General features: G+C 39.0%; 2 protein-coding genes and 2 pseudogenes across 12 annotated transcripts; 2 read left to right on the top strand and 2 right to left on the bottom strand.

Annotated features, from left to right (window-relative positions):
- Nucleotides 1-16861: 16861 nt before the first annotated feature.
- TCAIM (T cell activation inhibitor, mitochondrial) lies at nt 16862-115732 on the bottom strand. Of its 6 annotated transcripts, none has more exons than XM_078432537.2 (12): nt 115390-115731; nt 103305-103430; nt 90362-90437; nt 84535-84670; nt 76369-76522; nt 70438-70690; nt 54100-54222; nt 50703-50800; nt 50332-50423; nt 46879-47111; nt 46166-46297; nt 40615-42387 (listed from the first exon to the last, which is right to left on the bottom strand). In XM_078432537.2, the coding sequence occupies exons 3-12, from the start codon at nt 90388-90390 to the stop codon at nt 42147-42149; spliced, it is 1491 nt and encodes a 496-aa protein (XP_078288663.1). In that variant the 5' UTR covers nt 90391-90437; nt 103305-103430; nt 115390-115731; the 3' UTR covers nt 40615-42146. The 6 variants fall into 6 exon arrangements, with proteins under 6 accessions (XP_060494036.1, XP_078288663.1, XP_078288664.1 ...); XM_078432538.2 differs by lacking the exon at nt 115390-115731 and adding an exon at nt 115094-115349; XM_060638053.3 differs by lacking the exons at nt 40615-42387; nt 103305-103430 and adding an exon at nt 16862-17931 and having other exon boundaries at nt 115390-115732.
- Nucleotides 37390-38291, top strand: LOC144612825 (uncharacterized; annotated as a pseudogene).
- A 3758-nt stretch (nt 115733-119490) lies between the features above and the next one.
- TOPAZ1 (testis and ovary specific TOPAZ 1) lies at nt 119491-219831 on the bottom strand. 6 transcript variants are annotated; one of them, XM_060638044.3, is made up of 21 exons: nt 219487-219831; nt 218856-218917; nt 216454-218531; nt 206209-206270; nt 205387-205514; nt 189900-189964; nt 185822-185958; nt 184348-184433; nt 183492-183617; nt 181908-181971; nt 171865-172016; nt 171565-171657; nt 170370-170485; nt 153389-153455; nt 152142-152316; nt 150715-150815; nt 148084-148249; nt 130614-130778; nt 128705-128908; nt 123353-123536; nt 119491-119734 (listed from the first exon to the last, which is right to left on the bottom strand). In XM_060638044.3, the coding sequence occupies exons 1-21, from the start codon at nt 219695-219697 to the stop codon at nt 119515-119517; spliced, it is 4662 nt and encodes a 1553-aa protein (XP_060494027.2). In that variant the 5' UTR covers nt 219698-219831; the 3' UTR covers nt 119491-119514. The 6 variants fall into 6 exon arrangements, with proteins under 6 accessions (XP_060494027.2, XP_060494030.2, XP_060494029.2 ...); XM_060638047.3 differs by having other exon boundaries at nt 216454-217973; XM_060638046.3 differs by having other exon boundaries at nt 219493-219831.
- Nucleotides 219832-231966: 12135 nt separating this feature from the next.
- On the top strand, nt 231967-232806 carry LOC132684123 (non-selective voltage-gated ion channel VDAC2 pseudogene; annotated as a pseudogene).
- Nucleotides 232807-246892: the final 14086 nt, after the last annotated feature.

The following is a 246892-nucleotide window of genomic DNA, read 5'->3' as shown; positions in this document are numbered from 1 at the left end:
TGCCACTGCTGGAGTGAAGGAGCATTGGAAACAGGAAACAGTGCCTACGTAGACATGAAAACCAGGAAAGGCTTCCCCTCTTCCTCCTTGTATTGTTAAGGTTCTCCAGAGGAACAGAACCAATATATGTGTGTATACATATAGAAATAGGTTTATTATATGGAATTGTCTCATGTGATTCCAGAGGCTGGCAAGTCAAAAGTCTGCAGGATTGGCCAGAAGACTAGAGACCCAGGAGTGCTAATTTTCCTGTTCCAGTTGAAGGCTGGCTATTGTAGAACTAGAAAGAGCCAGTGTTGTAGATGAAGTCCAAAGGCAGCCTCCCAGAGAATTCTTTCTTGTCCCCGGGAGGCTTTTTGTTCTATGCAGGCCTTCAACTGATTCATGATGAGGCCCACCCACATTATGGACAGTAATCTGCTTTACTCAAAGTCCATTAATTTAAGTGTTAATCTTATCCAACAGCACCCTCACAGGAACGCTCAGAATAATGTTTGTTCAAATTAGGCAACTTGTCACGTAGCCAAGTTTACCCACAAAATCAATCACAATACTTCCAACACTGCAGCTTTCCTTTTACATTCCTCAATGCTAGAGCCTAGCAGAGAAATAGCTGGCAAAATGGAGATGTGGATTAGAGTTCCCACCCCATCATCTCAAAGCATCTACAGAAGAGTGGGTTTTGAAGCAGAGACCAGTTAACTGGCACAGCTTTCCTAAATAATTTTATCTTAAAAATTCTTAGGATGTTGACTTAAAACTTTTGAGACCAAGAATATTATTTTTAAAAAAGTTTTATTTATTTTGAGAGAGCTAGAGTGTACAGGAGGGACAGGGAGAGAGGGAGAAAGAATCCCAAATAGGCTCCACAATGCAGGGCTCAACTCACGAACCTGGAGATCATGAGCTGAAAAAGAGATGCTTAACTGATGTGAGCCACCTAGGCGCCCTTCAAAATGGAGAACATATTTAAAGATATTTCTGCTTAAAAACATTTAATTTACAACAAAAATGAATACATTTAATAAGTTTAATAAATTTAACAGTAAATTTATGACTTTAACAAAACACAGACTCCTGATTTGCCTCCAATGGAGCAGTAACTTAGGTGATAACCCCCCAACAGAGCTTAGGGGAGAGCATATAGCAACTCCTATAGCCCTGAATTCTAAATTAATGAATCAATTAAGAAGACAAGGTTGCCTCCATTTATATCTCATAGTTGAGCCATCTGTCTTTGTTCCCCAACTGATCTGTAGCCACATTACTTCAAGCTTCTTGCTATGAAATCAATTTAAGCTGGGTAAGGCAAAGAGAGTGTATGCATCCTCTGATTAAGTCGTAGGATGTTTAAGTGTTTTCAACAGATGGTTGCTATTGGTGTGAACCCAAGAATTGGGTCAATATATTGGATACAGGTAGAGAAAATTGGCCTAACTATGGATGTTTTACCATTATGTCTTGGGGTTTTAATGAGAGCAGAAAGCAAGCTGTCCTTGGATACATCATTGAGGTTTACTTAAAATGGCCATGGCAGGTTCTCCCTTGGTGAGAAGTCTAAAGAGTCCATATGTACATAAACCAATACTAAATATTGAAGTCAGCAACCCAAAGGAAATGTACTTTTATATTCATAGAAACACTTCCATATACTAGTTATACACATATACTAGTTATACTAGTTCTATATTCATATATAAACAACAAAGTTTTGGGGGATATCCACAAATATTTCTTCCTTTTGATCTATTTATAATCAAAACAACTACTCTTTATACATATAGAGTTCTATCATCAGATCTTCAGCTGAGAAGCTCATTCTACCAAGGTGCATTCTAATGTGAACATAAGCAGAACTTTTATATGTTAAAAAAAAAAAAAGAAACAAGTAGCATTTGCACATAAGAAGGAAGTCTGGTTGGAGTCCTTGAGAGCAAGCATGGTGACTGCATTCTCATTGGAAGGAGTTATGTTAGGTAAGACTACTGTAATTCTAATTATATGAGGTGACTTGTAGAAGAATGTTCCCACTGATAAACCATGGTCATGGTCCTGGAGTAATCCAATGTCCAATAAGAATTGGTGTTTTCCTGTCCTCAGATGTTTCATTCACACATTGAATGTTTCATTCAACCCTAGAATGACTTTCCACCTGTAATCGGCCACATTAGTTGGAGCTGGTAATCTTTTAAAACTGAAATGGAAGAACAACCTATTAAAGTTTTACTTGATCTGAATATGTGGAAAATCTCCAGGTCTAGGGAATATAGGTCTGATATGAATCACCAAAACAGAGTTACAACTCATCACTCAAATCCCAGACTTCCGACATAGCAGATCTGATTACCCTAATATCATCAATATGTGGACCAGCATGGTGTCCTGTTGGTAGAAATGTGATCAAAGTAACTGTGAACTAGATTGTAACTAGGGTTGTAGGGTTGGTATAGCTCTGAGGTAGGATAGTGAAGGTATAGCCAGCTGAAAGCAAACAATTTTTGATGGTCTTTACTAACAGGCATAGAGAAAAAAAGCATTCACCAGATTAGATTAGTAGCTGCAAATCAGGTGCCAGATGTGTTGATTTGCTCAGTACCAAAACCACATGTGGAAACAACAGGTGCACTTGGAGTCACTACCTGATTAATTTATGATAATCCACTGTCATTCTACAACATCCATGGAGGCAGGCTGAATGGGGAGTTCATATCTTTGATGGTGGCACTTACCTTGTCAATTTCTCCAGGAGTGCAATATTGCTTTGGTCCACCATTTTCCTGGGTAGAGGCAGTTCTAGTGGCTTCCACTTGGCCTCTCCTATAAAGCCTTCACTCTATGGGTCAGGGAATCAGTGGGATTCTGCCAGCTGTTGAGTATGTATAGTCTAATTCTGTGTTCCAGACTGGGAAAATAATTGCAGGATGAATATAGGAGGCCTACGGTGGAGCTGAGCAAAAACTCCATCAATCACTGACCTCCAAATGCTCATACTCTGACCAGGGGACCACAGTGGCATTTTGAGTCTCCTGTAATTAGTGTCAGTTCAGAATCAGGCTTGGGCAATCCCAGAAAAGTCTATTTATATGCTCTTCCTGATGCAAAGTCACTCTGGTAAATGTCCTTGGGTGTCTTGGGAGAAGATGAGGAAGATTCAAAATATAAATTGTTCTGGAGCACCTGGGTGGCTCAGTCAGTTGAGCATCTGACTCTTGATTTCAGCTCAGGTCATGATCCCAGGGTCGTGGGACTGAGCCCCACATCAGGGAGCCTGCTTGGGATTCTCTCTCTCTCTCTCTCTCTCTCTCTCTCTCTTTCTTTGCCCCCCTCTCCTGCTCATGCTCTCTCTAGAAAAAAGTATATATATATACTTTATCAAGTTTATGCTAGCCCTATATATATATATATATATATATATATATATATATACCACTCTAAAAAATACACACACACACACACACACACACACACACACACACACACGTATATATAGGGCCCTGCTTCATAGGGGCCTACCTACCCTTTATTCAAGCAGGTCTGGGTCTGTGAACTAGCTTAAGTCTGGGAATTGAGTGATGAGTTGTAACTCTGTTTTGGTGACTCATGTCATACCTATATTCCCTAGATCTGGAGCTTTTCCACATACTCAGATCAAATAAAACTTTAATAGACTGTCCATCCATTTCACTTCTAGGGACACCAGGATCAATTAGCTAATATCAAAGAATTCTGTGGGTCAGGCTATTCAGATTACAACTTTGACTCCACTGTTTATTATAGTAACTACATCTACCTTATCGTTGCTGACTGTTACCACATGGTCTTTGCCTCTCCTCAGGATTCCATTATCCCCATTGCATTTAGGAATCCCAGTTTAATGGAAGTAGTTCCCACTGTTTGTAGATTCCCTTGGATTTTCTATGTAGATAATCTTATCAACTGTGACTAATGGCAGTTTTATTTCTTTCTTCCCAATCTTTGTACTTTTATTTTATTTTTTACACCTGTTAATTAACTGGTTAGTTTTACAATATTGAATCCTTATCTGATTCTTGCGTTAAAGGGGATTATTCTAAGTTTTCACAATTAAGTATGATATTTACTGTATGATTAACATACATTGGCTTAAGTAAGCTCTCCTATAGTTTTAGTTTGTCAGTGTTTTTAAAAATTGTGAATGAATGTTTTATTTTGTCACAGATTTATTTTGCTCTTGTTAAGATGTGGTGACTTAAATGGATTTTCTAATATTAAACCATTTGTGAATTCCAAAGATAAATCCAAAGATGTATTTTTTAAAACATGTATACATCGTTGGATTTGATTTGCTAATATTTATTTATAATTTTGCATCTATGTTAATGAATGAGATTGGCCTGTAATTTTCTATTTTCCTTATCCAAATTTGGTGTCAAGTTTATGCTAGCCCTATAATTGAAAATATCTCCTGTTTCCAACTCCCTGGAAGATTTTATATACAATTAGTGTGGCAGAGACCACTAGATGTCCCCAAAGAGAATGAAAAAACGATTTTCTGGCTTTCAAGGTCAGAGTTATGTAAATCGAATCAGAGTTAGGAATTGTGGTAGTCACGTGATTAATAACCTTACTAATTGTTTTATGCCTCATCTATCAGTTAATGAGTAATACATATTTTTTAAATATCTCAGTGTGATGGTAGGATTATCATCTTCTCCATGTAAGTAGATCTATCTTTGTTTTGTCATGTACATTCAAGACAACAGTAATAACAGAATACACCTTAAGGATTGTAAAACATTGCTGGAAAACTGAACCTTTTATCGTTGTGTGATGAGCCTCTATATCCCTGGTAATACTTTTTGCCTTAAAGCAGGCACAGTTGACAAACTATGGTCCATTGGCATGAGAAAAAGAGAGATAAAAAAATCCAGGAGTATGAGAGGAAAATCAGAGAACTAAGTGATGCACTAAAGAGAAATAATCTATGCATAATTAGTATTCCAGAAGAGGAAGAGAGAGAGAAAGGTGCTGAAGGTGTACTTGAAGAAATCATAGCTGAGAACGTCCCTGAGCTGGGGAAGGCAAAAGGCATTGAAATCCAAGAGGCACAGAGAACTCCCTTCAGACTTGAATTGATCTTCTGCACAACATATCATAGTGAAACTGGCAAAATCCAAGGATAAAGAGAAAATTTTGAAAGCAGCTAGGGATAAACACGCTCTAACATACAAAGGGAGACCGATAAGACTAGTGGCAGATCTATCTACTGAAACTTGGCAGGCCAGACGGAATGGCAGGAAATCTTCAATGTGATGAACAGAAAAAAATATGCAGCCAAGAATTCTTTATCCAGCAAGTCTGTCATTCAGAATAGAAGGAGAGATAGAGGCTTTCCCAAACAAACAAAAACTGAAGGAATTCACCACCACTAAACCATCCCTACAAGTGATTCTAAGGGGGATTCTGGGAGTGAAATGTTGCAAGGACAACAAAGTACCAGAGACATCACTATAAGCATAAAACCTACACACATCACAATGACTCTAAACCCATATCTTTCAATAATAACACTGAATGTAAATGGATTAAATGCTCCAACCAAAAGACATAGGGTATCAGAATGGATAAAAAAACAAGACCCATCTATTTGCTGTCTACAAGAGACCCATTTTAGACCTGAGGACACCTTCAGATTGAAAGTGAGGGGATGGAGAACTATTTATCATGCCACTGGAAGTCGAAAGAAAGCTGGAGTAGCCATACTTATATCAGACAAACTAGACTTTAAATTAAAGGCTGTAACAAGAGATGAAGAAGTGCATTATATAATAATTACAGGGTCTATCCATCAGGAAGAGCTAACAAATATAAATGTCTATGGGCTGAATATGGGAGTCCCCAAATATGAAAACAATTCATCACAAACATAAGCAACCTTATTGATAAGAATGTGGGAATTGCAGGGGACTTTAACACTACACTTACAGAAATGGACAGATCATCTAGACACAGGATCAATAAAGAAACAAGGGCCCTGAATGATACATTGGATCAGATGGACTTGACAGATATATTTAGAACTCTGCATCCCAAAGCAACAGAATATACTTTCTTCTCGAGTGCACATGGAACATTCTCCAAGATAGATCACATACTGGGTCACAAAACAGCCCTTCATAAGTATAAAAGAGTTGAGATCATACCATGCATACTTTCAGACCACAATGCTATGAAGCTTGAAGTCAACCACAGGAAAAAGTCTAGAAAACCTCCAAAAGCATGGAGGTTAAAGAACACCCTACTAAAGAATGAATGGGTCAACCAGACAATTAGAGAAGAAATTAAAAAATATATGGAAACTTGGGGTGCCTGGGTGGCGCAGTCGGTTGGGCGTCCAACTTCAGCCAGGTCACGATCTCGCGGTCCGTGAGTTCGAGCCCCGCGTCAGGCTCTGGGCTGATGGCTCAGAGCCTGGAGCCTGTTTCCGATTCTGTGTCTCCCTCTCTCTCTGCCCCTCCCCCGTTCATGCTCTGTCTCTCTCTGTCCCAAAAATAAATAAATGTTGAAAAAAAAAATTTTTCTTAAAAAAATATATGGAAACAAACGAAAATGAAAATACAACAATCCAGACGCTTTGGGATGCAGCGAAGGCAGTCGTGAGAGGAAAATACATTGCAATCCAGGCCTATCTCAAGAAACAAGAAAAATCCTAAATACAAAATCTAACAGCTCACCTAAAGGAAATAGAAGCAGAACAGCAAAGACACCCCAAACCCAGCAGCAGAAGAGAAATAATAAAGATCAGAGCAGAAATAAACAATATAGAATCTAAAAAAAAAAAACAAAAACAAACAAACCTGTAGAGCAGATCAATGAAACCAAGAGTTGGTTTTTTGAAAAAAAAAAAAAAAAAAAAAAAAAATTGATAAACCTCTGGCCAGGCTTCTCAAAAAGAAAAGGGAGATGACCCAAATAGATAAAATCATGAATGAAAATGGAATTATTACAACCAATCCCTCAGAGATACAAGCAATTATCAGGGAATACTATGAAAAATTATATGCCAACAAACTGGACAACCTGGAAGAAATGGACAAATCCCTAAGCACCCACACACTTCTAAAACTCAAACAGAAGAAATAGAAAACTTGAACAGACCCATAACCAGCAAAGAAATTGAATCAGTTATCAAAAATCTCCCCAACAAATAAGAGTCCAGGACCCAGATGGCATCCCAGGGGAATTCTACCAGACATTTAAAGCAGAGATAATACTTATCCTTCTCAAGCTGTTCCAAAAAATAGAAAGGGAAGGAAAACTTCCAGACTCATTCTATGAAGCCAGCATTACTTTGATTCATAAACCAGACAGAGACCCAGTAAAAAAAGAGAACTACAGGCCAATATCCCTGATGAATATGGATGCAAAAATTCTCAACAAGATACTAGCAAATCGAATTCAACAGCATATAAAAAGAATTATTCACCATGATCAAATGTGATTCTTTCCTGGGCTGCAGGGCTGGTTCAACATTCGCAAATCAATCAATGTGATGCATCACATTAATAAAAGAAAAGATAAGAACCATATGATCCTGTCAATCGAAAGATGAAGAAAAAGCATTTGACAAAATTCAGCTTCCTTTCTTAATAAAAACCCTCGAGAAAGTTGGGATAGAAGGAACATACTTAAACATCATAAAAGCCACTTATGAAAAGCCCACAACTAATATCATCCTTAATGGGGAAAAACTGAGAGCTTTCTCCCTGAGATCAGGAACACGACAGGGATGTCCACTCTCACCGCTGTTGTTTAACACAGTGTTGGAAGTGCTAGCATCAGCAATCAGACAACAAAAGGAAATCAAAGGCATCAAAATTGGTAAAGATGAAGTCAAGCTTTCACTTTTTGCAGATGACATGATACTCTACATGGAAAACCCGATAGACTCCACCAAAAGTCTGCTAGAACTGATACATGAATTCAGCAAAGTCGCAGGATACAAAATCAATGTACAGAAATCAGTTGCATTCTTATACACTAATGAAGCAACAGAAAGACAAATAAAGAAACTGATCCCATTCACAAGTGCACCAAGAATCATAAAATACCTACGAATAAACCTGACCAAAGATGTAAAAGATCTGTATGCTGAAAACTATAGAAAGCTTATGAAGGACATTGAAGAAGATACAATGAAATGGAAAAACATTCCATGCTCATGGATTGGAAGAATAAATATCGTTAAAATGTCAATACTACCCAAAGCAATCTACACATTCGATACAATCCCAATCAAAATTGCACCAGCATTCTTCTCGAAGCTAGAATAAGCAATCCTAAAATTTGTATGGAACCACAAAAGGCCCCAAATAGCCAAAGTAATATCAAAGAAGAAGACCAAAGCAGGAGGCATCACAATCCCAGACTTTAGCCTCTACTACAAAGCTGTAATCAGCAAGACAGCATGGTATTGGCTGACACATAGACCAATGGAATAAAATAGAGACTCCAGAATTGGACCCACAAAAGTATGGCCAACTAATCTTTGACAAAGCAGGGAAGACTATCCAATGGAAAAAAGACAGTCTCTTTAACAAATGGTGCTGGGAGAACTGGACAGCAACATGCAGAAGAATGAAACTAGACCACTTTCTTACACCATTCACCAAAAAATAAAAAAATAAAAATAAAAACCACCTCAAAATTGATGAAGGATCTGAAAATGAGACAGGAAACCATTAAAACCCTAGAGGAGAAGGCAGGAAAAATCCTCTCTGACCTGAGTCCCAGCAGTTTCCTACTTGACACATCTCCAAAGGCAAGGGAATTAAAAACAAAAATGAACTATTGGGACCTCATCAAGATAAAAAGCTTCTGCACTGCAAAGGAAACAATCAACAAAACTAAAAGGATACCGATGGAATGGGAAAAGATATTTGCAAATGACATATCAGACAAAAGGCTAGTATCCAAAATCTATAAGGAACTCACCAGACTCCACACCCGAAAAACAAATAATCCAGTGAAGAAATGGGCAGAAAACATGAATAGACACTTCTCTAAAGAAGACATCCAGACGGCCAACAAGCACATGAAAAGATGCTCAACATCGCTCCTCATCAGGGAAATACAAATCAAAACCACACTGAGATATCACCTCACGCGAATCAGAGTGGCTAAAATGAAGAAATCAAGAGACTATAGATGCTGGTGAGGATGTGGAGAAACGGGAACACTCTTACACTGTTGGTGGGAATGCAAACTGGTGCAGCTGATCTGGAAAACAGTGTGGAGGTTCCTCAAAAAATTAAAAATAGATCTACCCTATGACCCAGCAATAGCACTGCTAAGAATTTACCCAAGGGATACAGTAGTGCTGATGCATAAGGGCACTTGTACCCCAATGTTTATAGCAGCACTTTCAACAATAGTCAAATTATGGAAAGACCCTCTATGTCCATCCATTGAAGAATGGATAAAGAAGTTGTGGTTTATATATACAATGGAATACTAAGTGGCAATGAGAAAGAGTGAAATATGGCCTTTTATAGCAACGTAGACAGAACTGGAGAGTGTTATGCTAAGTGAAATAAGTCATACAGAGAAAGACAGATACCATATGTTTTCACTCTTATGTGGATCCTGAGAAACTTAACAGAAGACCATGGGTGGGGAGGGAAGGGGGAAAAAAAGAGAGGGAGGGAGGCAAACCATAAGAGACTCTTAAAAACTGAGAATAAACTGAGGGTTGCTGGGGGTGGGAGGGAGGGAAAGTTGGTGATGGGCAATGAGGAGGACACCTGTTGGGATGAGCACTGGGTGTTGTATGGAAACCAATTTGACAAAAAATTTCTTATTTATTTATTTTATTAAAAAAAATTTTTAATGTTTATTTTTGAGAGAGAGAGCATGCAAGTAGAGGAAGGGAGGAGAGAGAGGGAGACACAGAATGCAAAGCAGGCTCCAGTCTCTGAGCTGTCAGCCCAGAGCCCGATGAGGGGCTTGAACTCACGAACTGTGAGATCATGACCTGAGCTGAAGTTAGACGCTTAGCCGACTGGGCCACCCAGGTGCCCCAATAAATTTCATATTAAAAAAAAACCCAACTGGGGACCCTTTCCTACGAAGTCAGCCTTAAAAAAGGACTACATGTGTTGGAAAGTTGCTTAGATCATGATGGACTTCTATCTTACCATTTTTCATCATTGTCCTCTACTAACTACTTAAACTACAGAATTGGGAAATTTCACCTTGTAAAAATTTTCCAGTGTTTTCCATGGATTATAAATGGCAGGTTATTCATGGCCTTCTCAGCAAGGCAAGCCAAGGTACAGCATGGCCTTCTCAGCAAGGCAGGCCAAGGTGCATCTGGCCTTTATGGTGTGGCCTTCTCAGCAAGGAAAATTCAGTCCATATGCCAGCACCCATCGTAGTCTAGGAAGCAATGGGGAAGTGGTAGGGGGGAGGGCAGGGGGGAGGGCTGGCCTCCCTCCTACAGGGTCTTTAGGGCAGGTGGTGATCATAGCAATTTTGAGAGATGCTTCAGGTCCCTTTGACACCAGGAACCTCTGACATATCCTGTGTGTGGGATGCCACCTGGGAGTCAGGGGGAATTTTCTTGGTAATGGACCTTCTCTCTTCTTCAATTCCCAAGGACTCTCCTTTGGGATGCCTTTTAACCCACTGGAAACAACTCAGATTGCAAAATTTAAGAAATAACTGCTCTCCTAAAGCACTGCATGGCCTCAGTAGGATCTATCAGTTAGATCTCTCCTGCAAGAAACAGGGAGAATGTTAGAGATACCCTATGTCCAGGACTTTTTGTCTCTAAATCAGGACCTCAACCTAAAGGCCTCTTCCAGACTGTGTTTGCTCAAATGTGTTTGGCTAGTAAACTTCCTCCTGATATATTGGGTGATAATGGTCTAAATAAGTCTCCCTGAAATAAATCCAGGTTGCTGGAGGAAACACAGGCCATCTCTAATGAAGGGGATGCAGACTCTCTTGCACTGTTCCTCTTAGTAGACCCAGGTTACTCTAGCTATATGTGGGGGCTTCTCCCTCATTCATTTCCCAGGGTAATGTCTATAATTGTAACCAATGGTCTCTGGTAAGTCTATCTCAGGACAGGGACTTTAAGGAATATTCCCAAGCAGCTGCCAAAACCCTCTTTGTTTCAGAAAATTTCCCTGTCTTCTCTGGCCTGACATGGACTGCATGTTTCCACTTTGGTGGAAAAAACATGGTGTCTGCTCATCTGTCCAAGCTGACAAGGTTTAGAACCAGGAACCCTCTTTCTCTGCCTTCTGGCTGTGCTTTGCCTCTTTGGTCTTCCCCTGTTTCTGCACCACCTTGGGTGCAGCCTGTATCACTGGCTCTTATACCATCATCTTTGCCTCTGGCACCATTGGCTCCTCCTTCTATCTGCACTGTCAAGGATTAAAAGGCAAAACCCCCTTGGGCCACCCACTTCAGATTTCCCCACAAGTGTCCCAGGTAAGAATTGACAATGGGGAACAAATTCATTGACTTTTAAGTGGATGCAAGTGGAAAATATTCTGTGTTTAAGCTAATTTAAGTTTGTGGGTTTAATTAATATAGACATGCCTTTAGAGTTTTTAGCATTAAATATGAAACTTTTATACTATCTAGGTTTGCTAAAGGTCAAATAATCTCATATTATCTCTGCAATTTGTCAACAAAAAGATGACTTAAAATGATGGTTAATTCTGTCTCAAAGTTTTCATGGGTAATTGTTAAGATAGCTTTCATTCTTTGGTAATGAAACTTTAAATCTTTGCTTGCATGATAAATGGGATTGAATCCACTGGACATCTAGATCTTTTCCAAATAGAATGTAGTAGTGAAGAATTGAATTACTGAAAGTAGGTTTATGTCTTTTGGCTTCTTATTGAAGAGAAACTAAGGATATTTAAATCTGTTGGAAAACATGCTTTGTGCTTAAATGTGTCCATAAATTTGCCATCTAAAGAATTCTGGTGTGACAGACCACAATTGGTTACTACTTGGTTTTCACTGGAGACTAAGATTTCTAAGAGTTAAAAATTCTGCTAACTGTAATTAAGACTGATGGAGACTGTGATTAAGACTGCTGTCTAATAATAAGAGTTAAAAATTCTGCTAACTGTAATTAAGACTGATGGAGACTGTGATTAAGACTGCTGTCTAATAATAAGTCTTAAATTATATTTGGGTAAGTGCTATAACTATTCTAGAGATTATATGAAATTCCTGAAGCTTTAATATATATTGGTACAAGGCCATCACTTGGTATTCTGATTATTGAAGTGTTATATGTCACATAAATAACCGGATTTCTTGTCAGCTATACTCTCATCAGATCTTTATGTCCATTTTTTACTCTTTTTGTCATTTATAGTTTTTGAGACTCTTGTTAAAATATTTCCGGTTCTCTAATATGTGCTCTTCCAGATTAGGGAAATTTCTCTTAAGATATTTATGATTTACAGAAAGGTGATAGAATATTCCTCTGTGAACAAATTGAAGCATTTAACTTTCTCCTTGAACCCTCTGAAATTCAGAAAACTCTCATTGAGTATTCTTTTTTTTCATGGCAACTACAGATATTTGCATAAGTTCAATAAGCATCTGTTCTTGTAAGAGGACACCATTGGAAATACTGGTTATTTTACCAAGGCATCGACTGAAATGTCATATCTGAGAGACATACATAGACTCAAATGACTATACAACGTTAAGGAACTAAGGTTGACTTTATGAAGCATGAGCCATTAAAGCCCCTTGGAAATGTTGGCCTGATACCTTGCTTACAGAGTTCCCAGCAGCTTTACTAGGTGAGTAAAAATTGTCACTTCCTGGCAAGTGCCAAACCTCAGGATATTTTGGGGACCTTGAGAAGAGGAATTCACCCAAATCTACAGGTATTTCAGGCATGTGTGATGGCAAGTACTTGGCTTGGCTTCTGGCCTGGAGAGACTACTAAAAGTTCAATCTAGAGATTCCTTATGAAAAAGTCCCAGCAAAGCAAAAATTTTAAAGATCTATATGATCAATCACTATTCTTACTGAGCTTATGTAAATAATTAGGCCAAGTTTGTTAAAATTGGATTTGTTTTACAAATGACTTATTTTTGATTTGGCTATGGCTCTCCAAATTAAGGTTTCTAATATTCTTCCAAAAAGCCTTTTCTTACTTGTAGAGTTAACAATAGATGGAGACTATAATGCTCTGCTAAATTATTACATGAGACCAGGTTAATTCATAAATCTCTAAATGAATATGAGAAGGAAACCTGGTAAAAAGCAGACAAAAAGGGCCAGCCAAGATGTTCGAGGCTGGATACTCCCTTTTCATGCTTTTGGTTTCTGCAATCTTGCTTGCCTCTTGTATCAGCCAGCAGCCAGGAAACAAAAGCTTCACTGTACTAGTCCCACCCAGTCTGGAAGCACTTATGTATAAAAGACCAGTAAAACGCAAGCCGGATGCTCAGCTTTTGGAATAACTCAGCTGGGGGCGGCACTGGTGCGAAATAAAGTCTTTTCTGATTCCCCAAGTGCGTGTCCCTTCCTGGGCACTGAGTATTCCTGTAACAAATATGCAAACTGTATCCTCCCTAAATCTGATCTGACAGTTACTAGCAACCCCATGTAAACTCAGGAGACCAGGTTTATTTAAAGGTTTGGAAGTCTAATACAGTGGGGTATTTAACTGCAAAATGTCAGGGTCCCTACCGGGTCATATTATGTACTCCCATTGCAGTAAATTAGAAGGACATTCCTCATGGACTCATATATCAAGAATTAAACATTTCCTTCTTCCCAGGAATCTAGTATGCCCGATGACATGCCTTCTTATTCCTATGAACCTGTGGAACACCTCAAATTCCTCTTCCAATGACAATGAAGGACTTGAGGAAAATTTTGGTCAACTATCAAAGGTCTTTTATTCAGGCTTCTTTTTCTCATGATAATATTAAACTTATTTTGTTGTCTTTTCCAGTGTCTTTCTGCCTGCCCTTTCTTCACTGCCATAACTTGTAGCTGACAGATGATCCTTTCTACTCAAGAAGGTTCATATATGTTGGATTGACTGTTTCTGCCTTTGGTAACTCCTACATGTATATATACCCCAACTGACCAATGTTGACCCATAGGTAGGGACATCTCTATGCCCTTATTCAGCAGGAAGAGGTTACAGAAGGTAAGACCTTCCACTCTCAGCAACCTTAAAGATTTAAGGGTCAAAATTGTTCAGGGGTGAATGATGTGGGAAACAAAGGCAGAAGGAAATGGTAGATAAAATTAAATTTCCTTTTAACCTGCAGCCCATTGACAAATACTTGAGTCTGGCAGAGTATGACATTCCTCCAGGAACTCCCAACTGTCTTAATGTTAATGCTTTGCTAGAGAGAAAAACAACCTTGGCTTCACAATAAGCTAGGCCTCCAGGATCCTTCGAATCTTCGTTAGCATATTAAAATCTCATTGGAAACTTCCTCTTGCCTTACCTTCCTCAACTCCCAAGTATGTAATCAGCCACTCTTCACAACCCCAGGGCAGCTCTTTCTGCCCATGGATCCTGTCCCCATGCTTTAATAAAATCACATTTTTTGCACGAAAGATGTCTCAAGAATTCTTTCTTAGATGTTGGATCCAGACCCCCCTCACCACCACTCCATAACCTCATCAATTTCTACAACCTTATTGTGCTTTTGAGTTTTAATTTGTCCTGCTTTATAGATCTTCTTCTACTTTTGTTTTGGATTTATTGAAGCCTTTAAATTCATTTTTTTCTCTATACTATGGTAGAAGTTATATGCTATTTCTGTTATCTGAAAATATCATGCATTTTATACCATATTCATACTTACATTGTACCTCTATTCATATATGATATTGTTATTACTGCCTCAATTTTTTTGAAACACTGTCTCTGCTCACTTTCCATCTTTAATTTTTTTCTTTTTTGAAAAGAAATTATCCAATTAAAAACTGTAAATGAGCAACTATTACACAAAATTTTTATAGAGCAAAAATTATTAGATGCTAAGACAGAACTGCTTAAATCTCTCCTACTTCCTTTTTTCATTTAATATTGACAATATGTTATAGACTTCCTTCAAGGTCAGTATATATAGACACTTTCCATGTTATTGTCTGTTTTAATTTTGTTTGGTTTTTATCCCACAAACTACACATTTTTATTATTGTTTTATACACTGTTTACTACTGAGGTAGACATCTTTAAATATAATTAATTTCTGTCCATTTTTTAACCTTCTGTAAATGGAGTCAAAAAGTATTTTGTCTTGCATCTTTTGCTCAAAATTATGTTTGTCATTTTATGCATGTCACTACATGTCACTGTGCTTTAATTTGTTTTATGGTATTCTGCATAACACAACTGATATTCAGCCACCGGGCTCTTTCCAGTTTTTGTCCTAGCTCACTGGGAATATCTATGTCCAACACTATGAAATAACGTCAAATCATAACAGTTCTTCTTGTTAATGCTTGATTTTGCCAGATTTCTTCACATTTGCCAATATGATAGATTTGTTATAAAAAGCAGCACACTTAATCTCATCTTTACTCACAGCACCAATGTTATCTTCTGCAAAGGCTGCCTGCCTCTTCATAGCCACAGCTCAAAACTGTCTTGGTTGAGTGTACAGAGTGGTTATTTTTTTCAAACTTGCAAGGAACCAAATTATTCAACTGTCCATGTTATGGCAGGCCACAGTTGGAGTTACCTTCATTAATAATACAGGGTCCTTAACAACTCTTCTTGCATACTGGATAACTCCAGCCAGAGACCATCTTTCTTACAAGTCTTTGCTAAAAGCAGCTGGAAAAAAGCCAAGAAATCCACCATTCTGGATTCTTACCATTTTCCTAATGCCACCTCCAAACTGTGGTCAAACTGTGCTCTAACCCCCAAATTAAAGCAGACTGCAACCTGGCTGAACATTTTACTTGAAGCACCAGCTTCCCAGTCTGCCTAGCTAAAAGCCAGGGTTTCTATTATTAGGGAAAAGTGGAGAATGGACATTGATGTCTTTGTTATAGTTTCCTCTGGCATCATTTTTTCCCCCTGAATAATATGCTTTAGACCAGTGTTTCTCCTCAAGGGGACATTTCTCAATGTCTGGAGACAACCGGGAAGAGGGTGACATCTAGTGGATGGAGGGCAGGGTACTGCTAAGTATTCTACCATGCACAACACACTGCCCCCCCTCCCCTCACCCTCTACACCCCCAAGGAATCCTCTGGCCCAATATGTCAGGAGTGCTGAAGTTAAAAAACACCATTTGAGACATTTCTTTAGGTCTGATTGTGGTAATTCACCTTGAAAATCTTTATATTTCCCTAATTCTTGATTAGCTGAGCATACAAATCCCAGCTGGTGGCTGGTTTTTCCCCATATGTTAAAGATATTCCACTAAACTCCATCATTATTGATGGCATCAGTTATTTATTTTCTTTAGCCACTTTCAAGGTTATCTTTAGTGTTCCATGGTTTTGCTACTATGTAACTTATCTTGGGATTTAGTGGGGTCCCTGAGAATTTCTGTCTTTCATCAACTTGGAGGAAGTCTCAGCTTTCTATCTTTGATGTAGCCTCCCCACCTCTTCCTGTTCTGTTCTAGAGGTTTCTCTCTCTCTGCTCTGTATGTTGTCATTCAAATTTTCTTTCTCATCCTCTCTACTACTCAAGAAATATGGCACTTAGGTCTTGTTCAAATTTAGCCCTGCTTCCATCTGTGTCTGATTTTGTTTAATCTGTCCATTAACTTCTTACTTCTAATGATATATATATTTTTTTTCATTTTTAAAATTGAAAAAGCACATTAGCAAAAAGAATGAAACACTGGTATTGTTTTAAAATGAATTTATTTGTGTCTCATGTCCATAAAATACAACCAGACCAACACTGAACCATCCTACACACCTAGAAAACTGATTGGAAGATTAACATAACAATCTGCACAACCTGAACCACAGAATTCAGCAGGTACGCAGTGTGGAGAGCCGAACTTTGGGAGCAAGAAGTCCCAAAAGGTAGGGAACTGCTTTTGCGGGCAGAGGGAGGCCGGAGACTGGGGAGGAGGGGAGAATCACCCCTCCCCAAAAGCAGCTGGAGAGAAAGTGGAAAATTGGAAATAGCCACAGAGACGAAACTAAAAAGGGAGAAAGGAGAAAGGAGAGGGTTTGAATTCCATTAAGACTGTAAACAAGGGGAGCGCAAAGGCTGCAACTCCGCAGCTCGATACTTGGCGGTGCTTTGATGGGAAGGGCGAATCCCCAGGAACAGAGTGGGGTCCGGGAGGTTCTAGGGCCACAAGGGGGAAAGTGGTTCCACTGCTGGAAGGACATTTGGTAGAGACTGTTGAAGCCACCTGGTCCCAGCAGACCCCGGAAGGCGGCCATGTTAGCTGGTGCTGGGTCAAGGTTGTTAAGGGTGAAGCTGGTGCCAGATGTGGGTTGTGATTCTCCATAATCCCTGAGACACTGCTGCTACACTGTCTTGCAAACATCTGGGATGGGCTGGCACCTGGCTGCAGTCTCGGGGCATCGGCAACAACAGCGTCCAGGAGTTCCTGGGTGCAGCTGACATTCGGCCATTGCTCATTCAGCCATTCCTCAGTGAGACCCTCCCACAGAGGGGTGGAACGGGTCAAAGCCAAAGTACTTTGGAAGTAGGGGGCCGGGGAAAACAGACGCATCTGAGACAAAACTTGGGGGAGAGGTGCTGCCTGGGGCCTGGTCACGGAGAGTGAAGAAGCGGGAAGTGGATGAGAGCTGAAGACAGAGGACGGATGCGCAATTGCTGATCCAGGAGAACAGACTGGGGAGCTGGGTGGCGCCATTTTCATTGCTGCCACGCATGCGCATACGCACCTACGAGTCCCACAACAATCCATCCCAGTAGGCTAGCAGCGCCACCTAGTGAAGAGCAGAGCTGTTACCCAACTGGACCAACTTCACTCTTCAAGAACACAAGTCTCACCGCCGACTTAATTTATGGACGATAAAGAGCTAGATAGACTGACTTCTAGGGGAAAACGAAGCAATTTCAGTCCTACTTCAATCTGTTAGCAGATTCATCTATTCAATTTTCTTTCTTTTTTCTTTTTCCTTTTTCTCTTTTACAATTCTTTTCTTTTTCTTGTATATAGAAAGAGAAAACATTCATTTTTATTTTCAATTTTTATTAAAAATATCTTTCTTTAATTTTTATTACTGTACTTTTTACTTTTGCATAAATTTTTTCAAATTCTACTTTACTTCCATCATTTTATTTTAGCTTACTTCAGTGTACTCACCTTTTCAAATTCTCAATTTCCTTTTTTTCTTTCTTTTTCTTTTTTTCCTCTTTTTCATTTCTTTTCCTTTTCTTGAATACAGAAAGAGAAAAACTTTATTTTTACTTTCAATTTATATTAAAAATGTTTATTTAATTTTTATTACTATATTTTTTGTTGTTTGGTAAGTTTTTTCAAATTCTATTTTACTTCCATCATTTTATTTCAGTCTACTAGAGTGTATTCACGTTTCAAATTTTCAAATGATTTTTTTCTTTTCTTTTTTATCTCTTTTTCTCTTGTTCATTTCTTTCCTTTTTTCTTAAATACAGAAAATGAAAAAATTCATATTTATTTTTAATTTTTATTAAAAATATTTTTCTTTAATTTTTTCTACTACATTCTTTATTTTGTGTATATTTTTCAAATTCTATTTTACCCCCATCATCTCATTTTAGTCTACTTCAGTGTATTCATTTTTTCAAATTCTCAAACTATTTCTTCCCCCCATTTTTTTCTCTAATCTGTCAAACCACTTTCAACACCCAGACCAAAACACACCTAGGATCTAGCATCATCTACTAGATTTGTGTGTGTGTGTGTTTAATTTTTAACTCAATATTTTTTTAATTTTTTTAGTTCAATTTTTCTACCTCATTAATTCCTTTCTCCCTTCAAAATGACAAAACTAAGGAATTCACCCCAAAAGAAAGAGCATGAAGAAACGACAGCCAGGGATTTAACCAACACAGATACAAGCAAGATGTCTGAACCAGAATTTAGAATCACGATGATAAGAATACTAGCTGGAGTCGAAAATAGATTAGAATCCCTTTCTGCAGAGATAAAAGAAGTAAAAAATAGCCAGAATGAAATTAAAAATGCTATAACTGAGCTGCAATCACAGATGGATGCAGCGGTGGCAAGAATGGACAATGCAGAACAGAGAATCAGCAATATAGAGGACAAACTTATAGAGAATAACGAAGCAGAAAAAAAGGGGGAGACTAAGGCAAAGAGCACGATTTAAGAATTAGAGAAATCAGTGACTCATTAAAAAGGAACATCAGAATCACAGGGGTCCCAGAAGAGGAAGAGAGAGAAATAGGGGTAGAATAGTTATGTGAGCAAATCATAGTGGAAAACTTTCCTAACCTGGGGAAAGACATCAAAATCCAGGAAGCACAGAGGACCCCCACTAGATTCAACAAAAACCAACCATCAACAAGACATATCATAGTCAAATTCACAAAATACTCAGGCAAGGAGAGAATCATGAAAGCAACAAGGGAAAAAAAGTCCCTAACCTACAAGGGAAGACATATCAGGTTTGCAGCAGACCTATCCACAAAAACTTGGCAGGCCAGAAGGGAGTGGTGGGATATATTCAGTGTGCTGAATCAGAAAAATATGCAGCTAAGAATTCTTTATCCAGCAAGGCTGTCATTCAAAATAGAAGGAGAGATAAAAAGTTTCCCAAACAAAAATTAAAGGAGTCACAAACCACTATACCAGCCCTGCAAGAAATTTTAAGGGGTACTTTCTGAGGGAAGAAAAGATGAAAAAAAAAATGTAAATAAAAAATATACATGTATATATATACACATATATACATATATATGTATGTATATATGTATATATGTATGTATATACACATACACACATATACATATATACACACCTATATGTATATATGTGTGTATATATGTATACATATGTATGCACACATGTATGTATACATGTATGTATGTACACATGTATGTATACATATGTATATATGTACGCACATATACGTATATATACATATATATGTATATATGTAAATAAAATATATATATATGTAAATAAATACCAAAAGCACCAAAAGATTAGAAAGGACCAGAGAACAGCACCAGAAACTCCAACTCTATAAGACAAGCATCATAATGGCAATAAATTCATATCTTTCAGTACTCACTCTAAACGTTAATGGACTCAATGCTCCAATCAAAGACATAGGGTAACAGAATGGATAAGAAAACAAGATCCACCTATATGCTGTTTACAAGAGACCCACTTTAGACCTAAAGATTCTTCAGATTGAAAATAAGGGGATGGAGAACCATCTATCATGCTAATGGTCAACAAAAGAAAGCTGGAGTAGCCATACTTATATCAGACAATCTAGAGTTTAAAATAAATACTGTATCAAGGGATGCAGAAGGGCATTATATCATAATCAAGGGGTCTATAGACCAAGAAGACCTAACAATTGTAAACATTTATGTGCCAAATGTGGAAACACCCAAATATACAAATCAATTAATCACAAACATAAAGAAACTCATTGATAGTAATACCATAATAGTAGGAGACTTCAACACCACACTCACAGCAATGGACAGATCATTTAATCAAAAAATCAACAAGGAAGCAATGGCTTTGAATGACACACTGGACCAGATGGACTTAACAGATATATTCAGATCATTTCATCCTAAAGCACCAGAATATACATTCTTCTCAAGTGTACATGGAACGTTCTCAAGAATAGACCATATACTGGGACACAAATCAGCCCCAAGTAAGTATAAAAAGATCAAGATCATACCATGCATATTTTCAGACCACAACGCTATGAAACTTGAAATCAACTACAAGAAAAAATTTGGAAAGGTAACAAATACTTGGAGACTGAAGAACACCCTACTAAAGAATGAATGGGCTAACCAAGCAGTTAAAGAGGAAATTAAAAAGTATATGGAAGCCAATGAAAATGATAACAGCACAGCCCAAAACCTCTGGGATGCAGCAGAGGTGGTCATAAAAGGGAAATATATAGCATTCCAGGCCTTCCTAAAGAAGGAAGAAAGGTCTCAGATACACAACCTAACCTTATGCCTTAAGGGGCTGGAAAAAGAACAGCAAATAAAACCCAAAACCAGCGGAAGACAGGAAATAATAACGATTAGAGCAGAAATTAATGCTATTGAAACAACAACAACAACAAAAAAAAACAGTAGAACAGATCAATGAAACCAGAAGTTGGTTCTTTGAAAGAATTAACAAAATTGATAAGCCACTAGCCAGTTTGATCAAGAAGAAAGAGGAAAGAACCCAAATAAATAAAATCAAGAATGAAAGAGGAGAGATCACAACCAACACAACAGAAATAAAAACAATAATAAGAGAATATTATGAGCCATTATATGCCAATAAAATGGGCAATCTGGAAGAAATGGACAAATTCCTAGAAACATATACACTACCAAAACTGAAACAGGAAGAAATAGAAAATTTGAACAGACCTGTAACCAGTAAGGAAATTGAATTAGTAATCAAAAATCTGCCAAAAAAACAAGAGTCCAAGGCAAGATGGCTTTCCTGGGGAATTCTACCAAACATTTAAGGAAGAGTTAACACCTATTCTCTTGAAGGTTTTCCAAAAAATACAAATAGAAGGAAAACTTCCAAACTCTTTCTATGAAGCCAGCATTACCTTGATTCCAAAACCAGACAGAGACCCCACTAAAAAGGAGAATGATAGACCAATTTCCCTGATGAACATGGATGCAAAAACCCTCAACAAGATATTAGCCAACCGGATCCAACAATACATTAAAAAAAGTATTCACCACGACCAAGTGGGATTTATACCTGGGATGCAGGGCTGGTTCAATATCTGCAAAACAACGTGATTCATCACACCAATAAAAGAAAGGACAAGAACCATATGATCCTCTCAATAGATGCAGAGAAAGCATTTGACAAAATACAGCATTCTTTCTTTATAAAAACCCTCAAGAAAGTAGGGATAGAAGGATCATACCTCAAGATCATAAAAGCCATATATAAACGACCCAATGCTAATATCATCCTCAATGGGGAAAAACTGAGAGCTTTCCCCCTAAGATCAGGAACGAGACAGGTATGTCCACTCTCACCACTGTTATTCAACATAGTATTGGAAGTCTTAGCCTCTGCAATCAGACAACACAAAGAAATAAAAGGCATCCAAATCGGCCAGGAGGAGGTCAAACTTTCATTCTTCATAGACGACATGATACTCTATATGGAAAACCCAAAAGATGTCACCAAAAAACTGCTAGAACTGATTCATGAATTCAGCAAAGTCGCAGGATATAAAATCAACGCACAGAAATCGGTTGCATTCCTATACACCAACAATGAAGCAACAGAAAGAGAAATCAAGGAATTGGTCCCATTTACAATTGCACAAAAAAACATAAAATATCTAGGAATAAATCTAACCAAAGAGGTGAAAAATCTATACACTGAAAACTATAGAAACCTTATGAAAGAAACTGAAGAAGACACAAAAAATGGAAAAAGATTCCATGCTTCTGGATAGGAAGAACAAATATTGTTAAAATGTCGATACTACCCAAAGCAATCTACATATTCAATGCAATCCCTATCAAGGTAACACCAGCATTCTTCACAGAGCTAGAACAAATAATCCTAAAATTTGTATGGAACCAGAAAAGACCCCGAAGAGCCAAAGCAATATTGAAAAAGAAAACCAAAGCAGGAGGCATCACAATCCCGGACTTCAAGCTATACTACAAATCTGTAATCATCAAGACAGTATGGTAGTGGCACAAGAGCAGACATTCAGATCAATGGAACAGAATAGAGAACCAGGAAATGGACCCACAAATGTATGGCCAACTAATCTTTGACAAAGCAGGAAAGAATATCCAATGGAATAAAGACAGTCTCTTCAGCAAGTGGTGCTGGGAAAACTGGACAGCGACATGCAGAAGAATGAACCTGGACCACTTTCTTACACCATACACAAAAATAAACTCAAGACTCAATGTAAGACAGCAATCCATCAAAATCCTCGAGGAGAAAGCAGGCAAAAAACTCTTTGATCTTGGCCGCAGCAACTTCTTACTCAACACGTCTCTGGAGTCAAGGGAAACAAAAGCAAAAATGAACTACTGGGACCTCATCAAAATAAAAAGTTTCTGCACAGTGAAGGAAACAATCAACAAAACTAAAAGGCAACTGAAAGAATGGGAGAAGATATTTGCAAATGACATATCAGATAAAGGGTTAGTGTCCAAAATCTATACAGGACTTATCAAACTCAACACCCAAAAAACAAATAATCCAGTGAAGAAATGGGCAAAAGACATGAATAGACACTTCTCCAAAGAAGACACCCAAATGGCCAACTGATACATGAAAAAATGCTCAACATCACTCATCAGGGAAACATAAATCAAAACCACAATGAGATACCACCTTACACCTGTCAGAATGACTAACATTAACAATTCAGGCAACAACAGATGTTGGCAAGGATATGGAGAAAGAGGATCTCTTTTGCATTGTTGGTGGCAACGTAAGCTGGTGCAGCCACTCTGGAAAACAGTATGGAGGTTCCTCAAAAAACTAAAAATAGAACTACCTTATGACCCAGTAATTGCACTACTAGGCATTTATCCAAGGGATACAACTGTGCTGTTTCGAAGGGACACATGCACTCCCATGTTTATAGCCGCACTACCAACAATAGCCAAAGTATGGAAAGAGCCCAAATGTCCATCTATGGATGAATGAATAAAGAAGATGTGGTATATATATATACAATGGAGTATTACTCAGCAATCAAAAAGAATGAAATCTTGCCATTTGCAACTATGTGGATGGAACTGGAGGGTATTATGCTAAGTGAAATTAGTCAGTCAGAGAAAGACAAAAATCATATGACTTCACTCATATGAGGACTTTAAGAGACAAAACCGATGAACATAAGGGAAGGGAAACAAAAATAATATAAAAACAGGGAGGGGGACAAAACAGAAGAGACTCATAAATATTGAAAACAAACTGAGGGTTGCTGGAGGGGTTGTGGGAGGGGGGATGGGCTAAATGGGTAACGGGCACTAAGGAATCTACTCCTGAAATCATTGCAGTATATGCTAACTAATTTGGATGTAAATGTTAAAAAATAAAAAATAAAATTAAAACAAAAGAATTTATTTACAATAATTACACATACATATATGGAAAATAGTAAATATTCGAGAAAGACTTCAACATTAGATTCTGAGACATTTTAAAAGACACACCAGGTCATGATTTGAGTCAGACTGAAAGCCTCTGAGGACCCTGTGTAGGTCCTGTGAGTAATGCAAACAGCCTGGAAGACCATTTTCTGGAGGCTGAAGGATGTTACTTTTGTGGACAAATCATAAAAGTAGGAAAGCCCTTGTTCTAGGAGAGTGCCCTGGGGGGAGGGAAATGATGCCAGTGGCCAGCACAGTGGGGGAGCCTGAGAATGGAGAGAGCAGAATGCCTGGTTCTGCTAGTGAAGGAGGGCTCTTGATAGCAATGAGCACCTGCCCAGTGCCTGGTGGAGACCAACCAGGGCTTCTTAGGCTACTTTCTCTCAGGGAGGCAGCAGCAGGGGTCCCCAATGGACTCAGTGTCTGTGTAGGGACAAAAGGTGAGCCTCTGAGATAGGAAGGAGCCCCACATTCTCAGCCCACATCCAGATAGAGGGCTACATCTCATGCTCAGCAGAGAAGCAGGAGATGGTGTGGGAGGATTTATCTTCTATGTAAGGTAGGTAATTTGTGCAGTGACTTCATTTGCCCATATAAATGTAGGTAAAAGCTTATTCCTTGACCCCAACTGACTTATCATCTAAAGGAGAGGAGACAAAGGCTAGGTGAGTTCTCCATCAGTGGTCAATGGTGGGGAATTCTCTTCGCACACATTGGTTCCAAGAAACCCCATGGTCCATGAGCTTCAGTGAACTAGCCTATGCTCCATAGGGGTACAAGCTTTTCTCAGAGACTTTAAAAACTTTTCCAGGAATATGAGAGATCTCATAAGCTGCCCCAATTTAATTTTTAGGTTTGATTAGAACTTCAGTAAGAAACACACTGCATTTCTCCAAGTCATCCATTCTTGCTCTAAATAACCAACACGCATTTGCCAAGGGCCATTTCCTGTGAATTTATGGGTTCTATTTCTTTTATAAGGTATGAAGTGATGATCTTTTCCAGTGACATCTGACAGCCCTTATCTTCTAAGTCAAAATAGTTTTTGTGGTCTGAGCACTGTTTTGGAAATTGATGCTGGGTGGGGAATGTGGGTTAGCTGTGGGAAGTGTTTGGGTCCGTGACTGGAATGCTGTGACAGTTCTAAGGCCATGGTCAGTGGGTTTGGGAGAAGGATGGCTGCAAAGGGAAGCACAAAGAGGAGGAGTGGCAGAAGACCTGCAGTACTCTCTCAACTCCACAGCCCCCTCCTTTTATTCTCTGGCACCAGCACTTGGCCTTTATGACATCAAGGCTCCCAGCCAATCATAGAGAATCATAGAGCTTTGCTTTCACAATGGATTGTCCAAGGCGATTCATGAATGAAAGCACCTTTACTACCAGTATAAATACATACTTCTTTGCTTGTGCTAGTTAGCATGCTTGGGTGAGGGCAATTATTTTAGTCATATGAACTTTAATTTCTGGGCAATTAAATTAAATTTAATTTTTGTGAGTTCTATATTTTAAAGGTGAATTTGCTTCTATGATGTCATTTAAAAACATGATTAAAATAAGGTCAGATGTATCTAAGGGAATTGATATTATTTTAAGAATATGCTAAAAGTACTGAGAATTAGCCAAATAATTTGGTAACAAAGAGGAACCGCTAGTACTTTAAACATTAAAAAAATTCCACCAAACAACTATTAGAACTAATAAATGGGGGCGCCTGGGTGGCTCAGTCGGTTAAGCACCCTACTTCAGCCCAAGTCATGATCTCACAGTTTGTGAGTATGAGCCCCACGTCGGGGTCTGTGTTGACAGCTCAGAGCCTGAAGCCTGCTTCAGATTCTGTGTCTCCCTCTCTCTCTGCCTCTACCCCGCTCTCTCTCTTTCTCAAAAATAATTAAACATTAAAAAAATTTAAAAAAGAACTAATAAATGAATTCAGTAATGGTGCAGAATACAAAACTAATGTACAGAAATTATTGTGTTTCTATATGCTAAGAATGAAATAGCAGAAAGAGAAATTAAGAAAATGATGCCATTTACAATCACATCAAAAAGAATAAAATACCCAGGAATAAATTTAGCCAGGGAGATGAAAGACCTATACACGGAAAATGATGACATTGATGAAAGAAATTGAAAACAACACAAACAAATGGAAAGATATTGTTACCATGGATTGGAAGAATATTGTTAAAATGTTTATACCACCCAAGCAGATTTAATGATATTCCTATCAAAATACCAATAGTACTTTTCACAGAACTAGAACAAATAATCCTAAAATTTGTATGGAAACACAAAGGACCCCAAACATTAGCCAAAGTAATCTTGAGAAAGAACAAAACTGAAGGTATCATAATCCCAGATTTCAAGGTATACCACAAAGATATAGTGATCAAAACTGTATGGTACCACCATAAAACAAGACACATAGATCAATGGAGTAGAATATAAAGCCCAGAAATAAACCTACAATTATATGGTCAATTAATCTATGTCAAAGGAGGCAAGAATATTCAGTGGAGAAAAGACAGTCTCTTCAATAAGTGGTGTTTGGAAAACTGGACAGCTACATGTAAAAGAATGAAATTGGACCACTTTCTTACACTATAGACAAAAATAAACTGAAAATGGATCGAAGACCTGAATGTAAGATCTGAAACCATAAAACTTCTAAAAGAAAACATAGGCAGTAAATTTTTGGACATTGGCCTTAGCAACAGTTTTCTGGATATGTCTCCTTGGGGCAGGGAAACAAAAGTAAACAAACAAACAAAAACAAAAACAAACTATTGGACTATACCAAAATAAAAAGCTTTTGCACAACAAAGAAAGCCATCAACAAAATGAAAAGACAACCTATTGAATGGGAAAAGATATTTGTAAATGATATATCTGATAAGGGGTCAATATCCAACATATATAAAGAACTCATACAATTCAACACCAAAACAAAAAAACAAACAACCAAAAACAACTTGATTAAAAACTGGGCAGAGGACCTGAATGGTCAATAATATTGTAATAACGTTGTATGGTAACAGATGGTGACTACTTATCATAGTGAGTACTGAGTAATGTATAGAATTGTTGATTCACTATGTTGTATACCTGAAATTAAAGTAACATTGTCAACTTGTATGTCAATAAAGCAAACAAGAACCTTAGTCCTTTTACATGAGAGACTGTATTAGGGTTCTTCAGAGAAATAGAATCAATAGGATGTATATATAATACATGTGTTTATATCTATGAGAGTTATTATAAGGACTTGGCTTACATGGTTATGAAGGCTGAGAAATACAGTACTGGGAGGGCTGATGGTATAGCCGCCATCCAGGTCAGAGGCCAAAGGCAGGAGGAGACCAACGTCCCAGCTTGAGAACAATCAGGTAGAACTTTTATTCTATTCAGGCCTTCAACTGATTGGATGAAGCCCACCCACATTGGGGAGAGCAGTCTGCTTCACTCAGTCTAGGGATTCAAATGTTAATCTCATCCAGAAACACCTTCACAACGCATCCAGAAATAATATTTAGCTAAGTATCAGGGGCCTAGTCAAGTTGACACATTAGCCATCAGAGACCCAAGTGTTAATTTTACTCTTTTGGTACATTATTTATGTAACAAATTATAATAAAGGAGCAATCAACTTACTTTTATTTGTATGCATTTAAGTATACACAGATTTATAAATATATACACAGGTAATAAGTTAAAGTTTCTAACTATGGCTTAAAATATAATTAACTTAATTGTATATTAATGAAACATATATATATCATACTAAAATTATCAGTTGAATGAAATGTAACAACTATTTGAAATAATAGAATATCACATCTGTATACCTGTATCTTTCTGTTATGTATCCTGTGCAATTAACTACCAATTGTTAATTAGAGTAACCAATATTTTTTTTTTTTTTTTAATGAGAAATGTGGGGGGAAAAAAGAGAAACTTGGGGATGAAGAGTTAAAAATCACACAGCTATATATTTCTGAGTATTTATCTTACATTATTTTAAAATCAGAGAAGGTAGGGGCGCCTGGGTGTCTCAGTCGGTTAGGCATCCGACTTCGGCTCAGGTCATAATCTCGCGGTCCGTGAGTTTGAGTCCTGCGTCAGGCTCTGTGCTGACAGCTCAGAGCCTGGAGCCTGTTTCAGATTCTGTGCCTCCCTCTCTCTCTGACCCTCCCCCCCATTCATGCTGTCTCTCCCTGTCTCAAAAATAAATAAACGTTAAAAAAAATAAAAATAAATAAAAAAATAAAATCAGAGAAGGCAAAACCAAACATATATGCAAATATGCAAATAATCATGTTCAATAATCAATGTGTTTCTAAATCTTTTTTTCTTTTCAGAAAATGTATAGGTCTTAGGGAAGGAAAAAATAAGATAAAAACAGAGAGGGAGGCAAACCATAAGAAACTCTTAAATGCAGAGAACAAATTGAGGGTTGCTGAAGGTGGGGGTAAGTGGGGAGATGGGTTAAACGGGTGACGGGCTTTAAGAAGGGCACTTTTTGGGATGAGCACTGGGTGTCATATGTAAGAGATGAATCACTGGGTTCTACTCTTGAAGCCAAGACTACATTGTATGTTAACTAACTTGAATATATATATAAAAAAGAAAATATATAATTCTTTAAAGATTACTTATTAATTGATTTGCTTGAAGTTTTTAAAACTAGTTAAAAATGTGGAGATGACAATTTAACACATCAAAACTTTGTGAAATGTAGTATTGTAAGTAATTTATAAAATTGAGGCATTTAAAAAGACATTCATTGGGGCTCCTGGGTGGCTCGGTTGAATATCAGACTGTTGATTTCAGATCAGGTCATGATCGCAACGTTTTGTGGGATTGAGTCTTGCGTCAGGCTCTATGCTGACAGCCTGGAGCCAGCTTGGGATTTTCTCTCTCTCTGTCCCTCTCAAAATAAGTAAATTAATTTAAAATATTAAAAAAAAAAACATTCATGGAAGATTGAGGGAAGATGGCAGTGTAGGAGGACGCTGGGCTCACCGCATCCTGCTGATCACTTAGATTCCACCTATAACTGCCTAAATAACCCAGAAAACCACCAGAGGACTAGCAGAATGGACTCTCCGGAGCCAAGTGTAGACGAGAGGCCCACAGAAGAGGGTAGGAAGGCCAGAGAGGTGGTTGCACGCTACACGGACTGGTGGGAGGGAGCTGGGGGGGAGGGGTGGCCCGCCGGCCAAGCAGAGCCCCCGAGTCTGGCTTGCAAAAGCAGAGGGGCCAGACGGAGTGTGTTCCAACAGCAAGCGGGACTTGACATCTGGAAGGTTATAAGCTAACAGCTCTGCTTGGAGAGCAGGAGGGCTGGAGGACAAGGGAGGGAGAGTTGTTGAGCCCCTGATGACAGAACTCAGCTTGGCGGGGAACAAAGGCGCTCCCCAGTGCCATCTCCCTTGCCCATCCCCCAGCCAAAATCCCAAAGGGAACCGGTTCCTGCCAGGGAACTTGCTTGCACCGCACAAACATCCAACGCTGTGCTTCTGCAGATCCATCCCTCCAACGGGTCTGACTCCCGCCCGGTGCCACAGGGCCCCTCCCGACAGATCTCTGAAGGATAAGCGAGCTGAGCCTGCCCCTCCCACCCCTGTGCACCTTGCCGATCCGCCCCAGCTAATATGCCAGATCCCCAGCACCACAAGCCTGGCAATGTGCAAGTAGCCCAGACGGGCCACGCCACCCCACAGTGAATCCTGCCCCTAGGAGAGGGGAAGAGAAGGCACACACCAGTCTGACTGTGGCCCCAGCGGTGGGCTAGGGGCAGACATCAGGTCTGACTGCGGCCCCGCCCACCAACGCAAGTTATTCAAGACAGCACAGGGGAAGTGCCCCGCAGTCCCGCACCACTCCAGGGACTATCCAAAATGACCAAACAGAAGAATTCCCCTCAAAAGAATATCCAGGAAATAGCAACAGCTAATGAACTGATCAAAAAGGATTTAAACAATATAACAGAAAGTGAATTTAGAATAATAGTCATAAAATTAATCGCTGGGCTTGAAAACAGTATAGAGAACAGCAGAGAATCTATTGCTACAGAGATCAAGGGACTAAGGAACAGTCAGGAGGAGCTAAAAAATGCTATAAATGAGCTGCAAAATAAAATGGAAACAACCACGGCTCGGATTGAAGAGGCAGAGGAGAGAATAGGTGAACTAGAAGATAAAATTATGGAAAAAGAGGAAGCTAAGAAAAAGACAGATAAAAAAATCCAGGAGTATGAGGGGAAAATTAGAGAACTAAGTGATGCAGTAAAGAGAAATAATCTATGCATAATTGGTATTCCAGAGGAGGAAGAGAGAGGGAAAGGTGCTGAAGGTGTACTTGAAGAAATAATAGCTGAGAACCTCCCGGATCTGGGGAAGGAAAAAGGCATTGAAATCCAAGAGGCACAGAGAACTCCCTTCAGACGTAACTTGAATCGATCTTCTGCACGACATATCATAGTGAAACTGGCAAAATCCAAGGATAAAGAGAAAATTCTGAAAGCAGCTAGAGATAAACAGGCTCTAACTTATAAAGGGAGACCTATAAGACTCGTGACCGATCTCTCTACTGAAACTTGGCAGGCCAGGAAGGAATGGCAGGAAATCTTCAATGTGATGAACAGAAAAAAATATGCAGCAGAGAATCCTTTATCCAGCAAGTCTGTCATTCAGAATAGAAGGAGAGATAAAGGTCTTCCCAAACAAATAAAAACTGAAGGAATTCACCGCCACTAAACCAGCCCTACAAGAGATCCTAAGGGGGATCCTGTGAGACAAAGTACCAGAGACATCGCCACAAGCATGAAACCTACGGACATCACAATGACTCTAAACCCATATCTTTCTATAATAACACTGAACGTAAATGGACTAAATGCGCCAACCAAAAGACATAGGGTATCAGAATGGATAAAAAAACAAGACCCATCTATTTGCTGTCTACAAGAGACTCATTTTAGACCTGAGGACATCTTCAGATTGAAAGTGAGGGGATGGAGAACTATTTATCATGCCACTGGAAGTCAAAAGAAAGCTGGAGTAGCCATACTTATATCAGACAAACTAGACTTTAAATTAAAGGCTGTAACAAGAGATGAAGAAGGGAATTATATAATAATTACAGGGAATTAGGGAGAATTACAGGGAATCAGGAAGAGCTAACAATTATAAATGTCTATGCGCCGAATACGGGAGCCCCCAAATATATAAAACAATTACTCACAAACATAAGCAACCTTATTGATAAGAATGTGGTAATTGCAGGGGACTTTAACACTACACTTACAGAAATGGACAGATCATCTAGACACACGGTCAATAAAGAAAGAAGGGCCCTGAATGATACAGTGGATCAGATGGACTTGACATATATATTTAGAACTCTGCATCCCAAAGCAACAGAATATACTTTCTTCTCGAGTGCACATGGAACATTCTCCAAGATAGATCACATACTGGGTCACAAAACAGCCCTTCATAAGTATACGAGAATTGAAATCATACCATGCATACTTTCAGACCACAATGCTATGAAGCTAGAAATCAACCACAGGAAAAAGTCTGGAAAACCTCCAAAAGCATGGAGCTTAAAGAACACCCTACTAAAGAATGAGTGGGTCAACCAGGCAATTAGAGAAGAAATTTAAAAATATATGGAAACAAATGAAAATGAAAATACAACAATCCAGACGCTTTGGGATGCAGCGAAGGCAGTCCTGAGAGGAAAATACATTGCAATCCAGGCCTATCTCAAGAAACCAGAACAATCCCAAATACAAAATCTAACAGCACACCTAAAGGAAATAGAAGCAGAACAGCAAAGACAGCCTAAACCCAGCAGAAGAGAAATAATAAAGATTAGAGCAGAAATAAACAATATAGAATCTAAAAAAACTGTAGAGCAGATCAACGAAACCAAGAGTTGGTTTTTTGAAAAAATAAACAAAATTGATAAACCTCTAGCCAGGCTTCTCAAAAAGAAAAGGGAGATGACCCAAATAGATAAAATCATGAATGAAAATGGAATGATTACAACCAATCCCTCAGAGATACAAGCAATTTTCAGGGAATACTATGAAAAATTATATGCCAACAAACTGGACAACCTGGAAGAAATGGACAAATTCCTAAACACCCACACTCTTCCAAAACTCAATCAGGAAGAAATAGAAAGCTTGAACAGACCCATAACCAGCAAAGAAATTGAATCAGTCATCAAAAATCTCCCAACAAATAAGAGTCCAGGACCAGATGGCTTCCCAGGGGAGTTCTACCAGACGTTTAAAACAGAGATAATACCTATCCTTCTCAAGCTAATCCAAGAAATAGGGAAGGAAAACTTCCAGACTCATTCTATGAAGCCAGTATTACTTTGATTCCCAAACCAGACAGAGACCCAGTAAAAAAAGAGAACTACAGGTCAATATCCCTGATGAATATGGATGCAAAAATTCTCAATAAGATACTAGCAAATCGAATTCAACAGCATATAAAAAGAATGATTCACCATGATCAAGTGGGATTCATTCCTGGGCTGCAGGTCTGGTTCAACATTTGCAAATCAATCAATGTGATACATCACATTAGTAAAAGAAAAGAATCATATGATCCTGTCAATCGATGCAGAAAAGGCCTTTGACAAAATTCAGCACCGTTTCTTAATAAAAACCCTCGAGAAAGTTGGGATACAAGGAACATACTTAAAGATCATAAAAGCCATTTATGAAAAGCCCACACACAGCTAACATCATCCTCAATAGGGAAAAACAGAGCTTTTTCCCTGAGATCAGAAACACGACAGGGATGTCCACTCTCACCGCTGTTGTTTAACACAGTGTTGGAAGTGCTAGCATCAGCAATCAGACAACAAAAGGAAATCAAAGGCATCAAAATTGGCAAAGATGAAGTCAAGCTTTCACTTTTTGCAGATGACATGATACTCTACGTGGAAAACCCGATAGACTCCACCAAAAGTCTGCTAGAACTCATACATGAATTCAGCAAAGTCGCAGGATACAAAATCAATGTACAGAAATCAGTTGCATTCTTATACACTAATAATGAAGCAACAGAAAGACAAATAAAGAAACTGACCCCATTCACAAGTGCACCAAGAAGCATAAAATACCTAGGGATAAATCTAACCAAAGATGTAAAAGATCCGTATGCTGAAAACTATAGAAAGCTTATGAAGGAAACTGAAGAAGATATAAAGAAACAGGAAAACATTCCGTGCTCATGGATTGGAAGAATAAATATTGTCAAAATGTCAATACTACCCAAAGCTAATTACACATTCAATGCAATCCCAATCAAAATTGCACCAGCATTCTTCTTGAAGCTAGAACAAGCAATCCTAAAATTCATATGGAACCACAAAAGGCCCCGAATAGCCAAAGTAATTTTGAAGAAGAAGACCAAAGCAGGAGGCATCACAATCCCAGACTTTAGCCTCTACTACAAAGCTGTAATCACCAAAACAGCATGGTAATGTCACAAAAACAGACACATAGACCAATGGAATAGAATAGAAACCCCAGAACTAGACCCACAAACGTATGGCCAATTAATCTTTGACAAAGCAGGAAAGAACATCCAATGGAAAAAAGACAGTCTCTTTATAAATTTTTTTTATAACATTTATTTATTTTTGAGACAGAGAGAGACAGAGCATGAACGGGGGAGGGTCAGAGAGAGGGAGACACAGAATCTGAAACAGGCTCCAGGCTCTGAGCTGTCAGCACAGAGCCCGACGTGGGGCTCGAACTCACAGCCCTCACGGACCGCAAGATCATGACCTGAGCTGAAGTCGGCCGCTTAACCGACTGAGCCACCCAGGCGCCCCTAAAAAAGACAGTCTCTTTAACAAATGGTGTTGGGAGAACTGGACAGCAACATGCAGAAGGTTGAAACTAGACCACTTTCTCACACCATTCACAAAAAGAAACTCAAAATGGATAAAGGACCTGGATGTGAGACAGGAAACCATCAAAACCCTAGAGGAGAAAGCAGGAAAAGACCTCTCTGACCTCAGCCGTAGCAATCTCTTACTTGACACATCCCCAAAGGCAAGGGAATTAAAAGCAAAAATGAACTGTTGGGACTTCATGAAGATAAAAAGCTTCTGCACAGTAAAGGAAACAATCAACAAAACTAAAAGGCAACCAATGGAATGGGAAAAGATATTTGCAAATGACATATTGGACAAAGGGCTAGTATCCAAAATCTATAAAGAGCTCACCAAACTCCACACCCGAAAAACAAATAACCCAGTGAAGAAATGGGCAGAAAACATGAATAGACACTTCTCTAAAGAAGACATCCGGATGGCCAACAGGCACATGAAAAGATGCTCTACGTCATTCCTCATCAGGGAAATACAAATGAAAACTACACTCAGATATTACCTCATGCCAGTCAGAGTGGACAAAATGAACAAATCAGGAGACTATAGATGCTGGCGAGGATGTGGAGAGACAGGAACCCTCTTGCACTGTTGGTGGGAATGCAAATTGGTGCAGCCACTCTGGAAAACAGTGTGGAGGTTCCTCAAAAAATTAAAAATAGACCTACCCTATGACCCAGCAGTAGCAGCGCTAGGAATTTACCCAATGGATACAGAAGTACTGATGCATAGGGGCACTTGTACCCCAATGTTTATAGCAGCACTTTCAACAATAGCCAAATTATGGAAAGAGCCTAAATGTCCATCCACTGATGAATGGATAAAGAAATTGTGGTTTATATACACAATGGAGTACTACGTGGCAATGAGAAAGATTGAAATATGGCCCTTTGTAGCAACGTGGATGGAACTGGAGAGTGTGATGCTAAGTGAAATAAGTCATACAGAGAAAGACAGATACCATATGGTTTCACTCTTATGTGGATCCTGAGAAACTTAACAGAAACCCATGGGGGAGGGGAAGGGAAAAAAAAAGAAAAAAAAAAAAAAAGAGGTTAGAGTGGGAGAGAGAGAGCCAAAGAATAAGAGACTCTTAAAAACTGAGAACAAACTGAGGGTTGATGGGGGGTGGGAGGGAGGGGAGGCTGGGTGATAGGTATTGAGGAGGGCACTTTTGGGAGGAGCACTGGGTGTTGTATGGAAACCAATTTGACAATAAATTTCATATATTGAAAAAAAAACATTCATTATTTTTATTACTTTATTTGTTCAATACTTTATGCATATGATTTTTAAGCTTAAACTAGTTATGGAAATAATGGAAACATTTAACTCATAAAACCAATCTTGGAATTTTCTGAAGTTTGAATTGTGAGAAATGTAATATTGGTCTTAGATAAACCAAAATATTTTACTAGCTTTTTTTTTATGATGATAAATTAGTAAAGACTGAATCATACTGAAGTTTTTCTTTTATTTTGAAAATGATGCCTTTTGTCATTATCTTATAGGCAATTATAAAAGCTATTAGGTAAGTATACTTTAAAAAAAAACAGATTACTGGTTTATTATAAAAGGGTAGAACTCAGGAAGTGCCAGATGGAATAGAGGCGTGGGGCAGGGTGTGAAGAAAGGGTGCAACCCTTTCCAGGACCTTCAGGTATTCACCAACCCGAAGCTCCTAAATAAACTTTCTAAAGTCCATAAAAAGAAACATAGTTTAATAATGTTTCTTTTTCTTATGTAGACAATTTTGGCTTTATCTGAACTAAACATTCCTAAAGAATTTGTATAACAAATGAATGTGTTTTGGATGAATAAAGGAAATCTGTCATGTTTCCAAGAAAGGGGAGAAGGGAGGGGGAAGTGAGGTAGAAAACATAAGAAGGAACTGGTTTTAGACAACTAATCATTTTTCTCTGTAAGCAGAGGAGATAGCTGAGGCATGCACACACACCAAAGAGAGTGTTGTATATTAGATTTTGACATTGACATCACTTGGGTCCTTGATGGTTCTGTTGAGTCACAAGATTTTTAATAACAGCACTTATTAAATTTTTTTTAAACATTTATTTATTTTTGAGAGAGAGAGAGAGTGAGGTAGGGGCAGAGAGAATGGGAGAATCAGAAGCAGGCTGCAGGTTCTGAGCTGTCAGCACAGAGCCCGACACAGGGCTCCAGCTCAGGAACCACAAGATCATGATCTGAGCTGAAGTCAGCTGCTTAACCGACTGAGCCACTCAGGCACCCCAGCACCAGCACTGATTAATTCACAATGTATGGAAAGCAAGGAAGGATGCCTCCTGCATGAAACAATTTCATGAGACTTCTTTCTTTTTTTGGTATCTATCTCCCTAAAATATATAGCCAAACACTGACATTTATGCAATCAAGTGATTTACCAGTCAACATTAAAAACAAATTTTTTTTTTTAAGTTTAGTTATTTTGAGAGAGACTGTGAGCTTGAGCTGGGGAGGGGTAGAGAGACGGAGAGAGAACGAATCCCAAGCAGGCTCCACATTGTTAGCATGGATCCTGATGGAGGCTTGAACTCATGAACTGTGAGATCATGACCTGATCCAAAATCAAAAGTCATATGCTTAATCCTACTGAGCCACCCAGGCGTCCCTCAGCCATATGCTAACATATCTCAGCTAACGTATCTATGATTTCTGACTGTAAGCCTTTAACAGACTGGAGAAAAAGCACGGGACATGTCAATACCAGAAGCTAATCCTACAGGTGCTGATGAGGGAGAAAATTCTCATACCTTTTATTAGTTTTAGCTACAAAATATTTTAGGAAGGCAATTTTTGAGTTCAAATTGTGTTTAGAATCCTTCTTATACCAATTAAAGATTATTGGACAGTCAGAATTTTGTTTTCATTTTTTAGAGTAAGTCACCTCTCAAATGAATAGTTGTGTCCATACCAAAATTTCTCAAAAGAGGCCATTTTAATTCCAAATTATTTTTGATGAGATTGAGCCAGTTAGGGAGATATGCATTAGCATTCTAGTGAGAAAACATACAGAAAGCAGGTATCTGGTCTGGAAGAGGCAGAGTTTTAGACGGAGAAGATCCCAGAGAATTGGGGGTATGTCCATAGGTTGGTGCTCATGTACCTTTTCGGCCCTGAGTTTGTCAAAGGCCATGCATCACCAGTCACACTTTTCTGACTGCATGGAAGACAAAGCCCTCAGAGTACATTCTCAAGAGCTGCATGTCCTGGTGGGAACAGGGGAAACCTTGAGCCCAGGGATGCACACAGCAAGCATGTGCCTGTCAGCGATGGGCCTGTCAGCGTGGGCCTCCGGTAAGGCCTGTTCCTGGTCCCGGAAGGATTTCTGGAGCACCTGGGAAAGCATCTGTCTTCCTGACAGAATCCTGGCACTGGCTGTCTAGTCCTAGCCCAGGGGCTGATGGTTCCCTTTGACCCTGGCTGTGTAGAGACAGCCCTCTGTCCCCACTATGGCCAACTAAAGATGCATCTGTGTTGCCTCAATTTCCTCCTTTGTAGCTATGTCTAAGAGTCTGGACAGGGGAAGAAACCTCTAGATACGTTTTTCTGGGTAAACGAGATAACTGGAGAAATCACCTATCCCCCATGAAGACAGATGTACTTGAAGCTTCTCCAGCTTCTCTGGAGAACCCCCAAGATAGGCCCAGATCTCAGCATGGGAGCGTGCAGGGGCTCCTTCCAGTGACCAGGGTCTGTCCAGCACACCTGCACAGAAGGCTGTCCTTTCACCTCCTTCTAAGGCTTCGCTGAAAGACACTGGCTCAAGAAATTCCCTCCCATCTGCACCAACCTATGGCCTGGCTAAGGCTGGACCAAGGAGCACCCTCCCCTTCTCCCCACCCCCCACACCCAGCCAATCTCAGCAATTCCTGTCACCATCTCACCACCAGGAGGCGCTCCACCAACATGAGGCGCCCTTGGACCAGCAGCCTGCCCCCAGTGTCTTCCTTTCTTCCCAGCCCTTCTGTCCCCTGGGTCTTCACCTGCAAGCTGAAAAATGTCCTTAACTGGGAATAACCGATTTTCCTTTTGAACTTGAGAGCATTTGCACGGTCACACCTTCCTGAGCTGCCCATGGCCAGAGGGGCCTGTGACGTCTACACCTTCATGCTCCCCTCTGCCTCCCCTGCAAGCGCACAGGACTGTGGGCAGAGTTCTTAGAAGAACAAACCAAGTGCTTTCAAACCTCATTTCAATTTAACTTAGATTTTGACACATAGCATTTTCTAGACCTTCTTTTACCTCCCAAACCACCTTGGTATTTTGCTCCTAAGTTTTTTGGGTTCAAGAATTTGGTTCTGATGTTGGTGTCAGAGCAGTACTTTGGTTTCCAGCCAGAGTCAGAAGGATGCTTCTTTGGTGGAGATGGGAACAAGCTAGGATGAGTGTGACCCAAAGGCCCTGTGGTCCCTGGGCACAGCCCGGGGCCAGCTGGACTTGGGGATGGCCCTCAGGGCTGCCCTGGACCTTGAGCACAAAGGGGCCGGGCCCTGACGGGAGCTTCGAGGCAACCTGAGGCTGAGAGAGACTTTGGGCAGGGCGCCCCTTCCAGCTATGTGCCTTCCCTAGTGGACAGGCTCCCTGATGATGCTTTGGTGGGACAGTGGACAGCTCCTCGGCCCTCCGGGAACGGATGACCACTTTCCTACTGATCCGGTCATGCTGGAGTGGGAGGCAGAAGCAGGGGCTCGGAAACACTGTCTCAGCCTGAGGACTCCAGGAAACCCCAGTTCTCGGGCCTGTGGAGCAAAGGCCTGAGGTCCCGCCTGCCTTGATTCTGTGGCCAGTGTGTCCTGTGACCCAGTCAGAATCCTGCCTCCCGTGGCCTCAGGGCAATGTAGGGGTGAGCGAGCCTGTTCTGCACAACACGCCCGTAGCATGTCAGCCCTGCCGCCTGCTGGCCCGTCCGCACCACGGTGCCAGGCCTGACACACCTCGCCATCCAAGGTCTCTGTTTCTGTATCCCCCCTGCCCACCCGCTAGGGGCAGGACTGCTGCAAGGGCACATCTGATCCTGACTTGTGGATTGCCTATGTGCAGTGCTAGCTCAGCAGTGGGCCTACACACGGCCGGGGGTGCTTCTGCCCGCTCAGACCCCTCACAGCCCCTGGGACACCTGGGCTCTAACCCCACCTCTCTTGTCTGCCTCAGGCAGAAAGGCCTTGGGCAAGTCTCCAATTTTGGGTGTCAGTTTCCTCATATGCAACACTCATCAGCTTAGGGGGAAAAATTGCTAGAATGCTCCATAATAGGTACGTCCCCTGAGGGAAGGGTTTTGAGGGACCAGCAGCCTGAACTTGCAGGAAGCAGGGGAATGCAGGGAAGGAGAGGGTCCCGTGGCACTGACTCAGGTCTGATCTGTCTGGACACTGGCTGCCCCGCATCCTCCTCCTCCTCCTCGTCCTTAGGAGTGAGGGGAACCTAGGCTGGCGGCCAAGACCACCCAACGGAGGGCTCTGCATTCCTGGGGCAGACTCACTGAGGGCGGGAGAAACTTCAAGAACACAACCTGGTGTCTCCTCTTAGAGATGAGGAGACTGAGGCCAGATGAGGCCTTGCCCAGAGCCACTCTGTGCAGGGAGCCCCTGGGAGCCCTACAAAGGTGCCCTGGGGATTGTGTCAATAATTACAGAACAGGCACCTGTGGTGACCCTGCCAGGTCACAGGGCTCGTGGTTGGGATTGGTGCCCAGGTGGCACACGTAACAGGCAGTCTGGAAACAAGGAGGCACTTTGTGGGCAGCTAGCTGCCAGGCCTCACCCAGTGCATCGGTGGTTCCTGCACCCTGGGTCTGGGTGCCAGCCTCCCGGGAGCTTAGGCTCCCAGCTCTGGGGCCTGTGGCGGAAGGCTGCCAGGACCACAGCCCCCTGTAGAAGAGCCCAGAGCTGGAGCTACCACGCTCCACAGGACATGGTGTAACTGGCTCACTCTGGGGAAGCACAGACAGGTCCCTCCAGGGAAGTTGGGGTGGGGTGGTGATACTGGATTAGTATAGGGGAGGTAGGAACTCTAGGGTGCTGGGACAGTAGCCTGAGCTGGAGGGGTTCACTTCAGGGGCCTCTGCCTGGGATGTGCAGAGTCCTTGGAGGTTTCAAAGGTGAGCTGACTTCAGATGCAGCCCTGGTCCCTCTTACTTCACCGATCCATTTCTCAATGCCCACCACTCCCTCATGAGCTCAGGGGGGCTGCCTGGAGGTAGAGGTCTTTAAGAAATGAAGGAGGAAGTAGGGCTTGGGGAGATCTGTCCTGAAGACAGATGTGGCTTCTGATGTAAGCCAGGCCATCACTTTCTTGTAATTTCTTATTATGTTCTAGGAGTTGTGAAACTATTAATAACTGAATAAGGAAAACAATAATCTGATTAATGTATTATTTATTATATTATTGTTAACAATCAGTTCTGAGACAAAGTCCAATTCAAAACATATTACTGAGGATTCTATATTAGTTGATTTTAGAAATGGCATGATCCAAAGCTACTTTTCAATAAATTTTCTTACATAACCTTTAAGGAAGGAATTGTTCACCCCCATCATTTGGCTCTGGAAAATCCTTATAGGCAACATTTTTACATTAGAAAAACAAATTCAGTATACTTGTTACTGAAGGTTCACAGGGATGATATGCACAAACTATAAAAATTACACATCAGTATTTCTTTTGAACACACATTTGAATTTAAACAGTTTAAACAATCGGTGTTTTAGATGAATTTGAAACATACTTCAAGAATGGTTAACAGCTCCTTCCCTTTCTGATGCACTGTGAAAAAAACTCCCTTTCTTATTTCTTCAGCCAGCAGTAGGAGCCACAAAAATGGTGTCCCAAATTAGATTCACCTTATCCTCCTGAGAAACAAGCTGGAGAGGTTTTGGATCTGGCGAAATACATGATCCGAAGGGAAAGGACTGCGGACAGAGAAGCCCCGCGTCTCCAGAGTGGGCCCGCCATGGCCCTTAGGTCTGAGCCGTGCTGCGACCTCAGGGAGGCCACACAACCACGCACACGGGCGGCTCAGAGGGACTTCATGCCGGAGGCGAAACACTGGTAGGAGCAGGAAGCCCGGGGTTGAGGAGGTGACAAATCCTGGATGGCCTGAACCATTTTACACTTGATTCTACTCGCTGGAACTCTGTGGGACACCAGCAAGGGTTTTTCCAGATAGTTTGTCCATGAGAAACCAGAGTCCCCTCACTGATTCAAAGACATTCACTGTCTGTTGTGTCATGCTGCCAACAGTTGTGATAGATTAATGGGTAGGAAAACCCACGGGTTTAAACCCAAGTTTTCTGTCACTAAGATGTTTCTAACAAACTGGTATCAGACTGCTTATGTCCATGTCAATACCATACATACATCCAGTTGCTTTTTTTCCTTCTACTCTTTCTTTCAGGAAAAATTCGGTTATCTAATCTTTGCCGTCCGTCGGTCTTCTGTTTTGGACAGCAACTGTCCCGTGCTGGCTGCAAAAGACGCATTTGTATTGACCCATGAGATGTAACTACAAAGTTGCATGTTGAATGAGTTCCATCGCTCCGGAGCTACGCTGAATGAGACTTGATTACACTTACGCACGCTCACTCATATAAAAATATATATCCTCAACTTCGTAGAACCCCTCATTTATATACCGCAAAATATGTTCCTTGATGCTGACATCTTTTTACCCAATCTTGCCAATCAGCTAAGAAACGCCATAAGACTGGGAGATAAAACCTTTTAAAGCAAGTTTTGTAGCAGAAATTAATTTTTAAAAAAGGTCTACTTTTAGAGCAGCAGTTAGAAATTTTGTACTTGTAATATGTAAATAATACTGTTATATTAAATTGTGGATTTAAATAAGTTTAACGGTTTCTTGCCTCTTCAAAAAATAATACCGATTTCTGTGTTACTTAACGGCTTCTCCATCCTTCCAGTTCCAAGGAATACAAACGTCTCCATCTTGCATGACAGAATAAAAATGTGAAATGCAGAGATGCATCCCTCGTAGGTAAGGCAGCGACTGTTCTAGAAGTCTCTTACAACAATCCACCATTTGTATACTAGAAACGCTGGGCTCCTTATAAAACTTTCCCAGAGAAAATTTCTTCGTTGAAGCCTCTATCAGTTCATTTTCAATAACCTTTAACCTGTCATATTGAAAATAAACGTAATATTGCCACAAGCTATCACCAAATAAAATAACATAAAATGTAGATACAATTTTATATATTGGGGCTCTAACTTTCCACTCTCAACATTGAAAATGGGGTTGCCCGCAAGGGGCGAATTACATGCTCAGAACACATGCCAATCGTTGTCGTGCATGTATCTCTAAAAGTATTTGTTAAATCTTTTTTAGCAGCAATGGGTAAAAATAATTAATACATAGTTTAAAAAGTTCTAATCCTGCCTCACTGAGCAGCTGTTAGTGACCAAAGAAGGCAGAAAGCAGAGTGTAAAAGCCATAGTTTTAGGAACCACCTGCACTCTGACCCTTGGGCAGTAATGACTTCTGGAAATTCCCAAATACCCAAGCTGGCCCCCTGAGGAGGAAGGGCTCACTCCACTCCCTTCCCAACGCATCAGCTCCCTTTCTGCTCCCTCCCCTTCGCCTGCAAGCACCAATGCCTCTTCCATCAAGGGCTTGAGTAAAGGCCTGCAAAGTAGACAACTCCCGGCAGAACTTGGTGTCTTAAGTACATTATCCCACAGGTGGTCAATGTTTACGGATATGTTTTAATGTTTATTTACTTATTTGAGAGAGAGAGAGAGAGAGAGAGAGAGAGAGCATGAGTCAGGGAGGAGCAGAGAGAAAGGGAGATACAGAATCTGAAGCAGGCTCCAAGCTCCAAGCTGTCAGCACAGAACCCCATGCAGGGTTCAATCCCATGAACTGTGAGATCATGACCTGAGCCAAAGTCAGACACTTAACCGACTGAGCCACCCAGGCGCCCCAGTGAACATTCTTTTAAATGGTTGTTTCTTCTATATGTCAGTATCGAAATTATTTAAACTTTCTTCTATTATTGTACATTTCCATGGTTTCCAGTTTGTCTAAGTGACATTAAAATTTATAGTATGTGATATAGGGTAGGAGGAAACGTGAGTGAACTTCCACAGAAACACTGAGTGAGGACAGCCTGTCTGGGGACAGCTGGCTTACCGCTAGGCCCAGGTTACCCTGGGTTACGACCGCCCTATGTAAGAGCTGTGCACAGGTTATTCCCAGCCTCCAAACACAGCAGGGGTTCCACGGACAGTGCCTGCACTCCCCCTGGCAGCCAGGCGGTGCAGCCAGGCGGTGTTAAGAGGCAGTCTTGAGAAGGCCACGTGGAGTCTACTTGGGACCCAGATACAAGCCTATTAGCATAGTGGTTTTAAACCGTTGGCAGGCTCCTGCAGAGCTCTTCCGAGGTTCCCTGTGGGGACGGGGGCCCCTAGTTCCCTTCCTCTTCAGATAGAAAACCAGCGAGTTTTTACCTTTTTTATAATTTGAATTTCCGCTTGGAAATCCACTTTATAGAGATATGCAGCTAAAAGGTGAAAACCACGGTCTAGGAGCACACTTCATCTGAGGGAAGCCAGTAGTCTTAACCACCCCCTGGTGATTACAAGGAGGGCAACCTTGATAGGGTGGGGGAAAAGAGCAAAGGAGAAGAGAAGGCAGAGTGGAGGGGACCTCTGGGCCCAGAGTCAGAGGTCTGCAGAAGGATGAAAGCAATGATTAAGAGGGGAGGTATACTGGGACCAGCAACAAAGTGGTTTCCTCTCCACGGGTGGTGAAGCAGGGACGAAGGCTCCAGGGCCAGGGCCAGAGCAAGGCTCAGGCAACATGCAAGTTAATGGATTCAGTCCGTTATCTTCCCGAAGGTCTCCTGTGTGCCAGGCGCTGATGCTGGCACTGGAGGGAATAAGAGACAAGAGTCCCTGCCCTTGTGGTACTCACATTCTGTGTGGGTGGGCACAGGCACTGAATAAATAAGGAAAAGAGCTTGTCAGAGGCCGATGGTGGGGAGTTCGAGGGAGCAAGGCAGACCAGGGGATGTGGAGGGGGTGCTGCAGGGGAGGGGGCTGGTTCCGCTAACCGCCAGGGAAAACCTCACCCAGAAAGAAGGTAGATGCGAGCTGAGACCCAGAGGGAGGTGAAGGGCAAACCGGGAGGACACTGGGAAGAGGCGCTGCAGGCAAGGGCCAGCCGGCTGGGGCAAAGTGAGCGAGGGATGAGTGGAGGGGGTCCTGGCCTGCAGGCCACTGACGAGCCCCGACTGGGCTTCTCACAGAGTAACTCACTCTGGCTGCTCTGATGGTCACTGTATTGACCCGACTCACTGGTAGGATGGAACTTTCGAAAGCTAACCTATGTGAACTGCATTTCTTTTTACTTGACTTCCTCAAAACCTGGTAGCAATACACTGAACCTGTTAAGTGGCCGTTGAGAAAACAGAAGCAGCAGCAACAGTGCAGCCAACAAAACTGTCAGCCCTGACGATGACAGGCTGGCCAGGGCTGCTCCCGAGGGTTCAAGCTGACTCACAACTGAGAAAATCACATCACAAACACGGAGGCTGAGCACCCAGTCAGGAAGCAGGGTGTTTGTGCCAACGCAGCTGTCACCAACCCCACAGGCCAAACGAAGATGCAGCTCCTTCACTTAGGTTTTATGCACAAACGATCCCGTTATTTCTTGTCAAAGGGATGACTTCCGTGGCCCTCCTCCACTGCCACCCTCGATCTCTTCTGAATGAGCAACTGGTAGGGACGGAGGGGTGAGCAGGTGGCAGGACAGGAAAACCTGGAACCAATGCCCCAACGGTACACGGCTCAACGGTCACCTCTACCTTCCGGGTGCCAGTCTCCGTCCTCCTTGCTACCTCCCCGGACACGTGCAGCCGCCTTCTCTGGGCCTCCGTGGCCTTCGGGGAGCAGTAGCCTTGGTGCTTCTCACTCAGCCCCACCCTGGCCCAGCTACCCAGCGCTCGCACCTCCCACCAGAAACACATTCCAGGACGGCAGGGACCCGGCCTCCATCTTTCTATCAATGGCACCTTTCAGTCATGGCAAATGACAGCTGACTGACTGACTGACTGAATGAATGAATGAATGAATGACTTCTCAGTATCCAAACCTCCTTTGCCAACATCTTTAGAAAAACAACCCTCTTTTGAGTGTAATATCCTCCTTTCTTCATAGTAGAAACATTATTAAGCAGTATCCACTGGCCACAAAACAGGAAACTGTTGGCTAAGATTCCTTCAAAGATACAAACGACACAGATACAGGACTGCTTATGAACTGCAACAATTTTTTACTTGTAATCTCTTCTCCTTTACTTAAATTCAGACGAAGTTTGCTTTGCACCAGTAGGTCTCAAAGTTTTAAACAGAAAACATGCCTGTCATCTTTCTTTCTGATACTCTTATCTTCATTCTGCTCTTGAGTTGACTTTTTATATTAACAAGTCTTGCTCCTCAAATTGAGGCACATGGTGGTAATGTAATTTAGACTCTTATATCAGGAAACACCATATGCAATTCCTGGCAGAATAAGGTGGGGGATAAGTAAACATGGACTATGCACCAATGAATCGATTTTCTAAGTGTAATACAGTTTTTATGTCCCATATTTATGAATTCTGAATATTCAAATTTTTATTTATTTATTATTATTATTTTTTAATGTTTATGGTTGAATGAGAGAGAGCACGAGCAGGGAAGGGACAGAGAGAGAGAGAGAGAGAGAGAGAGAGAGAGGATCCAAAGCAGGCCCTGTGCTGACAACAGAGAACCCAACACAGGGCTCGAACTCACGGACTGTGAGATCATGACCTGAGTCAAAGTCGGACGCCTAACAACTGAGCCACCCAGGCGCCCCTGAATGTTTAATAGACTGACTGGTAGGAAGCGACAGAGGGTTCATAGCACTCACTCTTCTTTCCTCTTCATGTTGTCTCTTGCCTGTTGGGCTTTGGTTAGAATAAACCACTGGAGCTTTGTTGGATCACAGAGGCTTGGGATGTTAAAGTGCCCGAGTTCATGCAAGCTTGGAGCGTATCTGTCACTGTAATGAAATATACACAAAAGGAAAAGTCACTGATCTCTCATCCCCCACTCTGCCCCCAAAGAAAACATGTTATTAGTCTGATCAGTGATAAGGGAATTTTTCAAGAAAATCCATTTTAAAAGTATAGCAAAATTACATTTTAACTTTTGCTGTCCCCAAAGAGACACTTTCAGGATAACCGCATTCTTCCTCACTGTATGGCCACCCTCACCTGTAAATGGAGGCAGTAGCCCACTAGACGGTGAGGTGTGCTCTTAAACAGCAAGCACAGGCTGTGAAAACAATGTGTGTACAACAAACACGGGCTACTGATTCAAATTAGTCTAACGCTATAAAGTTTTCCACAGCATTGACTTTGCCTTGAAGTCGCAATGTATTTCAAAAATGTTCTAGAGATTCAACCCTTCAATCCTTTCATGTTGGCTTTTTTAATGTGTAGAGAGTGCTGCTAACAGGAGCGACATTCTTTTCTTTAGTTCCTAAGACTCACACAGTGAAACACAAAACAATTTAATCTGCCTACACACACAACACATCTAAGTGAAAGAATAAAAATAATTCTTATTTTAGATATTTACCTGTTAAGGATCATTTTTAAACCACGTAGACTTCGAGGGTGAAAGGGTATTCTATTTTTCAACAGCCGATTATAGAACACATCGAGAAGAGAGTAATACTCTTCAAGTGTCAATACTGGCTGCAACTCTTCGATATAAACCACTTGTATGCCACCTAGAAGGTAGCTTATTTGGTCTTCTAACAGCATCAGCCTCCTCCGAAGGTCAAAATAACTTGGCAATCTTTCAAAAAGCTACGGTATTTAAAAAAATGAAAGAAATACTCAGTTTAATAACATAAAACTAAGTAAACATAAAACATAAAACAATGTTAGGATTCCAATTAGTGGTATTGAGAAATTTTAACAAAATTGTTTTTCTAGAAGGAAAGCTCAAATAAGTACTATGACTTAATGTAGGGCTGGAAATACTAATATTCAAAACAACCCACTATAAATCTTAGGAATTTTTAGATAGGACTGAAGAGATTGCAGAAAAAAAGAAATACATTCCAAATAAAAATAAGTCCTAAGTACTAACATTTAAATAATCAGGTAAGTGGGGCACCCGGGTGGCTCAGTTGGTTAAGCGTCTGACTTTGACTCAGGTCATGATCTCGCGGCTCCAGACACGAGTTCGAGCCCCATGTCGAGCTCTGTGCTGACAGCTCAGAGCCTGGAGCCTGCTTTCCAATTCTCTCTCTCTCTCTCTCTCTCTCTCTCTCTCTGCCCCTCTCCCACTCGTGCTCTGTATGCCTCTCGCAAAAACAAACATTTAAAAAAAATTAAGAAAAAATCAGGTAAGAATCTCAAATTAGTTTAAAATGATTATATGGTCTAATAAAGAAGGGTCTGGGAAATAAAGTATACATGTAGTTCCCTCCAAGTATATTTCTTCAGAATTTACTTTTAATTCCAACAAAACTCAATTACATGCAATAAATATCACTGAGCACCTACCATGTACTTAAGCACTAAACTGTATACAGATTATAAAAGGCGGGCCCTGCTTTTCAGCTGGGGTGCAAGGAAACAAAACAAGAACCAGGATTCTTTGTACTAAGTGCCACGTAAACATGAGTGGACACAGGGGAGAGGTTCAAGCAAAGGTTTCTAAGGAAGTCTAATGTGACCAGTCTGAAAAGCTGAAGAGACAACCAGGATTTAGCAAGAGTTAGATACTTGTGGAAGTGTTTTGGGGGTAGAAAGAAGAACACGTGTAAAGACGGAAGCATGGCAAGGGGGAGTCTGGTGTGGCTGGAGTGTGGCACGCGTGTGGAAAGGAAAAGGCTGAAGACGCGGGCGCGGCTGGACTGGGGAAGGCCCTGGGATGCTGCACTGAGGACTCAGACTTGACGTAAAGAGCTGGGGATGTACAACTCGCAGAGGCGTCGAAAGGCATCAAAAACTCTGCGATGATAAAGCAATAGCGGTACACAAGTTATCTGTAACATATTTCTAACACTTTGTGAAAATAATTTCCCTACCCACTTTTCCCATTTTTTTCTCTTACTGCGTTATCCATGTATGAATGGTAGCTACCTTTAAAAAACTTTTTATTTTCACAGAACGTCTTTCATACAGTTTCCCCAACAGTAACATCTAACAAAACTACAGTATACTATCACAACTGAGAAACCGACATTGAAAACAATCCACTGACCTTCTTCAGACTTTATCAGTTTTACTTACACTCGGGTGTGGGTATGCGGGGCGGGGCGGTGTATGTGTGTATATGTAACTGTATCCCATGTGTAGACTGACGTGCCATGACCACAGTCAAGATACAGAACAGTTCCACTCTGTGGATCCTGCATGCCTGCCCATGCACTATCCACGGACCACGGCGGGGAGAGTCCCTCACTCTCCAACCCCTGGGAACCACTAACCTGTTCTTTCTACAATTTTATTTTAAGAACTTTATGTACATGGAATCACACAGTATGTAGTCTTTTGATACTGACTTTTTTCACTCAGCACAATGTCCTTTTGTGCCAATCCACCCAAGTTGTGGCTGGTATCAGTAGTTCATTCCCTCTTTTTGTTGGGTAACATTCTGTTGTACGCATGTGTCACAATTTAAACATTCACACGCTGAAGGACATTAGAGTTTTTCTAGTTGTTGGCTATTATGAACATTTATGTACAGGTTTTGTGGGAACATAATTTTTCAATTCTCTAGCACAAATGCCCAAGGGTGCAACTGCTGGGTCATATGGTCACACTTGTTTAGTTGTGTACCATCACACTCTTTTCCAGACTGCCTGTAGCGCTCTAGACCCCCACCAGTGACAAGTGCCAGAATTTGGTGGTGTCATTACTTTTCATCTTAGCCATTCAAAAAAAATTGCCATCTGTAGGTCACCTTCTGTGACAAACCTGTTCATGTCTTTTGTTTTTGTTTTTGGATTGTTTTGGGTTTTTTTTGACTGTTGAGTTTCAGAGTTCTTTATACATTAGGTATACAGACTTCGTCAGAGATGTGGTTTGCAAATATTTTCTACCAAATATTTGATTTGAATAGCCACTTCACAAAAGCAAGTACGTGGAGGGCAAATAAGCACATGAAAAGATGCTCAACATGATGGGTCATTAGGGAAACGCAAATGAAACTCACATGAGATAGAACCATACTCGTGGTAGAACGGCTAAAACTAAAGACAACCATTGCAAATTTTAGCAGTTTCTTAAAAGGTAAAATGCCCTAACATGTGATCCAACTATTCATGGACAAATGTTCCTAGCAGCTTTATTTCCAACAGCCCAAACTAACACAGCCCAATGTCCATCAGTAGGTAAATGGATAAACAGACTGGGGTAGATTTAGATGATCAGATACTAACTACATGGCAATAAAAAGGAATAAATTCTTGATACCTGCAACAGCATGGATGAATCTGAAAAAAATTATGTTGACTGAAAGAAAACAGAACCCGCCCCCCCCCCCCCCCCGCCAAAAAAGAGAAGTATATACTTTGTGATTCCACTTATAGAAAACTCTAGTGATATAAACTGATCTACAGTGACAGCATGCCAGAGGTTGTTTGTGGAGAGGGTGGTGGGATGGAGGAGAGGGCTTACAAGTGGACACGAGCACACTTTTGTGGGTGAAGGATACGTTCACTATCTTGTTGTGGTGATGGCTATTCATACAGGTGAAATCTCATCAGATTATATACCATCTGTGCAATTTATTGTATGTCAGTTGTAGCGCAGTAAATCTGTTAACACCAAAACAACAGAATGCAAGCCTTTTAGGCGGTGCCTCAGAAAGACTACAAAATTTCCAAGTAAAAACTGACTTAAAAATCAGGCCCCTAAGTATTTTAAGTACATGATAGTAAACACCTAATCTGAAAACAGCCGAAACTATGATTCAAGTTGTTTTTTAGTTCATTGACGTAACAACATAGTTTGAGACAAGCGTAGATCTATGACAAATCAGAGATTCTTTTGCTTTTAAACTCTTCCTTACTTTTGTCCAGTGATGATGGACATCCATTGTTCCTAGCATCACATGGCCCACTGCACTCATCCCGGAGCGGTCTGTAAATATTATTGTACATCCTGATGATAAAAACACAAACCCTTTGGTCACTGTCCAGAGATGCTTCATTCACCACTGTGCAAATAATTACTTAAACTTAGCATACAAATTCAGGATTAAATTAGGTAGAAGCTTAAAGGCTAATTTTATGTTGCTGTTTTATTCAAAGGAACACATTTAAAAATTCAGCTGTGATATGGTCACATCTGTAAGGATTTTTAACACTTAGTTTTCCTCCACAAGTTACAGATGTGTATAGCAGCGGTGTGATATTTGAAAAGAAAATGGAAATTGTTTACCTTTTGCATTTTTAAGTGTTTCCAAGTTCTGCTGTGCTAGGCGGCCTAAACTGTGAAGCTGGCTACAGCGATGGGCGATGCCCCAGCCCCTCTGCCACCTAGGACACCAGAGCACAAAGGCACGTTAGCAGCAGGCATCCCTGAGGGAAGAGCCGCGCATTCACCCCAGCTGCTTAATTCCTATGAAAGACAGAGAATTAATTCCTGCGAATGCTTTTTTCAAGTCGTCGTGTTTTCCAACTAGCTCATTATTTTATGAAACAACCAAATGGAAAATGAATGGTTGGCCAGAGGGTAAAAATATTACTATGTTCAGGTATCCAAAGATTTAAAACAAGCAAATACAGGGGCATCTGAGTGGCTCAGTTGGTTGAATGTCTGACTCTTGATTTTGGCTCAGGTCATAGTCCCAGGGTCATGGGATAGAGCTCCAAGTCTAGGTCTACACTGAGTGTGGAGCCTACTTAAGATTCTTTCTCTCTGCCCCTCCCCATTCACCCTCTCTCTCTCTTTAAATGAAATAAAACAAACAAACAAACAAACAAATAAAGCAAGCAAATACACTATGCTGTTTCTATTTTAAAATAAGGGAATGAGGGGCCCCTGGGTGGCTCAGTTGGTTAAGCATCGGACTTTTGATTTCAGCACAGGTCATGGGTCATTCTTACTCTCAAAATAAAGTTTAAAAAAAGAAAAAAAAAAAAAGAAAAAGAAGAGAATGAAATAGGAAACACTTAAAAAAAAAATCTTTTCCATCTCCACATCACTCAAAGATGATGATTTTGTTTTAGATTTAAGTTTTTTTTTTTTTTTAATTTATTTATTTGAGAGAGAGAGAGAGCAAGAGAGCAGATGGGAGAGGTGGAGAGACGGAATCCTAGGCAGGCTCCTTACAGTCAGTGCAGAGTGCAATGTGGGGCTCGAACTCATGCTCCATGATATCATGACCTAAGCCAAATTCAGACACTTAACTGGCTGAGCCACCTGGGGGCCTCTGGGTTTAAGTTCTAATTAGGAATTCCAGTTAGGTTTATCAGATTCTTTTTATCTTATTCTGGACTAAGTGATTTTTATGACATGTGATCTACTTATTTTATAAATGAACACTAAATCTTAGTGACAAGATGGAACCTGATGTTCACATGATGTTACAGAGGCACTGGTGTGCAAATGTAATATGTAAATATATTATTATTATATAATAATATATATTATATAGCACCGATCTTTAGCAGTGTCTGAACACCCACCCACCTGTGAATTCTAATTCCGTGGCTTACTAGCTCTGTGACCTTGAACAAGTTGCTTCTGTCCTTACTAAGGTTTCCTTTCCATACATGCAAAGTGGGATCACCTCCTCCAGCACAGCATAAATCATGGGGAGAATATATGTGAAGGAGTAAGACTCTCAAAACACGTGCTCAAACAACTTAGGTTCCTTCTTCACCCTATCACTGATTCTGATGAAAGTCATTTCTGTTAAGATTAAACCAATTTTCAAAAATTTTCCTTTAGCCCACAGTTGAAGAAGATGTCATTTCAAATAAAATTAACACTGTGATAGAGCTACTAAATACAGTTCCTATTAACAAAGGGTCTTTCACACAGGCTGAATAGTTAGAAACGTCATTGGTTGCAATGCCTCCATCTTTTGGAGGTTTGGGTAATTTTCTAATACTGGAAAGCCATCATGCCCATGGTCCTCAAATGTTTCGGTCTCAGAACGCTTTTGCACTCTGAAAAATGGAGAACCCCCAAGAGCTTTTGTTTATGTGGCTTATATTTATTGATATTTACCATGGTAAAAATCAAAGCTGAGAAATTTCTACACCATATTGTAACATAATGCTTGTTTCTTTTTATGTTTAAGAAATCCTTAAAAAAATCCTTTTATTTTCCTAATCCCAGTCTCTTTGATAGATCATTTAGAATTTGCACTAGAAAAAGTTACTTTTATGTACAGGAATTTATTTTACAAACTTTTAAAAGGGATCTTGTTATTCGGCTGGAGCTAGAAAAGTCCGTGCTACTAGATTGTGGAATTGGAAGAATGCCCTATAAACAAAGCAGGGCCTAAAAATATTGACCTGATGATCAAAGAGCAGCTATCAGCACAAAACCCAACACCCCACACACCCCAAGTCCACATGTTTTCCTTGAAATCTGAATTCTCTTATAAAACTATGATTTGAAAAAAACCCCAAAACCCACTATGATTTGAACATACAAGAACAGAACATACACGTCTTATCAATACCGGGCAGGCACAAAGAAAAGGTGCTATTATGGTACCCAAAGAATCATTTCAGTTCGAAAGAAGAAAAAGCATCCTGTTAATCAGGGTTGAAAACAACAAAGCAGGTTACAAGAAACAGTAATAGCAATGTCCAAGCGTCACACTGCACAAGTTTTTTTTTTTTTAATATGAAATTTATTGTCAAATTGGTTTCCACATGACACCCAGTGCTCATCCCAACAGGTGCCCTCCTCAATGCCCCTCACCCACCCTCCCCTCCCTCCCACCCCTCCATCAACCCTCAGTTTGTTCTCAGTTTTTAGGAGTCTCTTATGTTTCACAACAGTTTCTCAGAATTCTCCTAATGGGGAGTCCTCCCTGGTGGGGAGTCCACCAGGCCCTGCCCTTTCTCTTCCTTACCATTTTAACAGCTGTTAAATCTGTTTTTATAATAAACACCTACATGTATCTTTATGTACCTGCAATTTCCAGGTTAATGAAAGCTTCTTTAAAAAGTCATGTTGGGGCGCCTGGGTGGCTCAGTCAGTCAGACTCTTGATTTCAGTTCAGGTCACGATCTCACGATCGTGAGATTGAGCCGCACATTGGGCTCTGGGCTGGGCATGGAGTCTGCATAAGATTCTCTCTCTCTTTGTCTCTCTCGCTCTCCCTCGGCCCCTCCCTTGCTAGTGTGTGCTCTCTGTCTCAAAAAAATTATATATATATTAAAAAAGGTCATGTTATAAAACATGGAACCGAGAATACAACACCCATTTTCTCTCTCCCTTCATTTTAAACTTGGATACTGATCTCACATGATGGAGGAATAATTATTTTTTATATATTATGTGCATATGGAATAGATATTTTTCTTATAAACATTACTTTAAAAAATTAAACTGCTATGCTAAAAATGTCAGTATCTAAACTTTAGTTCAGTATCTAATGTCAGTATCTAAACTTTAGTTCACTGTTTTCAGCAAGAAATTGATCATTTTCTTACATAGATGAACATTTGACAATTTCTGAAAAAGATGACTGAAGATTATTTAGTAATCAGAATAATTAAATTCAAGATGCAAATATCTAACTGCTGGAAAGCTTGACCAATAGGTAGCACCTGCTTACTCCCATCTCCAAATTAGGCTCTGCCTTTGTTACCTGATGTCCGAGAGCTGCAGCTGATTAGACAGGTCATCTTTTAGACGATCTAGTTCTTTTCTAAGTGGCAAACTGTTCTTCAACTTTCTAACTGCACTTTTCCCATTGTTATCTAACCAGGATCTGGAAAGAAAAAACAGACATACACACTTTGTAATACTGACTATAATGCAAATATTTCTAGTACTAAAAGATATAAGCACTACCGTAAAGTAGCCCCAGTATTAACCTGAGTTTCCAACCAAGCCTTTACCAAATTATAAGCAAAACACCAGGTGGGGAAGAGTCGAGCACAGCCCACAGTAGCAGAGTGGACGGGGCATGTGGTAAGGTGGAAGCAAAGGAGGTGGCAGTGAGCCCCAGGGGAGTAAACAGACAGGTATTTTTGGAGACTCTGGGGTAAAAACAAAAACAAAAACTGGACTGGTAAGGTCTGGCCACTGCGGGCCTTGGATAGAGCTATGGGGGAGTAAACACTGAGAGCTCAGGGAATTAATGATGAAGATTAAACTAAGGAAGGAGCTGGAGTCTACACAGTTAGAACCCACAAAGTAATCTTTGCAAGTTCCTTCAGCCACGGGCATTGCCTTCTCAATGTCACCAGCACCATTAGCTGTGCCTTCTGAGTCTGACTCTTTCACCTTATTAGTTTGCCCATCTGCTCTGGTTAGAAGTGTAGCTCTGCCCTCTCACATGGACATGGCTGATGTGTGTGAGTGACGGGCTAGTGCAGCCTACTGAAAGGCGTAGCACATGTGACTGATTCTGAAGTATCCTGATGTTTGAAATCTTTATCCCATCTCTAGAAATCCAGCAACAGGTTTAGCATAATTAAAATTTAGTTTTTTTATATACAAAGGAAGTTATCAAAACTAGAGTAGGATTTAAGAGGTGCTGGCAGAAGAGACATTTTAAAAATGATCAAAGTTGATAATCTTGAAACCAATAAAATCTTCTGCATTTATCCAATGCCTGATACTGTGCTGTGCTGAGATATAAGGAAGATAAAGTCGCTGTGTAAAGGAAGACACACCTACTAAGGAATACAGAGATAAAAAATTAGGATAGATGAGCCTTTGCGAGAACAGAGGAAGAATGAATTCTGTCTGTAAGAGTCTGTGGAACAGGTGATATGTGACCTGGAACCTGAGAGACGTGTCAGATGTTTCCAGGCAGATTACTGTCGGGGGAAGGGCAAGCCAATCATGCTAGTGCGCTGGGAACCGTGAGGTGAATCAATGTGCCCAGATCATATAACGCCCCGAGGGAGGGAAGTATGAGATGAGACTAGGGAGGAAGGTGGGAGGACTTGCACATTGGGAGAAGGAATTGGGACTTTATCCTCTAAGTAAAGGTATTCAACTTTTAATTAATTTTTAATTCACTAACTCTGTATAGTAATTAATAACTCTTCCTACTCCCTTTTTAAGAATATTGGTAAAAATTTTGTCATCGGTGCATAATGGGATAAATAAGAAAATAAATAAAAATATCTTATTTCACCTATTATAAGCTATTGCATTACAAATTTTCAAGATTTTCCTCATTTATTAATGTTATTCAACTTATTTTAAATCATGTAAGAGAAAGCATGATTTGTTGACAAATGAATCATCAAAGAGCATGCCATATGTGGTTGGAGACAAAATGTCTTAAAATGTAGGCTCAAATATAATCTTATGACTATATGCTCATGACCTGACTTTTGGAATTCTTACATTTAGTGTATAAAAATCAGCTGGTCTAGTTTAACAGTTTTTGTGTTTTGTTTCTAAACACTGAGATAGAAATGAAGCTTCTAAACACAGTATTTACTACATACATGTAGATAAAGATACACGTTTCCTAGCCTCAGCCATGAGGGGTTTGGGAGCTACGGAGCACATTTATCCGCCCCAGACCTCAGATTCTAAAAACCATTCCTTACTAAAAAGAATGAGAGCTTCCTGGCAAAATGGCTGAATCAAACATTGGGGCATGGACAGTCCAGATGAGCCTGGAACGACTTAATGAATCAGAAAGCAAAACTTCCCAAGGAACGATAGGGACATAGGAGCCAGCTTGAAGGGATGATGAAATTAGAAAATTGTTATATGGATGCTATCATTTAATATGTGATTTAGGCAAGAATCATCCATGAAGACTAGGGCTAAGGGGTAAGAATGCGGTGAGTAAAAGGATATCTAAATAGCTGTATCTCTTCAAAAGCAACTAACCGAAAGGAAAACTTTACTATGGAAAAACAGAGGTAATCATCTTACTCATTTTTTTTTTTCTTTAGTGCACTGGTTGGACCCTCTAAGACATGTAAGTTATAAAGGGGGACAGTAGTCTTGTTGCTGGCCAGCTTGTTTCTCCTCTCATCTGCTTTCTATTTTTCAAAAATTCCCCCAAACATGCCTCTTACTGACATTCCTTTGCTTTCTCTCACCAACCTCCATGAACTTTCATAAATTCCTAAGGATCGGCAGGCTACCAAAGAGAAATGCTTCTCTGGATAATGCATGAGTTATTAAGGGGAATGACAGGATAAAATTGAATATGTAGGTTAGGGGGAATACAGAATCTAGGATGCAGGGAAGAGAAACCAACAGCACCAGATCCTTTAGGAAGTTACAATCTAGGAGAAAGTAGCAATGCAGATTTCCATTAAGTATTTTTGAATGATCTTTTTCTCCCCTAAGTAAGAACTATGAAAACAAACTGGAATAAGTCAAGAGCTACATTTACTTTAAAACTTGTCTGGACATACCCTCCCCCTAACTTCTGTCCTATGACTGGCCAGTGTACTTTTTCAGTATCTCTTTTTGAGAGATACAGTCTGTAGAATAATTTCTGTAAGTGTTTCATTTCCTCCATTACCTTATTACCTCATGAGGGAAAGATAAGTCATCCCTTACCTAATGTTGTTTTAAATTCAAACTTCAGATTTTCAATTTCATCTCAGGAGATCACTAGACAACCTACATTTTCACTATGCAAATTAAACCATAAGGCAAAGAGAAAAGTGTATTTTCTTGTCCGATATGGAGACACATGGTTATCCTGACTGTCCACGTTCTAGAACTAAGAGACAGAATTCTATGTTATTCTCTAGATGGATTTAAAAAGGACATTAAGGGGGCGCCTGGGTGGCGCAGTCGGTTAAGCGTCCGACTTCAGCCAGGTCACGATCTCGCGGTCCGTGAGTTCGAGCCCCGCGTCAGGCTCTGGGCTGATGGCTCGGAGCCTGGAGCCTGTTTCCGATTCTGTGTCTCCCTCTCTCTCTCTCTGCCCCCCCCCCCATTCATGCTCTGTCTCTCTCTCTGTCCCAAAAATAAATAAAAAACGTTGAAAAAAAAAATTAAAAAAAAAAAAAAAAAGGACATTAAGGGCACCTGGTGGTTCAGTCAGTTAAATATCCGAGTCTTAATTTAGGCTCAGTACATAATCTCGTGGTTTGGGAGTTCAAGCCCTGCCTGCTCCCCCGCTGATGGTGCAGCGCCCCACCTGGGATATTTCTCTCTCTCTCTCTTCCCCCTTCCCTCCCCCCCTTTATCTGCCCCTCCCCTGCTCATGAGCTCGCTCTCAAAATAAATAAAAAACATTTAAAAATTTTTAAAAAACCAAAAAGGACAATTAATGCCTGAATTTGCCATAAAAATAATTTAAATTCTTAATTTTACAATCATAGTCATTTGTAAAATTTGAACACTTGATTTTTAATGGGGAAAAGTCCATTCAAATTATTATTGAGATTAAAGAGCCATCTTATAGTTATTCTATAATAAAATACAGTTAAACCATACTTTAAATTTTTTTTAAACATTTATTTTTGAGAGAGAGAGAGAGAGTGTGTGTGGGGAGGGAGGGTGGGGGATGCACAGAGAGAGAGGGAGACACAGAATCCGAAGAAGGCTCCAGGCTCTGAGCTGTCAGCACACAATCCACGCGGGGTTGAACTCACAAACTGCCCACATCAGATGCTTAACTGAGTAAGCCACCCAGGTGCCCCTAAACCATACTTTTTTTTTTTTACTTGAAAAAACTTTTTTTAAATGTTTGTTTATTTTTGAGACAAAGAGCGTGAGCAGGGGAGCACAGAGAGAGAGGGAGACCCAGAATCTGAAACAGGCTCCAGGCTCTGAGTTGTCAGCACAGAGCCCGATGCCGGGTTCGAACCCACGAACTGTGAGATCATGACCTGAGCTGAAGTCGGAAACTTAACTGACTGAGCCACCCAGGCGCCCCCGCAAACCATACTTTTTAACCTTTACTAGTCAAGAACTTTAAGAAATGTTGAAATTTCTTATAAAAATTTATCAAAAATGAAATAATCCAAATAAATAGTATTCATGAATATGTTTTTTAAAAATAGTAATAGTTTTGTGTTTAAAACTTTATTGATGCACTAAAAACCATAAGATGCCTCGGAATACACCTAAGCAAAGAGGTGAAAGACCTATACTCAGAAAACTATAAAACACTGATGAAAGAAATTGAAGATGACAGAAAGAAATGGAAAAAAAAAACATTCCATGCTTATGGATTCAAAGAACAAATATTGTTTAAATTTTTTTAAATTTATTTTTGAGACAGAGAGAGACAGCGCAAGCGGGGGAGGGGCAGAGAGAGAGGGAGACACAAAATCTGAAACAGGCTCCAGGCTCTGAGCTGTCAGCACAGAGCCTGACGCAGGGCTCAAACTCACGGACTACGAGATCATGACCTGAGCCAAAGTCGGACGCTTAACCGACTGAGCCACCCAGGCGCCCTTTTTTTAAATTTTATTTTATTTTTTTTTGAAGAACAAATATTGTTAACATGTCTATATTACCCAAAGCAGTCTACACATTTAATACAATCCCTATCTAAATACCACCGGGCATTTTTCACAGAGCTAGAACAAACAATCCCAAAGTTTATATGGAATGATGAAAGACCCAAATAGCCAAAGCAATCTTGAAAAGGAAAAGCAACACTGGAAGCATCGCACTTTTGGACTTCGGGTTATATATGGAGCTGTAGTCATTGATACAATATGGTAGTGGCACAAAAACAGACACAAGATTGTTTGTTTGTGGGCTCTGGGCTGACAGCTAGGAGCCTGGAGCCTGCTTCAGGTTCTGTGTCTCCCTCTCCCTGCCCCACCCCCACTCACATGCACACTCTCTCAAAAATAAAAATTAAAAAAAAAAGAAGAAGAAGAAGACATAGTGTAGGAGCGCCTGGGTGGCTCGGTCGGTTAAGCATTGGACTGTTGATTTTGGCTCAGGTCATGATCTCACCGTCTGTGGGATCAAGCCCCATGTCTGGCTCTGTGCTGACAGTGCAGAGCCTGCTTGGGATCCTCTCTCTCTGCCCCTCCCCTGCTTGTGCTCTCTCTCTCTCTCAAAATAAATAAATAAACTTAAAAAAAAAGGAAGGCGTTGTGTACACACACACACACACACACACAATGGAATATTATTTAGCCATAAGAAAGAATGAAATCTTGCCATTTGCAATGATGTAGATGGAGGTAGAGAGTGTAATGCTAAGTGAAATAAGTCAGTCAGAGAAAGACAACTCACTCATATGTGGAATTTAAGAAACAAAATAAATGATCATAGGGGGGAAAAAGAGGAAAACCAAGAAACAGACTCTTCACTACACAGAACAAACTGATGGTTACCAGAGTGTTAAATAGGCGACAGGCATTAAGGAGGGCACTTGTCATGAGCACTGGGTGTTGCATGGAAGTACCGAATCGCTACCTTGTACACCTGAAACTACTATTACACTGTTAACTGGAATTTAAATTAAAAAATAAATAAAAATAAAAGTTTCACTGAAATGTAATACACACACCATGCCTGTCGTGTATATTCTCAGAGTTGTGCGATCACCAGTACAATCAATTTGGGGATACTTTCATCACCCTAGTAAGAAACACGTAGCAGGGCGCCTGGGTGGCTCGGTCGGTTAAGCATCCAACTCTTGATTTCAGCTCAGGTCATGATCCTACGGCTCCTGAATTCGAGCCCTGCATGGGGCTCTGTGCTGACAGTGCCGAGCTTACTTGGGAATCTCTCTCTCTCCCTCTCTCTCTGCTCTTCCCCTGCTCTAAATAAATAAATAAATAAACTCAAAATAGAAAAAGAAATCACGTACCTATTAACAGTTACTTCAATACTCACTTCCACCTCTAAGCAACCACTAATCTACTTCCTGTGTCACAGATTTGTCAATTCTATACGCTTCACATAGATGGAAGCATTCAATATGTGGTCCACTGTGACTGCTTCTTTCTCTTAGCGTAATGTTGTCAAAGTTCATCCATGCTGTAGCATGTATGAGTACTTCCTTTGTTTTTAGGGCCAAGTACTATTTTCACCGTATGAATATACTACATTTCACTTAACCATTCATCCATTGATGGACCTTTGGGTTATTTCCACTTTTTGGTGATTATGAATAATGCTGCTATGAACAGGTTTTTATGTAGACGTGCTTTTTTCTACATCCTTCCCAATACTTGCTATTTTCTTTTGATTATAACCATCCTAGGCTATGAAGTGTTATCTCATGGTAGTTAATTTACTTGTTAGACCTTGCCTTGGTTCCAAAAATGATTTTATTATACTTATAATAATAAATATGAAACATGTATTGTTATAAGATGCAGGGAAAGAGAAAAAATGCTGGTAATGAAATGAAGCCACAGGGAAGTGGTATATAAAAATGAATACAGGAATATCATGTACAGGGTCTAAAGTTAGACTGCAGACTGAAGACAACTGTTTTAGTTCTTAGGCTAATGATTCTTTTGAGATAAAAATATTTCCCTAACTCAAGAGAAGTTCAGTTTTTCGTGGATACAAGAGGACGAAAAGGACAGCCATGATCCAAATCGAGTAAAGTTAAAATGGCATAAATTTCAAACTCTTAGGCCTCAAACTACATGGAACTACATGACATTTACACCACAGCTTTTCAAACTTCTCTGATGGCAACGCACAGTAAGAAATTTTAAATGGTGACTCAGTATACACACATACGCATATACATACATGTTTACACAGAACTCAAACGAGTATTTTGAGAAACATTGAAATTTACTGAAAATATATATTTAAAAAAATGTTTAAAAGGAAGAACACAAAGCAACTTTGCTGGTCCCAAATCACTAAACTGTGTCATGACTTGTTATTTGAAAAACACTGACTTAGCCTGTAAACAAGGGGAAGAATAAATAAAGGCATGATAGGAGTTAAAATTTCCAAATGTTCTATAGAAATAATTCCAAAGTTATAGTTGTCCAAGGTGTCATTTCGTGGACAAAGATTGATTTACAACTTAGACACTGAAGGTGAAAAAAAAACTACTTGAGCAAAATTCGAATGGAGAAAACAGAAGTCTGACATTTATTGGTCTTCCAGTATCTGATAGAATAGCATTTCAATGATCCTTCTACACTTTATGTTTTCTCAATGGGAAAGATATTACATATGGGATTATTTTATGTTGTTTTCAAAGTTTATTTATTTTGAGAGAGAGGGAGAGAGAGAAAGAGAGAGGGACAGAGAGAGAGGGAGACAGTGAGAATCTCAAGCAGGTTCTGCACTGTCAGCATGCAGACTGATGCGGGGCTCGATCCCATGAACTGTGAGATTATTACTTTAGCTGAAATCAAGAATTGGACACTTAACCGACTGAGCCACCCAGGTGCCCTGGGATTATTTTGTTTAGACATAAATGGATCCTGTTGGCTCCTTCCAAATACAAATTATATAATTAAAATCCATTTTTGTTATAACAGTATTTGATAATCAGAGAATATATTCAAAATATGAACATACTAAAATCTACAACATGGAGTGGCATTTCCTAATCTTTTTGAGACTGGTAAATTCCTATTACAGTATATAATTAAAGAAAACTCCTGAGGTATTAAAAATTTAATTTTATCCTTTTTATATGGTTATACAGTAAAATGAGTTTGAAGTAAGCTAAAGCATAGTTGAGAAATTCAGAATTACACAGCATGTCCTAAAATGTGGATTGAAATACAGTTACCAGATGTAGTATTAAAACAGATTAAATGGAGCTTCTATGACCTGATAATTCTTCTATTTAAAAAGCAATCCCACCTGATTTATTTTCACAATTTCTGTGCTTTATTTCATAATAGTAGGAGACTACTTCAGCCTGCACTTCTCAACAAAAACAGAATTATTGAAAAAATTAAGTCTAAACTAAGTAACATTGCTGCTATATCTTCTGTTTTTAATATTATATCCTAAAATATTAGAAGTATCTTAATGTGCTTTCCAAAATGAATTTTGGTCAAGTGAATGTAATTTATCAATCAAGTGAAGAGTAGTTTGATGTCAATTTGATGCTCCTTCTGACTATATAATTCAGCATGTGCTCTGATTCTTCTTCTGCAACCTACATATATAAGATGAAATTAAACAATACAAGAATACAAACAAAAACTTAAACTGCAGCATGGCCAAAATGACCATGGTGGCCAATAAGTTTTGGTTGAGTTATAGGCACCCTAAATCTTACTTATCAAGTGGTGTCACACAATTCATGAGTTGAAAGCTTTAAAATGGTTCAACAATTTTGTAATTATTTTTAAAATAATTACTAACTTATTTTTTTTTTATTTTTCAATATATGAAGTTTATTGTCAAATTGGTTTCCATACAACACCCAGTGCTCATCCCAAAAGGTGCCCTCCTCAATACCCATCACCCACCCTCCCCTCCCTCCCACCCCCCATCAACCCTCAGTTTGTTCTCAGTTTTTAAGAGTCTCTTATGCTTTGGCTCTCTTCCACTCTAACCTCTTTTTTTTTTTCCTCTTCCCCTCCCCCATGGGTTTCTGTTAAGTTTCTCAGGATCCACATAAGAGTGAAACCATATGGTATCTGTCTTTCTCTGTATGGCTTATTTCACTTAGCATCACACTCTCCAGTTCCATCCACGTTGCTACAAAGGGCCATATTTCGTTCTTTCTCATTGCCACGTAGTACTCCATTGTGTATATAAACCACAATTTCTTTATCCATTCATCAGTTGATGGACATTTAGGCTGTTTCCATAATTTGGCTATTGTTGAGAGTGCTGCTATAAACATTGGGGTACAAGTGCCCCTATGCATCAGTACTCCTGTATCCCTTGGGTAAATTCCTAGCAGTGCTACTGCTGGGTCATAGGGTAGGTCTATTTTTAATTTTCTGAGGAACCTCCACACTGTTTTCCAGAGTGGCTGCACCAATTTGCATTCCCACCAACAGTGCAGGAGGGTTCCTGTTTCTCCACATCCTCTCCAGCATCTATAGTCTCCTGATTTGTTCATTTTGGCCACTCTGACTGGCGTGAGGTGATATCTGAGTGTGGTTTTGATTTGTATTTCCCTGATGAGGAGTGATGTTGAGCATCTTTTCATGTGCCTGTTGGCCATCCGGATGTCTTCTTTAGAGAAGTGTCTATTCATGTTTTCTGCCCATTTCTTCACTGTGTTATTTGTTTTTCAGGTGTGGAGTTTGGTGAGCTCTTTATAGATTTTGGATAGTAGCCCTTTGTCTGATATGTCATTTGCAAATATCTTTTCCCATTCCGTTGGTTGCCTTTTAGTTTTGTTGGTTGTTTCCTTTGCTGTGCAGAAGCTTTTTATCTTCATAAGGTCCCAGTAGTTCATTTTTGTTTTTAATTCCCTTGCCTTTGGGGATGTGTCGAGTAAGAAATTGCTACGACTGAGGTCAGAGAAGTCTTTTCCTGCTTTCTCCTCTAGGGTTTTGATGGTTTCCTGTCTCACATTCCTTTATCCATTTTGAGTTTATGTTTGTGAATGGTGTGAGAAAGTGGTCTAGTTTCAATCTTCTGCATGTGGCTGTCCACTTCTCCCAGCACCATTTGTTAAAGAGACTGTCTTTTTTCCATTGGATAGTCTTTCCTGCTTTGTCAAAGATTAGTTGGCCATACGTTTGTGGGTCTAGTTCTGGGGTTTCTATTCTATTCCATTGGTCTATGTGTCTGTTTTTGTGCCAATACCACGCTGTCTTGATGATTACAGCTTTGTAGTAGAGGCTAAAGTCTGGGATTGTGATGCCTCCTGCTTTGGTCTTCTTCAAAATTACTTTGGCTATTCGGGGCCTTTTGTGGTTCCATATGAATTTTAGGATTGCTTGTTGTAGTTTCGAGAAGAATGCTGGTGCAATTTTGATTGGGATTGCATTGAATGTGTAGATAGCTTTGGGTAGTATTGACATTTTGACAATATTTATTCTTCCAATCCATGAGCAGGGAATGTCTTTCCATTTCTTTATATCTTCTTCAGTTACCTTCATAAGCTTTCTATAGTTTTCAGCATACAGATCTTTTACGTCTTCGGTTAGATTTATTCCTAGGTATTTCATGCTTCTTGGTGCAATTGTGAATAGGATCAGTTTCTTTATTTGTCTTTCTGTTGCTTCATTATTAGTGTATAAGAATGCAACTGATTTCTGTACATTGATTTTGTATCCTGCAACTTTGCTGAATTCATGTATCAGTTCTAGCAGACTTTTGGTGGAGTCTATTGGGTTTTCCATGTAGAGTATCAAGTCATCTGCAAAAAGTGAAAGCTTGATTTCATCTTTGCCAATTGTGATGCCTTTGATTTCCTTTTGTTGTCTGATTGCTGATGCTAGCACTTCCAACACTGTGTTAAACAACAGTGGTGAGAGTGGACATCCTTGTCGTGTTCCTGATCTCAGGGAAAAAGCTCTCAGTTTTTCCCCATTGAGGATGATGTTAGCTGTGGGCTTTTCACAAATGGCTTTTATGATCTTTAAGTGTGTTCCTTCTATCCCGACTTTCTCAAGGGTTTTTATTAAGAAAGGGTGCTGAATTTTGTCAAAGGCCTTTTCTGCATTGATTGACAGGATCATATGGTTCTTATCTTTTCTTTTATTAATGTGATATATCACGTTGATTGATTTGCGAATGCTGAACCAGCCCTGCATCCCAGGAATGAATCCCACTTCATCATGGTGAATAATTCTTTTTATGTGCTGTTGAATTTGATTTGCTAGTATCTTATTGAGAATTTTTGCATCCATATTCATCAGGGATATTGGCCTGTAGTTCTCTTTTTTTACTGGGTCTCTGTCTGGTTTGGGAATCAAAGTAATACTGGCTTCATAGAATGAGTCTGGAAGTTTTTCTTCCCTTTCTATTTCTTGGAATAGCTTGAGAAGGATAGGTATTATCTCTGTTTTAAACGTCTGGTAGAACTCCCCTGGGAAGCCATCTGGTCCTGGACTCTTATTTTTTGGGAGACTTTTGATAACCAATTCAATTTCTTCGCTGGTTATGGGTCTGTTCAAGCTTTCTATTTCTTCCTGATTGAGTTTTGGAAGCACGTGGGTGTTTAGGAATTTGTCCATTTCTTCCAGGTTGTCCAGTTTGTTGGCATATAATTTTTCATAGTATTCCCTGATAATTGTTTGTATCTCTGAGGGATTGGTTGTAATAATTCCATTTTCATTCATGATTTTATCTATTTGGGTCATCTCCCTTTTCTTTTTGAGAAGCCTGGCTAGAGGTTTATCAATTTTGTTTATTTTTTCAAAAAACCAACTCTTGGATTCGTTGATCTGCTCTACAGTTTTTTTAGATTCTATATTGTTTATTTCTGCTCTAATCTTCATTATTTCTCTTCTGCTGCTGGGTTTAGGCTGCCTTTGCTGTTCTGCTTCTATTTCCTTTAGGTGTGCTGTTAGATTTTGTATTTGGGATTGTTCTGGTTTCTTGAGATAGGCCTGGATTGCAATGTATTTTCCTCTCAGGACTGCCTTCGCTGCATCCCAAAGCGTTTGGATTGTTGTATTTTCATTTTCGTTTGTTTCCATATATTTTTAAATTTCTTCTCTAATTGCCTGGTTGACCCACTCATTCTGTAGTAGGGTGTTCTTTAAGCTCCATGCTTTTGGAGGTTTTCCAGACTTTTTCCTGTGGTTGACTTCAAGCTTCATAGCATTGTGGTCTGAAAGTATGCATGGTATGATTTCAAATCTTGTATACTTACGAAGGGCTGTTTTGTGACCCAGTATGTGATCTATCTTGGAGAATGTTCCATGTGCACTCGAGAAGAAAGTATATTCTGTTGCTTTGGGATGCAGAGTTCTAAATATATATGTCAAGTCCATCTGATCCAATGTATCATTCAGGGCCCTTGTTTCTTTATTGACTGTGTTCTAGATGATCTGTCCATTTCTGTAAGTGGAGTGTTAATGTCCCCTGCAATTACCACATTCTTATCAATAAGGTTGCTTATGTTTATGAGTAATTGTTTTATATATTTGGGGGCTCCCGTATTCGGCGCATAGACATTTATAATTGTTAGCTCTTCCTGATGGATAGACCCTGTAATTATTATATAATGCGCTTCTTCATCTCTTGTTACAGCCTTTAATTTAAAGTCTAGTTTGTCTGATATAAGTATGGCTACTCCAGCTTTCTTTTGACTTCCAGTGGCATGATAAATAGTTCTCCATCCCCTCACTCTCAATCTGAAGGTGTCCTCAGGTCTAAAATGAGTCTCTTGTAGACAGCAAATAGATGGGTCTTGTTTTTTTATCCATTCTGATACCCTATGTCTTTTGGTTGGTGCATTTAGTCCATTTACGTTCAGTGTTATTATAGAAAGATATGGGTTTAGAGTCATTGTGATGTCCGTAGGTTTCATGCTTGTGGCGATGTCTCTGGTACTTTGTCTCACAGGATCCCCCTTAGGATCTCTTGTAGGGCTGGTTTAGTGGTGGTGAATTCCTTCAGTTTTTGTTTGTTTGGGAAGACCTTTATCTCTTCTTCTATTCTAAATGACAGACTTGCTGGATAAAGGATTCTCGGCTGCATATTTTTTCTGTTCATCACATGGAAGATCTCCTGCCATTCCTTTCTGGCCTGCCAAGTTTCAGTAGAGAGATCAGTCATGAGTCTTATAGGTCTCCCTTTATATGTTACAGCACGTTTATCTCTAGCTGCTTTCAGAATTTTCTCTTTGTCCTTGTATTTTGCCAGTTTGACTATGATATGTCGTGCAGAAGATCGATTCAAGTTACGTCTGAAGGGAGTTCTCTGTGCCTCTTGGATTTCAATGCCTTTTTCCTTCCCCAGATCCGGGAAGTTCTCAGCTATTATTTCTTCAAGTACACCTTCAGCACCTTTCCCTCTCTCTTCCTCCTCTGGAATACCAATTATGTGTATATTATTTCTCTTTAGTGCATCACTTAGTTCTCTAATTTTCCCCTCATACTCCTGGATCTTTTTATCTCTCTTTTTCTCAGCTTCTTCTTTTTCCATAATTTTATCTTCTATTTCACCTATTCTCTCCTCTGCCTCTTCAATCTGAGCCGTAGTTGTATCCATTTTATTTTGCAGTTCATTGACCGCATTTTTTAGCTCCTCCTGGCTGTTCCTTAGTCCCTTGATCTCTGTAGCAAGAGATTCCCTGCTGTCCTTTATACTGTTTTCAAGCCCAGCGATTAATTTTATGACTATTATTCTAAATTCACTTTCTGTTATATTGTTTAAATCATTTTTGATCAGTTCGTTAGCTGTTGTTATTTCCTGGACGTTTTTCTGATGGGAATTCTTCCGTTTCCTCATTTTGGATAGTCCCTGGAGTGGTGGGGGACTGTGGGGCACTTCCCCTGTGCTGTCTTGAATAATTTGCGTTGGTGGGCGGGGCCGCAGTCAGACCTGATGTCTGCCCCCAGCCCACCACTGGGGCCACAGTCAGACTGGTGTGTGCCTTCTCTTCCCCTCTCCTAGGGGAGGGATTCACTGTGGGGTGGCGTGGCCCGTCTGGGCTACTTGCACACTGCCAGGCTTGTGGTGCTGGGGATCTGGCATATTAGCTGGGGCGGATCGGCAAGGTGTACAGGAGCAGGAGGGACAGGCTCAGCTCGCTTACCCTTCGGAGACCCGCTTCTGGAGGGGCCCTGCGGCACCGGGCGGGAGTCAGACCCGCTGGAGGGATGGATCTGCAGAAGCACAGCGTTGGGTGTTTGTGCGGTGCAAGCAAGTTCCCTGGCAGGAACCGGTTCCCTTTGGGATTTTGGCTGGGGGATGGGCAAGGGAGATGGCGCTGGCAAGCACCTTTGTACCCCGCGAAGCTGAGCTCTGTCATCCGGGGCTCAACAACTCTCCCTCCCTTTGTCCTCCAGCCCTCCCGCTCTCCAAGCAGAGCTGTTAGCTTATAACCTTCCAGATGTCAAGTCCCGCTTGCTGTCGGAACACACTCCGTCCGGCACCTCCACTTTTGCAAGCCAGACTCGGGGGCTCTGCTTGGCCGGCGGGCCGCCCCTCCACCCCAGCTCCCTCCCGCCAGTCCGTGTAGCGCACAACCACCTCTCTTGCCTTCCTACCCTCTTCCGTGGGCCTCTTGTCTACACTTAGCTCCGGAGACTCCGTTCTCCTAGCCTTCTGGCGGTTTTCTGGGTTATTTAGGCAGGTGTAGGTGGAATCTAAGTGATCGGCAGGACGCGCGGTGAGTCCAGCGTCCTCCTCTGCTGCCATCTTCCCAGGATTCTCAATAATTACTAATTTAAAAACACTAATAATTGAAGCAAGAATTGATAGATAACGTTCTGGCTTTCATGAAAAAATCCCCTGGAATCCTTACTGGGAAAACTAACATAAAACAAACTGTTGAAGAAGCCCTCAGAGAATGCCTTCAAAGTGGGCAATTATCTGTGTTTGGGAGCAGGTCAAGACTGGTTTGAAGGGGCTCAAAGGGGCTTGAAGCGGCCCAAGGGCATAGCAACCCACTTGACTTCCAATGTAGCCTCTGCACGTAATTCACCTTCAATCATCTTTTATTTTTCTAAACTTTTTTTCTAAATTATCACTTTCTATCCTACCATGACTGCTCTTTGTTTTTCTTATCCCTACTTCTTCATGCTATCTTCATTACTGCTGGTCTATCATTAAATTATCATTCCCAGTGAGCCATAGCATAAGTGACTCTTAAAAACAGAACAAACTGAGGGTTGATGGGGGGTGGGAGGGAGGGGTGGGTGGGTGATGGTATTGAAGAGGGCATCTTTTGGGATGAGTACTGGGTGTTGTATGGAAACCAATTTGAGAATAAATTTCATATATTAAAAAAAAAGAAAAAATAAATTATCATTCCCAGAGCCACATTTTCCTCTTGGTTTTATTTACAAAGAAAATTTGAACAATTAAAATCCACATATTTAGGGAGGTGATTTACCTATTAGCTACACATATAGATAGAGACACACCTTCACCACAGACATGCCTTCAGGCAGACACTGGTCTCCCTTTCTGTACAAGACTCTGTTACTTTCTTGTCTCTTCATCTTTGTTTGGAATCTAACTAGATAATGGGAGCAGAGATTCCTGAGGTAGTACAGGTAATCTACAAAGCAAATGTTCTGCCAATGGAGGATTAAGGATTATCTACCATGCTGTAATAAGTGAGAATCCTCTGGTAAGCCATGGACTCTTTAAATACAACCACAGAACAGAATATGGCTGGTCTTTACAGAGTCCAAAAAGGACTTACTTAAAAAACATTAATGGTGACTTTACAATCAAGATAAATCATAGGGAAATATTTCATACATGGCTTCTATAACTAAAAATTATTCTTTCTCAATACATTCCAGATGATATATTTAAAAAAATTAGATATAAGTGACATATAACATTAGTTTTATGTATATAGCATAATGATTCGATATTAGTGTATATTACACTTACTAAAGTAAGTCTAGTTAACAGCTATCACCATATGTAGTTATCAACTGTTTTTCTTATGAACATCTACTCTCTCAGCAACTTTCAAATACATAATACAGTATTATTGACCACAGTACCCATGCTGTATGTTACATCACTAGGACTAGTTTATTTTATAGCTGAGAGTTTGTACTTTATAACCCCCTAGAGATGATATTTTCAAGCGCTGTCTCCATGCATTTTTATTATGTATGGACTGTTACACTAAAGAACATTACTCCTACACTAGCTGAAGAAACTGGAAATGCTTACCTGAAGAAGCCTCATATTTTTTATAGTCTTAGGTATATACATCCTTTTTCCATATACCAGGGGTAACTTGAAGAGTAGAATTTTTAACATTTAAAACAACTTCCTGCATTTGTTTGGCATCAAAAGACCACAAATTAAATACATTTGAAAATATTCTGGCCACTTTAAGAAACATGAACTATCTTTTTCATAATGGTCACTGGATTAACTATATTGATAGAATTATTTTTCCTGAAAAATTAGGCTTTAATTTTAAACATGAACTAGAAATAAGTTTAATTAAATAGGAACTTTTACATACGTGAGGGTTGTTTCCATTCTCGAGACTTGTTCAAGGTCTTCATGAGGGTCCTTGAATCCAGTAAAGTAGTAATAAGACTTGTCCCACTTGATGGGCCTGTCAGGCATCCTTTTAGCCTCTTTGAGAGGCTGGGAACACACATTAGTATTCAAGCTTTGGATATGTTCAACAGATAAACTGCAGGAGTTGAGAATATATAATACTGTGCTTAGCAGATCTCTGGTGTGCAAAGTAAATTTGACTGCTCGAAATCCTAGAGAATATAATTCCCCCAAACAATTAATACAGATGATTATTCATTTATTTAAATATAACTTTTCATGCAACATTAATAAAATCAAAAACTTTTAAAACATTTGATTACTGCTTAAAATCCATCCTATTGGCAAATCATCTGTAAATGGAAAACTATCTTCTCTAAAACTTTACCACAGTATCTTTACCTTCATGAATTCCTCTGTCAGTTTTTCTTTCTAGTCTGGCACTAGAGACCAAACCCATTCCAGCCCAAGGAGGGGATTCACAATATTTTCAATGCTGCCCATAAATACGGTCTCTACAGTCTAGAATGGAAAAGCTCTCCTACTAGCAAGTACCCATGAAAGATGGTTTCTAGCACTAAGACAAAGGAGGAGAGATGGGAGATGGGGAGGTTTTACTGTAACAGTGGTTCAGATGGGAGTGGCCTAGTCTCAGGGGTGACAGAAACCCGTCTCAAATTTTCTCTGTGATTACAGGAGACCATCTTCCTATTTGTCCACTCAGCTACCTAGTAACTCAATATTTTTGGCAGTGATGTAAAATTCCCTAACTGGTGAAAAGTTAATGCTTCACAATCTGATTTTGATTTTGGGTAGTCAGTGGGGTAAGGTCAGTAATCTAATGTGTTACATCCTCAATAGGAAATCCACTGTTTTTTCTTTTCTTCATTACTAGGGGTTAGGTATGGTTCCAGCTGAATTTATACAACTTCTCAACATCCTCACCAACTGTGTCACTATTATCTTTCTTCAACTGTGAAGAAATCCGGCTTAAGGAGGTTAGGAAAACAGAGCAAGGGCTTAAATCTGAGCTGACCCCAAGCCCAGTATTTTCTCCATTATACCACCCCAACACGGACTCTTTCTTCTTTTTTTTTTTTTTAAAAAAGTATTTTTAGTAGGTTTCGAAAATTATACAATTATTTTATAAGTACATCCTCACTATGAAATTGGAGATACATATAGTGAAAATAAAAGTCTGTTCACAGGTATACAGACTCACATCTTTACTGGACATAACCGTTACTAACAATTAGGAACCTATGCTTTTCGACCTGCACTGTCTAATATGGTAGCTACTAGCCCTCTAATGGCAGTTTAGAATTAAATTAATCAAAATTAAATAAAATTAAAATTCAGTTCCCAGTCACATTAACCCCATTTCAATAGTCACATGGGGCTAGTGCCTGCTATATTAGTGCGCATACAGAACACTGACATCATTACAGAAAGTTCTCTTGGACAGCACTGCTCTAGACCTTTTCTATGTGCTTATGCATGTATAATACATGTGATATATGCCCATGTTTGTTTACACACACCCCTACAGTTTGAATTGTTTCTTTTTAATGTAGAAATAGTAACATTCTAGGTATATTACTTTGAACTTGCTTTTATTACTTAACCAGTTGTCTGTATGTATAGATCAACTTATTCTTTTAGCAGCTATTTATACCAGTCCATATACTGAAGGCAGTGCAATTTTTATTCAACACTTCTGAAACTGATGGACACGAACATTTTTAATTGTTCACTTTTCATATAAGGCTGAAATGTGTTTTCCTATCTTGGCCACTGATGACAGACACCAGAGTTTAAATCATTATGAGAGATACACACACGCCTTGCCACACAGACTTAAGGAATCCAGAACATGCAAACTAAGAAGTTTTTTAGTTCAATCATTTGACGGTAAAGTGAGAAATACTGGCAGGAGAGTTGTTCCAGTTAGTGAAAGAAGAAAGCAAAGTCCAAATTCCTGCATTTGAGGTAAGGAAGAGCTCAGTCAAGGAACAAATCCCCAGAAGGGTTGTCAGGAATAAATCTCAGTTTCTATCTTATCGATTCTGTTAATTATTTATTCCAATGTAAGGGCTGCTATATAGTGAGGAATACCTCTACCAATGTGACTACAGAAGCTACACATTTTAATGGTTGCTTTGGCTATTTGTATATATTATTTCCTGGGGCGCCTGGGTGGCTCAGTCAGTTAAGCGTCGGACTTCAGCTCAGGTCATGATCTCACGGTTCGTGGGTTCAGGCCCCGCGCTGGGCTCTGTGCTGACAGCTCAGAGCCTGGAGCCTGCTTTGGATTCTGTATCTCCCTCTCTGCCCCTCTTCTGCTCACACTCTCTGTCTCTGTCTCCCTCTCTCTCTCACAAATAAACATAAAAAAAAAAATAGAGAGGTGCTTGGGTGGCTCAGTTGGTTAAGCATCTGACTTAGCTCAGGTCATGATCTTGTGGTCTGTGAGTTCAAGCTCTGCATCGGGCTCTGTGCTGACAGCTCAGAGCCTGGAGCCTTCTTCAGATTCTGTGTCTCCCTCTCTCTCTGCACTCCCCTGCTTGCACTCTGTCTGTCTCTCTCTCAAAAATAAACAAACATTTAAAAATTAAGAAAAAAAGTAGAGGATTTTTATTTCTACTCAGTCACCGCTGACTACAACTACTTGTTTTAGCATTTTTATAAAAGTTTATTTATTTATTTGGGGGGAGGGGAGAGAGAAGGGGGAGGGGAAAGAGTGAGAAAGAATCCTAAGCAGGATCAGTGCTGTCAGCACAGAGCCCAACACCAACGCAGGACTTGATCTCACCAACCTTGCGATCATGACCTGAGCCAAAATCTAGAGTTGGACACTTAACCAACTGAGTCACTCAGGCGCCCCCTACTTGTTTTAACATTAACTCACAGAAGGCTCCTGGTGACTCTTCCACTTGTTTTAATGGAGTATATTTCCTCACAGGCCACCAAAAAATGTACAGCTAAAGAAACGATTTAGGCCTTTCAGGACTGAAAATCAGTAGTAAACATTTTACCTTGTTACCATCTTAATTATCAGTGATCTTGATTTTACAATCAGATAAAAAGGTTAAAAACATAAAAATCTTTTAAATACTTGTCAGATTTCCAGACTCTGTCATAACGGCAGAGGCAAAAATGATTACTAACAAAATTTTTGAAGAGGAATAGATAATGTAAAATACAAATCACAACATTAGACTATGAATGAGGAGATGTTACGTCTAGTAACAGCTCTGTCCCTAATTTGCTGTGTGAAACTTTCTAAGTTTGAGTTTCCCTCTGTTTGCTCCTTCCCTAACAAATAAACCTGGTTCACTCCTTTTTTTTTTTTTTTTTTTTTTTAAATTTTATTTTTGAGAGAGAGAGAGAGAGAGAGAGAGAAAGAGACAGAGGGAGGGGCAGAGAGAGGGGGAGACATAGGATCCAAAGCAGGCTCCAGGCTCTGAGCTATCAGCACAGAGCCTGACGTGAGGCTCGAACTCACGAACCATGAGATCATGACCTGAGCCGAAGTTGGCACTCAACCAACTGAGCCACCCAGGCACCCTATAGACCTGGTTCATTCTTTAACTCCATGTGAGGTGAACATCCAAGACAAATCCAGTTAATGGCAGTAGTGAAAGTGGCAATGACTAGAAATGAGCCTGACTCTCCAAAACCCAGACAAATAAAAACTGAACGGTGATAATATTGTTTTAAAAACTGTAAAGGACTTAACCTACCTTTACAAATTCTATCTGTCAAGGAGAAATCATTAACTCTAAGTAGACAACTATGCATAAGTATGAGGTTTTTCAATTCCTAGCCTAATCTTGACTGTGTATCTATTTGAAGAGTATTTATGAATATTTGGTCTTATACTACTAAAGAATGTATCTCAGCTGCTTAAGAAGAGCACATTTATAATTACTTACAATTTCAAATAGAATTGTGTCATTTAGAGTGATAAACATAATTACTTGTTACGACTGCTATTATCATTAACAGCATTCTTCAGTAGGGCTGTGCTTTCACAACAGGACTCTGAGTTGACTTTTTGTCTCTGGATAATGAAGAATAGTGTCTTTCTTTAAATAAAACTCCCAAATCAGAGGTAGATGGAGAAACAGACAAGGAATTTCTGATTTCTGATCTCCCACATTCAAACATGAGAGGGTAAGAAAACAAAGAGAAGATACATGATCAAATGTTCATTCCTGGAGAGATTGGGTGGGAACTGTTTTTCAACATAAAGATCCTGCTTTAGCCCTTTTTAGCCCAAGCTCTCCTCACTCCATGCGAGCTCCTGAGAGCCTTATGAGCCCCGGGTATAAGGTAGGGTCTTCACTGAATGCTTCAGTACTTACACACAGTACTTCACCTCTTTCATTTTAATAATGAAGAACCAGAAATTAAGGTCACATAGCTAGTCACTGGCAGAGCAAGAAATAGACTCTAGGTCCCCAAAACGATCACATTTTGAGTTTTCTAATAGTTTGTTTCAAGAAAAAACATTATAGTGCATTTTCTAATTGTTTTGACCTTAACTCACAGAAAGCTCCTGGTAAACCTTTAAATTATTTTAAGGTTCACTCCAAAAATAAAGTTATTTCCTCAAGGATCACCAAAAGAGTATATATTTAGAGAAAATATAGACCCTTATTTGCCCTTAATTTTAAGTATTTCTGGATCTGGATTAAAGTAGTAACAAAGGATCAAAAAGAAGGCTGTATATTGGGGTGCCTGGGTGGCTCAGTTGGTTAAAGCAAATGACCTCTGCTCAGGTCATGATCTCATGGTTCGTGAGTTTGAGCCCCGCGTGAGGCTCTATGCTGACAGCTCAGAGCCTGGAGCCTGCTTCAGATTCTGTGTCTCCCTCTCTGCCCCTCGCCCACTCACACTCTGTCTCTCTCTGTCAAAAATAAATACTAAAAAAAATAATAATAATAATAAAAAGAAGACTGTATATTAAGACTGATTAAAAAGAGCCAAAAGGCACCTGCATGGCTTAGTCTGTCGATTTCAGCTCAGATCATGATCTCTTGGCTCTGAAGATTGAACCCTGTGTAAGGCTCTGTGGTGACGGTGTGAAGCTTGCTTGGATTCTCTCTCTCTCTCTCTCTCTTTCTGCCCCTCCCCATCTTGCTCTCTCTCTCTCTTTCAAAATAAATAAATACCACTTAAAAAAAATAAATAAAAGAGCCTAAAGCTGGAGTTGAAAGGTCTAAGTTCAAGACCCATATTCCATCTCCACAGTCCTGGCAAAATCCCCGCACGTTACCAATTTATTTGGGCAAACACTACCTACTTCAGAGTACTTTGAGGACAAAATAAGGGATTATAGGCTGTACTTTACAAAATGTAAATTGTTATAAACACGTTTAACACTTAACACAACACTGAAATAGGAAGTGGACAAATAGATTAAAAAACAATTTTAAAGGGGGCACCTGGCTCATGAGTATCTGACTTCGGCTCAGGTCATGATCTCATGGTTCAGGGGTTCAAGCTCCACACTGGGCTCTGTGCTGACAGCCTGGAGCCTGCTTGAGATTGTCTCCCTCTCTCTCTGTCCCTCCCCGACTTGTGTTCTCTCTCTCTCAAAAAAAATAAACATTAAAAAAAATGTTTTTAAAAAGTGGACAAATGGGAACATTTTAGTTTTACAGACAAAAAAGTTTAAACACAAAAAGTGGCTTGTTCAAACACAGGTAGCCAGAAATAGAATCTAATTCTAGGAAAACAATTAAATGATATTATTACTACTTTTTTTTTTTTTTTTTTTTTTAAGACCAAGTCTTCAATCCAAAGGTATTCTGGCAACAACACACTTAATGAACAGATTTATCACAGAGCTTATAAGGGAAACGCTAGAAATGAGAACACATACCGGATGTGCTAAAGGGTTCCTGGCCTTCAGAAGAATTCTGCTCTGTTTCTCTTACATAAAATGTAAGCTGAGTTGGTTTCAAAGACTTGGAGCCTGGTTTCTGGAGGTTTTCTAAGTAGACACTTAATCTCTTAAGAGAATTTTCATTGACTTCCTGGGGAAAAAAAACAGTAAGGGGCATTTACATGCAAAATAGAACAAGGAAACAATTATACCCTGACCTTTAAACACATTATTGAGGGTATTAAATAATTACTATCAGTGTTAAATAATTTAGTGTTAAAAATGTTGGGATTTCATAGCTCTCTGGTGAAGAATAAAACTGGACCCACGTCTTATAACATGTAACAGAATGAACTCCTTATGACTAAGATGTGAAAAAAAGTAACTGCCTAAGTAGTGGAAGAAAACATGGTTGAATTCCTTTATAACCTTGGTGTGGAAAAAGCCTAACTATGACTCAATCTCAAACTGATACAGGATTGATAAATCCAGTTACATAAAAAATTTAAAAACAAAAAAAATCACACAAAAAACCACACACACACACACACACACACACACACACACACAGCTGTTTACATACAGATAAGCTACTGAGAGAAAATATTTTCAAGTTATTTGTCTCTATAAATGGCTCTTAAAATGACCACCCAGAGGAGATTGGTTGAATTACAGTACATTCATTCAATGGAGTACTATACAACCAAAAAAGAAGGGAGAGAAAATGTGGTGTAGAAGTCTAGGAATTGACATGGAATTATTTCCAAGGTTTTAAGTGAAAAAAGTAACATCCTTTAGTGAAGGAACAGCTCTACAGAACGGCATAAATAGTAACCATGCTTCTTATCACTGTAGATTTCTTCTCAGACACATTGTGTGATCTGAAATTAGGAACACTTTATTTTTTTATTTTTATTTTTATTTTTTGAGAGAGAGACAGAGAGAGCTTGTGAGCAGGGGAGGGGCAGAGAGAGGGGAGGGGAGAAAGAATCCCAAGTAGGTTCCATGCTGTCAGCACAGAGCCCGATGGGGGGCTCAAACTCATGAATCGTGAGATCATGACCTGAGCTGAAATCAAGAGTCAGACACCTACCCGACTGAGTCACCCAGGCGCCCCTGTTTGTCTGTTTAATTTGATTATAATATGCTGTTCTTAGCTGTGATCCAGTGGGCTAAGGTACATTTCCTGCTAAGACTAAATCTTATTATGTTTTGCTACAAGTTTCTACTTTTGCCAGAAAGAAATAGGCAGAACAACCAAGAAAGAACCTAATAAAAATGGTTGCCTACAGGAAGTTCACAGGAATGGGGTAAAGGAAACAGGGACAGGAGTGAGACTTCTGAGTAAGCTTTGCATTTAGTTTTGATTTTTGAAACTTGGAAGTGCTTTGTGTATTTTACAATGGAGTTAAAATGAAGAAACAATAATAAAACAGCGATAACTGTGTTTCACTTTGAGACCCTGGCCTGATGCTGACTAGATGGCACTTTAAGTCTGCTTCCCTAGAAGAGGGATGGGGGTGTCCTGCACAAGTGAAGAGAAGACCAGACTGAACATGTGGTGCCAAGAAGGGTGAACTGCCTGCTCAGAGCTGGCCTCTTGGTGCCAGTTTTTGACATGTGAGGGAAGGGGACACACACAGCAGCAGAAACACTATGGCAGGGCATGGGGGACAGAGTGCTGGGAAGCAAGGTGGGGTGGCAGGCAGTCTCAAATGGCACAGTCTGGGAGAGCCTCATGAAAAGGAGATACTTAAACAAGAAAGGAAAGGACACACCACACCTATGTGACCAAGTCCCAGTAGAAACCCTGGACCCACGGCTTGGTACAGAGGAGGCATGCAAACACAGTGAGAGAGTAAATGGAAATACAGCTGACTCTTGAACAACACAGATTTGAACTGCACAGACTCACTTATCTGCAGACTCTTTTTGGATAAATACACAGTAAGTGCATTTTCTCTTCCTTATAATTTCCTTTTTAAATACATATTTTTGATAGAGGGCAGGAGCAGGGGAGGGACAGAGAGAAGGGGAGACAGAGGACCTGAAATGGCTCTGCACTCTCAGTGCAACTGACTGAACCACCCAGACACCCCTCTTCCTCATGATTTCTTAATAACATCATCTTTTCTTAGCTTATTTTAAGACTTTAGTATATATGACACATAACATGTAAAATATGTGTTGATTATTTATATTATTGGTAAGACATCTGGTCAACAGTAGGCTACTAGTAGTTAAATTTGGGGGAGTCAAATGTTATATACAGATTTTCAAATGTGCCATTTATGTGGCCATTCAGAGCACTAAAATGAGACCATCTTCAGAGGGGACAACCAAAATGAAAACCCCATAAGCCATGCCCCTGATGTGGAGACAATCACTGGTAATCTGAATGCATTGGGGACCTCTATCTATGAGGGCTCAGATAACCAATGTCTGGGGCTCTTCACGGTGACTCCCCTAAACCAACTGTCTATCAGAAACCCAGAGCCTCGGGTGACTCTAGATATAGAAGAAAAACTGGTTGATTTCCTTCTTAACACCAGAGCTACTTTTTCTGTCCTCCTTTCCACTCCAGGCCAACTATCCAAATGCAGCATGATGATTAGAGGCATCTCCGGAAAATGTCTAACTAAATTTTTCTCTCAGCCCCTGGGATGTATATGGGGAAACCTAATTTTTTCTCGTTCTTTCCTGATAATGCCAGAGAGCCTTACTCCCTTGCTAGAAAGGGACATTACAACTGAATTAGAGACTATGGTGCTACCAACTCCAGGGCAGATAAACAGTTATGTGAGTTTTTGGAGATTACTAGACATTGTAGGCTGTGCATATCAGGGTTCAGGAAAATAGTTTGCCTGCTATATCAATTATTAAAGGAGACTCAATCCCACCTACTCTCCAAAAAGATAAATAAATAAACAAACTGGGGTCTGACTCCTAGACACTGTTTCTAGCCCTTGGAATGGTTACAAACACAGCAGGGCAATTACTATTACCAAGCTCACAGAGCTAAACATCATTAAAACACAGCACCAGGCCTTTCTTGAGGGAGGGACAAACCTTATCAAATGGCCCAAAGGATGTTTACTAAAAAAAAATTTGTCAAGGACAGTTCTGCAAGTAGTGTCAGCCTGTGAAGTGTGTCTTAGAAACAATCCTTTCAACCACAAACTTGTTCGTTCAGGCAATCAAGGAACCGGAGGCTATCCAGGCAAGACTAACAATTAGGTTTCCCTCATATGCCAAGGTCAAAGGAATTCCAACACCTGTTGGTATGGATTGATACTTTCACTAACTGAATAAAGGCCTTCTCCTGCAACACAAAAAAGGCACAACAAGTAATAAAAGTTTTGCTTTATAAAATAATACCCAGGTTTGTTTTACCTAAAATTGTGCAAATTAATAATGGTAAATGGCTTCTTTGACTCTTTCTCTAATAGAACTCCTGGCTGTTAAAAAAGTTTTACACCTCAAAATAAAACAGGCTGTCTGCTTATACTCAGCAAAACTCTAAATAATACCTCACAAGCATTAGATGCTTTAAATTTTTTTAAATTAAATTAGGGCCAAACTCTTGGAAATAGAGCCACCACTGCTCTCCTGCTTCTCCATCACCTGGGTTATGAGAGACTCCCCAACATATATTGTTTACATAGTCAGGGTCTCTCCTAGACTGTTTCACATGTTTGGAAACTGTAGACATTACCTTAAGATGCCATCTTGTTGGTCAGTATAATCTTTACTTTGAGTTTTTCTCTTTGTGTCTGCTAATGTTTATGCCACCTCATGCCTGCCAGCCTTCCTGTAAAACCATACTGTGGGCCACTCGAACAATCCTTGAGTAGACTCTAACTGCTGTACCCCTACACCATCCCTTATCAGCTTGAAGAAACCAGAGCCGTCATCATCCCTGTTCCCTAATGGCAGTTAGGGGCCCTGTTCCAGGGGGAGGAATGAATAGGAAAAGAGATAACATGAGGCAGGGAGAGATAAGGGGCCTTCAGGGAGGCAGATTGCAGCTGCAGGTGGGAGGCTGAAGAAGCAGATGCGATTTTCCCCTTATAAAACGCTTTTTGGGTGCCCTCCGTCCATTATCAAGGGTACAAGGTGGGGAATGTAAATGAGACAGACAATCTAACCCTAAGATAACAGATGCGGGCCCTTGGTTCTACCCTAACCATCTTACACCACTGGGTCTGGGAGCGATTACCTGTGAGTCTGACCGCAGACGCTCACCCCTTTAAACCAGGAGATGCGATATGGATAAAGGAGTGAAATGTCCAACCCCTAACACCCCTCTGGAGGGGCCCCTTCACTGTCATTTTGTCCACCCCTACTGCAGTAAAGGTGGCCGAGGTAGGTCCCTGGATTCATCACAGCAGAGTGAAGCCCGCATCTTGAAGCTGGGAGTGCCTTCCTGATCCATCAACGCCTTGCAAGCTGACCATACGGAAGAAGCAATCTGCAACTCCAGAGGCTCTGGGAGACTGCAGCCCTGCCTCAGTCACTCTGGAAGCTGACTGATCTAGGCACGGCAGAAGCTTGAGGAATGGACGGTCTGGTGAAACAGAAGACTGTCCTTATTTTCCATGTTTCCTTACTGTGACGCACTGTCACGCCTTGTTTCTCACCGTTATTGTGATTGTTGCTCTATTCTTTGCCATAGGATTGGCCGAGGCTGACCCGGAAATGTGGCGAGAGGTTTCTACTAGCACTCACCTTCCTCTTGGAGATAGGATACTTCATTGGTACCAACATGGGGAAACAATGGCCATAAGAGACTAGAAAATTAGATTCGCACAAACCTTATAGTGAAACAAAATATCCCAGTCCTACTACCGGGGTCTGGCTCCTCAAAAGCTCAATTATTGGGAAAAAAAGTTTTGCTTGGTGGAAAAAAAGTTCATCATCGTCTCTGTTAAAAACTTAACATACCTAGGCCAAAGATTTTATAACCGAACTGCCCAGAAAATCCAATGGAGGGGGACCCCAGATCACCTTGAGCCAGATCCCCATTCCTTGTCTAACTTCTCTCATCTCTGAGAGGCCTGGGACAATGTCGATGCAGCCATCAAATGGCAGGCCCAGGTGGACCATACTAGATTATGTGGAAGGACAGCCTATATAGTACTTCCCTCAGTCTGGTCAGGGTCATATGTACTGAAAACTATTCATCCATCTTTCTTCCTGCTCTCACTTGCTAGAGGGAAACATTTGGGAGTCCAAGTGTATGGGGACAGGGAGACTCAAAGGAAGCAGTGTGCCTTACAAATTGGCAGTTAAAAAGATAATAAATGGCTTCCTGAGTGTATAATCCAAAATTATGGCCCTGCCACCTGGGCAGCAGATGGTCCCGGGGCTACCACACTCCCATTTACATGCTAAACCATATGATTAGAGTGCAAGCAGTTGTAGAAATTATAACCAATGAAACTGCCAGGGCTCTTAACTTACTAGCCAAGCAACAAACCAAATGGGCAATGTTATCTATCAAAATCGCTTGGACTTAAATTATCTGCTTGCTTCTGAGGGAGGAGTTTGTAAAAAGTTTAACTTAAGCAACTGCTGCCTACAGATAATGAGAAAAAGTCATAGAAGAGATCACAGAACAAATGAAAAGGACTGCTCATGTCCCCGACCAGGCCTGGAATGGTTAAAACCCCAGGGAATTATTTGGAGGATTTTCAACTGTCAGGGGATTCAAAACTCTCATAAAAATTATCCTCCTAATTCTGGGAGGGTACTTAATCCTACCTTCCTTAGCTCCCCAGTCTGCCTCCAGTCTCACTGAGGCCATGATTACAAAAAAAAAAAAAAAAAAAAAAAAAAAAGACAGCACTCATGTAATGGTGTTATAAAAATATAAACCTCTAAACCAAGATGATGCTCTTTGACCCAAAACAGAGGGGTCTGAGCATGAAAGGGGGGAATATGGTAGGGTCCCCTCCCTAAGGAAAGAAAAAAAACCCTCAAGGCAATCTGACTATATGCTTATGACAACATCCCTCAGGACCTTGTAACATGAGACCACTTAATCAGACTGCATGTTTGTGTGTTACCATATATGGGAGACAAAGAAGTAAAAAATACATTAAAAACTGTGCCATGTGGCACTGGGGCCTCAGTTCTTCTGGTAAGAACCCAACTAAGCAGTGCCCCAGGAATAAAGTTGCTTCCTGGAAGGCAAAGCCTGGTATCATGACTCTCTGTGCGAGAATCCTGCTACAGTGGAGGAAGGAAAACATTCACCTACTACTAGGCTTAATTTTTCCATACGTGCTGGTTTAAAAACTAGGTAATTAGCAACCCCGAGGTAATGGCTATTTTTCTGTTGATTCATTTTACCAATCACTTAGAAAGGATCTGAACTTGAGTAGCCAACATATGTATCAAATATCACAATCAGAATATTTTCCTAGAGCAAAGAAGCAAAATTAATTTTTTCCACAAGTAGAAAAAAATTATATAATAATGTTCTAAATTTTCAAGAGTTTTAAATTCCTTATCATGTTAAACCAGGTATTAACGTTAAGGAAGATAAACAGAACCAATGAAATAATTTCTATCTAATGTCAAACAATATTGACCCTCGCACTAAGTTTATTGTAAGTTCCTTTTCATCTCAGTTTGCATTCCTTCAACATACAATAACTGAGGCTGTAGGGAATTAATCAGTGGCATGCAACAGAAGGGAAAACCATTTAGGGGACTAAAAAACCTTCCTGTAACCATCCTTTTTTTACTTTACATTTTAGTTTTTATTAAAAAATTTTTTTCTTACATTTATTTGAGAGAGAGAGTGTGAGTAGGCAGAGGGGCAGAGGGAGAGAAAGAATCTTTAGCAGACTCCATGCTCAGCACAGAGCCCGATGCAGGGCTCCATCCCACGACCCTGGGATCATGACCTGAGCCAAAATCAAGAGCTGGATGCTCAACTGAGCCACCCAGGCGCCCCCCTTGTAAGCATCCTTAACAATAGGATGGACCATGGTCATAGAAGCCTGAAATTTTCTTTCTAACTCTCAATTTTACTCTGAAAACTGATCAGAAAACATGATTACTAATACTGTAAGGAGTTTCCATGATAGCTTTATAGACTTCATTAAAAATGACAGCTTTCATATAAAGGAAAAACTCAGTCTGTCTCCTGTGTGCCTCCTTTATTATTCACACAAAACACTTCACTTCTGATACTTCTGGTCACCAAATGGGTGGTTTTTCCCCACAATAAGCAATTCTCTGTGACATCAGCTGGGTGCCCTACAATTTAACTCAATTGTGACATTATTCACCCAGAGACAGCATCAGATCCCACAGGTTAAGGGCTCGGTCTCACAAGACTGTCCTCTCCCCCCACCCCATACGCGCGCGCACACACACACACACACACACACACACACACACACACACCAGATGCCAGGTGCACCTGTTATCACCTGTGCCTCTGACCAACCAGCTATTTGCAGCACCCCCTCCTTAGGTTCTATTAATTTGCTACAGAGGCTCACAGAACTCAGGGAAAAACTTACCTATGTTTACTGTATTAAAGAATGTAAAGGATGCAGATAAACAGCCAGATGAAGAGATACACAGGGAACTTGTGTCCCTGCAGAGTCGGGGAGCCCTACCCTCCAGTGTAGATGTGTTTACCCACCTGGAAGCTGTCTGAACCCCATACTACAGGAGTTTGATGGAGGCTTCCATACCAGGCATGATCAATTTTTAACTCAATTTCCAGCCCTTCTCTCTTCTCTGGAGGTTGAGGTTTGGAGCTGAAAATTCCAAGCTTCTAATCATGCCTTGGTCTTTCTGGCGACCAGCCCTCATCCAGGAGCCACCCAGGGTCACTTCATTAGAACAAAAGATGCTTCTGGTGCTGCTACCACTTAGGAATTTACAAGGGTTTTAGGAGCTTTGTGTCAGGAACTGGGGGCAGAGAGCAATATATGTATTTTCCATTTCCTCAGATTTCATAAAAAAACCATAGCTATATTTTCAATTTTCAGTATATATATTTCAAATTAATTCAAAACACTGACTTTATACCATGACAGAAAAATTCAAATTTATAAAACTCTGTATTATACTGTGTCAAAAAGAAATAAAATAAACTGAAATGTGAACTAAAGGTTAAATAAATAAATAAATGTTTACCCTCTCTCTGGGGTGTTGTCCAAAGAAATCTGGATGTACTGCAAAATAGAATGGCCTCAAGGCATTGACTGCTTCAGCTCCAGATAAAGCTCTTGAGGAGAGAAACCAGTGTGGAAATATCTTCTCCAGACATAACCTTTTAAAAAGATTCAGATTTATTATTTATCAAGGCACGGACACACACACACTCAGATCCTCAATGCATAAAGTGACAATAACATCAAAATTATTATGTATGGAAGATACCATAGAAACAAGACAGAAACCAAAACTGTGGTTTTCTGAAATATATAAAAGTTTTGACAAGCAAATGTCCACGTCTGAAATAAATAAGTTGCGGGGATGTGATGTACAGCATAGGCAATATAGTCAATAATATCATAATAACTTTGTATGGTGACAGATGGGTAACTATGCTTATCAGGGAGATCATTTAATAATGTATAAAAACATTGACTCATGATGTACACTTGAAACTAAGGATACTGTATGTCAATTATACTTAAAAAGAATTTAAAATTAAATTAAGAAATATATTAAAGTTTTAACAAGCAGCGAGTACCACGTGGCTTCTAAAAACAGTGATTTTAAATTCTTCTGGTGCAATATGAAAAAATAATATCAATTAATGATGAAATTTCCAAATTTCCCCTCAAAGCCTATTATGAAATACTAAATGGCATTACTACAGATGATGACAATTTTCTATAACATTTTTTTCTTCAGATAAAAAAAAAACTCAATATCCAATAATATAATCTTTTCTTTATAGTGAAAAATATTTTGAAAATTATAATGCTTAAAAAGAGATACAAGATGTCCCTTGGTTTACTTCCTCATTGCTAGCATGCTAAAATTATTTTAGTTGGATAACTTAACATTTTCATTCTTAGATTCTGGCATAACTCACCTAGGAGTGTTTTTTTAAAGTGTAGTTTTAAATCCAAATGAAAATATTTACAATTTTGGGGAAGCACTTCCACGACATCTATTTTTGAACGTTACAATTTTACCTTTTCCATTCCATAATGGTCTATAAAGAAGTCTAAATATTAGGCACATTTTTGTCTTAATACATTACCTCATAGATAATTGAGCATGAGTGTTGTCTCATACAGTATTGAATCTACAGAAAGGTTTTATATTTTTAAAATGAGAGACTATCGAATCATTTATGAGATTTTGTTAACAATCTGGAGACCACCAGCATATTTTCAGATTACCTTTGGTTTTGTTTTGGGGTTTTTTTGCATATATTTGACCCTTTTACAAAGTCAGTGTATGTAGGCTGTGTACAAAGGACGACAACAGGAGCCTGAACAATAAAGGAAACAGTAAACAGGTACCCGAGTCCTCAAAGTGAGGCAGCATAAGTAAAGATTGGTGATGGCTCCACTCAGTCCCCATTTGAGTTTCAGTTCTCATTTCTAAGTGTCTCACGGACACTTAGCTGTCCTGTCAGCCTGTCAAATTTTGTGTCTATAAAAAGGAATAGAGGTCACAGTCTTCCTTCTAATCTCTGCCTGGATACAGAACGCAAGGACGCAGTTCAATCCAGGATTATCTTCCTTATTTCTGTCCTTCGGGTACCACTGTTCTCAGAGTTGCCAAAGCACAAACCTGCAGAGGTACCACTGCCCAAAGCAGTTCACACCCCCACCCCATTTTGGGGTGCTCTGGAAGTGGGTTATTTCTTCTCACTTTACAGTGTCCCTGGAAACCGTTCCCTCTTTCCATTTTCTGTGCTCCCCATTTATCACCACAGGGTTGGACTGCATAGCCTCACCATCCGTCTACCCCCCAGTCTTATCCCTACCATATTACATACAGGTTAATTTCCCTGAAATTCCACTACCACTGTATTCCCTGCTAAAACACCTCTGCTGGTGTTTCAACTCCTGCTGAAAAAACTCCACTTCTTAGTCTGGTATTCAAGTCCTCTGTAATCATTTCCAATCTGTCTTTACAACATGACCTCCTACCACTTCTTTAGACACCTCAGGTCAACTCTCAGTGATCTCTCTCATTCTTCCCTTTCTTCTGCGTGGTTTCTAAGCCCTAAACACACTCCCTGTGCCTTAGTTCCATCTACCTAAACAGTACTCACTCACTAAACAATTATTGTGTAAGTGCTACGTGCCAGAAGGCAAGATGCCCGTTTCCCCCAGATACTTCCCTTTAGTATCCTCACTATAAACAGTCTTCCCTTCTTCTAATCTCTAAAAACAGAAACTGTGGACCCAGCATATTTAGAGCACCATACCATAATGTGTGAGAGATGTTTCCATTTGTCCTCTTCCTCCACCCACACCCATCCTCCTCAGGTATCATGCACCCTTGAAGGCTGTAAACATGGTTTACATGTGTACTTGCTGTTGTTGGGTTCGTTAGTTGGCATCTGCTGAGAAGCACTAGCCAAACACACTTGGATGTGTGAGAGAAGTGCTGGGAAAGGGAGAAGGTAGGGAGAACTTTCAAACCAGGAGTTAGGTCTGACACCTGTAGGAGAGAGGGGAGGCAGGACTGGGTAGGAAGTCTTGGGCTGCAGCACAGTTCCAAGAAGTGCTCAGGTAGGCCGGTGGAGTGTCCTTGGGCCAAAGATGCCCACTGGCAGAGTCCTGTGTCTTGCTGGAGTGAGCCTGACTTAGTATTCCTGCTTTGCTTGGTCACTGACAGCCAGGAAAGAGTGGCTTCGGGACCAATCCTTTGGTGGACCCGGAGAGGCCAGAGAGCTCAGTGGGTATCCTTTTTTTTTTTTTTTAAATTTTTTTTTTTTCAACGTTTATTTATTTCTGGGACAGAGAGAGACAGAGCATGAACGGGGGAGGGGCAGAGAGAGAGGGAGACACAGAATCGGAAACAGGCTCCAGGCTCTGAGCCATCAGCCCAGAGCCTGACGCGGGGCTCGAACTCACGGACCGCGAGATCGTGACCTGGCTGAAGTCGGACGCCCAACCCACTGCGCCACCCAGGCGCCCCGCTCAGTGGGTATCTTATAACCACCACAGCACAGGGTCTGGCACAAGTATTATTGTTTTTATTTTTTAAATTTTTTTAAAATGTTTGTTTATTTTTGAGAGAGAGAGAGACAGAGACAGAGAGTGTGAGCGGGGGAGGGGCAAAGAGAGAGGGAGACAATCTGAAGCAGGTTCCAGGCGCTGAGCTGTCAGAACAGAGCCCAGTGTGGGGCTCAAACTCATGAACCACGAGATCATAACCTGAGCCAAAGTCGGACACTTAGGTGCCCCAAGTATTATTTTTAATGTACATTAAATGAATATATAGTAGGTTTTTAATGAAAGGAAACAAAACAATCAAGGAAAGGTAAATGGAAAACAATATTATACTGCTTGAAATTGAGCAGATTCAGCACGTGAAAATCTGAAATTGCAAGATATTGAGGAAAAGATTAGATTTTGTAGGCCACGTGGCCTGTCTTACAACTATCTTACTTTGCTGCTATAGCAGGAAAGCAGCCACAACGAGCACGTAAGTGAGTGTGGCCGCGGTCAGACAGAACTTCACTCACATAAGTAGGCAGTGGGCCCGTCTGCCTCATGGACTATACTTTGCTGCCCTCTGCACTAGAGGAAGCATCCCAAGTACATTAAAACATACGTGCACAATTTCCTTCTAATGTTTGTGGAACAGACTATGCAAGAGAGAGATCTGTCAAATTATTTGCATTTTTCCAAAAAGGAAAGTTATCCTGCCTGTAAGAGCAAAGCTGCTTTGAGTGCAATGCAGAGCCATTAACAACCCGTCAGGGGATCAGGGCCTTTGCGAGGTAAGGAATGCCACCACTGGTATCTGCTTTGCATAGGATGCGATTTCTCATTAACGAAGAGTTTGCACTGCAGCTGCTCCAGGGCAGTGTTCCTCAGGATGCATCGCACCGTCAAAGCAACTCACTGGGCTACGAACCGGCATTGAAAAAGAGAGGGTGCACAACAGAAAATATCACTGGATACGTATTTTTTAATGTTTTGTTTTTGAGAGAGAGAGAGAGAGAGAGAGAGAGAGAGAGAGAGGTGTGACAAGCGTGAGAGGGGGAGGGGCAGAAAGGGAGGGAGACTGAATCCCAAGCAGGCTCCAGGCTCTGAGCTGTCAGCACAGAGACATCATACCCTGAACTGAAGTCGGAAGCGTAACCGACCGAGCCACCCAGACGCCCCAATATCACTGCATATTTTCTCAGGCTCAGTTGGTCAAGCCTCTGACGTCAACTCAGCTCCTGGTTTCAAGGTTCGCGGGTTGGAGCCCTGGGTCCGACTCTGTGCTTACAGTGTGGAGCGTGCTTGGGACTCTTTCTCTCCCCATCTCTTTCTCTGCCCCTCCCCAACTTGTGTGCGCGTGCATGCTCTCTCTAAATAAATAAATAAACTTAAAAAAAAAAAAAAAAGAAAATATCACTGGGTAACTATTGTTATGAAACTTGTATTTTAAGGATTATGATTAAAATACTGTTTTCCGAAGGCTGGAATAAAAACAAGCTGGAAAAGCGTGGCTCTGTTCTACAACCACTACTATTCACTGCCTGTCAAAGGCATGGAGTGAGGAGGCAACCATCACTGAAGGGAATGGTCCATGAGATGTTACAGAACTCATTCCTCCAGGCTCCCATGGTCTCTCCTGTATCAGAGCATGAAAACACAATACTTGAGCCTGGTTTTCTGTGGCATGAAGAATGTCTCCTCATCTGCAGAAGAACAGTTTTTCAGGGCACTGTATCCCAGTTACTTTGTTTCCCTGCCACTCCCCCTCCCCCTTATCTCTTCACAGTTGTGTCAGGAATTCTGTCAGAGAAAGTCTCCCTTTGTTTGAGAATCCTTGTTATTTACAACTTGGTGGAAAAAGTGTTTCCTCTAAACAACTTCCTTTTGACAGGAACTATTTACTTACACAGAATAGTTATTTAAAGGAACTAATTACTGCCAAGTATGTTTCAGAAACCTAAAACTTCACATATTTTTATGTAGCAGGTCAAATTGTCTTGTAGTTATATATTTTGAGCCAAATGAACAATATTTTCCCCTTTTTTTGACTTGGCTACCAAGAAGCCAGGACTGAATTTGATGTCTGAGTAATTGTTGACCAGTTCTGTTTTTTTTTTTTTTTTTTTTTTAATTCTTAATGTTTATTTATTTTTGAGAGAGATAGAGTGTGAGTGAGGAGGGGCAGAGAGAAAGGGAGACATAGAATCCGAAGCAGGCTCCAGGCTCTGAGCTGTCAGCACAGAGCCCGACGTGGGGCTCAATCTCACGAACCTCGAGATCATGACCTGAGCCAAAGTCAGATGCTTAATCAGTTCTGCTTTTTAATATGATTTTTTTTCTCTACAGGGCTTTTGATCTCTTTCAATTATACTATATTTGCCTATTATACAATGTCAATTAAATTCATATATTTGAACTCAAATCCTTTCTTGAAGTAGCATTTAGATTATATATCATTAGTAGCAAATGCAGTAATCAAATGATCTTACTATACAATTAAATACAATTTAAATGTAAAGTGGTTTTCCATATGACAGCATAGACTTGAGGGCAACATGACAAAAACTGTGCTAAGGACAATCTTTATCTTTTTTTCTCTTAAATTTTTCATACTGAACTATTCTGAAACATGGTATTTTTTTTCAGCTTCTGCCCTGAATGAACTCTTGGAGGGTCTGGATGTTCATATGAATTTTCTTTTTCTTTTTTTGTTCCTGCCCTCCATCATAATATAATTTTAGAATTTGAAAAATAAAAATAAATTAAAATTATCCAAATGCATAACAGATACCCCCACCCACACTATTTACAGATTGGACCACACAGCTTACCTTCTCACCGGTCTCAGGTGGCAAAACATTTCTGAATATATGTATATACATCAACTGCCAGCCATCCATTAATCACCTAAAAAGTTAAGCAGATACAAGTAATGAACAAATGGAATTTGAAATTAAAAATTACCATTTATATTAGCATCCCCCACTCCCAATATGAAATGCTTATCCATAAATCTAACAAAATATGTACAAGATCTATGAGTAAAACTGTGAAATTGATGATGAAATCAAAGAATTAAATAAATGGATATCCTATGTACATGAATAGGAAGACTCAATATTGTCAAGATATCACTACTTTCCAACTTGATCTATAGGACAATAGATTAAATCTATAGATTCAGTGCAATCCCAATCAAAACTCCAGTAAGTTATTTTATGGATATTGGAGGTTCTTCAAAAAGTTAAAAACAGAACTACCCCAGAACCCAGCAATCACACCATTAGATATTTACCAAAGGATACAAAAATACAGATTTGAAGGGGTACATGCATCCTGATGTTTATAGTAGCAATATCAACAATAGCCAAACTATGGAGAGAGTCCAAATGTCCATCAAGTGATGAGTGGATAAAAAAGATGTGGTACACACACACGTAGGAATATTACTCAGCCATCAGAAAGAATGCAACCATGTGGATGGAGCTGGAATGTATTATGCTAAGAGAAAGAAATCAGAGAGAAAAATACCATATGATTTCATCACTCATATGTGCAATTTAAGAAACAAAACAGACCAAGAAAAAAAAAAGAGAAACAAAATAGATAAACATATGGGATGGGGGAAGAAAAAGAGAGAGGGAAACAAACCACAAGAGACTCTTAATGATGGAGAACAAACTGAGGGTTGATGGAGGGAAGTGGGTAGGAGATAGGCTAGATGGATATTAAGGAGGGCACTTGTGATGAGCACTGGGTGTTGTATGCGGGTGATGAATCACTGAATTCTACTCCTGAAACCAATACTGCACTGTACGTTAACCAAAATTAAAAAAGAAAGAAAGAAAGAAAGAAACCAGCATACAGATGTCTAAAGAAGCTTTATTCATAATTGCCAAAACTGGGGAGCAACCGAGATGTTCTTCAGAAGGTGAATGGATAAACTGTGGTACATTCAGACAATGGAATATTATTCAGCACTAAAAAGAAAAAAAGCCATCAGGCCATGAAAAGATGTGGAAGAAGCTTCCAAAGCTATAGTAATTAAAACAGTATACTGACATAAAAATAGACATATAGATTGATGTGACAGAATAGAGAGTCTCAAAATAAGCCCATGCATATATGGTTAATTAATTTATGACAAAGGAGCCAAGACTATACCATGGGGAAAGGACATTCTCTTCAAGAAATGATGCTGGGAAAATTGGACAGACATATACAAAAGAATGAAATTGGACCCCTGTCTTATACCATACACAAAAATTAATTCAAAATGGATTAATGATTTGAACATAAGACCTAAAAGCATAAAACTCCTAGAAGAAAACAAAAGTGGCCAGCTCTTTGACAATGATATTTTTGAATATGACACCAAAAGCAAAAGCAACAAAAGCAAAAATAAACAAGACAATATCAAACTAAAAGGAAAGCATCAACAAAATGAAAAGGCAACCTCCTGAATGGGAGAAAATCATTGCAAAGCATAAATCTGATAAGGTACAATATCAAAATGTATAAAGAACTCAACTCAATAGCAAACAAACAATCTGATTTAAAAAACCTGGGGGCGCCTGGGTGGCTCAGCGGGTTAAGCGGCCAACTTCGGCTCGGGTCATGATCTCGCGGTCCGTGAGTTCGAGCCCCGCGTCGGGCTCTGTGCTGACAGCTCAGAGCCTGGAGCCTGTTTCAGATTCTGTGTCTCCCTCTCTCTGACCCTCCCCTGTTCATACTCTGTCTCTCCCTGTCTCAAAAATAAATAAAAACGTTTAAAAAAAATGATTAAAAAAATCTGAATAGACATTTTCTAAAGACATACTGATGGCCAACAGACATATGAAAAGATGCTCAACCTCACTGATTTCAGGGAAATGCAAATCAAAACCACAATCTGATATCACCTCATGCCTGTTAGAGTGGTTATTATAAAAAAGGCAAGAAATAACAAGGTTGGTGAGGACGTGAAGAAAAGAAAACCCCTGTACACAGTTGGTTGGAATGTAAATTGGTGTAATCCTATGGAAAATAATATGGAGTTTCCTCAAAAAATGAAAAATAGAATTACCATATGATCCAGTAATTACTTTACTGGTTATTCAAAGAAAACAAGAACACTAATTAAAAAAGATAAAAGCACCTCTATATTTGCTAAAGCATCATTTAGAGTAGCCAAGATATGGACACAATCCAAGTGTCCATTGGTTGAATGAATGGATAAAGACATTGTAGTACACACACACACACACACACACACACACACACACACACAGAGGAATATATTATTCAGCCATAAAAAAGAATGAAATGTTGCCATTTGCAACAACATGGATGGACTTCAGGGATCATATGCAAAGTGAAATAAGTCAGACAAAGAAAGACAAAAACTATATGACCTGTCTTATGTGTGGGATCTAAAAAAAATAAAAAGAAAAAACTCATCAAGCTCAGAGATACAGAGAACAGATCGGTGGCTGCAAAGGGTGGGGTGGGGGTGGAGGGAAGAAATGGATGAGCTGTCCTTTTTTTAGTTTACATAAATTCAATATAAAATTTTTAAAAGTTTAAAAAGGAAAAATAAATGAGCTATCAAACCATGAAAAGATGTGGAAGAAACTTGAAGTGACAGAAGCCAATCTACAAAGATTATGTACAGTGTGATTCCAACCATATGACATTCTGGAAAAGGCAACACTATGGAGACAGTAAAAAGTTCAGTGGTTGCCAGAGGTTGGAGGGAGAGAAGGATGAACAGGTGGAGCACAGAGGATTTTTAGGATAGTGAAACTACTCTCTGTACTACCATGGCAGACACACGTCATTATACTTTCGTCAAAACCCATGGAATGTACAACACCAAGAGTGAACCCTAATGTAAGCTGTGGATTTTGGGTGGTAATGATGTAGGTCACTGTAGGTTCAAACTGTAACAAACGCACCATGCAGGTGCGGAAGACTGTGTGTCAGGGACAGAAGGTATGTGGGAACTCTATATTTTGCTCAATTTTGCTGTGAACCTAAAACTGCTCTAAAAAATAGTGTACTTTTTTAAAAGGTAAGCAGATAAAAGGGGGAAGATTTTAATCACATGAACTTTTCCAACAATTTAGATTATAGGAAGATGTTCAACTATAGTATGATATGCATGTCAACTGACATAGTGATTTAAAAAAATCCTAAGAGGAAAAAAAATCGTATGAACAGTCCATTAATAAGTATTGAAATGCCCTATTCACCCAATAATCACCAAGTAAAACATTCCTTTTCTCCCTATTATCAAGCTCTTAGCTGTCTTACTCCCTATTATTCCACTCTTCCAGGCATCTGTTCAGCAGCATTATTCTCTCAAACAAACCATTACATGGCTAAAGTCCTATTCCATCAAATCTTGAGCATTAAGTATGTTTAAAAAATATTTTCATGATGTAGTTAATATACCTGAACCAAGGTAATGTAATGAAGCATATCTGCCATTAATAAAATGACAGAAATATGTATTTTAAAGACAAATCGAGAATTACCTTGAAAAATTTACGTATTCAAACAACAATTATTTGTTGTATACTTTACTTTCTGGTGTGGCAAAAGTCTCTGGAATGCAGAATTGTTAGACATATTCATTTCAATGTTTAAAAAGATGATTTTACTTAACCATCTACCTTTATATTTTGTTTGAGACAAATACACAGATACAGGAGATACTCCTACCATTTTGAAGATTTCTGAGATGAAATGGAGGAAAAAGAACCATTTGGACTATCTAAAAGTTCAGTGCAATCTGTGATGGACTGAATTCTCACAAAATTTTCTCAAGAAGTAACCAGAATAATCTAATCTTAGTTAAGAGGACACAGATAGAAGGCTCAAAGCTTGCAAAGACCAGAAGGATATACATATCCAATCTTTAACTGGCTACCTGTAGGTAGTAAGATATTAAGTGCTTTAATTTTATTTCCTGGTTTTCTTACAATGAACATGTGGCATACATTCTTAATTTTTTTTAATCAATGCTTTTAACATTCAAATTTAATGAAGAAAATGAGTATAGCAGGAAAGAGGGTTGTTCACTCAGTTTTTAAGACAGGACCCTAACCCTGGAATATCTGTCCAAAGACATTCCTGGACTGTAGTCCCAATTTAGCTCAACAAGAAACAGCTTACCACACTCACACATAATGAATTCATTTTTATATTATTATTTTTTTAAGTTTATTTATTTATTTTTTACTAATCTCTACACCCAATGTGAGGCTTGAACTTAAAACCGTGAGATCGAGAGTCACATGCTCTTCTGACTGAGCCAGCCAGGCGCTCATTTTTTATATTATTAAGAAAATTTATGCAATTTAATGGCAAAGATACTAATAAATGAGCTAAAACTGTGGGTAAGAAATGAGGAATAATACTTGAGAGGCATATGATCATCTAAGAATACAGATGGGAAACAGATGAAATACACAACCATGCTCTAACCAATATCCATTATTCAGCATAAAATGATCTAAAAGCACCCTTGAAAAGCCAGGATTACTAAACACCACAAAGCACCTCGGTCTACAACACAACAGTGCAACCTGTTTTGTCTTTTGCAGCAATATCTTAGAAGTTCATAAAATCAAAATGTCTACATCCAATGAATAATGTAGGTGATCCAGAGGACATGCTCTCCTACACATTTTCAAAAGCAAGACATTAAAACACAACACTGAAAAGAAACTGTTATGATAGCTGATTTGAAATAAATGTTTTGAATTTTGAAAGTTAAAGCACACCATAAAGATAATTTAAAAATCTGAAATGAATTTAGGAAAGACTAGCTGTTTCAAATTTGACTCAAAAAGTGTTTTAGAGGCAAATAGCCAAGTTACACTAAACACTTATGAATAAGATTTCCTAGGAAAAGTAGCTCATTTATCACAGAAAGCAGTTTTGTAACTTCAGAGTCAGCTTGGAATTGATCTCCAAAGAATCACCAACAGCAAAATTACAAAAAATACAGAATGTGACCTTAATGATTTTTATTTTTTTATTATGAAATTTATTGTCAAATTGGTTTCCATACAACATCCAGTGCTCATCCCAACAGATGCCCTCCTCAATACCCATCACGCACCCACCCCTCCTTCCCACCCCCCATAAACCCTGTTTGTTCTCAGTTTTTAGGAGTCTCTTATGTTTTGGCTCCCTCCCTCTCTAACCATTATTTTTTTTCTTCCCCTCCCCCACGGTCTTCTGTTAAGTTTCTCAGGATCCACATAGGAGTGAAAACATATGGAATCTGCTCTTCTCTGCATGATTTATTTCACTTAGCATCACACTCTCCAGTTCCATCCAGGTTGCTACAAAAGGCCATATTTCACTCTCATTGCCACGTAGTATTCCATTGTGTATATAAACCACAATTTCTTTATCCATTCGCCAGTTGATGGACATTTAGGCTCTTTCCATAATTTAGATATTGTTGAGAGTGCTGCTATAAACATTGAGGAACAAGTGCCCCTATGCATCAGCACTCCTGTGTCCCTTGGGTAAATTCCTAGCAGTGTTACTCCTGGGTCATAGGGTAGGTCTAGTTTTAATTTTTTGAGGAACCTCCACAATGTTTTCCAGAGTGGCTGCACTAGTTTGCATTCCCACCAACAGTGTAAGAGGGTTCCCGTTTCTCCACATCCTCTCCAGCATCTATAGTCTCCTGTTTTGTTCATTTTGGCCACTCTGACTGGAGTGAGGTGATATCTGAGTGTGGTTTTCATTTGTATTTCCCTGATGAAGAGCGACGTTGAGCATCTTTTCATGTGCCTGTTGGCCATCTGGATGTCTTCTTTAGAGAAGTGTCTACTCATGTTTTCTGCCCATTTCTTCACTGGGTTATTTGTTTTTTGGCTGTGGAGTTTGGTGAGCTCTTTATAGATTTTGGATAGTAGCCCTTTGTCTGATATGTCATTTGCAAATATCTTTTCCCATTCCGTTGGTTGCCTTTTAGTTTTGTTGGCTGTTTCCTTTGCTGTGCAGAAGCTTTTTTTTTTTTTTTTAATTTTTTTTAAATGTTTATTTATTTTTGAGATAGAGAGAGACAGAGCATGAACGGGGGAGGGTCAGAGAGAGAGGGAGACACAGAATCTGAAACAGGCTCCAGGCTCTGAGCTGTCAGCACAGAGCCCGACGCGGGGCTCGAACTCACGGACTGCAAGATCATGACCTGAGCCGAAGTTGGCTGCTTAACCGACTGAGCCACCCAGGCGCCCCTGTGCAGAAGCTTTTTATCTTCATGAGGTCCCAATAGTTCATTTTTGCTTTTAATTCACTTGCCTTTGGGGATGTGTCAAGTAAGAAATTGCCGCGGCTCAGGTCAGAGAGGTTTTTCCCTGCCTTCTCCTCTAGGGTTTTGATGATTTCCTGTCTTACATTCAGGTCCTTTATCCATTTTGAGTTTGTTTTTGTGAATGGTGTAAGAAAGTGGTCTAGTTTCATCCTTCTACATATTGCTGTCCAGTTCTCCCAGCACCATTTGTTAAAGAGACTGTCTTTTTTCCATTGGATAGTCTTCCCTGCTTTGTCAAAGATACTTTTGTGGGTCTAGTTCTGGGGTTTCTATTCTATTCCATTGGTCTATGTGTCTGTTTTTGTGCCAATACCATGCTGTCTTGATGATTACAGCTTTGTAGTAGAGGCTAAAGTCTGGGATTGTGATGGCTCTTGCTTTGCTCTTCTTCTTCGATATTACTTTGGTTATTCGGGGCCTTTTGTGGTTCCATATAAATTTTAGGATTGCTTGTTCTAGCTTCGAGAAGAATGCTGGTGCAATTTTGATTGGGATTGTATCGAATGTGTAGATTGCTTTGGGTAGTATTGACATTTTAACGATATTTATTCTTCCAATCCATGAGCATGGAATGTTTTTCCATTTCATTGTATCTTCTTCAATGTCCTTCATAAGCTTTCTATAGTTTTCAGCATACAGATCTTTTACATCTTTGGTCAGGTTTATTCGTAGGTATTTTATGATTCTTGGTGCACTTGTGAATGGGATCAGTTTCTTTGTCTTTCTGTTGCTTCATTATTAGTGTATAAGAATGCAACTGATTTCTGTACATTGATTTTGTATCCTGCGACTTTGCTGAATTCATGTATCAGTTCTAGCAGACTTTAGGTGGAGTCTATTGGGTTTTCCATGTAGAGTATCATGTCATCTGCAAAAAGTGAAAGCTTGACTTCATCTTTGCCAATTTTGATGCCTTTGATTTCCTTTTGTTGTCTGATTGCTGATGCTAGCACTTCCAACACTGTGTTAAACAACAGTGGTGAGAGTGGACATCCCTGTCGTGTTCCTGATCTCAGGGAGAAAGCTCTCAGTTTTTCCCCATTGAGGATATTAGCTGTGGGCTTTTCATAAATGGCTATTATGATGTTTAAGTATGTCCCTTCTATCCCAACTTTCTCGAGGGTTTTTATTAAGAAAGGAGGCTGAATTTTGTCAAATGCTTTTTCTGCATCTTTTGATTGACAGGATCATATGGTTCTTACCTTTTCTTAATGTGATACACCATATTGATTGATTTGCAAATATTGAACCAGCCCTGCAGCCCAGAAATGAATCCCACTTGATCATGGTGAATAATTCTTTTTATATGCTGTTGAACTTGATTTGCTAGTATCCTGTTGAGAATTTTTGCATCCATATTCATCAGGGATATTGGCCTGTAGTTCTCTTTTTTTTGCTGGGTCTCTGTCTGGTTTAGGAATCAAAGTAATGCTGGCTTCATAGAATGAGTCTGGAAGTTTTCCTTCCCTTTCTATTTTTTGGAACAGCTTGAGAAGGATAGGTATTATCTCTGCTTTAAACGTCTGGTAGAATTCCCCTGGGATGCCATCTGGGTCCTGGACTCTTATTTGTTGGGAGATTTTTGATAACTGATTCAATTTTTTTGCTGGTTATGGGTCTGTTCAAGTTTTCTATTTCTTCCCGTTTGAGTTTTGGAAGTGTGTGGGTGTTTAGGAATTTGTCCATTTCTTCCAGGTTGTCCAATTTGTTGGCATATAATTTTTCATAGTATTCCCTGATAATTGTTTGTATCTCTGAGGGATTGGTTGTAATAATTCCACTTTCATTCATGAATTTTTCTATTTGGGTCATCTCCCTTTTCTTTTTGAGAAGCCTGGCTAGAGGTTTATCAGTTTTGTTTATTTTTTCAAAAAACCAACTCTTGGTTTCATTGGTCTGCTCTACTGTTTTTTTAGATTCTATATTGTTTATTTCTGCTCTGATCTTTATTATTTCTCTTCTGCTGCTGGGTTTAGGGTGTCTTTGCTGTTCTGCTTCTATTTTCTTTAGGTGTGCTGTTAGATTTTGTATTTGGGATTTTTCTTGTTTCTTGAGATAGGCCTGGATTGCAATGTATTTTCCTCTCAGGAGTGCCTTCGCTGCATTTCCAAAGCGTCTGGATTGTTGTATTTTCATTTTCATTTGTTTCCATATATTTTTAATTTCTTCTCTACTTGTCTGGTTGACCCATTCATTCTTTAGTAAGGTGTTCTTTAAGCTCCATGCTTTTGGAGGTTTTCTAGACTTTTTCCTGTGGTTGACTTCAAGCTTCATAGCATTGTGGTCTGAAAGTATGCATGGTATGATCTCAACTCTTTTATATTTATGAAGGACTGTTTTGTGACCCAGTATGTGATCTATCTTGGAGAATGTTCCATGTGCATTCGAGAAGAAAGTATATTCTGTTGCTTTGGGATGCAGAGTTCTAAATATATCTGTCAAGTCCATCTGATCCAATGTATCATTCAGGGCCCTTGTTTCTTCATTGATCCTGTGTCTAGATGATCTATCCATTGTTGTAACTGGAGTATTAAAGTCCCCTGCAATTACCACATTCTTATCAATAAGGTTGCTTATGTTTGTGATTAATTGTTTCACATATTTGGGGGCTCCCATATTCAGCCCATAGACATTTATAATTGTTAGCTCTTCCTGATGGATAGACCCTGTAATTATTAAATAATTCCCTTCTTCATGTCTTGTCACAGCCTTTAATTTAAAGTCTAGTTTGTCTGACATAAGTATGGCTACTCCACCTTTCTTTTGACTTCCAGTAGCATGATAGATAGTTCTCCATCCCCTCACTTTCAATCTGAAGATGTCCTCAGGTCTAAAATGAGTCTCTTGTAGACAGCAAATAGATGGGTCTTGTTTTTTTGTGCATTCTGATACCCTATGTCATTTGGTTGGAGCATTTAGTCCATTTACATTCAGTGTTATTATTGAAAGATATGGGTTTAGAGTCATTGTGATGTCTGTAGGTTTCATGCTTGCAGTGATGTCTCTGGTACTTTGTCTCACAGGATCCCCCTTAGGATCTCTTGTAGGGCTGGTTTAGTGGTGATAAATTCCTTCAGTTTTTGTTTGTTTGGGAAGACCTTTAGCTCTTCTTCTATTCTAAATGACAGACTTGCTGGATAAAGGATTCTTGGCTGCATATTTTTTTCTGTTCATCACATTGAAGATTTCCTGCCATTCCTTTCTGGCCTGCCAAGTTTCAGTAGACAGATCCGTCACAAGTCTTATAGGTCTCCCTTTATATGTTAGAGCGTGTTTATCCCTAGCTGCTTTCAGAATTCTCTCTATCCTTATATTTTGCCAGTTTCACTGATATGTCGCGCAGAAGATCGATTCAAGGTATGTCTGAAGGGAGTTCTCTGTGCTTCTTGGATTTCAATGCCTTTTTCCTTTCCCAGTTCAGAGACGTTCTCAGCTATGATTTCTTCAAGTACACCTTCAGCACCTTTCCCTCTCTCTTCCTCCTCTGGAATCCCAATTATGTGTACATTATTTCTTTTAATTATGCCACTTAGTTCTCTAAGCCTCCCCTCATGCTCCTGGATTTTTTTTATCTTTTTCTCAGCTTCTTCTTTTTCCATAATTTTATCTTCTATTTCACCTATTCTCTCCTCTGCCTCTTCAATCCGAGCTGTGGTCGCCTCCATTTTATTTTGCACCTCATTTATAGCATTTTTTAGCTCCTCGTGACTGTTTCTTAGTCTCTTGATCTCTGTAGCAATAGATTCTCTACTGTCCTCTATACTTTTTTTCAAGCCCAGTGATTAATTTTATGACTATTACTCTAAATTCGTGTTCCACTATATTGCTTAAATAGTTTTTGATCAATTCGTTAGCTGTCGCTACTTCCTGGAGTTTCTTTTGAGGAGAGTTATTCCATTTCGTCATTTTGGGTATTCCCTGGGGTGGCTCCAAACTACAGGGCACTTCCCCTGTACTGTACTGTCCGGAGAAACTTGTGTTGGTGGGCGGGGCCACAGTGAGACCTGATGTCTGCCCCCAGCCTACCACTGGGGCCACAGGCAGACTGGTGTGTACCTTCTCTCTCCCAGGGGCAGGACTCACTGTGGAGTGGTGTGGCTCCTGTCTGGGCTGCTTGCACCCTGCCAGGCTTGTGGTGCTGCTTTGAAGGGATCTGGCCAAGGGCGTATTAGCCGGTGGATCCGCAAGGTGCACAGGGGCGGGAGGGGTAGGCTCAGCTCGCTTTGCCTTCAGTGGTCTGCTTCAGGAGGGGCCCTGCGGCACTGGGAAGGAGGCAGACCCGTCGGAGGGATGGATCCACAGAAGCACAGTGTTGGGTGTTTGTGCTGTGCAAGCAAGTTCCATGACGGGAACTGGTTCCCTTTGGGATTTTGGCTGGGGGATGGGCGAGGGAGATAGCGCTTCCCAGCACCTTTGTTCCCCGCCAAGCTGAGCTCTGTCCTCTGGGGCTCAACAACTCTCCCTCCCGCTCTCCGAGCAGAGCTGTTGACTTATAACATTCCAGATGTTAAGTCCCACTGGCTGTCAGAGCACACTCTGTCCGACCCCTCCACTTTTGCAAGCCAGACTCGGGGGCTCTGCATTGCCGGGCGGGCTGCTCCTCTGCTGCCCCGGCTCCCTCCCACCAGTCTGTGTAGCGCGCACCGCCTCTCTGCCTTTCCTACCCTCTTCCGTGGGCCTCTCGTCTAAGCTTGGCTCCGGAGAGTCTGTTCTGCTAGTCTTCTGGTGGTTAGCGGGGTAAATTAGGCAGATGTGGATGGAATCTAAGTGATCAGCAGGACCCGGTGAGCCCAGCATCCTCCTATGCCGCCATCTTCCTGTCTTCCCTTAATGATTTTCAAACATGGAACAAAAAGTATGTTATACAGAGAATTTTTTGTTTGTGCAGAGAATTTATGTTGCATGCTTTAGAAGCATTTCCATAAAAAAATAAGGCAAAAAAAAAGTTTCTGTACCTAAAGTACTGGTTTTCAGTTGTACAGAAAAATTATATATTCAATGTCCAGTCTGTAATCACACGGCAAATTTACTACTGAGCAATGACTAATAAAGGACATTAATACTTAGAAATGGGACAACGGATTCCCCCAAAGAAAATAAAATGTTCCTAAATACAAATCTGAACATCACATCATGGTTTCTAGATTTAGGGAGAACTTAAAAAAAAAAAGTGGGACTGTTACAGGTTAAAAGTTAGGTGCTTTCTGCCTGCTTTTTTGGTGAGTAGGCAATTTCCTTAAAAGGTGCACATGGCAGTAAAACGATTTCAAATCTAGGCCACCTAATAAGGTAGCCACCTAAAGCCACCTAAAGCCACCTTCCCCAAAGGCCTTAATGGTCTCACAGGTAGAATATTTTGTGGCAGGGAATGTAATAGACTCTGGTGTGTGTGTGTGTGTGTGTGTGTGTGTGTGTGTGTGTGTGAATGTGTGGCTCAGCCAGCCTTGCCGATTTCGAGTTAGTGGCTCCACGGACGGGCACCCTTAAGGTCCCCGAAAGTCTACGGAGTCTGAGTGGGCTCTCCTTGTCCTGTTGGGAGCATAAGGTCTAGGGCAGTATTGGATCCGATTCTGATAGCAAGTCACAAAGCTGAGTCCGCTCCAGCCAAACCTCACCTAAAGTTTCCCTCAGGAACATGACCAGAGGAGTATCTGATTAGTCCTCTCATCCGAGGAAATACTCTCCCTTTGTCTGCTTTTATGACACTGAACATGAGAAAGAAATTAATAATGGGATCAAAACAGAGTAAGCCTACGATTTTAGAGGTCATGCCCAAAAATTTTACAAAGGGATTTTTCAGGTGATTATGGGGTGAAAATGACACCTGGGAAGTTAAGGACCTTTTGGGAACTAGAATGACCTATATTCAATGTAGGATGGCCCCCAGAAGGGACATTAAATGCTCAAACAGTGCAGTGGGTTTGGCTAATAGTCACTGGGAACCCAGGCCACCCTGATCAATTTCCATACATCGACTCCTGGCTTGAAATTGCCCGAAACCCCCTACCTTGGGTGCGATTCATCCTTAGCAAGCAGAGCCAGGCAATGTTTTAGCCATTTTATCTGGACGCTCACCCAGGGAACCAAAGAAGCAACCCACCGCTCCTCTAATATTTAAAGGAGACGTGGAGAAAGATCTTGTCTTTCCACCTCCTTATGACTCGTCAAACTCCCTCCCCGATGCCCCTGAACTTTAAACCCCTCCCCCGTCTGTCTGTCTGTCCCATCTGCTGCTGTTGCCGCCGCCATTGTCACCACAGCCCATCTCCCTGCCCCTCTCAGACCTGGAGAACCTTCCCCCACAAAGGCCAGCAGCCAGACTGCACGCCAGACCCAGACCTAACGCTCTCCAAATGCCTGTAAGGGATATGAGAGAGCCTGAAAGACAGAATGAGGAGGGAACAGCCCAGCCCAGCCATTCCATGATGTATTACCAACCTTTCTCTATAACTGACCTCCTCATTTGGAAACACAACACTCCATTATACTCTGAAAAGCCACAAGCAATGGTCGACTTGATGGAGTCCCTCTTCCAGACCCACCGACCGAGTTGGGAAGACTGTCAACAGTTACTCCGTACTCTGTTTAATACAGAAGAAAAAAGAAGAATGAGAGAAACATGACAGTACCTAGAAGATCACACACCTCTGGGGATCAATGACCCTGCTGTCTGGGCTCAAGCTGCCATGCCTGAAGAACGCCCAACATGGGATTTCACCACAGAAGGACAAGCCCATATCCCACGATACCAGGAAGCCCTCCTTTGGGGAATTTGAGCTGGAGCCAAAAGGCCTATGAACATGACTAAAGTATCATCAGTCACGCAGCACCCTGGGGAGTCTCCCAGAGACTACTATGAAAGATTATGTGAAGCATACCATGTATACACCCTGTTTGACCCCGAGGCACCAGAAAGTCAACAAATGGTAAATACCTCTTTTGTGGCACAGACTGCCCAAGATATCAGAAGAAAACTCCAGAAGTTGGAGGGCTTTGCCGGAATGAATATCACTCAGCTGATAGAGGTCGCCAGTAAAGTTTTCATGAACAGAGAAGTCGCAGCTGAGAGAGAGAAGCGGAGAGAAGACTAAAAAAGAAAGCCACCCTTCTCGCAGCAGCACTAAAAGAAATGGACACTGCAAAGACAGGAAGACCCCAACCACCAAAAGGCGGGAAGCCCAGAGCACCCTCAGCAAAAGACCAATGTGCATACTGCAAAGAGAAGGGACACCAGAAGAACAAATGTCCGAATCGGAAGGGGCTCTCAAAACCCAGCCGATATCGGGAGGAACTCAAGGCGAGAACCTCACTGGTCTGGCCAGGGTAGAATCAGACTGAGGGGGACTGGGCTCTTTCTCTTGGCCCCCATGAGCCCACGGTCGGAATGAAGGTAGGAGGCCAAACAGTAACTTTCATGGTTGACACTGGGGCTGAATACTCCGTTGTTAATTCCCTGGTGGCGCCCTTAAGCCAAAAGACGGCAACCATACTTGGGGCTACTGGGACACGGGTGATGCAACAGCCCTTCTGTCAAGTTCGACAACGTGAACCTGGGGGTCACAAGGTGCGGCATGAGTTCCTCTACTTACCTGACTGCCCGATTCCTCTCCTGGGCCGAGATATGCTCTCCAAACTTGGGGCCCAGATAACTTTTGAACCCAATGGACACACTAGCCTCCAATTAAACCCAAGCAGGAAGAAACCCTGGTCTTGGCGATTACCCTGCCAAGGGAAGAAGAACGGAGACTATTCTGTGCACAGGCCCTACCCTGTAGCCCCTCAGAATTCAGGCTTACATTCCCCTCTGTATGGGCTAAAGATAACCCACCTGGACTAGCTTGCAGTCGGGGCCCCACCGTTGTTGACCTGATCCCTGGAGCCCAACCTCAGAGACAAAGGCAGTACTCTCTTCCACTCGAGGCTAGAATGGGTATACAAGAGCACCTGACCAAGCTCAGAGAAGCAGGTATTCTAATTGAGTGCCAATCGGCTTGGAATATCCCACTCTTGCCAGTCAAGAAGCCAGGAGGAGGATACTGACCAGTACAGGATTTGAGGTCCATTAACAAAGTGACTGTTTCCTTACACCCAGTGGTTCCGAACCCATATACTCTCCCCAGACTCATTCTGGGGTCAGCCAAATGGTTTACATGCCTCGACCTAAAGGATGCTTTCTTCTGCCTCCACCTGGCTCCTCAAAGTCAACCATTGTTTGCCGTTGAATGGACTGAGCCCGTTACAGGGTGCCAGATGCAGCTGACCTGGACACGACTTCCCCAAGGTTTCAAGAACTCACCTACTCTTTTTGGGGAAGAACTAGCTGCAGACCTCGCAGACTTTCTGAGGGAAACCACAGGGTGTGTCCTCCTCCAATACATAGGTGACCTCCTCCTTGCCAGCGACACCCAAGAAGACTGTATGAAAGGTACCAAGGCCCTCCTGCAGTTCCTGTCCTACTCGGGGTACCAGGCCTCTTGGGAAAAAGGCACAGGTTTGTCAGCAGCAGGTCTGATACTTAGGCTTCCTCCTCACAAAAGGAAAAAGAGAACTAGGACCGGGAAGGAAGAAAGTTATCACCACACTGCCACAGTCCCAAACAAAACGAGGTTTGCATGAATTTTTAGGGGCCACAGGGTTCTGTCGCATTTGGATTCCTGGATTCTCAGCCATAGTGAGGCCCCTCTATGACCTGATGGGAGGGCCAGACTGGGGGCCCCTCGCATGGACTGAGAAGGCAAGGGCTGCTTTCACAGAAATAAAGTGGCTCTGGGACGAGCCCCAGCCCTGGGTTTGCCTGACATAGAAAGACCCGTTAACCTCTTCGTACATGAAACGGACAAACAGCCCTTGGAGTGCTTACTCAGAGTATGGGGCCTTGGCAATGGCCAGTGGCCTACCTGTCAAAAAAACTTGATCCTGTGGCTGCAGGATGGCCACCGTGCCTCAGAGTGCTGGCAGCCACAGTCCTGCTCATCAAGGATGCAGACAAAGTCACGCTGGGACAAACGCTTAATGTTAAGGTCCCACACGCGGTCATGTCCCTCATGAGTACCCAAGGATATCGTCTCCTCTCCAATTCTCGGCTGACACAATACCAAGGCCTTCTCTACAAAAACCCAAGGGTCGCTCTTGAAGCAGTAAAAACACTAAACCTGGCCACCTTCCTTCCCATGGGGGAGGGAGAACCCGACCAAGACTGTTCCGAAGTAGTGAATGAAGTCTACGCCAACTGCCCGGACCTCCAAGACCAGGTTATATAATAAGCCCGGAGATCACCCTGTTCAGCGATGGGAGCAGCTATTTACAAGAGAGCAGCCGAAGAGCAGGATACGTAGTAACCACAACCACCGAAGTTCTGGAAGCCAAGGCCTTGCCGGAAGGATGGTCGGCACAATGGGCTGAACTGTACGCCTTAACCTGAGCCCTCATCCTTAGCAAAGGTAAATGAGTTAACATCTAAACTGATTCCCAGTATACCTTTGCTACTGTGCATGTACACAGGGCCATCTATAAAGAAAGAGGTCTCCTTACTGCTGCAGGGAAAACTATCAAAAACAAGGAAGAAATACTAAAGCTTCTTGAGACCGTATGGCTACCAGACAAGGTAGCTATCTTACACTGTAAGGGACATTAGAAAGGAGATGACCCTATAACTCAAGGAAATCGCCTGGCCGACAAAACAGCTGGAGCGGCTGCCTGTGGTGACCCAGGACAAGCTCCTATCTACACTATGACTCTTGCGCCCCACAGGGAAGCCTCCCTGCCCCTGTACACAAACAATGAAAGAAGTTGGGCCTCGACAGAAGGGGGCACACTAAGTGAAGAGGGTTGGTGGGTCATGCCAAATGGACACATCTTTGTCCTGTCATCTATGGGAAAACACCTAGTGAAGGAATATCACCAACTGATGCACTTAGGGAAAACTGCACTGGAGGCCCTCCTCAAAAAGAACTACTATATCAGCCAGGTGCCGGCATTATGCCGAGCTGTCAGTGAACAATGTGTAACATGTACCAAAACCATGCTTGGTCTGCCCCATGACCCCCGCCTGGCACGCAAATGATGGGAGCCGCCCCTTTTGAAGACTTAGAGGTGGACTTTACTGACATACAACCAAATAAAGGATTCAGGTACCTTCTTGTAATCATCTGCACATATTCGGGATGGGTCGAAGCATTCCCGACCAGAACGGAACGAAGTCGCAAGGTGGCCAAAGCTCTTCTATGGGAGATTGCACCTCGGTTTGATCTACCCTTAACCATACACAGTGATAATTGACCTGCATTTGTGGCAGACATTATACAAACCCTGACAAAGTCCCTCAACAGTACCTGGAAACTACACACTGCTTACCGACCCCAGAGCTCAGGGAAAAGTAGAGCAGATAAATCGCACCCTCAAGGAAACCCTGGCTAAGTTCCACCAAGAGACTAATCTCCCATGGCCAGATTTACTACCGCTGGCCCTCCTGCGTGCCCGATGCACACCTCGGGCACTAGGATTCTCCCCTTTCGAGTTATTATGTGGGCGACCCCCTCACATGTTTAGGAAAACTCCCAGGAGACCTACACCAGATTGGAGACAAGGGAATAAGAGAACAGCTCCAGACCTTGGGGGCAGTCCTAAACAAGTTACAGAGATATACCATAGAGAGGGCCTCAATTTCCTTAGGGACCCCCATTCACCCCTTTCAGCCAGGAGACTCTGTGTGGGTCAAAGATTGGAAGAGGGAACCTCTTAAACCACAGTGGACTGGGTCTCATACTGTTATTCTAACAACTCCTGCAGCCCTTCAAGTTTCAGGTGTCACCCCATGGGTCCATCACTCCAGAGTTAAGGCCAACTCAGAAGAACCCACAACCTGGCGAAGTGATCCAGATCCAGTCAACCCACTTAAACTGACCCTCAAAAGGGAAACTGCCCCTGAGACCTCCAGCCCTGCTCCAGCCACACCCCGGAAGCTGGCTGGCCTGCGCACGGCAGAAGCTTGAAGAATCAACGCACGAACCTAGCCCAGGGGTCTGGATGCAACTCTGCCAGCCCTTGCCCCTTATTGGTGTCATAGCCCTGATCTTACTTCTTACTGTTGGGCTGATAGAGACTGTACCAACAAGCTGGACACGGGACAAAAGATGCATGCTGGGTCTCACATACCTCCTCTGGATGGGAGGGCCATTAGGTATTGCCTGTATATTATGATAGCCTCTCTCACCCTCACAACTGCCGCTTACCCACTTTGCCTCTAGGATTGTTATATGACAATAAGGGGGTCAAGGGCATTCAGTGCCTTCACCTGCCTCCACAAGATTGCTACAAGGGAAAAACACCCACTCTCTGTCAGTCACCCGGTGCCCCAAGGACTAAGTATTGGACCGTAGAGATAACCCAAGATGTCAGGAACCCATGTCACAAGGGCCTCCAGAGAGGGAAGCCAGCTTGCTACACTTACCTTCCTCAATAGGGGAATCTCGGATGGGGGAGGGGTGCAAGACAGGACCCATCAAGAGGTTATAAAGGATACCCAGGATAGGGTAATCCAAGCCATAAAGGCGACCACTCCCCCGGCAGCCTACCAAGGTGCGAACCTTTCAGCCCTCAATCAGACGCTTACCATTTCCCTACTCCAGCGTCGGGCCAACACTACTCTACAAGTCCTCCACAAAATAGATAATCACCCCCAAACCTGCTGGATGTGCTTGCCCCTCAGCTGTAAGGCTTACTTAGCCACTCCTATCCCTTTGACCTGGGAAGCTCCTGAAAATCTCAAAACCAACACCTCTGTCTTAATTGGACCCCTGGTCACTGGGGTCCGTCTCACAAATGCCGACAATCTAATCTGTACAGTCCCTGAAGTTATGAACGGTACCTCCCTATGCGGAAGAAATATAACCTTAGAGAGGAATGCAACCCTGTGTTCAACCCCTGGGGTGTTCTATCTGTGTTCTAGTTCGGCCTACCGATGCTCAGAGGCCAAGTGGACTCAGATATGTTATTCCGTCTTCCTAACCCCAGAGATATCCATGTACACGGAAGATCAGCTCCTAACAGCCTTTAGCCCCAAGTCCCAGGCCAGACTGCAGTCTTGCTACCTGTTCTGATAGGAGCAGGAATTGCGACAGGAATAGGAACCAGAATAGGGGGCATAGGTTTATCTGTAGGACTCTACCATAGACCATCTCAAGAGCTAAATGAAGACGTGGAACAAACAGGTGGCAGATTCTCTGGTAACTTTACAAAGCCAAATAAACTCTCTGGCAGCAGTGACCCTCCAAAATAGGCAAGCCCTCAACCTCCTCACTTCAGAAAAAGGAGGGACTTGCATCTTTCTGAGGGAGGAATGTTGCTATTTCATAAACCAGTCAGGAATAGTTATAATTAAGGTTAAGGAACTCAAGGAAAGAATTTAACGTAGACAACAGGAAAAAATCAATGGAAAGGATGGGATCTCAGGGATTGGGCATCCTGGCTTCCTGCCCTGGCGGGGGCCCTCCTCTCCATAACTTGTATCCATTGGCCCCTGTATACTGAATGCCATGGTTTTATTGAAAACGCTGTTTGCTTGCCAAACTACTGCACACGTATCTTAGCCTTCCGAGAGTACCAACCTGTAAAACTGAAAGGTGATGCCTACTAAACATTTTTTTTTAAAAGGCATCAAAGGGGGGAATGTTGGAGAAGTGAATAAAGTACGCCAAAGATGGCAGACAGGGCTAAAACAGATTCTGGTCTCTAGCTTATAGACACCTCCTCCGGGTTCTTCCTTTGCTTGCTGCGCGCACAAAACCCCCACAGATATGGAAGCGGACAACTACAAATTAGCCTCCCCACTTGCGTTCGGCACTCAGGTCTTTGAAGAAACGGTCTCCTCTGAGCCTGCCGGTGTTAAATAAATCTCTGATCCACCAAGATCGCCGAGTGCCGCTTGGTTTTTCTGCCAGCGTTCCTGCCTGGTTCCGTAACACAAGAACTGTCTGTTCTGCTACAAAAAAAGTTTCTTTAATGTGAACTAGCTTATGTGCAATTGGTGAATAAGGGAAATATGTTACACCTTGTGAAGTTTTTTCCCAGCATGTAAGTGGTTTAGAGCAATCAGAGGTGGTCTTTCTACAATTACAGTGGCTTCAGCTGTATGTAAAGACCTTACAAAACCTGAAAATCCCCCAGGACTTCCTTCCTTTGATTTAAGCTTATGTTTAGTGGCTTCAAGCATCCCTGCGTTTTTCACTACATCAAGCAATCTGGAAAGCTGCTGGTGCAGATGAAAAAGGTGGAGACTTCCACACGTCTCATTTTGAGTGGTATATATTTTTTCTTCATAACACCTGTTATTTTAATGTATTATCCTACAGAATGTCAGGATTTCCAGGAATGTGTACATATCCTTACAGCAGAAACACCTGTATAATAGGCACTGTCACCCCAAACTGCCCTTTAATTTAAAATTTAAAAATTTTCATTAACTGAGAGAATACTTTAAGCTAACACTGTCTGCTAGACAGGAGTGGTTTAGTCAGAAACTTTACTGTAGAAATGTTAATTCCGTAAGTATTTTATTAAATGTTGTCTTTACTTTATCAAAAGGATTACATTTCCTTTTTTTTTTTTTTTTAATTTTTAATGTTTATTTTTGAGAGAGAGAGAGAGAGAGAGAGAGAGAGAGAGAGAGGGAGGAGGGGTACAGAGAGAGGGAGACACAGAATCTGAAGCAGGCTCCAGGCTCCGAGATGTCAGCACAGAGCCTGACGCGGGGCTTCAACCCATCAGCTATGAGATCATGACCGAGCTGAAGTCAGACACTTAACCGACTGAGCCACCCAGGTGCCCCAAAAGAATTACATTTCTAGTGCTAGCAATAAAGACTAACAAATTGAATACAAATGAAACAATAAATACAGGTATCATCATTTGTCCTTTATCTGGTGCTCCCTAAAGCTATCTTCACTGTGTATTTAAGAAAAAATGTTGACAGACACATATAAAATGCTGGAAATATTCATTACAGACTGTTTCTAAAAGGTGAAATGTAATCTAGAATATTACAATTATTTTTTAGTTCTCTGGATATGGAATCCCACATCAAACTTTTGTACATGTTTTAATGAGTGTGTTATGTATAAAAGTAGGGGCTACTTGTGTTAGGATTTTGTGAATCTTAAATAAAATACATAAAGGATTAGCAACATCTGACAAATAGAAACTTTATATGACATCTATTATTATTAGATAATTTGGGGCTCATAAAATTCTGCAGAATTCCTTTTTCCCCTCCTAAGGGCTTACATATAGATAGAACATGTAGTTAAATACAACATTTTATCCAAAAACAAATTTTGTGATTGGAAAATAAGGATAAGGATATGTGAAAGTCTTAAAAAATACAATACAAGGCTAGACACAAGTCAAAAATCACAAATGAATGATTTAAGTTTACAAACTATAGGGAAAAAATTGAATCTATCAGAACAAATAAATATGGCTATTTATTTTTGTTATTCAAAGACAAATAAAGTTAGCATTTGCTAAGTAATAAAAAAACAAGTTTTCACAGGAGTATTTCTCTTAAAAAAAAGAGAGAACTTAAGTGTGTATAATAAAATTATATTGTGCTGTGGGAACTGCCTTTTTAATGAATAAAGTGGTTTTCTCAACTGGGAGATGGAGGGACTTCTTTTCCTTTGGCCAAAAATCTTCCCCTGCCCCCATCAATGGTGGCCAACTCATATTTCTATAGGAAAATGCCTATATACATAAAATGTCCACTTAATTCCGATATACCCTCAACCTAATTATTACCCTAAAATGATTGTTTCCTATTTAAATCATTAGAAAAAATTAAAAATATGTGTTCTGGTTCTGTTGAACCAGACAGGACAGGAAATGCGTGGTTTCCCCTGGAAGTCCTAGGAGTGTTTTTAAGTGTTTCCATAAGCTCTGCTTGAAGAGTAGGCTGACAATTTGATCATGATGCGTGGGATCAGCAGTCAGCTCTGGAAGGGCAGGGATTAGAGAAGAGAAGAAAGGGGCGCCTGGGTGGCTCAGTCGGTTGAGCGGCCGACTTCGGCTCAGGTCATGATCTCGCAGTCCGTGAGTTCGACTCACGGACTCAGTTCGCAGCCCGTGTCGGGCTCTGGGCTGATGGCTCGGAGCCTGGAGCCTGCTTCCCATTCTGTGTCTCCCTCTCTCTCTCTCTGACCCTCCCCCGTTCATGCTCTGTCTCTCTCTGTCTCAAAAATAAATAAACGTTAAAAAAAAAATTAAGAGAAGAAAAAGAAACAGGAAACAACCTTTAGGGCAGTGGTTCTCAAAGCTGGAAGAACATCTTTGGGAATTTGTTATAAATGCAAATTATCAGGCCCCACCCTAGACCTGCAGAATCAAAAACTGGGCGGGGCCCAGCAGTCTGTTTTAACATGCCTTTAGGATTCTGATGTTTAGGGAACCCTAATGTCATCATTTTATAGGACCCAGGTGTCTGTCAGGAAACTTTTAAGCTTTAATTCATTAAAAAAACTTCTTTAACACAACCTTAGGGAAAAATCTCTAGATAGCTGTAGCGGAAAAGTCAAATAATTTTAAGTTTTGTTTTAACTAGTTGTTTTCTGTATGATTTACCCACTTCTTAAGAAGGAAAAAAAAAAACAGTTCTAACTGGAAATGATGAGGGAGCATAAGGCAGGCTGAGGGCAAAGTATAAGTGAGCATTACCACGCCCCACCCCCAGGTGGGATATGTGTGGCATTTCTCAGGCACTCCTGGCTGCCCAAGGACAGAAAACAAATGGTTAAATGATAGAGATTGCATTCATACAGGACGTGGGTCTCCCTCACTTAACAAATCTTAGTAAATTACCAGAAAAGGCAATCTTATCAATAGCCTAATCTCCAGAAACCTACAGACTGTTTCCTGGAGCCCCAACATCACCTTCCCTCCATAGTGATGGGGGGGAACAAAGGCAAGAAGGAAATGGCAGAAAAAAGTGAATTTCCTTATAACCTGCAGCCCACTTGACAAATATTTGAGGCTGGCAGAGTAAAACTTTTCTCCAGGAACTCCCCAGGGTCTTAATGTTAATGCTTTGCTGGAGGGAAAAACAACCTTAGCTGGACAAGACCTACATCTCCAGGATCCTGTGAGTCTTTAGCATATGAAAGTCTCCTTGGAAACTTGCCTCAGGACTTTACCCTCCCCAAGCCCGTAGTGTATAACCAGTCATTCTTCACCACCCCAACGCAGCTCGTTTTGCCCTGGGGTCCTGTCCCCGTGCTTTAATAAAATCACTTTTGCACCAAAGATGTCTTCAAGAATTCTTTCTTGTCCATCGGCTCTGCACCCCCACAAACCCCACCATCATCCTAAAACCTCATCAGAAACAAGGTTAAAACCCAGCCGGTTGGCAGGCATGGCTGCTTGTCTTTTCACGTGGCACAGATCTTAGATCAGTTCTCATCTCTGCAAGACCAAGAACCCAATTACATCACTTTAGTCAGAGATAAACAGGCCTAGGGAAAACAAAATCATAGGGGGCCTGATTTGATAACTGCAATGTCAACTTTTTAATTTACTACGAGAAATGTGATTGCTAACGACAAGAAGATTTAGATCTGTGGTTCTTAGGCCTTAGTTACCCAGAAAGTCAAATGATTTTTAGCAGATTGAAAATCTGCTTCAGAGTGGAGTTGGGTGCACTCATTTGCTAGTGATAAATAGTCTGAAAGCCTGGGACACCCAGGTCAACCGCAGGGTTTTGTCTCCAGATAAATTCTTCCGTTGCCTACTATTCTTCCATTTGGAAAAGGCCTCAGGCATGCTACAAAATAACTAATTTTTCAGACTTCAGAGGCACTCTGGGTCCCTAATTCACCTAATTCCTCAACAGGCATTTACCATGTTCTTATGTGCCAGGCTCTATGCAAAGTACTGGGAATAAAAAAACAAAACAAAAAACACATTAAGACAATCCACTTGTCCAAAATTTTAGCGTAGGAAAGAGGGAGAGAGTGGAAAAATAGACAAAGATAATTATAAAACAATATAGAAAATGAAATAATACAGCCGCGCACAGAGCATTATGGGACACTCTCTGGTACAATAGGTAGAATGGGAGAGGGGAGTTGGACGGTCTCTTCCAAGGAGATGGTGAACTCTGGACGGAGGTGGAAGATGAGGAAGGTCACAATTTATTTACAGTCCATCGAAAATGGCCTCTGTCATCCGTTTAATAGTGATGTTAGCTTTTATTTTGTAAAATGAAAACTTCTCTAACCTTAACCTAAACTCTGTGCGAACCGAGGCATTAAACCTATGCAGTTTCAGGTCAAATGTGGTAGGAAGAGATCATCGAAATTGGTGGAAGAGCCACATTATGGGTTGTTAAAAAAAAACAAAACAAAAAAACAACTATTCTGCTTACCTCTGATACAGAAACAGTAACAATGTTTGTTAAATAAAGGCCCTAAGATTGATTTTTGGCCATTTGGCATAATTTTTGTTTGCAAGTAACTTATTTTAACAAAGTTTAATATCCCCAGGCTTCTCTCATTTAAACTGTGACTTATCTTACTATTTTGCAAGGGTTTAAAAGCAATTTGCTCTGTCAAGGAGGAATAAAAGCAATTTTTCATTGCTTTTCAGTTGACTACTCAGGAAAGCGAAAAAGGTAAAGGAAAAGCAAAAGCAGCAAGTCCCATTAAATAAATTAATAAATTACAGCAAGAGCAAAGCATGTAGACTCTTTAGTTTCCAAGTCTCTGGCTATGAGGTTTGAATCACGACAGTTTCCTATAAGGTAAAGGGCTTCGGGGATATATTGCCGGAAGCAAACCTAAACCTTCTTTGGCTTCTCATTTCAAAACAAGTTAAGACAGGTGCGGTGCAGGTACCCCCGGGCCCTGGCAACGCCTCAGTTCAAAAGTTAGCGCGTCGACCTAAGGTGACTGTGCACGCTGCCCGCCCAGACGCCCGTTCTGAGCGCGCCCGTTCAGTGCCGAGCGGCCCGAAGGTACCACTTGGCGCACCTCCCCTCCTGCTCCTTACAGCTCGGCCCAGCGCCCAGCGCCAACGACTCCTCAGACCTGCTCCACCTACCGCCCGGTACCAGGGCGAAGGGCGGTCCCTCCCGCAGGGCGGCGCGGGGCGGGGGGCGCATGCGCAGCGGAGGGCCAGCCCTGGCAACGGGAGCGCGCCGCGGGGCCCGGCGCTCCCACCTCCACTCGCCCCACTGGGGGAGAGGCTGACAAATTCCTACCAGCGGTGCTCGCCAAGCCCCCGTCCCTGAGCTCGCAGCCGGGCGCGCACCCCTGCGCGCGTCGCTCCGGCGCCAGCCGCGACGGGTCGCTCGAGGCGAGTCCGGCGTCTGGCCGGCGCCCGAGCTCGCGCTCCCATTGGCCGACGCGTGCCCGGCCTTCCTTCCCTGAGCGCCTGCGCGCAGCCGGACGCAGGGGAAACCCCGAGCGGTCCCCAGCCCCGCGCTGGTAGCACTGCCCAGGTCACCGGCCTGGGGTCCCCGGACCTCTTGAGACCCTTGCCCCTCCGCCTTCTTACCGCCCGGCCGGGACGGAGCTCCGCCCTCCCCGGAAAGCACTGGGAGACGCGAATGAGCACTCCAAGACCTGATGGACTAGGCCGGAGGGAGTCAGAAAATGACCGGGTGGCAGGTGACGGGGCCTGACCGGAGCAGGGCAGGCTGGACGGGGAGCGGAGGGCGACCGAGCACGCGCTGGAACCCGGAGCGGGGACTGGCGGGCGGGGGGGGGGGGGGGGGGGTGGCGCGCATGCGCCGGGCCGCCCTCCGCCCTCCCGCCCCGCGTCCCCCACCGGGGCGGCCTGGGAGCGTGGGGGGCGGGGGGAGGCTGGCCCTGTGAAACGCGCTCGGCGCTTTCGGAGCTGATGCCTTAGGTCGGCTCTCAGTGGGGAGTACCAGGTTTTAAAGGTATTAACGTGTGCCCTTTGGCATTCCATATAGAAACATAGCTAATTTTTAAACATTTCTTTTCTCCAGCTTGCATTTTCTGACTTTGGTCCCTTCGATATCTGACCTGTTTCAAACTTGAAGCGCCCCCTTGCCCTCCCGTCACCGCCGCCTCTTTAAACTATTCATCTAGGATTTTAGCTTTATTTTGCTCTTTTGGCTTCGATTATTCCTAGAAACAGCAACAACTGAAATTAGGCAAATGCAACAAACGCTCTTTTCCCTTTCTTTGGCACTGTTGACAGAAGCAAAAAGGAGCTCCTCCATTTTTTCCAACCCTAGGACCGTAAGGGCTCTTGATTTGTCCTTAGAAAGGGCCTGGCCACTTGTAATCTATTCCGTTCAATCCCATTTTTTAAAAAATTCTTTTAAATGTTTTTTATTTGTTTTGGAGAGAGACAGAGCATTAATGGGGGAGGAGCAAAGAGAGAGGGAGGCCCAGAATCCGAAGCGGACTCCGGGCTCCGAGCTGTCAGCGCAGAGCCCAACAGGGGGCTCCAATCCACAAACCGTGAGTGAGATCATGACCTGAGCTGAAGTGGTTGCTTGACTGAGCCACCCAGGCGCCCCAATCCCATTTTTTCTTAAAAGCTTAATTTACAGGGTGCCTGCTTGGCTCAGTTAAGCCTCCCACTCTTGATTTTGGCTCAGGTCATGATCGGTGGTTTTCTGAGTTAAAGCCCCGAATCGGACTCTGTGCAGGCAGCCCAGAGCCTGCTTGGGATTCTCTCTCCCTCTCCCTCTGCCCTTTCCCCACTCACGCTGTCTCTGTCTCTCTCAAAATAAAAAAAACCATTTTTTTATTAAAATAAAAAATTTTTTAAAAGTTTAATTTATGCTCTTTGCCATTTTAATCCTTTCAAATGCATCCTAGCCACAAGCATCTAAACAGTGTTGCTCTTTGCATTTCAGTTTCCATTTATAGGAAGGACTAATTTATAAGCGGCCACTTAACATTCTCCACTTGTCCCCAAAGGCACCTTAAACTTAACGGTAGTAATCTCCAAACCTAATCTAGTTCCTAGGTGCCGCAATTAAGTAATGGTAGTTATAGTCACCTGGTTTTTTCATACTAGACAAGTGGGCATTTTTCTTGACATCTCCTGCCTCATTTCCACTACCCTGTTCATGATAGTGTTCATTTCATATCCTATCATATGGTAAAAGGTGATGTGAAATGTTGGGGTCCAGGAGCAAATGGTCAAGAAAGAACTGAGACATCTCCAGTGCAAAAAAGTGAGTGTATTGAAGCACAGGACCCTGGGCAGAAAGAGCTGCACTGCAGTTGTGAGGAATGGCTGATAATAGACTTTCAGGTTGGGAGGGGGTCAGGTATCGTGTAACTCTCTAAGGAATTTGGAAGCAGGTTTTCCAGCACCTTGAGAGGCAAGCTGTTGTTAGGAAAAGGTCATTTACAATGGTCTATAAAACCTTAGTCATGAGACCCTTCAGATGTGTACCAGTGGCCCTGTGCTTGGAGGATAATTGCTAACATGTATCTTGGGAGGTGGGGGTGGGGATGGGTAGAGAGTTTCCAAAGGGATTTTCCAAAGGATCTTTGATCTAAAGGGTCAGGTTACTGTCAAGCTAAGGTTGCCTTTAGCAAAGTATTAACACTGACACAGCTAAGATCCTTGAGGAAGGTTGCTGTCTTCCTCAAGTACTTGTCAATACGCTGTAAGTGATTAGGAAGTTTAATTTTTTCCCCCTTTGTTCTCCACATTAATAGGCATTTTGCTAAGTGCTAGGATTTAGCTTTTTTTAGTCTTGGGAGGGTGCACTTATTCCAGTGATGCTATTATCATATTTTGAGAACTTTAAGAAATACTTTCAGTTCTCCTAGTCACAGTTTATTATTCACCTTATTCAGACTTTTTCTCTAAATGATTTTAAATTATGGTTTAAAGTATCAAATCAAGGATTGAGAATGATCACCTTGGACAATGACTGTACTACAGATCTTGAGGAGGACTTCAGAAAAGGAGTTTTAACTTCGTAAGGTGGTTAGGAATAGTACTTGTTAGGGTATCTAGATTGTGGTATACTTGTTTAAAATACTATTTTCTTTAGCCATACCTAATGTAACAAATTACAGATTTTCAAAATACATGTAGTATTCTAAGATACAATAAAGGAAAGTTACTCAGAGGGTAATTTAAAAATTTTTGGTATAACTTAGAAGGTGCTCTGGAATTTTAGTGTTTGAATCATCTTTCAATAGTATTTATGATTCTAGATTACAGATGTAGAATAGGATTTAGAGACTGGACTGTGTATACATTATTTCATACCCAAAAGCTTTATCTTTAAACTCCAGTGACTTCCTCATGTACTTCCCCCTCTCATTAAATGCTGCACTATATTCAGTTTGTGATTTATCATTGTTTGGATTTCAGAATAAATAGGGATTTACTACATTTAGGTTTACCTAAGTTAAAGAGAAGTAAAGTAATTTGAAAAGTCATTTTTCTGTGTGGGTAAACCATCTGCATACTTCAAATTTTTTTGTTTTGCTGGAAGCCGAGCTATCCCAGCCTGAGTGGCAGGGCCCGGGCTGTGGACGGATTGGTGACTGCAAGGCACCCGCCGACAGGGAAGCTTCTTGTCCTCCCGCTTTTAGGTAATTTGGCCTTAAAACTACCTGGGGTATTGTCTGTTGGGGAATTGCCCTCGGCAGGCCCTCTGGGAAAAGAACCAGTAGGAAAGAAAATAAGGTTCCGCAAGAAATGTGCGGCCTTACGTTTAGCCCTTGCCATTCCCCATGGAGACTCCTCTACTTATAGGAAGGATAGCCTCGTACCTTTGCCAGCAAAGAGGGCCTGTATAGGAGAGACATGGATTTGAAAGCCCCACTCTGGCAACTAAGGAGTGTATCTATAGACACAGGTCACTCTAATCCCTAGGCCCACTTGGCGCCCAGGAGGCATTCCAGATGATGACTGAACCTAGTCGGTTAAAGTACAGAATGGTTCATTGGTTCCCAGGTGCACTGTCTCTCTGAGAATGTATAAGGCGTGGGTTTCTAAGGCCCTCTTGGCCCTCTTCCTGGCACCTCGGACCCAGGCGAACACTTTTGTTCTTCAAAACCACGAATGCTTCAGGGAAACAACTAACAGGTTGTGTCCCTCTAACTGTTCCACTTGAGGTGTTGAGAGATAAGTGACCTTTCATGAAAACCGCAAAGCAAATACTTTATAGGTTATAGATAAACGTAGATACATAATAAAAACAATGAAAGAAATTAATAAGCAAAGGGCAGGAGGGAACGTTATGAGAAAACAATCATGTTATTCCTTATTGGGTGATGATACATAGAAACATTTTCAAAATTAGGTAATGTTAGAAAAACATAGATGACGTATGCTACAAGGAAATCACTAGCATATATAATGCCACGTTTGGTACAATAAATTGGCCAGTTCAACACACCGCTGTTGTCTGTGTCCATTTTTATTTTAGTTTTAGTTTTTTATTTTCCAGTTTTTTATTTTAGTTTTATTTTCACCGACGCTGTTCTTCCTTCGGGAACCCCTGGTTGCTGGAGCTGGTCTCTGGCAGTGTTTGGAAACTATTAACTTACTATAAACCAATAAAGGGCAAAAGCTGAATATAGTGAAAATTGTCTTTACTTTTATTGCCTTTTATTTTCAACAATGATTACTTGAACTTAAAAAAAAAAAAAAAAAAGCCTTTATTAACTAATGGTTATTGAAAAGCCAAACTTTTCCAGCCCACTTCATATTCTCTTTCAACCATTTCAGGGCAGAACAATGTTCCAAACTATAAACCTGTTCCTTGTTAACATTGACGGTCATGTGCTTAATGAAGAGCTTTGGGTCCGATATACGAGCAGCCATAATTAGTCTTTCCACTGCAGCTTGATAATCATCCTTACTCCGAGATTTGTCTTCTTCACATCTACAAAGTGAACACTTCCCGAAGTCAGAAACTGTTAAAAAGGAGTTCTATTGTTTCTCCAAAAGACAGTACTTTGCCCTTCCTGGTACTAAGCTATAAGAATCTTTTTACTATTTTCTTCTAACAGTGCCTTTCAAACTTGTTTGAACATAACACACAGCAAGAAACACACTTTATATTGTGACCCGGTGTATACCCTCCACATCAAAATGGAAATAAGAGTTTCACAAAACAAGACTTACCCTTATGACAATGTACTCTATTTTCTACTCTCTTTTAGTTTTGTAATAACGTTGCAATCCCCTGAACTGATTTCACCAACCAAATAGGCTACAACCCACAGTTTGAAAAACACTAATCTAGAACACAGATAATAACCTCTTTGTATTTTGAAAATTGATAACTGCGTAACTATTTATTGTAATATGTACAAAAACATTGAGTTTAATCAAGTTTGGAGTTACTAATGGTCATATGTTTTACCTTGATATTAGCTATTTTTAGTTATAAGCATATACGTAATAGGTAGCTAACATTTGGAACTGTCGCTATGTACCTTTACTAAATTTCCAGTTATTTTATTTAGTCTTGATTTAAGATTCTTCACTAAGCGCTCAGACTTACTTTTCTAATAACTCTTTTACCAGTCTCCAACTTTCATAAAATTCATGCCTTATGGCTGTTTATCATAAGGGATAGGGAATGGGAAGTACATACATTTTTTAATGTTTACTTATTTTTGAGGGTGGGGAGAGCAGAGACAGAGGAAGTCACAGAATCCAAAGCAGGCTTTAGGCTCTGAGCTGTCAGCACAGAGCCCTATGCTGGGCTTGAACTCATGAACTGAGAGATCATGACCTGAGCTGAAGTCAGAAGCTTAAGCAACTGAACCACCCAAGCGTCCCTGGAGTGGGAAGTATTTAAAATAGAGATGTGGCTGTTACATTAGGCATCAGTTGTTCTTTATGTTCACTGTATCCTGCTCTTGGCACCTGTAGGACCCAACAGCAAGGTCCAAGAGTGAGCCTACCCACATCAATACCTTAGTATGGTACAGAGTGGTGGGAGTGAGGACTTCAACTTAGAACAGAAACTTGTCACAGAGAGGAAAGATTGGTCAGGCACCTTCTACTACATTCTGGCTTAGAAACTGGTGCCTGGGATCTGGCAGACCGGGCATATGCCAACTATGTGCAGTTTCTCAAAGTCTAAAGATGCATAGGTTCTCTCAGAGAGAGGTTAGTATAGCAAGGCAAGGCTCAGTATGATGATGACAATAAGAGAAAACAGTATTGGTTAGGACAAAATTAAAGATCTAGGCATGTCACTAATTTGCACTGAGGTCACAAATAGCAACCAAGTTCAACAATGAATAAAAAGGCTGCATATGTGTGGGGAGTCCTGAGAAAACCAAACCCTCATTAGGAAGATGGGGAGCCGAGATGCCTCATGCCACGTATAGTGCATAGTAGTAAACAAGGAGGCCCTCAGAAAAGACCTGTATCAATAAAGCTAATTTAGTGAGTTTTTAAAAAATTGTCGACCTAAAATAAATTATTTCATAATTCTCCTCCCTTTAAGTATGGGCTAGATTAAATGACTCGTTTATCACATATAGGATAAGGGTGCCTGCCTGGCTCAGTTGGGGTTGTGAGTTGAAGCCCCACACCGGGTGTAGCGATTATTTAAAAAATAAAACCTTAAACAAATGACTTGCTTATCACATATGGAACAAAGCAGAAATGACAGTGTGTAACTCTGGACACTAGGTTATCAGATGACAATTCTTCCTGGGTCCCTGAATTTCTGGAAGTTTTGAGGACAGAGACAGTAGCTACCTCTTGTTCTGAATTTCAAGGATGTTTATATAGTGAACAACCTTGAAAGACAAAGATAGGCCCTCCCTCTGGAGCAAACGATAGGTTTGCTTACAGCCTTACAAGACAGTGATGGTGTTTCCCTGCAGAGCAACAGGGCAGGCATGCTTATCATTTACAGTAAGAGACTTAGGTTCCCCAAAGTTCAAGATTCCTCTTCTGTAAGAGGCCCGGTACCTGTGCAGGTATCCACCAGGGCCCCTCTGTGGGACTTGGGAGCAAAACCAGAGACACAGATATGCATATAACCATACTGCTTGCTGTACATAAGTGATAACATCCTCTGTCTCCAGTGCAAGCAAGAGTCTTACGTCTTATGCTAGGATCCAGGACACTGTCAGCCTGCAATTAGGGTAAAATTCAGAGCCTTCCCAGTTCTTGACTGGGAAGCTCACGAAAGGCACTGTAGCTTCCTCCTTGTCTTTTTTTCTCTTGGATCACTCACTCAGAGTGTCATACAGACACTCAAGGAATGCATGGAAGGACCCATGCGGCAAGCAACTGAGGATTCCTGGCATCAGGCACGTGCGTGAGCCATCTAGGAAACAGATCCTCCAGTCCCAGTCAAGCCATCAGGTAGGTGACTTTACCTCCTGACCCACTACCTCAGAGACTCTGAACCATAACCATACTGCTAAGCTACTCCAAAATTCCTGACCCGCAAAAACTAACATAATGTTTGCTGTTTTAAGCCACTACATTTTGGGATAATTTATACACAGTGATAGATAGATAGATAGATAGATAGAATATCCAATCTGATGATGTGGTTTATGATACCATTAAACTGAAGCAAAATGCTTGTCAAGAAACCCTCAAAACAGGAGTTCCATGAGATCTTTATTAGTTTCCTGGATAGGCTAACAAGAAATTGGGAGTGGTGTAAGTCTAAATTTTGGGACTTTGAAAAAATTATTTAAAGAGATACCAGTCTGGTCCAACAGCTAGATTGTATGCATTAGTAACACTTTAAATGTAGACACTAGGCTGATGGCTTTATTTTCAACAGAATTCTTAAAAAACATTTTTTTTAATTTTATATTTGAGAGACAGAGAGAGAGAGAGACAGAGTGTGAGTTGGGGAGGGGCAGAGAGAGAGAGGGAGACACAGAATCTGAAGCAGACTTCAGGCTCCGAGCTGTCAGTGTAGAACCTGATGCAGGGCTCGAACTCACGGACTGTGAGATCATGACCTGAGCCAAAGTCGGATGCTTAACTGACTGAGCCACCCAAGCGCCCCTCAACAGAATTCTTGACTGAACCAAATTCTTGACTGAACCAAAAAACTATCACATATTTTCCTTTTAGACCTGGTTCTTAGATCTTCTGTGTTGACCAAAAAGGTAAATAACTTAGATACCTATCTCAAAACCATCAGTGCACAAGAAAGATACATACCTAAAGAAGGCCCATCTCTTTGAACAGCATCTTTGGAGTTGTTAACGTGTTTATTAAATGCTATCAGCTTGTTCGTTTTAAGTCTCAGGTCAAATCCTTTCTCAATTTAAATGTTACCAAAATTTGTAAATGCATACAAACACAAGTATATACATATATATGAATATGTATGTGTATATATACACACACACGTGTGTAGAAATGTGTTTGTGTATATATGAAAATATGCATAAAAATATATAAAATATGTATTACAAAATATAAAGTAGAGATAAACATTTACATCCTAGGGCAGGTGTAATGATCTGCTTTTAGCATGCAGTTAGAAGTTATATCAACCAACCTTTTCAAAACTATCTGCAGCATCTGTGTAGAAGTTCCAGGACTCTGAATACTACTAGCATTAGATACCAGGAAGATTTCAATAGCTAAAAGCATTTCAATCTCAGATAAATAAGAAGGAATCAGTAGAAGTTTTCGGTATAAATTTCCCTCCAATGGTGGATAGCAACCCAATGAAAGAGCACCTGGAAATCAAATAACAGATCAAACTTTATTAAACCCCAACAAGTGAAAAACTAGATTTCCAAAATATCCACAGGTGATAACTACTTACATCATAGAATGATTCTTCACATTAGTAGGTTTATTATACAAATTATATGGTGGTGAGCTTATCCTAATTCATGGGAAATTATTCTTTGTAAAATACTTTTGAAACATTAAGTATGAAGTAAAAATATATATTTAAAAAACTCTCCTAAAAATGACTTTTGAGCCTCATCATGGCAAGTGACCATTTATTTCAAGCCACAGTCAATCAATACAACATAATTTTAGAATAACTAAAAAACCAGAATAGCGACTTGGGTTTTATTTTAATGGGATCTGGTCTAATAGCAGCTACACAGATTTGTAATTATTGCCTATCTTGAATTATGAATCCAAAATGTAGAAAAAAAGGAAATTATAATTTGAAGATTTTGTCACATATATTATACTATTTTTTAGCACTTATTTATACTGCTGTTATAGTTTGTATAATAAACATTTACTGTTGTAACCACAAGAGACTCTTAACAATAAGAGAACAAACTGAGGGATAATGGAGGGAGGTGAGTGGGTGATGGGCATTAAGGAGAGCACTTGTTGGGATGAGCACTGGGTGTTGTATGTAAGTGACGAATCACTAAATTCTACTCCTGAAGCCAATACTGCATTGTATGTTAACTAAAATTTAAATTAAAATAAATAAATTAATAAAATAAAAATGGAAAAAACACATGTACTGTTCCTACTCTATGTCTGGCATTGAGCTAAGCACTATTTAGATATGAAAATAAAATACATATCTTAAAATATGTATCTTTCCTGTAGATGGTCAATGTGTTGTAGCTATACTCACCAAGTAATGTTCTAAAAATTTTACTTTTCAAGAAAAGAGATTTAACTTTTAAACTGTTTAGGTTTGTAACTGCTTATTACAAATGATCTATACGGAAAACCCCTGAAGTCTTGGGGTATCCAAACTGTATATAAACAATATTATACTGTCATATTTCACTGAAACCAATTTAAATCTGTATGTAAAATTTGTTTAAAATGTTGTGTTAAGATAAGTTTCTTTAGGGGCACCTGGGTGGCTCAGTTGATTAAGCGTCCAACTTTGGCTCAGGTCATGATCTCAAGGTTTGGGCTTTTGAGCCCGCACCAGGCTCTGTGCTGACAGCTCAGGGCCTGGATCCTGCTTCGGATTCTGGGTCTCCCTCTCTCTGTGCCCCTTCCCCAGTCACACTGGAGGTCTCGGTCTCTCTCTCTCTCTCTCTCTCTCACTCTCTCTCTGTCTCAAAAATGAGTAAATATTAAAAAAAAAAAAGTAAGTTTCTTCAAGAAATCTAATGTGGATGATGACTGCTAATCTTTGGGGGCCTACTATGTGCCAGGTACCTGTGTTAAACATAAACACATAAGTTTTCCCTCATTTTAACTGACAGTACTACCTTTGAAATCAGGTATACTGACTCCTACATTAGGTGAAGGGCTCTGGCAATCACCCCAGCCTCTGACTCCAGATCTCGGATTCCTAACTACTAGGTAGTTCCACTCCCTAGGTCGCTTGCAGGATTAACATACTATTGACTCATTAACTTTCTGACTATTGATAGGTATAATTTACATACATTCTTGTTTTACTTTGCTGACCGGAAGAGGAAAACAAAAAATAACAAACTGAGTAGAAATTTACCAACATTATTTTTCCTCTAAAAGCAAATATGAAAAGAAAAATATTCCTATTCAGTTTTAGGGGAGGGAAACATACTGGAAAGACACACTAACATCTCCCCTTCCTGACTTTTTGGCTGAGAGAAAATCAGTATTTTTAGGACTAGGGAGAACAAATCAGGAGCATCAGGAAGGCAACTTTACTGTCCCTGGACAGTTTCTTTATGATTAGTTCTAAAATAAAAGCAGAGCCAAGCCATTAAGAAAGTGAAAGACAACTGACAGACTGGAAAAAAAAATATATTTGAAATTCATGTATCTGACATGGGACTTGCATCCAGAGTGTGTGTGTGTGTGTGTTGTGTGTGTTGTGTGTGTATGTACATATATGTATATATATGTATATTATGTGCATGTATTCTTACAACTCAATAATAAAAAAAACAAAAAATGTGCAAAGAAAAAAATGGGTAAAGGATTTAACAGAAATTTATCCAGAGAAAATACACAAATGGCTAATAAGTACTTGAAAAAGTCACTAGGATCATGCAAACCAAAACCACAATGAGATACCACTTTATATCCACAGGAAGTCTAAAATAAAAAACACAGTGTAACAAGTGTTGGTGAGGATGTGAGGAAACTGGAAATCTCAAATTTGGGTAGTGGGTATATAAATACAAAATGATACTGCATCTTTGGAAAAGCAGATTTGGCAGTTTCCTAAAATGCTAAAAACAGATTTATATGAGCTAGCCACTTTGATCCCAAGAGAAATAAAAATATATGTCCACACAAAAACTTGTATGTGAATACAGCAGTGTTATTCATAATAACTAAAAACTAGAAACAACTCAAATGTCCATCAAAGGATGGATGGATAATCCCATACAATGGAATATTATTCAGCAATAAAAAGGAATGAAGTATTGATACACGCTATAACAGGATGAGCCTTGAAAATATTACACTAATTACACGAAGCTAGTCATAAAAAACTACATATTGAAGGATTTCATTTATGTGAAATGCCCCAAATATGCAAATCTACAGAAATAGAGTCAATTAGTTGTTGTCTGGTCAGCAGGAGGCATCCAGGGAATGCTAATGTGTTTCCTTTTTGGAGGTGCTGAAGATGTTCTAAAATTAGATTGTGGTGTTGGCTACACAATTCTGTGAATATAATAAACACTAATGCATTGCCTAAATGGCTGAAATTTATGGTATGTGAAATTATTTCAGTAAAGCTATAAAAAATATTTTTTAAAAAAGCAAAACAAAGGCATTGGCAGCACAGTCTTAACAAGTTCCTTGATGCAAAAGCCATCAGCCTAAAATCCAGTACGACTGGACCAATTATAATGCTTTTCTAGAGTGTGAACTATGTGTGAAGATAAACCTAGAGAGTTCCAATGATATCTGAAATATCAGCATTGTCAGGTAATAAGATGTTTTTGAAGACTGATTGGTGAGTATACATCACTCTTTTCGTTTTATAACTCAGGCACATTAAAAATACCAAAAATACTCTTAGCCCTATACCTAACCTGCATAAGTCCCAGTAGTTCACTGCATATGAAATTAGGCATAGATGTATTTAAATTATTATTATCATTTTTAATTTGAGACAGAGAGAGAGAGCATGAGTTGGGGAGACAGACACAGGGAGGGAGGGAGGGAGAGAGGGGGTAGGGAGGGAGGGAGGAGGGAGGGAAGGAGGGAGGGAGAGAGAGAGAGGGAGGGAGGGAGGGAGGGAGGGAGGGAGAGGGAGGGAGGGAGAGAGAGAGAGGGAGGGAGGGAGGGAGAGAGAGAGAGAGAGAATCCCAAGCAGGCTCCACACTCAGTGTGATTGCACGAACTATGAATACCTTAAGACCACTGTAAATGGGTGAACTGAATTTGAATTATATCTCAATAAAATTGTTAATAAAAATTTTAACAAATGATTAAGTTTAGCTGCTTTAAAACAGAATTTTATTTCCAACTAAGAAACAGAGATTCATAGAAATCTCATCTAACTGTTTCCAAGTTTATGTTTTGTTCCTATGGCAGAGAAACACCTTCTATGGCATGGTCCCCAAATCGCACAATTATTTTGAAAATAAATAACCCCACTGATACTAAAAACTAAAATAAAGAAGTTACAGCAAAAAGTAGTATATATATACTTTGTGTGTATGATTTCTAGTAATCTGCAGGGAAATAGTACAAGGAGTTGAAACATAAGTTGAAATGAGGTGTTTATGAATAAACAAATCTACGTTTCCTCTGAATTTCTGATCATTTTTAAAAATTGTTTTTAATTTTATTTATTTATTTTGAGAGGGGGGAGGCAGAGAGAGAGAGAGAGAGAGAGAGAGAGACAGAGAGAATCCCAAGCAGGCTCCATGCTGTCAGCACAGAGACCAATGGGGGGCTTGGTCCGTCAAAACGTAAGATCATGACCCAAGCTGAATCAAGAGTCAGGCGCTTAACTCACTGAGCCACCCAGGTGCCCCTAAAAAACTTCTGCTTTTTAAACTTTTAAAACTTCTTTTGATTGTAACCTACAATAAGAGGTACATTTTACATATTGACCTGGTACACATACATGGATATATGTAACTGAAATGAAAATTTTATCAAATAATACTTCATCTTACCACCTGTAATGTAAGCTAATGTTTTCTTTCCTATTTCATTGGGGAAAAGTTACCACCTGCTAAACGGCTGGTAGTGCGAAAAACACTCCCAAGTTCAGAGAGGTTTCTGGGCTGGCAGGGGTGGCTGGGATGTTTGGCACATCTGGCACAGTGGGGACATGTAGTAGGCACTCGAATGTTTGTTAGGTACGTGGCAGTGATAGAAACGTAAATTTGGGACAAACTAGTGCAGGAAGGCAGAAGTGTTTTCTGGGTCTCGACTCTACATGAAATTACTTCCAATGCAAATACCTATGAGGTGGCTGGGACTAGAGAAAGCATTAGTTTTCCAGGCTTATTGGCTAGAGAGAAACAACTGTAAATAGATTAATAAAGTTCTTTTACTAGGAACCACGTGAAAAACCTATGTGTCATGTTCATTGTAATGGCAGCCTCTGTACTTCTTATGTGGCCTGCTATCAAATATTCTAACTTATTAATTATAAAGATCAGGGATATAGCAGGGATGAATAAAATATATAAATATTCCTATTGTTTTACTCCTATATATTTATAAGCTATGTCAACTGGTTAAAATTCTTTCATTTATTTCCTTTGTGCACCCTCAAGTGGGCATACTAACGTGCAAAGAAATAAAGATATAGTAATTAGAAACAAGAAAGAACACGTTTCAAAAGAGAGAACAAATCTGTGTCCACCATTATCTTCGTGTATCAACTGCTCCTTTTACATATTTAAATGCCTAGTCATAGACATTATGCAAGGATTCTTGGTTAGAAAATCGAAGTCAAAACCAAATTTCAAATATAAATTTTTAAAATGCAACTTACTTTTGTAATGGGCTCTGGCTTTGAGCCATAAACAACTCCTTCCCAAAGAAGTAATTAATCTTCTAAGAAAGGAGAGCTCAATAGGGATGTTCTTTGAAATCATGAAGTCTGCCACGGAGGATGACATACCAAGACTGTTGCTTTCTATACAGGCATCTAGAAGTTTATTAAAAAGAAGGCTGTACTGTGAGACCTCCACAGTTTCTGGAAAACAAAAAGGATATAATGAAATCAATCTATCTTAGTCTCTCAATCTTCCCTCTCTCACTACTTTTCTTTTCCCTTTGCTCCTGTTGGGATTTTCCTACCCACTATGGGAGTCACAGTCGCTAAAATGCAATCACGTATTCTCTAAGAAACAAGCATTCAACAAAAGAAACCTCCTTCATCAACTTTGGAACAAAGAATAAGAAAGGAACCTTGTAACAATGTGGGTGAAACCAGAAGGTATTATGCTAAGTGAAGTAAGTCAGGCAGAGACAGATACCTGTTTTCACTCATATGTGGAATTTGAGACACTTAAGACCATGGGGGAACAGTAGAGAAAAAAAAAGTTACAAACAGAGAGGGAGGCAAACCGTGAGAGACTCTCAAATACAGAGAACAAACTGAGGGTGGATGGGGAGGTGGGGGCAGGGGACAATGGATGATGGGCACTGAGGAGGTAACTTGTTGGGATGAGCACTGGATGTCGTGTGTAAGTGATGAATCACGAGAATCCACTCCTGATGCCGAGAGCACACTGTATACATGTATGTTAGCGAAGCTGACAATAAATTATGCTTTAAAAAAAAAAAGGAAGCTTGACAACGATTGCAGAGGCTCCATTAACACCGCGGTCTGTGATTCCACCTGCGACTGCATCTGCTCTCCCAAATGAATGACTTGCACAGTTCTGTTTGCACTGTCTACAGTTCAGACCTCAGACTGAATCTCCCATGACTAAAAATAGACCACCGCCTCTAATATTCTCTCTCAAATTAAAAACAAATCCTTTATTAGGTATTTATCGTTCTTTCAATTCCTCACTTAGAAGAAAGTGAAGTCACCTTGGAGACTGTGAAATCTCTTATTCACTGTATTGTCAGTTCAATCTATGACCTAGATTTTGGTCTTTATCACTTCATCTGTAGCATCCTTTAGTGATCCAGGCCTGAGCAAGAAGTTAATCTCCTTACCTTTTAGTCTCTTCCTAAACATCTCCACCAATGGAACTTTCCTAGAACACGTACTCTGATAAAGCACTGTGGGAGGCCCTCAGGTTAACATTCTCTCGAAGTGGCAACTTGCCACTCTGAAACCATTACTCAGTTCATTTTGATCCAAAGCTTTTGCTCATGTTTCCCTTAACATGGACCCCCTCTGGTCTATATAAAACTTGAGTGTCAGGATTCGAGAACACTACCTACTATTGTCCACATTAATATTCCCTTTCTTTGAACTTGTCATTTCTTCCATTTATTTCATATTTTCCTATGTTCCAAGGTAATGGAAACTAAGCTCTGTATTTAATGTTAAGTAATAAAAGAAAAAGTATTCTTCATTATTCTAATGCAACGAATTCTTTTACGACACAAAACTTGCTGGGTCATTATTGTTTGCTGCTGACCTGACAGAGAGGGAAAGGGGACTGACGAAAACAGTTGAGGGAGGGAATGGCTGACAACCCAAAGGTAAGCACCCCTGCTTTTGAAAAACAAAAACAAAAACAAAAACAAAACAACAGAAAAAAAAAACAAAAAAGAGAAAGAAAAAAGAAAAACATTGAATTTGCAGAGAACACATTTAACAGAAAATAATTTCATTAAAAATATATGCTGGAATATAAAACTCAACCAAAACAGGTGGAGAATGGTTTCTTATTTAAACACCAGATGGACATTAGAATTGAGGCTTTTAAAAAACATACCTTGAGAATTTTGAAAACCTGGTAGATTTTGCAAAACTTCAAATGTCTGTCTATAAAGGCTCTTGGCTAAGATTTCATGTGCAATTGTACAGAGCAGATTATGTCGATTGAGTACATCCAGTCTATCACAAGGCCACAGTGGTGTATTGATGATCCATTCTGATTCTTCCAAAAAGAAAAAAGTACTAATACTTTATACTATGTAAATTACACTTAAGAGTATAATTACAACTAATGTTTTCAAATATGTTTTGTTAAGTATCAAAATTTAAGTATGTGTATTCAGAAAAGATAACAATAACTCAAATTTATTAGAAACAACTTGTATAGTAATGGTCACTATCCTAAGGGGATACAAACGAATGAGTACTTTGTTATACTTGTTTTTTAATTTTTCATTTTTCTAAGTGTACTAACTAGTTTTTAACCCTAAGGTTAATGTTTATTTTTACATGACAAAAATGTTTCTTTGGTAGTAAATTATTTGTTATAATGTAAAATATTTGTGTGGACAAGTTTAACAATTTTATAATAAAGAATACATAAATTAATTACTTTTTGGTATTTTGGGGAATAGCTTCCCCCCCCCCCAATTTCTTACATAAGTTTTATTACAAGATAGTTGATATGTGCACAATATATAATGTATGTAAGTTATAAAAGCAAAATAACAAACTTTTATGCACGCTTCACACAGCTTAAAAAAAAGAGAATATTACCTATAATGCTGAAGTTCCTTAATTTCTGCCTTGATATGCACATTGAGAAAAACAATAGGAGACTATAATACAGAACACTGAGATACTATAATATTAGAAATGTCAATATTTTATCATTTGCCTAATTCTCTCAATCATCGTACACCAGACACATAAACGAAACATTGTTATAACACTTAAATCATATTTCCCTGTTTTTTAACTGTACTAAGTATAGGAGTCACGTTTTCTTTTTCTTTGGGGGCCTTCCCAGCACAGTGAATACAAAAATTATTGAAGGGAGATTTGGTAATTCATGTACACAAATGCCAAAATAAAGGCTTAATTATCCAGTATAACTTTAAAACAGGAGCTAGTTTTTAAATTAGTAGAGCCCATCTGACAGACTGATTGACTGACTGAATTGCCTTATGCTATGTGTTAGGCAATGTTTTACAAATATTGGTGCTTTATGAATCTTAGCTCATTTAAACAGATATTTCCATTAATTTACTTCCAAATCTGCTTAAACTTTACTTTATAGAGAAATTTAAATGAACTTGTTATCTTTTGAAAGACTGCATAAATCATTAAGCATAATTCCCATTTTCCCCCATAATTCCCCAAAGTAAAACCGCTAAATCACCATTCCTTATAAACTGAATTTTATTTTTATCAAATAAGTTCAATTGTTTTTTGTTAATGATATACCTGGTAGATATGTCACACTTATAAAAAGTAGACCATGTGGACCTTTCTCACAACAATTGCACTGTTCTTTAGTACTCATTTTTTATTGTTAAGGTAGAATAATGGTCACAGTTTTTGAAAGAATAGATGGTATTTTAGGAGCTTCATTTTGAAATCTTACCAAACTATGTAGCTATGTTAAAAACTCTGAATAAGCTGGTCATTTTATGTACTAAAGTTAACTGAAACTGGTAATTGGGTAGTCATTTAGACTTTTAACTAATCCACCCCATTCACAAGTCTATCAGCATAAACACTTCCGAGAAATTTTGTAAGACCTCTTATGAGAATTAAATTTTCAAAAACAAAAACCAGTTTACTGGTGTACTTTAATACTAGTTTTATGGTGATAGAAGTCCTTATTGCATTAATCCTCATGTTTTTCACTCTTCGACAGTTGGGAATATTTTCCATTTGTCTAAAATGTCTGAGTCAAAATGCAAGCAAATTTTCTATAATAGCCATTCTTTATCCACTAACCTTCCAACATATGCATATTCAGTCATTTGACTCATGCAAGATTTTGAATACAAGGCACTGAGAATATAAAGACTATTAATATGAAGATGGTCTGCAGTGAATGAATTTCCAGGCTAGTCAGTGAGACTATCAAATAACTATCCTTGACTACCATAGTGAATGCTACATATACCATAAAGAATATCTAAAGATACCTTTCTCCTTTTAATATATACATTTAACGTAATCCCAATCAAATTTCCTTACAGAACTATATGAAAAACTCAATAACTGAAATTCATCTAAAAGAATAAGCACTTGAGAATGTGAACAATAGTTTGGAAAAGAGGAGTGAAAGTGGTGTTGCCTAAATAGATATTACAGATATTCTAAAGCTACATTAACTAAAAAGAGTTTGGTGCTACCATAGAAACAGATCCCTGGGAGAGAAGACAAGTATAGAAACACACCTAAGCAGATACAAGATTCTAATAAATGATAAAAGTGTCATTTTAAATAAGTGAGTAAAGGGTGAGTTGGGACATTTTGGGGAAATAAATACAATTTTGTTCCCATTTCATATCAAAATTTAAAACTAGTAATGAACGAAAAAATTTGAAGAACATGGGTAAATATATAATTTTGAGATAGCTAAGGAGTGCCTAAACCATGATACTAAACAAAAAGTCATGGGAATAAAAGGTATAGCAAAGGGAATATAGTCAACGGTATTGTAATAGTGTTGTATGGTGACAGATGTATAGCTGTGGTGAACATAAGCGTACTGTATAGAGATGTTGAGTCACTATGTCACTATGTCGTACACTTGAAACTAATGTAACATTGGTGTCAGGTATACTAAAAAAAAGAATATTAAAAAAATAAAAAGCTATACTAAAAAGAGAACACTAAAAAAATAAAAACAGTTTATGTTAGGTAGAAAAAATGTCAGGTGGACAACAGAAGAAAAACAAAAATGCAAAAAAAATCATAAAGTTAAAGGAAAATGAAAAGCTGAGAATAATATGTGCAAATATCCAACAGATGAAGGACTAATATCTTTAATATGTAAAACTATCATAATACAAAGGGACATAATTTACAGTATAATATTTTCTAAGTGTGATATATACATCATTGATGATAAGTACCTGAACTGATTTTTAGATCACATTATAATGTTAATAACCTATTTGATTGTGTACTATAAAAACTGTAAAAATAAAAGAGTGCATCAAGTACAAAAACCACATTAAACAGGCGATTTCAGAAATACTGTTCAGGATGAGGCCAAGCTGGTTGATTTACTTCTAAAATAATGTTTATTTAAAAAAATTATTTTTTAAAGTTTATTTACTTATTTCTGAGAGAGACAGAGAGAGAGAGTGAAGGAAGGGCAAAGAGAATGAATCCCAAGCAGGCTCTGCATGGTCAGCGCAAAGCCCGATGTGGGGCTGAAACTCACGAAGTGTGAGATCATGAGATCATGACCCAAGCTGAAACCAAGAGTTGGACGCTTAACCAACTGAGCCACCCAGGTGCCCCTAAAATAATGTTTATTTAAAAAATATAAACAATCACAGAGGTGCCTGTGTGGCTCAGTTGGTTAAGTGTCAGACTTAGGCTCAGGTCATGATCTTGCAGTCTGGAAGTTCGAGCTCCCTGTTGGACTCTGCACTGACAGCTCAGAGCCTGGAGCCTACTTGGCATTCTGTGTATCCCTTTCTCTCTTCCCCTCCCCTGCTTGCATTCTGTCTCTCTCTCTCTCTCTCTCTCTCTCAAAAATAAACATTATATATATATATATATACACACACACACACACACACACACACACACACACACAATCACTACAAAAAATTAAAACAGAGAAGTATAAAGAAGAAATTAACAAAAATTGAATATCCCATCACTGAAAATGACCAGTGTTCACACTTGGTGAAAATTACCTGGGAAAGAAGTGTTAATGACCTAAATAATGGCTATGCCTACATAAGTAGTTATAAGTGAAACTGCTGTATGAAAACAGAGATTAAACATGGCCTGGCCTAACATAACATTGTTCTGAACAGGGCTATCCACGGATTGAAAATAAAGATGATGCAGTTTTTAAACATTAACATTGTTTATATGCTTATATTAGTACTGCAGTGGCAGTCACTGGTCTAGGTGTTCAAGCTAACCTTTATGCTAAATTTCCTATATAAAAAAGGGTAACACTTTCCTAAATAAACAAAAACACACACACACATCTATGCTTTAAACAAGTCTAAGCTAAAACAATGTCGATGGACCTTGAGAGCATTAGGCGAAGTGAAGTAAGTGAAATACAGAAAGAGAAACACTGCATGATCTCACTGGTATGTGAAATCTTAGAATCATAGAAAAAGAGATTGGATTTGTGGTTACCAGAGGTGGGGGTGGGGGTGGGGGAAATGGATGAAGGTGGTCAAAAGGCACAAACTTCTAGTTGTAAGGAATACTGGAGATGTAATGTACAATAACACGGTGACTATAGTTAACATTGCTGTATGACATCCAGGAAAGTTGTTGAGAGTAGATCCTAAGAGTTCTCATCACAAGGGAAAAAATGTATTTTTCTTTTTTTTTTTCTATCTATAGGAGATGATGGATGTTAACTATATTTATTGTTTATTTGTTGTGAATCACAATTCACAACATATATGTCATTATGCTATACTCCTTAAACTTACACAGTGCTGTATGTCAATTATATCTCAATAAAACTAGAAAAAAAAATCTAAAACAAAAACCTCTCCAGCCATTTCCTCCCTAGGAAGGTACAAAGAGAGTTAAATGTAGAAAATCCATAAATAATACATAATAAAAATGGTAATGCTTGTGGCACTGGTTAACAAACTAGGGGAGTGACTTGAGGAAGTGTGGTTTAGGGATACAGGGGAGGTGTGAGAAATGCCCACACAAGAGAGCTATAGGGTAGTGGTCTTCAAAGTGAGGTCCCAGACTAGCATCATCATCAGTAACCTCTGAGAACTTATAAGAAATGCAAATTCCCAGGACCCATCCCAGATTTAATGAATCAGAAAATCTGGGAATGGACCAAGCAATCTGTGTTTTAACAATCTTTCAGGGTGTTCTGATGGCCAACTTTGAGAACTACTGTCTCAGATTTATAAAAACAAGATCAGAATCACCACTTTGCTCAGGTGGCTGACTAGGTCAGATCCAGGTCGTTTCTGTGGTTTGTGCTTCTTCCCCGGTTGCAATTTTACAAAGTCCATTTAAATGAAAGATTAGGGAAATAACAGTGGTATAAGGTTTTCATATATGGACTCTGCAATCAGACCTAGATTGGAATCACTGTGTGACCTTCTCTGTGCCTCAGTGCCTTCATCTTGGGATACCATCATCTACTTAATAGGGTTAGTGTTGATTAAATGAGATGACACAAGTAACACACTTAGCATAATGCTTGGTATATAGCAAATAATTACATTATTAAATCAATAATGAAGAGATATATTAAAATTTGAAAACAGACCAAGAGGGGCGCCTGGGTGGCTCAGTCAGTTAAACGTCTGACTTCGGCTCAGGTCATGATCTCGCAGTTTGTGAGTTCGAGCCCCGCATCGGGCTCTGTGCTGGAGCCTGGAGCCTGCTTCGGATTCTGTGTCTCCCTCTCTCTGACCCTCCCCCACTGTGCTCTGTCTCTCTCTATCAAAAAATAAATAAATGTAAAAAAAAAAAAATTAAAAAAAAAAAAGAAAACAGACCAAGAACATGAATAATCCACAAAAGAATAAGTAAAAATGGTAAAAAGGGGAAAGAGTTAAATTTTCTAATAAGCAATTAAATGCAAAGTAAAGCGGCAAATATCACTTTTTCTCTGTCAAACTAGCAAAGAGAAAAGAAAAATAGTATTCAAAAAATAGTATTGGTGAGGGTGTTTCATAACATGCATCTTCACATGCTGGTAAGACTAATTACTACAAACTTTCTAAAGGTGTAGGGTACTTTTATATTCCACTTGCAGAGATAAGACCTGGAATGGAATGTATTGAATGGCCAGATTAGGGATTGCATAGACTGGAATGTACCAGTCTGTCTGACAACTAAAAACCATAATATTCGGCACTAACTCTTGGACTGTTTATATGCACCTATGACCCCTAAAAGGACAATGTCTTTATAGAATAGATACCTATGTAATAGTTCTCTAGGATTTTCTTACAAAGGGAGGGTTTCTAATAAGCTCAAGATAACTTGATGCAAATCTGAATGGGAATAAGGGCAAATCTACCAACATTTACCAAAAAGCTTTAAACTGCCTTATCCTTTAACCCAGCAATTCTGTCAGAATTTATCCTAAGGATGTAAAATTAGCAGGAATGTTTAGCATGGATTATTATTTATGATGGACATCTGGAAACAAGCTAGATGAAGAAATGTGGGTCTATGGATATATTTATGTATCTACATTTATACACTTATATATATTTTTTCATAAGATGGAAAACTAAGCATCCCATTAAGTGACGTTATAGAAGAACATTCCTTTACACAGAAGATGTCCACAGAAAGCCTGTTCCCTAGGGGCACCTCGGTGGCTCAGTCGGTTAAGCGTCTGACTTCAGCTCAGGTCAGGATCTCGCGGTCCGTGAGTTCGAGCCCCACGTCGGGCTCTGTGCTGACAGCTCAGAACCTGGAGCCTGTTTGGGATTCTGTGTCTCCCTTTCTCTCTCTGACCCTCCCCCGTTCATGCTCTATCTCTCTCTGTCTCAAAAATAAATAAACGTTAAAAAAAATTAAAAGAAAATAAAAGACTGTTCCCTGAACAAAACAATGCAAGGTACAAAAGGAGTCTGTATAGTAACGTTAAAGTGGTTAACAGTCATTTCTGGGTGGACTGAATAAGGAATTTTTATCATCAGTTTTTCTTATCTACCTTTTCCTACTGGTTGCTAATGAACATGTGTTACTTATGTTGAGGCAATAAAATTTATTTTAAAGTTCAAAGGCAGCTTCTCAATAAATGGCATAACTTTTTACAAAATGCATATTCTAGGGAGTTAGGACACTTATTTTTCAGCCTCTAAGCCATGATTATAAATTATGGTTTAAAGGCTTTTTTTTTTTTTTACTCTGGTAAGGGGAGAAGGCAGGAATTTATTGTTCATTTGCCAAGATACAAGCTACTAGTGCTGAGAGTTTTAAATGTCAAACTGAAAAGCCAAAACAATAGATTTCTCATCATAAAGTCTGCCACTAACTAAAATGAGTAAAATATTCTGCATTTCTCCAACACAAGTAATGTATAACCCTTCTATAAAAAGTTTAGTAGGTAGTAAGTGCACAGGTTTTCAAAAGGAAAAAATATTGAGAAATAAGATGGCAGAGGAGCAGGGGGACCCTAAACTTCCCTTGTCCCTTGAACACAGCCAGATAAATATCCAATCATTCTGAGCACCCAAGAAATCGATCTGAGGACTGAGAGAGCAAAACTGCACAACTAGAGGGAGAAAATGGCCACAAAAGGCCACATCGTGGAAGATAGGAGCTACGGAGAGTTGATTTGGGAAAGAAAAGAACTGCAGGTGCTGTGAAGGGGAGGGAGTCCTGATGATGGAGAGATGAGAGAATATAAGAAAGAGAAAGAGGGGGCGGGGGCAGTGCGGAGCGACGAGCACATGCAGGGGACTGCACAAGCAAACTCTTTCTCCAAGACCACTGACTAGGAAAAGGAGAGCAGTGGAGCACAGTCTGAAGCTTTGAAGGTCTGCACCATGGTTGTGCCTTGTGGCCCCGGTGGGGAAAGACTATGAAGACCTGGGAGAGGCCAGCAAGATCTGAGGGTTCCCTGGGTCACATGGGAAGAAACAGTTCCCCTGCTAGGAGTACATTTGGGAGTGGCCGCACAGCCTCTGCGGGGACAAAACAACCGGCAGCACCAATGGGTTCCCTGTTCTCAAGCATAGGAACAAAGACACAAGCAGGGGAAGCAAATCTTGGTGCCAATTTTGTGCTGTGCTTTACAGAAACTCCAAGCTGCTGAGCTGTATTGTGACCATTTTTCTATAACAAACCAGCAAACGCAATAGTACAGTGAAAGCCTCCCCCAGACGGTCAGCACGGGTCCGAGCAGCTTGGATCTCTAAAATTTGGAATTTTGAAACTCACCTATGTGCCTGAGATAAAACATACGAATACAGTGTCACCTGGCAGGTAGACAGCTCAGACACTGGCAGGGTGAAGGCAGGAATCTGACAGAAGCTGGGGACACAAAAGGGGTGAATATCTGCTCTTCTGTGCCAGCTTCCTAAAGAGTGGTGGGTGTGAGCTTCCTGCTCTGGGGAAGGAGGAGAGAGCGGGGCTAAGCCATTACCCTCCCTCCCCCACACCGGCACTGATGTCCTTCAGTGAGCAAAACAGTGCCACCCAGTGTAGGCGAGAGCAGCTTACACCAAGGCTCTGCTGGGCACCTCCACTGGGGCAAGTCCACCTGAGAATCATCACTGCAGGCTCCACCATCATGGGACCAGCACAAACCCCTCTTATGCACTAAGTCTACTGATCATAGGGTGCTGCAAAGCTTCAGCTCTAGGGGAGATAGGATCCAGCTGCCTTTTTTTTTTTTTTTGATCTAGTTTCTTTTAATAAGCAGACCAAAATACACCTAGGATCTAGCTTCCTTCCTTTCTTTCTTTTTTTTGAACTTCTTCTTAATATAGCCATTACTCTCAGGAGCAGGAATACGACAAGCTTTCCTAACAATCTCTCTCTCTCTCACACACACACACACCCAGTGAGACTCAGGCAAAATGACAAGATGGATGAATTCACACCAAAAGAAAGAACAGGATGAAATCATGGCCAGGGATTTAATCAATACAAATATAAGTAAGATGTCCAAATCAGAATTTAAAATAATAATTATAAGGATACTAGCTGGGCTTGAGAAAAGCATAGAAAACACTAGAGAATCCCTTACTGCACAGATAAAATAACCTAAAAACTAGTCCAGTCAAAATAAAAAATATTATAACTAAGATGCAAAACCGACTGGGGGTACTGACAACAAGGAAGCAGAAGAACAAACGAGTGATACAGAAGATAAAATTACGGGAAATGCTGGAGCTGAAAAGAAGAAGGAAAGAAAGGTACCGGACCATGGATGTGGACTTAGGGAACTCAGTGACTCCTTAAAGCACAACAACATTCCTATCATAGGAGTCCCAGAAGAAAAAGAGAAAGAGAAAGGAGCAGAAAGTTTATATGAGCAAATTATAGCTGAAAACCTCCCTAATCTAAAGAAGAACACAGATCCAAATCCATTAGAACCACAGAGAATTCCCATTAAATTCAACAAAAGCCAGTCATCACCAAGACCTTTCATAGTCGAATTCACAAAATGCTCATATAAAGAAGGAATCCTGAAAGAAGCAAGGGTAAAAAAAAATCCTTAACCTGCAAAGCAAGACAGATCGGGTTGCAGCAGATCTGTCCACAGAAACTTGGCAGGCCAGAAGAGAATGGCACGATATACTCAATGTGCTAAATGGGAAAAGTATGCAGCCAAGAATACTTTATGCAGCAAGGCTGTCATGCAGAATACAGGAAAGACAGTTTCCCAAACAAAAACTAAAGGAGTTCATGACCACTAACCCAGCCCTGCAAGAAATATTAAAGGGGACTCTTTGAAGTGGGAAAAAAAGAGCAAAAGCATAAAGACTAGAAAGGAAGAGAGAACATCACCAGAAACACCAACTTTATAGATAACACAATGTCACCAAATTGACATCTATCAATAATAGCTCTAAATATAATGGACTAAAAGCTCAAATCAAAAGACACAGGGTATTAGAATGGGTAAACAAACAAGACCCATCTACGTGGTGCCTACAAGAGGATCGCTTTATTTTATTTCATTTTATTTTTTTTAAACTTCTTTTTTTGTTTGTTTATTCATTTTTGAGAGACAGAGCATGAGCAGGGGAGGGACAGAGAGAGAAGGAGACACAGAATCCAAAGCAGGCTCCAGGCTCTGAGCTGTCCGCACAGAGCCCAATGCGGGGCTTGAACTCACGAACCGAGAGATCATGACCTGAGCTGAAGTGGGATGCTCGACCTACTGAGCCACCCGGGTGCCCCTAAGAGGATCACTTTAGACCTAAAGACACCTACAGACTGAAAGTGAGAGGGTGGATAATGATTTATCATGCTAACAGATGCCAAAACAAAGCCAGAGTAGCCATACTTCTATCAGACAAACCAGATTTTAAACCAAAGACTGTAATGTGAGATGAAGAAGGGCATTATACCATAATTAAAGGACCTACCTATCAAGAAGATCTAACAATTGTAAACATTTGTGTACCCAAATATATAAATCAATTAATAACAAACATAAAGAAACTCAGTGATAATAATACAATAATAGTAAAGGACTTTAACATGCCACTTACAACAATGGATAGATCATCTAAGCAGATCAACAAAGAAACAATAGCCTTGAATGACACACTGGACCAGATAGACTTAACAGATATATTCAGAACTTTTCATCCTAAAGCTGGAGTATACACATTCTTCTCGAGTGACCATGGAACATTCTACAGATTAGATCACATACTGGGTCACAAATCAGCTCTCAACAAGTACAAAAAACTGAGATCATACCATGCATGTTTTCAGACCACAATGTTATGAAACCTGAAGTCAGCCATAAGAAAAAATTTGGAAAGACTGCAAATTATTGGAGACTAAAGTCCTACTAAAGGATAAATGGGATAACCAGGAAATTAAAGAAGAAATTTAAAAAAATACATGGAAGCAAATGAAAATGAAAACATGATAGTCCAAAACCTTTGGGATATGGCAAAGGGGGTCCTAAGAGGGAAGTAAACCGTAATACAGGCCTACCTCAAGAAGTAAGACATGCCTCAAATAAACAACTTAAAGTACACTTAAAGAGGGTAGAAAAGGAACAGCAAATAAAGCCTAAATCCAGCAGAATAAAGGAAGTAATAATGATTTGAGCAGAAATAAATAAAATAGAAACAAACAAAAAAACCCAGTAGAACAGATCAATGAAACTAAGAGCTGGTTCTCGGAAAGCATTAATAAAATTGATAAACCCCTAGCCAGACTTATCAAAAATAAAATAAATAAACAAAGTCACAAATGAAAGAGGAGCGATCACAACCAACATCACAGAAATATAAAATTATGAGAATATTACAAATTATATGCCAACAAACTGGTCAATGTGGAAGAAATGGTCAAATTCCTAGCAACATACAAACAACCAAAACTGAAACAGGAAGAAACAGAAAATCTGAACAAACCCAAACCAGCAAAGAAACGGAATCAGTAATCAAAAATCTCCCAACAAATAAAAGTCCTGCGCCAGATGGCTTCCCAGGGAAATTGTACCAGACATTTAAGAGTTAATACCTATTCTTCTCAAACTTCCAAAAAACAGAAATGAAAGGAAAACTTCCAAATTCACTCTATGAGGACAGCATCACCTTGAATCCAAAACCAGACAAAGACCCCACTATAAAGGAGACTTACAGGCCAATATCCCTGATGAACATGGATGCAAAAATTCTCAACAAGATACTAACAAATCAAATCCAACAATACACTAAAAGAATTATTTACCATAATTAAGTGGGACTTATTCCTGGGCTGCAGGGCTGGTTCAATATTTGCAAATCAATCAATGTGATACACCACAATAAAAGAAAAGAACCATATATCCTCTCAATAGATAAACAAAAAAAAGCATTTGACAAAACATAGCCTCCACTCTTGACAAAAATGCTCAACAAAGTAGGTATAGATGGAACATACCTCAACATCATAAAGGCCATATACAAAAGACCCCCAGCCAATATTATCCTCAGTGGAGAAAAACTGAGAGCTTTTCCTGTATAGCCAGGAAAACTCTCACCACTGTTACTTACCATAGTATTGGAAGTCTTAGCCTCACCAATCAGACAACAAAAAGAAATGAAAAGCATCCAAATCGGCAATGAAGAAGTCAAACCTTTGCTCTTTGCAGATGACATGATATTCTATATAGAAAACCTAAAAGACTTCACCAAAAAATTGCCAGAACTAATATATAAATTCAACAAAGTTGCAGGATATAAAATCAATGTTCAGAAATCCGTTGCCATTTCTACACACCAAAAGAAGCAGAAGAAAAATAAATCAAGGTATCAATCCCATTTAAAATTGCACCAAAAAACATAGATACCTTGGAATAAACCTAACAAAAGAGGTAAAAAATCAGTACTCTGAAAACTATAGAACACTCATGAAAGAAATTAAAGAGGGCACACCCCTATGTTTATAGCAGCACTACCAACAATAGCCAAAGTATGGAAAGAGCCCAAATGTCCATCGATAGATGAATGGATAAAGAAAATGTGGTATATATATACAATGGAGTATTACTCGGCAATCAAAAAGAATGAAATCTTGCCATTTGCAACTACGTGGATGGAACTGGAGGGTATTATGCTAAGTGCAATTAGTCAGTCAGAGAAAGACAAAAATCATATGACTTCACTCATATGAGGACTTTAAGAAACAAAACCGATGAACATAAGGGAAGGGAAACAAAAATAATACAAAAACATGGAGGGGGACAAAAGAAAAGAGACTCATAAATATGGAGAACAAACTGAGGGTTACTAGAGGGGTTGTGGGAGGGGGGATGGGCTAAATGGGTAAGGGGCATTAAGGAATCTACTGAAATCATTGCTTCACTATATACTAACTAATTTGGATGTAAATTTTAAAAAATAAAAAACCAAGGTTAAAAAATTAAAAAAAAAAGAAATTAAAGAGGACACAAAGAAATGGAAAAACATTCCATGCTTGTGGATTGAAAGAACAAACACTGTTATAATGTCGATACTACCCAAAGTTGTCTACACATTTAATGCAATCCCTATCAAAATACCACCAGCATTTTTCACAGAACTAGAGCAAACAACCCTAAAATTGGTATGGAACCACGAAAAACCTCCAATAGACAAAGCAATCCTGAAAAAGAAAGGGAGGGGCGCCTGGGTGGCTCAGTCAGGTTAAGCGCCCAACTTTGGCCCAGGTCATGCTCTCATGGTTCATGAGTTCAAGCCCTGTGTCGGGCTCTGTGCTGACAGCTCAGAGCCTGGAGCCTCCTTCAGATTCTGTGTCTCCCGTCTCTCTGCTCCTCCCCTGCTCATGCTCTGTCTCTCTCTCTCTCTCTCAAAAATAAATAAACATTAAAAAAAAAAAAAAAAAGAAAAAGGAAAGTGGGAGGCATCACAATTCTGGACTTCAAGCTGTATTACAAAGCTGCAGTTATCAATACGGTGTGGTACTGACACAAAAACAGATCAATGGAACAGAACAGAAAACCCAGAAGTAGACCCACAAGTATGTGGTCAACCAATCTTTGACAAAGCAGAAGAGTATATCCAATGGAAAAAAGACAATCTCCTCAGCAAATGGTACTGGGAAGACTGGACAGCAACATGCAGAAGAATGAAACTGGACTACTTTCTTACACCATACACAAAAAGAAATTCAAGATGGATGAAACACTTAAATGTGAGACAGGAAACCATCAAAATCCTAGAGAACACAGCGAGCAACCTCTCTGGCCTCAGTCATAGCAACTTCTTACTAGACATGTCTTCAGAGGCAAGGGAAACAAAAGCAAAAATGAACTATTCGGACCTCATCAAAATAAAAAACTTCTGCATAGCAAAGGAAAACAATCAACAAAACTAAAAGGCAACCTACAGAATGGGAGAAGATATTTGCAAATGACATGTCTGAGAAAGAGAATATCCAAAATCTATTAAGAACTTATCAAACTCAATACCCCCAAAATAAACATTCTAGTTAAGAAATGGGCAGGAGACATTTATAGACATTTTTCCAAAGAAGACATCCAAATAGCTAACAGACACATGAAAAAATGCTCAACATCACTCATCATCAGGGAAATACAAATCAAAACTACAGTGAGATACCACCTCACACCTATCAGAATGGCTAAAATTTACAACACAAGAGACAACACATGTTGGCACGGATGTCTAGAAAGGGAACCTTCTTGCACTGTTGGTGGAAATGCAAACTGGTGTAGCCACTCTGGAGAACTGTATGGAGATTCCTCAAAAATTTAAAAATAGAACTACCCTATGAACTAGCAATCCACTAGTAGGTATTTACCCAAAGGTTACAAAAATACAGATTCGAAGGGGTACATGCACACTGATGTTTATAGCAGCATTATCAACAATAGCCAAACTATGGAAAGAGCCCAAGTGTCTGTCCACTGATGAGCGGATAAAGATGTGGTATAGATATACAATGGAATATTATGCAACCATCACAAAGAATGACATCTTGCCATTTGCAATGATGTGGATGGAGGTAGAGTGTATTATGCTAAGCAAAATAAGTCAGAGAAAGACAAATACCTTATTATTTCACAGATAGGTATAATTTAGGAAGCAAAACAGATGAACATAGGGGAAGGGGGAAAAAGAGAGAGGGAAACAAACCATAAGAGACTTAAATTTTTTTTTAATGTTTATTTTTGAGAGAGAGAGGGAGAAAGAATGTGAGCAGGGGAAGGGGGTGGGACAGAGAATCTGAAGCATCCTCTGTGCTGACAGCAAAAGCAGGGCTGGAACCCATAAACCATGAGATCATGACCTGAGCCAAAGTCAAGACACTTAACCAACTAAGCCAGCCAGGCACCCCAAAGACTCTCAACAATAGAGGACAAACTGATGGTTGATGAAGGGAGGTGGATGGCTGATGGGCTAAATGGATGATGGGCATTAATAGGAGGGCACTTGTGATGAGCACTGGGTGGTATATGTAGGTGATGAATCACTAAATTCTACTCCTGAAACCAACATTACACTGTATGTTATCTAAATACTATTTCAATAAAAATTTGGAAAAAATAATTAAAAAAGAAAAACAAAAGGAAAAAATATAGAAAAAGCATATGGAAAAAGTTAATCTGCCTCTTATCCATGTCCTCCAAGCACTAAACTCTTCTTTCCAGAAGCAAACACCATTCTTTGTTTCTCGTGCATCCTTCTAAAAATATTTTAAGGATATAAAAGGAAATACGTCTGTGTCCATCTTATTTACATTACTGTGGACACTGTTCTGCACATTCCTTTTTTCATCTGGCAACAGATCCTGGAGAACATTCCAAATGAATATCTGTAGATCTGCTTTATTCTACTCCATCATATGGCTATCACACAGTTAATCAACTTGTACTCTCTTAATGAAACATTTAAGTTATGTGGAATCCTTTGTTAGCACTGTGATGGTTAAAAAAAAATATTCTAGGGGTTCCTGGGTAGCTTACTTGGTTGAACATTTGACTCTTGCCTTTAGCGTGGGTCATGATCCCAGGGTCATGGGATCGAGCCCCGAGTTGGGCTCCATGCTGAGCATGCAGCCTGCTTGAGATCCTCTCTGTCTCTGTGTCTCTCTCAGTCACTCTCTCCTTCGCCCCTCTCTCCCTGCTCGTGCACACTCTCTCAATCTATCTCTCTCTCGAAAAAAAAGATTGTAGACAACTTACAGTACATACTTGTGTTTGCAGGAGAAATTCCTAGAAATAGAGATGAAACATAAAAGAAAATATGCACTATTAGATTTTAACAGATTATTTTGCCAAAAAGCCCCTAAAGACAATGTATGTGAATGCCTGTTTCTCTATACTTTCACGAAAAGTATATCACTAAACTCTTACTTTGCTACTCTGACAGGTATTTTGTAATTTTAATGTATATTTTTATTATGAGTATTGCGCTCATGTATTACAAGTGAGATAGAGTCCTTTGTATTTCCTTTCTTGAGAAAGGCCTGTTTACTGCAGAATGCTTTTAACAACAAAATAATTCTGGGGAGAACTTAGTATACTTCTGTGGGTCTTTCTTTTGAAGAAGTAAATTTTTATTTATGAAAATGACTTTCAGTTGAAATTATCCCTGCAAAAGGAAATCCTGTGTTATAACTTACAGAATTTTTAAAGAGAACATTAAAATTGTAAAAATTTTAAATCTCCACAGTTCATTTCACACCCTTCACACAAACTCTCCTTCATGCTCTAGTTTGAGAAAGATTGGTTTTTCCAGAATTTTTAGGCTGAAATTTCCTATCATAAGGTGACTCACGCTCATTTTTATCAACCATTTTAACCTTTCCATTCTCACCACATCTCTCCTTTCCAACAAAGCTTGTGAGCTCTGGCTTACATCTTGCTAATTTCTACTTTTGTATTTTGGTTACCCTTCCCCACTTAGCAAACTTCACTGGCTATATTTGTCAAGTTGGAGAAAACCCTTTCCAACAAGCTTTTGATCCTAAAGTCCACTCAGAACCTCTGTATTCCATAAATCTCAGCCCTGAACAAATACAAGGCATTACATATATGTATGCAATTATTCCGCGTATATAATACATAAATTATATATTCATATGTATGTGCATGTATATGGGCTTGTGTGTTAGTGTAAAGATTATCTATTTGCTCTACCTGTGCATATATTCTATCTTCCCACCTAAACCCAGAGATTTTTAGTTTCTTTAACGTTTATTTATTTTTGAGAGAGAGAGAGTGAGCATGAGCGGGGAAGGGGCAGAGAGAGAGGGAGACACAGAATCCGAAGCAGGCTCCAGGCTCTGAGCTGTCAGTCAGCACAGATCCTGATGCAGGACTCGAACCCATGGACTGTGAGATCATGACCTGAGTTGTTCAGATGCTTAACTGACTGAACCATCCAGCTGCCCCATAAACCCAGAGATTCTTGAGGTTTCTTCACTGTTATCCCATTTTATCAAATGAAGTCTGCCTGATGGTTTAAGCAGCCAGAGGTACCATCATGTAGCATGTAGTGTTACTAGTGTGATCTCTAAGTTTTCATTTACCTCATAGCAAACCAATTGCTTTTCCTGGCTTAATTTCATTGTAATTTCTGCTAGATGGATTGACGTACTAGGGAAGTAACCTTGCTTGTCCTGTCTTGAAGTCATGTTTGCCTGTATGTACGAAGGTTAAGAGTTCATGCAGATTATCAATAGGGATTTACCTGCCCCAGTGGTAGCTGAAGCCTGGGCTCTGAAGCTGGACTGTCTGGGTTTGAATCCAGCCTCCACTTCTTACTTGTTGCATCATTTTGGGCAAGTGGCTTAATGTCTCCGACATTTTTTAACTAACAAAAAAAGGGGGTTACACTAATTCCAAACTTGTAGAGTTTCTATGAAAATTAACTGAGATAATTGATATAAAGCATTTATTAGTATGGTGCCTGGGCTGAAGTAAGAACTAGCTTTTCAACAAAGGGTCATATGATTTTTTCTTTAAAGTGAGGTTAACTTTCTCCTTCCATTTAACACATCAACCACCTTTCCTATGCACATGATCACTAGGGTTTATTAGGTCAAACTGCCATTCACAATTCAACATCAATTTAAGGTAATTACATAGACAAGAATTTGTAACAACAAATTATATTATGCTTACATATATCAGAACTTACCCCTCAATACCCAAATGGCACCATCTAGGCTTCCACTTTTTAGAAAAATTTCTGCTGCAATATTCACAATTTGACATCTTGGTGCTAACTTCTCAGGCCCTGTAAGTCCTTTTAAAGTTGTAAAATGTATTTTCAATTCATATAGTTTATCTAAGACCTTCCTTCCCTAGAGTAAAAGTAAAGAACACTCATTGAATATCATTCATATAGAGTATCACAGAGGTACAAAATGAGTAATTATATACAAACCAATTATCCAAAATTAATCATTCTTCTATACTGATGGTTTCAAACTGCTCTAAAATCCCTGTTTTCAGTCCCCTCCTGCTTAGCCACAAAGACAGACAGGGAAGGGGAGGAAGCAGGGCTTTGCCTCACTATTAATATTCACACTGCTGACTCCTTTTTTCAAGTGTTTTCATACTTGTGCTTCCCCTAAAGATTTCTTTTGGAAAAAGGAGTTCTTGCCCTAATGTGGAAAACTACTGATTACAAGTTTCTGCACTTCTTCTGTTGATCACCCTAAGAGTTAAGAGGGAGAGACAGTGAAAATCGAGATAATGTCTTATCAAATTTATAGGAAGAATGACAGTGAGGGAAAAAAAGAATAAAACTACTGACTGGAAACTGTCTTTTTTATTCAATAGACTATTCACATAGTCTACATAAAAGATTAGCTCTAGTGTGGACATCAGAAATGAGACATATATTATTATTTTATATCAAGAGTCAGCAAACTTTATTTCTATAGACAGCCAGACAGCAAATACTTAGGCTCTGCAGGTCACATTTAGTCAGTTGCACATTCTTTTTGGTTGTTGCTGTTTTTCTTTTCTAACTGTTTAAAAATGTAAAAAACACTCTTACCTCTTGAGATGTAAAAAAACAGGTGAGGGCCAGATCTGGCTTTTAGTTTATGGACCCTTGTTTTATATTATATTCTATACTACCTGAGTCAGATTCATATTGTGATGTCAAAGTATTTTTAAGTTGCCTATATAAATGAGTGCATTTTTAAAGGGAAATCTTTAACTTAATTTTAATAATTTTGTGTTCAAAAGGAATAGGTTTCCACTAAAAAAATTCATACTAAGTAAAATAAATAAAATATTTGTTTCAAACAAGACAGTGAAAATTTTAAATCAAAATTCAGGTACAAACTCACCAACCTCTTAAGAGATAGTATTAACCAAATAAAATTAAAATATACCCTAAAATTGTAGCAAAATCTATCTTTTTCAAAAAGATTTTATCATGTAGTCCTCAATTTCTCAAGCATTAAATATCTAACAAATTAATGCGAGGATGAACCTTAAACTAGATTGTGAGACCAGGGACAAGGTATATTCTGCCCATCCCAGTATGGGATCACATACTAATCACACATCAGTTGGTATGGGATCACACATCACAGTAGGTGCTAAACCTCATGAAGAGCTTGGAGACTGAAGACCTTATATATAAGGATTCTGTTGCTGTTTAAAAAAAATTTTTTTTTAATGTTTAGTTATCTTTGAGACAGAGACAGAGCATGAGCAGAGGAGGGTAGAAAGAGAGAGGGAGACACAGAATCTGAAGCAGGCTCCAGGCTCTGAGCTGTCAGCACAGAGGCCAACACGGGGCTCAAACTCATGAAATGTGAGATCATGACCTGAGCTGAAGTCAGACGCCCAACCGACTGAGCCACCCAGGTGCCCCTGTTGTTGTTGTTTTTCAAATAAAACAAATCCATGGGGGTGCCTGGGTGACTCAGTAGGTTAAGTGTCCATGTTGGCTCAGGTCATGATCTTGTGGTTCATGAGTTCGAGTCTCGCATCCGGGTCTGCGCTGACAGCTCGGTGCCTGAAGCCTACTTTGGATTCTGTGTCTCCCTCTCTCTCTGCCCCTCCTCCGCTCACGCCCTGTCTCTCTCTTTCAGAAATAGATAAGCATTAAAATTTTTAATATCCATGAATTTGTATATGTAGGAGTGACCCTGTGCTTAAATGTTATTGAACACATTCAATTATAACTTACTCAATTCACCTTCAATCATATGAAATATAAGAAGTAGTAACAAGAAGATATAATAGTTGATTCAGTATTGACCACACTCTCAACTGCTCCATTCATCCCTCAGCACTTACTTCTTATTTTAGATTTTCCTGTCCTTTACTTTATTTCACTTTAATGAATCTATAACCACCTGCCACCTCAGGGAAATCTAAAGAATGGTAGTTCAGTATAGTCCAGAATAACTAGACCACTTCTATGCAGATATCCCAAAGCAGATATCAAGATATATGGGATATAGTGTTCCAGAGCATTCTAGGAGATGATTTTTAAGAAGTTCTGTTGTGAGTTTCCCAGATTCATCTTAAAAAAAAGGTCTTGAACTCTTGCAAAATGGTATTTAGCACAGCTTCCCAAGTGCTCCCTATAGTGAGATACTTCAGGGTAGCTGGTCTCCTGATACTTCCTTTCCACGTTTGCTTAATATACTACCTAATAATTCACTTACTAGTCTGGGACTCATTTTGCCACTTGTAACATTATTAGCAAATTTCTAATTTGTAGTGCTAACTATATTCTGTCAAAAAATTTAAAATTAACACTTTCTGTACCAAGCCCAAACAAAATTTAATGACATACCTTGGCCCACTGCAACAGCTTGTGATAGAAGTACATAGCACTGATTCCAATTCTTCCCAGCAAAGTTTTATCTACTTCACTATTTTGTGGATCTTTGCTAACTGGAACACAAAGTAGGCATATGGGAAAAGGTGGAAAAGTCATTTAAAATGACAGAAAAGGCAAATTAACATGAAATTATTGATACGAGACCAAAGATCAGGTGTCAGCAAACCACAGCCTACATGCCAAATCTGGTGTGTGGTCTGTTTTTTTGTATAGCCTGAGAGCTAAAAATGGTTTCCCTATTAAAAAGAATTTTTTTAATGTTTTTATTTATTTTTGGGAGAGAGAGACACACACACAGAATCAGAAGCAGGCTCCAGGCTCTGAGCTGTCAGCACAGAGCCTGATGCAGGGCTCGAACCCACAAACCATGAGATCATGACCTGAGCTGAAGTCGGATGCTTAACTAACTGACAGAGCCACCCGGGTGCCCCATGTTTCCCTATTAAAAAAAATTTTTTTTTAAATATTTATTTATTTTTGAGAGAGAGACAGAGTGTGAGCAGGGGAGGAGCAGAGAGAGAGGGAGACACAGAATCCAAAGCAGACTCCAGGCCCTGAGCTGTCAGCACAGAGCCCAACACAAGGTTCAAACTCACGAACTGTGAGATCTTGACCTGAGCTGAAGTCGGGCACTCAACGGACTGAGCCACCCAGGAGCCTCCCATGTTTCCCTATTTTTAAAGGGTTGTTTGAAAGGAAAAGAAAACTATGTAACACAGATTAAATGTGAATGTGTAAAGCCTAAAACATTTACTACCTGGCCCTTTGCAGAAAACATGTGTTGACCCCTGATAAAGAATATACAGCAGTGAAGGGGCACCTGGGTGGCTCAGTCAGTTGAGTGTCTGACTCTTGATTTCAGCTCAGGCCATGATCTCACGGTTTGTGGGATTGAGTCCTCTGTCAGGTTCTGCGCTGATGGTGGGAGCCTGCTTGGGACTCTCTTTCTGCTTATGTTCACTCTGCCTCTCTCTCAAAATAAGCAAATAAACATTTTAAAAATATATAAATAGCAGTGAAGAGCTCAAAAAAAGTCTCAAAAACATGAATTTTGTTGACTTGTAGTGAAGATAGTAACAACTTAAATGATTCAAAAATTCAGGTGCTCCAGTATAATTTGCTAGGAATAGTTTTACCAATCTGAATGAAAAGAAAAATAAAACATGAAGCATGAGATATTAAAACACCAATTCTTGACGTTATTATCATTATAATCTAAATTAATAATAAAAAGATGGAAATATTTATAAAGAGAAATCTGAAATCTGCAATATTAACTTATCCCCAACGTGGAAAATATTAAGAGCTTTACATTCCTGTTAAGAACACTGCACCACGCTAACACACAGAATACTCAGACCCAAATAGTGACATTTTACCTGTTTCAGCAAATTCACAAAATGGAATGCCTGGTCTCTCTTCTTTACAGTTTTTTGTTAGTGTTTCAGCAATACAAGCACAAAATCTCTGGAAATCTGCAAAGTTTCCACAGCTCATTTTTATGTTAATGTATAAATTTCCCAATTTGGTCCAGTCACCTTTTTCTTTACAATGCTATCAGAATTATTAGAAACAAAACAAAACAAAACAAAAAAAAGAGAAAGAAAACTGTCACTATGCAAACATATTATGGAATAGGCACATGCTGACATTAGATATATAGAAATTAATAAGACAATTTCTATAGGTCTTATAAACTTACCAGCAGTGTTATACCATTAAAAAACTTTCTATCATACAATTTGTGTTTCTGACTATAGCACAGTCTCTATAAGTTCCAGATGGCAATGTCCATTTGTTTTAATGGTCTTGTTCCTAATGTACTTAAGGATCTCACCCTCAAACCTGAACTAGACAGTAGGATAGATTTTATGGAAAAGAGATAATTAGCAATATGATTTGAGCTGTCTCCAGAGAAATACATTATTTTGCTACTTTTAAAGATTGCATTTTATTATTATTTGGCCCCATTTATGATTTGGGGCCCAAATATCATTTTGGGAATCACATTTCTTCTATGATAGGGAATACAAAGTAAATTTCAGTAAACTTAACATCTTCTCATTATTTTCTATTATAAACAAAGAAATAGTTTTCCATACCAACAGATTGTTTCAAGGATATAAATACTAATTAAGACTAGACCAACAATTACTACATGAATATAAAAATCATCTTAAACCAAACAGTAAAATCGTCCTGAAAGTTCTCCATTTCTTATCCTCCAAACACCTGGAAAAGGCACACTGGCCTTGGCTTTCCACTATCATCTCACATATCGCAGCCATCCATGGACTGTGACAAGAAAGCCAACTTTCTTATGCACTGAGTCTGTCCAGTGATAAGAATTAAAGGCTAATTAAGCCTTAGATTATTATACCTTGATAGAAGTTAACTTTGGAAATGAGCCAATTATTTCCAGAATTATTTTTAGAATAGTCCGTAACTCTAGAAGTTACATTTGCATTTCAAAGTATTAAAAAAATTAAACTTTTTTCTTGAGCACTTTCTTTGTATAACAGTCACATTTTAAAAACTTTTCCTAAAACTTTTACTATTCAAGGTCCTTTGTTATTACTGGTTTTCAGAGATCACAGCTATTTATTCAAAAAAGTAAATGTCATACCTGTATTTCATTCAAGGCTGAATCTAAATCACATTTCCAGTTCTGTTTAAATTGCCTCATCCGTAACCTTTAACAATAGAAAAGCATTAATTATGTTCACACCCCCCAAAGTCACTATTGTCCCTAATTCACTTGTTCCAAAGTATATACCTCAGAGAGTGGAAAAAAAAGGAATGCAGTATCTATAAAAATTCTTTAGAGCTGAAGAAAATGGCAAATGCATAGATACCCACCTCACATTATTTCTTCCCCAAACCATAGGCAACAGGAATGAAAAAGGAAATTCTACATGAAACCATACCTTCAGCCTGTAAAGTAACTAAGACAGAAAATGCCAAAGCTTCAAAATAATTGTGAATAAAAAGAGAAAAAAAAACACTAAAACCAGCACTTGTTCTCTCCTGCTCCCACTTCATCCTTGCTGATCCACAAGGATTTGTGATAAGCAGAAACAGACCAGAACAAAAACAATGCAAAAAAAAAAAAAAAAAACCCAACCAACCAACCAAACGAAAAAACCAAAAACCAAAAACCAAAAACCCTGTGGGGGAAAACTGAACAGATGGAACCTAACACTGATTAAAAAAATACAACAGACTAAGTCCATACTAAATTTGAAAATGATTTTAAAAAACCCACAGAAGAAAACAAAAACTGGGTAGATTATAACCCAAATCACGCAGAAGGAACTTAAAAGTTTGTATGATTTGAAGAACACAATCTAGGGATGCCTGGGTGGCTCAGTCAGTTAAGGTGTTGGACTCTTGATCTCTGCTTAGGTTTGTGACCTCAGTTTGTGAGTCTGAGCTGAATTGGGCTCTTTGCTGACAGTGTGGAACCTGCTTGGAATTCTCTCTTCCTCTCTCTGCCCATACCCTGCTTGTGCTCTCTCTCAAAATAAATAAATCAACTTAAAATTTTTTTGAAAAAAAAAAAAAAAAGAACACAATTTATAAAATGCATAGCTTCTGGGAAAGAAAAAACAACAAAAATGAAGAAGAAACATCCTTTGGCAATTGGAAAGAGAAAAAGAAGAAAAAAGGAATAAGAGGGTGCCATTACTGTACATCAAATTATGGGGCTAGTTTTGATAATTAGTCCCAATGCTCTATAAATTAACTTATAATACTCTATAAGCATTAAAATGGAATTCCTTGGGGCGCCTGGGTGGCTCAGTCGGTTGAGCGTCCGGCTTCAGCTCAGGTCATGATCTCATGGTTCGTGAGTTCGAGCCCCGTATCCAGCTCTGTGCTGACAGCTCAGGGCCTGGAGCCTGCTTCGGATTCTATGTCTCCCTCTCTCTCTGCTCCTCCTGTGCTCACACTCTGTCTCTCTCTCAAAAATAAATAAAGATTAAAAAAAATTTTTTTAATGGAATTCCTAATTCCTTTCATGAATCAAGTATAAATAACATTGATACTTAAACTAGATAAAGGCAGAAGAAAGAAAAGTACAGAACAATATCAGTTATAACAGTGATGAAAAAAGCTAGATAAAATATTAACAAGCAAATCAGTTTTACAAAATTGAAAAGAGTTACGCAGATGATGGTTGTGATGGCTGCACAAAAATGTGAATGTGTTTAACACTGCTGAAATGTACACTTAAAAATGGTTAAGATGGTAAATATTATGTGTATTTTACCACAAAATTAAAAATATTGACAAACAGAATCCAAGACCATCTTAAGAAAATGACACACCATGACAGAGTGGTATTTATTTTGCAAATGTAAGGCAACTTCAGTATTAGAAAATCCATCAATATCATATACCATATTAAAAAATCTAAGGGAAAAAATCATGATTATTTCCATAGATATTAAAAAAGACTGATAAAATTCAACATCAATTCACTTATGAATATAGGGACCGAGAGACACTTTCTGAAGTGATTAAATACATATATCTTAGTCCTAAAGCTACTATTGTATTTAATGAGAAAATTCTAGAGATATTTCCACTATGATCAGGAACAATGAAAAAATGTCCACCATATCCATTATTACTCATTATTATTCATTTAAAAATTTTTTTAATGTTTATTCATTTTTGAGAGAGAGACAGAGTGGTAGCAGGGGAGGGGAAAGAGAGAGAGGGAGACACAGAATCTGAAGCAGGCTCCAGGCTCTGAGATGTCAGAGCCCCGAAGCGGGGCTCGAACTCATGAATCATGAGATCATGACCTGAACTGAAGTCGGACACTTAACCGACTGAGTCACCCAGGTGGCCCTATCCATTATTATTCAATACTGTACTAGAGGTAGGAGCCAAAGCAGTTAGGTAAGACAAACTACTTACAGGCAATAAAACATACATGCAAGAAGAGCAAGAGAGACATGGAAAAGAAAAACTTCACAGGGGATTATCCCCACAGAATGTTAAAACATATTACTAAAGCCTCTATAATTAAAATACTGTGGAACTGGTGCACGAATAAACAAATAGTCCAGTGGAGTAGAATACAAAGTCCAGACACAGACCCAAACACATATGAGATTTAGTATTTGACAAAGGTAGCATTTCAAATCACTCAAATTAAATAAGTGGTGCTGGGAAAACTGGGACAACCAATGGAGAAAAAAATTAGATCTGTATCTTACACCACACATAAGAATAAACTCCAAATAGATTAAGAACCTAACTATAGAAATGAAACCACATAAATAAGGAAACATGGGTGAATTTCTCTAAAACCTTGGTTTAGGTAAATTATGACTCAAAATTCAGATGCAATAAAAAATAACTATGATTCAAAACTGAGGCAATAAAAAAAGATTGATAATGTAGGTTGAATAAAAATAAAAGTTTTTGCATGGTAAAAACCATAAACAAATTCAAAAGACAACTGACAAACTAGAAAAAAATATTAAGGAACAAAGAACCAGAATCCAATAGAAAAATGGACATGAGCAGACAATTCACAACAAAAAGTATAAAAACAGCCCTCAAATACATGAAAAGTTTTAAACTCATTTATGGTAAAAGAAAAGCAAATCAGAACACTGAAATACCATTTGTTACCTAATAGACTAGAAAAGATAAAAAAGTATGACAACACACTATGTTAGCAAAGCTGTGAATAGTCTCTGAAGTTTCTGGATATATATATGTGTGTGTGTACATATATGTATACACACACACACCACAGGTACATATATGCACATATACCAAAATACGTATATACACACACCACACAAACAAACATATACACCGTGTATACAACATATCTATACAAACATAATGTATATATACATACCATGTATACAAGTTGGTAGAGCCCTCTGGGCTGTATCTAATATATGTACTTACCCTTAAAAAACTTATATTGAAATAATTATAGACTCACAGAAATTTTCAAAATAGTACCTAGTCCTGGTACTCTTCATCCAGCTTCTTCCAATGATGATTTCTTATATAATTGTAGAACAACATAAAAACTAGGAAACTGACATTGTTACAATACTGTTAATTAGACTACAGATATTATTTAGTTTTCACCACTTTTTACATGCATTCATCTGTGGGTGTGTAGTTCTATGCAATTTTATCCCATATATAGATTCATGTTACCATCACCACAATACAGATATAGAACTGTTCCATCACCACAAAGGAACTTCCTCATGTTATCCATTTATACTCACCCCCCAACCCCTATCCCCATCCCCTGTCAACCATACTTGCTTCTCCATATCTACAGCTTTGTCATTTTGAGAATGTTATATAAATGGAACCACGTAGCATGTGGCCTTTGAGATTGGCTTTTTAAATTCAGTATGATTTCTTTGAGAACAATTCAATTTGTTTCATGTTTCAATAGTTTGTTGATTTCTATTGCTAAGTAGTATTCCTTGGCATGGATGTACCACAACTGAACTGTTCATTCACTTGTTGAAGAACATCTGTTTTCCCCCTAGGTTTTGGCTATTACAATTAAAGCTGCTATGAATGTTTGTACACAAATTTTTGAGTACAAGTTTTCATTTCATTACAATAAATGCCCAATAGTTCAATGCTATACTTGATTTTTATATGTTCAGTTTTTAAGGAAACTGCTCAACTATTTTCCATAATGGCTATATCATTTTACATTCCCACCAAAACATATTAAGAGACACTTTTCCTAAACCCTTGCTAGCTAGCATTGTTATTGACACTTTTCCCCCAGTTAAACCAAGGCATGCTGACAAATAAAAATTGTATATAAGATATATAACATGTTTTACTAAATGTATATACATTGTGAAATAATTGTCACCATTGAGATAGTTAATGTATCTATCACCTCATCTAGTGTGTGTGTATGGGGGGCGGTGAAAACACGAGATCTACTCTCAGCAAATTCCAAGTACACAATACGTTATGATTAACCATAGTCATTATGTTGTAAAATCGGTCTCCAGAACTTACTAATTTTATAGCTACAAGTTTGTACCCTTTGACCAACACCTCATCTGCTCCCATCCCCATCTCCTGGTAACCACTATTCTAATTTGTTGCTGAGTTAGACTTCTTCAGATTCCACATACAAGTGAGATCATGCAGATCTGTCTTTCTGTGACTGCCTTGTTTCACTTAGCATAATGTACTCCATGTTAATCCGTGTTGTCACAGATGGTAGGATATCCTTCTTTTTAAAGGCTGAATAATACATATTCTGTATATATACACCATACCCTACTTTGTTCTTTTTGCTCAAGATTGCTTTAGCCATTCGGGGTATGTTGTAGCTCCGTATGAATTTTAAAATTGTTTTTTCTATTTCTGTAAAAAAATGTTATTAGAATTTTGATTGAAATTGAATTGAACCTATAGTTAGTTTTGGGTAGCATGGACATTTTCACAGTATTAATTCTTCCGATCCATGAACACAGAATATCTTTTTATTTTTTTTGTTTTGATTACTTTTATCAGTTTCATGGTTTTCAATGTATAAATCTTTCACCTCCTCAGTAAATTTATTTGTTAAGAGGTTATTGTAAATGGGATCGTTTTCTTGATTTTTCTGAATACTTCGCTATTAGTATATAGAGATGCAACTTTGTATTTTAATTTTTGAATTTTTATTTTAAGTTTTAAGTTTTTATTTAAATTCCAGTTAGTTAACACACAGTATAATGTTAGTTTCAGGTGTATAATTTAGTGATACAACACTTCTGCACAACACTGGGTGCTCATCACAAATGCCCTCCTTAATCACCATACCTATTTAACCCATCCCCCTGCCTATCTCCCCTCTGGTAGCCATTAGTTTGTTCTCTATATAAAGTGTCTGTTTCTTGGTTTGCCACTCTCTCTCTTCTTTTCCCTACAGTCATTTGTTTTGTTTCTTAAATTCCACATATGAATGAAATCATATGGTATTTGTCTTTCTCTGACTTATTTCACTTAGCATTATACTCTCTATCTAGTTCCATCCACATTGTTGCAATGGTGAGATTTCATTCTTTTTTTATGGCTGAGTAATATTCCATTGCATGCATATATATATATACACACACACACGCACACACACACACCCACACAGTAAAATCTTGGTTTGCGAGCGTAATTTGTTTCAGAAACATGCTTGTAATGCAAAGCACTTGTATATGAAAGTCAATTTCCCCACAAGAAATAATGGAAGCTCAGATGATTCATTCCACAACCCAAAAATATTCATATAAAAATGATTACAGTACTGTACTATAATATAAAATTAAAAAGAAAATACAAAATAAAAAGAAAAATAAATTAATCTGTACTTCCCTTTGTAAACCTTTGTGGCTGGTGTGAGGGAGACAAGAGAGAGGAGGGTTATTGTATAGAATGACTTTCTAACAGAATTGCTGCCATCTATTGGCTCTGTGGAATCTTTTTCTTTTCATGCAACTTTAACAAGGAACCTTTCCAAGGACACTTGCTTTCGCCTCCTTTTGAGGATTCTGCGGAAATGTGACATTGCATTGTTGTTAAACAGATTCATCGCTTACACTGCTAAAGCCTTCATCAGGTGGTGCTTTTCTCCAAAATCTTGCACTGTTTCTCACATTTTACCCACTTCCCTAATCTCATCTGAAATGAGGGATACCTTTATCTCCTCCTCCTCCTCTGCAAACGAGATATAGACATAGACTTCTTATAAAATCTTGCAATTTTGGCCTTCTGCATACCTCACCTGTACTTCTCCTTTTTTACTTCCATTGTAATTATCTTCTTACTGCCTTTCTTTTCAACCTTTTTCTGCATGGGGGCCATTGTATATGCTCACACAGGTTGACTACAGTACAGTATTAATAAACTCTTGTCATATACTGTATTTAATGTAACAGGCAATAAGACAGCAGAGGAAAGGGTCTATATCTGCAGGCAGCCTGACCCAGAATGCAGCAAAGCATTCCTACTCTTGTATGCAAAAGCAAATGACTGTCCATAGGTGCTTTGAAGTGACAAAAAACACACTAGTAGTACCAGCTGTGGGCACCTTCCAGCGTTCTGAAAAATCACTGATTTCTGCCAAATACTGTAGCCTGAGACTGAGCATCCGAGCATGAGAGATGATCACATACAATCTGCAGCAAGACAGAGAAGAACCAATGGCTAAGTTGTGATCATGTGACATTCAGCATTACATACTACTCACATTGCAAGACATCACTCGTTTATCAAGTTAAAATTTGTTAGAAATGTTTGCTCATCTTGTGGAACACTCACAGAACAAGTTCCTCACAAGCCAAGGTTTTACACACACCACAACTTCTTTATCCACTCATCAGTTGATGGACATTTGAGCTGCTTCCATAACTTGGCGATCGTAGATAATGCTGCTATAAACATCAGGGTGCACGTATCCCTTTGAATTAGTATTTTTATATTCTTTCGGTAAATACTAGTGGTGCAACTGATGGATCGTAGGGTAGTTCTATTTTTAACTTTTCGAGGAAACTTCATACTGTTTTCCAGAGTGGATGCACCAGTTTGCATTCCTACCAACAGTGCAAGAGGGTTCCCCTTTCTTGACATTCTTGCCAACACCTGTTGTTTTGGGGTTATTGATTTTAGTCATTCTGACAGGTGTGAGAATTGGTAGTTTTGCTTTGCATTTCCTGGATGGTAAGTGATAATGAACATATTTTAATATGTGAATATGTTTAAACACACAAAACATGTGTGTTTTGTTTTTTTGTGTGTGTTGATTTCAGCCATTTTGACAGGTGTGAGGTGACATCTCATTGCAGTTTTGCTTTGCATTTCCTAGATGGTGACAATGAACGTATTTTCATGTGTCTGTTGGCCATCTATATGTCTTCTTTGGAAAAATGTCTAATTATGTCTTTTGCCCATTTGTTAACTAGATTATTCATTTTTTGGATATTCAGTTTTATAAGTTCTTCATTTATTTTAGATACTAACCCTTTATCAGATACGCCATTTGCAAATATCCTCTCCCATTCTGTAAGATGCCTTTTAGTTTTGTTGACTGTTTCCCTTGCTGTGTAGAAGTTTATTTTGATGAATTCCCAATAGTTTATTTTTGCTTTTGTTTCCCTTGCCTCAGGACATGTATCTAGTAAGAAGTTGCTATGGCCAAGGTCAAAGAGGTTACTGGGATTTTAATGTCTCACAGTTAGGTCTTTGATCCATTTGAATTTATTTTTGTGTATGTTGTAAGAAAGAGGTCCAGTTTCATTCTTTTGCATGTTGCTGTCTAGTTTTCCCAATACTATTTGTAAAAGAGACTGTTTTTTCCCAATTGGATTGTTGAAAACTGACCACATAGTTGTGGGTTCATTTCTGACTTTTGTGTTCTGTTCCATTGAAATATGTGTTTATTTTTGTGCCAGTACCATACTGTTTTGATCACTACAGCTTTGTACTATAACTTGAAGTCCAGAATTGTGATGCCTCCAGCTTTGCTTTGTTTTTTCCAGGTTGCTTTGACTGCTTGGGATATTTTGTGGTTCCATACAAATTTTAGGATTGTTTGTTCTAGCTCTGAGAAGATACCATCAAAATAACATCTTTCCATTTCTTGTGCCCTCCTCAATTTCTTTCATTAGTGTTCTATAGTTTTCGGAGTACAGAACTTTCACCTCTTTGGTTAGGTTTATTTCTAGGTATCTTATGGTTTTTGGTGCAATTGTAAATGGGATCCATCCCTTTATTTCTTTTTCTGCTGCTTTATTGTCAGTATATAGAAATGCAATGGATTTCTGTACAATGAATTTATATTCTAAGGCTGTTGAATTCATGTATTAGTTCTAGCAATTTTTGGGGTAGAGTCTTTTGGGTTTTCTGTATAGAGTATCATGTCATCTGCATATAATAGTGGAAGTTTTACCTCTTCCTTGCCAATTTGCTGTCTAATTGCTGTGGCTAGGACTTCCAATACTATGTTAAATAACAGTGGTGAGAATGGACATTCCTGTCTTGTTCCTGACTGCAAAAGGAAAACTCTCAGTTTTCCCCCATTGAGGATGATATTAGTTGTGGGTTTTTCATATATGGCCCTTATGGTGAGGTATGTTCCCTCTAACCCTATTTTGTTGAGGGTTTTTATCATGAATGGATGTTGCATTTTGTCAAATGCTTTTTCAATACACAACTGATTTTTGTATGTGGATATGACATCCTGCAACTTTACTTACTTTATTAGTTCTAACGATTTTTGGTGGCGTCTTTAAGGTTTTCTGTATGTAGGATCATGTAATCTGCAAACAGAGACAATTCTAATTCTTTCTTTCTAATTTGAATGTCTTTTATTTTTCTTTAAAATTTTTTTTCCTTTTTTTAAAAATTTTATTTTTTATTTTTTAAAATTTACATCCAAATTAGTTAGCATATGATTGCTAGCAACGATTTCAGTAGTAGATTCCTTAGTGCCCCTCACCCATTTAGCCCATCCCCCATCCCACAACCCCTCTAGTAACCCTCAGTTTGTTCTCCATATTTATGAGTCTCTTCTGTTTTGTCCCCCTCCCTGTTTTTATATTATTTTTGTTTCCCTTCCCTTATGTTCATCGGTTTTGTCTCTTAAAGTCCTCATATGAGTGAGGTCATATGATTTTTGTCTTTCTCTGACTAATTTCACTTAGCATAACACCCTCCAGTTCCATCCACATAGTTGCAAATGGCAAGATTTCATTTTGATTGCCGAGTAACACTCCATTGTATACATATACCACATCTTCTTTATCCATTCATCCATCGATGGACATTTGGTTTCTTTCCACACTTTGGCTATTGTTGATAGTGTGGCTATAAACATGGGGGTGCATGTGTCCCTTCGAAACAGCACACCTATATCCCGTGGATAAATGCCTAGTAATGCAATTTCTGGGTCATAGGGAGTTCTATTTTTAGTTTTTTGAGGAACCTCCATACTGTTTTCCAGAGTGGCTGCACCAGCTTGCATTGCCACCAACAGTGCAAAAGAGATCCTCTTTCTCCGCATCCTCGCCAACATCTGTTGTTGCCTGAGTTGTTAATGTTAGCCATTCTGACAGGTGTGAGGTGGTATCTCATTGTGGTTTTGATTTGTATTTCCCTGATGATGAGTGTTGTTGAGCATTTTTTCACGTGTCGGTTGGGCATCTGGATGTCTTCTTTGGAGAAGTGTCTGTTCAAGTCTTTTGCCCATTTCTTCACTGGATTTTTTTTGGGGGGGGAGGTGTTGAGTTTGATAAATTCTTTATAGATTTTGGATACTAGCCCTTTATCTGATATGTCATTTGGAAATATCTTCTCCCATTCTGTCAGTTGCCTTTTAGTTTTGGTGACTGTTTCCTTCACTGTGCAGAAGCTTTTTATTTTGATGAGATCCCATTAAAATTTTTTTTAAATGTTTATTTACTTTTGAGAAAGACAGAGTGTGAGTGGGGGAGGGGAAGAGAGAGAGGAAGGCACAGATTCTGAAGCAGGCTCCAGGCTCTGAGCTGTCAGAACAGAGCCTGACATGGGGCTTGAACTTGTGAACCACGAGATCATGACCTGAGCTCAAGTCGGACACTTAACTGAGCCACCCAGGCACCCCTGATTTCTTTTTCTTGCCTAATTACTCCACCTAGGACTTCCACACTGTGCTGAACATAAGTGGTTACAGTAGACATCTTTTCTTTGTTCCTGATCTTAGAGAAAAATCTTTCAGCTTTTTACTGTGAAGTATGTTAGCTGCGGTCTTGTCATATATGGCCATTGTTATACTGAGGTACCATTTTCCCTATACATAATTTGTTGAGAGTTTTTATCACAAAAGGGTGTTAAATTTGGTCAAATGCTTTATCTGCATCTACTGAGAGAATCATTTGATATCCATCCTTCATTCTATTAATGGGACATATCATATTTATTGATTTACACATGTTGAACCATTACTGTATCCCAGGGACAAATCCCACTTTATCTTGGTGTATGATGCGCAGTTGAATTTGGTTTGGTAATATTTTGTTGAGAATTTTGTATCCATGTTCATCAAGAAAAATGTCCTGTGATTTTCAGTTTTTGTGGTACCTTTGTCTGACTTTGGTATCAGGGTAATACTGGACATGTAAATGAGTTTGGAAGTATCCCCTCATCTTCAATTTCTTGGAAGAGTTTGAGGATTGTTATTAACTCTTCCTTAACTGGTAAAATTCATCAGTGAAGCGATCTAGTCCTGGGTTTTTCTTTGTGGAAAGATTTTTAATCTCCTTACTCAAAACTGTCTGTTCAATTTTTCTATTTCTTCATGTTTCAGACTTGGCAAGTTGTAGGTTTCTAGGAATTTATCCAATTCTTCTAGATTGTCCAATCAGTTGGTGTGTAACTGTTCTTAGTCTTTTAATAGCCTTTGTATTTCTGTGCTGCCAGTTATGTCTCCTCTTTCATTTCTGATTTATTTGCTCCATCTCTTTTTTCTTAGTGTAGCTAAAGGTTTGTCAATTTTATCTTTTTGAAAACAAACCCTTAGTTTTGTTTTTCTATTGCTTTTCTAGTTTCTACTTATTTCTGTTCTGATCTTTATTTCCTTCCATTAACCCTGACCTTAGTTTGCTCTTCTTTTTCTACTTCCTTGAGGTACATATTCAGTTAGGTTTCAGATCCTTCTTTTTTCTTAGTGTAGGCATTTATCACTATAAAGGTCTCTGTTAGAACTGCTTTTGCTGTATCCCACAGATTTTGGTATGTTGCATTTCCATTCTCATTTGTTTAAGGTTTTTTTACTTCCCTTTTGATTTATTCCTTGATTAACTGCTTGTTTAGGAGTATCTGTTTAATTTCCACATATCTGTGGATTTTCGAGTTTTCCTCCTGTTATTGACTTCTAGTTTCATACCATTGTAATCAGGAAAGATACTTGACTCAATCCTCTTAAATTTTGTTTACTTGTTTTGTGAACTAACATATGATCTATCCTGAGAATGGTCTGAATGTGCTTCAGAAGAATGTCTGTTCTGCTCCTGTTGGATGGAATTGTTTTGTATATATCTGTTAGGTCCATTTAGTCTAAAGTGTAGTTCAAGTCACATGTTTCTTTACTGATTTTCTGCTGGATGATATACCCATTGTTGAAATAAGTACTGACATCCTCTACTTTTATTATACTGGTGTCTATTTCTCCCATTAGATCTGTTAATATTTGCTTTAGATATTAGGCTGCTCTGATGTTGGGTGTGTGTGTGTGTGTGTGTGTGTGTGTGTGTATATATATATATATATATATATATATATATATATATATTTTTTTTTTTTTTTTTTTTTTTTTTTTTTACAATTGTTATATTCCCTATCTATCTTTTTATTTTGGGAGAGAGAGAGAGCACAAGCCAGGGAGAGGGGCAGAGGGAGAGAGAAAGAATGTTAAGTAGGCTCCACACTCAATGCTGAGCCTGATTCGGGGCTTAATCCCATGACCCCAGGATCATGACCTGAGCCAAAATCAAGAGTCGGACACTCAACTGACTGAGCCACCCAGGTGCCTCATATAATTGTTATACCCTTTGATGAACTGACTCCTTTCCTTATATAATGACTTTGTCTCTTCCTACTTAAAAGTCTAGTATTTCTGAGAAAAAGTATATCCTGCCCTCTTGGTTTCCATGTGCATGGAACAGCTTTTTTTTCATCCCTTCACTTTCAGCGTATATGTATCTTTATAGCTGAAGTAAGTCTCTAGAAGGTGGCATATAGCTGGATCTTGTTTTTAATCCATTTAGACACTGCCTTTCATTTGGAGAATTTAATCCAGTCACATTTAAAGTAATAATTGATAGGCAAGACTCACTGCTGGCATTTTGTTAAATTGTTTTCTGGCTATTTTGTAGTTCCTTTGTTCCTTCCTTACTATCTTCTTTGGTAATTTGGTATTATAGAGTCTCCAACTAAAATTATAGATTTGTTATTTTATCCATTCAGCTCTATCAGTTTTGTTTCACATATTTTGAAGCTCTGTTGTCTGCTGCATACACATTTCAGATTACTAAGCATTCTTGGTGTACTGACGATTTTGTTATTATGCAGTGTTCTTCTTTGTCTCTGGTAATTTTCTTTGCTCTGAAGTGTATCTTACCCGTAATCAATACAGCCATTCACATTCTTTCTTTAAAATTACCATTTGTATGGTATATCATTTTCCATGCTTTAACTTTCAACCTGCCTATATCTTCATATTGGAAGTGAATTTCTTATAGATAGTATATAGTTGGATCGTGCTTTTATACCTACTCTGCCAACTGCTGTCATTTAATTGTTATAATTGGAATATTTACATTTAGGGGCAGCTGGGTGGTTCAGTCGGCTGAGCATCTGACTCTTGATTTCAGCTCAGGTCCTGATCCCAGGGTTGTGGGATCAAGCCTGACACTGGGCTCAGTGCTGAGCAAGGAGTCGGCTTGAGATTCTCTCACTCTCTCCCATGTGCCCCTTCTTTCATTCTCTCCCACGCTCCCCTTCCCTGCTTATGTGTGCACACGCACAAATACATGCACATGTTCTCTCTCTCTCTCTCTCTCTCTCAAAAAAAAGAACATTTACATTTAAAGTGAGTATTGATAAGCTAAAAAGCTTAAGTCTGCCATTTTATTATATGTTCTGTTTCCCTTTATCTTCCTTTGGGGTTACTTGAATATTCTTAGAATTTCATTTTGGTTATCCATACCTTTTTGAGTACTTTGTATAGTAGTGCACTTATCTTTTGACCAAGCAATCCCAATTCTAGAAATATGCCATAAAAATATACCTCCAACAATACAAAAATACATACATTCAGGGTTATTCACTGCAGCATTGTATGAATATCCACACAATGAAGTATGGTGCAGTTCTATATATAGGTATATATATACATCTACATATATATATATAGATATATATATATCTATATATATATCTACACATTATAAGAAGGACAAACCAGAAACTAAAATACTGGCTACCTTGAGTAGGTGGAAAACAGGTAAAAAGAAGGAATGGAAATAGGGCATTAGGGGTAAGGAGAATCAACACTTTTCATTGCATACATTTTAGTACAGCTTTGACTCTTAGAACAAACAGTAATGTTTCATATACCACCTTAAATAATTAAAACCAGGATTTGGAAGAACTCAAAATATAAAACAAACAGTAATGAATAACCTCAATGTTCTACAAATGAATAACCACACTGAAAGGAGTGAGGCAAAAAAGAACTAACCTAAGTGAGGAACTAATTTTTTTGGCTGAATACTATAAGGCTAAAGAAAAAAAATAACTTTATACTAATACCAAACTCTAAATAAATTTTTTTTTCACAGGGGTATAGGTTAGCAGTTCTGACACCACTTTATGTGGATAGGATTTATAAATGACTAAACATATTATTCATAATGAAAGTCAGGTTTCTCACTGTCAGAAAGAATTTATAAATAAGAAAAAGGGAAGGCTAAAATAAACCTGTGGTGTTGGATTAGAATCAAGCTGTCAGTATGAACTCATGTTTTTTAAATATACATACAAAGAGAAAAATTTATGTTTTTTGTGTATATATGTATATGTCTATGTATATAGACACACATATATTTCCTATGTGTATTTTTATTTACATATTTTGTATACACATATATATGCGTATATTTCCTAGCCCTGTCCACTCAGAAGGCCTGGCTGCAGTTATGCTCCTGTAGCAATGATCAGATCTTGGTCTTCGAATACCACTCTCCCATAAAAGGAACCAAAGCTCCTTGGAGAAGCTCCTTGGTTGTTGCCAATGTTGCAGGAGGAAAAACAGAAGATGACACTTAAAGCAACTTTATGGCTCCAAAAAATAAGAAAATGGTAGAAAAATGAACAGAATGTGATGGAAGGATATAGGAACTACCCTGAAGCACTTCCCAAAAGTCAAATCTGGAATAATTTGAGCAACAAAACAAATAATAATAGTATTAGATCATATATAACCCCTAAAATAAAAATAAAATAAAATGAGCTCATACTGATATAAATAAATGAAGAAATAAATGAAGAAGGGGCAGCTCTCCTTTACTCAAAATTCCAATTAAAAAAATGTACAAGAAATAGGGAAAATACAAAATCACCATGGGGCAAATACCACAGTAGTAACTTCCAGGAAAGATCCCCTGATGAATCCTAAAATTAATGTGTAAAAGTTTGAGGAGGAAGCAGATAATGTATAATGTTAAAGTCTCTTCCCCAAAATATTAATTACAAAGGGGCAAAGAGTATCTTTACATGTAGAAACCTGGCAGTTAACACTGTTTTTACTAAGTTATCAAGGTTAACTTATCTGAAATGTATTGGCACCATGTACCTCCTATGAGGATGCACTGAGACGTGTAGTTAATTGGGTTTTACAGTAGTGATTTCCTGGTTTTGATAACTGCACCATTACTATGTAGGATATTAACATGAAGGGAAGCTAGATGAAGGGTTCATGGGAAGTCTCTATACTAATTTTTGCAACATTTCTGTAAGTCTAAAATTATTTCAAAATAAAAAAAATTACTCATTAAATGTATGTTAAATGTCCTAGATTATAGACACACCTACATTCTCACTGATATCCTGAAAGTAAATGTTAGAATTTTTTTCTAGCAGCCTTATCTACTGAAAGTGAAAACCTTCCAAATGAACTATAAACTACCTAATTAAAAACTATAATAAAATCAAAGTATGAGTGTCTATTGAAACTCATTTCCCTAGGCCAGAAAAGGGTAATTATTTCAACAGGTGTCAGGAAAATACAAATATAAAATAATATTAATTTTTTTTCCTTCTGCATTGAGGCTGCATCCACATCCCCAACCATAAACTGTACCTTTTAACTACCAAGTTATTTTCCTAGTCTGTCCTTCATCAAATAGGTCACCAATGTTAATTCCTCTTAAAAATACTAGATAATTCTTTTGAAGTGGGAGCATACGAAGTAGTAGAGTATTTAAGGATACAATTTTCAAAATTAGGGGTTGTAAAATAAACTACAAAAATATTTGCGAGATTGTGTCAATTTGAAAATTTGAAAACTAAGGCTGGTTTGTTCTGGAGTCTTCCTATATCAAGAGATCCTTTTCCCAGTCAGTGCCTGAAGGGTTGAGTTGTATAGCTGTTCTGGGTACCAGGGTACTGTTGCTCCTTTTGAACATGGACGCGCACACTTCCCTTGTGCCAAATGCTACTCAATCTGGCAGCAGACTAACATCTGCTAGCCATTTCAGCTCTCCGTCATAGCTGCCACTGTCCAAAAAGCCAACTTGTTAGCATGTGGATCAGGAGAGGAATGACTTAATGTTCTGAAGAAAACATCCATGTACTCTAGTTATTATAAATGGATTTAATCCCAGAACTCTATGCTAGACATTCTTCTCACAAAAATTTATTTCCTAAGTAGTCCCAACACTTTATGTAGCCTGAAGAGTATTATAATTTTTATAGACAACATAAATTGCAATTATCATTAGTTAAAGAAATGAAACAACTCCCAGAACTTGAAGAAGTCAAATGTATCTTCAATGCTGGTGCTTCAAGGGACGTCCTATTACTTAGTAGAATCACTGCAATTCCCTATCTGTGTACCAGGACATCCAGGGCTAGACTATAGCAAATGCATAGGACCCTCACAGGTTATTGAAAATTTTTAAGAACCTTCTGTCAGATATCATAAAATTACTACTATTAACTTGTTTGCATCTAACTACGTAATAAATGTGACTATTAATGTACTTTTGGCCTACGGACACTATGAACCAAGGAAGTCAAAAGCTCTGTATTAGAAAATAATGAGAAATGAGATGACAACAGCTGTAGAAGCTGTATGAAGGAACTTTCTAGGCATTCTCAAGGACTTTGGTGGTTAATACCATTTGTATTCTATCAACTATGATTTCATTCAAAAGTCACGGTTCTTTTAAACACAATATGTAATACTTTCTCTATGTATATAATGGTTTACTTAAAATTTCTGTAAAAGTCAAGGCTTTCCTTTTTCTCAATACAGGTACATTATGATACTGCTCATAATTATCATAGGTTTCCAAATAAAAAAAGTCTTGGGAGTCCTATGAGCCACATAGAGAAACTGAACAAGTGAGAGACAGATGAAGAAGGGGATTAAAGTATTTTATTATAGCTAACATGAAAAGAAGTGAAAGAAAATAAAGAATTAACGCAATTTATATACATAAAAGAGAGTGCAGTAAGTGTAATTAAGTAAGTTCTGAAACAAAGGATAAGAGATTCCTCTTACACTTGATGTGCAGGCATGGAGATGAATGAGGTACTGACAAAGATTTGGTGAGGCTGGTCAGAAGGGCTGTCTAGAGGCAGCCCGACTAATGACAATGTGACTAGGACAGAGCCAAGAGATGGGAGAAGGGCTTATGGTGGGTTACTACCCAGGTGTTTGAACAGTGGTAAGTGCTTTCCTTTCATCCTTTGTAAGTCCGTAAGTATATATATTTAAATATATAAATATATAGAAAAATATATATATAAATATAAAACTTAACCTTAATTATAATGACTTTTCTCACCTGGATTTCATTTCCAGAACTGCAGTTATTTCTTGTTGGGAAGCCTGTAGTTGGTATAAGAGCTTGATGATATAGTTAAAGTGTTCTGGGTCAAACACCATTCCAACTTCAACAAACTGTAGAAGACAAAAAAAAAAAAAAAGAAAAGGAATCATTTTTATACAAACATGAAAAAGTTAAAAACCAGTATGTAACAATTAGGAGACTGGTGGACAAAATGAAATAAGCGGACAAGCAGAATTAAAATTCACCTAAAAAGTCTGAAGCATATATTCTTCCAATATTTGAGAACCAAAATTAGACACACTACTTTAAGAATTTAAAGTGAAAATGAAAATAATTCTTTAGTTCAAAACTTGAATATTCTTTCTGTTTTTCAAGTTATCTCAATGAATTTATCGTCCGTACATCTTGTTTTGTACTCATTTCATCTTTAGCATAGCACTGGTGTTTATACCTTATCCCAGATTGTAAACTTCCTGAGAAGTATCAAACCGAGCTTTTCTACAACTATTAGTGGTAATCAGTAATTTCTGGTTCAAAAAATTTCTAGGCAGGTAATTCTGTCAAGTTTTGTAAAGTGGAACTAGAGGCATTCACTGAAATATCTGTACATCTGCTAGAGTGGTTCCAATGCTGCTCCTTAAAGAAAATGCAGGCTTTCTTGCTGTTAGCCTATTCTGAAATGGATGGCCATGCAGTGCTAAATACCAGTAAGCATCCAAAAGTACAAATTTTAACATATTTTTAGGAAGCCATGAAAATTATTTTTCTTTTTGTTTAGTGTCAAATATAAAATTAATTCCTAACCTCCATGTTTTTCCCTATCTACTTCCTTTGTTTCGGTCATGATTTTCTATTCATATACTGATTTGCATATTTATTTTTGTTATAAATGACCTCAAATCTTTTTGATGAAGAGAGTTTTCTTTAATCATTTTTAAGGTATCAAGATGACTTCACAACTTAAAAAGAAGTCACCTGGAGTGCTTGGAATAATTTATTTAAGGGGAAGGCCTATCAGTCACTGGAGTCCGTTTATAAATCCTCTTTCAAGAGAAAAAGAACATTTCTGAAAAACAGAATTCTTTGGCATCAATAATGTGGATAAAAGGTGCTTTAAGAGTGTTAGTGGAAAGAATTATTTTCTTGGTTAGTCACTATCAGAGAATAAAAGAGATAAAATAAAGCATACCTTACAAAATATATCAATTAAAGCAGGTACAGCATTCCTTAATTTCATAGTTGCCACATGCTCAAATATTTTTAGTAATATTTTCAGAGCAGGCTGGATAAAACAAAAAAAATTACACTCATTTTCATGTCTTCTTTCTGTACACCTTAAGTTTCTCAAATTCGTTTATGCTGAAAAACACAAGTGTTCTCTAGGAAGTATTTGACAACACAGAAATTTAACTGCTAAATTATACAAACAACAAACATAACAGAGAAGTTCACATATGAGTTAGAAAGTATATATTTTTAGGTTACTTACCAGCATTTTAACCATTATGCTGAGGTTCACTACCTGAAATACTTCTTTCAATAAACAATGTTTGAGTAAAGAATTTAGAAGGTCATTTAGCACTTGTAAATCAAAGTGTATACCTGGAGGAAACTTTCTGTAGTACTCCATAAACATGTTTACTAAAACAAACAAACAAAACATAAAAGTCATGTGCTGATTTTAAGATATTTATCTTTCCTAAATTAGGCAAATTTTCTATATTTAAAAATCAAGTAGTATAAATTTATTTTCTTGAAAGGTACATTTCCACATCAGAAATATTTGATGAAAGTAAATTAAAGCAGAAGTTAATAACCACACAACATTTGAAATCAACGAGGCATATTAGGCACTAGACCGGGAGCTAACTCAATGTGCTAACCACACGAAATATGTCGAAGTTACCTCATATACCATGGTCTCAATATGAACTCTGAGGGAGCCATGCTCTCGGGGAGTCTTCAGGCCTGGCCTAGTCATGTATGAGAAACTGTGTAATTGGGGGTGGATGTAGACTATTCTGACACACACAAGAATGTCATTTTAACCCCACCAACATGTTAATCCTAAGGATAGTTTTTTTATTCCAGTTTATGATTATGAACATTCTACTAAAAAGTACAGATTAATTTCCTTTGACAGAGTAACTTCTTAATGTCAATTCCTTAATCTATTTTCTATACAACACTTAACCATTACATATTTTCCCCATTAATTTTAGGGATCATTCATTGATTATTTTTTCCCAATTTCAAAATTTCATAGGTCAAAATCTATACACCTTAGCTGAAACTGCCTTAATAAAAATTACTTTGGGCTTTACTTTTGTGTAATTATTTCCGCCCAAAATACTTATTACTATCTGGATCACTTGGTGATGCTTGGGAAAGTCAGTAACTACTGATAAAGTTCAATAGCATAATAAGAAAAAATAATTGTTGAAGTTACAATAACCTTTAACTACCTTAATACGATATAATAACATTCAGGTTTTCTTTTTTTAAAAAAAAAATTTTCTTAATGTTTATTTTTGAGAGAGAGAGAGAGAGAGAGAGAGGGAGAGAAAGAGAGGGAGGGAGGGGGAAGGGCAGAGAGAGAGGGAGACAGAATCTGAAGTAGCTCCAGGCTCTGAGCCATGAGCACAGAGACTGACGTGGGGCTCCAACCCAGGAACCATGAGATCATGACCTGAGCCAAAATCAGATGTTTAACTGACTGAGCCACCCAGGTGCCCCAACATTCAGGTTTTCTTAAAGCTTCTTTATATACAATTGTTTTTCCTGGGCGCATACAGATGAGTTCTTCCTGATATTCATTTTGCAGTATCTGCATAGTTGCCTTCTTAGCAGGTAACATGGGAAATTCAGAGTGCTTGCTATTATAATTTATTAATAAAACTGGAACTGCATGTTTAAAAAAAGAGGGGTGCCTGGGTGGCTCAGTTAAGCGTCCGATTCGTGATTTCTGCTCAAGTTATGATTTCACAGTTTGTTGGATCGAGCTCTGTGTCAGGCTCCGAGGTATGGAGAGGAGATTGATAATTCTTGGCATTTTCTCTCTCTCCTCTGCTCTCTCTCCTCACCAACACCACCCCCCTCTGCCCCACCGCCCTCGGGAACATGGGCACTCTCTCTCAAAATAAATAAACTAAAAAAAAAAGCATAGTTGGAAAAAATTTGTTAATGTTTAAGTAGTCCACTAAATGACATGAAGCCCTCCTTCTTTTGTCATGAACTACTTTTAAATTTTAAAATATTAATATAACTTCTCTTTTTAAAGTAATCTCTCCTGGTTAAACTGTTGGGTGACAAAAGTTTAAAAATTGTGATGGCTTTTGACACAATCTGCTACATTGCTTGCCCCTCCCCCCAATTTTTCATTGTGATAAAATACACATAATATAAAATTTACCATCTTCATTATTTTTTAATGTTTCTTTATTTTTGAGACAGAGAGAAAGACTCATAGTGTGAGCAGTGGAGGGGCAGAGAGAGAAAGGGAGACACAGAATCAGAAGCAGGCTCCAGGCTTCGAGCTGTCAGCACAGGGCCCAACGCAGGGCTTGAACTCACAAACCATGAGATCATGACCTGAGCCAAAGTCAGACGCTTAACCAACTGAGCCCCAACCAACCCAGGCACCCCACTGTCTTCATTATTTTTAAGTGTACTGTTCAGTGGTATTAAATACATTCAAAATGTTCATCCATCTCCATGAAATTTTTTCATCTTATAAAACTGAAACTCTATACTCATTAAACGATAATTCTCCCTTTTCACCTCCTCCTAGCCCCCCACAACCACCACTCTACTTTCCATCTCTATGATTTTGACTACTCGAACTACGTCACATAAATAGAATCACACAGTATTTGTCTCTTTGTGATGGACTGACTTCACTTAGCATAATGACCTCAAGGTTCATCCATCCATATTGTAGCATGTGTTAGAATTTCCTCTTTTTAAGGAATAATATTCCTTAAATATTAGGAATAGATACTGTATGTTAATGCACAAATTTTTAAAATTTTCATAAAGTCCAATTTGTTTATTTTTCTTTTGTTGTCTGTGTTTTTGGTGTCATACCTGAGAAATTACTGTGAAACCAATACTGTGGAGCTTTTGCCCTTAAGACTTCCAAGAGCTTTATTTTTGTACATTTTGTACATTAAGGTCTTTGATCCATTTTGAATTAATTTTTGTATATAGTGTTAGGTAACGGTTTAATTTTATTCTTTTGCATGTTGGATAGCCAGCATTCCCAGCACCATTTGTTGAAAAAAACTATCCTTTCCCCATGAAGTAGTATTGGCACCATTGTCTAAAATCATTTGACCATATCCATGAGGGTTTATGTTTGGGCTTTCTATTCTATTCCATTGGTTTTATGTCTTTATGCCAGTACTACAGTTTTTGACTACTGTAGCTTTGTAGGAAGCTTTCAAGTCAGAAGTTTGATTCCTCAAGTTTTATTCTTTTTCAAGATTGCTCTTCGATATGCGGAGTTTAGGAAACAAAACAGATGAACATAAGGGAAGGGCAAGAAAAATAAGATAAAAACAGAGAGGGAGGTAAACCATAAGAGACTCCTAAATAGAAAGAACAATCTGAGGGTCGCTGGAGGGGAGCTGTGTGGGGTGATGGGCTAAGTAGGTAATGGGTATTAATGAGGGCACTTGTTGGGATGTGCCCTGGGAGCTGTATATAAGTGATGAATCACTGGGTTCTACTCGGGAAACGAATACTACACCAGTAAATCAATACTATGTTAACTAACTTGAATTTAAATAATAAATTTAAAAAAAAACTTGAAAAAAATTGTTTTGGTATTCCTTATAATAGATAGGTTATTCTATTTCTGCAGACAAATGTCATTGGGATTTTGATAGGGACTGCGCTGAATTTTAACAATATTAAGTCTTCCAGTCTGTGAACATGGAATGTGTTTCCACTAGCTTAGGTCTTCTTTAATTTCTTTCAGCAATGCTTTGTAGATTTCATTAGACAAGGCTTTCACTTCCTTGGTTAACTCCTAAATATTTTATTATTTTTGATGCTATTGTAATTGAAATGTTTTTATAGTTTCCTTTTCAGATTGCTCAAAAATGCAACTGATTTTTGCATGTTGATTCTATATCCTACTTTGCTGAATTCATAGTTTAGTTCTTATAGGGTTTTTTTTTTTTTTTTTTCGGTGTCAAATTTTTAGGACTTCTACATATAAGATCATATCACTTGCAAGCAGAGATAATTTTACTTCTTCCTTTCCAAAATGGATATATTTCATTTCCTTGCCTTGCCTAATTACTCTGGCTAGACTGTTGAACAGAAGTGATGAAAGTAGGTATCCTTGACTTTGTTCCTGATCTTAAGGGAAAGAGTTTTCAGTCTTTCACCATTGAGCATGATATTTGCAATAGGTTTTTTATATACAGGTTCCCCTCATTCTCTGTAAGTTTGCTTTATCCACTTTACTTTTATGAAAGTCCTAGCTTAGTGTGCCTACCTTGTTTTATTGTACTTTGCTTTACTGTACTTTGCACAGTGCATTTTTTTTTTACAAATTAAAGATTTGTGGGAACCCTACATCAAGTAAACCTATTGGCACAATTTTTCTGATAGCACTTGCTCATTTCATGTCTGTGTGTCACCGTTTGGTAATTCTTGAAATATTTCAAACTTTTTCATTATTACGTCTGTTGTGGTGACCTGTGATCAGTGTTTAGGACTAACAGAGGGCTTAGATGATCGTTAGAATTTTTTAGCAATAAAGTTTAACTAAGGTTCATATGCACATTGTTTTTTCCTATTACACACTTAACAGACTATAATATATAAATTTTATATTTACCAGGAAACAAAAAATTCACCTGACTTATTTTTTCTATATTCATTTTATTGCAGTGGTCTGGAACAGAACTCACATCTCTGAGGTATGCCTGTACCTATTTTCACTAACAGAGAAACCTAAAGAGGATTTTCACTTCTACAAAATGGTAACTGCTTCTCCACTTTATGTCGCTTTGGCTTATGAAAGGTTTCCTAAGAACACTTTACTTTCAGATAGTGGGAGAAACTTATACAGCTTTTACATCAGTCTCCTCTTATTCCCAGTTTTTTGGAGTGTTTTTATCATGAAAGAATGTTGAATTTTACCACATGCTTTTTCTGCATCAATTGAAAGGAGTATGTGGTTTTTCTCTTTCATTCTGTTAATGTGGTGTATTACTTTGATTTTGTATGTTGAACTATCCTTGCAATTCCAAGAAGAAAATCCCACTTGGTCATGGTGTATAATCCTCTGAATGTGCTGCTGACTTTGGTCTGCTAGTATTCTGTTGAGGAATTTTTATCAGTTTCATAAAGGATACTGATTTGTAGTTTTCTTTAGTGTCTTTGCTTTGCTCGCTATCAAAATAATGACTAACTCAACCTCATACAATGAGTAAGCACGTGTTCCTCCTCTTCAACTTTCTGGGAAAGATTGAGAATAACTGCTATTGGTTCTTTTTTTTTCTTTTTTTCTTAACACTTACTTATTTTGAGAGAGAGAGAGAGAGAAAGTGCACATGTGGAGAGAGGAGAGGGAGACCGGGGATCCAAAACAGGCTCTGTGCTGACAGCAGAGAGCTGGATGCACGGCTTGAACCCACAAACCACCAGATCATGACCTGAGCTGAAGTCAGCTGCTTAACTGACTGAGCCACCCAGGCGTCCTGGTATTAGCTCTTTTCTAAATGTTTGGTAAAACTCACAAATGAAGCCATTGGGTGCAGGGATTATGTCAGGAGCCTTCTGATTACTGATTTAATACGCTTACTAGTTATAGGTCTATTTGGATTTTGACATCACTTAGTCTTGGCAGGTTTTGGGTTTCTAGGAATTCATTCATCTAGTTTTGTGTACAATTATTCATAGTATTCTTTTATAATTGTTTTTACTTTCTGTAGAATCATTAATGTCTTTCAGTTTTTATTTTAGTAACTTGAATATTCCTTTTTTCTTAGTCAAGAAAAAGGTTTGTACATTTTGATGGTTTAAGAACCAACTTTCAGTTTCACTGATTTTTTTTCTCATTGTTTTTCTATTCTCTATCCCCTTTATCTCTGCTCTAAGTTTTATCATTTCCTTCCTTCTGCTAGCTTTGGGTTTAGTTTGTTTTTCTTTCTCTAGTTTCTTAAGTTGTAAAGGTAGGTTGTTGATTTAAGATCTTTCTTGTTTCTTAATGTAAGCCTTTAAAGCCTTAAACTTCCTTCTTAGCAGCACGTTCACTGCATCCCATATGTTTTGGTATGTTCTGCTTCATCTTCATTTGTCTCTAAGTTTTTTCTAATTTCTCCTTTGATATACCTGTTCAACTTCCACCATTTTGTGAATTTTCCAGTTTTCCTTCTGTTACTGATTTCTAATTTTATCCTATTGTAGTCACAGAAGACACTTTGTGCAATATGTATCTTTCAAAATCTGTTGAGACTTAATTTGTGGCCTAACATATTGTCTATCCTGGAAAATGTCCTATGTGTTCACAAAAATAATGTGTATGCTATTGTTATTAAGTAGAATATTCTGTATATGTCTGTTAGACCTATTTGGTATATTGTGTCAAGGGCTCTTTTATCAGGTTGCTCAATACATTATTGTGAATTGGATACTGAAATCTCTATTATTGGAAAACTGTCTCTAATTCTGTCAATTTTTGCTTTATAGATTTTGATGGTCTTTAGGTATATAAATGTTTATAACTATTATATCTTCTTACTATATTGAAACTTTTATTACTATATAATGTGTGAACTTAAGGTATACTCAGGTCTTTTCTGAGCCTTTCCCATGCATAGTCACTTTTTAGTTTTCTCCATAAATGGATACAGCAGTTGTTTTTGAATATTCTAGTCTCTAATGGTTCCCGTAAAGGAAAAAAGAGAAAAATGAAAGGGAGGATAAAAAAAAAGGTTGCTAGCTCTTTAAATCCTCTGGAAGTCACTTTAGCAGGAAGGAGAGGGGCTTGCAACAATGGGGAAAATTGCAATAAGAGCTGCCCATCCCTTTGCACCTGTGATTAGAAGCAGCAATCAGCAATCTGAGTGTAGATCCCTGATAATCTGGGGGACAGCATCTTTATTCCCCACCCTGGCTCTCACAAGCTGTGTGCAAACTGCTCCAGGAAGTCATGTGCAGCTGCCCATTAAATGGCTCTGATGAGGCAATGGCAGTTGTTACTGTGCTAAGAGGTGAAATTGACTGAAATTAACCCCAATTTATCCCTCAAGTCTTCTCATAGAAGTAGCAAACCTTCAATAGACTCTGGAGTTCTAAAACAGTTGTACCAGATTCTGCCAGTGCAGTTGTTATCTAGGTGGGAAGACAGATACATACACACACACACACACACACACACACACACACACACATATCAAAGAAAGACAATGGCAGTGTTCTATAATAAAGGAGCATAAAGAGAACAACTAAATGTAATGACTGATCCTGATCTGGAGGGGAAAATGATATAAGCACATTATGGGTTAACTGACAGAATTTGAATACAAATGTAGATTAGACAAAAGTATTGTACCCAATGTTAAATTTACTGAGTTGATAAATGTCCCATGGTTACATAAGAGGATATCCTGTTTTTAGGAAATATACACTGAAGTATTTAGGAGTAAAAAGCCATGATGCATGTAACCTACTTTTGGATGATTCAGGGAAAAAAATGTTGTGTGTGCATGTATACCACACACATGCACACACATGCATACAAGGAGAGAAGGAGAGGGGGATAGAGAGAATGAGTGCAAACATTAAAGTAAGGATATGTGGGTATTCTTTGTATTATTTTAAGTTTTGCAACTTCCTGGAAATTTGAAATTATTTCTAAGTAAAACATTCAAAAATCGCTTCCAGAAAGAGAATTTTATGTCTAAAATCAAATATAAAATATATAAAAGAGGACCTATGGATAAATAGGGGATGAAGAGTCCTACCCACTCAGTAACTTCCCCTGTGTACCAATGTAGGTTCTCTGTAAAGCCTGAACAGTTAGACCTACACCTTATACCTGTGGTATTCGTTTCTCTTTCTAAAATGGTATCTAGTTATCCTAACATCATTCATTAAATGAGTCTTCCCTTACCAAACTCTCTGGTCTTTCTAAATATTAAAATTCTTTATATGTAATATTGGTTCTATTCTGAGCTATCTATTCTGTTCCACTAAGTTTCTGTTTTCACACCAAACATAATTTCCACAGGTTCTTACCAACTTTCATTCATTATAGGTCTTTATTTTTGTTCTCTGTATTTGTTGATTTTTATTTATTTGTTAATTATTATTATCTTTTTTACATTCTAATAAGCCAAGAGCTTTATTGATGCAGTAGGCACTTTACAATGAACCCAAGAGAGCCCCATCTTCCCAGGGATGTCTGTACAAATCCTGGAAGTTTTACTACTTCAAAAAAACAAGGCTCTGCCTTTTACCACAGCCCTTGGATCTGTACCTGCTCAGATAGTCCCTCTTCCATTTTAAATAGGCAGAGCACACATGTACACCTGGCCAAGATGCGCCAGCCACTCCAGCAGGCAGTTACAACATCAGTTCTGTGTTACTTGCGGACAAAGGCATAGACTATCAGATCCTACAAAGGATTTAAGAAACAGACGATTTCTCCCTCCACCTTGAAAATAAAATACACTTCAGCGGATGCATGTCCTGAAATAGTTTAGCTGGGAATTCCTAGGAAGATGGTCCAGTGTCAATCCCTTCTTCATCAGCCTGTGCATCCAAAATTCTTCTCAAGATAAGAGGAGTCCCTTTTTTTTTCTTTTTAAAGTCTTTCTTGCTGTGAGAACTCATAATGGAGCCTAGTCCTCCTACTGCTAATGCCTTTTCATGCCATTGGGGTAACACTGCGCTGCTGTTTTCTGTGGGCTTCTCAAACCCTTTATAAATGTACTTCATTGGCAAGTCAATGCCATTTCTGTCCAGTGAATGCACAGCCTGCTCAATTGCTCTGCTCTTAAAATCTGTAAGTACTTTCAGCACCATGCTCTGGGACCGTTCCTTCACGGCCTGATTCTTGGTGTTGATGGGACAGTTCTGCAAGGCTGCACGGAATGCTCGAAGCACGCCCCCTTGCTGCAGAAGGCCATCTGCCTCACCAGGGTCCGGGCATGGTCTGGCCACCGCTGCCTCCTCCTGCTTGCCCAGGAATCTGTTCTCATCAAACTTGTCGATGTCCACCCAATGGAAGTTCTGGGCTGTGGCAGGGAGTCAGAGCCTACTCAGCCGGCTCAGCTCTGGGTCCTGCCCCGGCTCTACACCACTTGGCACTGGCTCAGGGGCAAGAAGCGGCTGCCAGGGGCCTCCTCCACCTCCTCCGTGCACAGACGCCGCCACCCATCCCTGTATTTGTTGTTTTAAAACTAAATTCAAATATATTTCTCCTGATACACTAGATGTTTACATAATCAGAATTACAATTTTGGGAGTTTTCCTGGTTTTTTTTTTTTTTTTTCATGTCATCCACTTTTCTTCCACATCTCATGCTATGGAATTATTTCTGGAATATACATGTTCATTGACATCTAATCACGCAGCTTCTCCCATCAATGCCTTGGTGATGGGTACATTCTCTATATAGGCTCCTATTACTTCTCCCTTGCCTACTTCCTCCTTACTGTAAGAGTAAGTTCAGTCATAGCAGTTCCCTCAGACGCTTCCTTTAATCCTTGGGGAGATGATGTCACTCAGCAAAACAAATAATAAACTTGTCAGAAATTTTGTTTTTAACCAAATGAGATTTCAAGCTGATGAATATGCAGCTAACATGCTCTATTACCACGATACTATGTGGCTTGGGTGGCTGTGTCAGCGTGACAAATATAAATAAGCTTGGTCCCTTCCTCTTGACACTCAAGGTGTAGTAGGGGGAGATAGTGACAGAGAATGGGATGAGGCAGTAGAGTCAGATAACGGCTGACAGAGGAGGTAATCCTATTTCCTATGACTAAAACTTGCGAGATAAATAGGTCTTTGCTGTGGGGAAAGGGGATGAAAGAAAGGCATCCCAGATAGACAGCAGGGACAGCAGTGGCTCTGATATTATACCACAGCCTGTCCTGCTTAGGGAACTGAACAGAACTCAGTATGGATGGTGCATCGGCCTCAAGGGGTAAGTGTTAAAAGAGAAGGATAAAGACGTAGGGAAGATCTAGTTTCTGAAACATCCCTTCAGAAAGATTTTAAGCCAATTACCTATGTTATATTTTTGTCTTACACACATACATAAAATTTCTATCTATATCACGCAATTTGGTTTTAGAAAATGATAGTGCTAGGTGGATTATAGTTTTTTAGTAACCAAAATGCCAAACTTATTTTTAATCATTTATAACACCAATAGAGCCACTCTAAGGCATTCAGTTTTCATACTTACAAGTATTGAATTTACTTTCAAACTGTAAGATACAATTGCACATTGCTTGAAATACTCACATTCTTGAATTTATAGTAATCATCCCTGTCTCATACCTGCACGTTGTAGCAAACACAGCTCGTTGATGCTTATATATTTCTTAAACACATCCATACAAACCTACAAGTAATGAAAAATATAACGTTACCTTTTTATATTTCATAAAGAAGACAAAATTTCAATCCTATCTTTCTGCTTATTCTCAAAGTGAACTTAAAGCAATGGAATAAAAAAACTGATGTTGGTTAACTCACAGATTTGAAATGTATACTGAATTCACTATAAAAACTTAATTTTACAGATGTTCTGACAAAGAAATAGTCAAGGAAATAGCAAGATTAGCAAGCAATTGGGGAGGGAAGGAAATTCCTGAATATTCAAAATTAAAAAAAAACTTATTTAGGTCATTTAAAAAATAGCCATTTACTGACTCAAGGATAAACACATTGACCAATGGATTAGAACAAAGAGCCTAGAAACAGACCCACTCATATATAATTAGCTGATTTATGACACAGTGACCCTGAAGTGCAACAGGGGAAAAGGATGGTTTTTTTAAGTAAATGGTGTTGGCTTACAAAGGGATCCTCATGCGGAAAAAATATTTATCTTGACCTTGTTTTCACATGAAAACCAAAAATCAATTCCAGGTGGCTTTGTGTTCTAAATGCCAAGATAAAACAACAGACCTTTTAAAGGAAAAAATATAAGAGAACATCTTCATGATCTTGGCAAAGATTTCTCCAACAGGATGCAAAAAGTTAACACCGTAAAAAGATCGACAGAATCGGACTACGTAGAAATTAAGTTGTTCTGTGTACCAAAAGACACCTTAAGAGGGTGAAAAGGCAACCTTTACAGTAGTAAAAGTTATTTGCTATACACATACTCAATAAAGAACTTATACCCAGAATATATAAAGAATTCTTAAGGTATATAAGAAAAAGACAATCCCATAGAATACAGGCAAAATATTTAGAGATTTCCAAAAAGAGTGTATCCAAGTGTCCAATAATGATTTTGAAAGATGCTCAGCTTCGTAAGTCATCAAGGAAGACATCACTCCCCACTCACTAGAATGGCTAAAATTAAAATACCAAGAGCTGGTAACGCTATGAAGCAAGCTGAACTCTCAGACATTGCTGGTGAAAAAGTGTAATTGGGCAGACCACTTTGGAAATCTGTTTGGTACTATCAACTAACGTTGAATATATGCAGATCCTATGACTCAGCAATTCCAGTTTTAAGTATAACCCATCAGAAAGTACACATATGTTCACCAAAAGACACACAAAAGAACACTGATAACATCACTACTGTAATTCCCAAATTCAGAAATCCAATGAATCAAAAGTAATATTTATCAATAAAATAAATTTTGATATACTCACAAAATGGAATATTCAATATTACAATGAGAAAGAAATGTTTATAATTAAATAAAAAAATATAGATGAATCTCAAAAATATTGAGCAAAAAGAAGCCGGAAACAAAAGAATACAGATTGTATGATTTATTTAAAGCACAAAACCAGACAAAGCTCATCTATGCTATTAGGGGTTAATGAAAATCTGACTTAAAACATATAACTGAGATAATCTGAAAACAATCTCTACTTCAAGAACTTTACATATTTTACCTTTTCATCCCCTTGCTCAGGCACATGAGCAAACTTGCATTGTGATCGCTCACAGCCACGTAATGTATTAAAATGAAATTTGCAGTATCTATGGGGTAGCATCAACCCTAGGGGCTTCTGGAACACCTAGAAAATTAAATAAATTTTCTTTCTGTGTTAATTGTAAAAAAATACCATAATCAGGTAAGAAAGCATTTGAAGGAACCAGAAATTATACCCAAAACTGCACCAAGACAAATTGCTTGCTGACTTGATAAAAAAATAAAACTCCCAACTTAATTTATATTTTCAAAAATGATGAAAAAAACCAACTCAAAGTGGTTTGTCTGACTTTTTGCAATATTTTGAAAATACTCCATCAAAGTTACTACTGTTTTACTTTACATGTTTTTAAAAGTTTTACATCCCCTCCCTTTCTCACATACTTGCCCTGTTTGCTTTTACAAAAAGTTAGTCCTATTTACAATATGTACCATATTTCAGATGCATTTATTTAGAACTCAGATTTTTCTTAGCTTTTCTGATTAACAGAAAGAGAAATGACAGATTCAAAATATATACAACAAACTTTTCCTATAAACAGCTTTAAATCACTAGTTTTCTCTTCTATCACCAGGAACTATCCATCCTGTATTTTCTGTTTTGGATATCCCCTCTCCACCCCGCCTGCCCAGCCTTCTGCTTTCAACTTCTTACATTATATGTGAATATCCTCTGAGTTACTACTCATTTTCTGCTTCTCATCACCAAGTGTCATTCAAACTCTGTAAACGTCCAGAAGTGCTTAACAAATGATAGGGAAATACAACCAAAATATGTGCTTTGTAAGGTTTTCTTTTTTAAATGGGGGACTTACCCCTACATTTTTTTCCCTCTTAAATATTTCACAAGTTTCAGGATTCTGCAGCTTTAAGAGAGAATGTTTTCCTGGAAATCTGAAATCTAGAAATGATTAAGAATCACATCAAATACCAATATGTTATAGCTTCTTCCCTTCATAACAATGAACAGATGACTACTACTATCTGTTTAAAGTTTCACTTTGGACTACTCATACTCAGTTCACAGACTATGCTGCCATGTGTATTCCTGTGAAATTATTTACATCTTTGGTGCTCCTTAAGTATTTCTAGGCCTAACTGTAAAATTTTAAACTCATTTTAAGCTGAAGATACTTTCTTAAAAGCCTTAAAACAGCAGCACTGAACACTGCACTCAAATGACAGTCTCCATGTTAAACAAATATGATAGACAATTAAAATCTCTAAGTAAATTAGTAACAAACCTAAGTGTTATGAAATGAACCTCACAAATTCATATGCCCTAAACCTCAGTGTGACTTTATTTGAAGATAGGGTCTTTTACAGAACTAATTAAGGTTAAATGGGGTCATAAGGAAGAGACCCTGAGCTGGTGGAATTAATGCTCTTATAAGAGACAGCAGAGAGCTTGCTCTCTCTCCATGCACATGCACCAAGGAAAAGCCATGTGAGGACTTAGAAAGAAGGCAGCCATCTGTAAGCCAGGAAGAGAGCTAGAAACTAGACCCTGCCAGAACCCTGATCTTAAGACTTCTAGCCTCCAGAACCGTGTGAAATAAATTTCTGTGGTTTAGGCCATCTAGTCTGTGGTATTTTATTATGGCTGCCTGAGCTAATATACCAGGCACCCTATTCCTTAATGTTGGTCCTTTAAAATGAGAATTAGGACATCTGGAAATGTTTTTTTCTAAAGATATTTTATTTTTTTATTTTAAATAATTTCATTTTTCAGTTGGCAGCATTCAGACAGAATTTGGAAAAAGCTGAAGTTTCTGCCGCATAGTTTTGCTGTAGTTTCCATTATAAAATCTGTTAAGGCTTTTTAAGATAAAACACACAATCATCTGGACATGCTGCAGTCCTACACGACACCAGGAAGCACGAAGTCAACGACAGGAAGGGACAATTAGGTGTGAGCTACACAAAGAAAATTTATTGTTTCCAAATTCATTCCTCAATCTAGCTTATTTTGTTCAAAAGCTTTATGGATTTTCAAAAAAACTAACACAAATTTTAAAATACATTATAGTTCTAAAATATTCAACTAAAATATGAATATTTTAGGTATAACCTATAATTTATTTGCACTACAACTATCACGTAAGTACAGATATTTAAGAAATTGTTCCATCAAAAGTATTTACAAGTAAAGGTATACAAACTTCCTAATTTTAACATATCCTAGGCTGGTTTTGATTTTTTTAACCTTTTTTGTTTTTGGTGAAAAAAATCTCCCACATAATTTCTATACTATCAAAAGGCAACATAATTATATTAAGAAAATAGTACCATTCATCCAGGGCTTCAGTAATATGTCTTCTTGATGAGCACTTAGATTCAAAGGTGGCACTGATAAGCACAGAGGTTTGGGGGCCAATGTTGATAACTGACATTCACCAACCATCTCTGAATTTTTAGGATCTTTGCTGTATGAGCAGAAAAAAACAAAATCAGAATTTAAATTTATTCTAAAACCTTTAAAGTAATGAGAATCGAGTGGAAACACAACCTAACACTATGTATATACTATATACCATGCTGTATAGTGTTACCATACTATGATTCTTCATTATTTTCAGTAAGCGTTCCTGCCTTCTTACATAGAAAACCAATGCTTGTTAAATGGCCAGGGTAGAGGCAGGAGTAAGGTGGTTGGGTTAAAACTAGAGCAGAATACTTTAAAAAAAATTTTTTTTTAATTTTTTTTTTTAACGTTTATTTATTTCTGAGACAGAGAGAGAGCATGAACTGGGGAGAGTCAGAGAGAGGGAGACACAGAATCCGAAACAGGCTCCAGGCTCTGAGCTGTCAGCACAGAGCCCGACGCGGGGCTTGAACTCACTGACCGCGAGATCATGACCTGAGCCGAAGTCGGCTGCCCAACCGACTGAGCCACCCAGGCGCCCCAAAAAAACTTTTTTTAAAAATCTTTATTCACTTTTGAGAGACAGAGAGAGACAGAGCATGAGTGGGAGAGGGGCAGAGAGAGAGGGGCAGACACAGAATCCGAAGCAGGCTCCAGGCTCTGAGCGGTCAGCACAGAGCCCGACACAGGGCTCGAACCCATGAACCATGAGATCATGACCTGAGCCGAAGTTGGACGCTCAACTGACCAAGCCACCCAGCTGTCCTGAGCAGAATACTTTTGATCATGCCAGACAAAATGTCCAAGGAGGCACTGAGCTGGCATTCTAACAGAAAAGATTATCCAATTATTCTATTGATAGTATAGTGAAAAAAGAATGAGTTATAAATTAATTCTTTGGGATAAGTATATTTAATAAATTTATACATGTACTTGAGAGCTTCCTTTGGGAAGAAGGTATAAAAAATTTACTGTCCTTGGTTGCTGATTTAAACAGTTTCAACTAGGGGCACCTGGGTGGCTCAGTCGGTTAAGCATCTGACTTTGGCTCAGGTCATGATCTCACAGTTTGTGAGTTTGAGCCCTGTGCTGGGCTCTGGGCTGATAGCACAGAGCCTGGAACCCTCTTGGAGTTCTGTGTCTCCCTCTCTCTCTGCCCCTCCCCTGTTTACTCTCTCTCTCAAATATAAATAAATGTTAAAAAAATAAACAAAAATAAACAGTTTCAACTCTATTTTAATATGTGAGATCCTATATAACCAATTTTAGAAAAACTTAAAAAGAGTTTGCTGGACAAAGCAGGAAAGAATATCCAATGGAATGAAGACAGTCTCTTCAGCAAGTGGTGCTGGGAAAACTGGACAGTGACATGCAGAAGAATGAACCTGGACCACTTTCTTACACCACACACAAAAATAAACTCAAAATGGATGAAAGACCTCAATGTAAGACAGGAAGCCATCAAAATCCTAGAGGAGAAAGCAGGCAAAAACCTCTTTGATCTTGGCTGCAGCAACTTCTTACTCAACATGTCTCCGGAGTCAAGGGAAACAAAAGCAAAAATGAACTACTGGGACCTCATCAAAATAAAAAGCTTCTGTACAGTGAAGGAAACAATCACCAAAACTAAAAGTCAACCGACAGAATGGGAGAAGATATTTCCAAATGACATATCAGATAAAGGGCTAGTATCCAAAATCTATAAAGAACTTATCAAACTCAACACCTCCCCCCCCCCAAAAAAAATCCAGTGAAGAAATGGGCAAAAGACTTGAACAGACACTTCTCCAAAGAAGACATCCAGATGCCCAACCGACACGTGAAAAAATGCTCAACATCACTCATCATCAGGGAAATACAAATCAAAACCACAATGAGATACCACCTCACACCTGTCAGAATGGCTAACATTAACAACTCAGGCAACAACAGATGTTGGCGAGGATGCGGAGAAAAAGGATCTCTTTTGCACTGTTGGTGGCAATGCAAGCTGGTGCAGCCACTCCGGAAAACAGTATGGAGGTTCCTCAAAAAAACTAAAAATAGAACTACCCTACGACCCAGCAATTGCACTACTAGGCATTTATCCACAGGATATAGGTGTGCTGTTTCGAAGGGACACATGCACCCCCATGTTTATAGCCACACTATCAACAATAGCCAAAGTACGGAAAGAGCCCAAATGTCCATCGATGGATGAACGGATAAAGAAGATGTGGTATATGTATACAATGGAGTGTTACTCGGCAATCAAAAAGAATGAAATCTTGCCATTTGCAACTACGTGGATGGAACTGGGGAGTATTATGCTAAGTGAAATTAGTTAGTCAGAGAAAGACAAAAATCATATGACTTCACTCATATGAGGACTTTAAGAGACAAAACCGATGAACATAAGGGAAACAAAAATAATATAAAAACAGGGAGGGGGACAAAACAGAAGAGACTCATAAATATGGAGAACAAACTGAGGGTTACTAGAGGGGTTGTGGGAGGGGGGATGGGCTAAATGGGTAAGGGGCACTAAGGAATCTACCTGAAATCATTGTTGCACTATATGCTAACTAATTTGGTTGTAAATTTTTAAAAATAAAAAATTAAATTAAATTAAAATAAAATTAAAATCTCCCCCCCCCCAAAAAAAAGTTTTCTGGAGTTTCACTTACCTAGAAAAAGAAATAAGCAAGGGGGAGAGGAGGAAGTATCTCAAAGCTGACTAACAGACAACTAATAGATAAGGAAATCAGTTTTTTGGAGAAAGATCTCTCAGCTAATATATTTTATCTTAAAAACAATTCTAACAAGCTTTTTCAGCTGGGGTTCCCTGGACCAATGGAGAGTAAAAATAGAAAAGGGTCCCACACTTACAACAGTTGAAACTTACTAGCATTGACGGGGCTTAAAAATTACACAGAAAATAAAGATACTTCTCTTTCCAACTTGGGACATAATTAATATGTGCATTCAATAATAACCTCCCTCAAAACAAAAGCAATAACATACAATAAACAAATAAGAATTATGGAATTTTACAGATGGAAGAGATGATCTAGTAAAACTTTTTGTTTTTGATTGGATGACTGAATCCAAGGGTAATGTAGTGACTTCAATGTCAACATTCCTGGTCATTATGGTAGATCCAAAATCATGATAAAACTCTGCAGGCTGCAATGACACTATTTAGTTTGTAAGCAAAATGCTTTCAATAGAATAAAAAAGTTAAATTGTCATTTTTTCCTTTAAAAATTTTCAAATGGTCATGAATCGTACTGGGTTTCTGTGCCAATCTAATTCTTACCTAGCTTTCCCTTAATACAATGGTTCTCAAACTTGAGCACCTCTTAGGACTAGCTAAGGGGCGCTGTTGAAACACAGACTGATGGGCTCCATCTCCAGCGTTTCTGATTTAGCAAATCAGGGATGGGACCAAATAATTTGCATTTCTGACTCATTCCCAGATGCTGCTGCCACTACAAGAATCACACTTTGAAAACTATGTCTTAACATAAAAAGACTTGAACACATTTGTCACCTGATTTGAGTGTACCTTGCCTCAACAGCAAAATGGGAGTGCAAGATGGTCAGGTGATCTCCAAGGTATCCTCCAACTCTAAGTTTTGTATTTGCATATATTCTAGTGAGTGTACTGTAACTTGCAGTACTCATGACCACAACCATGTCAGATACCTGCAAACTGCAATATTCATCTGATTTCAGCTGCTTTTGCCTTCACAAATGTCATGTACACATTCTTTTTTCTTTTATCACTACTCTTTACTCCTTCCTTGAAAAATATTTTAATGGCTCAAAAATCTTTGTGACAGCTTTAAGGTAACTTACAGTATTGCTGACATCTGTGTGTACCTGATACACCAATTTAATAATACCCCTATATGGCTTACGGCATAGTGGTCCAAGTACATAAAGCAGAGAATGAAAAACACACTCAAAATACAAATTATTTGACTATTTTAAAGTTACATAATTAAAAATGTTACAGACCTTTTGCAAACTTCAAAAATATTTTCTTTTTCTTCTTTAATAGTCACCTCTTCTGAAAATCTATGCTATAAGGAGATTATGGTTAAAAAGTACAAGTGAGTATCTCTGCATTCCATATTAAGCTGAGGCTTACCAGACATATTAGAATTTATTAGATGTTAATTAAACCACCACCTGATGGCCAACCAAAAACACAACTCTGTATTATTTAAAATAATGAATATTGACTTAAAAATTCCACTGTTGCTTAAAAAAAAAACTAATAGAAATAATATATTTTCTCAGCTTTTGACATCACTTTTAATTATACAGGCTGTCATTTAAAGTTATTAGGAACAATTAAAGTTACATTTGTTTTCTTTCAGATAAAAAGCTTCAAATGATTTTTATTTTCAGATGGTATTTATGAACATAAATTTATTTTTCTCATTAGAAGTATCTATATGGGGTGCCTGGGTGGCTCAGTCGGTTAAGCATCAGACTTCAGCTCAGGTCATGATCTCGTGGTTCATGAGTTTAAGCCCTGTGTCAGGCTGTGTGCTGACAATTTGGAGCCTGGAGCCTGCTTTCAATTCTCTGTCTCCCCCTCTCTCTCTTCCCCCGCTGCTCGCACTCTGTCTCTCTTAAAAATAAATTTTTAAAAAATGTAAAAAGGAAGTATTTGTATGTATCTTATATATCACTATACTTAAAACATTTCACATTAGTGTTCTGGAATTGTGACTTTCCAATTATAAGAAAGTTCTAAATGCTTAAACTTTTGAAAAAACAGGCAAGCACCAAGAAAACAAACCTCCAAATCACCTATCATTTGAGCAGTGATAACCATTTAATATCTTACTTTATATCTTTCAAGTCTTTTTAATTTTAAAAAATTATTTTTTGGGGCGCCTGGGTGGCGCAGTCGGTTAAGTGTCCGACTTCAGCCAGGTCACGATCTCGCGGTCCGTGAGTTCGAGCCCCGCGTCAGGCTCTGGGCTGATGGCTCGGAGCCTGGAGCCAGTTTCTGATTCTGTGTCTCCCTCTCTCTCTGCCCCTCCCCCGTTCATGCTCTGTCTCTCTCTGTCCCAAAAATAAATAAAAAACGTTGAAAAAAAAAATTTAAAAAAAAAATTATTTTTTAATTATTAAACATTTTTCCAGTCTTATTGAGAATTAATTGATACATATTATGGTATAAGTTTAAAGCATACAGCATGATGGTTGGGTTTATATATATTGTCAGATCATTACAACTGGTTCAGCTAACATCCATCTTTTCACAGAGATACAACAAAAAGAAGAAAACAAGAAAAAAATTTTCTCCTTGTGATGAGAACTCTGAAAATGCACTCTCTTAGCAACTACTCTTTTTTAAAGTACATAATCACACATTACATAATGATACGCACTGCATATACTACTGTTACGAAGAAAATTAGAAAAATCAAGTGAGAAACATAAAACATCAACAAATACAAAAATATACTATGTTCCTGAATGAGATTAAAAAAAAATTTTTTTAAGTGTTTATTTATTTTTGACAGAGAGACAGAGAGTGCGAGCTCAGGAGGGCAGAGAGGGAGACACAGAATCCGAAGCAGGCTCCAGGATCTGAGCTGTCAGCAGAGCCTGATGCAGGGCTCAAACCCACAGCAGTGAGATCATGACCAGAGCTGAAGTCTGACACTCAACCAACTGAGCCACCCAGGGGCCCCCTGAATGAGATTATTAAATGTAAAGATGTTAGTTCTCCCTAAATTAATTCATACACTTTAAAAACTACTTTACATGTGAGTTTAAAGAACTCTTAGGAAAATATAAGAACAGCCAAAAAATATTTTAGATTTATAATACATTTCAGAATCTTTTAAAGTAAGCGTTCCTTGTTTTATTTTTATTTTGCTTGCCATTTTTATTTTTCAAATAACTGACAATATGGTATCAGTAAAAGGACCTGGGCAATCAATGAAACAAAAGAGAAGGAATAGTTCCATACATAAAAATTTGAAAAATTTAAAGATAGCATTTGAAATTTGTGAAAAAATGATTCAATAAATGGAAGTAGAACAACAGTCTAGCTAACTGGATAGAAAATAAGTTTGGTAGCAACTCACCATATGTCAAAATACTTTTTAGGTTCATTAAAGATTTAAATACAAAAAATATCAGAAATAGCAAAAACAAAATAGAGATAAATTATAATTTGGAGGGTGGAGAAAGACTAAGCATGATACCAGAAGCAGAAACCATAAATTATGATACCAACAGGTGTGAATATAAATATGTTAGATATTTTCTTATGCTGGAGAATACAAAGCACACAAAAGCCATTTGTCAAAAAAAATTTTTTAAAGGTTACATTGTTTCTACCTTCTTTCTCCTAAGATAAATGTTAGATTCAGATAGATAAAAAATTCAAACATAATAAAAAACAACAGAAAAAAGCACCAGGAGGAAATACAGAAGAAAAATTTTAAATCTTGAAATGGGGAAGAGCTTCATTAGAATACCCAGTGCTCATCACAAGAAGTGCCCTCCTTAATACCCATCACCCACTTAGCCCATTCCCCTGCCCACCTCCCCTCGTAACCCTCAGTTTGTTCTCTACAGCTAAAGTCTGTTTTACGGTTTGCCTTTCTCTCTTTTCCCTCCTCCCCCCACCCAGGTTCATTTGTTTTGTTTCTTAACTTCCACATGAGTGAAATCATATGGTATTTGTCCTTCTATGATGGACTTATTTTGTTTAGCCTAATACTCTAGAGCTCCATCCATGTCATTTCAAATGGTAAGATTTCATTCTTTTTATGGCTGAGTAATATTCCCTTGTACATATACACAACTTCCTTATCCATTCATCAGTCAATGGACATTTGGGTTCTTTCTATAATTTGGGTATTGCTGATAATGCTGCTATAAACACTGGAGTGCATGTATCCCTTCAAATCAGTATTTTTGTACCCTCTGAGTAAATACCTAGCAGTAAAATTGCTGGATCATAGTGTAGTTCTATTTTTAACGTTTTGAGGAACCTTCATACCGGTTTCCAGAGTGGCTGCACCAGTTTGCATTTCCACCAACAGCGTAAGAGGGTTCCCCTTTCTCTGAATCCTCGCCAACATCTGTTGTTTCTTGAGTTGTTAATTTTAGCCATTCTGACAGGTGTGAAGTGATATCTCATTTGTATTTCCCTGATGATGAGTGATGTAAGAATATATTTAATACATGAAAAGTTCCTACAACTAAAAAAATCAAAATCTCAGAAGAAAAATGGGCAAAGAACATAAAAAGGAAGTTCATAAAAAATGTAAATGGCCTTTAAATATACTAAAAGATGCTTAACTAGTCTCATAAGAGGAAAGCAAATTAAAACTAAAAGTCATTTGTAAAAATAGACAGATGGGACAAAATTTTAATACTGAGTTGGTTAGTGTGTGGGGAGAAAACTGGCATTCTTACCCAATGTTGCTGAATGTATAAATCACAGTCATCTTTATGTAGGCCAATCTGACAATTCTACTTCTAAGAATTAATCCAAAAATGCTTGCACATATACAAAATGCCTTATGTTCAAGGGTACATAATGCAGCAATATTTAAATTGCAAAAAATGGGAACAAAGCAACTGTCCACCAACAGTGGAAGTTGTTGAATAGAGTATATCCATACAGTGGATAATTATACAATTAGAAAAACAGGGCATAATTACATACGTTGAAAAGAAACAATCTCCATTATATATTTAGTTTAAAAAGCAAGATAAAGAATGGTATGCTACTGTTTGTATAAAATTAAAAACAATAAACAATACATCCACTTTGAGAAATGGCAGAGTATGTCTTACTGGGATAATCCTCTTGCAGTTAACAATTCTAAACCCTAGATAAAATGTAAAAAAAATCACTGGAAAGATATGAAAAGCAGGCAGAATCTGGAGCGAAGTCTACACTTGGAAAGAAGGAATAGTACTGACCAGCTCTTTTGCTTTCATGGTTTTATTCCTGAAGGTAGGCCCTAGTTGGAATCACCTGGGAAGGCCAAGAACTTGCCTTGCTGAAACAATGAACTGGAAGGCTAAATTTAGGACATAGTCAGAAACTGGGAAATAAGGATGAGAATCCAGGAAAGGAGAGAACCTAAGACAGGAAACCCTGAAATCTGGTTATACACTTGGTGCAAATCTCTCGCTGATCCTTGAACTGTATCTCTCTAAGGTTAGACTCCAAACAGCCCAGCTGAGGTTACAAGAACCGAAAAAATATTTAAACTAACTGCTACTGTGGAAGAGTAATCTGGAGGCAGAACTCACCTAAGTTAAAACCTAAACATACAATTACCATACAACCCAGCAAATACAGACTTGGGCATTGATCCCAGAGAAACTAAAAATTAGATTCACCAAAAACCTGTACACAAATGTTTATAGCAGCTTTATTTGGAATAGCCCAAAACTGGAGACAAGACAGTTGTCCTTCAATGAGTGAACAGCTTTTAAATAAATGGTAGTAACCCATCCCACGGAATACTGCTAAGCAATCAAAATGAATGAACTATTGATACATGCAACAAACTTGATGACTATCCAGAGCATTATGCTGGGTGAAAAAAACCCCAATCTGCAGTGGTTACGTACTATATCTAATTCCATTTATGTAATACACTTAAAAAAAATTTTTTTAATGTTTATTTTTGAGAGTGAGTGAGCATGAGTGGGGGAGGGGCAGAGAGAGACAGAGAGGGAGACACAGAACCCGAAGCAGGCTCCAGGCTCTGAGCTGTCAGCACAGAGCTTGACACAGGGCTCAAATCCACGAACCGTGAAATCAATGACCCGAGCTGAAGTCGGACACTTAACCAACTGAGCCACCCAGGCGTCCCTGTAACATCTTGAAATGACAAAATTATAGCAATGAAGAACAGATTAGCAGTTGTCAAGGGTTAAGGAGAGGTTAGGGGGAGGCACAGAGAAAGCAGGCATGGTTATAAAAGGGTAACATAAGGGATCCTTGTGGTGATGGAAGTGTTTTGTATCTCTGACTGTATTATAGTGTCAATATTCTGGTTGTGGTATTATACTAAAGCTTTGCAATGTTACCATTGGGAGAAATTGGGTAAAGAGTACATGAGATTTCTGTTATTTCTTACCACTACTGTGGTGAATCTATAACTATTTCAAAGTTAAAAGAAATGTGGGATCCTGCTAAGGCAGTATTTATGGATATGTTTATAGCACTAAATTGTCTCAGAAAATAAGTTTTAAATCAGTGACCCCAGTTGTAACCTTAAGAAACTACAAAAAGAGGGGTGCCTGGGTGGCTCAGTTGGTTAAGCCTCTGACTTAAGCTCAGGTCACGATCTCACGGTTTGTGAGTTTGAGCCCCGCGTCAGGCTCTGTGCTGACAGTTCAGAGCCTGGAGTCTGCTTAGGATTCTGTGTCTCCCTCTCTCTCTGCCCCACCCCCGGCTTGCACTCTGATACTCTGTCTCTCAAAAATGAATAAACATTAAAAAAATTTAAAAAAAAAAGAAACTACAAAATGAATGGCAGATTAAATCCAAAGTAAGCAGAAAAAAGGAGAAAGTAATGATCAGCAGAAATCAGTAAAATAGAAAACAACAGAGCAACAGAGAAAAAAAATTAATAAAACCAAAGCTGGTTCTTTTCAAATAGTAACAAAATTGATAATCTTCTAGTCAACCTCCAGCAAATCTACATCTATTTCAAAATACCAAAATTACAGAGATGGAAAACAGATTAATGGTTGGCTAAGGTTAGGAATGTTAGAGTTAGGGAGAAAAGTGTAACCAAGGAATAACATAAGGGAGATATTTATAGTGATAGCATAATTCTTTACCTCGATTGCAGTGGTGGCTAAAAGAGTCTGCCCATTTAATAAAATACAGACAAGTATCTATACTATACATTTAATATCAGATTCCTGCTTCTGATGTTGCATTTAAAGACGTAATCAGGAAAAAACTAGGTGGAGGATACACAGGTCCTCTCTATACTACTTTTGCAACTTCCTGTGAATCTACAATTATCTCAAAATAAAAAAATTTTAAAACGGTATACTAGCATTTTAGCTATATGGGGTTCAAAACTAGAATTAAGTAATTCCTATCATGGTTAAATTTAAAAATTGTTACATACACAAGACAAAATAAAAGGTCACTGGAAAAGACAGAATATACATATACTTATTCCATGAATATTTATCCTGTAAGTATTATATAAATATATACAAAATATCAGTAAGGAAGCATTTATAAAAATTCACAGAAAACTATGTAAAAGGAGAAAAGTAGTAGGCCATACATATGTCCTAAAGTCAATCTATTTATCCCCTCAAATTCCTAAAATGTAAAGTGAGAGAGAGACAAAGTTTAATTCCCAAATTTGGGGGCCAGATATCTTAAAAAAAAATTTTTTTTAACATTTATTTATTTGTGAGAGACAGAGAAAGAGCAAGAGTGGGGGAGGGGCAGAGAGAGAGGTAGACACAAAATCCGAAGCAGGCTCCAGGCTCTGAGCTGTCAGCACAGGGCCCGATGTGGGGTTCGAACTCATGAACCGTGAGATCATGACCTGAGCCGAAGTCGGACACTCAACCAACTGAGCCACCCAGGCAGCGCGGAGGCCAGATATCTTAAAGACAAGTATTACTGTTTGGTCATGATTATTTTCTAGAGTTGGTACTTTGAAGCTTACCATAATATTAGAAGAATAAATGTATCATCCCCTTTTCTTAAACAAAACCAAAAATCTTACTATACTAGGAAGCAACTAAACAATTCTGTGGATTATTTTAAAAGAATTAATGCCAAAAATAGTCTACATCTTGAAAATATTTACAGTGTTAAGAATTCAATGACTTCTGGCAAACATCTCCTAAAATCTATCCTTACAGGAACAAATGGATTAAGTCTTTTCCTCAGCTTTAAGTAGAACAGAGTACAAACTAGTTTTTGTTGTTATTTTGTCTTAACATTCATTTATTTTTGAGAGACAGAGACAGAGCACGAGTTGGGGAAGGGCAAAGAGAGAAGGAGACACAGAATCTGAGGCAGGCTCCAGGTTCTGGGCTGTCAGCACAGAGTCTGACACGGGGCTCAAACCCATGAACTGCAAGATCATGACCTGAGCCAAAGTCCTATGCTTAACCAACTGAGCCAGCCAGGCGCCCGTTTGTTTGTTTTTAATGCTTCAGAGCAAGGGCTGGCAAGCTACAGCCTGCCTGTTTTTGTAAAGATTTACTTGAATATAGCAACTGCTATTTGTTTATATATTGTCTATGGCTTCTTTCATGTTATGACGGCAGAGTTGCAACATCAACTATAGGGCCCACAAAGCCATACAGGAATTTTACCATCTAGCCCTTTGAAAAAAACTTTGCCAACCCTTGCTATACTGTAAGTCAAGGGACTCTGCTGTGAGACCTTGGACAAGATACAGACTCAAAATCTGTTTCTTCATCTATTAAAAAGAATAATAGCACATGCCCCATGTGCAGCAAATGAGTAACTCAGCAAGTCAGGGTTGTCTATACTGTGTACATTGAAGGTATGGTCCTTGATCTACTCCTTGGAGGGAACTTTTAAGCCCTTGGAATGTGCTGCCTTTGGTAATGTGTTTTTGCTTACTTGGGGGTCTGGGACCAGACAGTGTATACTAATAGTGTAATTCATGGCAGGGGCTTTGGGCCACTCTAGACAGTCTAAACTAACAATTTGACTTATGGTGGGGGCCTCAGGTCATCTGGTATCCAGCGTGACCTCTGGAGGGTATGGAGAGACTGAGTGATCAAGGTCAGCCACACAGGCAGTCAGACATGCCACTGTGACTGACCCCAAAAAAGACTGACCAGGGCTCAGGTAAATTCCTTTGGCTAGCATTCCTCTGTGTTGCTATGCATCATTGCTGGGAGAAGCAAGCAGTGTCTACATGGGTCTACTGAGAAAGGACAGCTGGAAACCTGTGCCTGGTTTCTCTTGGACTCTGCCCTATGTGACTCTTGTTTGTGGATTTTTTTTTTTAATTTTTTTAACGTTTATTTATTTTTGAGACAGAGAGAGACAGAGCATGAATGGGGGAGGGGCAGAGAGAGAGGGAGACACAGAATCCAAAGCAGGCTCCAGGCTCTGAGCCATCAACCCAGAGCCCGATGCGGGGCTCGAACTCACAGACCGCAAGATCGTGACCTTGGCTGAAGTCGCCCGCTTAACCGACTGAGCCACCCAGGTGCCCCATCTTGTTTGTGGATTTTAATGTACACTCTTTCACTGTAATAAAATGTAATCTCAAGTATTAACAGCTTTGCTGACCTCTGTAAGTTCTAGCAAATCAACAAATCTGAGGGTGGTCTGGGGGGCTCCTGAGCAGCATCTCATTATATTATGTGGATAAAATGTGATAACCCATACTAGGCACTTAACAGTGACTGGTTGGCATTATGATAAAGGCTGAGTACATACTGGCTGTAATCATCAAACCATTAAGCAAGTACTTTGTAAGATTCTTTGTGTTATAAGACTCTTATAGCACTTAAAGACTTTTCAAATGGAGTTCATATTCAATATGCATTCAACATTTGTGTTATTACTCTGTATCAGCCACTGCACTAGGTGCTAGAGATTTAGTAGTAAGCAAAATGGACAAAAATCCTTGCTTTCATGGAGCTTCACTCTAGCAGGAAGAGATAAACATAAAAAAGTAAATGTGTAGAATGTTAAACCATAATAAATATAAGAAAGGGGAATATGAAATGTTGAGAGAAAGGAGAACACTTGAAGTTTCAGGTTGAATGGCCAGGAAAGTTATCTTTGAGAACACGAAACCTGAGTGAAGATGTAAAGGAAGTATGAGAACCAGCTGTACTATTTTTAGGAGAACATCCCAGGCAGATAAAATAGCGAGAGCAAAGGCCCTGAAGTAGGAGAAAGCCTACTATGTTTTAAGAACAGCAAGAAGGCTAGTGTGGTCAGGGTGAAATGGATATGGATAGGAGTATAAGAGATCAGAGAGATAACAAGGTGGGGAATGGGTATAGGAGACAGATACAGGGCACTACAGGTCACAGTAAGGACTTTGGCTTTGAATCTGAATGTCATTAGAAACTAACGGAGAGTCTGAAACAAAATAATGACATGATCTAACTCATGCACGGAGAGTCTGAAACAAAATAATGACATGATCTAACTCATGCTGTGTCGAGAATAAACTACAAGAGAACAAAATTAGAAGCAGGAGATCTACTAGAAGGTGACTGTAATAAATCAGGCAAGAGAGGACCCTCACTTGGGTCTGTGTGGTATTGGTGAGGGGTGATGAAAAGTGGACAGTTTCTAGACATCTGATGGTAAAGCCTGCAGGTTTTCCTTGCAGTCTGGGTATGGACTGAGAGAAAAAGAAAGGAAATCCAAGGTTTTGAGTCTGAACAATCATAAAGGATGGAGTTGCCATTAACAGAGAAGGAGAAGATTATAGGAGGAACTAGTTTGTGGTAGAGGAGGGGATATATAACAGAAGTTCATTTTTTAAAAAATTTAAAAAATTCTTTCTTAATTTTTTATTGAGACATAGCTGACATACAATATTACATTAATTACATTAATTTATTAATAATAATTTATTTATTATTAAATAATAAATTAATTACATTAATTTCAGGTGTACAACATAGCGCTTTGGCATTTGTATACATTACAAAATGATCACAACTGATCTAATTACCATCTGTCACCATACAAAGTGAATACAATATTAACTATATTCCCTATGCTGTAGATTGTACCCCCTTATTTTATAACTGAAAGTTTGTACCTTTTGACCACCCTTCACCCATTTTGCCCCACCACAACCCCCCCTCCTGTCTGGCAACAACCAATCTGTTCTCTATATCTTTGAGTCCGGGTTTTATTGTGGTTGTTGTTTTGATTCCAAACAGTGAAATCATAAAGTATTTATTTTTCTTTGCCTGACTTACTTTACTTAGCGTAATACTGGTAAATAATACTGCAATGAACACAGGAGTGCATGTATCTTTTTGAATTAATATTTTTGGTTTTTTTGGAAACCCTGTAGTGGAACTGCTAGATTGTATGGTAGTTCTATTTTTAGTTTTTTTTAGGAACTGCCATACTTTTTTTCCATAGTGGTTATACCAAATTACACTGTTACCAACAGTATACAAAAGTTTTCTCTGTATCTTTTTCTCCATATCCTCACCAGCATTTGTTATTCCTTGTCTTTTGAATAACAACCATTCAGACAGATGTTAAGGTGATATCTCACTGTGGTTCTGATTTACATTTCCATGATCATGAGTGATGTTGAGTACCTTTTCATGTGTCTGTTCACCAACTGGATGTCTTCTTTTGGAAAATGCCAATTTAGGTCTTCTGCCCATTTTTAAATCAGATTGTTTGTTTTTCTTTGTCATTGAGTTGCAGGAGTTCTTCACATATTTTGGACATTAACCCCTTATCTGATATATGACTTACAAATGTCTTCTCCTGTTAAGTTGCCTTTGCATTTTGTTGTTTGGTAGTTTCCTTCTCTGTGCAGAAGCTTTTCTGTTTCATGTGGTCCCATTTGTTTGGTTTTGCTTTGTTTCCCTTGCCTTTGGAGTCAGATGCAAAAAAACTTTGCTAAGATTTATGTCAAGGAGATTACTGCTTATGTTTCCTTCTAGGCTTTATGGTTTCAGGTCTTAAAGTCAGGTCTTTAATCCATTTTGAGTTAATTTTTGTATATGGTGCAAAATAGTAATCCATATTCATTCTTTTGCATGTAGCTGGCCAGTTTTTCCAAAACTATTTACTGAAGAGACTGTCCTTCCCCCATTGTATGTCCTTACTTCCTTTATTGTAAATTAATTGACTGTATATACTTGGGTCTATTTCCAGGCTGTCTATTCTGTTCCACTAATCTATGTGTGTTTTTATGCTAACACCATACTGTTTTGATTACTATAGGTTTATGGTATAGTTTGAAATCAGGGAGTGTGATACCTCTGGCTTTGTTCCTTTTTAAGACTGCTTTGGCTATTCAAGGTCTTTTGTGGTTCCTTATACATTTTAGAAGTATTTTTTCTTGTTCTGTGGAAAATGCCATTGGAATTTTGATAGGGATCGCATCAAATCTGTGCATTGCTTCGGGTGGTACGGTCATTTTACCAATATTAATTCTTCCAATCCATGGGCACAGAATATCTTTCCATTTATTTGTGTCTTTAATTTCTTTCATCAATGTCTTATAGTTTTTTAAATTTTTTCAAATGTTTATCTTTGAGAGAGAGGGATAGACAGAACACGAATGCGGAGGGGCAGAGAGAGAGAGAGAGAGAGAGAGAGAGAGAGAGAAAATCCAAAGCAGGCTCCAGGCTCTGAGCCATCAGCATAGACCCCGACACAGGGCTTGAACTCATGAACCATGAGATCATGACCTAAGCCGAAGTTGGATGCTTGACCAACTGAGCCACTCAGGCACCCCAATGTCTTACGGTTTTCAGTGTAACCTATAGTTTTTGGTTAAATTTATTCATAGGTATTTTACTCTTTTTGATGTGCCCATAAATGGGATTTTTTGGATTTCTTTTGTTGATAGCTATTATTATACAGAAACACAACAGATTTTTGAATATTAACTTTGTGTCCTGAAACTTTACTGAATCCATTTATTAGTTCTAACAGCTTTTTGGTGGAGTCTTGAGGGTTTTCTATATATAATATCACGTCACCAGCAAATAGTGATGGTTTTACTTCTTCCTTTCCAATCTGGATATCTTTTATTTCTTTTTCTTGCCTAACTGTCCTTGTTAGGACTTCCAATGCTATGTCGAATAAAAGTAGGGACAGTGGGAATCCTTGTCTTGTTCTTGATCTCAGTGGAAAAGCTTTTAACCTTTCACTGTTGCATATGACATTAGCTGTGGGTTTGTCATATACAGTCTTGATTATGTTGAGGTACATTCTCTACCCACTTTGTTGAGTTTTTATCATCAATGGATGTTGAATTTTATCAATGTTTTTCTGTATCTATTGAGATGATCATACATTTTTATCTTTCATTTTGTTAATGTGGCATATCACATTGATTTGATTTGTGGATGTTGAATAATCCTTGTATCTGTGGAGTAAATCCCACTTGATCATGGTGCACAATCCTTTTCATGTACTGTCGAATTCCTAAGGTTGAATTTGATTTTGTTGAAGGTTTCTGCACCTGTGTTCATTAGGGATCTTGGCCTGTGATTTTCGTTTTTTTGTGGTATCTGTGTCTGGTTTTAGTATCAGGCCTTGTAAAGTGAGTTTGGAACTGTTTCCTCCTCTTCAGTTATTGGAAAAAGTTTGTGAAGGAGGGTAGGTGTTAAATCTTCTTTGAATGTCCGATAGAATTCACCAATGAAGTCCAGTGGTCCTGGACTTTAATTTTTGGGAGGTTTTTGATTGCTGATTCAATCTCCTTACTAGTAATTATAATCAGATTTTCTATTTCTTCATAATTCACTCTTGGAAAATTGTAAGTTTCTAGGAATTTATCTATTTCTTCTAGGTTGTCCAAGTTTTTGGTCTATAATTCATAATTCATAGTGAACTATAGTTCATAGTATTTCTGTGGTATCAGTTATAACTTCTTTTTCACTTCTAATTTTATTTGAGTCCTGTTTTTGTTGTTGTTGTTGTTGTTTCTAAGTCTGGCCAAAAGTCTTGTAAATTTTATCTTTTCAAAGAACCAGCTCTTGGGTTCCACTGATCTTTTCTACTGTCTTTTTATTCTCTATTTCACCTATTCCATTCTGATATTTATTATTTCCTTCCTCCTACTAACTTTTGGCTTTATTCTTTTTCTAGTTCCTTCTGATGTACCATTAAATTGAGATTTCTCCTGTTTCTGGAGGTAGGCCTGCATGCTATCAACCTCCCTCTCAGAACTGCTTTTACTTCATCCTGTAGATTTTTGTATGCCATATTTCCGTTTTCATTGTGTCTAGGTATTTTTTTCTCTTTTGATTTATTCTATGATCCACCAATTGTTCAGCAGCATGTTGTTTATTCTCCACATATTTGTGATTTTTCTGATTTTCCTCTTGTAATTTATTTCTAGTTTCATACAATAGTGGTATGCTAGATATGCTTGATATGCTTGATGGGATTTAAACCTTCTTGCATTTATTGAGACTTGCTTTGTGACCTAACACCTTATCTATTCTAGACAATATTCTGTGTGAACTTGAGAGGAATTTATATTCTGCTGCTTTTGGATGGAATGTTCCATATATATCTATTAAGTCCATCTGGTCTAAAATGTCATTTAAGGTTTATGTTTCCTTACTGATTTTCAGTTTTTTTTTTTTTTAATTAAAAGGATATTTTTAAATACTTACTTTTGAGAGAGAGAGAGAGAGAGAGCGAGCAGGAGTGGAGGGGGGGAGCAGAGAGAGGGAGATACAGAATCCGAAGCAGGCTCCAGGCTTTGAGCTGTCAGCACAGAGCCCAATGTGGGGCTTGAACCCACAAACTGCGAGATCATGACCTGAGTGGAAGTCGGCTGTTTAACCAACTGAGCCACTCAGGTGTCCCTGATTTTCAGTTTTGATGACTGATGTAAGTAAGATGTTAAAGTCCTCTACTATTATTGTATAGTATATACAATTATATACTTTGACACTCTTATGTTGGGTGCATACATATTTATAAATGTTATATTTTCTTGCTGGATTGACTACTTTATCATTATGTACTGCATCTCTTTGTCTTTAATTACACTCTCTTTTTTAAAGTCTATTTTGTTTGATACAAGTATAGCTGCACCAGCTTTTTGTTTCCATTTGCACTGAACATCTTTTTCCTTCCCTTTACTTTCAGCCTGCGTGTGTTCTTACAGCTGAAATGAGTCTGGTAGGCTGTATATAGATGTTTTAGGAATTCAGTTTGAACATGTTAAGTTTTATATGTCTAACTGGACATCCAAGTGGAAAAATCCAGTAGACAACTAGACATAAAGGTCTGCAGTTCAGAAAGTCCAGGCTGCAGTTATAAATTTGAGAATCCTAGCACACAGATGGCATTTAATTCAATGAGGTTGCATGAGACCATTTAAAGAGCAAATCTACATAGGAAAGAAGAACACATCATGGTCTAGGCTCTAGGTCATTCTAATATGTAGAGGTCAGGGAGATTAGGAGACACCAGCAACATTAATTGGGAAGTTGCAGACAGAAAGGCAAAAAGTAAACCAGGCAAGGTTTACCCTGAAAGTCAGGGTTTCAAGGAAAGTGTGATCAACTGTGACAAATGATGATAGGTTAAGTAAGATTAAGACTGAGAAAATGTTCATTGGATTCGGCAACAAGGAGGTCAACCAGAGAGTTAAAGGATAATTCTGGTTGCAGTAAAGGCAAATATCTTTGGAATGGGTTCAAGAGAACTGGAGAAGAGAAACTAGAAATAGTGGGTATAGATATGTCTTTTGAGAAATAGGGTGACAGCTGGAAAAAAAATGGGACTTTGTAAAGGTTTTTGTTCTGTTTGAAAATGGGAGAACAACATGTTTATATACTGATGAGAATAATCCAACAATAAAAGAAGAATTATTGCAGTAATATTTTGAGAGAGAGAAGAGATGGACTTTAGCACTTAAGTGGAAGGAATATCCTTGGCTAAATCATCTATTGTAATTGAAGAGAAGCTGGAGTTTGGGGAGCAGATGCAGGTTAAGTGGCTAATGTTTTGGTAGGGAACCAGGATGCTCTTTTCCAGTTACTTCAATTTTCTTGGAAAGTAGGAAACTAGGTTGTTAGCCATGAGGATGAAAGAGCAGGAATAATGAGAAAAAAGAAAGTATGAAATAGTTGCCTAGGAAGTCAAATGAATTATGCAAAAGGTCAGGACAATCATACACATTTTCTGGCAGAAAACAAGAACAAACTTTATATCCAAACTTTTCCCCATAACATATGCCAGTGGTATGTTCCGCCATCGCTCCAATATGCCTTCTGGATCTGTGGTTAAATAACTGCTGTGTGCATTCATAGCCCTTGAGCACTAGGATATTATTAAATTTTAAAGATCAAGTGATATTCAGAACTTTGTGTTTAATGAGGCAGAAAAATATGTAATAATTTAGAGACTTATGTAGGTTTGAGACCAACTTCAGGACACTAAAAAAAACAAACAAAAAAAATAAATAATAATTAAATACCTTATTTTCCCAGACAAGTGAAACTTGTAAATAGTGTGCTTATGCAAAGCATCAAACAATATATCCTTAGGAGCAGAATGATGCAATTCTTTTCCTCAATAAAAAGGTGTTACACTTGTCACCTGACCACACTGTTACGATGAATTTCTGTATTATAACTATTTAGACCAAGAAATAAGAAAATGCAGAAGGTTCCCCCAGTACCTTTTCATCCAAGTCTGAACTACTGACAGCATCATTAAGATGAAATTCTGCATTACCACTGTTTAGACCAGGAAATAAGAAAATGCAAGAGTCTCTTGTACCTTTTCATCCAAGTCTGAACTTTTTATGTGTTCACTGAAGTCTCCCAGATTTTCACTTTCAGAGGTCTCATTAGTAATTTCCCCTAGGGAAATGTTTTCACCTTTGGAATCATGTTTTATCTCATTTGCTGAAAAGAAAGAATATTCAACTGTAGAAACTTCAAACAGTGAAATAACTAAGTTATTCAAAGATTGTTCTAAAAATGAGTTGGAATTCAGACTCTTTTAAAGTCCAATGTGACAAACATAAAGTAGTTTTCAGCAAACTATACAATTATTCCTCCCTCTTTCAAAATAACTCCATTATATTAGATATAAAAAGAATGGCACTAAGACAAACTGAGATATATCAAGATAAATTTAAGAATGTTTCTTGATTATGTCCAGTTATTTTAAATATGTTTTTAAAACTTTAAAGTACAATTAACTTTCAAAATATTTCCTGTGAAGACCCAGGTATTCAAACTTATGATTAACTGTAAATTACAAAAAATTATAAAAAGGATTCAGATTTAAAATGTGATAAAGTTTAAATACATACTTCCGTTTAAAAATAATGCCACAAAATTTCTAAGGTCAATGATCCTCTCTTTTGTAGATAAAGCTGAACAAAGTTACTTACTAAATAATCAAATGGAAAATCTCTCAATCTCATCTGTCAACCAAGCAATAAAACTGAGGAAAACTGACAAACTATAAAACATGTTTTAACAAACTCTAAAATGAGAAGCTTCCTATTTTCATGAATTCATTTTGGCTAGGCCTGAATAGAGACACAAAATGATACTTCAATATACATATTTTGAAAACGTCAAATTTTACCTGCTGACAAGGCAGCACAGACCTCTGACTTCATCAATCCAGAATCCGGTACAGGAAGTTCTCTATTATAAAGCAAACAGAGCTTGAACATTATAAAGGATTCTACACAGATCCACTTCTCTAAACATTATATATTACCAGCTTTAGTAGCTGGTGAAGATCAGCTCAAGTTCTCCAAGGACAGAGTATTACAATGGAGGTTCAGAAACCCAGCACACCCAAGTAGATTCCTCATTTGGTTCTTTTAATCACACACATAAGCCACAACTGTTAGGGAGTGCTGCCATTCAAACTGCTACTCAGGGAGAACCCGATGACAGTTCTAACAGTTCTAAACTATTACACCCATACTAGAAGATGTTTAACCTCTACTCTGAAGTTTATGTATGTACAGCTTACTGCCAATGTAAAAAGGAAGACAGTTTGACAGCTGTTTGAATCTTTTTTTGTAGTCTCTAAAGACCACATATGGTCTAAAGGTTAAGGGTATAGAGATCAGAGTTAGATCAACCTAGGTTCAAATATTGTTCTGCCGCTTAACTGTGTCAACTATGACAACATTATTTCTTTCAGTCTAACCATATCTGTAAAATGGGAATATCACCTATCCATGAGGTTATTGTGAGGATTAAATGAAGTGTTTTTAAAACCAACAGCATAGACTCAACAAATGAAAACTACATTTATATGAGCGACAAATGGCTAAACATTTCTCCATTTTTAAAAATTTAGAAATATATAAAAGAATAAAATATAATAAACGCCCATAATCCCACCATTTTTTTCATTTAATAAATTCGTTTTATTAAACCCAGCCTACAGCTCTACAACCGCTCACTGGTTCAAGATTACTTCCTACTCAAGAAAGAGAAAAACTAAACAAAGTATTTTATACATCATTCTTTAAAGTCTTTGGAAAACAGGAAGTATTTGCTCCCTGACATAAGATCTAAAACAATTGGAAACATATAGTTTAAAGAATGGAAAAAATAATAATATGAACAGAAGGCTCATACAATTTGACATGATGAGCAGAACACATCCCCAATCCTGCCCATTCATATCTGAGAACTGTCATGTCCTTCTCTGAAATAAGAAAGAAATCAGGTATCATTCTTAACTCCTACCTATGATTAATCAATCAGATTAATCAATCTTCACTTCCTAAATCTCTCCCAAATCCACATCCACTTCTGTTTGAAGTCATCATGTCCTTTGGCCTCATTATTACAATAGCTCCCCGCCACACCAGAGCTACAATGATTTTTAAAATTTAAAAGTCCTTTGGTGAATCCCTATATGCTGTTAGGATAAAGTTCAAACTCACCATGACTTCCAGTTTATCTAGGATGGTCTGTTTAGTCCTGTTGTCTTGACTTAAATTATTAAAAGCTCCTCACTTCACTCTCAAAAGTTTTGCAGTTCAGAAGACAGATTCTATGGTCATTCTATTTGTAAAGGATGTAATTTAATGACTGAGCTTTCTGCACATTTTGCAGCTTTATTTCTTGCCATATGAACCCTAAGCCATGGAACATTATCTCTGTTTCTCAGTTGTGACATGCCTTTCCCTGTGGGCCTTTATACAGGCTATTACTCCTATAACAAAATTCTATTTACTTTTCTTCACCAACTGGCTAATTCTTGGTAATTCCTTTAGTGTTCATCTTAAATACCATTTTGAAAGGAAGTCCTTAACATCTCACACTTCTATTATAGTTTACTGTACTTGCTTAAATATCTGCCTCTCTTGGTGGATCAAAAGCTTAGGGAGGACAAGGCCCAGATGTGTCTTGTTGCCCTCCATATATACTCAGCACCTGACATCTTCGTAGCCAGGCACCACAGGGAGACCCAAATGAAGATGCCTCTCTTCTGTCTAGGAACTCCCAGTATATGGGAGGCTCACATACAAGCAGACGTAATATACTGAGATAAGTGCCAAGAAAACTGCTAGAACAAATTCCTAGAATACCATCTCAGATGAGACTTGAAGGATAGCTGAATAAAAAGAAAGGGACTTGCAGATAAAGTAACATAATGCAAAAGGACTCAAGTACATGACATACTGTAGAAACCACAAGCTGCTTGCTGTGCGTATCTGTTATTACCCTTTTCCCCCCTTCCCCCCACCCCCCAAAACCATATTTGTCAAAGAGAGAATGGATGCAATCCACTAAAGAGCCTTAAAAAGACATGCCAAGCAATTTAGACTCTATCCTCAGGTGGGCAGAAAGCCACTGAAGCAATGTAAGCAGTCACTGGCAGATCAATTTCTATTACAGACTATCACTACGGAGGAGGATAAACAGAGAGTTCAGGGAGAATTAGCCAGGAGCTCATTACAATAATCTAGGAGAAAGATGAATAAGATAGCAGCAGTGAGAATGAGAGGAAGGAAAAACTGTGAGAGATTAAAGTAATAGCATGAATACAATTAAGTGTCTCAATAAATACACAAGAACTGAAGGATGTTTTTGCAGTTTCTAATTATCCTGAAAGTTACATTCTCACATAGGTATAGCTCCAGACACATAGGAGGTTATATCTGCAAACAAAACAAAAACCATAAACAGGCATATAGCAAGTATACTGCTTTAATTTCAATTTCAAAGTACTATATTAAAATAGTATTTTTAATATTGCTGGTATAGCTTATAAGCATGAGAAACTTTTTACTATGAATAACTAGCTCACAGGAAGGTAATATTGTACATGCTGCTCTTGTTAGAAGTAATTTAATTTTGTTTTGAAGATGAGAAACACAAAGAAATTAAATTCATCTAAACTACAAAAATAATAAAGCAACACTGTAATGCACATAAATATTTTACAGTTTTGTACTGCTGTAATGAAAAGGCACAGCTCTCCCTTGATGGAGTGGGAAGGTTCAAAAATGAAGGGGAGGATGAGGAAAGGAGAGAAACGAACAGACTTGAGTGAAGCTATAGAAGTACAGAGAAGCAAAAGAGATTTGAGCAACAAGGAGAGGGGCGTAAAACTGAAGAACAACATGGATTACATCAAGTTTATCCTCCAACCACAGCATTTTATAAGGGAGTGATGAAGTTTAATAGGTTCCACCCAGGACTTGTTGTTTTTTTTTTTTTTATAAAACAAAATTTAATACAAAATATGATACATCTCTCATAGTAGGGAAAATATTGTTTTTATAAATCTGTTTCACACACTCACAAGTATGTACTGGATTGTAATGCAAAATGTACCTTTGCTATGGGTAACTGACAAAAAGTTGAGCAGGACTGCTCTAGAATTATTACTACCAGAACAAGTCTGAAAACTATGCCCAAGAAAAATTCAAAATGTTATTGCTTTCTTCTGAGATGTTAACTAGCTGACTTGAGGTCAGTGTTCACTTATTTACACATTCACATACTGCTTCTAAATAGGGCCGCTACAAATTTACTGAGGCAATTTTTCTGTAGATAGCAGTGGCCAAAAGCAGAGAAATATTATAGTATCCAGTTCATTGGGCCAGAGGTTGCCTGGCCTGATGCCCTGGTGTGAGGTGCTAGGTCTCTTGCTACTACAAATGAGTATTCCATAAAGTACAATATCATATATTCTGGCAAAGACAAAAAAAAAACAATGGTTTATGTGACCCAAAAGAGAAAAAAGTAAAAATAAGAATGACACTTCTTCAAACTGCCCCACCGCCACTTTAGAGAGGAAATGACGGAGAAAAGAGATGAAAAGTAGATTAATGTTCTGTGGCAATCTGTAGAGTAATCAAATTAAAGTCTTACAAATAACTAAAATGGCCCTGTTCTAGCAGGCTGTTTTGGGCTGAGGAGCAAACTTCAGAGCAAGCTACCCTGGGTTCAGATCCAGGCCTTACTAACTTACTAGCTGTGTGTCCTTTGGAAAATTAAACACTTTGATTCAATTTTAAGGAGGGCTAGTTTTGGAGAAACTGAACAGACATTTTTCCTAAGAAGACTCAGAGATGGCCAATGAACACATGAAAAGATGCTCAATACCACTAATCATCAGAAAGGTGCAAATCAAAATCACTTCATACCTGTCAGAATGGCTAAAATAAGTAACACAAGAAATAACAAGTGTTAGTGAGGATGTGGAGAAAAAGGAACGCTTGTACAATGTTGGTGCAACCACTGTGGAAAATAGTATGGAGGTTCCTCAAAAAATTAAAAATAGAAGTACATTATGACTCAATAATTGTACTACTGAAAGAAAATGAAAATACCAATATATGCACCTCTATGTTTACTGCAGCATTACTTACATTAGCCAAGATAAGGAAGCACCCTAAGTGTCCATCGATAGATGAATGGATAAAGATGTAGTGTATACACACAGGAATATTACATAGCACTAAAAAAAAAAAAAAAGGAAGAGGTCATACTATTTGCAACAACATGGATGGACCTACAGGGTATTATGCTAAATGAAATCAGTCAGACTGAGGAAGACAAATACTATATGATTTCACTCGTATGTGGAATCTAAAAAACAAATGAATAAACAAAAAGCAGAATGAAACCTATAAAGAATGAACTGATGATTGCTACCGGGAAGGGAGGTATGGGAATGGAGAAAGTGGGTTAAGGAGAATAGGAGATACAGGATTCTAGTTATGGAGTGAAAAATTCATGGGAAGAAAAGGCACAACATAGGAAATATAGTCAATGATATTGTAATACTATTGTAAGGTGACAGATGGTAGTTAAACTTGTGGTGAGCATAGCATAAGGTACAGAGATAGTGAGTCACTACACTGTATACCTGAAACTAATACAACATTGTATGTCAACTGGACTTAAAAAAGAATTAAAATAAAAAGGGCCAGTTTCAACCTCAGAATTATTCTACTAAATAATGTAAGTGATGTATCTAGCACAGGGTAGACACCAAATATCAGTTCTGATAATTCAGTGTAAAATTTTGCACTATAGAGTGTCTCAGATATTCAGTGGAAAGGCAGAATGGAGCAACGTAAGCTTCTTAAAAGACAGGCTACAGAATCTAAATATACAGGGAGAGAAAGAATGTCTTCTGAATCATCTGAACAACCTTGGTGTCAGGCATTTTTCCCTCTAGAAGTTTGTGTTTATTATTACCAGCTCCAGAAGGTACAATGCTCTTTATGGATTTAAATCCAATTTGCAAAGGTGGTGTAACTGGTCCTCATTGATCACCAGCATTAGTCCTGTCCTGGTGACTTCAATTTCTGATGCTCAACTTTCCAACCATCTTAATCTGGCATCACCCTATTTATCCAGTTTTATTTCCCAGTACTCATCAACATCTATTTGCTTTAGAAAGAAAGGATTCACTGTCTTCATTTACATATATTCTAATCTAGATGCTTGAGGCACAGCCTACTATGACAGAAATTTAAAGTTTAATTCTCTCCCTTCCCTCAAAGTATGAGGGACTGGGCTTGCAAAGGTAAATGAGACATGGAAACTTCCTACTCTCAAGAAGTCCAACAGTTTAATAGGCAAGAGACATGTAAGCTATTACTATCATAACATCAGTGCCATAATTGTGATAGGAAAAGGTGCTATGGGAACAGAAAGGGCTCCTAACTCTACCTGAAAGAGTCAGGAAATGCTTCATAATCTGCCCTCTACAACCATATTCATGTTTACCTTTACCTTATGCCTACCTTTTCTTCATTAATTTTCTTCCCCCACCAATTTTTTTTCCTTCTTCCCCTTTATTAAATCTAAATCAATCCAAATTTCAAGGATCAGTACAAATTCTGACTTTTCCAAGATACCTTTTCATCCCTCTTTTCTAAACTACTAGTATTTCTTAGTACTTGTTTATGTATTTTTGTTTCAGGCACATTGATTTTTCCTCCATACCTACACAGCAATTCCCTCGAATGCTTGGCAGATTCTTAAAATCTCAATGATCCACTGTATAATATCACTCAACTTATATCTTAGAATATAATAAAATTGTGATTGAAGATAATCCTACGTTCTAGGTCAGCACTATTATAGACAATCTCAGGCTAATGTATTTACAGGCTAATTCAAAAGTTTTATCGTTGTCAAAAATTATGCATTACCAAGCTCATCAGTTCAAGTGTTAGTGGATTAGTTCCAATATGCTTCTGATAATTTGGGTTTTAAAATGAACTCTATCCATTGTAGAGATCAAAAATGAATAAGCATTCTAACATAACTTACACATCTTACAAATTCTCCCTAACCAAGTCTGAGAACACTTCCTCCAACAACTGAATCAATTCAGGTTTGACTATGTTTTAACAGTAAGAAGCAGCCCAGAGCTTCTGACAGTATCTGCCCTAACCCTCCCATACTTTTTTTTTTTTAATTATTTTAAAAAAACCTTTTCTTAGTGTTTATTTTTTGAGAGACAGAGTAAGAGTGGGGGAGGGGCAGAGAGAGAAAGGGAGACACAGAATCTGAAGCAAACTCCAGGCTCTGAGCTGTCAGCACAGCAGCGCCTGACGCAGGGCTTGAACCCATGAACCACGAGATCATTACCTGAGCCGAAGTTGGCCACTTAACTGACTGAGCCAGTCAGACACCCCCTAACCCTCCCATCGTTAAGTTCTGTTCCTGTAAAATACAAACACGGTCTAACAGGCTTCAACCTCTTAGTGTCTTAGAGGAAAAAGTAGTATATGACCCAAAAACTGGTTGATGAAAGGGACAGTTTTGAAATTTGAAATTATATTTTAAGCTTCATTTAGTTCTAGAATCATTAACAACTTTGTGTCCAACTATTAGCAGACCCTGTGTTTATCATACCTCCATTTTTCCCCGTTAAGGTTGATCCTAGCACTGTGGATGATTAAAAAAGGGGTATTTCTATTGCAGAAAAAATATTAAAATAACTACTGAGGGGACACCCGGGTGGCTCAGTTAGTTGAGTGTCTGACTCTTGATATCAGCTCAAGTCATGATCCCAGGGTCATGGGAATGAGCCACACATTCGGGTTTGCACTGAGCATGAAGCCTGCTTAAGATTTGCTCTCCCTCTCTCTCTCTTTCCCTCTGCCCCTTTCCCCGGCTCACACTTTCTCTAAAAAAGTAAAATCAAATTAAAAAAAATACAATACAATAAATAACAACTGAGGAAATTTTCAAGTTTACTTGAAGACCAAAATTTCAGAAGGAGATATGAAAAAAAAAAGCCAATAAAAGTATAATTGGCACTTTTGAAATAAAGGGAAATGAGGTTCAAAGACAATCAGAAAAATTATCTGAAGTAAATTTGATACTGCAAACCAAAATGGTTCACCTTATCCAGGAAAAACTGACACATAATTACCAATCCCAAGACAGAAAGTAAGAGAAACAACTGATAGCTGATAGGAGGAAGACGAAGTGGAAAGGGAGGAGGAGGAGGAGTGGGGGAAGGGCTAGGAGGAAAAGGCAGCAGTGGCAGTTGAGAGAGGAATGATGGGAGAATTAGGTTTGGCTTCAGACTTCACAACGAAGTCAGAAAGCAGGCTGGAATGACCATACAGTTGTAAAGAGGAAAAAACATAAACTGAAAATTTTATACCCAATTTTGCCTACACAATAGTTGTTCTTATGTATCCAAGATCTTAAAGAACACAGCAATCATGAACTCTTCTTGAAAAAAACTGCTCTGAAATCTATCCAACTAAGAAATGAATCAAAACAGCCAAAGCAGAGGAAAGTACAAAGAATAATGGTAGGGACTGAATCAATTTAAATATATAACTTAAGAGAGTCTTTGGGAATTCAGATTACTGAAGAAAATGTAAATGACACAAAGCTTAGCAATATAAAACATTTTTTTAAAACACAAAAGTTGGGGGCAACACTGGTAGAAAAGCCAAAGTGTACAGTTATGCTCATCTTTCATGTTTGGAAAGCAAATGCTGCTGTCTGAAGTTAGAACATAATTTTTAAAAGTCATGATAAAATTCAAGCTATTAAATATTTCTTATTAACTTTAGAGAGAGACTTTTCGAAACTAATCTCTTGTGATACAGAAGTATATTGTTTCAGCAATCCCTTTAGCTTCATTTTAGTTCCCTTTCCCCTCAATCAAGAATAAATAAAATTAGGGGCGCCTGGGTGGCGCAGTCGGTTAAGCGTCCGACTTCAGCCAGGTCACGATCTCGCGGTCCGTGAGTTCGAGCCCCGCGTCAGGCTCTGGGCTGATGGCTCGGAGCCTGGAGCCTGTTTCCGATTCTGTGTCTCCCTCTCTCTCTGCCCCTCCCCCGTTCATGCTCTGTCTCTCTCTGTCCCAAAAATAAATAAAAAATGTTGAAAAAAAAAAAGAATAAATAAAATTAAATATTTTTACTAAAAAATAACAATATAATTTTTCTAAAATATGTCTATGCATATGCCTAAATAGATGTCTGAAATGACTACAAATTGTTAGCAATTGATTTGTTATTTTGGATGGTAGGATTACCCCCCTTTTATACTTTTAATGTAATGAACATGTATCACTTTTTTCAAAATCAGCCATTATTCTAAAAAAAAGAATAGAAAACAAACTTCCTAACAATTCACATTTCTTTCTACCTTTGGTGGTAGCTTACTGTCAACATCTTATTAGCTAACGGAGATGTCTGCTCTATTTAAATGCAGGATTTGCTCTAATTTCCCTTTGTATTCCTCAAAAGAAGTGTGGTATACCAAGAGTTAAAATCACCTTCATTAACTACCTCCTTTTGAACCCTTACTCCTCACTCAGTGCCATGCTAAAACCAAAATCTCCTCTTTGATTTAACCCACACAATCCAGAAGCAAGTATCTTCCCCTTTAACAGATAAGGTAAAATAATTTGCCTAAAAGGTCCCATAGCTGATAGGCGGCAAGAAGATTAAAAACCGATAAAGACTATAAAGGTCAAGTTCTTAATCATTAAATTTTTTCTTTTTTTAGCACTAATTCTAAAGTAAGACAGGCCTCAGTTCATAGCCAGATTATGTTATTAGCAGTGTGACCCTAGACAAGTGACAACTTGTCATCTTTCTTTTTCCATCTTTGAAATGGGCAAACTATCATCCTATCTCATTATACTGCTAAAAATACATAATAAAGCTTAGTCTTCCATTTGGCAAACAGAAAGTACTCTATTTGATAAGTTAAAAGCTCTTGAGGGGCGCCTGGGTGGCTCAGTCGGTTGGGCGACCGACTTCGGCTCAGGTCATGATCTCGCAGTTTGTGAGTTCGAGCCCCGCGCTGGGCTCTGTACTGACAGCTCGGAGCCTGGAGCATGCTTCGGACTCTGTGTCTCCCCCCTCTCTCTAACCCTCCCCTGCTCATGCTCTGTGTCTGTCTCTCAATAATAAATAAACATTAAAAAAAAAATTAAAAAAAAAAGTTCTTGGAACACTAAAAACATCAAGAATATATCACAAAAATAACTAAGTAAAATGTATAAATACCAAAGAGACTTAAGTAATGTAACACTGAATCTTAGTGGAAAGGGTTTTCATGTTTCCTTTTGAGTCTGTTCACAAAACACTGCATTATTCAAGTGTTGTAACGTATAGATTAGAGCTTGAAGAATCATAAAAATTTAGTAAAATATGACATAACATAAAATAAAATTTGGATCAACCAGAATAGATCAAATTCCTGAGCATGAAGGTTACTACTTGGTTCCATTTACAGTTGCCTTAGGCAAAACTGCCCTCTTTGGGGACTAAACCATCATTTAAAACCATCACCTTAAAAGTAGAACCACGAGAAAAATTTTACGCCATTTTCTTCTGAAAAGTGGTTTAACTTTTGATTCTACTCTCAAGTCCTAAATATGTCAAATAAACCTTTCCAAGGTTTCTGTGTTCCTTGAAAAATGAATTTTTTATCTAATAAGGAAGACACAGAAAATGGGTTAAAATGTACAGTACTGTTCTTAGTAACTTGGCTGAAATAAAAGTATATCTGCATATTTGTAATAATTTAAGAACATAGGAAAATAAATTTAATTGACTTTTGAAAGCATCAGTGTCAGAAATTTACAAATCACCATTTTAAATTCTGAACTGCTAATGTGCCCATAATATCCAAAATAAAATTGCTTTATGTTGACTCTAAATTTTAGCATAATGACATTTCCAGGTTTCAGCAGTAATGTGTTATATTACATTTAGTAAATAACTGTATTAAAAACATAATGGAGTTTCAATGATCACTGAATAAATCAGTGATACCTAAGAGCAGAAAGTGCTTTTGAAACCCCCAACAATAATCTGCACCAAAAGGCATACTTTAACATGCATACCTCAAGTCATCGCTTGTTTCTTTTTTTTCTGGAAGTTCCACGTGCTTAGAGTCTGTTGATTGGTGCTCTTCGGCAACAATGGGATCCTGGCTTATCATAGGGACCTCTGAAGTAAATGAGAGCTCCCCTTCATTGGAGACCCCAAAGAGATCTGGGTCATCTTGAATGACATCAATTAAGAGGACATCATCTTCATATGCTTTCAGAATATCTGGAAACCCCATTTTAATTTCTGAAAAGTTCTTAGTCATTTCTCTACCACTAACTTCAGAGAAAACTGGTTTGAATGTTTCTTGTTTATTAGAGAAGGCACAACTTTTCTCCATACACCCAAGATCACAAGAAAAACTATTTCTTTCAATTGTGAGAGAAACAGCTTCCTTATTAGAAATAATATTGCCTGGTTCAGAGATGCAGTTAGATGGTTTAGTATCATTGCTTTCCTTTAAAAAGTTTGGAGAAATACCACAGGAATTCTTACACATGCATGAGTCAGAATCAGCTTGCACTGGAGTTACACTATTTTGTATACTCAAAGACTGAGGTCCTGATGTTACTGTGGAGACATTTTCTTTACTCCTACTTTGTCTTACCTCTGCTCCAGATAAATTGTCAAGAAGTTCTAGGGGACTATATGCATCTCTCTCTGATGACCTGGCATTTATTTCTTTTCTTTTTTCTGTTTTATTCTTAAGTAATGGAATTTTAAAATTAGTCAGTCTTCCTGTGTTCAATATTTTAACCAAGTCTGGAACCACAAGTGTTTGCTTAGCAATGCATGCTTTTCGATGAATCGTTTTGCCTAGAGAGTTATTTGCTTCCTGGCCATCCTGTGAAGCCACTGTCAAATTAAGTTTTGTTAAATTCCCTCTATCTTTTTTTTTACTTCCTGTTAAGTTTTGAGTCACATTAGTTAGCGGAGTATCTTCATCAGTATTAGAAACTACCTCTGACCCACTTCTGCTCCATTCCTCTGACTTCACCTTTTTACCATCATCAATTGTAGGTTCCTTTATAATCGTCAAAGTAGGCTCTACTGCAGAGACTGAAGACAAACAACTTAAATTAGAATTCAATTTTTCTTTGCTTGAAGATTCACCATTTGTTTTTGTTATGGTACTCTGTAATGATAATTTAGAATCAATTAAGTGAGTTTGATTTGTTTGGTGTTTAAGAAAATCATCTTGCCTAAAACTTTGCTGAGACCCAGGAAGAAAGTTATTTGAATCTGGCAAGGAAGACTTTTTCCAACACTGGGCAGATATTCTAGCACATGAATAACAAGGCCAAGTTCTTTTACCAGTCATCGGTATTGTTCTGTGACAGCCTGACTTCGATTCTTCAGCTTCATTTCTCAAGTCTTCCCGTGAAGATCTCTTTTCAGTAAGATGGCAATCACTAGATAATTTCACTACTGAGCTTTGCATTGACTTAAAATACTCTTCCGGCTCCATGCCTTTAAATCCTAAGGGCTCTGAAGTGTTCTTTGTTTCTTCTTCCACAAGTGGCTCAAGGGTTTTCTGAAACATAGCATTTACATGATGTTCAGGACTTGTATTTTTTCCTATTTCTGGAAGACTTAATAAATGATCCATTGGGGAGAGTGTATTATGGTTTACTTTTCTCAAAACTTTTAAAGGACTTTTTTTAGCCTCTAAAGTCTCTGCTCCTTTGCCCTCAGCACCTGTTTGGTTGTCTTGTAACACCAATTCAGATTTGTTATACACATTACAGCAGTTCATCTCAATAACCATTTCATCTCCTTTTTCAGACACTTTCATCCTTTTCCTGGGTTTTCTCCCAATATTGTTCTCCTCTATTGAATATTTATTTTTTTCATTTTGAAGGCAGGAAAGCAAGCCATTAATTTTACTTTGGTGTAAATCAGCTTCTTCAAATAATAACCTATTTACTCCCATTAAGTGTTCTTCAGTCTGTAAGAGCTGGGGAATATTATTTGTGTCACTCTTATCTGCAAGACTCCTGAGGTTTTCTTTCTTTAACTTCGAGGAATTTTCTGGAACGTGCATACATCCACCATCAGGTTTATATGCAAGGTTATTTCCATCATTACAACCCTTGGGATGGGGGAAAAAATTGTAATCATGTAATTTTAAAACGGAATTATTTTCTACTCCAGGTGACAAGCTGTTACAAGAATATTTTGGAGTATTCTTGTACAGTTCATCTTGGAATTCAACCTTAATATTTTGTGTAGCCTTATTGTCAGTTATTTTGAGAGGGGGGCTCTCTAAGCTTTTAAGTTTTTTAATTTGAATTCTTCTTTTAATACCTTCTACCAAACTCTCCTTACCCAAAGACTGCAAGAAAGCCATACTTTGAACTTCACTGCACTCCACTGTTTGGAAAGATTCCAAACTGGTTAATGATTCCTTTCTTACCAGGTCAATCCCTGGCTGTGGATCATCACTTGAAGCTTCAGTGACTTTTCTTTTTTCCTTGGCTGATCAAAACAACAAAACATACCAGAAAAGATTTTTATATTGAGGAGGAAAAAGCAACACCACTTAAAATAAAAAACTGTGAAGCCATCCACATTTATTTCCCTGAATAGCTAGCTGTATGGGAATACACTTCTGTTTTCAAATGAAAAACCTAATTTCCGCTAAGGAACTCCATACAAACCCGTATAAATTCCAAGCCAGCTGAATAATCGCTAGCATCAACATCACTTCACAGTAGCCAAAAGGGACCACTAATAGGAATTCCTCTGAAAGTAATTCTGACCAAGGGCTCCCGGTCAATCACGCGCATCGGTAAAGCTCAATGCAAATTCAAGTTACACACTCGTGTGAAACAACACGGGGGCAGGCTGAGATGCAAACGCTAGAATGCGGGCGATCTAGGAGGCCTCTCTCACTGGTCCTCCCGGCTGCAAGGGGAGCTCCGCCTCCTTCGCTGCTTCTAAGGCTAAGCCCCGAGGGTCTGAGCGGCCCGAAGCCCCCCACCCCCGCCAACCCTGGCCCTCCTCCCGCCGCCTCACCTCGGCCTTCCCAGTCCCATACGCCTCACCCTCACCCGACTTGTCACTTTCCACCTCTTCTCTCCCAGACGCTCGGGCCACCATTCTCCTCTTCTGCCTGCTCTCCTCGCGTCCCGTGGCCTCAGGGCCACAACTTCCCGCTGCGCCTGGCCCTGGCCGCCGGCCTCGCTTCCTCAGGCCTCGCGCGTCGCCTTCCCGCCCGGGGGCCGCCGCGGGGCCCGAGGGCAGCGGCGGCCGCATCCGCCCTAGGCGGCCAGCCCAGTCCACGGCCAAGGCCCACCGAGGCCTGCCGCACCCACTCACAGGAGCCCACCAGCCGCGCGAAGGCCGCTCCCGCCGCGGAGCTCCTACCGCCCTCAGCCCCGCTCCGTGCCGCCCGCCTGCAGTCTGGATCTGGGGCGGAAGCGGAAGTGGGGCCCGCGCTACCCCCCGGGCAGGACGGGCGGGGCCCAACGGGCGGAAGTGCCCCAAGCAGGTGCGGCCTACGCATGAGGGCCTCGATGCCCGGGTCTGTGGCCCGAGTCGCCTTCCTAGGCCGGAACCTCCAGCAGCCGCTGGGGGCCCTTTCTCTCGCCTGCTGCCCCTCCTGACTAGCCACTGGCAAAGATGAGTGTCAGCCAGTGGCTTCTAACCGTCCCGTCCTCTGGGGTCCCGTTCCTTCAGCCTTCTCAATATAGTCACCCACATACCGTATAGACACCTCAAGCTCCAGATGTGCAAAACTGAGCTTAATCCTTCCTCGACAAGCTTCCTCCTCCTGTGTTGGTGGATGTGCCACTGTCCACCCATTTGTGTAAGCCGAGAATCTAGAAACGATCAGAGACCACTTCTTTCCACTTCATTCGCCACAGCCACATTCATTACATCTGCTTGATTCTACTTCCTGTGTTTGTCAGCCACTCTCTCTGCTCTTTGCCATTACTTTGGGCCTGGCTCTCAGAATTTGACCCACGGCATCAGCCTCCTAAATTGTATTCATGCCTCTGTCCTTATGTAACCAAACCAACCTTGAGTTTGCTACTTGGTGAGCCAGAAACTGCACCAGGTTGAGTTGTCACGCAAAGAAAAGTTCATTTGCAGCAAATAAGGAGATAATAGGGAGTGGCTTCCAAAGCCATGACTCCAAGAACACGGGTGAATGGGTTCCTCTCATTTAGGGTTAAGTTGCATATTTAGATAGGGAAGCCTTGTCATCATATGTAGGGTAGGTAGAAGTTGTCCATGTGCCTTAAGGAAACATGCCTATACATACGTTGTTTGTTATATAAATGAGGCTGAGGATCCTTCTGGGGTTGAGATTTTATTTATTTATTTATTTATTTATTTATTTATTTTTTAATGTTTATTATTTTTGAGAGAGACAGAGTGTGACCAGGGGAGGGGCAGAAACAGACACATAACACACAGAATCTGAAGCAGGCTCCAGGCTCTGAACTGTAATCACAGAGTAGGACACGGGGCTCGAATTCATGAACCACAAGATCATGACCTGAGCTGAAGTCGGACACTTGCTTAACCAACTGAGACAGCCAGACGCCCCTCTTGGGTGGGGATTTTAGTATTATGATGAGTTAAGGTAATCATCAGTTATTCTAGAGGTCATAACATGGTCCATCTGCACAAGCATGAGTCAGAAGTTAAATTCAAACTGGTCTGGGTGGCCTGGGCTGGCTGGAGGTCTTAGGGCAGTCGCTATGGCTGAAGGGAAGTTTCACTTCCCATTTACCCAAGTTAAGAGATGAGCTGGAAAAAAGAGATTAAGGAAAAATGTGGAACAAAGGTCAGTGAATACAAACAGGTGTGAGGTAAAAGTCAGGTCTTGGTGTCCGGCAGGTGCCACTTGTGGTATTTCAGTGAGGTTTCCACCTGCTGCCAGGCCTTGCCCTGCCCCTCCCATGTCAGAGATCCTGGCATTCCCAGATTGGTCCTTCATGAACCTCCTTTACTTAGAGACTGAAACTAGCAGAAAGAAGTCCAAACCTTTTATGGTTCTCTCCTGTGGCCACTGAATATTTAACAAATTTTGTCTCTTGTTGTCCCTGTAGGGGAAAAGTTGTGCTTCAGTGGAAAACTATATGTAGGAGTCACCCTTCTGCATTATCTGATTCTGATTCTATGGGACATATCTTACTAATTTTAAAATAAGTGGTAGCAATACAAAATAATGGTCTCTGGACATGCAAATCCTGTCTTAGCCTCAGTTGACTTCCCACTCTCACTGTGGAAGAAGCCAGTTTTGCCTCAATTGGCACATTCATTTCAATAGTCCTGATCTGTGTGTCTGCGTTTTAGACTTATCCTTTGAACTGGTATTTATAAAATCTGCCTAATGAGAGAAAGTTAGCACAAGTTCATTTTTACATCTCTATGAGAGTCATGACTTTATCTTTTTTTTTGGAAAACTATCTTCTAACACCACACATATCCTGCTCTTTATATGCTGTGTCATGCTTATGCGTCTTTACATGCTAGTCCTGGAAATTCTTTTTTTGCTTTTCTGCTTGGTGAACTACATATTCTCCTTCAAGATTTAGTATGAGGGTCACCCCTCAAGGAAGCTTCCCTGCTACCCTTCTCCTTACGTGTGTGTGTGTGTGTGTGTGTGTGTGTGTGTGTGTGTGTGTGTGTTAGAGGCAAGGAGCATCAGGTATTCCTGCCTGCCTGCTAACACATTGCTTTCAGCTCTTTCTATCTCTTTCAGGGCAGATACCTTCTGTTAATCTTTGCATTTTGTATGTTTTAAGATAAACTTGGTGATTTTTAACACAATGTGTGTGGACGTAAAAGGCTGGTAGGTATGATGCACAGACTACTATGGCAGTTTGGATGAGCAGTTTAAGAGGAGTATCCTTAGGAGCTTCTATAAAATAGAACTCGGGTAAAGGAGGTGTAAATGATCTAGAAACTTCCCTTGTTTCTTTCTTCTTGTGAAAAACCCCCAGTAAAAGGGAAACCAGTTTAAGAATAACAGAATAGGAAAAGCTATTTTAGGGAATTCAGGCTACATGCTTGTTCACTTTGTGCCTCAGTTTTCTCACCTGTAGAATGAAATAATAGTGTCTCCTGAAAGAAACCAAATATGTTACCCAAAATATGACTCTTTGACATAAAAATTATTTGGAGCTAAAGACAATTAGGAAGTAGCAAATACAGAAAAAGCTTTCTCTACCTCCCTCCCCTTGCCCTCTGCCTAAAGGCAGGATGTAAATTCTGCTTTACTGGAGATGACTCTAGACTTTACCATCATAGAGCTGGTACTAGAGGAATTTTCAAATAAACCTTACTCCATTAGTTTCTTCCCATATATTGATCTTCCTGCAGTTTGCCACCCTAGGAAGACTAAAACCATTTTCCTTTGTCCTGCCACTTCTAAACAAAGCTATTGTTCTTTGTTGAAGATGATAGCATCTTATAGGCCAGAGTTCTAAGCCATCACTTTGAGTTACCCTTTGTTGAGGTTTCTCCTGCATGATGTACACTGTATTCATTAAACTGTTTTTCTCTTATTAATATTTTTGTTAAAGAGCCCCAGTGGAGGACTAAAGATGTGTAGAGTTTTGTGTGCAAATATTTGTAAAGCACTTAGAACAAATGCCTAGCAGGTTGTAAACATTAGGTTGATTTGTTAAACAAAAACCTCAATATGTCAAAAGATAGATTCTATATAATTCTGACATTTATTGCCTACAAAATATTTTTTTGCTACTAAGATCTCAATAAAATAAAAGATAAAAATTCAAGAATCCAGCTTCTTTGGTCTGAATAAAAACAGATGATCTTAAATACAGCTATAGACCCAAGAATTTAAAAACTTTTATGACCCATAACTGTTAAGCAATGCATAAAAAAAGAATGGGAAGAGTTTAGTAGCATAGGAAATTGCAAATTCAAGCAATTGAGTGTTCTGAATAAGAAATTTCTAATCTTTACTACAGATTTTAAATTCCCCATACCAAACTGCTTTCACAGAAAACCATAAGAGATTAGGTGTGTTTATACAAGTTTTCATGGATCTCTTGTTCTCTTCTGTGAAATGATTATCATAATCCTTTCATTGTGCTTGGTAATTTCTGGAAAGGACAGGCTAAGTTGTTTACCAAAAAAGGATTCAATATTCCTAGTGGCAGATCTCACACACTTGGGAGTTCAGAAGATAGATGAGAATATTTACCCATACCTATTGGCTTATATCTCAGTCCACACAGAATCAGCCCTCTGTGAGAGTCTGGGGTCCTTTCTCTTCTAGTCCCCTACCCTTTTCTATTAACCCCTTCCCCTTGCCCCTGGATCCTGACTGACACTACTGTTCAGCCCTCAAAGTCAACTTCAGAGTCACTGCTTCTCCAGTGTCCTTTGTGTGTGGTAGGTCCTAGCTCTATCCTTGAAGGATGACAGCAGAGCCACATTCTCTACATTCCACAACTACAGCTGTAGGTTATTAATGCACAGAACTGGCTACATAATTTGTTGGCCTTGTGGAACTACACAGCCCATGTGCCCATGAAGCCAGCCCTACAGATCCATGGTCTACTTCTACAAACATCCAGAAGACTACAAGACCTCTCTATTACTAATATTTATCAGCTTTGACAGTATTACTTTTACTCTGTAACATACCAGTCACTGGCCAGTTTGTACTCAGAGTAATTCCACACCCTTCCTCTGCCCTGTTCTGAATCATAGGGGTGTTTTCCACACTCCTGGGTCAGTTGGCTTTGGGTGAGATTTGGCCAATGGAAGACACTGGTAGGAAAATGGAGAAGGGATATTTTCTCTACCTTAGGCTGCCTATCAGACACCAGCTGCATCTTCTTTGAGACTCCATCTCTTGCTGGTCAGGTTCACTGTGGTGCAGCTTCCACCAGGTACCTTGATGTCCCTTTGCTTCAAGGGGTGGTAGTGGCTTTCTGTTATGAATCTCTGGGAACATGAAACCCTATTTGTTTTCTCTGTGAATTTAGCCTATCTTCTGCATTATATTCCTCTCTTTAAAATACTTAATTTCTTTTTTTTCTGGTAAGAGACACCCCTCCCCACCACACACTCCCCAGTAACTAAGGATGAGGATGAAAAGAGCAAAGGGGATGAAAGGAAAAACTTCTGGCCTGACACAGTGTCAGGAGACATTCTTTCACCATCTAAAAATGAATAACAAAAGAATAAATGTGGTGATCCCCCAAGACCTAATCACCTTTCTTTCTCCTAAGTATTTTCAATACTTTCTCCAGGGTTAGCTTCTTATTCAAGTTTAGATTGTAAATCTTCTGTCCAGGAACATTATATAATCTGATGTTCAGCAAGTAACAACATATTGGAACCTTTAAATGTGTTTCTTTTAATTGATGATCCTATTTTACCTCTAGAAAAAAAATCAAAGTCCAAATATTTTACTTCAGATATTAAAGTCCAGATTTGGGAACCTCAATTAACTCTCCCCACTAGAGGGCTTCAGATCCAGAGCAGCCAAGGATGAGCCACGACTCTTTCCTCTGGCTCCAGGAACTCATGCTCTTTGATCATAAAAGTCTTTGATTGTGCCATTGAGGCAGAACTCAATTACTCAATGTAACAAGTCCAAAATAGAACACAATGGAAATCTGTGAGGGGAATAGGACCTTAGAAATGGTCTAGTCTAAGCTCTTCAGTGCTTTAAGTAATTTAAAAGTGCTGTGAATCAATCACTTCCTAAGTGTTTCTTCTGATTGCTGCTTAGTTGCCTGTACTTCCAAGTAAGGTTTCTTCAGGAGACAAGCACTTCTGGTCTGAGTGAGAGACTGAAGCAAGCACAAATTTATTCTGTGTGTATGGCTGTACATGGCTGCACACCAGTTGCAGGAATGACTATGGTGCAGGTGTCCACACTCTAGCATCTCTGCAAGGGATCCTATATTTATGCCTGTAAAAATTTCCATTTGAATTAGGGCCATCACTGCAGTCTATTATCTTGTTTGTGGAGGAGGGAATCCCTATTTCAGTATCCAATATGAGATAACCTCAGACAGAAAGGAGCTATGCCAGTGGCTACTATGTCAAAGTCAAACTTACCAGGGTAAGAATGGGTAGAATGGATGGTTGCTTAAATGGTTTTATTTGAAGTGTGACAGGGGAAATTTCCTTCTATTTAGTCACTTTCCAGCTCAAGAGGACATTATGTATGTTTACATACACATTGATGACTTCCAAATTTTTATCTCTAGCACCATGTCCTGCTTTGTAGTCCCTTGCCCATGCTTCTGATTCAAATGGCTGCAATAAACAGTTCTTTCAGGCTTTGACTCACTTAGCAGAAAGCATTCTGCAAGAATTTTCCTTTTCTGCACCAGGGATTTCCCTCAATGCCCCAGGGCAGACAGCTGGCCTTTTTAAGGACATGGGCAATTAGAAGGTGCAGTGGTGTTAGCAGGCCTGGAGAAACTACGGGTGGGGAGCTGGTAAATAAGTGCTCCTGCCCCTTACCCTTCAGACAGTTCTGGAGGCATTTTGCATATTCTTTTTGGTACTTTTGAAGATTTGAGTTTTCACTGTACATGGCAGCAACCTTGATAACACAACTTTCTATTGGCCTTTCTTCCTTCCTGGTCACACTCTCCCTTTTCTTATTGCCGGCCCTTGTACCTCCTAAATAAACTACTTACACATAGGCCTTGGACTCTGCTCAAGCTAAGACCATATCTAGTTGACATTAAAAAAAATTTTTTTTTAACATTCGCTCGTTTTTGAGAGAGACAAAAAGAGAGAGAGAGAGAGAGAATGAGTGGGGAAGGGGCAGAGAGAGAGAGGGAGACACACAATCAGAAGTAGGCTCCAGGCCCTGAGCTGTCAGCACAGAGAATTGAACTCATGGACCGTGAGATCATGACCTGAGCTGAAGTCAGAGGTTTAACTGACTAAGCCACCCAGGTGCCCCTCTAGTTGACATTTTTAAATTTACATATCCCCAAGATAACGCTTGATCTTTCCATAGTTTCTTCTCCCATAGTTTTCTCAGCTTAGTTAGCGATAACTCCGTAATTCCAGGTCAAAAACCTTAGACTCATTCTGGAATGCTCTTTCTCACTGGTCTGCTCTTCCACTCCCATCTAATCCATCAGCAAACTGCTCTACCTGAAAATTAAATCCAAAATCTCACCATTTCTTATCATGTCCACCACTTCTGCCCCCTAGTCAGGCCACCACCATCCTTTCTTGCCTGGACTATTGTAAAAGCCTTGTAACTGATTTCCCTATTTCTAACTTTGCCCACCTAATAGTCAAGTTACTTCATTAAAATCAAGTTGTCTCTGCCCAGAAACCCTCCAAAGGCTACCCATTAGATTTAAAATAAAATCCAAGGTCTTGGCAAAGTATAATCATGTCCCTAGTATCCTTTTGTGCTAGTATTCTATCTATCACTTTCCTCCTTATGGTGCTCCAGGCCACTGGCCTTCTCACTTGCCACTTGAACAAGCTAAGTATGATCTCTCCTTATGTCTTTTGCATTTGCTGTCCCCCTGCCTGGAATCTTCCTTCCCACCAGAATCTATATGCTCCATTCCCTAATTTCCTTCAGGCTTCTGCTCAAATGTTGCTACAAAGAGAGACCTTCCCCTGACCACTGTCAGATAAAAAACAAATCTGGACTTCACAAGGGGAGTTGAATAGCTGCTCCCCCTTCAGGTAGGACAGTGCTCTGCAGTTTGCCACAGTCTCCACTATTCCCTACTGTCCTCAGCCAATTTTGTTTGTTTATGCTTCCTGTCTGGCCCCTGTCAACGTTGCAGTTTTACTCTAAAGTTATACATTTCAGTTTACAGGATATTTGCAACCCCACCATCTGGCTGCTCAAAAATCATCACACCATATCCCTTTCTTATTATTAATACCCTACTCTGTTCTCCACATCACCCTCTGCAAACCTCCTCCATCTTCTCAAGCCTTCAGTTCTACACTCTCGGCTCCAAAGGTGAAACTGTCTCCTTTTCTGGGGTGTTCTTAGTCATTCTGAGATTCCAGTTCCCTCTGTATCAGTAAATCTCTGTATTTATCTGTTCCCTCTCTTGAAGGAAATAAACAAAGACAAAACCAAATGAGAAAAGCAAAGTCTACTTGGGTGTCAGTTACCATTGCAGACACTCAAAGGCAAGCAGAGCAGGGGGAAAGCTTGTTGGTTAAAACAAGTGAAAAGTTTCAAGCATGCCCTGGTTAGAGGCTATTGGCCTGGGGAAATTACACGTGGGCTATCAATATGATAGGTTAGGGATGCATATTTGGCTTTCTCTGATTTGTCCTAAGCTGGAAACAGGGACAAAAATTAGGGAAGCTGTCAGTTATTAATCAAGTATTAGCCACTTCGGTCTGATTGTTACAGAAGTAATTAACTTCCTGGATTGTTACTAGAGATAGCAATCTGACTTCTTACAAGTCTAACTGATAGCAGACTGGCTTCCTGAGCCATTTATTGTACATAAGGTGATTAATTTCTTGGGCAGGTTGCTGTAGATTGGGGAGTCAGACTTTTATTTCTATAGATCATCTGGCCATTGTCTGTTTGTATATTTATTCTCTCATTTTTTTTTCTACTGCTGCACAGAAAGAGCCTTCCTCTATTTGTCAAGGCTAACTCTTTCACTGATGATCTCAACATTTTGTGGCTGTGCTAACGAAGCTCTCCCATACCTTTCTTCTTTTTACCTGCCAGATGCGTCTGGGTCCAATTATTCACACCCTTTCTCCTTAGTTCTTTGAAAATTGGTTTCCTTCTCAGATACTCAAATGAAGTTTTAATTTCAAATGAGATTATAGGTTTAAAACAAACTGACAACACAAGCATCACAAAATCCATAAAAGTTACATAACATCATTATCATGTGTATAATTTCTGTACTGTTATATGTTGTATATGTCTATATTATTATAACTTTTCTCTTAACTTTTTTGGCTACACTCTTTGATTACATCTTCACTTGATAATAGTTTTGTAATATTTTCTATGGAGAGAATAAACAATCTGGTCTTTCTTCCAGGATAGTCAACTGAAATTTGTTCATAAGTGGTAGTTTGGAAATATAAACATGTGTCTTTATACTGCCATACTTTCTGTTACAAAGCAACACTTTGCTACAGGTTTATCCCCAGAACACACAGGAATCCTGATAAATTTTACTTCATGTGATTAGCATTTGAGAGGATGAATATACACATTCACAATGATATATAAAAATGGTGATATATAAAAATAGAACTCTGACCCACAATCTCCAGCAACCAGCCCAGGAAACCAAAACATTATCTACAGTAAGTAGCTCAGGAAGCTAGCTTACTATCTGTAACTCAGACTTGTAGGAATTCAGAGCATTATCTCTAACAACTGATCCAGGAAGCCAAACAACAACCTCTGTACCAATTGATCCCAAATGACCAGAATTTGAATAAAATCTGACAGCTTTCTTAATTTTTGCTTCCAACATAGGATCAATCAGAGAAAGCCAAATTTGACCCTTAACCAATCATATAGGACACGGTACTCCTAGTTAGCCCACCGTCAGCTTTTTTATGCCAACAGCCTCCAGTCAGGACACACGTGAAGCTTTCCTTTTTTTCCACTAGAAAACCTTTCCACTCCTCTGCTTGCCTTTGGGCCTCTGCCAAAGGCAGAGTGATGGTGGTTGACTTCATTGTTATAGCAAGCTCTGAATAAATATACTTTGCTTATTCTCATTTGGTTGGTCTTAATTTATTTCTACACATCAAAAAAGAGAAATGAATGTCTAAAGAATTTATAATTACATATGCTGCATTACCTTGTGTATTAAACAAGAAAGATCTTCCATTTTAACTGATCACTGATGAGAACTCAGTCCTCTGTTTGTAATAAACTTTGGACCCTGTTTATTCTAAACCTTGTTTTTCCTCCACCGCTCATTTACTTCTGTGGTGGGAGTTGCAGGCCACTTTCATATCCTGATGCAAAGTCTGGTCCATAGGCCCCCACACTGGGTTCAGTGCACAGCAGAAGAAATCATTCCTAGTTCAGCAGAGAAGCAGTAACTTAACTATACATTGGAGTGCAGGGATCTTCATCATTATATCCCACAAATCCCAAACTAACTATATCCCCGACTCAAATTCTCCTTAGCCACAATTAAGGAGGGTACAGCGAAAATGTCCTGTGGTACAGGCAGATTTCTGTTAGGCAGGAAAGTGATGGGAATGTTCAGACTGATATGGAGGGTTTTCTTGATGGACCGTTTATTTTAGAGGGCGTAGCAGATTGAGAATGGGGTCAGAGTTGGGACATGCAGAGTCTGAGGGATAACTAGGGAGTCTTCATCTTTCTTCAGTGATTTTCATATCAGGATACAGTCCAGGTAAGGGATCATTATAGTTGCTTCTATATCATCCTGTACTAATAATGTTAATAGATGAATCTGCAAGGCACTCTTCTAAATAACATTGTTGCTAGCCTATTTTACAGATGAGGAAACTCAAGCACATAGCACTTAAGTGACATTCTCAAGTCCTATAGGCTTGACACCTCCAAAGTCTACATGTTTATTTGCCCTTGGCACTGATGTTCTGTTGGAATCTCCTGGTTTTGTCTCCATTCTTTCTTTGTACTAGTTTCTATTGCTGCTGTCACAAATTACCACAAATTTAGTGGCTTAAGACAACACAAATTTGTCTTGCAGTTCTGGAGGTCAAAAGCCAGAAATGGGTCTTACTGGCTAAAATCAGGGTGTCAGGCAAGCCCGAGTTCCTATCTGAAGGCTCTAGGAGAGAATCTATTTTATTGCCTTGTCCAGAGGCTGCCTGCATTCCTTGCTTGTGGCCTCTCCCACCTTCAAGGTCAGAAATGCCTGGTCAAGTCTTTTCACATCAATCATTCTGGCACTCCACCTTCCACATTTAGGGACCCTTGCAATTACATTAGTGTGGATCTTGGTGAAAGGATGTGTTTGGTGAGAGCTGGTGCTTTGCTGAATCCTGTCCCTTTCCCTCCATTAGAAGGAGACATTTTTTGACATAAGCCCAGCAAGGGTGGCTTCCAAGAAACCCGTTGGAAATTTGACCAGGATTCCATCCAGTTGGGAGAACCAGATCTGGAACCTGACCCATTTGTGGAGTTATTTCTAGAGAATGTATTGTAAGCCCCGGGAAAGTAAATGGGGTAATTGCTGAAACATCAGCAATGTTCTGGTCTCAAGGCTGTCAAACGCGATAGCACTATGAGATCCAGAGCCCCATGATCTCCCAGGAGCCAGTCAGGGAGCAGACCCACTGTAATTAACCTAGTAGTTCTTGAAACTGCCCATCTTCCCTGCATGCTTTCACATAAACACCGGATGTGTGTTTGGTCTATGTCTGGAGGCTCTTTGTGTTTTCCTCCCATGCTTTAACATTCTTTGATGTTTATACCTGGTGAACATGAAATAAAGACTATGTGCAGTTTTCTGTGGCTACTATTTCCCTGGCAGAGACAGCCCTGCATGTCCACTCAGTCTCAGTGTCTGAGAACTTTTTCTTCAGTGCATGGCTACACCTATTCTTCACAAAGCTAAAATGAACCATGGATGGGGTCTGACTCCCTTCTACCAAAGGTAATCCGGAGTGGGGAAGAACTGGCTTTCCATCCTGGTAGTGAAGCCGGCAGCCTGGCCAGGTTGAGAGAATCTGCGCTCCTAGAACTAGTCAAGGCAAGAGACCTGACCAGCATCCACCATACACCAGATGTGGACCATGCAGGAGAAGCTGACACAAGGTCCTGGCCAGTGGCACCGGCTGGTAGTATGAGGTGACCTTAAGAGGAGAACGCTAGGTGATCAGGGGCTAAAGACAGAATTTCAAGGACCATCTGGAATATAGATGCACCTTCTCAGGTTGAGGGATAAGAGGAGTCTCTGAGGAAGTCATGAGAGATGGTTTTGGCCGCAACCCATCCCATCTCAAGCCTAGCTTCTCTCTGAAACTACCAGTAAGGGGGAGACAAAGGAGGCCAGGAAAAGCATTGAGCTTAGAAAGAGGGGCAAGGAGAAGGATGATCCCTTTTCCCTACTGGAAACTTCCATCTGGAAGCAGGAATGAACTTAGAGGGGAGATAACCTAATGCCATTCCAACTGACAATCAAAGTTAGACTTTGACCATCACATGACACTAGACATTTTAATTTCTCTATTTGAGACTATCTATGGCTAAAAGCAACATAGGACTATCTGTGAGAATTTTCAGTCTGCCCAAGTCTTCATCCAGGCTCTGGAGAATACTATTCCTCACTGCAGAAGGTTTAGAGGATCAGAGAAAGACAAACATGAAGTTTCATTTTGGTTCCACACCTCTGTAATGCTTGCTCAATGTACAAATTATGCATTTGTTATAAAATAACCACAATTTGAGTCCTACATATCTGCCTCCAGCTGCGATAGGTGCAGCCTGACTCTGAGTGAGCCCAGTGGCCTTAGCTGTGAGTGGAGCAGCAGCAGCAGCCCCCCTCAGGAGACCACCAGATCTGTGGCCTTGCCATGGTGACCTACGGATGCAGCCAACGTGTATTCCTCCATCATCAGCTGACCTTGGCAAAGCTGCTAGAAATATTTTCAACAGAGGATTTGGTTTTGGGTTGATGAAACTGGATGTGAAAACAAAGTCTTGCAGTGGTGTGGAGTTCTCAACATCTAATACAGACACTGGGAAAGTTACTGGAACTGTGGAGACCAAATATAAATGCTGTGAAATTTTTCACAGAAAAATGGAACACTGGCAACAGTGTGGGAATAGAAATCACAATTGAAGACTAACATTTGATATTTGAATGTTTGAAACTAACATTTGATATTACATTTTCATCAAATATGGGTAAGAATAGTGGTAAAATCAAGTCTTCTTATAAGAGGGAGTGTGTAAACCTTGGTTGTGATGTTGAATTTGATCTTGCCGGATGTGCGAGTCATGGTTCAGCTGTCTTTGGTTATGAGAGCTGGCTTGCTGGGTACCAGATGACCTTTGACAGTGTCAGATCAAAGCTGATAAAAATTAACTTTGCAGTGGGCTGCAGGACTGGGGATTTCCATCTACACATTAATGTCAATGATAGGACAGAATTTGGAATATCAATTAATCAGAAAGTATGTGAAGATCTTGACACTTCAGTAAACCTTGCTTGGACGTGAGGTACTGACTGCACTCACTTCGACACTGCAGCCAAATATCAGTTGGATCTCACTGTTTCTATCTCTGCAAAAGTCAACAACTCTAGTTTAATTGCAATGGACTACACCCAGACTCAGGCCTGTCTGCTCTGGTAGATGAGAAGAGCATTCATGCTGGAGGCCACAAACCTGGCCTTGCCCCGGAATTGGAGGCTTTATACAGCTGAAAGAAACCACTGGGAATGGATATCAGAAGATTTGGCCTTAATATATTTCCAAATTGACCAGCAATTTTGAAGGTGATCAAAACAACGGATGATCTAAACAAGAGCTGTATTTTAAATATTTAGACAGTTGTTAGCTGGTTTCTAATTGAATTGGTTATCATCTAGTTACCAATGCTGTAGTCATGCAGTCACCTACACATTATTTAAATGTACAGCAAAACCTTGGATTGCAAGTAACTTGTCCTATGAGTGTTCTGCAAGATGAGCAAACATTTCTAATAAATTTTAACTTGATAAATGAGCGATATCTTGCAATGCGAGTGGTACGTGATGCTAAATGTCACATGATCACAATTAGCCGGTGGTCCCCCCGCTCTCTCTGGGATTGTGGGTGATTGGCTCCCGTGCCTGTATGCTTGGTCTCAGGCTATGGTGTTTGGCAGAAATCAGTGAATTTTCAGAACATCGGAAGGTGTCCACGACTGGCACTAGTGTATTTTTTGTCACTTCAAGGCACCTATGGACAGTCCTTTTCTTTTCCGTACAAGAATAAGCTTAGGAATGCTTTGATTCATTCCAGATCATTGGATAGGTTCCTTGTTAAAGTTGCACAAAAAGATTCCATTGAGCCAATAGATAGCAGTGGTCCTGTCAGTGACAGTGCAAGTCACCCTGTACAATAACGCTCCTCTCTCTTGTATCCCTCACACCAGTCACGAAGGGTTTCAAAGGTAATTGCAGGTTAATTTATTTTTCTTTATATTTTATATTTTCTTACTTATTTTGTATTATATTATAGTATTATGATCATTTTCATATGATTAATTTCGAGTTTTGAACAAATCATCTGAGTTTCCATTGTTTCTTTTTTTTTAATATAATTTATTGTCAAGTTGGCTAACATACAGGGTATGCAGTGTTCTCTTGGCTTCAGGAATAGATTCCCATGGTTCATTACTTACATACAACACCCAGCGCTCAACCCAACAAGTGTTCTCTTCAATGACCACCACCCATTTTCCCATCCCCCCGTCCCCTTTCAAAGCTCAGTTTGTTCTGTTTTTAAGAGTCTCTCATGGTTTGCCTCCCTCTCTGTTTGAAACTATTTATTTTTCCCTTCCTTTCCACCATGGTCTTCTGTTAAGTTTCTCAAATTCCACATATGAGTGAGAACATATGATATCTGTCTTTCTCTGAATGAATTATTTCCTTAGCATAATACCCTCCCGTTCCATCCATGTCGTTGCAAATGTCAAGATTTCATTCTTTCTCATTGCCAAGTAGTATTCCATTACACACACACACACACACACACACACACACACACACACCACTGTTTCTTTATCCATTCATCAATTGATGGACATTTGGGCTTTTTCCATAATTTGGCTATCGTTGATAGCACTGCTATAAATATTGGGGTATATGTGGCCCTATAAATCAAGACTCCTGTGTCCTTTGAATAAATTCCTAGACATGCTATTGCTGAGTAGGGTAGTTCTATTTTTAATTTTTTGAGGAACCTCCATACTGTTTTCCAGAGTGGCTGCACCAGTGTCCATTCCCACCAAGAGCCCAGGAGGATTCCATTTCTCCACTTCCTCGCTAACATCTGTTGTTTCCTGAGTTGTTCATTTTAGCCACTCTGACCAGTGTGAGGTGGTATCGCAGTGTGGCTTTGATTTGTATTTCCCTGATGATGAGCGATGTTGAACATCTTTTCATGTGTCTGTTGGCCGTCTGGGTGTCTTCTTTGGAAAAGTATCTATTCATGTCTTCTGCCCATTTCTTTACTGGATTATTTGTTTTTTGGGTGTTGAGTTTGGTAAGTTCTTTATAGACTTTGGATACTAACCCTTGATCAGATATGTCGTTAGTCTTCTCCCATTCCATTGGCTGCCTTTTAGTTTTATTTATTGTTTCCTTTGCTGTGCAGAAGCTTTTTATCTTGATGAAATCCCAATAGTTCATTTTTGCTTTTATTTCCCTTGCCTTCAGAGTCGTGCCAAGTAAGAAGTTGCTGTGGCTGAAGTCAAACAGATTGCTGCCTGTTTTCTCCTCTAGGATTTGGATGGTTTCCTGTCTCGCATTTAGGTCTTTCATCCATTTTGAGTTTATTTTTGTGTATGGTGTAAGAAAGTGGTCCAGTTTCATTCTTCTGCATGTTGCTGTCCAGTTCTCCCAACATCCTATGCTAAAGAGACTGTCTTTTTTCCATTGGATATTCTTTCCTGCTTTGTCAAAGATTAGTTGGCCATACATTTCTGGGTCTATTTCTGGGTTCTTTATTCTGTTCCATTGATCTTAGTGGATTTTTTTGTGCCACTACCATACTGTCTTGATGATTACACCTTTGTAGTAGAGGCTAAAGTCTAAGATTGTGATTTTCTTTGGTTTTTCTTTTTCTCTGGTTTTCTTTTTCAACATTACTTTGGCTATTCAGGGTCTTTTGTGGTTCCATATAAATTTTAGGATTGTCTGTCTAGCTCTGAGAAGAATGCCAGTGCAATTTGGATTGGCATTACATTGAATGTGTACATTGCTTTGGGTAGTATCGACATTTTAAACAATATTTGTTCTTCCAGTACATGAGCCTGGAATGTTTTTCCATTTCTTTGTGTCTTCTCCATTTTTTTCCATAAGTTTTCTATAGTTTTCAGCATACAGATCTTTTACCTCTTAGGTTAGGTTTATTCCTAGGTATTTTATGGTTCTTGGTGCACTTGAAAATGGAATTGATTCTTTGATTTCTCTTTCTGCAGTTTCATTATCAGTGTATAGAAATGTAACCAATTTCTATATAAAATCGGTTTTATATCCTGCAACTTTGCTGAATTCACATATCAGTTCTAGCAGTTTTTGGGTGGAGTCTTTTGGGTTTTCTAAGTAGAGTATCATGTCATCTGCAAAAAGTGAAAGTTTGACTTTTTCTTCACCAATTTAGATGCCTTTTCTTTCATTTTGTTTTCTGATTACTGAGGCTAGGACTTCCAGTACTATGTTGAACAAAGTGGTGAGAGTGAACATCCCTTTCATGTTCCTGAACTTAGGAGAAATCTCTTAGTTTTTCCCCACTGAGGATGATATTAGCTGTGGCCCTTTCATATATGGCTTTTATAAAGTTAAGGTATGTTTCTTCTATCCCAGCTTTCTTGAAGGTTTTTATTAAGAAAGATGCTGTATTTTGTTGAAAGTTTTTCTGTGTCTATTGAGAGGATCATATGGTTCTTATCTTTTCTTCTATTAATGTGATGTATCTATCACATTGATTGATTTGCAAATATTGAACCAGCCCTGCAACTCAGGAATAAATCCCACTTGGTCATGGTGAATAATTTCTTTAGTGTATTGTTGGATCCGGTTGGCTAGTATCTTGTTGAGAATTTTTGTATCCATGTTCTTCAGGGATATTGGCCTGTAATTCTCCTTTTTAGTGGTGTCTCTGTCTGATTTAGGAATCAAGGTAATGCTGGATTCATAGAGTGAGTGGGGAAGCCTTCCTTCCATTTTTATTTTTTGGAACAGCTTGAGAAGATAGGTATTAACTCTTCTTTAAATGTCTGGTAGAATTCCCCTGGGAAGCCATCTGGCCCAGGACTCTTCTTTTTTGGGAGATTTTTGATAACTGATTCAATTTCTTTGCCAGTTAAGGGTCTGTTGAAATTTTCTATTTCTTCCTGTTTGAGTTTTGGTATTGTGTGGGTGTCTAGGAATTTCCCCATTTCTTCCAGGTTGTCCAATTTTTTGGCATATAATTTTGGCATAGTATTCTGTAATAATTGTCTGTATTTCTATGGTGTTGGTTGCAATCCCCCTCTTTCATTTGTGATTTTATCTATTTGGGTTCTCTCTCTTTTCTTTTTGGGAAATCTGGCTAGGGGGTTATCAATTTTATTTCGTTCTTTCAAAAAACCAGCTCTTAGATTCATTGATTTGTTCTACTGTTTTTTTATTCTATATTGTTTATTTCTGCTTTAATCTTTATTATTTCTCTTCTTCTGTTAGATAGCTCTTCTTCTGTTCTGCTTCTAGTTCCTTTAAGTGTGAGGTTAGGTTTTGTATTCAGGATTTTTCTTGTTTCTTGAGATAGGCCTGGATTGCAATGTATTTTCCTCTTAAGACTGCCTTGGTGCATCCCAAAGGGTTTGGACTGTCGTGTCTTCATTTTCATTTGCTTCCATATGTTTTAAAATTTCTTCCTTAATTGCCTGGTTGACCCAGTCATTCTTTAGTAGGATATTCTTTAACCTCCATGCATTTAGAGGTTTTCCAAACTTTTTCTTCTGGTTGATTTCAAGTTTCATAGCATTGCTATCTGAAAATATGCATGGTATGATCTCAATTCTTTTATATTTATTCAGGGCTGTTTTGTGACACAGTATGTGATCTATTTTGCCGAATGTTCCCTGTGCACTCGAGAAGAATGTGTATTCTGCTGCTTTTGGTTGAAAAGTTTTGAATATATCTGTCAAGTCCATCTGGTCCTTGTATCATACAAGGCCATCATATATAGATGATCTGTCCATTGTTGTAAGTGGAGTATTAAAGTCACCAACAATTACCATATTTTTATCAATAAGATTGCTTATGTTTGTAATTAATTGATTTATATGTTTAGGTATTTTCAAGTTGGGGGCATAAACATTTATAATTGTTAGCTCTTCTTGATGCATAGACCCCATAATTATGATATACTGCCTTTCTTCATCTCTTGTTACAGTCTTTAGTTTAAAATCTAGTTTGTCTGATATAAGTATGGCTACTCCAGCTTTCTTTTGACTTCCAGAAGCATGATAGATGGTTCTCCATCTCCTCACTTTCCGTCTGAAGGTGTTCTCAGGTCTAAGATGAGTCTCTTGTAGACAGCATATGGATAGATCTTGGTTTTTTATCCATTCTGATACCCTATGTCTTTTGATTGGGGCATTTAATCCATTTATATTCAGAGTGATTGAAAGATATGGATTTAGTGTCATTGTGCTATCTGTAGGTTTTGTACTTGTAGTGATGTAGTCTTTGTAGCATTCCACTCACAGAGTCCCCCTTAGGATCTCCTGCAGGGGTGGTTTAGTGGTCATGAACTCCTTCAGTTTTTGTTTGTCTGGGAAAGCCTTTATCTCTCCTTCTATTCTGAATGACAGTCTTGCTGGACAAAGGATTCTTGGCTGCATATTTTTCCTATTCAGCACATTGAATATTTCCTGCCACTCCCTTCTGGCCTGCCCAGTTTCTGTGGAGAGGTCTGCTACTACCCTTGTGTGTCTGCCCTTGTAGATTAAGGCCCATTTGTCCCTAGTTGCTTTCAGAATTCTCTCCTTATCTTTGTATTTTTCCAGTTTCACTATGATATGCCATAGTGAAGATCTGTTCTTGTTGATTCTGAAGGGAGTTCTCTGTGCCTCCTGGACTTAGATGTCTGCTTCCTTCCCCAATTAAGGAAGTTCTCAGCTGTAATTTGTTCAAATAAACCTTCTGCCCCTTTCTCTCTCTTCTTCTTCTGGAACTCCTACGATACAGATATTATTATGTTTAATTGAATCACTTAGGACTCTAATTCTCCCCTCATAGTCTAGTATTTTCCTCTCTGTCTTTTTTTCAGCTTCATCATTTCCCATAATTTTATCTTCTGTTTCACTTATTCTCCTCTCTGCTTCCTCCAATCTTGCTGTCATTGCATCTAGTTTATTTTGCATCTCATTTACAACATCTCTTAATGCATCATGACTATTTCTTAGGTCCTTGACCTCTGTAACTATAGATTCTCTGCTGTCTTCTATGCTTTTTTCAAGCCCAGCTATTAGTCTTATGATATTATCCTAAATTCTTGTTCAGATATATTATTTATACCTGTTTTGAGCAATTCTCTGGCTGTCATTTCTTCCTGGAATTTCTTTTGAAAATAATTCTTCTGTTTTGTCATTTTGGTTAGTTTTCTGTCTTTTACATGTTTTAATAGTTTGTTATGTGTCCTGAACCTGTAAGTACTACTATATTAAAAAGTGGTCATACACTGTCCAGAGCCTGGCCCTTAAGAAGGTATTTTTGGAGTGAGTTTAATGGTCTCTGTTGTGACTCTGGTTCCTTTATCTCCCTACTTATAGTGGTGGTTTGGACCTTCCAGCTGATGTGCTTTGATTTGTTCATTGAAATAACCCCGGAAAATTTTAAGAAAGGGGAGTGGTGGTGGAAGGAGCCTTATCCCATAGGAAAGAGAAGTGATGGGGGGCGGGCAGGGAATTACCAGGTAGTTTCAGAGAAACTATACAGCTTTATCCAGAGAGAGAGAAGAAAATAAAGAAGAAGGAGATACAGAAGAGGTATAAAAAGAATAGATTAAAAATGCCATTGTATGACGGTGACTTGGAACTGGTGGCTGTGCTGGTCTGGAGGAGGGGCCCTCTGGTTCGGTCAGTGTCAGTCTCACTCTGTAGATAGGCAGTTGCCAGGCACAGAGGGGCAGGGTTTGGTGTAAATGGTCATGTCTCTTGTTCCCTAAAGCCCCACTGTGTTGGTGATGGGGAGAAAAATGGTGATCCCCCAGTCTCTCCTCCTCTGACTGGTGTCCCAAACCACACTGTTCAGGCAGTCGTCACAGTGCACATGGTCACCAGAGGGCCAGTTCATCTCTCTCCACAGTCTCCCGTGACTCCCAGGCACTTGTCTGGTATTCAAACCCTGATGTCCTAAGGGATCTCTCTCCATGTGTCCAGATCTGGGGTAGCACCACTCTGCCCAGCTGACAAAGGGCCTCTGGCTGGTACCTGCAGGGTCTTTTGTCCTTGGAACGGCAGTATACCTTCTTCCCACAGCACTTGAGGAAGGCAGATGCTCTCCCAAAACTCCTCTGAGCCTGGGGCTCCCCCTCCCCACCTGAGCCAGGCACACACCACACTGGCAGCCAGCTCCCATCCTGGTCTGGAGAAAGTCATGCAACCCTGTATGTCACTCCTAAGGCTGTTTGCAAATTAAAGACTGACTGTCCCTGCTTTTTCCCCTTCCCTGGCCCATGGACCAGAGAGGTTTTTCTCTTGTCCAAATATAATCTCACACTTCTACAGCCTCTTTCTCTTCCTTTTGTCTCTCCACCAAAAGGGTTCTCCCCTCCATGACTACGCCACCCATTTTATCTCTCCCAATTGGCAAGCACACACTTCTGTCCCACCAAACTGTCTCTGTGGGCCCCTGGAAATGCTTCTGTCCTCCATTATTTCTTATGGGGAAATTTGCTCTGATATACAAGTGCTTTGGATTATAAGCATCTTTCTGGAATGAATTATGTTCACAAACCAAGGTTTTACTGTACTTAACTGTTAAATGTGCTACCCACCAATAATAAAATAGACCTTTATGAAAACTGTGAAAAAAATAACCGCAGTTTGATTGTGATCTATGAGGGACATGATGTTTAATATCCCCCTATTAGCCCTACAAAAAAAGAGCTTGTTGCTATTGCAGGACACTTAGATCAAGACATGGAGGCTCAGAGAGTGTGTCCTTCCTCAGTGAGTTTGAGCAAGTGGATATTCACGTCCACATTCACATTCACCCAGATTCTTAGCCCATGAAGTTCATCACTGCACCACAGTGCCTCCCATAGATATATTTCTGTAATGCTTCCTGGGGCTTAAAGTGTCAGCACATTTTATCTTTACAGCCAGACCACGAAGTAGGCCAGTGATAGTCCCATTTTCACAAAGAGAAATGATTTGTAGAAGATCTCTCTTGTCCATGGCTCCTGGCCCTATGACCAGCTTTTGAATTTTTGCTTCCTGGTAGGACTTCTCTATTTCTCTAGGGTACCTTTCAGATACTAACTTTGCTCATCTGAAAGTTATGCTTACAACCTAACCTTACACTTAAAGGATCTGGAAAAAGAACAGAAAATAATGCCCAAAACAAGCGGAAGAAGAGAAATAATAAAGATTAGAGCAGAGCTCAAAAATACTGGAAAAAAAACACAGAACAGATGAATGAAACTAGGAGCTGGTTCTTTGAAAGAATTAACAAAATTAGTAAACCCCTAGACAGTTTAGGCAGTAAATCCCTTACCCAAAAGAAAAGAGAGAGGACCTAAAATAAATAAAATCATGAATGAAAGAGGAGAGATCAGAACCAACATGAAAAATTATATGAAAAAATTATATGCCAATAAAGTAGGCAATATGGAAGAAATGGAAAAATTCCTAGAAATATACAAACTCCCAAACTGAAACAGGAGGATAGAAAATTTGAAAAGACCCATAACCAACAAATAAATTGAATCAGTTATCAAAAATCTCCCAACAAACAAGAGTCCTGGGCCAGATGGCTTCCCAGGGGAATTCTACCAGACATTTAAAGAAGAGTTAATACTTATTCTTCCCAAACTGTTCCAAAAAATAGAAATAGAAGGAAAACTTCCAAATTCATTCTATGAAGCCAGAATTATCTTGATTCCCAAACCAGACAGAGACCCCACTAAAAAGGATATTTATAGGCCAATATCCCTGATGAACATGGATGCAAAAATTCTCAACAAGATACTTGTAAATAGAACTCAACAGTATATTAAAGTAATTATTCACCATGATCACATGGGATTTATTTCTGGGCTGCAGGGCTGCTTCAATATTTGCAAATCAATCAACATGATACACCACATTAATAAAAGAAAGGATAAGAACCATATGACCCTCTCGGTAGATGCAGAAAAAGCGTTTGACAATATACAATATCATTTCTTGATAAAAATCCTCAAGAAAGTAGGGATAGAAGGAACATACCTCAACATTATAAAGGATATATATAAAGACCCACAGCTCACATAATCCTCACATAATACTGAGAGCTTACCCCCCAAGGTCAAGAACATGACAGGGATGTCAACTCTCACCACTTTGTTCAACATAGCACCGGAAATCCTAGCCTCAGCAAACAGACAACAAAAAGAAATAAAAGGCATCCAAATCAGCAAGGAAGAAGTCATACTTTCACTCTTTGCAGATTACATGATACTCTACGTGGAAAACCCAAGAAATCCAGCTAAGAAATGGGCAGAAGACATGGACAGACACTACTCCAAAGAAGACATGCAAATGGCTAACAGACACATGAGAAGATGCTCAACATCACTCATCATCAGGTAAATACAAATCAGAACCACAATGAGATACCACCTTACACCTGTCACAATGGCTAACATTAACAACTCAGGAAAAAACAGATGTTTGCAAGGATGTAGAGAAAGGGGAACCCTGATGCACTGTTGGTGCAAATTAAAACTGGTGCAGCCACTCTGGAAAACAGTATGGAGGTTCCTCAAAAAATTAAAAATAGAACTACCCTCTGACCCAGCAATTACACTACTAGGTATTTATGCAAAGGATACAAAAATACAGATTCAAAGGGGCATATGCACCCCAATGCTTATAGCAACACTATCAACAAGAGCCAAATTATGGATAGAGCCCAAATGTTCATTGACCAATGAATGGATAAAGAAGATGTGGCATATATATATATATATATATATATATATATATATATATATATAATATTTATATATTTATTTAATATATATTATATATGTAAATAAATATTTAATATATAGTTATTTAATATATAATACATATATTGCTTCTTAAAAACAAATGTCTTTGACACCTTTTAATCTTCACTTTTTCCCCTTCTCCCTTTTTCCTTTTACAATTTGAAGAAATTGAGTCATTTGCAAATACTGCAAATCAAGACTTTCCTCCAAGAGAGATAGTTGTTAAACATTCAGCAGCAGCCCTCGTTGGATATGAGTCTTTAGGTTTCTCTGATAATTCCAAAATGTTTTCCAAAGTAGCTGTACCAAATTACATTCCCACCAGCAGCTTTAGAGTTCTTGCACACCCTTGCCAACACTTAAATTATATTCTGGTGGGCATATAGCAGTATTTAATTGAGGTTTTAATTTGTATTTCCCTTCAGCATTTGTCCCACAGTTGAGTATTTGGATTTTCTCTCTCTGTGAAGTGCTTCTTCAAGTCTTCTGCTCATTTGTTTATTATGTTGACTGTCTTTTTTTGTTTTTGTTGTTGACTGTCTTTTTAAAAAGTATTTTCTGGATCTTTCCTCTGGCAAAGGATACCAACCCTTTGTTGTTTACAAATATCTCTTTTTTCCATTACTTTTTTGTCGTAAAACAGAAACAGAAAACTCATGTAAAATATATGGTAAAACAAATGCCCTTGCAGTCACTACCCAGATCAAAAAATAGACCCTGGCCAACAACTTTGGTAGCTGTCACCACTCCTTTGCTTTTCTTCATAGGTTTACCCCCCTAATGTTTATCCTTATATGCAATTGCTAAGCTTTGCTTCTTAAAAACAAATGTCTTTGACACCTTTTAATCTTCACATTTTCCCCTTCTCCCTTTTTCCTTTTACAATTTGAAGAAATTGAGTTTTGTTAAGGTTTCCCATAGGCTAGATGTTGATGATTGCATTCCCAAAATGTGATTTGTCATTTTCTTCTGTCCTCTGAATTTTCTGAGACTCGATCCTATCCAGGTTCCTTCCCCCCCCCGCCCACCCCAAGATAATTTCATAGGTGGCAATGTGTTTTTGCATTAGGAGGCTCATGAACTCTGGTCACTGCTCTTTCTGTGATATTATTAGCCCCTGATGCTCAAAGCCCACATGCATCAGTTCATTAGGGAGTGCAAAATGATGACATTCTAAATTTATTACTGTGTCATATATCAGCTGGGTAGCTACTTCTCTACAGAGAAACTTCCCCTCATTTGCTAGTGGTTACCTAGTGGTTCTGCCTATATACAAAAAGCAGGCAAATTATTTGGTTCAGTCTACTGCCTTTTAAAAATAGTTTTCCTCTCAGAGGTGACATTTTTCTTGGGTTTACTGATCACTTACATATTTGCATATTTCTATTAGTGCTACCTTTTTTATTATTGTGAAAATTCTCTCATCTCTGACCTATGGGAGTTTCATCAAGTACTTAGAAACATAACCTTATTAGTTTTTGGTAGCTTTGATAGCTTTCCTGCTTTCTGACATGACAAGATAGCCCAGGCTCATCTTGTACATTTCCTATCCAACCCCTGAATCATCCATTTCTCCAAGCAGCCCTGGTTTTTTTTAACAGGAAGTAGTGTTTCAAGACCATAGTCAAGGTGCTAGCAGTGCACATTGCTAACAGGTTGGTCATTCTTCTAGGCCTCTTCAGCAGACAGAGTTAGAAGGCTAAAAGAAAATGCCCACACTAATACTTGGATTTCAAAGTCATGACTGCAGGATTTTTACTTAATTTATCTCTTCTTCTTCCATATAGAGAACACTGTCTCAAGGACACAGGAGATGATAGACTGGAATATCCCATAATTACACAGTTGCTCTCCTACATAACACACTATACTCACAGAGCTAAAATTGAATGCTGCCACCACTACCAAAATGGTTACTGAAGACAGCTAACTTTTCCACGTGCTCTCCTGATCTCTCTGCTTTTAATAGTTTGTTGAAACTATATTACCAGAGTAAATAGGTATTACATCTTATATTCTCTCCCTTATAATCCTGATTTCCCATAAGCAGAAGCGTCGCCAGGGATACTTAGACTAAAACGGGCACTTCGGTACCTCCTGTGTGTAAAAACTTTGTACCTCTTTGTGAATCTTCACATATTTAAAAGAACATATTTCAAATTAAAGAAAAGTGAAGTGTACTCTACTAAGCTCACCTGTTACACACACGTATTTTCACCTTTGTGAATATGTACAGTCTTACCTCCCTTTGACACTCTATAACTGACATTTTGGGTTGTGCAACTAATTCTAACAATCTCATTAGATGATCTGTTAACATAAGTAATGAGAAAGTAAGGTAAAAGTTATGGCTGTTTCCAGGTTCTTAAGCATAGAAATAACAGATATACTGAAACATTCTAGAGTTTGGAGGGTTACAAAAGGAAAGGCAATCCTTGGAGGAGGTACACAAAGTTTTATTTTCAAAACTATTTTCAAAGTTTTATCTGTGCCTTTTCTGGAAAAAAAAATGCCATTTGTTAAACATTGCATCAATACAGAAATATATTTTTGAAAATATAATTCAAACTCACATCACCCAGAGGGAGTCTTAAAGTTGTAATTCCATACTTTCAATTAAAGCTTCTGTTCTGGTTATATTACATATCATAACTGCCACCCAAACTTCCAACATTCTCAAAGTCATTTCTGAAAAAGAAAAGAAACAAACAAGCTATACTTAGAATCATGAAAATGCAACTCAGATGTCTTGATAAATATAGTAGTACATCCCATAAGTGGAAACTGACAGGATATGACTGGTATAAGTTGTATAATGTGGTCATCAAATGTAAACTCTACCCACAGAAAAGCAAAGCAGCAGTTTCCCCCAAGCAGTGCTGTTGGTTCATAACCCTCCCTGGAGCTTTGCTGGTGTAATCTGAAATTCGACCTTGTACTCAGAGGGCAGGTGGAGCCCAAAGAAAGAGGCGGGCCACTCCAGGTTGGTAGGTGGCAATTTTCAATAAGCAAAGGGAGCTTACGTACCAGGCTTGTTTCGAGCGGCAGCAAGACAAATGGATACTTGCGCCTGTCCGCCAAATCGTAAAAGTTTATAAAGAGGCCTTACCTGGATTCAGTCATGTATAACGTGCGGGTGCAATGTGTGACTGTGTGACTACCGCCAGGGGCCAATAAAGAGAACACTGCCTGATTATGAGACGCTTCCCCCACTTCTATCCTTTCTCGCTTCTTGTGATAACCATTTGTTGTTTCCATGATAGTTTTACCCCCATGCACCTATTCTTAAATGACCTAGTAGAGTTTGGGCTCTTTTTAAACTTTATTTAAATGGGCCATATTGTATGAATTTTTTTGTCTTCCTCCTTTCTCCCCCATTTTGTGTTGTCAATGGTCGTCCATTGCTCCACTTTGGTCATGTGCAATCGCTGCATAATATTTCACTGTATTAATGTATCTGCACTTACCCACTTTTATTGTTGATGTGCATTTGTTTTGCACTCATGTTTTCACTACCATAAAATATTGCCATGAATATTCTTTCACGTGTATCCTGATGCACATGTCAACAAATTTCTTCAGGATCCAAGAGTGAAATTGCTGGCTCATAGGGTATATCTGTCTTCTATGTTATTAGATAAAGCTGGATTCCAATAGCTACGAAAATACAAAGTGGTTTTTCCAGTTTTCACTTACACCTGGAGAATATGTGAATTTCCATCATAACACATGTTCAACAACATTTAGAACTGTAAGACTTTCCACATTTTAAAATATTATTTATTTTTATTTTTTAAGACTTTCTACTTTTTGCCAATCTAGGGGGTCTACAATGGTATCTTAATGAGGTTTCAGTCTCCCTGGTTACTAATAAGTTTAGGCACCTTTTCCCCCTAATTATTGACTGTTTGGATATCCTCTTTTGTGCTGTGCTCATTCAAATCTCTTGGTTTTTAAAAAAAGTTTCTTGGCTCATAACTACTTTTTAAAAACAAATTTTTATTTTTTAGAGCAGTTTTAAGTTCATAGCAATACTGAACAGAAGATACAGCTCTTTCCCATACACCCCCTGCCCCACACAGGCAAGGCCTCTTCCATTGTCAACACTCCCTCTAGAGTGATACATTTGTTATAATTGATAAACCTACATTGACATCAAATTTATAGTTTACATTAGGGTTTACTTTTATACATTCTATGCGTTTGGACAAATTTATAATGACATGTAGCCATTTTAACTTTATTGTTAGAGTTCTTTTTTTTAAAAAAATTATTTATTTATTTATTTATTTATTTAGAGAGCAGGGTAGGGGCACAGAGAAAAGGAGAGAGAGAGAATCTGAAGCAAGCTCCACACTCAGCACAGAGTCTGATGCATGGCTCAAACTCATGAACCATGAGATCATGACTTGAGCTGAAATCAAGAGTCATGCACTTAACCAACTGAGCCACCCAGGAGCCCCAAGTTCTTTATATGTTCTGAATTTGAGTTTTATGGCTGGCTTGCCTTTTCACTTTCTTTATGGTATCTTTTGATAAACAGAAGTTGTCAAATTT

Source organism: Panthera onca, chromosome C2, assembly GCF_046562875.1.
Source record: "Panthera onca isolate mPanOnc1 chromosome C2, mPanOnc1 haplotype 2, whole genome shotgun sequence".
Classification (NCBI taxonomy): Eukaryota; Metazoa; Chordata; class Mammalia; order Carnivora; family Felidae; genus Panthera; species Panthera onca.
The sequence above is the reverse complement of the archived record's forward strand: the minus strand, read 5'-3'. Positions and strand labels throughout refer to the sequence as shown.

Bases quoted from the DNA above. Each gene is read 5' to 3' on its own strand.
- TOPAZ1 (XM_060638041.3), bottom strand. From the start codon at position 219,697: ATGCGGCCGCCGCTGCCCTCGGGCCCCGCGGCGGCCCCCGGGCGGGAA. The intron at 183,618-184,347 runs GTAAGTCCCCCA...TTAATTTTCTAG, and splicing joins AGAGGGAAAAAAATGTAGGG to GTGTTCCAGAAGCCCCTAGG. The intron at 123,537-128,704 runs GTAAGTTGCATT...TTTGATTTCCAG, and splicing joins AGCCAGAGCCCATTACAAAA to GTGCTCTTTCATTGGGTTGC.
- TCAIM (XM_078432537.2), bottom strand. From the start codon at position 90,390: ATGTTTTGCCACCTGAGACCGGTGAGAAG. The intron at 54,223-70,437 runs GTATGTAAAAGT...TTTTCTTTCCAG, and splicing joins AGAATGGAAACAACCCTCAC to ATCCTGGTTAGATAACAATG. The intron at 47,112-50,331 runs GTAAGGAAGAGT...TAAATACCGTAG, and splicing joins TCCATCATCACTGGACAAAA to CTTTTTGAAAGATTGCCAAG.